Raw genomic sequence first — 268,014 nt, 5'->3', positions numbered from 1 at the left:
ATCTCAAGAGAATTTAATAGGTTCCCCCTTCCCCCATCATACCCACTGTTCAACCCCAGGGCTGCTGTTTCCTGAGGCTAAAAAAGGAACTTGGAGGACTCAACTTGGAGACTGTTTGGACATTTCATTACTCATTCTCCTTGGTGGTGGCAGGCTGGGACACAATGGAGGGTCGCAGGGCACCTAGAAGCAGGGGAATATACAGGATGGGTTGCTTGCCCCCTGCCACAGGTGGGTTTCTTCAGATGTTTTGTGAATCCATTCTTTACAACCGAGGTCACTCTGCATTGGTTCTCACCTGAAGACTGGAGACAAGGGAAGGGACCAGTTTCCTTGTCTATTTCCTTCATTATCACATTCCTATGAGTCCTTGTCTCATCACCAGGAACAACACATATTCCTAGGTGCTGATTTATGTTTACCCCAACACCCACCATTCGCCCTTATATTAAGACGAAAAAGAGACTGGGAATGTAGCTTGGTGGTAGCTTGGTGACTGGCAAGCACAAGGACCTGGGTTCATTCCCCTGTGCTGGGGGCAAAAAGAAAAAGGGAAAGATAAGAAAATGATAGAAATGCATACTTTATGGCTAGGCATGGTGGTGCAGGCCTGGAGCCCCAGGGGCTCAGGAGGCTTGAGTCAGGAGGATCACAGGTTTGAAGCCAGCCTCATCAACTTAGCAACAACCGGTTTCCAAATAAAAGATAAAAGGTCTGGGAATGTAGCTCAGTGGTAGAGTGCCCTCAGTTTCAATCCCCAGGACTGGGGGTGGGGGAGAAGAAAAAAGGAAAAGAGAATTCAGGTAGGATGGAGGGATAGAATAAGAGAAGGGATGGAATAAGGGGAAGGAAGGCAAGGAGAGATGAACACAAGTTTTCTCTCTTCAGATTTAAAAGGACTGTAAAGCTCCTAGTTGACTATTCTGTTCTCAACTTTCCACAGAATTTGTCACTGGTCTTGATCTCATCTATGACATAGATTTCAATGCTACAGGGTCAGAGGGAAAAAGGGATAAGTCAATCGGCTTTATGAAGTGTTACCAAAAGTCTAGCATTAAAAAAGTAAACAGGAATTATAAATACTTGGGATAAGGTTGCCACACTTTACCACATGTCATCATATTTTTGTTTGCCTAGTTTTGTGAATCTTATTTGAATTAATACTTCCAAAGACCAAAGAGTTGTTACAAACCTGAAGTTAGCCCAAAATTTTCAAAGTATGGAAAACAAGCTGGTTCTACTGAGAATCCTTATTAAATACATATACTTATGAATACCTATTTTGGCCAGGCATAGTAGTGTGCACCTGTAGTCCCAGCTGCTTGGGAGGCTAAGGCAGGAGGTTCACTTGAGCCCAGGAGTTTGAGACCAGCCTGGGCAACATGGTGAAACCCTGTTCCTCAAAAAACATACAAATGGGTATATTTTTAAACTCTTTGAGTCCATTATCAAAATAATGCTTGTACTTGAAATGTTAAATAGATTTATTTACTATTGAGGAGCTATCCCCACCTTAAAATCTTGCCTGGATCGCAACATTTGCTTATCTCCTATCTCATCCCTGCTTCCCCCTAACTTTTGAACTTTTCTGCACTGTTGCACTAACTTGGATTAAAATCTGGCACCTGTGTTTGGTCAAAACCCTGTTCCAGTCTCAAATGCACTATGTCTGGTCTTTGGGCACTTCTTAGGGTATGAGCACCATACAGCTGAGGCTCAGGGGAGACTTGTGGTGATATTTAGCACGTAAAGCATCTGTACAAAGCAAATAGGTGAGAGGGTCCATCCCTTTTTGTTGTTGAGCTCTGTCACCCACGTTCTTCCCCTGCTGGATGAGGCTGCCCAGGATGACTCAAACACGAGTTCTTCACAGCAAAGACCGGAGCACTGAACACAGCAGAGCTAATAAGTAAACCAGGTCCCAACTTCCTCCATCAGCTGACAGAGGTGGCGGGGGAGGGGGTTCACTTAATAAGCTCATTATTTTTATTGTATTTGTAAAAATTATGCCAGTCATATAAGCTCGTGATGTATTTTTAAATGCCTACCACACAGACCGGTGGTGAATGTGGACTTTCTTTCCCTGTCTGCCTGGCCCCAACTCCCATTGTGCCTAAGTAAGCACTATTAATAGTTCCTCACATGTTCTCCTAGAAATTTTCAGAAAGGAGAATAGAAAAATTATTTTTTCCTGTGCCCCAATTTCTTTTTTTTTTTTTCCCCAGAGCTCACAGTACTATATATCACCACTAAATCTTTACCAGGCCAGTACCATAAATACCTCAAGCTCTTCCAAAAAAAAGTTAAACAATTTGAGAAAGTAAGAGATGGTGATTACTATTAGTGGCAGATCAAATAATTTCCCCCCAGCCTTCAATGTTTTCTCTTATTTATGTGTTTTTAATCTAGGGTCTCAAGTTCATTTTAAATTTTGTATCTGCTTTTCCTTAATTGAAAAAAACAAGGCTTCATTTGCTGAAACAGGGGCTTAAACTGGCATTACTCCTGCACATGCATAGATCATGTGGGTCTGGGGTGATTTTTAGTGGATCACAGACCTGGCACGGTGGTCCTGTGTCCTTCAACTCCTTGTTGTTTCAAGGTACTGCTAACTCACTCCTCCCTCCAAATCCTCAATAGGAATGCATCGCTCCCCTAGCCCATCTTCCTGCCTGGATGTATTTTAATCTTTATGTTTTTAAACACCTACTTAGAACATGCCACCATTGCTGGTTTGCCCCTCAAGTTCTCTATGGAATCATTTGGGCTTCCAGTTTCATCTTAGGAAGAACTGTCAACTTTACGTTGAACATAAAACACACAGAATGGAGGAGAGTTTCTATCTCTCTCTCTCCCTCCTTCTCTCTCTCTCTCTCTCTCTCTCTCTCTCTCATTCCTGATTGAACCCAGGACCCTACTCATGCCAGGCAAGCACTGTACCACTGAGCCACATCCTCAGCCATTTTTAGTTTATTTTCAGGCAAGGTCTCACTAAGTTGCCCAGACAGTCCTCAAACTTACGATTCTCTTTTCTAAGTTCAGCCCACCCACCATCTCATTAATAGAAACAAAACCAAACCACCTTGCAGAAAGACACATAAAGCTGCAGGGTACCAGGGAGAAGCAGAGGAACTTTATATCATCCTCCATCACTCCTGTCAGTCCTCATGCTTGTTCAGGTAACTACTCCATCCCCAGACAACCCCAGTCACTCAGCAGCAGCTGAGCTCCCAGGTTGGGTGGGGGGGGGGTCTATAGACACCCAGCCCAGCTGTCAGTGACTGGCCCAATGATGAGCATGTGAATTGGGAGGAGTGAGGAGAGGTTTTCTGGGATATCCTGGAGAGTGTCCTCATATTAAGGAGAAAGCAAGATGAGGAGAGGTCTGTCTTCCCCTCTGGAAACTATCATGTCAAACTGAGGCCCCAAAATTGGCTGTATTAGCCTACAGAGGAAGTCAGCCCACAGGGGAAAGCGAGCCCAGGGAGATGGAACTGGAGTCTCTGAATGTGGCCAACCCTGGCCGGGCTCTCAATGCTCCAATCTGCAAGCCGAGGCTTGTTGTTGAAGCCAGTTAAGTAGAGCCAGTTACCCGGCACCAGAGGCATCCTAATGATGAGGAGTAAGGGAAGCAACCATCAGAGAACAAAAGTGAAATTTCTTCTCTACAAACCACATTTTGTCCCTTTGAACAAAGAAACTTTTGTAGAAAAGCACAATATATAGCATGTTTGTTTTGGCCTTGTTATTATTTGTTTTCCCTGATAAGAGTGAAGACGCAAATTTCACCCCTTTTATCCTTGTGATTTAGAACCAACCCTAAGAGAGCAAAATTGATACAAATAACAGTGTGGATAAGAATATCAATTGCATGCAAGGCACTGGACTGAGTGCAGGAGTTTGGGGAGCGGTGTGAGGATTGATGGGTAATGAATGTGTTGTTGTGGGTATGATGGTCTCTCATTCTTTTGGCTACTGTTTTATTTATTTATTTGTTTATTTTTTGTTTGTTTTTTTGAGACAAGATCTCACTATGTTGCAGGCTGGTCTCAAACTCCTGAGCTCAAGTATCTTCCTGCCTTTGCCCTCCAAGTAGCTGGAACTACAAGAGCATACCACCATGCTTCCTAAGAGGTTCCCATTCTGATTTTACCCCTTTGGAATCTCAGAGAAAGCAATTAGTGTAATTCTACTTGACAGCAGCCTTTTGTGGAGGAGATATAAGATCTGAGATTTGAAGCTTAAAAAACAAAAACTAAGGGCTGAGACTTGAACTTTCTATGCTGACATGATTATAGCTTCTCATGTAGTCATGGTAAAATATTAACTGAGACACATTAAAACTTTGAAGTCTTTATTCGAGAAGACTGATTCATGAATCAGGCAGCAACAGACCACAGTGATTGTGTTTCCTCCAAGGGGGCATAAAAGGAAAACTCTTACAAAATGTTAATGGTGCAGCTGGGTGCACTGGTGCACACCGTCATCCCAGTGATTCAGGTGACTGAGGCAGGAGAGTCACAAATTCAAGGCCAGCCTGAGAAACTCAGCAAGGCCCTGTCTCAAAAAGGACCGAAGATGTTGTTCAATGGTAGGGTGCTTTCTTAGCATGTACACAGTCCTAGGTTCAAATCTCCAGTATCAAAAATATAAATAAAAATTAAAAGATGTTCATGGCAAATAAAATACTTGATTATTGAAAGTGGAATAGAGCTTTTGGGTACCTAGTTAGAGATTAGTTAGCAGTTTTTGATTGGTTAAACTAAAGTTTCATTTTCCTATGATATTACCATTTTCTCTCAGGTTTCAGTTTGCTTATGTAGGACTGTTCCTCAGAGCACTGGAACCCTTCAGCCTGATGGCCTCTCAATTATTATTATTTTTTAAAAAATATTTTTCTAATTGTAGATGGCCATAAAATCTTTATTTTGTTTATTTATTTTTATGTGGTGCTGAGGATCAAACCCAGTGCCTCCCATGTGCGAGGCAAGTGCTCTACCACTGAGCCACAATCCCAGCTCTCTCAATAATTATTTTAACATAAGAAATAATATGGAGAGATCCCTGTAAGTTTAACCCAGTTTCCCCCCATGATAATATCTTGCAGAGGTATATAATACAAGGTCTCAACTTAGACGTTAATGTTGGTACACTCAAGACCCAACATCTCCATCACTCCTTCGCGCTGTCCCATCACAGCCACACAACATCTCCCCCACCCTGACCTTTTCAATAAACTCTGGAAATCAGTAACCCATTCCCTATTTCTAGAGTTTTGTCCTTTCTTGAATGTTTCATACATGGAATCCTATGACACATAACCTTTTAGGATTTGCTTTTTTCACTTGACATAACTCTCTAGAGACTCATCCAAGCTGTAGTGTACGTTAGTGGTTTGATCCTTTTTATTGCTGAATAGCATTCCACGATATTCCACAGTTTGTTGAATTGTTCGTCCATTGGAGGGCAGCTGGGTAGTTTCCAGTTTGGGGCTATTACTAATAAGCATTATTCTATTGCTATCAGTATTCACAAAAATGTTTTGTGTGAAAATAAGTCTGTTTCTTTAGAATAAATGCCCAGGAATAGAATTGCTGGGTTATATAAGTTACATGCTTAATTTTTAAAGAAATCGCCAAATTGCTTTCCAGAGGGACTGTAACATGTAAGATACCACTGATGGGGGAGTGTCTGATGAAGTTTCTTGGCATCATCACCAGCATCTTGTGAGTTGTTGATATTTTCAAGGTTAGCCATCTTGATAGGTGTGTAGGGATATCTCTTATGCTCTCTTAATTTGCATTTTACTAATAGCAAATGATGTTAAGCATTTTTACTGTGTTTATTGCCATTAGTATATCCTTCTTAGTAACACGTCTCCTTATGTCTTTTTGACTATTCTCTAAGTGGATTGGTTTTTGTTTTACTGTTGGGTTTTTCAAGTTCTTTGTATAATCTATCAACTGGTCTTCTGTCTGACATGTGGTTTTCAAATATTTTCTTCCTTTCTGTAGTTTGTCTTTTTTATCTTCTTAACAGGGTTTTTATGGTTTTTTGGCAGATAAAAAAAGCTGTCATTTTTATGAAGTCTAATGTATTAATTTTCCTTTTGGTTATTGTATTTTTGTTGTAAAACATTTTGCCTGTCCCTACATATAAAAGACTTCTGTTATATTTTCTTCAGAATATTTTATAACTTTATGTTTTAGGTTTATATACATGATCCATTTTACACTAATTTTTATAAGGTTTGAGGTGTAGATTGAGATTCCTGTTTTTGCCTATGGGTGGTTGTCTATGCATTCATGCACCATTTGTTGAAAAGGTAAACTTCTTCCATTGAACTGTTTTTCCACTTTGTCAAACATTTAGCCATTTTTTAAAAGGGGTCTATTTTGGGGTTCTCTATTCTGTTGTATTTATCTGTCTGCCTATCCCTCCAACAATACTGCACCATCTTGGTTACTATAGCTATATGATGAGTCTTGAAATCAGGTAGACTGGTACCTGCCACTTAGTCTTTTTCAAAGCTATTCTAGTTCTTTTTCCTTTCTCTATATATAAAATTTAAACTAATTTTACTCTGACCACAAAATATCTTGTGGGTATTTTGTTAGACATTATATTAAAACTGTATATAGATTTGAGGAAAATTGGCATCATCATTATGCTGAGTATTCCAATCTGGGAACACAGTGTCTTTGATTTCCTTCACCAGATTTGTGAAAGTTTCATCACACAAGTCCTGTAATGTGTTTTGTTAGATTTGTACCTATTTCATTTTTAGAAGCTATTATGAATGTTATTGTATTTTGAATCTAAATATCCATATATTCATTGCTAATATATAAAAATACAACTTTTTTTTTTTTTAGAAATTTATCTCATATCCTATGACCTTGCTTAACCCACTATTAGTTCCTGGAGTTTTTCTGTGTGGACAATCATGTTGCCATCGTGGGCAAACTTTGATATGTTCTATTTCCATTTTAATTCATCTTGATGTATTTTTAATTTCCTTCAGAACTTCCTCTTTGACCCATAGATTAATTAGAAGTGTGAGGATTAGTTTCCAAATGTTAGGAGATTTTTTATTTTTGCAGTTCTAGGAATTAAACCCAAGTCTTCTGCATCCTGGGCTAGCACTCTGCCACTGAGCTACATTCTCAACCCTGTTTGGAAATTTTTGTGCTATCATTATATTATTTTCAATTTGGAGTTTGATTCCTTTGTGGTCAGAAAATATGCTCTGTATGATTTCAATTCTTCTAAAATTTTTGAGATCTATGTTGTGGCTCAGACTATGGTTTGTCTTGGTATATATTTCATGGGTAGTTGAAAGTATTGTATACCCTGATCTTTTTCAGTTCTACAAATGTCATTTAGACCCTGTTTGCTGTTGCTGTTGTTGAATTCTGTATTCTTGCTGTTTTTCTGTTTCATTCTAGCAATTTTTGAGAGAAGAGTGTTGACATTTCTAGAATTGTGGATTTATCTCCTCCTCCTTTTATTTCTAACAATTTTTGCTCTAACAGAGCTCCACTCTGTGGTATGTACACATTTGGTGTTGCAGTGTCTTCTCAGTGGATGGAGCTTTTCAATCACTCTACAATGTCCCACTTTTCCTCTGGTGATTTTGCATGCTCTGACGTCTGTTGGAGCTGATATTGCTATGGCCCTTCCTGTTTTCCTCTGACTCATGTTTACACAATATGTCTTTTTCCACCCTTTTATAGTCAATGTCTATATTATTATATTTCAAGTAAGTCTCTTGTAAGAGTACATGGTTAGATCATGTTTCTTAATCAAAATCTGCCAACCTTTCTCTTTTAATTTTAGTATTTAGACCACTAACTGGCATGTTAGGCTTAAGTCCGACATTATGCTATTGTTTTCTTCTTTTTCTTCTTCCTCCTTCTTTGTTTTTCTGTTTTCTTTTGTCTGCCTTTCTGTGGGTTAGTTGATTTTTATAGTTTCATTTTGATATATCTGTACATTTTGAGTACATCACCCTTTGTAGTTTTGTATTTGTTTTTCTAAGTAGGAGGCTATATACATTTAATTTATCACAATCTATTGGTATTATCATTTTAGCAGTTGCAGTAAAGTGGAGAACCTTACCTCTCTTTACGTCCATTTATACTCATGATACTTAAAATATTACCTCAAACTTCTGCATACATTGAGAATCACGTCAGACTGTATAATTACTTTTGCTTCAACAGATTAACATAATTTAGAAAACTCAAAAGGAAAATCTATTTTATTTACCCATAATTTTGTTTACTATATCTGTTCTTCCTTCCCAAAACTACATGGTCTCTTCTTTTGTCACTTATTTTTTTTTTCTATTTAGAAAACTTCCTTTAGCCATCCTTTTAGAGTTGATCCATTAGAAATTGGTAGTTTTCTTTCTGAGAATGTTTTGATTTCTCCTTTATTCCTAGAGGATATTTTTGGTGGGTATAGAATTCTAAGTTGACAATTGGATTATATTAGTGCTTGAAAATGCCGTGCCATTTCCTTCTCTCCTCCATGGTTTCTGGTGAAAAATCTTTTGCCATCTAAATTACTCATCTCCATTAGATAAGATGTCCCCCCCACCCCAATGGTTGTCTTCAAAATTGTTCTTTACTAGAGGCTGAGGAGAGTAGCAAAGGAGGAGATATGGGGAAAGGTTGGCCAACATATATTAGATAGGAGAAATAAGTGCTGGTGTTCTGTTGCACAGTAGAATGATTGTAAACAATTATAATGTATTATATATTTCAAAAAAGCTAGAATACTTTGAATGTCTACAAAGAAATGGTGTGTTTGAGGAAACAGATATGTTTATGCTGATTTCAACATTACACAATATGTACAGTTTCTGAACGTCACATGGTATGCCACAAATATGTATAATCTTTGTGTTAATTAAAAAAAATTTTTGTCTTTTGTTTTTAAGAGTTTAAGTACGATATATCTCAGAATGGATATTTTTGGCTTTATCCAGTTTGTGGTTTAGTTACCTTCTTGACTCAAATTTTTATTAAATATGGAAGTTTTTAATTATTTATTCTAATACTTTGCAATCCTTTCCTCTTTTTCCTTTCTTTCTAGTACTCTGAAGACACAAATGCATCATCTTGTTTTATAATTTCACTGAGCCCTGTTCACTTATTTTCAATGTTTTCTCTTTGTTGTTGTTCACATTTGGTCATTTCTAGGTTCTATCTTCCACCACACTGGTTCTTTCCTCAGTCCCTTCTATTCTGCTATTGAACCCATGCATCGTGTGTTTTCTAAATTTCTGTTCTGACATTTTTCATTTATAAAATTTTCATTTGATTTGCATATTTTCTAAGTCTTTGAGAATTTTTATGTCTTTGCTCGGCCTTTCCACCTTTTGGGTTGTTTCAAGTATGTTTATAAGTACTTGTTGTAGCATGTTTCTCAGGGCTGCTTTAAAGTCTATCTGCTCTGTGGATGCTTATACTAATATGATATCCATAATACAGCACCTAAAATAGATATAACATTTGCTCTGTGGCCTTCATAGCTAATATGACATTCATATAACATTAAAAAGTAATGTATTAGTGCAATCACTCTGGAAAGCAGTATGAAGAATCCTCAGAAAACTTGGGATGGAACCACCATTTGACCCAGTTTTCCCAAACCTCAGTCTATACCAAAAGGACTTAAAATCATAATACTCTAAAGATGCAACCACATCAAGGTTTACAGACGCTCAATTAACAACAGCTAAATTATGAAACCAACATAAGCAGGTGCCCTTCAACAGATGAATGGATAAAGAAATTGTGGTATATATACACAGTGAAATATTTCTCAGCCTAAAAGAAGAGAGAAATTATGGCATTTGCCAGTAAGTGGATGAAACTGGAGAATATTATGCTAAGTGAAATAAGCCAATCCCAACAAACAAAGATCTAATGTTCTCTCTGATATGTGAAAGTAGACTCAAAATAAGCAAGGTGAATTGGGGGAGTGGAGGTTTACTGGATTGGACTGGTGGGAGTGAGTAGAAGGGATTGGTAATAGAAATGAGAAAGACAGTTGAATGAACTAGACGCAACTTTTCTATGTTCATAGATGAATACACAACCAGTGTAACTCCACAACATGAACAACCACAAAAATGGGAAATTACACTCCAAGTATATATGATATGTCAAATTACATTTAACTCTCATGTATAACTAAGAAGAAAAATACAAAAATAAAAAGTATATATTATTCTTGAATTTAAAAAAATCTTTGCCAGATAATTCTATCATCTTGGTGGTGGATCTATTGATTGTCTTTTTTCATTCAGTTTGAACTAATACTAGTTCTTGGAATGATGAAAAGTCTGGTAAGAGCCTACCTCTTCCTCATAGATGGTGCCTTCTCGTTGTATTCTCACATGGTATAAGTGGTGAGAAGGTTCTCTGGGCCTCTCTTATAAAGGTACTGATCCACCAGGTGTGGTCTGCATGCCTGTAATCCCAGCGGCTTGGGAGGCTGAGGCAGGAGGATCACGAGTTCAAAGCCAGTCTCAGCAACAGTGAGGTGCTCAGCAACTCAGTGAGACCCTGTCTCTAAATAAAATACAAAATAGGGCTGGGGATGTGGCTCAGTGTCCCTTAGTGTCCCTGAGTTCAATCCTTGGTACCCAAAAATAAAAAATAAAAAAAATAAATCAAGGCACTTATCCCCTTCACCAGGGCACTGCCTCAAGACCTAATCACCTCTCAACACCATCACCTTGGGTTAAATTCCCACGTGAATTTTACACCAGAACAACGTTTACTTTTGTTGGCATGGTGAAGAGGGGACATGTTTTCTCTGTGGAGTTTGATGAGAATGGCAACTTTTGTCCAAGGGGGATTTATTTATTTTATTTTTTGTCTTGCTAGGTTGCCTCTTTCCTGGTCTTTGGCTAGTATGAGAAGGCTTTTCTTAGGATTTTTTTTTTCATTTGTACCTGTTGGTACTTCATGTTGCCAACTTCTTCAATCCAAGTTTGGAATATATGTAAGACATAAAGGAGACCCAAGAGCCCACCAGTATGTCGTTCCCTACCCCCATAGTCCCTATTAATTTGCCTTTTTCTATCTACCTTTCACAGTCTTGTAGCTATTTGTTATAATATCTGGGCTTTTTAGTTGTACTTAGCAAGAGGAATAGGAAAAATAACCTGAATGTCATCTTCTCATAACTCTAAGATTGATTATTTTTAAGGAAATGAAATGTTATAGTTTGTGTTGAAGACTTTGTCATTTCTACCCAATCTCATGATCCTCTTTCCTATCCCATGTATTTACCATCCATGTTAGGTTTTTTTTTTTTTGAGGGGGGTTGGTTAGAGCTTTATAGTTATATGTAGTATTTGGTTCATCCTGACAAACATCTATGTGAGTTTTTATTCTCATTACACATTGAGATGATTATATGTTATATATAGTAGGTTTTGTGGCTCAAAAATTTACATGTCATATCTTAAGTAAAAAAATTACTCCCAAATGAATAACTGACCTGAACATAGAACATAAAACCTTAAAACTTTTTGAAGACAAATGAATTAATAAACTATTCTTAGAAATGACACAAATAGCAATGATTTATGTAAGAAAATTAATAATTGGACTTTATCAAGATTAAAACTCTTCTTCTGTAAAAGATACCTTTAAAAATTAAGAAAGGAAAAAATGAAAATTACAAATCACATATCTGATAAAGGACTTACATGTAGATTATATAAATGACTCTCAAAACTTAACAATAAGCTAGGTCATGGTGGCACATGCCTATAATCACAGTACCTTCGGAGGCTAAAGCAGAAAGATCCCAAGTCCAAGGCAGCCTGGGCAACCCAGCAAGACCTTGTCTCAAAATAAAAAATAAAAAAGACTGGGGCATGTAGCTCAGTGGTAAGCTCCCCCTGGGTTCAATCCCCACTACCAAAAAAAAAAAGAAGAAAGAAAAATTTTAAAAAATCCAGTTTTTAAAAATGAACCAAAATTTTAAACCTAAGAAGATATACAGATACACAGATAGTAAAAAAATCATATGAAAACATGTTCAACTTATTAGAAATTAGAACAAGTCTAACTAAACCACAGTGAAATACTGCTATGTACCAACTAGAAAGGCTAGAAATTCTACAAACCAAACCTGATGATGCCGTGCACTGGCTAGGATGTGGAGGAACTGGGACCTCTCACACTGTCACTGTGAGGAACTGCCTGGCAGTCCTTAGAAACAAAACTTACCATAGGACCCAGTAATCCCTCTTCTACGATTTTACCCAAGTGAAACAAAAACTCATGTTCAGTTCGGCACAGTGATGCACACCTATAATCCCAGAAATGGGGGAGGCTGAGGAAGGAGGATCACAATTCAAGGCCAACCCCAGCAATTTAGCGCGGCCCTAAGCAACTTATCAAGATCCTGTCTCAAAATAAAAAATAAAATGGACTGGGGGTATTGCTCAGTGGTAAAGCATCCTGGGTTTGATTCCCAGTACCAAAAAGGAAGAAAAGAAAATTTATGTTCACACAAATACTATACAAATATTATGGAAGCTTTATACATAATCATCAAAAACTGAACGTAAGGTAACTGTCTCTCAACAAACTATGTCAATTGACAAAATTTAATATTACCTAACAATAAAAAGATGGACAGTTGATACATGTAACACTTGGCTGGATCTCCAGGGCATTGTGTTGAGTGAAAAAAAGCCAGTCTGAAAAGGTTACATTTTATATGATTCCATTTGTGTGACATTCTGGAAAAGGTTGGAGTGACAGATTTCAGATCAGTGGTTGCCAGATAGGAGAGGTCTGGGGATGGAGCAAGGTTTTACTATTAAGAAGGTTTTACTGTAAGCAAATTTGGCTGTGGCGGGGGGGGGGGGTGTGATGAAACTGTTCTATATCTTCATTGCTATATAACATAGTTATAAAACTGTATACATTTGTCAAAACTCCTAGAACTGTTGAATAAGAAGAGGAGATTTTACTGCATCTAAAAAGTAAAGAAAACATGTATGTGTATGTTGTCATGATGTAATCATATTTCTCCAACTTTCTTATTCATTCAATATTTTTTAAATCCCTAGATCCATGTCTTGAAATTTTTTATATAGACAGAAGAAAGCATTTCAAGTGCAGGGACTATTAGGAATAAGGGTTTAAGATTGCTAAGATTCTAGGGTCATCTATGCACTCAATTCTAAAGTGAAAAATGTCATTCAGCGAAGCAGGTTCCACTTGGTCCTCTGGGGAAGATCACTTTGATATGAAGGTTGTCAGAGGTTATCTATCACTAGCCATCAACTCTGATCTTTGAGTCTGTCATTCCCAAAAGTGAATTCTTCCAGGGACCTATGTCAACACTAAATAAAGAATGTGGGGGAGACTACATTCCACATTTTCTTGAATTTGTTTTTGTCTGGTTTGATAAGGATCAAATTTTTAAATACAGGCTGCCTTGGAAAAAGAGCCAGATAAGTTTCCAGTCCTGTTCTATCATAAAATAGTTGGTGACACTCAGAGTTGTTTTTCTCTTTTGTCTTGGATTATTTTAAGTCTTTTTCTGACTATAAAATATTATCTGATATTGATGAAACCTCTGAAGTGTTCAACTGTCCCTCTGCATTGTTGTTGTTGTTGTTGTTCTTATTACTTGTACATGACAGTAGAGTGTATTCTGACATATTATGCATTTATGGAGTATAACTTCCAATTCTTCTGGTTGTACGTGATGTGGAGTTACACTGACCATGTATTCCTCTAGGAAAGTAATGTCTGATTCATTCTACTATATTTCCTATTCCCATCGCCCCTCCTTTCCCTCAACTGTCCCTTTGATTGCCTGACACGTGTCAGGAACTTAGGTTGGTGTCCTAGATGCCACTGAGAACAAGAAGGAGTCTCCAGTTTAGTGAGAGCCGCAGCGCAGTCCCATGCCATGGATGGTCAGCGGTGCAGGGAGAGCAGTTCATGGCCACTGTGGAAGTGGTGGAGGCCTGTGAAGGATGAGGATGCCAACTGAGCACCCACAGGCCACCTCCTCCCGACCTCACCGTGGCCTCTCTGTGCTGCAGTCCTGGGTCTGTTCTCGGTGCTTCCCCTGGCTGTGCTTTCCTGTGATTGAACAGGAAGCTACAGACTCAGTCCTACTAAAAATCAGTTCAGCCATGTGTCCTCTCAAGTCTTCATTTCCTCTGTCACAGAACACAAAGTGGAGGCATCAGAAACTGGAGCGCCTAGGGCTTCAGTGAACATGATGGTGTGAGAGCTTTTGCAGCAATTGGTAAGCATTTAGAATCTATCCGTTTGGGTTTTTTTGTTTTGTTTTGTTTTGTTTTTAAGTGGTGACAGCCTAGCTGAGAAATGTGTGTGGCACATTTTCCCACACTTTTGCTAAAGAGACAAAAGAAATAAATATTCTAGAAGATGATTTTAGAGAATGAATGTGATTTCTACTCATTAATTACCACATGATTTGATGCTGGGAATGTTCATTTAAAAACAGCTAACCCAGAAATTTAAATGACAAGGGAAATTATAGTGGTCAAAAGCAAAGGTCCATTAATATAATCTCACATGTGTGTAGAAATGCATAAAACTGTCAATCTGGGGATAAGACACACCCTTCAATATTGATACAGTGTTGTATTTCTTAGTAATATATTTGCTAAAGATCCATGTCCTCAAGAACCTCAATTAATCAGAACACTTTTATTTAAGTTTAAATAGGACATTTTGTTTTAGCACTTCAATATCTATTATGGAAACTCTTGCTAAAATATCTAAGATTTTTGGCTTTAAAAAAATTTTAGAAACGTATTTTTAGGGTAAAGTAAGAAATTCATGTTCAAGGGAGAATGTGGGCCTTCTCTGTAGAGACAGCCTTTCTAAACACAAGAATCCTCACAGTTGAGTTAATCCTTGATATCTGAGGAATCCAAACCTCTGTAATAATGAGCCAACTACAGCGGATGCCAGGGTTGACCAGTACTCACAACTTGGGGTGGACCCTAGAAAATCCTTTTGGAGAGATAATTCCTAAGGACAGCTATAAAACATTTTTTAAGTTCTCTCCTCTCCCTAGGTTGCAGAGACACACGCACACACACCAAAAAAAAAAAAAAAAAAAAAAAAAAAGGAAAAAGAAAGAAAGAAAATAGCCAAGGCAAATATGCACTTAATTGATTATAACAAGTTCAAATTTTGCTGTCTTAGGAGACAATGCTCATGAGTAGATGCTGAATAATATAGTGACTCTCAAGAAAAACCCTTCCCCCCCCAATACTATTTAATTATGAAGAGTAAAAAAATAATTTTACTGTGGGGAAACCTGGCAGACACCTTAACCAAATGACAACCTTCCAGCCACGGGGCCAGTCAAGATTGTTTCCTGGTAGGCTTCTCTGAGAACAGCTGAGCCCTGCTCTTCTGATATTCCCACCAAAATTGCGTAACTTGAACCTTGTCATGAGGAAACACCCACAAACCTGAGTTAGTTAGTTAACTGACCTATATTCCTCAAAAATGCCAGTGTCATGAGAAAGACTCAGAAAGTTGTTCCAGATCCCAGGAGACTTGAGACAAGATAACCAAATTCAAATGTTGGTTCCTTTTACAGTATTGGCATAAATGACAACACTTTAACGAGGACTTAGATGAGATAATAGCATTGTTTTCAGAGTTAATTTCCTGATTTTGATGTCTGTCTATGGTCATATCAAGGGAATTTATGGTTTCAGGAAACACAAACTAAGATATTTAGGGAGTAAAAGATCATTCCACGTACAACTTATTCTTAGATGAGCATGAGAGAACTTTCTGGTTGAAGAAAATGTTCTGTATCTTGATTATAGTGATGGTTACAATTGTTACACAAACACATTTACATTTGTCAAAGATCACTGAGTTTAAATGATGAATGTTAGTATTTGTAACTCTACCTCAATAATAAAGCTGTTTCTTTCCAAAAATTTGTTGTTCGTTTCAACATTATTCATTTTGGCTTTGTGAAATACAGTAGTTACTCAAGTACTAAGTCATATGAACTAACTTCATGGTTTTAAGTATTTGGTTTTTATTCATCTATTGATTGATTGCCTATGCTGATGCATGAAATTCAATAGATGGTCACTGGACTGTTAGAAATTCACTTTCTCCATTGCATGTTATTTTATCTCATCTGTTTCAAGGGGTCTGCAATGACCATTTTGGGTTCTCATGAAAATTTTCCTTGCTTCTTTAAAGGAGTAGCAAATATTTTCTATCTAAAAAAATTTCTTCCACTATTAAAAGATTTCCCCAATATAAAACAATGCCTATATTTTGTATTGCACAAAAAAAAAAAAAAAAAGAAAAGAAAGGAAGAAACAAGGGAGGGGAAGCATATTGGCTGCTTCAGAGGGGGTGAAAAACTAGGACTCTGCTTATTTTTGATCTTAAATAATAGGATTTCAGTTGTTCTGTCTCACTGGAGCTTACATATTCACCCCACTTTGGAAAGGGATTGTGAAATGGCCCATTTCCCGTGGTGATGACATTCTGATGTCTCTACGTTGCATTACCAAAGCATGGGAGACAGGTGAGCAGCAAAGGTCAGCAAACACCACAGAAATCGGTGCTCACTCCTCAGGAATGAAAGGTTGAAAGAAGCAGTTCCCGCCCACACAGGAATTTGGACCAACCCTTGTGAGCGAGGCAGGATATGGCCACTCCAGGGTACCAGCGTGTAACAGAGAAATGTACTGAAAAGGTGGTGGCTCTCATTTCTGCTGACTCTACCAGATTGACAAGGTGTTCTTGCACAAGGCCCTTCTTTATGACTCAGCTTCCTCATCTGCAAGATGAAAGGTCTAAGCGGTCTTTATGACTTGTCTAACAGCCTGTGATCCTGGATCCCAGAGTCTTGTATGTAGAACCCAGGATTTTCTACCCCTTATTTTCTGTCATTTCTCTCGCACTAGCTTCACAAATCTGACAATATTGTCAAATCCACGATATTGTCATAGTCATCGCCTATAGGGCTCTGTGGGACATTCTTTTTGTAAAAGGAATATTTAAATTATTTCCATCGTGGTTTTGGCTTATTGAGAGAGAGAAAATGTTCTTTTTCTACTACATTGCTGGGAGTACCCCTTGGACTGTCCATAGCACGTACAGTTAAGAAGCTACAGAAGCAGCTAATAAGCAAAAATACTCCATGCTTGCTTAATTTAAGTCCTGCAGGCTTCTTTTTTTCCCCTTTGTTGTAGATGGACACAATACCTTTATTTTATTTATTTATTTTTATGTGGTGCTGAGGATTGAACCCAGTGCTTTATGCGTGCTAGGCAAGCACTCTACCACTGAGCCACAGCCACAGCCCTCCTTCAGGAATTTCTAAGGAATCAAATTGTTAGTTCGGAGTAACATCTGTGCGAAGGGGCTGTAGATTCTTTTATCACCATTTATAAATTATCAAATTCCAAATTTAAAAATGACTTGCTTAACATGAGAACATTCTTTTCTTCGAATATAACCAAGAAATGCATAGAAAGAACCATTCCAGCCAAAGTGTGAGGCCATTTCATATTCCAGCTTCCAAATCACTTGTGGTGGAAATGGCTGGTTTAAACCTAACCCGGGTTCTGAAGCTGGAAAGTGCCCTGCTTGAACTAAAGCATTGGAACAAACATGTTTGCCTTAAGGAAAAGAGATTCATCTAGACTGATAGAAGAATAGAAGAAGCCCACTCCTCCTCATACCCTTCTTGAGACAGGCTCTTGCTCTGCTGGCATCTAACTCAAAATCCTCCTGCTTCAGCTCCTCAGTAGCTGGGATTACAGGTGCACACCACAGCACCCAGCCAAAAAGCCACTTTTTATCCTTGATGTTGCCATTTGGTGGATTGACCCAGGTATTGTGTGTCAAGCTGTGCTCCTGAGAACAATAGTGTTCTAGTTTGTTTTGTGCTGTTATAACAACATAAGACAGACTGGGCCATTTATAAAGATCAGAATTTATTGACCCAAGTTCTAGAGTCTGGAAGTCCAACATCAAAGTGCTGCACACAGTGAGGGTCTTCTTGCTGTGTCATAACATGGCAGTAGGTGTCAGGAGTTGGGAGAGTAAAGAGATGGGGAGAAAGAAAAAAACAGATAAAACTCACTTTTTATAGTAAACCCACTCCAAGGAAATTGGCCTTAATCCATTCATAAGGGCAGATCCCTTATGGACCAGTCACCTCTAAAAGTTCTCACTTCTTAATTCTATAACATAGCAAATAAATTTCAACATGAATTTTGGGGAGCACAAACATCTGATCCACAACAAATAACCATGAAAAAGAGATGTGTACAGAAAAAGAGATCCTATGAGCAAGGAAGCAGAGACACGCGTGCATTCTAGTCCCCGTGAGAGAGTGACAATCTCAATTGTCCCATTCAATGCTCTGAGATATCCCGCAATCCTTAAAATACATTTAACGTTGACATTCACTGTATTTAATTTAAAACATTTACAACCGAAGTAACCTAAGAACACTTCTTCCACATAAGCCCTTCTTGTTCTGCAGAATACAGTTTGGAAAACTCAGCATGGGGTTAATTTCCTGAAAAAGAGTGCAGACAGAGCCAGGTTCTGGCTGAGCTGGCTCCGTGAGCATATCACTTACATGCTTCCTTGGCAGAGCAGAAGTCTTCCTCAGGCACAGGACACAGGTCAACAACAATCAGCCTGGGAACACCATCCAGCACTGGCAGAGGAAGAGATTCAACAAGCTATGGATCCTTTAAAGTAAGAAATGATTTGGGGGCTGAAAGGATGAGGATAAACTGAAAAAGAATGATCTGACCCTTTCCTGGGACTAGTTAACCCCAAATTGAGGCTCAGAGCTTTGTCTGAAAAATCTGATTTGAGACAGGGTACTTTCAAGATGAAGCTCTCAAACTCCGGTCCAAATTTGACTCAGCCACTAGCTAGTTATGTGACCCTTGTCAAGTTATTTAACATTCTATGCCTTTGTTTCCTCGTTGTAAAATAGATATGAATCTATTTCTTTGGATTGTTGGAAGGATTGAATGAAATATAAGAGTCTTAGTCTAATACCTGGAACAAACTAAAGCACTCTAAACAAAGTTAGAGACTGTTATCATCAATATCAAAAATACAGCTTAACAACTAAGTCTGATAACACCAGATAATGGTAGCATCAAAGTCTAGCCACCTTGAAAGCAATATGGAGATTCCCCAAAAGACTAGGAATGAGACACATCTATCCCACTCCTTGATATTTATCCAAAAGAACTAAAATCAGCATCCTCTTGTGGCACATACATATCAATGTTTATAACAGTGCAATTCACATAGCCAAGTTACTGAACTGGTCTAGGTGTCTGTCAATAAAATTGATAAAGAAAAGGGGGCATATATACACAATGGAGTTCTACTTAGCAATAAAGAAGAATAAAATTGTATTGGTAAATGGATGGCACTGGAGAACATCATGCTAAATGAAATAAAGCAGACTCAGTTAAAGGTCGAATTTTTTCTCTCATATGTGGAAGTCAGAAAGGGGGAGAGATAAAATAAGGGATCTCATGAAAATGGAAGGGAGACCAATAGAATAGAGGAAAGGGATCTAGAGGGAAGGAGGAAGGAGGGGAGTGGGCATGGAGAAGGACTGAGAAATGAAATGGACCAAATTATGCTGTGTTCATGTGTGGATATAGCACAATGGATCCCACTTTTATATATAATTATAATGCACTAATTGAAAATAATGATAGTAGAGAGATCAGTAGAGTAGTAGGAGAGGATTGGGGGAGGGGAGGGAAGCACCAATAAAAACCACAAAATAGTAAGTAGCAAGAGTACCTTCTGCGGGCTGGGGATGTGGCTCAAGCGGTAGTGCGCTCGCCTGGCATGCGTGCAGCCCGGGTTCGATCCTCAGCACCACATACAAACAAAGATGTTGTGTCCGCCGAGAACTAAAAAATAAATATTAAAAAAAAAAGAGTACCTTCTGCATCAGAGAGAATCTTTAACTAGGACCCAAGCTCTTTTGTCCTAAAAGTGAAGAAAGCAGGAAAGAAAGCCACAATTTCATTATACAATGCTTGAATAGGTAGATATAGACTGGGAAAAAAGTAACTTTTATAGCTTGCTATTTATATTTATGAATCTTGGTTCATATTCTATGAGTTAGTTTCTAGAAATTATATTCAATTCTTAATTTTATTAAAAAAAATAGTTCAGGAGGAAAGGGACCAGCGGATGGAGAGTAGGGAGGGAGGGGAGATGTGCTGGGGAGTGATATTGGCCAAATTATATTGTTACATTGTGTGCATGCATTAATATAGAAGTCCCACCATTATATACAACCATAATGCCCCCAATAAAAAATTTTTAAAATAATCATCTGTTGTATAATGGGTATAGAGTTCCAGTTTGCAAGATGAAAAAGGGTGATCTGTTGCACAACCATATGAGTACTTGATACCACTGAACTTCTTTGTGCTTTTTGCCACAATTGAAAATGAAGACAGAGAAGAGTTCAGTCTGTGTTCTGTGGGACTATGTTGGGGATGACTCCTTCTGGGTAGAAAGTGAACAGCCACACACAACGGCTGTGTGATTCACTAGGGACTGAGAATATGGGTGGACACTTGAAGGCTTTAGAAAACCGTTCAATCCCAAGGCTGCAAAGTAAGGAGGAAGGGAGGGAGGGAGAAGGGAAGGAGCGAAGAAAGGAAAAAAAGGGAAAGGAAGAATGGAAAACCTTTTGTTCCATTTAAGATTTAGCAAGAAATTTGAATTACTCATGGGTTGTGGGGTTGAATGCTAAGTTGGATGCTTTCCAATGGTTGGACCCATTTGAAAGTAACATATTCAAAATTGAACTCGAGTTTTTCTTTTTCGAAACTGTTCCTCCTGTTTCCCACCATCGACATTCACCTTTGTACCTAAACCAGAGCCTGAGTGAGAGTGTGCTGATGCATACACAACAGTCAGCAAACCAGAAGAGAAAAATCTGCCTATGGGCACCTAAGTTTATTAAATTTTTTTACTGATAGGGCTAGGGATGTGGTTCAGTAGTTGCCTGTTGGTCTAGGATGTGCAATGCCCTGGGTTTGATCTCCAGCACTGCAAAAAATATATAATATATAGATATAGATATAAATGTATAGCACACCATATATAAATAATAAGAAGAAACAAGAAAGAAATCTTTATTGTAAATTCCATTACAGCTAGTTCATGCTCACAGAATGCTTTCATTGGTTTTTACTGAACTCTTGTAACTCTAAACATTCTGTAGAGCAGCTGATAAATGAGTGTGGTTTCAGCCCTGAATATTGGTTGCCATTTTATAATAATGAATATGAAGCAGGGGAAATGTATATTAGAACTTCATTCATTCATCAGGAATGCAAGTGACTTTAACTGAATCTGATAATAGATTCTTAACACTAGAAGGATATCTCCTCAAGTTTTTATCCTGTTCGCAATGTAAAGGCTGCAGAATTTACATTATTAACACTTTTTCTGTTGCTTTTTGAAGTCTGACAAACCAAGACCATTGGACAAAATAATCATAAAGATACAACAGTAACAATGAAAACAAAAACAGGCTTCTAGTGTGTGCATGCGCAGGCATGCCTAAGCCATTACTGACCACCATGCAAACATCATCCCTTCAATTTCCCTGACCTCCCCAAGAGACCCTTCCATCCCCACCTGTCACTGTCTGCTGCACCACCCTGCCCATTTCTTCCAGAGTGCCCTTTACAACCTGTGATTATCTCATTTTAGTTTTGGGAAGAATCTGCCCTATTCAGTGTGGATGAGACCAGTAGTTAGTGTTAGGTCGGTTGAGGAGGCACCAAGCAACCCCTGTGTGAGAAAGAACCACCAATCAGGCACTGACAGAACGGCCTGTCTATCAGCAGGGTCTTCTGACCAATCCTGGATCTTAGCCAGCTCCCCCAACCAACCCCAGTAGGACAAGGGACTCTAAAAACCCTCTTTTCTGTCCCAACCCCTCCCTTCCTGCCCTAAGCCCAATAAAAATTCCAGTCTGGTCCAGCCCCTCGTGCTTCTCCCAGACCTGCCCTGTTGGTCTGGAGGGTCTTGCCCAGGAGAGCAAAATCTCAATAAAGCCTCATTCAGCAGCCTTTTTAATCTGCCTCCTTTTGGTTGCTGCTGCCTGACCTTACAGTTAGTAAGTAGATTGGGAATGCACTAAAATCCAGGAATCACAATAAGTGACATATTTTTATGTGGAGACATCAATGAATGCAAATTCCTTTGTGTTTAATTCAGCCATCACCCTGAGTCTGAGTTTATGGGTGGGAGTACAGCATTGTCCTTTATGCATGAACTATATCCATAGAGAATCTTCTAAAATTTCTGGTTTCAGTTTCCTTAAAATGGAGCATGAATGTAAGAACCTTGTAAAGCAAGATTAAAATTTTTTTCTGTATCTGTTACTATTAAGTCTTGCCCACACCTAATTTAACAGCATTGTTTAGGAGCAACCTACCATTATCAAATCTCCCAAAGCCTGTAATTTAGTTGTTGTTTTTAAAACAAACATCTTATTTTGGAGTAATTTTAGATTTTGAGATAAGTTGCAAAGATAATTCAGAGAGTTCCAGAATATCCCTCATCCCACCCTCCCCGTTGTTAACATCTTTTGTTAGGGCACATTCACCAAAACCAACATTTATCAACCAACACTGGTGCATTATTATTAACTAGACCCAGACTTCATCTGTCTTTTACATTCTTTTCCGTGGTCCTCCTTCTGTCCCCCGATCCAACATCCAGAGTTCCACGTTGCATTCAGTCATCCTGTCTCCCTGTGTCCTCTGGTCTGAGACATTTTCTCCACCTTGATGGTCTAGAGAAATAGCAGCCAAATGTCATGCAGACTGCCTTGAATGTAGGGTTTTCCGATGCTTTTCTCCTGATCAGACAATTAGGGACTTGGGGGAAGAACAGCACAGAGGGGATGAGCCTGTCTCACATATTACCTACTTGTATCACTGTCGAAAGTAACCTTCCCACAACTGGGTTTTTATAAAAATCATGCTTATCCTTTCAATACATTGTCCAGTTTATTCACTATTTCATCATCCAGTATGATTGAAAATATAAATACAAATGGCATACCCAGGGTTGGGAGCCTGGTTGGTGTGGGTCTACCCTGGGGCAGCAGATTGTTTGGGAGCTTGGCTATCAGCCAGACAGGATGGGGACATCCATTAGTGGGTCATGATGGAATGGGAAACAGTGGCTACTCCAATATTACAAGTCATCAAGAAGCTAAATGAGTATTATGGTTTACATTAGAGATTGAGAGTATAAATCTCTCCTTCTTCATAATCTGGCCAGTGGGTCTCATCTCATTCCACCCACGAGGGAACAGGTCTCTCTTCTCTGGGTTCTGTTCTTAAAAGTCCCCATACCCAGAGCTATTTGGACCCAAGAATAAACATAGTTGACTCCACCATTCTTGTAATTTCACACAAGGTCCTTCCTCCTCAGGCCACTGCCATAACTCCATTTCTGAGTGGGTCAGAAGTGAGTTCAAGGATAGGTGACTCAGCTTTAAGACCTAATAGTTCCTGAATAATAGTCACAAACAGTGTTGGCTTAGGTTGAAGCTTCACCATCTCTCCCAAACTGGAAGCCATTCGAACCATAAATCTAGAGCCATTCCTTTTGACAATAAAATAAAGCACAAGCTCGTGGGTTTTGAACAGTTAACAATGTGAAAACCTTTAACATAGAAATACATATTGAATGTTAATATAGAATATGTCAAATGTTTGGTTGAATATATATATATATAAAACAAGGTGTGATAGCTTGCAAGCATTTGTTTGAGGAGGATTTTCTTCCTGGGCTGGACTGACTAAGGTGTCCTCAAGTGTAAATCCAGTTAGCAATTGGACTGGAGATGTCTTCTGGTAGATCAGCTTCTGTTCCAGGGAAGTCACAGATTCTGATGCAGGAACATAGAGTTTTCCTCCCAAACTTAGTTAAGATCGTCGAATAGTGTTAAGTGTTACCTTTGATAGAATAGCTAGCAAGGGGTCAGCATAGCTGTACTGGAACTACTGCTGCTCCAGATCTTCTTCCTGGTAGATGCCTTCTATTCTATTCCTGGTAGATCTGCTTCACAAATATAGGTACTCTTCACTGACACAAGGTATCTCAAATTGAACTAAACATTTTCTTGGCAGGGGGAGCTTGACAATACCTCTAGCACCAAGGTTTCACATGGCTCGAATGGTCCATATGGGGGAAGGGATGAGGGGGCAGTAGTTCTAGTACAGCTGCTCTGACCTCTTGCTAGCTATTCAGCAAAAGTAACTGCCTTAACACTATTCGATGATCGTAAGTAACTTTGGAGAGGTTATACTCTGTGTTCCTGCTTCAGAATCTGTGGCTTCCCTGGATGTCGATGTGATGTCACACAGACCAATTCCTAAGGTGATCAAATCATCTTTTGTCTGGGTTATAAATATTTTACTGAGCCTGTTCTTCAGCATTTCAATGTTAAAAAATAATAGCAATGGATAGAGCACAGAGAAGTTGTAGAGCAGTGAAACTAGTTTGTGTGATACTATAGTGGACATATGTCAACCAACATTTGTCCAGACTTATAAAACATACACCATCGGTGAAGCCTACACATACTGTGGGCTTGGGTGACGATGACGGGTCAATGTAGGTTCATTGTAACCAATGTACCCTCTGGTGACGGGGTTTGCTCATGAGTCAGGGTGTATGTGGGGAGAGGGGGGAACATTGAAACTCTCTGAGCCAGCCTTGAAATTTTTCTGTGAACACAAAACTGCTCTAATAGATAAAGTGTATTAAGAAAAACAAGATAAAATTTTAAAATGCCTTTACTAAAATTATTGTTTGGTTAAAGCCCACTCCACTCATTGGTTTAAAGGCATCTACCATAATTTTTATTTTTCTGGTGCTAGAGATCAAACTCAGGGGCTCTCTACCACTGAGATATACACCAGCCCCTTTTTATTTTGAGACACAGTCTCACTAAGTTTCCAGGGCTGTCCTTGATTGCGATCCTCCTGCCTTGGCTTCCTAGTTGCTGGGTTCGCAGGTAGGCACCACTGTGCCCAATTACCATGATTTTTTTCCTAAGGATTCCCATGGTATCCTGTTCAATTTAGTATCTCTTATTCTCCTCCATCTTTCCCGCCCAAATTCCCTGTACCTGGGAGGAGGTAGCAAGAGAGAAGTGTTACTACCTGGGAGTTGTATTCCACATACACTTCAGCTGCAGTCCCAGATGATCCCACGTTAGTCCTTTGGGACTGCTATAACCAAAATACCATTGACTGGGTGGCTTGGACAACAAATGTTTCTTTCTTACAGTTCTGAAAGCTAGGGCGTCCAAGATCAAGTGCTGGTAGACGTGGCATCTGGTGAGGGCCTGCCTTCTGGTTTATAGATGGCCTCCTTTCTGTGTCTTCACATAGCAGAAAGGGAGCACAACAGGGTGGGGCACTGACCCCATTAGGGACTAATCCCATGATGGAGCCCTCCTGACCTCCCAAAGGCCCCCTCCTAATACCATCATGTTTGGAGTCAGAATCTCAACATAAGAATTTGGGGCACAGTGGTATCAACGTCCAGTTCATAACATCACTTCACCTAAGTCCCTTCAATGGCGGGGACTAAGTCTGACTTGTCTTGGCCTTCCTGGAACCTAACATGATATTTGGTACACATATTTGCTTAATAAATGTGTGTTGAGTGAATGAAAGAATGAATGAACAAACACATGAGAAAAACTTGGAGATTTGAGAGTGAGTAGGGCATTTACAGAGAAAAGAATAGAAAACTGGCAAAACTTGTATTTTTACACCCTTCCGTCTGCTTCTTGGCAGCTCCTCTGGGACCAGTGGCAGAGTCAGGAAGCCTCACGCCAGGTGTTGCCAACATTGTCAGAGTGACTCTCAGCCTTGCTGCTGACTCAGCTCATGGGGCAGATCCTTGCTTGGGAACATGAGGTCAGAAGCTGACATTTCAAACAGCAGTGGCTTCAATAACCCCAGGAATTTCAGTATCCAGAAATAAAGGGAAGAGAGAAATTGGGCGTGAGTCTGGGTGGTCAGATACAGCCACAAAAATGCACACGAGAAGACCACACACAGAAGCGGGGTCTTGAAATGCCTGTGTAATGATGAACACACACGGGTCCTGATCCAGCTGAACCTTCACCCTGGCCATATGGTCTGACCAGAGCAGGCGTCATCAGAGGGGGGGTCCCATGGGACCACCTAGCTCACAGACAAAAAATGTCTAGTCTAGGTGTTTTCCTTTTCATTGAGATTAGTTGCCAAGATTTAGAAATTGGGAACTTTGAGATGAAATCTGTATTTCCGGCTTCTTGCGAAAAGCAGAAGATTCGGGAACTGCAACAGCTGGCCTGCATTTCCTCAGGGCCAGGGTGGTTGGGTATGGGGGCAGCAGCTCCCTCCACCTCAGGGCTTCACCGTTAACCCAGCAGTTTAGCAGGGGCTCTGCAGTCCCTGCTTCCTGGGCACCACCAGAAGGGGCCTTCGCGGGGATGAACGGGTTGTGAGAGCTGCCTGGTGTGACACTTTTCTGCAAGAATGAAATTAAACTCACGGGTCATTCTTTTTAGTAGAGCTGAAGCTTCCTGGAGCCTCTTATAAGCTCCAAGAGAGAATGTCACAATACTGTAATTGTGTTGGGTGATTTAAAGATAGGAGGGTCAGTTTTATAAATAAGACAATTGTTTCTCTCTTTGCTCTGGTCTGTTTGACCCATTCCAAACAGCAGGAGAATGCTTCCTTTTTCTATCATGTCTATTTTTGGGCCAAATGACCAAACGAAGGTAAGTTTCTTCCATGTTTACGAATGATCATCATTTTACCATAACTCCAACTACGGAAATAATGCTGTGAGAAATGGTCTAAAAATTGGCTGAATTATGAAATTTGCACTTATTTGAAATACCATTTCCTGGTGACATTTCCCTTCCAGCTGCCTTGGCATTAAAGTAAGAATTATTATGACTCGGCATTTCCTCACAACAGCTGCCCACAGGTCAGAGCAGGAACCAAAGAAAAGAAAAAGCACGCCAGCACTACCCATGTCAGCACTCCTGGCCAAGGGAGGCGACAGGCTCCCAGCGGAGGGCAGGGAGGGGATTGGGCTGAAATCCTCACTGTGGAATGTACCAGCTACAAGACCTCAAAACAACCGTCTACACCAGAGGTCAGCAAACCATCTGTGTGGAGGGCCCGCTAGTGAGTATTTCTTTCTGGCTCTTCTCACCACATATCCACCACATAACCACTGTCGCCACTACTCAACTGTTTCCAGTGTGGAAACATCCATTGGTCTACACGGGCAGCCACGACAAAGCACTACAGACATTTTCTTCCCACAGTTCTGGAGGCTGGAAGTCTGGGACATCAAGGCAGGGTTGGTTTCTCGTGAGGCCTCTCTCCCTGGCTTGCAGGTGGCATTCCTGAGTCTTCATGTGATCTTCCGTCTGTGTATGTTTATGATAATCTCTTCTTCTTTGAAGGATGCAAATCCTATTGGCTTAGGGCCTGTCATATGACCTCATTTTAATTTAATCACCTCTCTGAAGACTATCTTCATCTCTAAATAAAGTCACATTCCCAGGTACTGAGGCTAGGACTTCAGCATATTAATTTGAGGAAAATTATACTAATAATCTTACATTTACAATACCTCAAATTTCATGGGTTTCATTCCCCAATTCATATGTTAATATGTTTGGAGGTGGGGCCTTTGGAAATTGATTAGGTCACCAGGGCTCTACCCCCATAGATGTGTTAATCCAAATACAGATTAATGGGTTATCGAGGGAATGACTTTGAACTCCCCAGCCAGAAACGGGAGCTAAATAAGTCTTTTTTTCCCTTGATGGTCCAGATCCATCTGAACCTTCACCCTCGAAATATGGTCTGACCAGAGCAGGCATCATCAGAGCGGAGTCCCATAGATCCTAGCTACCTTACATGTGCAGAACACCTACATTAGCCTACAGCTGGCCATCATGAGAGAGTATCATAACTCACATCACCAGCCCAGTTCTAGGTATTTTGTAGCAGCAACAGAAAACAGACTAAGGCAGTATTACATACTGGAAATTTACTTAGAGAGTTGATGGTACGTACCAAAGGCATGATCATGCATCATGTGACATGATAGATACATTAATGTGCTTGACTATAAAAATCATTTTATTGTGTGTGTATATGTGCTTTATGTTGTATACCTTAAATATACATAATTTTAAAAAATAAGGGTGGTAAATGAATTAGGCAGACCTGTGTTCTAAAGAAACCTTATTTACAAAACAAGACCCTTCCAAGAAAAAAAAGAAAAGAAAAGAAAAGACAAACAGGCCCCTGCCAGGTTGGGCACATAAGCCCAGGCTTTCAGACTACTGGCGGACATTATCTCCATTCCCTGACTTCCCCTCTACTCCTCACCCAGCTCTCACCTGACACTCAGTCCACCTAAACACCACTCCCAAGGTCACCAGTGGCTTCCCACTGCCAGTTCCTCCCTGAGCCCTCCTCTCTTGCCTGGAGCAGAGTCAGTTCAGTCAGTCCCACACAGGTGACCCATTGTGAGCCTTCCTTCCCTGGGCTTCAGCATGCCCACATGCCTTGCATTTCTTCCTGCTTCTCTGACTGCTCTTTCCTTCAATTTTTGCTGGAGCCTGTTCCTCCTCCAAGCCACTAAATGGTAGGCTTCCTGAAGGCCCAGTGCCAGGCTCCCTGCCCCTCTTGCTGTGTGGTTTCTTTCAAGGTGATCTCCTCTTCACCTCTGATTTCACTCACCCTCTAAGGCTGATGACTCCCAAGTGTATAGTTCCAGCCCATACCTCTTTTCTGAGCTTCTGCCCTTGACCTAACTACCTCCTTTGCATTTCCTCTGCACTCCTGCCATGTTTGTCTTGTGAGTTCTTGTTATTTACTATTTGCTTTTCTTGGACTACTATAATCTTTAGGGTAAATTTAGTTCCTGGTCTTTCCTGACCTGCTGCTTCTGCCCACAGTCTGGGGGACTCTCACCTTCTCCCTGAACACACTGTACATTTCTTTTTCATTCTTCACAGATCCCAGAATCATAGCTCTTTGGGGTTCTCTCTTCTCCAGTGGACAGTAATCCCAACAGGAATTGTGCTTCTGTCTGTGTCTGAGCACTTAACACAGAACCTGACGTGGAATGAGGACCTCAATAATACAGGTGGCTGATCAAAGAACTTTAAATAAATTAAACCCTTGGAGATACTGAGAATTGTTTATCCTCAGTTCAGAGCATTTTGTGTTGCGATGTGCTTTTAGTTTCAGTTATAACCCTGAGGAAGATTTTCCCAGTTTATATGTATGTCCTTGGCTTAAAATGAGGTCACACACCCCTCCAAACCCATCATTAGTTGAAAATAAAAGTTGAAGACACATTTAGAACATCTAATGTAGCAAACATCCTAGCTACCTTAAATGTGCAGAACACCTACATTAGCCTTCAGCTGGCCATCATGAGAGAGTGTCATAACTTACATCACCAGCACAGGACAACATCCAAATTCAGAATTCTGAGTATGCTTTTCACTAGAAAGCATGTTGCCTGCCCAGCGTTGAACCAAGCTGAGGACCATCTCTCTCTATATTTTTGCCATGCCTTCTATTTTCCTAAATTCTACCTGTGTAGACAATTGAGATAATTCTAAGAGTGAAACATATTCTCCTCTAAACATTCCTTTAGTTTTCTCACATGACAGAAGTAACAGAGTTTTAGAGACAGATTATCCTGGTTTATACCCCAGCTCAACTACTGGCTAAGCATGGGATCTTGAGTGAGTCGCAAGACCTCAGGTCGCATGACTCCTTACGCTCTCCACTTACCTGTGTTGAATGTGTAAATGTGAATGGGGTCTAAAACAGTGCCTGGCATTAGTAGAGGCTCCTTCGCCATTTAACAAATCTTTTTTTTGTACCCACAAATAAGACAGTACTATTTCAAGCACTGAAGATACAGCAAAAAGCAAACTAGAAATATCCTGTGCTCAGGGGATTCACTTTCTGCAGGAGAGGAGGGTGGGAGACAGGGATGACAGGGCAAACAGCAAAGATGAATAAAGCCAGGTGAGAGCAGAGAGGTTAGTGATGGAGCTATGGGGATCAGGGAAGGCTCCCCACCAGGTGAACAGGAGTAGGGTCCACACATTCCTTTCCTTCCTCCTTTGCTCCCCTGCAGCGAGGAATCTTCTTCCACAGGGTTACCACAGAGAAGGCTCCTTCTCCAGCTCCTTGCTGTTCCATGCATCTGGGGTTCAATGCCAAGGTCTTGGGCTCAGTTTCTTCATTTACTAAGAGATAATGTGCAAACCAGACACAGAGAAGTACTTCTGTGTAAAGGAACTACTGCCTGGGAGCAGTAGGTAGAAATAAGACCTCAGGAAATCCCCATATCTCCTTCCGGTGGGTTTGGGGTAGGAACTGGTAGTGGTTTCGCCTGGGCTTGCTGATAGACAGAAAAACCAAATGACTCAAAAGGCAACCAGACTGGAATAACCAGAACCTAAAGACCACGGCACAAACCTCCAGCATCACAGAGGTCCCAGGGGTCTGAGAAGACAGGATGGTGGTCAATTTACCTGTGTCCTGGAGGTGTCTGCTTATCTTCCAAACATGTGACTACTTCTTATAGAGCAGGAATGGCTGTATTGTATTATTGCCCTGGGAGACTGAACTTAATAAAATTCTAAAGACTTAATATCTGTGGACTCAATAGCATCTCCCAGTGGGCCCCAAACACTTTCTTCTTTTGGTCCATGGGAAAGAATGAGGAGGAAAGAGACATGAAGAACCCAGACACATTCTGAAGCATTAATAAACCCAAACAGAAGGCCTGCCCTCCTTTCTGAAGAATCCTTTTGAGCCACACAGCTTGCAACAAGGGGGAGGTGGGTCCCTGTCACAGGAGGCACATTTGGCTGCCTGGGGCTACCAAGAATTGTCAACCTCTAAATAAAGCATTCAGTGAGATAAATGGTTCAACTGTGAAAAGCAGTTGAGAAATTAGTGAGGGTGTTGATACATTAAGATTTAGGAAGCTGAGGTTTTTTAGACGCTTTTGATTGGACACCAAGTCCCAAGTTCTTACACTTTAGCAACTCCCCACACAGCCGAGGGGCATATGCACAAGAATGGCTGTGGATGGGGTGAGCAGAATTTACACAATGATATGTTTCTATGCCTGAGGCAAATCTCGTAGTCAGGAAATCAGACTCTTGGAGGGCTGAAACAAATGTTTCTGTATCCAGGTATCAAAATTAATCCAGCCATATTTCTATCTTCTTTTCTTTTTTCTCCTTCCTCCCATGCTGGGGATGAAACCCAGGATGCTTCTCAAGCATCCTGAACTATACCACCAGACCCCAAAGCACTTTATTTGGGGAAGAGTACCAGGGATTGAATTCAGGGGCACTCCACCACTGAGCCACGTTCCCAGCCCTATTTTGTATTTTATTTAGAGACAGGATCTCACTGAGACCTTAGTGCCTTGCTTTTGCTGAGGCTGACTTTGAACTCGAAATCCTCTTGCTTTAGCCTCCAAGCCACTGGGATTACAGGCCTGTGCCATGGCACCCCAAAACACCTTTTAAGTCATCACACGAGCTTTCTGTGGTTCCTATCAGCTCTAAGCTTCAAGAACCTACCAGATATGTGTCCTCCTTCGCTTCCCTGACTACTCAAGTCCCCCAGTGATAAGTGGCCTGTCTTGAAGTGTAGCCACTTGGATCTCCAACTACCTTGTGCCCTGGATCTGAAGAAGACCTCGCTTTACAATTTCTATTCTCTTCTTCTCAAGATCTGAGGCCCCTTTCTCTTTTTTAAAGGGGAATAACCTGAAGCCTTAATGCAGGAATGAGGAATCAGACACTGAGGGAAAAGAAGCCTGCTGCATCAGACTCCAGAGAAGAACCTATAGCGTTTCCAGACTGATTACAAGTACAGACACATTTTTGTTTGAGTGATCTAACAACAAAAAAAAATTTTGTAGTCTAGAATTGTGTTTTAATTGGGCAAATCATGTTAATACATTCAGTATATGTTTATGTATATTTAATCTACTGCTTTTCAGAATCCATCTGGATTTAGAAACTAGAAAAAGATGCTCTCAAAAGACATATGAAGGGCTGTGGGTGTAACTCAGTGGTAGAGTGCTTGCCCGGCATATGTGTTAATTTATTTAGAGACCATCTTTAGAAAGATGTAAGGCCGTACTTAGTACAGGCTCTGTTGGGCGGAACTCAGTGAGAGGGAGAGAGCATGAAGGTTTTCCCACTGTTTATGCATTTGAACCTTTTGACTTTTGTTCTGTGTGTTTTGCTTATTCAGAAATGAGTAACTCTAAAATTAAGAAAGATCTGTAAATTACTTTTTTTGTCACAAAATCCCCAACCATTACTTTTCCTCTAAAGTAAGAAATTCTTTCAAGACCTAAGGAAAATGATGAATTAAGCTCTTCTGACAGGAAAGATAGTCTAAAGATACGCCTTATGGATAGAATGAAGAATCTTGGAAAGACACCGTGCTCACTGACAAAGGAAGGTACATCTGGTGGAAGTTGTAACTATTCACCAAAACCCAGGTAGAGCAACATACAAAGCACATTGAGAACCATGTCTTCCTCCTTACTGTCAACCCAACCAATCACAGCAGTTTTTAGTTATTCCATCCAGCTTCTATGCTCACCCAACTCATAGCAGGGTATTTTTACTTTCTTCTCAGCCAGGCATAATAGTGCAAAGCCCAGCTACTCAGGAGGCTGAGGCAGGAGGATGGCAATTTTGAGGGCAGCCTGGGTAACTTAGTGAGATCTTGTCTCAAAATAAAAAATAAAAAGGGCTGGGGGTTTAGCTCAGTGGTAGAGTGCCCCTGGGTTCAATCCCCAATACTAAAAAACAAAACAAAACAAAAATCTTCTGAGTTGATGGTCATAAAATGTAAGAATTCTACTTTCAGCAAGGGACATGGTGCTATTGGGGTTCATTTTTATAGCACATTGGTTCCCTGTGTCCGGTAATGACCCCCCTGTGAATGCCACATGCCAGAGAATTGCAAGGTTAATTAATGCCAGAACAGGAATTACAGGACAGTGTCAAACAGCCCCTACAGCAGAAGGCAGCAGAGGGGTGGCTTCCCCCTGCCTGTTTGACAGGGGTGTGCTGAGGTTAGGTATTAAGTCATGCCCCACAGTTGTTTTTGCTGTGCCCTCTAACCTTTTCTGGAAAGCCAGTCACAGCTACCTGTGATAACACTCCACCTTCAACAAGTTGCCCTGCCCTGCCCAAGGCTGGAATGGCAGGGCCCTGCAGAGTTTGTGATGTCATTCAAGATAAAAACAGCTTTCCTGGGGCCCCTCCAAGGCTGTTACCATCTCACAGCAGGTGGTGTTGGGGGTGGGGACAGTTCACTAGACAGTTGGACCCTTTTTGTTCCTCCTTCCTCAAATCTCCATTTTAAAAATAGCCAATGGCAAGGCCTGTTCTAGAACACTGAAAAGCCAGCCATGACGTAAAACGCGGAGCCTTGGGCCTTGGGGTAGCAGAGATCTCCCAGGGCAGTGCTATGGAGCATTGGGGTTTAGAGGAGCCAGGGCCATGCTCTGCTCAGTTAGTTGAGTAAATTTAAAACAAAACAAAACAACGGAGTGAGATCAGGCCAGCCCAGAGACGCCTCCTTAGCGAACACAGCCCTCCCCCCACCATCCCCCTAGGTTTGGTGGAAGGGTGTTAGAATCACCGCGCTCCACTAGACAGTCAAGATAAACTGGAACCAGATGGTATCTATGAAAAAACGTGGCCCGCAGCCACGATGGCAGAGCCGAATGTGTCACTTGCATTCGCTTTCAGAGTAAGAATAGATGGTGTAGTCATTGCTGTTTGGGACTGGCTCAGGGAGAAAAGAAACGGAGGATGGAATCTGGGCCCGAGGTCTTTGATTCGTCTCCAAGCGGGCAGGGGCCTGCGCTGCTCCACACAGGGCGGAATTCTGAGCCTCAGGACGCGGGCCCAGGCCAGAACAAGTACAGGGTGGTCCATTTCCCTCCGATGAATGAGGGGCTTTCTCAAAGTAGGTTTTGTAAGCAGGGACCGGACAGCCGCTGATTCTCCGCATGTGAAAGGCTCTTTGAGTCTCGTTTGTAGTGATCATGGGCGCAGATCGCTGCCCAGCTCTGAAACCAAGGGTAGGATTCCTCTGAGCTCGTGGCAGGATGTTTGCACGCTCAGGATTCACATTCGGCCTCCGTGATTAGGTTTCGGGGCTCATCTTGCCCCTCCCCAAACCCTTTCTTTATTAATAATGCCTTTTGGGTTGGGGAGATGAACCGGGCATTCGGACGGAGGGAAGCCGGTCCTCGCCCAGGTTGACGAGTGAGCTTGCATCGCCCTCTTGTGTCTGCGACGCATTAGGCAGGACGGTTTCCGCATCTGCAGAAGCGCAGCTCCACGAAACCTTTTAACAGCCTTAGTTCTACCATAAAAGAGGAACGGAAGGAAGGTGTTCTCCTAGCAATTCTATGTGAACGTGTTTGTCTTTCGTATTTTTTAAAAATCTTTTTATTGGTGCATTATCATTATACGAAGTAGTGGGATTCATAATGCCATATTCGCACAGGTGCATAACATACTTTGATCGATCTCATTCCCCAGAACCTTCCTTTCCAATGTATTGCCTCTCGAATCACTTTTTAGATCCTCTTTGGTGTCGCTCACCCACACCACAGACTCAGATAAGTTGTGTGGGTGTCTAAGCTACCATCTGCAGGGCTTGAATTCTCATCGTTAAAGCTGTTCCTCTTGCTCCTCTGTCTTCTCTGCAGAGACAAGAACTAGGATATCTAGCCCTTGTCAGCCTGAAACAAGCTGCTGCCCCTTGCTCTGTTCTGTTCCCTCACTTTGTCCACGGTCTATGGCCTTCACTCTTCATTCCTGTGATATTTGTTTTTCTGAGCTGATTTAAGAAACTGGCTGTTGACCACAAAACTGACTCCCAAACTGCCCTCAAGATGAGAGAACCAACACCAAGACTTGCCACCTTCAGTTAGTGCCAAAACACCAGACTGCCTGGCTCAGGCTCCTGGGAAATCCTGCTTTCTGCAGGTCGCCTCTGACCTGATTCTTGTATAAATATCTCCTACTTCCTCAAAGACTTGGAAGGTGGAACTTGAGACATTCAAACATCGACCTCCTTCTAGGTTGCTAGCGTCTGCTATAAAATCTGTTTTCTCCCCAGCATTTGTTTCTCCTGCAGTGAGCTTCTGGCCCTGTCTGGTAACAAGCCCTCTCTTGCCCTCCCCTTGAGGCAATGCAAGAAGTGTTGCTGGCACAGCCTTCCGGGCACTTGAATACATTTACAGTTTTGTAGTCACTTACTTAAGGGTGTCTGGGATGGGACTGGTGGCCCATGCTTCTAGTTTATAGTTTTCAAAGTAAAAAGACCATAATAAAATTTTATTTCACATGGACATAGTAAAAATCCATTTTTTTGAACACTTAGTTATTTATTGTCCTGGGTTAGGTACTACAAATAGAGAATGAAAAACACCCCAGGTGTGGTGGCACCACACACGTGTAATCCCAGTGACTCAAAAGGCTGTGTCAGGAAGGTTGCAAATTGGGGGCCAGTCTGTATCACTTGGCAAACTCTGTCTCAAAAAAAAAAAGGCCTGGGGATTTAACTCAGTGGCAGAGTGTCCCTGGGTTCAATCTCCAATTCTGCCAAAAATTAAAATAAAAAGATGTACTTTGCCCAGTAGTAATGGACATGTCTCATCTATGTACATTTTATGGCTTTACTCCTTACATTTATGGACCTTACTTCCAGAACTTGCCATCAGGGCCTCTATAGGTGCCCCAATATGTCTTCAGTGGACATCCTTACCAAGTAGCCCTGATAGTATATCTTCTTGATTAAAAAGCATTCCTGCTCAGATTATGTCTTTAAAATCTTTTTGAAATTCTTTTTGAGTGAGACTTGTACTTTCTTTCCTTTCCTGAAATTTCTATTCCTTTAAAGGTGTGCCTCTTACGCTTTCTCCACCATCGTTCTGCAAGGTGCCTGTACCCTGTTTCGACAGGCATAATCCTTCCTTAAAGGAACAAAATTCCACTGGAAAACTTAAAAAAATATTAAGAGATCAGCAGCAGGTAAGGGGCTCTTTTGGAAGAAGACTACAATTCTGACTGCATTTCATCCATTGCATTTCATCCATCTGTCTGTCTCAATCATCTCTATGAAAAGTGGCTAAGTCTTTTCCTTTTTCCTTTTCTTATCTTATCCAAATCTCACAAAGCAAAGAACACTTGGTCCACATCAGGAAATAAATACGATCTTGGTGTCTAAGGGACTGACCACAGAGGGGACCATGCTCTCTTAACTGCAGCATTCGGTGAGCAAGATTTCCACTGAGTGAACTGCTGCTTTTCACATCTGGTTTCTTTTAGAGTAAATCAAGGTTACGCCTAAAGGTCAAGCCTTTTTTTGGTTTCTCAGTTTTCAGTTGCAGAAGAGATTAGAATAAAAACACAAGGAGGGGCACGGTGGTGCACACCTGTAATCCCAGCGGCTCAGCAGGCTGAGACAGGAGAATTGCAAGTTCAAAGCCAGCCTCAGCAAAGGCGAGAGACTATTTGTCTCTAAATCAAATACAAAACAGGGTTGGGGATGTGGCTCAGTGGTCGAGTGCTCCTAGATTCAACCCCTGGTACCAAACAAACAAACAAACCATATTGACCACACTCCATTGTCTCAGGCCAGTTCCTAAGGTTTGAGATGTCCAAATAGCATTTCAGGAGACTCCGGAAGACATTACTTTTGCCTGAGGCATGAGCAGGGTCCTTCTTGTACTTGGCCAACATTGCATGTATGCATTCTTCTGCCCACTTAACTGGATCCTATCCCATCAAAGCTAATGCAGTTCACACTCATGTCCTTCTTTCCTTGAGCTCTCAATACCATCTGGCTTATTAGTCTCTCACTCTCCTTAAAACACTCTTTTTGTGTGTGTGCCTGTGACACAATTTCTGGTTTTCCTCCTGCTATTCTGGCTTTGTTTTTGTGGCTCCTGAGAGGGTTCCTCCTCCCTGGCCCTCTTCTGAATCCCAGGCATTTCTTCCCAACAACCTGCTTGATATTTCTGCAGAGATGACTCACAGATATTTCAGCCAGAAGTCACAGCTTTGCTTCACCCAAACCAATCCCAGCCACAAAACTGCTCCTTCTACTGCCTGGTCACTCAGGCAGTGAGTGACCTTCTTCAGTCAATCATTGAGTCCCTTCCAAACAGATGCAAAATCCACTTACTGTCTGTCCACGTCTACAGCCACATCTAAATCCAAGCTTCAACACCCCTCTGCCCACTGCAAGAGCTGCTTCATGGGTTTCCCCATCTCCACTTTTACCCCTTTCCAGTCCACTCTGCACATTGCAGCAAATTGAACCCCAGCTTCCCTGCAAGAGCCTTCCCAGAATTAGAGTCAGCCCCCCAATCCCCGAAGTCTCATTGTGAGTAATTCCCTCTTCCTTCCCAAAACCCACACACTCTGCCTTTCCTTCATTTCCTGCAAAGCTCCCGTTAAACATACTTTCTCAGAATCTCTGTGCTTGGCCTTTCTTCTGCCTGGGATGCTCTCATTCACCTGTTTCTGTGCTCATCTCTTTACTGTGTTCCCTAGGGACAATGTACCTGATCCACAAACTGGGTCAGGACCCCCCCCCCCTGCTATAAGCTTGTCTTTCCTAGCACCTCTCACCAAATATAACCAAAATATGTGAGTTTTCTTTTCTTTGTAACCACATTTGCCTTCTAGGAAGGGTAGAAGTTTCTAAATTTAGGGACCCTTTGAATGCTGAGCATCTAAGGAAATCTTACTGTGAGTGTTTATGGGAGAATCAAAAATGTTCTACTAAATAGGCTGGCTGGAAAATAACAGTAATGTCAGCACTGAAGTTCTTGGTGTAATCCCAGAAATTCGCGCAAAAGAAGAATGTGGAATGGGTGCTATGGGATCGAAGGCTAAAGCAGGGCTTTAGTGAGGTGACTAGGAAGGACTTTTGAAGAACTGAATTAACATTTAATAAATACTGTTTTTTAAAAACCTAAGACCCTGAGATCCTCTGGCTATATGAAAGATGTCCCTGGGTAACTCAACTCCCTTTAATCTTGACTCCACAAAGGATTTTTCTTCCAAGGAAGAATGACATGTCTGGCAAGAAATACTGGTAGGAGCTAACAAGCTCGAGAAGAATCTGGAGTGATGGCCACACAGCCTGGCTGACTGTCCCACCTGCAAGTAAATGTCACCATAGCAGATCTGGGGAGGAAGTGGAGCACAAAACCGGAAGCCAGAGGAAAGGTGGGTGAAGGCACAGAAGTGCCTGGGGTGTGCTCCTCTTTTATCAGAATATGCTTGACCCCGGGCTGATAGCAAAAGCTATAAATACTACCTTGGAAATTCCCCAAGATCAATTGTTAGCTGTCAGTCCATTCAGTGTTCCCAAAGAGGTGCTATAAAAGATATTTATAGCTAATCTATGTATTCCCAGACACATCTAGATGGGAATGAGTTCTAGGATGGGGGTGAATACAGAATGAACAAGGTCAGGGTCCTAAGGTCCCAGCAGCCCAACTGGCTTGTGGATCCCTGTTTTTATCAGACCTTTGGAAATCCTCCTTGAATCAGAACAGTCAATATTTGCTGAATTAAGAAATAAAGTTCTAATTTTAATCAATCAAGTAAAGCACAGACAGTTGAAAGATAGAAGCTTAGAGCAGAATCACAGATGTTTCTGTAAAGGGCCAGATGTGAATCTGTTAGACTTGGCAGACATCTCTGTATTTTTCTTCATTCTCCCCTCCCTCCCTCCTTTCCTCCCTTCTTCCCTCCCCTCCTTCCTTCCTTAAGTTCCCCTTTCCTTTTCTCTTTTTGTTTTATAGCCCTTTAACTACATATACCATTCTGAGCTCAAGATAGTAGAAACCTGGACAAGGATGGAATTGCTGAACCCTGCTTTATAGTAAGGAGGAATAGTCATTTTTAAAAATGAATTTTGTTTTGGATATTAAAGACATGAGACATGATGTTATAAAACACATACATAGTAAGATGGTTACAGTGGTGGAACAAATTGGCATAGCTGTCATCTCACATAGTTACTCCATTTCCCCCTGTGGCAAAAGCAGCCATGACCTATTCATTTAGTAAAAACCCTGAATACAATGCACTTTGTTAACTATAGGCCTCATAGTAGACACTAGATATTTCAACTTTCTTATCCTATATATTAGGTACTTTGTAGCCCTTGACCTACATCTTTCCATCTTTCTTCTAACTTGCCCCTGGTAACCATTGTTTCAGTCTCTCTGCATTTTTTTAAACATTATACATATAAGTGAGATCGTACAATATTTTTGTTTCTGTGTCTAGCTTTTTCCTTATAATCCTCCCTCCATGGCCCTTAGTGCTTCACAGATGTTAGATAAGCACTCTATCACTGAGTAGACGCCCAGCCATGTTTTTTTCATTTAGTAGATTGTCCTCCAGTTTCATTCATGTTATGGCAAATGGCAGGATCTCTTTCTTTTTAGAGGCTGAACAATATTCCATTATATAATTATTTAATTGTTTCTTTATCCGTTCATCCACTGAAGGGTACCTAGGCTATTTCTATAGTTTGACTATTGTGGAACATGGAAAGTAGATATTTTTACCTTTCTTTTGGGTAAATGCTAGAAGAGAGGTTGTTGGTTCATATGTCAGTTCCATATTTAATTTCTCAAGGAACCTCCATGCTCTTTTCCATGATGGTTCCACCAATCTACATCTCCACCAGCAATGCACAAGGATCTCTTTTATCCACATATTTGCCAACACTTATTATTGTCTTTTATTTTTTTATTTTATTTTTTTTTAATTTTTTTTTTAATATTTATTTTTTAGTTCTTGGCGGACACAACATCTTTGTTGGTATGTGGTGCTGAGGATCGAACCCGGGCCGCATGCATGCCAGGCGAGCGCGCTACCGCTTGAGCCACATCCCCAGTCCATTATTATTGTCTTTTAATAATAGCCATTCTAAGACATGTGAGGTGACGTCTCATCATGGTTGTGGGTTTTGTTTCTCTGATGATTAATGATATCAAGCACATTTCACATACCTGGTGACCAATTTTATATCATCTTTAGAGAAATGCTTATTTAAGATTTTTTGTCTATTTTTAAATCAAGTTATACATTTTCTTATTATTGAGTGATATGAGTTCTTTATAAACTTTACGTATTAACCTTATCTGCTATATTGTTTGCCAGCTTTTTTTTTTCCCAATTTGTACATTGCCTTTTATTTTGTTGTTGTTGTTTTTTTCTTTGTTGTGTTGGAGATTTTTGCTTTGATGTAGTCCAGTTTATTTATTTTTTGATTTTGTAGCATAAGCTTTTGGTGTAATGTTCAAGATATCATTGCTAATGCCAATGTCAGGGAATATTTCTCTCATATTTTCTTCTATAAATTTTATGATTTCTGGTCTTACATTTAGGTATTTATGCAGTTTGAGTTGATTTTAGTATACAGAGTAAGAAAAGAGTCACATTTCTTTCTTTCTTCTTTTTTTTTTGATATGTGGAAATCCAGTTTCCCCTGCACTACTTGTTGATGAGAAATATAGTAATATTAATACTAGATTGCACTGAGTGCTAGTTATCTACTATCTCTGGCCTACCAATAGTTTATAATCCTCATCTCTCCAAGGAAAGATATAATAGCCAACTTTAAAAGATAATCTATGGTTCTTTTAGAAACACCATAGTATGTGCAAAAGTTTCCCTGTGGGCTAAAAGTTTATTTACCAAACAAGGTTCTTCTGAGGATGTTATCAACCACCTGAGGGTTCTCCTGCTCCCTGTGGATAGAAGGCACAATCCGGCAAAGTGCAGCTCCTCTGGCATTAGCTGCTCTGAGCTTTGAATGTCAGCAGCTCTCAGCCCTCCTTGCTGCTCTCCGGGCAGCCGGGGCCAGCAGCTACCAGGAGGTCTCTGGAACTCTTTCAGCATCCAGACCTAGCAGCTCTGGAGACTCTCTGCCACTCTGGATGCTGGCCGCTTTCAGTGTTACCAGTCCTTGGCTGCTGGCTACTTTCAGTGCCATCAGCCTCAGTGTCACCAGCTCTTAATATAACCAGCTCAGCCTGCTCTACTCAAAATAGAAATCAAGAAGAGGCAAAAGAGGTTATATTAGGACTTAGGTTGAAGCATAAGAGGAAGCAGTACATGGGCTGTTCTAATAAGGCTGCTTTTATAGACAAAAAAGCAGACTCACACATGTGCAGTGTCCTGGCAGCTGTCTGCAGATCTTCTGCTTAGTTTCGAGTAGAAGAGTGGCCCCTACTAGACTGAGGACAGTTTAGGAGGCTGTGGGACAGAGTCATTTGGGATGGACTCACAACTCAAGCTTGTTATACCAAATAAAACTCTCCTGGAGCAGTCATGGACATCTGATGTAGCCACAGCTGGGCATAAGGCGTTTGGGGCGGTCATGGTTGTCAAAGCTGGAAGAAAGAAAAAGAAAAAGTGCCTCTTGGGAGGGTCAGGCCTTCTCTTCTGTGTCAAGAATATAGAGAGAAGTTAAAATTCATGCTCTTTTAATTGTGGGTCTATTGTGTTATCTCCATAATATAAATTCACTCATAACTCTTTACTTATAGAAATCAAAGAAAAATTCTCCTTCTCGACTCAGGACATGATCTTCCTCATGTTTCTATTATGGGCTGAGCATTTTGTAAGGGCAGAGACTAAAGTGCAGGTACTGTAACAGTAGGTACAGAGTCTATAATCTGTCAGTGCAGAGACCACAGCTATGAGTGCAGGGACCTCCCCCAACCCTACCACAGGCATGCAAGGTCCACAGAAAAGCACATAGTGTCCACTGCTGTAAGTCAGAGTCTCCAACTGCTGGGGATTTGCTATTACTACAACTGTATAGAGCAAAGGAAGTCAGAAAAAAAGCAAGTAGGCAAGTATAGTCATTTCAGTGATAAATAGATAGAGATGGTAAAATAATCTGTGTGGGGGTATCTGTGAGAGGTGGAGGGGGTACTTTAAAGACCTCTGGGAAGAGTGGATGTGATGACAAGGAAAGAGCTTTTGGAAGCTGTGATGTGGAGCAAGAGTGGTGAAGCAGAAGGACCAGTCTTGTTTGTTGGTCTGTTCCTCCCATCACCTTGTCCATTCCTGCCTGACTCTAGGGTCCAAAGCGTGGGGCCTGAATTTACTAGCACCCTAGCTCCCGTGTTCTGGAAGCAGTGTGCATTCTACTTCTGCAAAGGGGAGTGTGAGAGGTGGCTCACAGGGTGCAGGTGAATGTTTGGGCTTTGGCAAATGCAGGGCTTGGCTCCACACATCCTGTCTGTGTGGCTTCCCTGTCAGTCAGCTGAGCCCTGTGCCCGTCTGCAGCAGTCTCCTGTACTTTCCTGGCCTCCCTGATTCTCTAGCAAGGCCTAGAGCAGCCATCCTGTCCCAATCCTTTCATTAATTTGCATTGAAATCTCCAAATTACTTTCATTCTTCACAAACAGTCCTTGGAGTGGATTTTCTTTTCCTGGTTCACCTATAACTAATTTAGAGAGTGCAAAGTTTGGAGAAACAAAGGCACTTACTGGAGAGTGAGAAGGCTGGCCACACTGGGGAAAGGAAGACAGAGGACCCACTGCACGGGGGAGGCCTGATGAGCCAGCCAGAGTTTGGGCTTTATTTGGAAGCTCTGGAAAGGTAGTAGGTGGGTGAAGGTATGGCAGAGAATTGAACAGAAAAAAAAGGAGAAATGGACAAAATGAGAAATAAGAAACAGGTGGAATTAAGCTGGATAATAATGACAAACTTAGCATAACATGAGATAGAAAAGAAAAAAAAATGGCTAAAAGCCAACCTGTCAAGTATTAAAGACTATTTGGTTTCTGCTACTTGCCAAATGTTTTCTATATATTCTGAGGACAAAAGAGGACCAGCTTCAAACTATAGAAGCGTTCAGTTTAGTTACATGGAAAAATTCCCTGAATGCAGAGAGAGTTGAATAATCTGGACACGACAGACAACTCATGATTTTTGGCTAGAAGAAATCTAATTTTAACAGTTTTGAGTTCAAAACTAACCACTGGATACACATGATTATGGATGATTCAATCCCAAGACAATATCCACTGTATAAAAATTTGACCTTGACTCTAATGCTGTGCATCAATTACCGTCTTTGTGTTCTAGTCCCCTTGAAGGGCATAATATACATTCTTCAAGTTAAGGAAACACAAAGTCTGGCAAAAACCTTCCTTATAACATCGTCATGAGTACGTTACAGACTACGTGAACAATGATAAGGAGGCTGTAAATCGTGTTTCATCATCGCATATTAAGAAGTCATTTGCTGATCGTGTGATATAAGGTCTATATTTATAGACAGGCGGGAAATGATAAAGGGAACAGGGCAGCCACAATAGGCAATAATGGCTCACCTCTCCCACTGACTCAGGCACTTAGTGAGCCAGCTCTCAGTCTCAGCTTCAAGATCATCGCAATGACGTCCCAAGATCAGGGTGTGAGACCTGCCCTCCAGTGCCCCTCACCTGTCAGTCCATTTGAATCAGCTCTCTTACCTGGAGATGTGAGAGGTGGAGTCTACGGAAGAGAGAGGGTGTCTCTGCCCTGAAGGTGGAAACCCAGAAAGCAGACCCCAAACTGGACCTGGGGTCCTCGGGCTGAACGGAGCCAGAGACCAAGGTTCAAGAAAGAGAACCGAGAAACTAGAAGTGGAAGAAGCAAGATGGTAGGTGGGCTGGAGCAGTGCCACAGGTGGAGGTGGCCCCTCTCTGGCGTTAGGCAGGGAACAGACAGAGCCTGCCTGCTGGGGCCACCAAGACTGGCCTAGGATCTCAGCTCTAAGTCACCACCTGGGAAACCTTGGGCAAAGTGCTGGAACTCTTCAAGCCTTACTATTTTCATCTTCAAAATAGGAATACTGGCACTTACTGGAGAGCGAGAAGGCCGGCCGAGGATTCAGGTTTGAAAATAAACAAACAGACAAACCTGAAGTGAATCTCCATAGACAGAAAATAAAGCTTCACAACAAATAATTTAGTAACATTTGATTAAACCGCATCTTTAAAAATTAAACAAAAGTATTGACTACAAAATATTTTGCTTTATAGTTAACAAAACATAGGTTATAATCACAACACACTCCTTTTTAAAACAAAGGTGACTCAGATTTGTATGCAAAGTATTGGCCTATCTTTCCTGACTATGCTTCCTGCTGCAGAATTTCTATCAGTTTTCCTGAAGTCTCTCCTAATACTTTGACATACAAAGAATTCTCTTTCTGTGATATGGTACATTATTGTCCATATGTTCCCACAAGAACACATAGTGAATGAACAAAAATAATGGTTTTCAACTTTAATTTTTGCTAGATACCCCCCAAAGCCTCCCTCTCTGCATAACATCTAGAAATTATGGATAAAATGGAACAAAGACCTCTTTATATGTAGAATTAGCTTAAAAGAATAAAGGCAAGTAACTCCAGGGGAAGAAGTAAAAGAGGGCTGCATCTAGATGCTGCAGCTGCCTGGGCTAGGCCAAGATGACTACTGGAGCAGGGAGCCCTGTGGAGAGTATGGTACCTCCAAGAGCCACCGGAGCTCATGAGTGCCTTGCACCTACCACTGAGCTACATCCTCAGCCCTCACACTTCTAAATTTTCTTATTTTGCTTTAGTTTTCCATTGAAATGACCACTTTATAGCATTCTCAATATTTGTCTGTTGGATTTATTGTTTTATTTCATGGATGTGGAAGTTTCAGGGGCAGTAATTTGTGAGTTCACTGACATTGGGCTAGTACATAGTAAGCTTTCAATAAAAATTGCTGGATGAACTGAATTAGCTAATGAGCTGTACTTCAAACAATTCTTTGACTCCTTGTAAGTCTTTATATTCAATGATACTGCATACATGCTCATGCATGTTTTATATGCATAAAATTGCAGTCATCCCCTAACTCTAAATAGGGGTGGTCCCTAGATCAGAGACTGTGTGGGAAACTACCTCTGTTGAGAAATGAGCAAGACATCTCACTGTTATTTTGCTTGTAACTGTTTACTGCAGATACATAATAAATGATGGTTGGCATTGCTACTTTGATCTTTTCCTGGAAGCTTTAATATTGCTTTGCTGCAAAGAGGACATTAGAATTCAGCCTAGTCCACACCCTTACTCTTTCCCTGAGGTAAGAAGGTAGAGAACTGTAATCTCTTGACTATTTTTTGCATTGTTCAAAGTTGAGTCTATGGGCAGAGTTGAGCATTTTGGAAAAATGAGAAACAATAAATGCCAAGATTCATGCATGGAGAAATGTCACACTAAAATAAACATTTTTTTTTGTTGTTTTGTTTTCAGTAAGGAATCATAGGCAGTGAAATATGGAATGTGTCATAGGAGCATGGGAGTGATCATGAAATAGAGACACTAGAACTAAGAGAAATTTTTTTGTTCTGTGTGTATGGTGCTGGGGATCAAATCTAGGGTCTTGCACATGCTAAACAAATGCTCTACCACTGAGCTATTCTCCCAACCCCTAAAGGAATGATTGGGACAAAGATACATGAAAGGACCTGCATAAGACAAATATCTGGAGGGGGCCACCTCACACCCCCTTTTTCCAAATACATCCTGTCTCACCTCACCATCACATTCAACAATATTCTCCTGAATGATATCCTACCTATAGAATCCACAGACAACTAAATAACCAACCAGATATCCAAGGCTGAGGCAGGAGGATCGTGAGTTCAAAGCCAGCCTCAGCAACTTAGTGAGGCCCTAAGCAACTCAGTGAGACCCTGTCTCTAAATAAAACATGAAAAGGGGCCTGGGGATGTGGCTTGGTAGTAAAACACTCCTGGGTTCAATCCCTTGTACCAAAAAAAAAAAAAAAAAAAAAAAAAAGAATGCATTCTCCTTTTTCTTAATAGTTTGCTGTTTTGGGGGATTTAGGAAAGAACAGCAAACAGCTAGGAAGAAGAACACTCCCTACAACAGTAAGATTCGCAATGCACCAATCCAGACCGTACTGCTCAGCCTTGGACAGAGGGAAATGGCATCAATCACGGTGTTGCTTATTAGAAGACATGCTTTTGAACATTCTAACTGACCTCCCCTGCAGAAAGAATGCCTCATGTTCCCTGGACTATGAGGATCTTCCTCTTCCTGTGCCTACCTCTTCAGAGCTGCCAGCCAGCCGTGGAGTAAACACAAACATCCCAGAGTTGCTTTCAGAGTTGCTCTCAGTCACTTTCTGCACAGACCACCCCGCTTCTTCCCTACTCTGCAGTCTTGCCACACAGTTTTATGCCCTAAACATGCCTTACCCTCTCTGAGTTGCATGGACCCAGATGAGCACCATTTTTGTTCACACAAAGGTCTAGCTCTGTCATTGGCAGCATCAATATTTCAGTACAAATGGAAATCTTCAGCACATCCAAATATTTAAAAGTGATAATTCATGCTAACAGACTGACTACTAAATAAAATGCATTCGTTGCATTATCAAATATACCGTCATAACAACCATATGAGGAACTATTTGCAAATCTGTAAATTTTTTCAAGATTTCAAAGACACCTGAATTTAATCACTATTGTATGTATTATAGCTAGGTGATCTCTCGATAGACAAGGATATTGGGGTAAAAAAAATGACATATACATAATTATATCATATTTGTTCAAGAATGTTTTTCCTTACCTTTATTTCAATAAAAGTATTAACTATTTATAAATAATAAGGGTTTAAAAATAATTTGCATTCTATTGTTAATGCTGTAAAGGATTAAAATGAAATATAATAGTATTCAAACTGTACAAAATTTAAATATATTTTCATCAAGAGAACAAACTAAAGAAAGGAAAACAATTACAATAATATTTTTCACATGCTTAAAAGTTAACTTTCTTAAGCTTATATAGTGTCACATGCCTGTAGTCCCAGCTATTCAGGGAACTGAGGAAGAAGAAGGGCTTGAGCCCAGGAGTTTGGGGTCATCTGGGGCAGCATGGTGAGATAACATCTCTTAAAAAAGAAAAAAATAAGTTAACATTTTTTTCAAAATTGTGTACAAAATTAAGACAATTCAAAGCATAATTAATAAGCATTCAAATTTTAAGTGAAAATTCTTTGATGAAGCTGCAATACTTATTTACTATAATACTTATTTTAAATAAATTTTAACAAAAATGAAAGTAGAAGTTCTCACATGTCTACTGTTTAGTGTTCTTTTATTGCCAAGGTAAAGAATTCATAGCCCGTTTCATAATGCAATATCTAGACTATACGTGAGTGAATCTTAGCAAAGTTTGAATGGTTTCATGAAATATTGTTCGGCACCATGCACAACTGTTGCAAATGCCACACAAGACCTTGTGCTCCTTGAGAACACCATGAGAGCACAGTGATAAGCAAGCAATGACATCTACCCCTGCTTCCTGGATATGATATTTTATTACACAAGAATATTTTGTACTCATGCTGAGAGGAAGGACTTGACAAGTTAATCTCTTTTCTCTTTCTTAAGTATTTCTGCCATACAAATCTTCTCCACCCTCAGAAGCAATCAACTGGGAAGCCCTGATTGCTCTATGGTATTTAGAGGTAGGCAGCTCTTATTCTGGGGATGTGGGGCAAAAGATGTGGAGAAGTACATCTTTTGTCCTGTTGAAGTACTCAAGCAGTGTTAGTCACAATAGCAAGTGTTCAGGCTTACAGGCTGAGCTCCGGGGGTCCAAAGTGGTGGAAGGCCTTTGTGGTCTTTAATGGATTTGTTTCTTAATGGGTTTATTGTGATATGTGAGATTCTAAATTTCAGTGCCCAAGGGAGGGACTCCTCTTGCCTAGTTCTGAGGGTGACGCTGAGTGTGTGAGAAACCTCTGTGATTATTGAGGAATCACCTCGTGTGATGTCACCATGAAAGAGGGATCCTTTTCCCTGGGACAAATGTCCTAGCTAGGGCTCAGTATGGGGTATTGAAATTTCTTGTTTATAAGGATGCTTTCACTGAGATGCAGCCTCCTGGAGGCCTACAGCTTACAAATGAGACTTACTTATGGTGCATTCTTGGTTATATTTCAAAGGCGATACATGTTTAATTTGCTGAATACAAAATCACAACATTGAATATGTTTCTCTGACTACTCTGCCATCCTACTTATGTGCTTCTGTGGAAAGCCTCTATGCTGTAATATGGTTCACATTCCTGGGATTCACAGCCCCAAGAGTAGGCCCAGGTATATGTATCACCTGTGTATGTGTATTTTCATGTGACTTTCAGGGTACCAGCTGCTCTAGGTCTGGTCCCTGCAACCCAAAGTGTTGCAAGTCTGAAAGAGTCCTCTTTTTGCTAACTTTTGAGTTTTGAGCTGATTCTCACTATCTCTTTCTTTTTATTTAGTTAATTATTATTATTTTTTAATGCAGGGAATGAAACCCAGGTCCTCATACACACTAGGCAAGGGCTCTACCACTGAGCCACACTCCCAGCCATGTCTCTTATTTGCAAAACCCAAGGACAACCAATGACAGCAAGGAGCTTAAAAACAGATAGTACGGGCTGGGGTTGTGGTTGTGACAGATCACTTGCCTCGCATATGTGAGGCACTGGGTTCGATCCTCAACACCACATAAAAATAAATAAACAAAATAAAAATATTGTGCCCAGGTATAACTAAAATACTATTTAAAAAAAACAAATAGTAAAGGCCCCAAAGACTCTTCTCCTTGTAGGAGATTTGGGAAATATTAATATTGAGGCCTCTAATTGGTATAGCCTCAAAAAGCATTTCTTTGTACTACCTCTTAAGAAATCAGTGATGACACTGAATACAAACAGGAAAGGGCAAGTGTCACAGAGCCAATCATGCTTGTGCTTCAAATTTCATAGTAAAACTTGGTTTGCTTTTGGAGAAAGTAAATACAAGAGCAAAATATTTCAGACCTTTACCGTCCTGTTTAAACATGTCTTTAAAACAAACACATTCAGAACTAAAATAAGCTATTTGTGAGATTGAAAAGTCACTAGGAAGGAAGTAAACCAGAGGTTTGCTACAAAATTCTCCCAAGGAATGAGATAAACAACAACAGGGAACTAATCATGTGCTTGAGTCATGCCCAAGCCACAGATGGTACTTAAGGGCGCCCAGCAGAAGGAGGCTCCAGACCTCCCTCTCCTCTCCTGAGTCCTCTCCTCTCTGTACCTGAGTCCTCTCTACTGACAACATGGGTTGCTGTGGCTGTGGAGGCTGTGGTGGCTGCGGTGGTTGCGGTAGCTGTGGTGGCTGTGGCAGCTGTGGCAGCTGTGGCTGTGGTAGCTGTGGTAGCTGTGGTGGCTGTGGCAGCTGTGGCAGCTGTGGTAGCTGTGGTGGCTGCTGTGGCTGCTGTGGCTGCTGTGGCTGCTGTGGCTGCGGTGGCAGCTGCACCCGCAGGGTGTGCTGCCGCCGCACCTGCTGCCACTCCTGCGGCTGTGGGAAGGGCTGCTGCCAGCAGAAGTGCTGCTGCCAGAAGCAGTGCTGCTGCTAGGCGGCCGCAGGACCCTCACTCTGTCTTGTTGGTAAGACCTCACGTCCCCGGATTCTCTCCAGTCTCTCCCTCCCCTGTCACCAGCTTATCCCCTTGTGCTGCGTGGGGCTCAGGCTTTGTCCTTCTGAGATCTTCCTTTGTCCACGCTGCACCACTCTCCCAAACCACAGACTGTGAAGCAAGCATGAAGCCCAAGAGCTGATGGTAAGATAACTGGGTAAACTCAGAGACCCGCGGAACCCTAATGGGTTATTGTTCATCTTCTCTAAATAGTCTGACTTGGATTTGGGCATTTTGATGTTTGCTGCCTGTGGGCAGTCTTTCCTATGGCTTTTGTCTATGTGCACTCTTTTATATTTCCTAATAAAATGACTTAAGACAATCAAAAGCTCTTCACTGGTCGCGTTTTCATCCACTGCTCTGTAGGCTCTCCTGCCTGCACTGTGATTCCAGTTTTGGCTCACACTCCTGCTTCATCCCAACGCTGGCCAGGGGCCTGGACCCTGCCATTTGTTACAGGGGACACAACCCCCAAGCTCCTTCCCTGAAATACTATTTTACCTAAAGCGTCTGTGTCTTTGGACTCCCCCAGGTCTCCATGATGGGGGTGGTGGGATGGTTGATGTTGGTGGGGGGTTTGTTTCTTGAACTCTCACTAAGAATGAAACAAACAGGCAGAACGGGAAGGTGAAGGTGTGCAGCCTCTGCCCTGTGGTGCCCAGTAAGTTCCAAAGAGGCTGCAAAACTTTCCTGGGCAGGAGCTGTCGGCTGTGGGGTTCTGAAGTTTCTGGATTCATCTGGATTCCTGTGCTCACCGTTCACCTCCATTCTCCTCTGCTGATTGCATTCAGAAATCTCACCTGGCATCCCCAGAGAAAAGAGAACTGCCACTCCCCAGTGCTAACCAGGCAGGTTAATTCACCTCAGCAGGCAGGAGGGGGAGCCTCCATTGTTAAAACGTTTTTCTTTTTTCTTTTTGGTACTGGGGATGAACCCAGGGGTGCTTTACCACTGAGCCACATCCCCAGCCCTTTTTTAATGTTTTATTTTGAGAAAGAGTCTCACTAAGTACATCAGGGCCTTGCTAAATCCCTGAGGCTGGCTTTAAACTTGTGATCCTCCTGCCTCAGCCTCCTGAGCTTATGGGATTATGGGCATGTGCCACTGCACCCACTTTGATGTCAGTCTAAAGCTTGGTTTCTAGCACAATTCTACCAGCAACGCTGCAAAGGGGCTCTCTTTCCTTTTGCCCATTCAGTTCCTTGGTCTCCCGGTGTGCATGAATGCTTCCATCCCTCATGACAACCCTGGGAGGGGTGGTATCAGACTTGTTTCATAGCTGGAGACCAAAGCTGGGGCCCTTAGGAAACTCACCCAAAGAATCACAACTAGTAACTCAGGATTTAATCCCAGGATTTTTTTGTTTTTTAAACCCACATCTCCCTCCAAACCTCTTTTTCTACTTTACTGAGACCCAGCGCTTAAAACTGTTTCCTTTTCCATTTCCTCTTCCACACTCCTCACTCCCCAAGTTCCTAGACACAGGTGCTGTCACATGGCCCTTCCCGCCCTGCCAGGTAGTTCTTAGACACCGTGTCCTAAGAGCCACACTCTGGCTTCGTCCTTCTCAGCCCTCCTCACTGCGGGACTGGGAGTGCCCTCTTGCCAGGTGACAGCCGGCAACTCGTTCCTGGAGGATCTACGTGCCTCCTGATGCCTGGCTCTGGGAGGCAGTGTTCTGAAGTTTCTGGATTCACCTGGATTCCAGCATAGATTACATCAGAGACATTCTGAGATGGAAGCACTTTAGCTATTTTCCAAGTCATATTACTTTTACCTCTTGAATCTACTAAAGGCCTATAAAGGTGGCATGACTGTGGGGACACGTGACTAAATCAATGAGGATCACTCCAAGTGAATTTGGGCTGACTAAATAAAGACACAGACACAGAAAATACCTTTTTCTTTGGGTTCAGTGACCACTCCTCAGCCACAGCTCCCACAAGGAGGGCAAGGTGAGCAAGAAAGAGAGGGAGCATATCTCGAACCCGGATTTTATTAATGGGGGGAGTTAATCCATGGAACATTCCATCCAAAAGAGGGCAAAAAGGTAGGATTACAACAACAGGTGGGTATAATTCAACCCCATCAGGTGATGTTCACTCCCAGAGCTGCACCTTTCTTATCTGAGGTGAGGTAAAGTCCAGCTGCATTGCAGAGAGCAATACCAGTCCAGTATCTCTTTACTCAGGACTTAAAGGTGTGTGCATAGCTCCTGTTCAGGGCGGTCCCCAACACATGACTTTCCCAATTCCTTCTTTTCCTGTTAAGCCTCCCCCACCTCAACTTACCCAGGGAAGATAGAAGGACTCTGAGCTCCATTAATACTTGTTTCTTTAGTATTAGATAACATTATTTTACTATTATTATTGATGAACAGGAGATAAATAAAATTCTACACAGACACACACACACACACCACCACCACCACCACCACCACCACCATTTTTTTTTTCTGTTCTGTACAACTGATGTGTCTCTATCTATTCAGGCTCCACATTGTACGCACTGGCTGGATGCTGGGAATGGAGGAAGGTAGGTAAAGCCTCCTGGCCCTGCGGTGTTCACAGCCTAATGGGGAAGACGAGCAAGTAAATGACACCCTGTGTAGTGCAACAAGTGCTATGGCTGAGAGCATCCTAGGGTGCTTGGAAACGCAGGCAGGGCACCTTGCTCAGGATTTGGGTGGGGTGAAAGGGCATACAAAGCCTCATGCAGGAGGTGACAAGACCTAGTCATGAAGGGTGAGTGCTTCAAAAGATTTGGAATGAGGGTGAGTCAGGACTGAGTGGGGAGAGCTATTTCACCCAGGGGCAATTATGAGCAAAGACCAGAGGGAGCATGAACATCCAGGAATGGAGAGCAGAGTGTGGTGGAAGATGAGGTGCAGAGGTGAGGAAGGTCCAGGTTGGAAAAGAGCTCGCCCAAGTGTTTGGACTTGTGCTCTGCATTACGGAAGAGTCTGAAGGATTCTGGGGGAGAGTGGTATGCTTTATAGCACATACCAGTCTGACAGCACAGGGAGAATGGATTGGAAGGAGTTGAGTCCTGGGGAATAAAGACTAGACAAGAAGCCATTGTTGTGATCAGGGGACTATTCACATGGGGTCCTGAAATATAGTGCAATGGAGAAATTTGAGAAATGTTTGAAGATAGTGCTGGGACTAATTGCTAAGTTAGTGGACTTGAGGAGAATCCAAGAATGATGTTTCTGGCTAGGACAGGTAGTGTGTGATCCAACATGGGCAGGTGGGGCAACAGGGCAAATGGATTAACTGGCCACCCAGAAACAGGGATAGGGCAGTGAGCATCCTTGCATTTAGTACTTACAACAAGGCTAAGAGGCAAGTGCTGGTGTTACCCACCCATGGAGAGAGAGTTTCTCAGCCGTTGTATGGTAGGCTAGGATTCAAACCCAGTCTTCTTGATACTAAAGCTCATTTTCTTTCTTTCTTTTTTTTGGTGCTTGGGGATTTGAACCCAGGGCCTCATGTATGCCAGGCAAGCACTTTACCACTGAGCCACATCATCAGCCCAAAGCTCATTTTCTTAATTCTACCCTGTGTAGTTCATCAGGGAGGAGTGGGGCAGGAAGTCTCACCTTGCTCTTCTCTCTGGCCTTTCAGAACCTAGTACAATGTTCACATGGAACTTCTCAAGAATGTTTCTTGGAGTAAATATAATTGAAACTGCTCAATGGGAAATGATGAGACCTTAAATTCTTTGGATTCCTGGTCACATGTGTCTTCCCTCCATCTACAATCTTGCACAGGCAAGAGGGACAGCCACATTTGCATTTGCAGAACCGTGGTACAATTTAAGAACCTGGTCAGTACCAAACTGTGTCAAACTCTTTCAGAATAAGAAGCCAGGCTGAGGCTTGGTGGAGGCCAAGTCAGGCAAGGACAAGGTTTGATTCTCTTTCTATAGAATTTTATATTTTACTCATCATGGATTTTTTTTTCATACTTACTTTGATTTTTAGTTATATTATTTATCTTAATAATTGAATTTATGTTTTTGGTGCCACCTTAAATTTTGTAGCCCAGGAAATTGCCTCACTCACTTTATTTTAGCCCTGGAAAGACCCGTTCTTTGGATCCAAATACTCCCCACAGCTGTTAGCTCTGTATTGAACCTGGATTAATGCGTATTTATTAGAAAGTGTGAACACTTCAGACTGAGACTCAGCATCAGTGACCATGAAGAGCTTGTGTGTTAATAAGAAAATCGCCCTCACTGTGATTACGGGAACAGGACAGATTCCCCTTCAGAGGGAAGTCAGCTGAAGAGGCTCCCACAGGCTCATTCCAGGCGTGTGAGAGGCTAAAAACTCCAAACTCAAACTGCACTGCAGCTCACCACAGTGCATTGGGTTTCGTGCAATCTGCTTACAGTAAAAATAAAATAAAATTTAAAAATTCCCCTTTAAAATGTTTTAAGGCCTATTTTAACTGGTAAATAAAAACATAAAAATGGTGCCTACGGAGAGGATACCAGGTTCCCTTTTGAGTCATGAATGCACTGTGCGATGTTTAAATCAGGTAGAACATATTTATTGCCTCAAATATTGATCACGTCTACATGGAGAAAACTTTCAAAATCTTTTCTTCCAGCTTTTTGAAGTGCACAGTACATTATTGTTATCTTCTAGCCACCCTATTGTGCATCAGCACACCAGAAAATAAAGCCAGGTCCGACGCTCAGAGGCAGGTGGCAGAGCTTGGACCCCTCAGGACAGAGGGCGCTTGGACCCTCATCAGGGGGGAGCTGACCTTCTCTCCTTTCACACACACAGGAAAACCCCTTTGGCCAAGTGTGCTCATGGTCCAGCCCTCTCAGGTAATGTGATGCCTGCTCTTCCCAGTGAAGCCTCCTAACTTGAAACAGACATACTTCAGAGAAGCCCTGCTTCAATAAAATAGTGTTTACAAAACAACGGGTGGGCCGAAAGCGGGCCTCAGTTTATTGAGTCTGATCTAGACACTGAAGATAAGAAATCCAGTGGTGTCCAAGGGCCCAAGGCTGGGCTGCCTGGGCCTATTTCCCAACTTTTCAACTCCTTTGTGATCTTGGACAATGAACATTCCACTATTCTTTGGAGTGTTATTTCAAGAATAAACTTAAATGTTACATGTAAAATACTTAGAACATTATAAGATGTTCAGATGCCTGTAACATTATAAGAGCTCAAAAATATTTGCTCAGAGAACCATTTATTTGTTGGGCACAGTGGCACAGCCCTGTAATCCGAGTGGCTTGGGAGGCTGAGGCAGGAGGGTCCTAAATTCAACACCAGTCTCAGCACCTTAGTGAGGGCCTAAGCAACTTTTCAAGGGCAGGAAAGTTTCTTGACATTTCCATTTAAGGCTATAAGTTTACATTCCTTAGTGATGATATAATAAAATATAAAAAGGTCTGGGGAGGTGGCTTAGTGGTTAAGTGCCCCTGGGTTTAATCCCTGGTATCCCCCCGACCCCCACAAAAAAAGTAAAAAAACAAAAACAAAAACATAAAAACCAGGAAGGGTTGAAGCATTGTAGAATTTTAGAGGAATGATGTATAATACAGATTGGACTTTCTTAGCCATCTGACCAAGCCTTTTCTTTGTGCTCCAATGAACTTGATCAGACCATGTGGGGCACCTAAGATCTTTCAAGGAGTAAATTCTCACCTCAGCTCTGATCTCATCTCCCTCCTGTGCTGGGTCCTTGCAGTTACCCTCTCCTGTGAACCATGACCCCTCACATAAACCCTTTGACTTGGACTAATAACTGTTAGTTATCTGTTTTCCCTCCACCTTTGAGGTGACAAAATGCAGGAGCAGAACCTCATCTTGGCCACTTTGGTTGATCACCCCTTTCTCCCAGGCAAGCCCTTTACCCAGCACAACACCTGGCAAAGGATGGGCCACATGGTTTGGATCTTCTTCCTGTTAGCTGGAGATAATGAGGAGCCCGTTTAGCTGATGCTTCTGTGGCCCACTGAAGTTGCTTTGGAGAGTTATCCTTATTGTATTCATTAATGTAAGGTATCATGAACAAAATTTTCAATAAGACTGCGTGTGTTTGAGAATTTTGAGTAGAGATGAAATTCCATACCTGTAGCCATTTAATTGGCCTGTCTCTGGGTTTTCATCTGGAATTTATCCTACAAGCTGCTGTCAGATATATCTTCCTGAAATACCGTTTTTTAAAAACCATGCCATATAAGTCATTTGAAAAGGAAACATCAAGGTCTCCATGGCCTAAAGTTCATTACTGTCTCAACTTGAATTTCCACCTTGAATACACTTTTCACCATAGGAGAGACTAGCTGCAGGGGACCAGCGCAGGAGGGAGATGAGATCAGAGCTAAGGTGAGAATTCACTCCTTGAAAGATCTTAGGTGCCCTCCTGTAGGAATATACTTTCCTTTCTGTGTCTTGAATAAGTTCTCTCTTTTCCCTAGCCTACCTTGAAATACTAGTAATGGCTAACATCTATTGGTGTCTCAAGCTCAGAGTTTCAGATGTGTTATCACATGCCTACTTCACAATAGCCCTATGATATAGGTGTTATTATTTCCATCAGGGAATTAAGAAAAGATTGGGTCATGTTTTTCTGGAGGTGGAGGATCAATTCATGCAGGATGATAGGAGACCATGTCCTGTGCCCTCTCTTCCTTCTTTCTCTCCACCTATTAAGTCTGGTTTTCCACTCCTAGCCCACCTCCTGATCTGTCATCTCTATAAACCAGGCTTTCTTTTCTGTGTAATTGGAAGTGATTTGTCACTCCTCTTAAAAATCTTAATATTCAGCTGGAACTTCACCAGCCACTGCTTTGAGACAACTCTTCTTTTATTGAGCTATAAATCTTTCTTTTCTTCCTTTTCCCAATTATTTTTTCTCATCTCTCTTATGAGTTTGGAGTAATTTAAAACACACATTTCTTTGGTTCACTCACATTGCCTTGCACATAACAAGGGTTCGACAAATGCGTGTTGATTTGGTCCCATTTTGCTCAGCTGTTTATCTTTCACCATGGAACTACAGGCAGGAAGTTAATTGATAGGTGCACCAAATAGCATCCTCTATGTATTTAGGACAACAGCACTTGTCTGTTTTTAGCTGGCATGCTGAAAACATGTAGGAATTTGTGCTACTGACGCTAGGTGCCACACTGGAAAGCCAGATGGCTTCCAGTGACTTGGGTTTTACAGGTTTCCTGGATGGGGGTTGGGTTGATTATCCCCAGGCCAAGCTGAGCTGACTGCCTATAGGCAGACATATATGAATGCAGATGCATTTTGAATGAATTTTGATCATTGCCCGATTTATTTTTTCTAATTTTGGCTTAAAGTTGTTTTCAAGAAAAGAAAAGTTTCCATTAGCTGATATCTATGTAAGAGTCTAGTATTTGGGGTAATTATAGGGACTCCTACATTTTTTTTTTTCACAAGGGAAACCTTCTGGTTAAAATTCTGTGTGATGGCCTAAGACCTTATGGGTGATTTTGGGGTGCCCTGAGTCCTGCTTTCTCCAGCTTCTGCCTTTCCCCAACTTGACCATCCTTTCCATCGGCTCTTGCCTTTGTGAAATGTCTCTAACACAAATCCTTTAGCCACATTCAGTGACATCCTTTTTTTCCTCTAGGGCAGCCACACTAATGTACACAGAACCTTTTTGTCCTTTTCTATAAGGAGGAAAGAAGCGGAGTAGGAGCACTTTTTTTTCCCTTACTGAAAGTGTTCTTTTATCTATTTGCTTGCAAAATACAGGGAAAATACACAGTTACAATATTTAAGATAAAAAATAATAATTCCACTTCCTTTAGAGACAACCACAAACTCATTAGCGACTCCAAAAGGCAGCTTCCACATAGCCTGGACTCTGGTTAATGCCTTACCCATTATCTGAATGTCTGGCTTGAAAAATGGCTTGGAAGAAGGGAAACCCAATGAAGCCCTTCTCTCGATATTTTTTTTCGACTTGACTTTTCACAAATACACTCTGAGCACAGAATGACACATAGAAATGTAATTATAGCCTAATTTTATGATGAATTATACAAAAGAGTGGGCTGGAGCCATTAGGTAGAGAAAAGGTATAAAGTGGATTGACTTAGCTATCAAGCTAGAAAGAGGATTTGGAAAGCTGTATGGGTGGCCACAAAAGTTTATCAGTTCTTCTACGATGTCATTTATACTTGGGAGTGACTGTCCCAACTTGAGACTAAAGCACTGCTGGCCTGGGGAATTCTAAGATGTCTCATTAAGTTGGGAAACATGTGAAATGGAGCTGAAGACCAGGGGACACATCCTAACCAAAACCAAAAGGCAACAAAGCAAAACAAAATCATTTTAGCAGAAAGAAGACAATGAACTTTGGTTCTATTAACAATGCCCCAGTTCTTAGATATGTTTTGAGTGGTGCATATTATTATGAGTTCATATGTATATGATTATAAATAGAAAAAGATGTACTCTAGGTCCATGTTGTGAGCCATAACAATTGTACACCACTGTAGATTTGTGTGTGAAGCATGTGGAGAGAAAAATCCCTTGTGAGACATGGAGAGTCCAGCATAGTAACAGAATGTGGTGGAAGGTAGGAGAAAAACATTCTTTCCACTGCATCCGATTGATATCAGGGTATAGGGTATATCCAGGTGACATTGGCATAGACGTGGTCAGAAGTGTTGACAATGGCAGAACCACAACATGGTGTGGTGGCTGGTGACAGTGATGAGCTCTTCCATGGCACAGCTTTGGCTTGGGACCTTCGAGCAGCACCTGCAGGAGGTGGTATCTACCAGGACCCTACAGCAGTCTTTCCTGCTCACAAGGCCTCCGGGCTGCTTCCCTGCTGGGCCTGAGCGACCAGCCAGGGTAGAAAGACAAGCAAGTGGAAGGGCTATGCCACAGGTCAGCAGAGAGTGATGTGTCTGTGAACACACCGACCTCTCTGTGGACTCTCAGAATAGTGATGGATGGGGCAGGAGGGCTTCAAAGGAAGTGAGTGAACCCATGTGGTAAATAATGATAGATAACTCAATTTATCAACTAGTTCATTAAAATACTCAACGAGCATTTATTGCTCTTGCCTTGCAGGCACAGAGCCCTGGATTCAATCCCAAGCACCACACACAAGTATTTATTGACAACTTATGAAATGACTAAGTACAGGTCCAGCAGAAAACTAATTGTGGGAGGCCAACCTTATGGGTGACTGAGTTACACTTCCCAGCTGGGTGCTGAGGCGCTCAGTCACAGAAATGGGTAGTCTTGCTATAGCTCCATGAGTGGAGCTATACTCACCTGTTCCTTTGTAATCTAACCCCTTGCCCTGTTTAGGATAGAATCTTCCATGGAAGTGCCTTGTGTGTGTCCCTTCCTCTTACTGTGCCCTTGGGTGTGGCCTACCCAGGTGTCAGTCAACCTGCTGACAGTGGACATCATGAACACAGACTCAGCCCCCTGAAACCTGACCCCTTGCCTCATTTGAATAGCTTCTCCTCAATAAAAGGGGTCAGCGCGTGCTCTCGCTCTTTCTGTGGACCCTTAAGGTCAGAGGAGCCGTCACAGCAACCCCAAAGGAAAAGGTATTTGTGTCTCTTGTGTGGTTATTTAGTGCAGCCCAGTTAGCCCAGTTTAACTAGAGTGACCCCTGAGCCTTTTAGTCATGAGAACAGAAACCCGGCAACTAATGGTTGCTAGTTCCATGATCCTGTTTTCTCTACTGCAAAGATGTCCCCTAAGAATGTTGCATGTCCAGCTTGTCACTTTTCCCCTCTCTCACTAACCCAGCTGTTGGCCCATTGAGGACCATATTCAATTTGGCCAAAACATATTGCACAAGCCCCTTAAGTAGTTCCCTTTGGGATTCTCACCTCCCAAGTCCTGATTCTGCTGTTGGTTACCTTCCTGAAACATGGATCACAGTTCCCACCGACTTGTACACCTCCAAATGCTTCTTCAACATGGTACCCCAGGATTTGCCCATTTTGACTCAAGGTTTACAGGTGTGGCTCTGACTCTTCCTGGCTCTGCACCTTCCCTGTTTTACCTATGTAAGGCTCACCCAGTTGTCTTTTGGGTGTTGTAGCCTGTTTGTCCTTCATTTTCCCATTTCCAGTCTTTCCTGCAGCTCTTATATGGAAAGCCCCTTCTATGATAAAGTCCCTGTCGTAGGCTTCCCAATTCCATTTCTCCCATGCACACTCAGAGTTGGCTTATTTCCTCCTTGGCGACTAAAACAGTCAATCTGCAGGGTTTTTCAGGTCTTGTTCCAGCTGCTTATTGAAATTTCCTCATAAGTTTCTCACCAAGAGCAAGATTCTTCTTGCTATATTCTCACGGTGCCCTGCAGAGCCACTTCCTCACTGGAGAAGGCACTTCAACAACAGCTTATTAGACTGAAGACGCTGCTCTCCACCAAGGTTTATATGATGGAAAAGTATTAAGGAAAATTAAAGTAGAAGTTTATAAGCCCTTCTAAATAAAAACAGACAAATCCTGGGGATTAGACATCTGGGGAGAAATGTACCCCAGATGAAAGCATGGAGGAAACGCTTCCAGGACCCCATGAGGGAAGTACACAAAGGCCACGTGAGATTCTGCTGTGGATGATTGCATAACAAAGAACAGGGAAGTGACACGCTCTAGGTCAAATCTGCCCCCAGAGTTGGTACTAAGCCCCCACCCTTGCAGGAAAAAGCATCTACTCTTCTTCTCCTCTCCTCAATCCTCCCTCCTTCCTGCACCTGAGTCTTCTCTACTGACACCATGGGTTGCTGTGGCTGTGGTGGCTGCAGCAGCTGCACCACATGCAGATGCTACCGAGTCGGCTGCTGCTCCAACTGCTGGCCCTGCTGCCGTGGCTGCTGTGGGGGCTGCTGCAGCACCCCTGTGTGCTGCTGCCGCCGCACCTGCTGCCGCTCCTGTGGCTGTGGCTCCTGTGGCTGTGGGAAGGGCTGCTGCCAGCAGAAATATTGTTGCCAGGAGCAGTGCTGCTGCTAGGTGGGCAGGTGCGGCAGGTAACTACTATGGGTCAGGTAACTGCTATGGGTCAGCTTCCTCCTTCTGTCTCCTCCTCTCTGTCTTGTAGGTCATAAGCATGACCTCAGCCTATCAACAGCTCTTGAAAAATCCCACATTTCTACAGTTCTTGTGATCTTGTTCAGTTCCTAATCACCAACCAAAGTAACAAAATGCTGTCTTTTCTGTCAATCTCTGTTCAAATCATGGCCTCAGCACAATGCAGTAAAGATAGTTAATGCTATACTCCTTAAACTGCCTCTAAAGGTCTTTATTTATGTCCTGGTTTTATCACTGCATTGGCATATTTTATATACCAAGCACTTCTTGTCTTAATAAATTACTGTAAATCAGCTTCAAAGAGTCGTCTCTTACTCTCTTTCCAGCCTCTAAACTGTCCACAGGGAAAAAATGAGTTTTATTTCAATAGATAAGGCCCATGCTCTATTTGCAAAGAGCCAAAATTGATATAAATTGCTTGCAGTAGGCACAGACAGATTAGGGGATGATTAATATTTTGTGGGTTTATTGAGAAGAGAGGGGTGGGGGCACTTCCTCAACCTTGGCACTTCAATGTCATAAACCAAAGTGGTCCCCAAATCTCTCCCTTCACGGAGTCTTTGCAACGAAAGTCTGGTACAAAAATATTGATCAGCCCCCCAGATGATCATAATATCACATAAGAGCACGGCCACCTTTGAGACTTATAATTAATTCCTCAAGGTCCCTATTTGTCTATGCACACAGTTCTTTCCCACCACATGTTGATCTTGGCGGCCATGGCTTCATTGCTGACAATACTCCAGAAGGCCACGTAGCCAGAGGACTGGAGTCTTGCTGTACTTCTCGTCTGTTAGCTGTTTAGTTCACGTTGTGCTTTCCACCAACTGTCACTCATTACGAAGCCTCTCTATCCTCTGAGTCATCTCTCCAAGATCCAGACATCTGAGCAGAGCTCTAGCCACGTCAGGTTACCAGGGAATCCATTTTATCAGCTGCTTCAAACTAGAAGATCAGCTTTTGTTGTAGCATAACATCAGCATTAGAATCATAACAATCAAACCACCCCCCAATGTCCACCTGCACCAAAAAGTACATCCCCAAACACCTCTTCTCCTAATGTCAAATACTGCTTCTTGGGCTTTCTCTGTGTAGTCTCCAGGTTCCTGAACTATTGTGGTTTATTTAGCAGTGAAGTGAGAGTAAACGGAAGCCTATGGGGCCCCCAGCTGGGGTGGGGCTGTGAGGTTGGGGCCAAGGGAAACCAACCTCCTTGGGTATATCTCCCAGGAGGACATTACTGCACTAATCCAACGAGGCCCAGGTGGGGTGTCTTCTTGTCACTCCATGCAGAGTCGGCCACAGGACAAGAGTTTACACAGGCTGAACTGACCCAATGGAATAATATCAACAAAGGAAACAAAAGTTCAATAACTACCTCCTATTAGACCTCCAAATAGGAGTCCACAGAAAGCTAATCTCTTTCCCAGGGAAGTCAGGAGATGGGGGTTGAGGATGGATGAGTCTCCTAGACTCCAAGTTGACAAGGATGTTTGGGTATTCACCCAGCCCTCCCTCTATTTCCTTTCTTACCTGCCAGAGCCCTGATCCTCTCATGCCCTGAGGCTACCCAGAGGTCCTCTGTTACTCTCAGCATCTGGGGTTCTTGCCTGCAGTCCCCACCTCTGATTCAACTTCTTCCTCCCATATACCTCCTTACAACTGCCTCTGCCTATAGTAGCTGTCCTTACTCAAGAGGGAATGAGCTCAGGAGATGAGCACCAGGTCACTCATCTCTCCAGGCGGAGGAGAGGACTCCTTGAATTCAATTCCCACACAGCAATGTTGATCAGAAGAGACTGACACATGGAGTCCCCTCCAGGATCGAAGACCCAACTCTGCTTAGGATCCTGCTCTCCCTGTCTCTCTCATTGGAAATGTGAGGTTGTTTTCAGTCAGTGGAAGGAGAAGATGTGGGCTGTGTTTCCTGGGTGCCATTACCCAGTGTTGACATGGATCTGTGGAAAAAAAAAATCCAGTACGTGTATGAGTGGACTTCACTATTTTAAAAACGAGATGTCAAACATGGTCATGAGAGGAGACGGAGGAAAGGCTCAGGGAAGGAGTTCATTCCCTTCACAGGTCCTGGAGGGATGAAGTCACTGCATGACACCAGGGGGTCACTGGGAAAGGGCTCAGACAGCCAGGGAGGAGTGGAGAGGGAGGGTAGCCCATGGGTTTGTTGATGGGGGTCAGGGTGGAGATTTCAAGCAAAAGGCAGAAGGGGTTCATGGGTGCCTCTGAGTGTTACTAGGTGTCACTCAGGGAGGACAAGGAGGGGAATTTGTGGCTGGGCTCCCTTATCTCATGGTGCATCTGGCCAGCAGGGAGGAGCTCAGGATTTACATCACAGTGCTCCACTACCTTGTGTTGAACATGCATCTTCTAGACATGGTTTTGTGTCCTGCTGGGGATGCTGAGACTCAGTTCTTTCTGCTACATAGGTGACAATTTGTTATGGAAAAGAAACGTACAAATGGTTACTAGAAACAAGAGCAAAGGGCACATGAGACTAAACATAGGTCACCTGCAAAATGTAAACAAAAGACAAAAATAAAATGTCTCTCTGCTTTGCTTTTGTTATGGGCTTTTGTTATGGGCTGAATCCACTCCAACCCCAATTCATAGATGAAGTGGTAATTCCAAATGCCAGACATACTGTAGATAGGTAAGACTTAAAAAGAGGCAATTAGGTTAAAATGAGGTTAGGATGGGTCCTATTCCGGTATGACCGATGCTCCCCTAAGCAGACGCATTAGGACACAGACCAGTAGGGAGGGAAGACCAGGTGAGGATGGGAGGCCACAGGGATGAGGAAACTCCTGGCACACACATGCTGGCTGGCCTTCTCCTCACAGGAACAGTCCCTGCCTTGCCACCACACAGTCCTCAATCTGGAGCGCTCAGCAGCACTGGTTCAAACTAGGCTGGACGTGACAGAGAGAACCCACACTGGCAAGTCCATGAGGAACGGGGAGCCATGGACTTGGTGCTTGGAAGGTATTCTGGTGTTTTCAAGAGAACAGCATCCCCACCGCTGATAGGAATACTACGGCAGTAACCACGGTTAGCCTAGGATGTGTCTTTATGCACGCCATTCCCACCCAAGGCACCCGACTGCAGGTCTGCTGCATCATTGAACTTGCCTCAGGTCCCCAGACCTGGCTTTGTATCTGAGAATCTCTCAATGAACACTTGTTGACAGCAACCAATTTTCTTCTGAAAATTTGTAATGCTTTCAAAGACAACTCATGGTCCGAGTCATAAAATATCATTTGTCTTTCCATTTGAGTCATCAGTGTGACTGATAGCTATTGGAGAGTAACTATAGTCTATAGTTTCCTCTTAGGTATAAAAGAAATAGATCCTATCTTAATAGAGAGGCTGTTCTATCAGGACCCTCAATCCCCAGTCTGGCAAAAGAACACAGATTGCGGGACTGATCAAGGACCGTCCAGGCTCACGAGTCCAAAAAATGAGAAAAAAAAATGAACAAAAACATAAATCACAGTTTAACAAAACCAAGCCTTATCAGTACTCTAAGTATGGTTGGATTGATGTAGACAAAAAACAAATAGTAATTCTGTTGAAGACAAGTAGTGAGCCTAGAGGCTGCTTCAAGAGAATAGTGATAACTCAGATCCATCCCATGTTCATGGATGCCTACCCATTTAGCACAACCTGATGACGTTAATTGTGTAGTTAGGGAGATTGAAGAGATAAATAAATAATGCCAAGGTTGTAAATGTGCATGGCTGGCTGAATTTATGTCAGGGGTGGGAGGGATGGGGTTGCGGGACAAAGCAAAATAGTAGCCAGCCCTGAGAATCTTCCCTCTAGGCCAAAAGCGAATGCCCCTAGCAATGTCTCTCTGTAGTTTTGTTTGAATTTTTAAACTGTGAACAGAACAGGATTTTGAATGCATTCACAGAAGTTGATCATCTGAAACCAAAACACCTGCCTCAAAATTGAACTCGGATGACAGATATAACCAGATGTTCACGTATTGTGCTTACATTCCTACCTGGACTGCATGGACAGCAGAAGCAGGAGAGCTATTCACAGGGTCACTGATGACTCTGCCACCACTGTCATCCAACAAAGATCTTTTTGATACTGGGGACTGAACCCAGGGGCATTTTACCATCGAGCTACATCCTCACCCCTTTTAATTTTTAATTTTTTTAAAATTTTGAGATAGTGTCTTCCTAAGTTGCTGAAGGTCTCTATAAATTGCTGAGGCTGACCTCAAACTTGAGGTCCTCTTGCCTCAGCCTGGGGAGCTGCTGGGATTACAGGCATGTACCAGTGTGCCCAGCTCAACAAAGACCTTTTAAGAAGGATCAAGATGTTTTAGGATATGGGATATGGTCATACCAAAGTAAAGATAAAGGGAAGTGTTCAATGATAAATTTGTATTTTGCTAGAAAAATTTAAAATAGCCATTGACTACTAGGAATACAGAGAGAAAAAGCACAAGATAAAAGTGAAGATAAAAGCACAAAAATGGGAAGGAAATAACCATATACATCAGAAAGTATGTGGGGCCACATTCTGTTTGGATTGGACACGTGACGTGGGCTCCTTTAGGAGCTGGGCTGTCTCAAGCCTTGTGTAGGCTGTTTGTTGTTAGAGAGGAAATTCTTCTGATAGGAGGACGGAAGACCACCGAAGTGGACACACAGTGACACAGGATGTAGGAGCTAAGTCACAGGCCAGGGGGAGAAGTCCCAGGATGCTGGAGGACAGGTAGTGCTGGTGAGGAGGTCGGGGGAACGTCCCTGCAGGTCTTGCCCAGGATCAGAGGCACAAGGCCCCCTAGCAGCAGCACTGCTTCTGGCAACAACATTTCTGCTGGCAGCAGCCCTTCCCACAGCCACAGCCACAGGAGCCACAGCCACAGGAGCGGCAGCAGGTGCGGCGGCAGCAGCACACAGGGGTGCTGCAGCAGCCCCCACAGCAGCCACGGCAGCAGGGGCAGCAGTTGGAGCAGCAGCCGACCCGGTAGCATCTGCATGTGGTGTAGCTGCTGCAGACACCACAGCCACCACAGCCACCGCAGCCAGAACAACCCATGGTGTCAGCAGAGAGGACTCAGGTGCAGGAAGGAGGGAGGATGGGGGAGAGGAGAGGGAGAGTTGGTGCTCTCTTCTGCAGGGAGTTGGGTTTAAGTACCAACTCTGGGAGAGACGAAAGAGGGCATATGACCCTTTCCTCATTTCTGATGTGCAAGCAAGAATCTCAGCAGCTCTTAATGACTTCCCTTCACAGTTGTCTTTGTCTTCTTTACGTTCTCAGTTTCTTTCTTTCTTTCTTTCTTTCTTTCTTTCTTTCTTTCTTTCTTTCTTTCTTTCTTTCTTTCTTTCTTTCTTCCTTCCTTCCTTCCTTCCTTCCTTCCTTCCTTCCTTTCTTTCATCTTTCTTTCTTTCTCTCTTTTTCTCTCTCTTTCTTTCTAGTTGTAGTTGGAAACAATACCTTTATTTTATTTATTTTTATGTGGTGCTGAGGATTAAACCCAGCGTCTCGAACGTGCTAGGCAAGCACTCTACCACTGAGCCACACCCAAGCCCCTTGTTTATTGTTTCTTAAAAGTACATTCCAGTACAAACAAAAAAGGCCTAATGGTTCCTGGGGAGCATTCTGGGATCCAGAGGCATGACAAGACTGTCAAAGTAATGGCAGCCTTCTCTCTCTTCCCACAAGGCTTGGAAAACGCAGACCTAGTGTGTGAGCTCTGGGCAAGGGCTCACTGACCACAGGCACTGCCTGGAGCCCCTGGCCCAGGGGCTGTGAGCTGCTGAGATGCAGATGAGTGAGGTTTAAGGCTCAGTCCCTGACTTCAGGACCTACACACAAAGTAACACTGCAACTGAGAATAGGAATAGCCAACGGAGTCAAAGTCACTAGTGAGGCCAGATGCCATCACCCCCTTATCAAGAAGTGGGATCTCCTGGTGGAATATTTACTCCTTCACTAACCACTTCATTTGAAGCATACCATTGTGATTTGTCTTCTGCACACCCAGGCCTTAAGGATTGTTTTAAAAGTAGAAATAAATCTTGATTGAAGTCTACATGTTAGTGGTGCAATTCCTGTCACATGTTGCTTTAGGTGAGGAAGAGACTTTTGTCCTTGATTGGACGATATCAACAGAGATGTGAGAAAAATACCTCCGTCCTAACTAGCCTGACCCGGACCCTCTAGATGGCAGGCAATCTGGGCTCTGTCTGTGGCACACACGGTCCAGATGTCAGGAGGGAGAAGAGCTGACAAGGGAGAGAGCAGTTTACTGCTCTGAACTGAAGATCAACCCCGTGGATCCTGGTGGGCTTGGCACTTGGTGATCCACAAGGAAACTGTAAAAATACAAGGAAACAGATGGGAAGGTTAGCGGGCTGTTCTAGGTGCCCTCATGCAGGAGCTTATCTGTCAATCAGGGGGAGTTCAAGGGACAGTGCTCAGACCTTTGGTAGCAGGCAAGACCCTCCACTCTTCTGTTTGTGAGAGGCTCACTACCCAGGGCCTGTTTTCCCAGCTTGGTAAACTGTTTTTAGAAATTGAGTGAGAGGAAATGCTGGAAGTTCTTAGGCTGATTAGTGGTGATGATGGTGGTGGTGGTGATGGTGGTGGTGGTGGTGGTGGTGGTGTGTGTGTGTGTGTGTGTGTGTGTGTTGCTAGGGATGAAATCCAGGCCCTCACACATACTAGACGAGTGCTCTACCATGATACAGCTGAGCTACACCCCCAGAAAACGTGTTTTTTTTTTCCTCTTTCTTTCTTTCAGCAGGATCTTGCAATTTTACCCAGGCCAATCTCCAATTCACAGGCTCAAGTGATCTTCCTGCTTCAGCTTCCCAGGTGGCTGAGTCCACTATAGGTGTATAGCACCACACCCAGCAGCTTAGTGACCCTAGTCCCTCTGCCTGGTCTTTGGATCAGAGGGAGATTTTGCAAGGGCTCAGGGGTTGCTTGAACTGGGTGGGGTTGCTGTGGAACTATGGATGTGTGAATAGGTTTTGCAGCTTTTAAGGAGACAGAATCAACAGAATTTGGTGAGAACAGATACAGGACTGAGAGAAGGGAAGGGCATTAACAATGTATGTGAGGATGTAAACAAGGGAGAGCCCTAGACAATCTTAGTGTGGGAAGTGCAATAACAACAAGGAAGTGAGCACTGATCACGAGTCCTGGGTCTTTCCCTTTTCCTTTTCCCAAGATGGTACTTAAGGGCGCCCAGCAGAAGGAGGCTCCAGACCTCCCTCTCCTCTCCTGAGTCCTCTCCTCTCTGCACCTGAGTCCTCTCGACTGACAACATGGGTTGCTGTGGCTGTGGAGGCTGTGGAGGCTGCGGTAGCTGCAGTGGCTGCGGTGGCTGTGGTGGCTGCGGTGGCTGCAGTAGCTGCGGTGGCTGCGGTGGCTGTGGTGGCTGCGGTGGCTGTGGCAGCTGTGGTAGCTGTGGCAGCTGTGGTAGCTGTGGTGGCTGCTGTGGCTGCTGTGGCTGCTGTGGCTGCTGTGGCTGCGGTGGCTGCTGCACCCGCAGGGTGTGCTGCCGCCGCACCTGCTGCCGCTCCTGCGGCTGTGGGAAGGGCTGCTGCCAGCAGAAGTGCTGCTGCCAGAAGCAGTGCTGCTGCTAGGCGGCCGCCAGCCTCTGGGCAGGTGCTGCTGGAGGCCAGGCTCTGTCCTGTGTTGAGATCTGTCTGTACTTGAATCTCTCTGGTTCATCTAAATATCAGCATGTGATTTAACAGAAATATATCTGACTAGAAATCGAAGACCACATTTCTAGTCCACCTGCTGGAGACGCCTCACCCACAGAAAAGTCAGCCAATCTCCTGAGTCTCACCTATTTACCTCTACAATAATAAGGTGAGCTAAGAATCTCTAAGAACTCTTTCAACTTTAATAGCATGTGGATCTACTGAGTTCTCAAAAGTAAAGTCACAGCCTCCCTCCCAACACACACACACTCTGAGGATTTCTCCCAAGTCTAACCAGGCCTGACTCCACTTAGCTTCTGAGATCAAGGACATTTAGGGTGTTATGGCCACAGAAAGCTCAGAGGGGTTTTCCTGTATGCTTAATATTTTTCTCCTGTCTGCACTTTGGCTATGGTGGACATTAAAATCCATTCATATAAAAAAATTCACCCTCAGTCCAATGAGAACCATTAATCATAATCTGTATTACAACAAAATCAAGCCAAATCTCACTTTATATGGGCATAAAAATTCACATTAATGAGCTCAGTGGAATGAAACAATGCTTTTTAATATATTCCACTCATCTGAAATATTTGTTTGTGGAATTCCTCTACTTTTTTGTCTGCTTATATGGATTATATATTGTACATTTCTTACATTTTCTAATGTTCCTTTATTTTCTTAAATATAACTTCTTAATAAAACATTGGGAAAATATAACATGTTTTGTCTTGGTTTTGCTTTGCTTATTAAGGGATGGAGCTAATGTTTGGCAACACAAGTTGCAGACTTTGGGAATATTATGAGATGAAAGATAAGAGATTCTGACTTTATTAGTTAATGCAAGCTACTGTGACAAATTCACACAAAACTAGATTATGAATCAACATAAATTTTTTTTTCTTGTTGATATCAACTATTTTGAGCAGTTCTTGGTAGGCAGAAGGGCATGTGGGTTGGGGATGCTGTTCTTTACTTAGTGATTCAGGGATCTGGGTTTATAGAAGCATTAACATTTTTTTAAACATCTCTTCTAATTTAGCTTTGCTGTCTCTTGTCTATAGTAGAATAAAAGAGGGTAGGCAAAGCCCACCACTTTTTTAAGTTTTTAGCCTTTGACACAACTTCCTTTCTCTCTCTTACTATTGGCTAGAAGTAGTCACATGGTCCTACCTGATGGAAAGTGGGGTTCTGGGAAATAGGGAAGTGCAGAGATATAACATAAAAGGAAAATGCATCGGTACTACACGGTCAATTATCTATGTGTCCCTTGTAAAGCCCACACTCTAATGAAACTCTCAACTGGTTTGACTGTAGTGTATTTGGAAGAAGTTGGGCTAAGGCAACCTGGGTGGCTGTTTATCATTCATTCAGATCACTTGAGTTTCTCCTGAGGGTAGCCAACAGGAGCTATCTTAATGTCATGTGAACCTGCCATAGGTTGGAGCTTCAGCGACAAGAGGTGAGAAGATTGAGCAGAAGACAGTAGGCACTAGAGTATCTTGACCCTGGTTTTTTAGTGTTATATATCATTCCAGAGTCACAGTATAACTACAATTCAAATTGGTTTTGAAGGATCTGGTATATATGGTAACCCTAGATAATCTATTTTTTTTAATTTTATTTTTTAATTTTTTTATTATTAGTTGTTCAAAACATTACAAAGCTCTTGACATATTTCATACATTTGATTCAAGCAGATTATGAACTCCATTTTTACCCCGTATACATATTGCAGATTCACATTGGTTCCACATCCACTTTTTTACATATTGCCATACTAGTATCTAGAAAACAGTTTTTCCATACAATTTAATGAGATCACTGTGATGGCTCTATGAACTGTCTTGTTCAATATCCATTTCAGTGTCCTTCTGGTTTTTCTTTCTGTATAGCAGAGGTAGGGTGATTAGAAACCACACTTCCCAGAATCCTCTGTATGTGGGGTCTGGATATTGCAACAATTAGATCAATCCTTGAGGGGCAGGGAAGATGGCATGAGGTGACACCCGTCTTCTTACTCTTGTCTATTACTGCTGAAAGGGAGGATGTGGCTGGGGGAGCACACTGAGTCCTGGATCCAGATAATACTCCTGGGACCATATAATAGTTTTGTGGAAGATAAGAAACAGTTGCAGTGGCAATCATAGTCAAATTCCATGTTTCAGGGTCCAATCACTAGCTTGGAGGGTGTGACAGGGTAAGGACCGGAACAGTAGCCGGAGTCTCCCGGGCAGTAGCTATAGTGCTTGAACTTGGAATATTTTGTTGGGAGATCTCAATTTCCTTGCCTTTCTGACTACTGCAGAGGCAGCAGCTCCCTTGGGGCCAGTTCAACTGTGGTGTCCTGGGAAGTGCTCTGTCAGCCACTCTGGCCAGAAGCCTGTCCTTCTGCCCTTTCAACAATTTTGCACGCAAAATTCCCCAATTGCATCTTGTCTCACTTAACGCATCTAGCAGAACTTTGATTTTTTGCAAGTGACTGACACTGGTGAAATGCCCTTCTTATAACCTTTTCACATCAAATTTCAACCATCTTCCAAAGCTGAGTAGAATCCTAGTTCCCAGTGCCTCTGACAGAACCTGCTTCAGAGGATTTTGCTATTTGGGTGTGCCATGTGACAAGTTATTAAAATACTTTGGGTATTTAGTAGCTTTTGATTTTAGCTCTTTTAGTTGCAGAAAAACAGAAAGCCATCAAAAAGAATATAAAAGGGATAATTTATTATGATACACTAGGGACATCTCAGGAAAAACAAAGACAGGACCTGAGATCAGGCTTCATAAGGTAGCGATCAAGAAGTAGAGAGCCACTGAAAAGTCACATGGTCTCTGGCCTCCTCTCCGTCACATCTGTTCCTCTTCTTCCTTCCTGTCCTCCTGTGGTCTCACCTGCTACAGTCATTCACACCTCATTTCCAATAGCATCTGCTGAATCTGTGCTCTGAACCGTGATGGGGACTGCACAGAGGTGGAAGGAAGGAACTGTAGGTACCAGAGCTGCCTCATGATTGATTCTACGCTTCTGGATACACTGGTTTGAATTTCACCACCCACTCATTCGGAAGCTCTGCCCTGGCCATGTTTGTTTGTTTTAAAGCCTATTCAACTGAACCTGTAGGAGTGTCTATGAAAGCACAGTCCAGAAATGTAAAATACTGTACACAGCCCAGTAAGTGTTCAAGGTTTGAATAAAATAAGACAATCTCCTCTCCGATCTCTCTCCCACTGCTATCATTCACTCTGGTTTCCATCTTTGATCATTTTCAATCTGGCAGTGTTAGCCAAACTTCCTACATTTCTTAGGTGGTCTATTTCCAAATGGACTAGTCTATAAGACTGGAATAATACAATAAAAAAATTGGGCATATGAGAGCAAACAGCCTGACTGAACCCTAATATATTGACTAATCATTTGCAGAAAATATTTTTCTCCCAATTCCATGTATGTTCATAGTCTATTTGAATAATTTCAAAATAAGGGAATTTCAGAGCTGATATCAATGTTATAGGAAAAATGGTTAATGTTAGTTGGATATACTTGTCCTTACTTTCCATAAGGCATACTAGTAAAATAAAAATATTTGAGGGGAACTTATCTTAAACCCATTCATTTTTCTTCTTCTAGCTTATATGTGCCTATTTTCATGTGTAAATTTATCTCACAGCAACCACAGATATTTTTCTGCCTTCCTTCCTTTACCGTATCATAATATAAAATTATCCTTAGTTCCCATCATAAGCCTCATAATAACGTCCCACCCTATTGGACTCTGAACTACTTTCCGCAATTCATTTTTCAAAAGTGCTAAACTTTAACTAGAACGTTTGGATAAAAGGCAAGACCGTGCCATGCCAGCACAGCCATTTGGACAAGGTTTCTCACTGAACCGGGGGTAACCATGACGTGCTGTGAGGGGTGGACATCCTGCAATGGAATCTGCCTGCTGATTCTACTTGTGATTGGAGTAGTTCTCAATGCGATCCCTCTGGGTTTCGACTTAGTTGAGCAAGACAAAGATTTTCAAAACCCCATCTCTTGCTATGAGTGGTGGTTCCCAGGAATTATAGGAGCAGGTTTGATGGTGAGTAATGTTTATTTGACTTGATTTGGAGAAGGGCCTCCTTGGTTTTTAACATTCCTAAAGACTGTCTTTCAGCCTTGCTGTCAGAGATGGATGGTTAGGAGCAGTGATGTCGTATCAATTTATATTGGTCATCAGTGAACAATGGTAAACTAAATAAACTATGTGACACTAGACAGGGACATTTTAAATCCATTCCCTCAACTTCCCTTTGCCCTATACCAGTCTCTAAGGATTTACAGGGAATACAACAGAAATGGGAAGTTGCTCAGTGAGAGTGAGAAAGAACATTCCCCTGCAGGATGAGCAGCCTGCATGATAAAGGTATGGCTTGGCTGTGGCATCACTTGCATGTGAAAGGAGCTGGCCTGAGAGGTGCAGCCTGAAATCCTAGGTTTCTCATCTCACAGGCTTGTTGGTTTGGCTCTGACCTAGGGCCCAGAATGTCATGGAATTTAATAGTTTGACGATGACCGATAGGTCTACCTTTGTTGCGTAGTGCAATACAGAACTCATGAGCATACTTGATCACAAACACCGGAGGCATCTGCAGCAGTGAGATTTAGACCCTTCCTAGGAACCCTGATGCAGCAGACCTGGCCAGGACCCACTAGTATGTTGAAATTCGGTTTTCAGACTATCTCAGCTACAGGTCTGTCTCCAAAATATTACAGTGAGAAAATCATCTGTGCCGTGCTTTTGTTCCCATATTTGTAAAATACGGCAGTGGATATTGAAGTTGAAAATTCAGCATCCAGGAAGTTTGCTTTTGTTTGTTCTACCACTTGTGTGCTGTATCAGGGGCTCTAGTTAATGATGGAGAAATGAGTTTCCGTGTGTGTGTGTGTGTGTGTGTGTGTGTGTGTGTGTGTGTGTGAGAGAGAGAGAGAGAGAGAGAGAGAGAGCGCTGCAAGCACTACTATAAACTGTTTTGGAGAGAATGAAATACGGAAGTAACTTCTAAAGAAATTTAAAATACACAAAAGAAAAAGAAATTTGGGATATAGTTTTCTACTTGAATCACTATTTTTGTTCCCCCAGTACTGAGGATTAAACTTGCCTCCCATACTCAAGCCAAGTACTCTACCTCTGAGCCACATCCCCAGTCCATTTTGCTTTGCATTTTGAGATTGGGTCTTGCTAAGTTGTACAGAAAGGCCTTGAACTTGCGATCCCTCTGCTTTAGCCTCTTGAGTTGCTGGGATTACAGGTATGCATCACTGCCCCCTGCTTGAATCACTAATTCTTAAAGGTGATCAGTTTCTGCTAGTGGTTATATTCCCAGACTTCTATAAAAATACTTTTCGGCCATTGTATTTTAAACTTCAGATAAAACTTCATCCTTGGGCAGCTACACTGGATTTGAAACCACTTCATCATCAAAACTCCATTCTAGAAAGCATCCTGAAAGGTTGATGGCTTCTTTGCTTTTACCATCATGCGTAATCTATTCACCTGCTTAGGTAGAAAGAGCTAACAGGAAAGATTTTAGAAAGTTCTGGGGTTTGTTTGTTTTTGTTTTTGATTCTTGTTTTAGGGACTATACTCAGGGCCTCACAGATAATAGTCAAGAACTCTACCGAGCTACATCCCCAGCCTTTTTTATTTCTTATTTTGATACAGGGGCTTGCTAAGTTGCCAGGCTGGTCTTGATCCCTGGCTCTGGGCTGCTTCTTTAAACTGCCATGACAACTCTCTTCCAGGCCAAAAGAGAGAAAATATATTTCTCAGCAGAATGAAGAAACTGAAAATCCTTGTTTCTATTTCTCTCCCTGTAGAAAGCTTCTCCCTGAGTAGGTGAGTCTCCTCTGCACCTAGCCTAAGCAGAAGCCAGAGGTTGACTTTTCCATCATAACTTAATAATAATGGAAATTTCTATAAAGTTTCTAACCATTCCTGAGTTAAGATAATCCATTTGAATTAACTCATGTAGCTTTAGATATAAATTGGCCTTTCCATCACCCCAAGATAATTTTTTTTTTAGTTTCCTGACTAGTATTGTCAGAGGTTGTCGTGGTACATACCGTATAGTATGTACGGTATAGTCCTCTTCTTTTGAGAGAGAACAGGGGCAGGGGGAGGGAAGAGAGAAAGACACAGAGACAGATAAAGGGACATAAATAAATCCTCCATTTATTGACAATCTGCTAGGTGCCAACTACTGGTTCATATATTACATTGTTATCTCATTTAAGCTCCCAGTTATCTGAACAGATATTATCAACGGTTCTTTGTGGACCGGAAAACAGGATAGTAGGGTTAGTAAGATCACAGGGTGGGTGTGAAACCCAATTCCAGATTCATCTGATTCCAAAGCTAGCAAAGTATCATAGTCCTCAACACCTGTCTCAGAGGAGGTAAAAGATAAAATCCATAATGTAATCCATAAAGTTAAATGACCAGGAAACTGGTCCCAGAAAGGTTATTTATGCTTATGAAACAGTTTCAGAGAATCTGGACTTCCTTGTTCACAACTAAATCTATTTTACCACCCTCAATAAATATTAACCAAAGCTTTTGATGCCAGACTACCCCTATTCCTTAGTATTACAGAATGGCATCAAACTCTCTGAAAGCTTCTCCCTGCCTGAGTAGGTGAGCCTCCTCTGCACCTAGCCTAAGCAGAAGCCAGAGGTTGACTTTTCCATCATAACTTAATAATGGAAATTTCCGTAAAGTTTCTAACCATTCCTGAGTTAAGATAATCCATTTGAATTAACTCATGAAGTGCACTTTACAAATAACTTCAGGCTCTAGGCTATGTGCACAAGCAAACAGGTGGGTGGTAGAAGGGCCCAGAAGAGAGGAATGATTTCCTTGGCTCTCTACAGAACGTGGAAGAATCTTTTCCAAAGAGAATGATGCCCTTTAAAACATCTGTCAAAATACTGACTGCTTCAAAATACTGACCTCACAATAAACTTGTAAATACACAGAAACATTTATAAAGAAGAAGAAATCACTACCTGTGATAAGCCTTCGAGCATAGTTCTTGAAGTCTTTGGGAACTTGCTGTAGCATGTCAAATTAGTACTGCTTCAAAAATGGGGCATTTTTCAGGAAGTTGCTAATAATACAACCTCTGGAATTCGTTATTGATTACTTCATGAAAATACTTTTCTTTTATGCTTTTATGACTTACCCCAAACAGAGGCAAACATTTTATCTTTTGAAATCATTATAAAGTAAAAAATGTGCAATTAATTATCTTTAACTTCATATCTGCTAAAGATCAACACAAATATTACTTGTTCAAGTATTAAAATATATTTAAAATGTTTCCTTGAAAAGTATAAACAGAAAGGCCATTTTCTTTACCTGAAGTTAATTATAAGCCTGAACTTAATCATGCCTTTTTTTTTAGTTCACTTATTACATAATGGCAATTTATCAAAGTCAATTAATACAGTCTTAATAGAAAACAAATGTTGAAAGTTAAATAGATTAGAAGATATTGTGTAACAGGTGTTTGTGAAATATAGTTTTTATATTTATGGTGAACAATGCCTTTGGGTGTTGCTCTCCTGTTCAAGTGATTAGAGAACCCTCAGAAATCTGAGTTCTGTCACAGAGTTTTCACTTGTCTTAAGTTCTTCCAAGCTTCCTTTGTAGAACTGCATAAGTTCTAAAACTGAATAAAAGAAAGACTAGCAAGACTTTTGATAAAAAAAAAAAACTTCATGCATTCAAATATGCTTAGGAATGGAAGAGAAAGAACATTCTCATAATTATTCATTTTGGCAGGGGGTTACCTGGAAGATGTCTAATTCAGTTACATGTACGCACTCAACACACATAAACTTTCACTTTTTAATGTCCACCCCATATGTAGCGCCTCCCATTTCCAAAGCTCTGAATGGGCAAAATGTTTGAAACATCATGAGTTGTTAAGTTACCCACCATGGCAAAATAAAAACGTGTTGACATGCCATGAAGTTGACTGGGTGATGATTCATACATTGAAAGTTGTTACTTTACAAACCCCTTTTGCAGGGGAATCATATGCATAAATATTTAATATCTCTGAAATAAGTTAATCCTTAAGAAAGTCACCAGAATTTTAACCGGGAAAATGGAATGAATTGATGTTGCTCCATTTTCTTTTAAAAGATTCATTCCCTTTTTCTTTTTTTTTTTTTTGGTTTTGTTTTCCAATTTATTTTTTTAATTTTTATTTGTTTTAATTAGTTACACATGACAGTGCAATGACCTTGACATCATACATTTGAATCAGATATAATTTCTCATTTTTCTGAGGGTACAGGTGCAGAATCACATTGGTCATGCAGTCACGTATATACACAGCAATAATAATGTCTATTTTATTCTATTGTCCTTCCTTTCCCCCCTCCTCCTCCCCTCCCCTCCTATCACTTCTCTCTACCCAATCTAAGGTGACGCAATTTTCTTTTCCTCACATCTTCATACATGTATTTTGTATAACGATGAGGGTCTCCTTCCATCTTCCATGCAATTCCCCTTGTCCCTCCCTTTCCCTCCCACCTCTCTTCCCTATTTAGAGGTAATCTTCTTCTCATGCTCTTCCTCCCTATCCCATTTTGATTCATTCCCTTTCTAACTTAGTACTTGATAAACTTTTCTGTAGAGAGCCAGATGTGACTATTTGAGGGTTTGCAATCCAGTCTCTTCCACAATTTAACTCTACTATTGTTGCACAAAAGTAGTGGTAACAATATGTACATGAATGTGCACAGTAGTATTCCAATAAAACTTAATTTACATAGTTTGCCAGTTCTTGTCCTAAACTTGTACAGAGGCAGCTTATGAATACAATAAAAGGTTCAGTGCATGAATGCTGATACGTATTTGGGGGCTAAAATTTCCTTTTTCTTTCCTTCTGGGCTTTCAGCCCTGCCTCCTCATCCCCATGTGGCCAAACAGCTATATGTATGTGTGGCCTCTGATTTGCAAGAGGATTGGTGGTATTCAAGGTAATGTGTAAGCAAAGCTTGATAACATACAAAGTGACCTGGAGTCATAGCATGATCATATGTTAGGAAGTATTAGAAAAGTGCCTTTGTGAGAGGTATAAATCTTAGACCTGTTACGAAGGAACAAAGGTATATAGATATATATCTTTCTAAAGGACCAGGGAAAGGGCAGTTAGAAGGATATGATAAGCAAGGAGCATAAGAACAAACTCTATGTAGGAAATTGGAGAGGGTTTTAGGACCCAGTCCATGTGGAACAGTGTTTAAGAGCCCCATAGGCCTAGTTTTGAGTTCCAAACTTTAGCCCCCAAATACGTATCAGCATTTAGCCCCCAAATACATATCACTCTTCCACCTTACTTGGCAAGCTACTCAAACTTCTTGTGGCTCTCTGTTTTCCCACTGGCATGGTGGTGTATACCTATAATCTAGTAACTCAGGAGGCTGGAGAATCACAAGTTCAAGGCCAGCCTCAACAACTTATCAAGGCTCTGTCTCAAAATAAAAAGTAGCTCAGTGGTACAGCATCCTTGGGATCAATCCACAATACCAATAAATAAATAAATAAATAAATAAATAAATGTGTATATCATAGGATTGGTCACAAGAGTTTTGTTAGGATGGCATAAACTATAGCATGTAAATCACCGACGACAGAGCCTGGCGTGCAGTTAGAGAGCTCAGAAGATGTTAAAAACAAGACCAGGAGACAGAATCACTCAGGGACAGCTGGGCTGAGATGGCAAAAACACTTCGGGCTAAAATTTCACAAGTGGAAGGAAGTAATTTACATTCTACCCTTCAATGACACAAAACTCCTTCTAGCACGAATTTCTAGTCATAGCTGCTGACTAAATATTTCTAAATACTGAAGTCCCGAAAACATGGCAGCATTTATTACAGCTTTCCTTGGCAATATGTGTTTCCCTTCACATGGAATGCAATGTGGACAAGACTTCTGAACATCGTTGAGATCATCAGGGATCGTGTATAAAGAAGCAGAAGAGACAAGGTGGAACCCAAAGCAATTTGCAAATAGAGGCTTGGGGAGACTAGCAAGGTGAAAGTGGCCCTGAGAGAAGACAGGCAGGCAAATAGGGGGTGGGTGATAGAACGGCCAGGCAAATAAAACCATTGTGTTCTTTTCTGGAGGCTTACCAGACTCATGCATACAACTGATGGGAAACTGGAATGAATAAATAAATGACCCTAATCTATTTAAAATCTAAGTTTCTCTGTAGATGATTCAGGAAACTTACAGTGTAGACCAGAGACTTTATAAATGCCATCTGAATACCTCCTCCCCCATCCCATTTTAATCTTAATGGTTGAAATTGGGATCAAATGGTTCCCAAGATAAGTGTGTTGCCAAATTTCCTCTCTTGTTCTCTGGAGACCTGATTTCCCACAACTGGTGGTAAATGAAAGGTGAAGATGATTGCTTTTTCACTGGATGAGAAGAAACAATACTCATCTTTCTTGTAATGTAATTTTCAGGTCATTCCAGCCACAACAATGTCCTTGGCAGCAAGAAAAAGAGGATGTTGCAACAACAAGACTGGGGTGAGTACTGGGCTATCAGTTTGAAGCAGAAGGGCATTAACAGCTATTCACATCCAAGCAAAGCCACCCTGGGTCATCTGCCCCTACTGAATCACAGCAGGGCTCCACTGGCAGGGCCACAATCCTAGAATCACAGTATTTAGGATGATTTGATAATAATATGGAAATTAAGCAAGGTTCCCTCCCCCTCAGAAAAATTTAACTTTGGAGCTAGTCTTTGTTCCTTTCCTCATTCTTTAGTTCACTTATCCAAAAATTTTCAAAGAAAGAAGATTTATAGCTGGGCATGGTGCCACATGCTTATAATCCCAGTGGCTCAGGAGGTTGAGGCAGAAGGATCGAGAGTTCAAAGCCAGCCTCAGCAAGTTAGTGAGGCTCTAAGCAACTTAGCAAGACCCTGTCTCAAAATGAAACATAAAAAAGGGCTGGGGATGTGGCTCAGTGGTTAAGGGCACCAAAAAAAAAAAAAAAAAAAAGAGAGAGAGAGACTTATAAGTCATTCAGAGCTGTGAAGAATCTCACAATAATCAAACAAGCATTAGGCTTTGTTGTATGTATAAAATACTTAGAGAAAAATGTATTCTCAATTCTCTCATGCATAAGAAAGATTGCTTTGCCAAGATCCAAATGATAATTGTCCCTATTCAATTAAATAAAAGGAAATGGTAGTTATTTTTTTCAAACATTTAATACCTACTCTGTACAAAGTTGGAACTAAGTTAAAAGTAAATTCATATTCATTAACCTGAGTATCACTCTGCTCAGAACACTTTCAAATATGCTATCAGTATTATTTAATCTTCTCAAAACTCTTAAGTGGTAAATAGAAAGATCTGGGATTTATTGATCAAGAAATTGACGCTCAGAAAAAGCTAAAATTTGGGGCTGAAGTCTAGTTGTAGAGCACTTGCCTAACATGCACAAAGCCCTGGGGTTAATCTCTAGCTGTGGTGAGCCGTTTCTGTGTACTGTGGCCGCCATTACAAGATGGCGCTGGTCTCCGCTGTAGTCTGTGACAAACAACTCCTTATCAGAATGAGTTGGCACGCTGTGACTTGGCACCCTATGAGAAAAGTTCACGTGGCAGTTGTGCATTGGGGCTTTATCTGCTTTATTAAGGCTGGGGCACACGGGAGTAGAGGGAGAAACAAGCTAAAAGACATGTCAAAACAAAGGCCTGAATAAACTGCTGAAGGAAGAATCCTGTGTCGTGTTTCCTTTGCTGGCGAGGGGTCTCAGCATCTAGCACTGGAAAAAGCAAAACAAAACAAAACAAAACAAAACAAAACAAAAAAACAACCAAACAGTGAACAGTAAGTGGGTTTTTCAAAATCTACCAAACTCCAACATTCAGGTTTTTTTTTTGTTTTGACTGTGCTGAGGTTTAATAGCGCATCTGGATCATTTAATTTTTCTTAAATTTTAACTTGTTATATATGACAACAGAATGCATTACAATTCATATTACACATATAGAGCACAATTTAACATTCAGTTTTTATACATTGTTTATGCCATGAATGTTGCTACCAAGTGACACCAAGGGCTCTCCTGTTTCTCTAAAAGGATAGATCAATAACAAGCAGTTGAAGTAAAGATGCCAGGCCAAGCTTGGCATATTTAAAGGTTTTAAAGCAATGATTCCCAGTCAGATGAGAATATTTATACCAGCTAGGGAGATGGACAAAATTACCGATTCCTAGGTGGCCCTGGGAGATTCTGCATCAGTATTTTTCAAAAGCTCCCAAGGTGATTCTAATGTGCTGCTGGGATGAGAACCTCTGTTTCAAAGAGAATATTTGTTAGGAGCCACAGCAAAAATATTGATATAGGCACCTTTGGATTTAATGACTGCCAGCCAGCAATTCACATTCATATGGTAATTGGACTCATGCTGTCTAGCTGGCTCCATTTCAAGACTCAGGTTACTCATGTCACTCTTGTAATGGGAGAGTTCCCATTGGTTGGGAAAGGATGGTAGGAGGGTGTTCCGGGGGAAGGAACCCCCCCCCCCCCCCCTCAGGTAGGAGACACACGTGGCGGACCCACCTGTTAGGGAACGCACACGGCCTCTCTCTAAATAAAACTTTGTCTCAGTTTGACTGGCTTGTGTTTTTGTGCCCAACCGGGTTGCAAGATTGCAAGCCCGCGTGCACTGACAGCTCGGCAGGGAATCGCTCAGCAGGGGTGCCGCAGGCAGTGCTCGGCAGCAGGAGCAAAACTCAGCCGGCCCGGGGCCGGGCAGTTTGCGGCAAATATTTATATCCATAAATGTACTCATATTTTTTTTTTAAAACTGTCTGCTTCTGGCATTTGCTCTTTCTCTAGGATTATAAGAATTACTTTAATTACAGTATTTCTAGTCTATCTTTTTGATACATTGTAGGTATCCAATAAAAGTCTTCAGTTTCTCCTGCCTGTCCTTTTTCTTCATAATATTTAATAATTTGGAGTTTGACTTTGCATCACTTCATGAGCAAGTAATCATCATTTCAAAGATCACTCAAGTTCTTTCTCCTTGTAGATTATGGTGAGGTGGGAATAACCAAACCACTTTTCACAAAGGTGTTGGGTTTAACTCAGGCTTTGCTTTTGACACTCACCTTGAAAATAATTCAGTCATGCTTCACCAAGATTCCCAATTAATTCCATGCTGAGGATCTGTAGGGGCTCCTGGAGTGCCACTGGGGTACTCTACTGGGACTAATACTGGTATGCTCTGTGAATATTCGTGTTAGTTATTTAAACCATAATTGCCAGTTTATATTGATGTATTATTTAACTGGTTAATGTCTTAAAACCTTCTTAGCAACTTTTTTCACTTGTTGGCAGGCAGGTGAGGACTGGCGTTTAAGTCACACCTGGTATCTTCTAAGTCTAGTAAGACCAAAGCATCATAAAAGCAACAAAGGTCTGATCTTGGGAGGGCAGGAACGGAGTTATCCAGGCTTGTTCCTATTTTAACTGTTCCTTGCTTCCTTCCTCCTTTCCAATTTTTGTTTCTGAATATGAAATAGCTTTGCTAAATCACTTAAATAAATCCCCACTGTAAGGCAAATACAGAAGCCTGGAATCACTTTCTGTAGACAGACTCTTTTCAAGTGATGAATCAGAATAGATGACCAGAAAATAAACAAAATGTTTTTGTTGTTGTTGTTGTTATTGTTGTTTTGGTATTAGGGATTGAACCCAGAGGTGCTCTACCACTGAGTACACCCCCAGCCCTTTTTATTTTGAGACTGGATTTTGCTAAGCTGCTCAGGCTGGCCCTGAACTTGAGATCTTCCAGCCTCAGCTTCCCAAGTAGCTGAGATTACAGGCGTGCACCATGGTGCCTGACACATAGCAACATTTTCTGATTAGTAAATTTAACTGGCAGAAGTCACAGGAGTGAGGAAGAACCAGGATTTGAATTTAGTTGGCAGCAGTGGAGTGTAGATACTAAAGCCCCAGCACCAGCATTTTCCAGCTGAGACCTGGGGATCTGTCTATCTCCCTGAGCTACGGCTACCTCTTCCTTAAATGGAAATAATAATAGTATCTATTTCCTGGGATTGTTCAAGGATTAAGTAAGGTAGTTAATATATGTAAGATCAAATGTCCCTGACATGACTGTATAGGCAGCCAGTGGACTCTGCCCACTTACTGAAGGAGGTCTGAAGAGCACGTCCACCAGGGCTCTGGGAGCCACAACATTCTTCCTTCAAAGGGGAAGGGAAGTATTCTCTTACTTCATTTCTACCGATTTTGGAATTTATCACAGCCGTCACAACTTCTTTGAAACAACAGTTTGTTTTTCTTAAAAAACACAACATTTTCTCTCCTATGCCAAATTCCATGCTGTTTTCGTTGCTGACTCATGAAATGAAAGACATTTATAGTTTTTTCCTCCAATACAGTAGTTCTCAACCGTGGGCGACTTTAACTCTCCACTCCCACCCCAATGGGATATCTGGCATGTCTGGAGCTGTCTCTGGTTGACACACTGGGGCTGCAGGAGAGGAGTGATACTAGCTTCTAGTGGGTGGAGACCAGGGATGCCTCAGTGGTACTGAGCTGAAAGTCCTGCTCCAACATTCCTCAGCTGCTGGCTGCAGGATGCTCGCCACTGTCACAGAGAGCAATAGGGTCAAATCTGAATTAAAGACTTAGGAGCCAAAGTGTGGGAAGTTAACATCTAGTTGAGGTTCTACAAAGTGCAAAGTGCACAAAAGAGGGAGAAGGAATCAGTGCTCAGTGGCCAGGCAAAATACACAAGTCTCAGGAATATACAAGTTGAGATTTTTTCAGTCAGGGGTGTTGTCACACACCTCAGTCCCAGCTCCTGGGGAGGCTGAAGCACGAGGGTCACAAGTTTGAGGCCAGCCTTAGTAAATTAGTGAGATCCTGCCTCAAAATAAAAAGGGCTGGGGAATGTAGCTCCTGAGTTCAATTCCCAGTACCAAAAAAAAGAAAAAAAAATATTTTTTCAGAGACAGTGACAAGCCCAATCGTTTTTTATATGAGCATAATCAAATGAAGCAGACACTTCACCTTCTAAGTCTTTTACAATTCACAACAAATCAAACAGTGATCTTCAAAGATCTAATACTATAAAATGACTAGAGAACAACAGCAGTTGATTCTAAAAAGGTTATATGGGCTTGGGAGATGTCCCCAGTGGCTGTGCTTCCCCAGCACACACAAAGCCCTGGGTTCAACCCCCAGCACAAAACTAGCACCCCCACTGTGCTGTGGAAACTTGAACCAGACTGAGGATGTGTAATCATGCATGCCAATGGCTCTGCTTTATTTTTCAGATGCTTCTTTCATCACTTTTAAATACAATCACAGTCTTTGGTGCTGTGTACTGCCTGTTGGTCTCCGTCCAGGCGCTCTCTGAAGGTCCGCTCATCTGTAATTCTCCAAGCAACAGTACCACCACTTGTGAATTCTCATTAAAAAACTTAACGTAAGTAACCTTCCATTGTCTTACTGTCTTGAATAGTTGCAGCTAGATTAGAGTGTGGTGTGCAAACAATGCCATGTTTTTCTTTGATGTAGCAACTGGGACAAACCTTCTTAGGGACTCAGCACTTAATCTCAACAGGTACAATCCCACATGGATATGAAGGAATCACTACATTCAGAATGCTATGGTATAGTCTTATCTAAAAGGTTTAGCTGACTCAGATGGCTTATGCTTGTCTTTTAAAATCCTGTGGTTGCATGTGTATGGTGTACGTCTATAAATTTTTTTTCTGGTACTATGCACTTGAAACTTAACTTTCATCCTTGGAGAATGGAAGTGGGATGCCCTGGGAAGTAAAGGGAATGTTTACTTTCTACACTTCTGAACTGATTAAATTCGGAAACTATGGGTGCACACTCTTTATAATTAAAAAATTTAATAAAAACCTAATAATAATGTATGACCTAAATGAAGAAGCCAATGGATTCTTACACATTATATACCACAGGTGGAAATAAAAATCAGTCATGTAATAACAATATAAATGGCTCATTTCAGTTTTTTAAAATGGTTTATATCTGAGTCTAGGTATAATTGGTAAAAACTGTTGGAACAATCTAATTCTTTAGCTATCTGTATAGGCTGCTCAATTTGGAAAACAACCAGATTTTACTTTTGTAGTCACATGAATAAAATCATCTTCCTCCTTTTCCCTTATCTTGCTAAATCTAAGAAGGAAAAATCTTTCAACATTTGCATAGCATAGTGATTGTGAATCAAAGCCTAAAGAAATTTTCTCAACAGATTTGAAGAGAAAGATTAGAGATCTCAGCCACAGATGCCCCAGTTAGCCCTCAGTGAATGACAACAGCCTGCTAATGTAGCAGGCTAAGCTCTGCAAACAGCAGCACTCAACTGACCTATCTAGTTGGCCTTAGGGTAAAGCTAACCAGCAGTTACAATCCAGTGATCCCATTTGCCCACAACTTCACAAAGCAGGTCCATATTCCACGTGCAGGAAACACTGTTGTTTCCTAGCTGAAAAATTAGTTGTTAGAATACAGAAATGTAGACTCCCTAAGAACACTCAGTCTTACTCCAGGAAGAACTAAAGAAAATTGCCTTGAGATACATGTGTCAGGGTTAAACTTCTCATTTTCCATAGCCTTTAGAACAAGCACAAATTAGATGTATTTGAAATGTCTGATGGGTGAAAATCATACATCTGGTTTAAGAGAGATGTAACATTGCAGTTATGCACAAAGACCTGAAATCTTTTGTTTTCATATCTTCAGCAAGTGGAAGTGCCTGCATAAGTAGGTGAAAGCATGTGACAGTGTTCTGCCATTTTTTCTTTTTTGGCACTGGGGATTGAACCCGAGGGCACTTATGTGCTACATCCCCTATTCCTTTTTATTATTATTATTTTAAATTTTGAATCAGGGTCTTGCTAAGTTGCTTAGGGTGTTGATAAGCTGCTGAGGCTGGTTTGAACTTGAGATCCTACAGTTTCAGCCTCCTAAGTTTCATGTGGTTCATCTTGAGAGTATGTGTTCTATAAAAATGCCTTTGCATGATGGGATATATAAGGAACAGAAGTCTTATAACTATTCGGGTTAATAGATCTATATTTAGAAAGCCATAGTTTCTGGACACAGTATTTCAAAAGCATATTCTGTTTACTATATATATATTTTTTCTGGGCAGAGTATTTATTATCTCTTTTGTTTTTCAGTGACTTTCATCCAAAATCCTTCAATCTGCAGTGGTTCTTCAATGATTCTTGTGTGCCTCCTACTGGTTTCCCAAACTCTGCCATCAACAACATGCACAGTAATTGGAGAATACCTAACTCCAATTCTGAAGAAGACAGACAGAGGATTTTCCACTTTTCAGTATTTTTAAGTCTATTTCTTGTTGGAGTTCTTGAGCTCCTTTTTGGGCTCAGCCAGATAGTTATTGGTTTTCTTGGCTGTCTGTGTGGGGTCTCTGGCCAAAGAAGTCAAATTGTTTAGTTTAATGGTAATAAAATTAAGTATCGATATTCTGAATAACTTGAGAATTATATTTAAAATACATGCCTTTAGAAGTTCAATAATGAAACATTATTTAGAAAGCTGTGTAAGTCATTTTAATGTAAAAATGTTGTTTTTGAAGTCATCTTTGAGGTGATTAAAAAACCCCAACCTTTCACATAAAAAGCATGTTGTAAATGCATTAACACCTTCTTATGGAAAGACAAAATCATTGCTGGTTGATTTTGAGGGAGAAGTGGAGAGAAGCTTTCAATTTGTTTTATATTTTTCTGTTCTGTGTTATTCCAATTTTCTAGTTATATATTCTTGTGTGTGTGGAGAAGGAGGAGCAGTTCTGGAGGGAGGATGGGAGAGAACAGAAATGATCTTGGAAGTTAAAGTAGTATGCAGCCTATTTATTGTATTTTTTTATACTTAAGAGAAAAACAAAAGAATATGTATATAATATATATAAAAATGTAACCTGCATTCATTTAAGTCCTTAAATCTAATTCCCAGATTACAGGGACACTAAACAGAGAATAGCCCTGTTATCAAGAAAAAAACCAGTCTTTCTTTAAAAGATATGAGAACTAACTAGTGTATTTACTATTTAAAATTTATTAAAGAGACAAAGCTAACACTACAATTTTCTGAATACTATCACTCCTCCATTTTTTTTATGTTCACTGGGCTCCAGTTTCTAGAAATAACTTACAATATCTATATTATAGCTTTCCAAATAAATTAGTAACATTAAGAACTCATAAGGCTTTTCTTTAAACCCATTTACCATATGAAGACAATCTGCTCCTACACATGCCTAAGTATCCTGAAGACCTAGTTCAAATGTGTCCTAATTGAGGAAGTCTTCCCTGCGTGCACAATTCCAATAATCTAAGTTAGTGCTCACTCTAAGTCATTATCATACCCGACACACATGACACATGTTTTTGTGTATCCACTATTACAGAATTTAAGAAAACAGAGACCATGTCTTTTTATCCATTACTCATCAATCCTTTCCCACTTTTGGTCCTTGGTAAGGCCTCTTCTCTCCCCCATACTCTATTCCATACTCACCTGTCTTAAGTCATACTTTCTCTGAGGCCATTCCTAAACACCTAATGAAAAGTAGGCTTCCTTTTACTCTTTTATAGCTTTTATCACAACTGCAACAGCATTTTCATTTGTGATTGCTTTTTAGATTTCACAGTCCTGCATAATACCATAAGCTCCCTGGGTGCAACAACAGGTTTCTTGTATTCATTCTTGGTATAATTAGTACCTAACATAGTGCCTGGTACAAAGTAGGGCCATTATAAAGATTTTGATGTTTCTTCAGCACCCAATATTTAGCGAAGACTCGATGCTTATTGAATGAATGTCAAACTGCTAATAGCCATGAAATTAAAAGAGGTAAAATGCATGATACCTCATTGTGCTGGAGTGAATGACACAGGGGCAGTGATGGTGCTTACAGTTTTCTCATCACCCTGGACATGGGAGATATGACTCCACTTCTCCTTCGGGTCAGGAATAGACAGAAACTTAGGTGTCCCATTTCAGAGGGCAAAAGAATGGCTGGCTGGAAGTAGCATGATCAACTGAAACAGCCGATAGGTTATTCCTCCGCTCTTTCATCTTATGGAAACTGCTGCCATGAATTAAAGATCTAAAGCCTATAAGCCACCTGTGGTTAGTTCTTTTGGGTAAAGCCATCTCTGATCAGGTACCTAAAAATGCCAATTCGTGTCTGTACATGTACCTTCTACCCCCCACCAATGTACCTAGTCATTTGCAAAGCTCAATGTTTCTTAATCCACATTCTCATCCCCAAATACAATCTCACATTGGAATTCATATATATAAAAAAAAAAAACCCTACATCACCATCTAAAACTCTACTCATCCTTCAGCACATATCTCAAATCTTCTTCTTTAGTAAAACTGTTTCTCTAATCATCTCATTCTTTAATAAGCTTTATTCCCCCACCTCCATTAATATGTTAATTCCTTAAGAGCAGGAATGAAGAATATCTTCTGTAACTGCTACTTTTTAAGATCAGTGTGTGCATACAGAAGTCTATTTATTGAGAAAATAGATTATAATTAAAAAATATATAAGATAAACAGTTCTACAACCAAGGTCCAGAAAAACAATTCAACCTAAATGCCAAAAAAGTACATTAAGAAACTGACAGACATTCATGTGGCACAATACACCATTTGCATAAAATTATTCCTTGAATTGTAACAAGTTTCAAATGCCTCAAGTATTCCCAGAAGTGTTGTGTGCGGGGGGGGGGGGGGGGGGGGGTGAGGAGAGGAGGGGTGGGGGAGGAGAGGGGGTGGGTGTGGGGGGGTACTTTACATTCTGAAAGTAGTGTTAACAAAAATATACTTGCTGTTCTTACTTTTGCCCTGACTATATCCTTTTCTCCCTCTGTTCCCTGTACTTGGCATCCTTTTCTTCATTTTCTTTTGTTGAAATCATACATATACTTATCTCAAGGCTCAGCTATCTAAGAAGTATTTCTTGATTATCTTGATCAGGATTGAATTCATTTCTTAATCCCGAACATTTCTTTTCCTTTTACAGTGATTAACAACATTTTTGGGGGAAGTAGTTTAGAATAACACAGGGCTCAACCTCAGAGTCAAGATTCAAGCTCTTCTACTTTTAGATATGTGACAAAGTCAAGAAAGGTACATTTCTCAATGCCTACTTTTGCATAAGATTTCTCTTTTTTTTTTTTTTTTGTCACTGAGGGAGTAGTTTTTTGGGGCCCCAGCTTCAGTCATGATTTTCCTATTACAGGTTATTTCCTGATCAAGGTATGGAATTCTATCTTCTGTCCCTTGCATAACCAATAAGTGAGAAAATTCCTAGCCTCTGGTGTTTGTTTAAATTCATCAGGGAGAAAAATAGCTTTTGTACTTATCTCCCAAGATTCCCACTTTTATTTAATTTTTAGCATTCTTTTTCTAGCAAAGAAGATGGTAATTTTACCTACCATTTTACCACTTTTGTGGTCTCAAATGGGTGATTCACAGAAATTACCTTGTGGCATATACAAAGCTGGAATTAATAAAGCAATTTCACATTAGGATATCACCAAAAGACAGAAGACTTCCATGTACAGAAAAAAATTATGTCATCAACTCATGAAAAACGTTACAAAGAAGAATCTTCCTCCTAATTTTTTTTTCCCTCCCAGTGTTAGGGATTGAACCCAGGGGCCCACTACCACTGAGCTACACCACTATCTCTTTTTATTTTTTTTAAGACAGGGTCTCACTAAGTTGCCCAGGCTGGCTTCTAACTTGCAATCCTCCTGCCTCAGCCTCCCAAGTTGCTAGTATTATAGTCATGTGTCATTGCACCCAGTTTCTTCCCAGCATTTTTTTGAAGGGAAGAGGGAGAAGCAAGAACAGAAACATGAAATCTACCTATATCAAAGAAATTTCCCTCAATCACCTTCCTTAACACTTACTGCATTGATAGAAAGATAACTTGTGTGGAGAATAATCCACCTACTTGAATTCTACCTGTTTTAGAATCAGAAAAAGGGAAAATAATTTTGAGAACTAAAGACACCCAAGACTTGGTTTCATTGATGTGTTTAACTCTCATGACATTTAGCATATTAGCAAATAAATACTACTATGGAGAAAAAGATGCATAATTCATGGTATTTTAATCTGAATCACTTCATAGATAGAATAAACTAGAAAACCACCTGCAATTGTATATGGTGGTGTACACCTGCAATCCCAGCTACAAGGGAGGCTGAGGCAGGAGATGGCGAGTTTCTGGCCAGCTTTGGCAACCTAGTGAGAGCTTGTCTTAAAAAAAGGGGGGAGAAGGATGAGTGAGGAAGGAAGGCCTAGGGATATAGCTCAGTGGTAGAATACCCCTGGGTTCAATCCTCAGTACCACCCCCAAAACCCTAAGCGACAAAAACAAACAACCACCTTCAATACAAATGATGTCCACAATTAGGAGGATAAAGATCTGAAGAGAAGCACAGGAGGCACTTGCTGCCTGCCAAGTCATTAAGTACATCCTATGCTCCTGAGACACAAAGACTGAGATAAGGTTAATATGACTCCATACTGAGCTCATAACCAATATGATGAAACAAATTTTTCAATAGACAAACATTGCTTTGGTTGACAGTTTATTAAATACACTACAATTGTTCCTTATTCTGTAGTTTTTAAATCATTCACACATGGACTTAGTAAAAACGTATTTTATAGAAAACCATCTGCAAAACTAAAATGAAAATAAAAACGCAACATAATGCACACATATTAAACTGCTGAACTGTTAGGCATATTTTAATTTAATCTATACAGGTGATCATGAAATATTAGGTGGTTTGATTTTCTTAAATCTGGCACCAGACCATGACTTCAAATGTTAATGTTAAAATATGGATGCAAAAATGTCTACCAACAAAACTGTGAGAAACAGGACAAACATTGTTTTTCTTCTACAGATACTTTTCTTAATCCACCCTTTATGCATTCTGTCTTCCTTTCACAGAATTAGTTGTTTAGACTGATGAGGCAAAAAATTAATTTCATTTTAAAAACACAAACTGGACCCTATTTACAAAACATGCAAAAGGAGAATTTTATGTAAGTGTTGCTGCAGAACTGATTTAAAGTGAATACAACTAAGTGACAGAATATACCTTTACTTCTACAAATATAGGTCCTTTCACCCTACTTTCTGGAAGAAATACATTTTCAGAGCATGAACTATAAAACGGCATACAATGCAAAGACAGAAACAAAGAAGTTTGCAAATCTTTTATATTTCCAGCTGTTGAAACAATATATTTGAGTGCTGAAGTTACCTCTAGCGGCGAAACCAGAGCCAGCTATTAAGCAGCCAGAATGCTACAGTAATTGAATACATGACCATTTCTCTTTTAGCACGCTCTTTGTTCTCCTCTTCTAGAAGTTGTAGACGTCTATTTAGTTTGATTATCTATGTGAAAAACAAACATAAAATACAATATAGAAGCTTTAATGTACACAGCAATTCCATTCTTAGAAAGCAGTATAATCATATAAGAGTTATTATAAACATGGAATGTTTCATTTGGAGCAAAAAGACAGCTACAAATAGAAAAACATGTTATTCATGACAGCTTAAATTTGCTTAAATACTCTTATCTATTTCCCTTCTCCAAATTTCGGAGTTAGTGAGGGTGTATTTCCTTCCTTACCTGATTAGATTAAAGGCAGTATTTCACAACTAAGCTATTCTAGTAAAAGACAACACATACACTGAGGCAGGCTTACCAAGGCAGAAAGACTATAGACCCCTACCCCTTTCTAGGCCTCTTCCATGAGCTTCTTATTTCCCAGCCTTAATTGTTCATTTTTAAGTTGGTATTATCTGCATTCTCTCTGAGTTACTGAGAAAGCCCAATACTTGAACCTATTGTAGTAGGCCAGATGTCACCTAGACACTTCAGTCTGAAAGACTAATGATTCCTCAGCTGCTAGAAAAGCTGCTGGCTGAATGAACCATCCTTGGCTCTTTGTCCTTTCCATGAATAGCCCTGGGCTGAACTGCCTTGCTGAAGCTAGTGCTTCTTTATTGATCTTTACTTAAAATACTTTACTTTATCCTACTTTCTCTATATCTATTTTGTATACATAATCAAAACACCAGATATGCCTTCTCTACATGTGCATATATGTGTGATTTTAGAAGGTATAGGAACAAATACTAAAAATATGTGTATGCAACTGTAACTTCAAGATACAACTTATTTACTTCTTGTGCTTTAGGAGTCTTGTGGAACTTGGTTCCAAGCTGACATGATGGAGATTTGGGCCTACTTTTACTTCTAGTAGCGCAGGGTCTCTGGTCTAATGCCTAGATCCACTTTGAGTTGATTTTTGTGCAGAGTGAGAGAGAGGGGTTTAATTTCATTTTGCTTCCTATGGATTTCCAGTTATCCTAGGACCATTGGTTGAGATGCTATCATTTCTTCAAAGTATGTTTATGGTGCTTTTGTCTAGTATGAGATAACAGTATTTATGTGGATTTGTCTGTGTCTTCTATTCTGAACCACTGTCTTTGTGTCTGTTTTGGTACCAATACCATGTCTTTTTGGTACTATAGCTCTGTAGTACAATTTAAGGTTTGGTATTGTGATGCATCCTCCATCACATTTTTCATTGAGGATTGCTTTGGCTATTCTGGGCCTCTTATTTTTCCAAATGAATTTCATGACTGCTTTTTCTATTTCTATGAAGAATGTCATTGGAATTTTAACAGGAATTGCATTAAGTCTGTATAGCACTTTTAGTAGTATGGCCATTTTGACAATATTAATTCTGCCTATCCAAGAACATGGGAGATCTTTTCATCTTCTAGGTTCTTCTTCAATTTCTTTCTTTAGTGTTCTGTAGTTTTCATTGTAGAGGTCTTTTTCTTTTTTTGTTAGATTAATTCCCAAATATTTTATTTTTTTCCATGGGATGCTATTAAACTAAAAACCTTCTTCACAGTAAAAGAAACAATCAAGTATCTGAAGTGAGAGCCTACAAAATGGGACAAAGTATTTGCCACCTGCACCTCAGAGGATTAATCTCCACGATATATAAACAACTCAAAAAACTTAACATTAAAAAAAACCAAATAGGGCTGGGGATGTGGCTCAAGCGGTAGCGGGCTCGCCTGGCATGCGTGCGGCCCGGGTTCGATCCTCAGCACCACATACCAACAAAGATGTTGTGTCTGCCGAGAACTAAAAAATAAATATTGAAAATTCTCTCTCTCTCTCTCTCTCCTCTCTCTTAAAAAAAAAAAAAAAACAAAAAACCAAATAACCTAATCAATAAAGGGCAAAGGAACAGAACAGACAATTCACAGAAGAAGAAATACTATCAGCCAACAAATACATAAAAAAATGTTCAGTATCTCTAGCAATTAGAGAAATGCAAATTAAAACTACACTGAGATTTCACCTTACTCCAGTTAAAAAGGCAATTATCAAGAATATAAGTAATAATAAATGTTAGCGTGGATGTGGGGAAAAAGGTACACTCATACATGGCCTGTGGGAATGCAAATTGGTGTAACCTATCTGGAAAGCAGTATGGAGATCCCTCAGAAAACTTGGAATGGAACCACCATTTGACCAGTTATCTCACTCCTCAGCATATACCCAAAGGACTTAAAATCAGCATTCTATAGTGACGTAGCCATGTCAATGTTTGTAGTAGCTCAATTCACAATAGCTAAACCATGAAACCAATTTAGGTGCTCTTTAACAGATGAATGAATAAAGAAAATGTGGTATATATACACATGAAATATTACTCAGACATAAAGAAGAATGAAATTATAGTATTTTATGGTAATTGGATGGAAATGGAGACTATCATCATGCTAAGCCAATCCCCCCAAACAATAATAAGCCAATCCTAAAAAACCAAAGGCTGAATGTTCTCTCTGATATGCAGATGCTTACACACAATGGGGGGAGGGGGACAGAGAACAGAAGTACTTTGGGAAGGGAGGAAAGAACAGAAGTACTTTGGATTAGACAAAGAGGAATGAAGGGACAGGAGGGAGGATGGTAATAGGAAAGACAGTAGAATGAACTGGACATAACATTTCTATGTTCATATATGAATAAACGACCAGTGTAACTCCACATCAGGTACAACCACAAGAATGGGAAGTTATACTCCATATATGTATGTCAAAATACATTATACTGTAATGTATAACTAAAAAGAATAAAAAATATTTTAAAGATATAACTTATTAGAATATATAAGCAATATTATGTATAGACACTGTGCACATGAAAGCAGTCGCTTCCAAAGTGAATATCAAATATAGAAACAAAGGTCCCCAAAGTGATTATTACATGTCAAAAGTCAGACAAGCAATTTATACTGGTTTGCTGATATTTAAGATTCTTTCTTATTAGTCAGACTTAAATAAATTCATTTTGATGATAGTATTTTATGCTGGTCAAAAACATGTAGATGAGCTGGGCTTGGTGGTGTATACCTGTAATCTCAGTGGCTCAGGAGGTTGAGGCAGGAGGATGGAGAGTTCAAAGCCAGCCTCAGCAACTTAGTGAGGCCCTAAGCAACTCAGTGAGACTCTGCCTCTACAAAAAATAAAAAAGGGCTGGGGATGTGGCTCAGTGGTTAAGCACCACTGGGTTCAACCCCTATTGCTAAAAAAACCAAAACCCAAAACAAACAAAACAAAAATCCCAAAGTATGTAGACAGTGGTTTAATGGGTCTTTAATTAAAAATGGGAAATCATTATGGCTTATTAAATAATTTGACAGATAAAATACTTCAATTCATGGGTTCCATAAAATAGAAAAATGATAAAATGTTATCAGCTATCACTTTAAAATATTACATGCAATGTAAAAAAAAATGTGAAGGTAGGTTAAAATCACACAACAAAATTTACATGACTATAACTTTTGGATTATATCTTGTTTGGTTCATTAAATACCTGGCGTCTTAATGAAGCTGCATCTACAACAGTCATGTCATCTGATGAACCTTCAATTGTTGTTTCTATATTTGAAATGCCATACCTAGTAAATAAGACATAAAAATACAAGTTAATACTACAACAAAACTAAGACTAGCAAGTCATATGTTATGTATTGCTCAAAGAAAAATTCAAAAGACATACTTAACAATATAAATTATTGTACTGTCTGAATTGACACTAATAAAGGAAAAGAAAAAGCTTAAGATGAATGATTTCTACCTATAATACCAGGAAAATGTACTGAAACGGAGAATGAGGAGAAACACTGACTGAAGACACTTTTCAAACCAGAGAGATGGGCAATGTTAAAAATGATCGGTGGCTGAAAAGGCTGAGAGCACTCTAGGATATGCCAACAAACAATTCTTACACAAACTTTTACCATATATGGTTCCAAAGGTAGAGGCGCATAGGCAAGGAATGCAAAGTGAACTAATTCTAACCAAAAAAAGAAAAAGAAAAAAAAAGTGATAATTTCTCTTCCTCTTCTTGTGCCACTCCTATTTCAAATTACTTAGTCTTGACTGCATGTCTCCTGCAGAAATAATCAAAATCTCTGGAATACATCTTTTATTTTGTTTTTACGGTGCTGCAGATAAAACCCAGGGCCTCCACATGCTTAGGAAAGCACTTGACTGCTAAACTACATCCATGCTCCCCACCCCCGCTACTTTTTTGTTGTTTTGAGAAAGGGTTTTAGTAGCTGGGATTTCAGGCATGCACTACTGCACCAGACTCCTGAATATATCTTGCCACTACATTTAGATCCAGAATTGGCTCAACAATAAGAAATTAAGAGGGTGTGTATAAAATAGTAATACTGAAGAATCACTAAGAATACAGAGAAAGCACACTAAACAATACCTTTTGTTCAAATGCAGTCACTTTTAAAAGATTTTTTTTTAAATGGATGACAATAAACTTCTGAAAAATAGACACAAATACCATTCCTATCCTTTGCCTGCATTTCCATACTTTAAATTTTATTTTAATTACAGCTTTACTGAGATACAAATTTATATACCATGCAATCTATTGTATCACATGTGTATCTATTTTATATCCAGTATGGTTATTTCAATAAAATGACATGCTAACTTTTCTGAAGGAGTAGAGTTACTAGTTACTACTAGGGTTCAATTCCTAGCATTGCAACAAAACAAAACAAAACAAAACAAAACAAAAAAAAACCCAGAGTTGGCTAACGGATCATATATTCTAATATTCCTAGCATTTTTCCAGTACAAAAAACCCACATTATCCCACAAAGGGATATGAAATAGAATTATATTTTTTCATCTGGGTATGCTAAAGACAAGTCTATTTAGAAAATCCTGTTGTTTCAAATGTTGTTGAAAATAATATAAAAATACTTTAATAAAGAATGCAAAATGAAATTCAAATAAGATAGTGTGTACTGACTAGATAAAATCTCTGAATGATCCTCTTATAGTTAAATTCACTTGCTGTTAATTAGCTCCCCTTTCTTCATGGAAATAAAGTAAGTATTCTTGAAATCCTGAGGGTAATTCTACCAGTTAGCAAAGTAAACTTCTCAGAAATAGATATTGCAACTATTGTCAGTTCCTGTTTACAAGAACATGCAAACTTGGGCTTACAAACTATGGGCTTATAAACATCTGAGTTAATTATTCCTTTGAACATTAAAAGAGAATTATTAGGGCAGAGCATGTGGTTCAGTGCTTGCCTAGTATATACAAGGCCCAGAGTTCAATTCCTAGCATTGAAAAACAATAACAACTAAACAGAATTATTAAAAGATTAGAGGAAAAAATAGGGCTTCAAGATTCCTCTTTTCTACATTTCATCCTCAAAGTTAAAGGGACCTGGCCTGAAGATAGAAAGCTAAGTTTAAATGATAGAGATTATTTGCAATTTAAATCCTGATAACTAAGGTTTTAAAAATCTGTAAAGGAAATTGTCATTCGCAAAGAAATCTAGAGACAGGACAAAAGACTTTACATACAGACTTCAATTTACGTACATATGTATATATTTCTGTATACTGGGGATTGAACCCAGGGGTGATCTGCCTCTATGCTGTATCCTCAACCCTTTTTATTTTATTTTGAGATGGGGTATTGCTAAAACTGCCCAGGCTGGCCTTGAAGTTGCAACTGTCCTGCTTCAGGCTCCCAAGTAACTGGGATAACAGGCATGTGCCACTCACTGCAATTACCTTAGTTTAAGTATCTTAAAGTAAAACTTGTATTTATCAGAACTAAAATCTCTGTAGAAACATTAAGTTAGATCATTGGTTAAAAATAATTTCACAAAAAGATAAAGTAATAACAAACAGAGAAAAATAGGAGGGAAAACAACAAATAGATTAAAATTAAGATTGTCAAAGAAAATAAGTCAGCAGCACAGTTAGGGGGCCACCAAGGGTGCACTTCAATTCCTCCAACATGAACTGAACTGACAAATATCAAGTGATGCTGTCCCTTTTCTCTTCCCTAACAATGTGTCAGTCTCTCTAACGGAAACAAAGTTGCGAATTTTAAATCTACTGCTACAGGTAAAACATTTTAGCTTACACTTAACAAACTGGCTCTGAAAAATTAAGAGTAATAGCATCTGTAAACACCAATCAGCTTTTGCTTTCGTTTTCCTAGAAGACAGGAACACTAAACAGGAACTTTAAATATCTGCCTATGTGTGATGTGTGACGACCAAAAACAAAACAAAACAAAACAAAAAACCCACCAAACAATTATTCAGGCTGTGTCTGAAAGTGCAAAAACGAGAAAGGCTGATATTAATGATAATAAAAATGCTTAAAATTAAATTCCCTTTCTAAATAAATGTTCACCTTTCTGAATTGTTGTCAATGATGATTTTACCCAATTTACGATAATGCTTAACACTGGATTATCTACACTATGAAAGTAACATTATAATTAACAACTAAAGAGGAAATGCTGCACTGAACCTAGGCAACAGTTAAAATAGTGCAGATAAAACATGACTTAAAATCATTCTTACTGCATTTTTGCATAATCTCCTATAAACTACTAAAACTGTATTTAAATAAAATATCTCAGATGTTCATATCACACCACCCTGTTAATGTTAAACATTTTCCCTCAGATTCCAGCAGTCAAATGTCTTGACTGCTTCAACTTCTTGTTCTTACAAGCAAGATTATTCATAAGTGAAACCTGTCCAGTCCAAGCTGCAACATGCATTATACTCTGCAGAACATAAATCCCCAACTCTGTACTTCCCCTGGTGATTACAAAGTCTCAAAAGTTACCTGACGTTGTCATGATGAGGATTAGAAGTGGCGGCAGCAGACCCACCGCGCAACACAGGTCTACGGCAGGTTTTTGCGGGAGAAGGCACAAGACAGAGTCAGGAAACAGAGAAATGATAAAATAAAAGCAAAAACAAGACAGATAAATGTCAAATAAGATTATATTGTATGCTTTAATACAATATAATATCTCTCAAAAACTTAGAAAATCTTTGTTCATACATCCTCCATTTTATGATTTTCATAAATCTAATAGTTTTCAACTGACTGAAGAAACAAAGTAAAATAGCACCAACATAATTCTTTTTGGTGCTCATAATTTATGAAATTCAAGACAGGACCACTGTGTTTAAAAAATGCAATTATTTTCTTCTGACTGGGGAAAAAAAATCACTGTCAACTTTAAAAGATGTCAAGAACCTATTGTGGCACCTGCATGATCGTGGTTGCTCATCAATATCAACAGTTCTACCTTAAAAACTGTGAATTTCCTCATTTCCCACAATTCCTTCCCTCCCACCTCATTAATTCTGACTCATGGCTTAAACCCTCAGCTCTCCAGAGTAAAAAATGCATGCCTCAGTTCCAGAGCTGAGAATATTGGAGACATGCTAGGGCACATGGCAGGAAATGCAAACAAATATGTGAGTCTGATCTTGAGACAACCAGGAGTAACATACAGGGCTGCTGGAAACAAGAACCAAGGTGCACTGGAAAACTTTGTGGGGCTTTATACATAGTCTCAGAACATATTTGAGTCCTAGAGGATAATTAGTTTTCTATCTAGACAAGCAGTAACCTTTCTAATATAATTTATTTGTTACAATAAAAAAACACAAGCTCTACATGTCCACTGGTCAACTGCCCCCAAATAAGCAGCTATATTTACTAATCAGAGAAAGAAGAATGGGTTAGAGGATCCATGTAAAGATTTTAAGAATTATTAAATCCTGTTTTAGAATGTCTCATTTTTTCTTTAACTAATTAGATATTTGCCTAAATGTAAGTATCAAGGCAATAATTATAGTAAATGTTTAATACCACTGTACAAATTTTTTTTCTGTAAGCTGGCACAGTTGAAGACTACAAATTATTATTTTCTGACAAGTCAATTTATGCTAGAAATATTTAATGTTTAACTTCTGTCCTAAAGTCACATGTTCTAAAGGCACTACTGGTGCTTCATAAAGTTTCTGGAGCCTAGAGGATATAGGATTCAGAGCCTTTTAAAGGACACGTCTGACTTTTATATTGTTGGTTAAGAGACACTGAGGAATCACATATGTTTGAGACAGGTATTAGGTTCATCTTATCTTCCCATCAGATTTACTCTGTGATATTAGGAAGACTATCAATCAACTAATCTTAAATTACACAAATATGAGAATGGTTACTAAATGAAGCCACTGCTGTGTGCTTTTTAAAATATTTTAAAAATGTGTATTAATATGTTCAAATGGGTCTGCTGTATCCAACATAGTCCACCACAGAGATTTCCCTTTTATAATGCAGAGCCAGAAAATAATACAGTTACCTTTCACAACGTATTTCATTTTGTCTTCTCACACTGGCAATTGACACATATAATATAAAAGTAAATTAGACAGGTATTTGGTAAAGTTGCAAACTTCATTAAAGTACCACTTGCTACCATAAGTATACTTGAAAGAAATTTTTCAATGATATGTTTTGTAATTAAAGTGGCAAAAAGGAAGGAAATCCAAGGCTACCAAATTCCAGCATTAACCTGCATATTGACATTTTTGAGTAAATATAGGGTCTAAATTGACAGATTATATGTTTCTTTGCTATGAAAATGTAAACTGCTATAGAAAATAAGTAGTTTTGAAAATGAGGAAGTATACATTTTAAAGGAAAAATTACAAATAACATATCATATCCACTGTAACTCTGTGTTTCTAGGTCTTCTAAGTTATGGATTTATAGGGATACTTGTCAAAAATATAAACTATTCACATACTGGTTTCTTATTCTATTCACTTAAAACTAGTATAATTTGCTAAGAAAAAACTATAGCAATAACCAAGCTCCTCCTAAAAATAACATCTATCAGTATATAATGTTCTTACACATAAATACGGTTTTAAAAAAATGACAATATTTTACATTGGAAAAGGACATATATAGTTGTAATAGATGTATTAACTAGATATGGGCAATGTCTAACCAACAAAGCATGAAATCATAACAGCTTTTTAAATCCTGCTGCCAACTAAGCAAACTGTGCACAGGGCTTATCCTAAGTATTTTGATAAATTTTCAATATATCACTTTTCCAAATGTAAATGACCTATGTAAATGAACTTTTCTAACAATTACCTAGGATTTAACTTGGTTTTCATGTTGAACTTGTTTATCAATTAAGTTCTCATAAGCTGAGAAAAAAAGGTACAGTAAAAAAACCTTTTGACAATGTCCCTGAAGATGCAAACCAAAAATAGCTCATGTTGAACAACTATGAAACTGCATTATTTTATGATAATAAACCAGGCAGAAAGCTTTTTTCTTTCTGAAAAAGTTATAGCTTAAATTAACTATACTCAATGTGATGGCGTAAGACCAAAGATAAGATATTGCATTAGCAAAATAGCCAAGAGTAATAAAATAGAAAAGAAAACAAAATGATGCACAGGGCAAGGAACATAAAAGCATTTAAATTTTTATAAGCAGTATTATTTTACAACCATGCAAGAATATTATCCAAATTTCACATTCCTATTTTTTATATCTGAAAAATTATGCTAGATACTTTTTATAGCAAAAATAAAAACTGATTTGTTACTTAAAATTCTGATCAAATCTTGTTCAACATTTAGATCATAAAAATTTGAATATAACTTTGACAGACCCTTTCAGTAATGAAAACATGGATAAGATTAATGAGAGCCTAACTCGAGTTCCATGGTAAAAACTATTGGAATATATCCAGGAGTAAAGTATTACTACTATAATACCTTTCTCAACTAAAAAACATGTTTTAGGTAAATAAGATAATTTCTTCCCAGAAAAGGAATGTTTTAAAGTTACCAATTCATTACAAAATAAAATTTCACATAGAATTGTATACAGTTTTTCCTTATGAAAGAATACAAGGTAAAATTTATATTAGTAAGATTTCTGATTTTGTATTGTTTGACCCTCAGGTAAATAATTTTTCCATTATGGAGAAAAAAAGCCCATATTTTTTCAAGTTCCATATAAATACATTTGAACTGTGTACGTATTGGTGGAAGGAGGAACAAACAATCATACTGGGACTTTGTCATCTAGCTATTATTTAATCCATACAGAATTTAGAATTTTTTTTTCTCATTAGATATTTTTACTATAATACCATTTGATGTGATACTGACTTAATAATCTCACCTTTTCTAAGAACCTATGTAATGAAAAAAGTTAAGGAGAATATCTGGTAGAGAATAAATCTGTTTAGAGGAGAGATTGTGAAAATAGTTTTTTGCAGATATTAGTTAAGGCCAGGTACTTTACCCTCTATATCTTTTGAGGCTCTCTTACCACACTAAATAATTTGACGTCAGTAGCTCTAAATCTTCAATAAAGGCAGGGAAGGGGACTATTCACAAGAATACAGAAAGCCAGGCATTATTATACCTTTTTTTACCTTTTTTTAACAGATGAGGAAAAGGAGGCCCAGAGAAGATAAGCAATTTGTTCAAGGCCATGATGCAGCTATTTTGTGAGGTGGATCAAGAATAAATCTGACTCTCTGAATCCATGCTTTTCTTTGGAACTTTGTGGCTGGCTTCTTATAGCTTCCAAAAATTCTAAGATTTAGAAGCTTCAAAGAATTCTAAATGCTTGGGGGAAAATTAAAAAAAAAATGTATGTATACATATACTTCACAATATACATAATTCTCCCACCATGCCATGAGTTTGTCTCTATAAGCTCTTTATAGAGCACCTTGAAGTCCTTGGGTCCAAATGTATACCACTAGATTAGCCCTGCAAAGACTTGAAAAGTCCCTAAATTCAATAATGATAAATAGTATGGATAATAATGACAAATAGTGCTCAAGAACTATGGAGAAGTTCCTGGGTATGTGTGAGTATAAAAGCAATCAATAAGAGCAAGCCAGAAGACACCTAAGGTTATTAAAAAAAAAAAAATGGGCTTATTGGAAAAGCCAGCTTAATTTATTGAGAATTCTTCAAAATGCAAAAATTAATAGTTCAATAAAATGACAACAAAAATTCAGACACTGACTCTGAGAAGTTACCAGTCACTTGTTAGGAGTTGAAAGGAAACTGACTTTACCTTTCCCACACTATGCCAAAAAAGCTTCTCCAATTTCACTTTTTAAAAAACATTATGTAGTATTGTGGCAGGATAAAAGTATTTGAAATGATTACAAAAAAATGCTTGCACTTACAAGTAACAATATATTATTAATGAGTTAACTTGGAGATGTTCAAAATAGCACCTGGAATTTTTAGTATGTAGTTAAGGGGAAAGGACAAAAAAAACGACTGGTGGCTGTAATGCCATCTCAAACATGCTTTATTTACTCAATCATATTAGTTGTACAAGCAATTAAGTAAAAAAAAAAAAAAACTTACTAAAAGAAAACTAGTATGCTTCAGCAGTCCAACATCCCACAAACAATCCAACAGTAACCTTCAGCATATCCCCACATGGAATCAAGTACTTCAAATAAATCAGCAAAGCCTTTTAAAAAAAAACATCGTCACATATCCTGTTCTCAGGAACTAAATATTCTTTCTGACTGAACAAAATCTAATGTAATCTTATGAAATGTGAATTTTGGACAATAATTTGAAATTAAAAGAAAGCAAAGCAAGCCATTTCAAACCATTGCATCTTAGAGACTGAGAAGGTGCAAACATAAAAGACACCACAATCCACTAGATAAGGCACCAAAAAATATGCAACAAAGCTGGCAAGTCACTGATGGCCAATCACCTGCGATTTTCATCCAGCACATCCAAGATCTGCTGGTAAGCCCTACGAGTAGAAGACTGGATAAGCGACAAAATGCCACGAGCAGAGGAAAGATTAGCTCCATCTTCAGGTAACATATGGGAAGGACAGACCCGAGCCTGTTGTGGCGATGGTGTCACACTGTTCACATAAGCATAGCAAACGAAGAGAAAAACACTCAAGTCAGATTTTTATAAAACTTCAGCTGAGCAGTTTTTAATCTTAGTTTTCTTGTCCCCCCTTTCTTCCCCACCCTTCACTTTCCCCCAAGAAACCAAACTAAAGTTTATAAACATTTTGTTTTAAAAAACCAACTGCAAAGTAGTACTTTTAGCTCTGTAACCCTAAACATCAAAATACAAAAAGTGGATATGAAAAATGCCTTTGGAGAGGGAAGAGAACCACAGCAATGAATGTACTTAATTCCTAGTGTCAGAGCAGTAGCATTCTTTATTTAATGTAGTATATTTTCCAATTCAGTAAACCAAACCTCTAAGAAACAACACTGCAAACTTATAGATGATCAGAAGAATAGAATAGAGAATTCTGGTACATAGATGTCAAAATCCAAACACATGAATCAAAAGTGATTCCATAAAAATGCTATTTCAAACACATCACAAAAGCAACAAAGCAAGCTACATTCACAAGTAAATGAAATTAATTTAAAAGTTAAAGTCTTAGAAACTGAGACTTTTGAGTGTTTAATTATAATAAAGCATGTGCTCTCTAGTTAACTGACTAAAACAAAACTATTCCCAACTCCGAGAATAAAGTGAAAGAAGGAAGGATACTTCTTAAATCATCAAGATAGCTGATAACCATTTCTGGGCTTCTCAGTGACAGTACTCATAGCCATTTTTTAATTTGTGAGCAGAGATTCTTTCTTTTGGCTTCCTTGCCTGGGCTTCCTGACTGCTGACCACATTTGAATGAAGCAATTTGCAGAGTTCTAATCTAAACTCCTAAGATATTGTCAGTATTTTGAGAGAGCTTTTTAATATTCAAGTATAGTTTGCTATGTGAGGCATTTAACTGATATGTGGCCTTGGCATTTGACTCGTTAAAATAAGAGGACTATAACACACCTGGATAACGGTTCAACATTCTCAATGTCAGTGAAAAACATATTAGGCTAAATTTAATCCTGTGTGTTTCATTTAAAAAGAATAAAAGTAGAGCAGATAGTGAACAACCAAAAGAGAAAAATCTTTTATTTTGACTGTAATATTTTCTAATTTAACATGTATTGGCTTGGAAACTATAAAATAAGTGGGATAATTCTTGAAAGGATAGTTACTGTCATTTAATATTATTCTTAAATTTTAAAATTTTAATTTTAAAAACGTGGAGAACAACTTTTAGTGTCTTGATGATCTAAAGAGAAATGTATAATAAAGATGAAAACTGTTTTCCAAAGACTACTTACAAAAAAAAGTTCCAAGTCATATCTTGGCACATTTGGAAATTAATCAATCAAGGCTGATGCATCATGGGAATTAGATCTAATGGTATTAAGTGGTATTATGATAAATTCCAATTTTCAGATGCAGTCTCATGGCTAGTAACCCTAAATGTCTGTCCAGAGAGAGACTGGCAATCTGTCTGTGCACGTGTACATGCATCATGGGCCATGGCATCTTAAAAGGATGCAAACAAACAAACAAAAATAGCACATCTGGGATACAGAGACTAGAGTACTAGTATTGTACTCAGAATTCTTTTTAGGTAGCATAGTGAAAACCTGAAGCTCCTGCTATTTGTGAGAAATCAGACTTAGTTTATGTTTGAAAAGTATCACCAGAAGCAGGATTTAAAATGGCCAGTTCTATATCCACATAACTAAACAATCCATCTTATATTCTTTTTTGGGGAGTGGGGGTACCGGGGATTGAACTCAGAGGCACTTGACTACTGAGCCACATCCCTAGCCCTATTTTGTATTTTATTTAGAGACAGGGTCTCATTGAGTTGCTTAGCACCTTGCTGGCTTTGAACTCAGGATTCTCCTGTCTCAGCCTCCCAAGCTAATGGGATTACAGGCTTGCGCCACTGCACCTGGCAGGTTTTATATTCTTGATAGAGCTGCCTGTGTACCTAGCTAAATTTTTAAGCTTTTAAAAAATTAATTAGTACTTTGAATTTTGAGGATGAAATCAACTACTTTGTCCATCATTCTGTATTAAAAAATTAGCTACATAGTAGTATAGTAAAGGATATAATAACCAATATTTAGAATTATAATCTTAAGGCAACTATATCAATGAACTAAATCCAAGTCTATGCATAGTGTTGGATGATTTTTGCCCACTAAAATTAAAAGTTATTTCTTTTGAGAGAAACCAGTTTGCTAGAAACAAACAATAAGGAATTACACACACACACACACACACACACACACATATATATATGTATATATAAAATTTTATGGTACAAGTATTTTCTCTACATACACAGAAAATGAGGTAGTTATAAAATAGTCAAGCATAGACTAACTTCAGATTAATGGCAAAGAATGAACAGAAGGTTGGATTCTAGAATAATCTACAGGTACTTGTTAAATATCAAAGATTAATGTTAATATCACATTATCAGAGAAATCAACTAATAAAAATAAATTTAATTTTTTAAAAAGTCTAAAATCTCTTCCAATTTTAAGATTCTATTAACATATGAAATTGGAATATGATAATAAGCAGGAAAAAACCTTATATGATCCTCAATATTTAAGAGAAAATATTTAAATACATAAATATTTAAGAAAAAATATTTATGTAGAAAAAAAGGATGAGATTAAGTATTTATCAATACTAGTAAAAGTATTTATTTCATCAAGACCAATGTAAAGAAAGTATTTGGATTTCTGGTTGTTTCTTCAAGGAAATTAAAGTTTCAAGAATTAGTAAGAAATAACTTTTCATTCATTTACATGGCAATCCTCCATAAACAGCAAAAACAGAATAGGAAGTATATTTTTAAACTGAAGTCTACTTTTGACAGAATGCGTACAGATTAAGTGCCCTTGATTATTTCCATCTACAGAGGAGCCAAGTGATTATAAATCAGAGATGAATAAAACTACCTTCATAATTTGAAATAATAGATAATTTAGCAATTCCTTTTTTCTTTTGCAAAGCTTTAATGAGAAGTCATCTCTTTATAAATAAATTTAAGAACAAAAAATAAGAAGCCCTAAAAATTTTATCAGTCAATTGGAATATTCTTTACTGGTATCATCTGTGGAGGGAAACTGGGTTTCATCTCTGTCCACTCATGTACCCAAGTCAAGGTTTAATGATTTTTGTTTGTTTGTTTTATTGCTAAGTAAACACAATGCAAAGGCACTGAGATTAAGCAAATATCACAATATTAGTAATTTAATAAAATTGCATTTGGATGAAAAACAATCCTAGTAATGTTACAAAAACAACAAAATCTTAATTTTAATTTTTTAAAAGGTATCAGGATAAGATAAAAAATTAGAAAATTTTGAAGAAAGCACTGAGGTTTACTCTATCACATGCTTACATAAAATCTTATCATATAAGAGTTAAATAAATGATGCTAGTCAATGTCAGAACTAAAATTTAAATTTGCTTAGCATAACTATGTCATTATTAAAAGGTAAGTTTAAAGTTAAGTACCTCTTCCTATGGGTTTTTACAGGAATAATGTTTCTCAAACTGTGAGAGTAACCTTTTTGGTGAGGTGCTAGCCTTTTACAGATATTAATATAGGTAAATAGTAAAAAAACAAAAAAAAACAAAAAAAAAAAGGAGAGAAAATCCGGGCATGGTGGGACACACCCATAATCACAGCTACTTAAGAGACTGAAGCAAGAAGATTCCAAGTTCAAGAATAGTCTCAGCAACTTAGTGAGATCCTGTCTCAAAATAAAAAATAAAAAGAACTGGAGTGAAGCTCAGTGGTAAAGAGAGAGAGAGAGAGAGAATTTAATATATTTTTTTAACTGAAACACAAATTCTATATTAATTTCTCTTGAAATTTGAAACAGAAAATTTTAATTTGCTACTGCTATCTATAAGATAATTTACCAGTCCCCAGAAGCATAATAAAAAAACCATAATAAGAGAAAAACTATTGGCCATTAGTGTGGTTTCTTTATTTCCTAAAGAACTATATTCACTGTTGAATTTTTGTACTGCACAACACCAAAATGTTTCCTCTCATGCGAGCACAGTCATTACCACACTTTATTCTGTCACACTTACAAAAAAAATGAGTTTAAGGATCTCACAAAATTCTTCCAAGAATAATTTAACAGATGGAATTAAAAATACACAAAGATGAGAAATTATATCCCATCTGATTCAAATGTACGATATGTCAAGATCATTGTACTGTCATGTGTAACTAATTAAAACAAATAAAAAAATACACAAAGGCAGACAAACAACTTCAAAAACAAACCCCAGTAAAGAATCCATTCTCCTTCTGGGTCAAAATTAAACAAGAAAAGATAGTGTGCTAAAATTAAAAAAATTGGATTACTGAAACTGCTTACGTTGAATCTACAGAATACTAATAGGCTAACCAAAGCAAAATAAAGAAAACAGAAAAAGGTGCTTTATCTTTATGCATTAATCATTCCATTTTCCTTTCACCAATACGTATAACCACATAAAACTTCCTCAATTGGTCTTTTTTTTTTTTTTACTTAATAAAATGTATGATGACAGTTTGAGAAACCCTGAAAGAGAAGTACTTAAAAAGCCAAAGAAAAAGAGAATTAGGGTAGTACATACCAATTACCTAGTAAAATAGATTAATTAATTAGTATTAACAGAAGCCTGAAAAATTAGAACAACTCCTACTTGTGAAAAGCAGAGCAGATAAAATCTTACGTGTATTCCGGTGCAGAAATCGATGCCTGGAACCTTGAAATTTTATTTCTCGGGGCAGAATCTGATCTGTGCCACCTTAAATAATAATTACGCTTCTTTCACATATTCAGCTTTCATAACACACAAAAAAAGCTAGAAATGATTCTACTGTCAGAATTCATTTTTGCCAATAGGTGACAATAATCAATCTTATTGCCTCTTTGAAGTAGTAAGAAAACAAAAGCCTATGCCCTTGCTCTTATAGCTGTTCACACTTTCATTTTTAGATTCATAAAATAAAGTGGAAGCAGGCAAAGGTTCATGCATAATGATGCATAGTCTCCTACTACAAAGAAAAGATTTAAGTTGGTAAAGGCAGGAAGCTTTTAATAATTACTTTAATAGAGGTAACTATAGCTGTATTAATTTTTTCTTACCACATTAACAGCATTGAATATGTGATATGCTCATTATACAAAATTCCTAAATTTAGTGAGATATGGATCCTTAAAGATGAATATTATAAATTATAAAATTAACAATGGTAGGAGAAGAAAGGGCAAAGTTTCATTATTAACATAAAGAGTTAAATATCTTACTACTAACATGGCAACATGTATAACAACTATAACAAAAAGTATGGTTAAATAATATCAAGTGTTTCACTGTGAAATATATAAAAATTTTACATTACTTTCACTGTCAAAAAATGGGATTTTCAAAACAAAATTTTTAGTTTTTTTAAACAACTAGAAAGTGGCATCAAAGCTATTTAAAGTGAAAATTAAAAATGAACACTATTAATCTTTTTATGTTATAGGAACTTGTCAAAGTAATTAAGGTCCTAAGTAGTAAATCACATCTTTATGTAGTAAGAAAGTTTACTAGAAACTTTGCTACCTTAAAAAAAAATAGAAAATAACCTAAGACTTTAGGTGTGTTTAATCTAACTTAGCCATAAACTACATAGCTTTTAATTATTTGTATGCTATATTAGGAAATATTCTGGGAAAATATGGATCTTATGAACTTGTTGCCATCACATCTGGCAATCAGATACCTTCCAGGAAAGATAAAATTAATCATAGATACTTTCATATTAATAATAGTTGAACCTTTTAGATACCTAAAGGAGATACATTTGTTTTTAACTCTCTTTTTATATAACCCTACAGAATAACAACTTCGTTAAAGGGCATTTGAGACTCTTAAGGAATCAGAGCAGTTATAATTCTCTTTTGAACCTAACATAAGAGAAAGGAATTTCAATGAAGCAAGCAGATAATTTATACTTAAGTTAGAATTTCACTGATTGGATTCATACATAAGTCTTCTTTCAAAGCAAGGATAAAAACATATGAAAAACATTTTCTTTCCAACTTGAATATTAAGCTCCTACCCTCATCAAAGTCCCTCTGGACACCACACTCTTTAGTCAAGTACAAACTAGAACTTACTGTTTTGATATAAATAGTATAATTGTACTGTGCTCTACTTATTTTGTATATAAAATTAAATGTTTTGCTTTTATCTAGATTTTCAAGTTTCCAGAAAAGATCTAATACCACCTGATTCTTTCATAGTTCTCAGAGAAGCTAATATTATGGTTGATAACACATATGGTTCCTGATGAGTTCATGGAAACTGATAAAAAATTAATGAGGAAGAATATTAATTTGTATAAATAATCTAAATAATCTTACTAGTGTAAGATTTAAAATTCTGACCAGTTTTCAAAGGATATTTTACTTGTAAAAATCAGTTAATTACAACAAAACAATAAAAAGCATTTTCCTAATCTGAAACATCTTAGAGTAGTTTTAAGATCATGATGTGATAACATAACCAAATAAGAAAGAAGAATTTAAACAAATAGTTCTTTAAACAAGATCTCTGTATTTTTTTTTTTTTTAATGAAAGGAACCTATCAATTCAAGAATCAGCAGGTAGAAAGCTAAACACCAAACACTATTCCTGGAAAGATATGCAAAATTCTACTTGTCTATGCTGCAGTTTGCCACAGCTCAGCTCACTAGACAGAGCTGAAAATGGCTGACTTACAATCATGATATCAATAACTTGAAAATAAAGACATTCTATTCTGTTTTATTTTTCAGTGTATATGATAAACATTTTTAAAGACTGCTTATAACTGAGCACTTATGTTCATCAATTAAGTATACTTTATAGAATTCCCAAATAAGCCAATCATACTCACAAAAGAGTATCAGACACACATGGAAGATAATGTTACTGAAAAATTCATACAACTAACAAAATGGTCAGATTTTAGGCTATAAAAAGTACTGTAAAAATACAAAATTGATGTAAATGTAAAACAGATTCCAAAATTATGGGAAATAACTATTTAGAAAAAGATGCATATAGACAATAAACTGAGAAAACTTACAAACATGATACAATGTGTAGTGGTTCTACTCACATGGAATCGTTTCTGACCAGCTGTCCATTTTGGCGAACAGCATTTTCACTCATGGAGCGCTCTCTTTTTAGCCTGCCAACTGCACGGATCTGTTAAGGCACAAAGGGAAGAGGACAGAAAATATTCTTAGTAGCTGCTTAGCATCAAAAGAATCTTAATCCAGGGTTATTCATAAAAATTACAAGGAACCAAGGAAAAGCAACCAAGAATTACTGCCAGACATATATATTGTTTAAATGGCATAGTGCTATGTAATCTTCCCATACACTTTAAGTCACCTAATGCGATACAAAATAAATGCTGCACAAAGAGATGTTATGCTGTACTGCTCAGAGAAGAAAGAAAAAAATCTATAGTTTTCAATACAGACACAACCACTGTAGGTTTAACTACATAGTATATGAAATGAATAGTTCTCAACAATAGATACTGGAGAAAGACTGAGGGAGGGTCTGTGAAAAAAATAACATCTGAAAACAGAAGAGTCCATTTGAAGCCTATTGCAAAAGTATGTTATAGTTAACCCCCAAATCAAAATTACTTGTAGGCGATTGTAAGCAAAATTTAACAACTCCACAACCAGGTGCATTTATTCATGCACCGTAAGGATAAATAAGAAGGTGAAACTTGCTTTCTTTCTAGCTATTACAGGGCTCTCTTGAGTATTCATGGAATGCCGGCGGAGTTTGCAATTGTTTCAGGCTCTGTTGCATAGCTGAGTGACTCCCTATACTTCAGATCAGATATGATATTTAGCTTCACCTCCTCAGGGTTCATGTCAATAAGGCACTAATAAGTAGGGAACAAGACCCTTACAGTAGGATTACTGAGTCTATAGCTTTTGTGTTATCCTTCAGCTTCTATAACCATGGCTTTCTAAGTGTAATTGGTGATGAAGTTGGCTCTAGCTGGGTAATATTTCTCCTAGTCCCAGAGTTCTGGCTTCACACTTTGTATAGTAGAATTTGATCATTTGACATGGCTCGGAGATAAGTTTCTTCTCTGAAGAAAACATTCATTGCCTTTGCTCTTTTCTTCCAAAATCAGGTAAAGTTTATTCAGACCAACTGGTTTTGCTCCTTCCAGATTGCTTTGATTAACTAATATTTCTTAGGCACATTTGGGGTTTGGTGCTTTTCTAAAGATTTATTACAAAAATGGATAGCATTCTAGTACTTCTCTTCTTTGAAGCAGGAATTGTGAATTTTGGCAAAAACTTCTTACAACTCATCCTTTACAGTCTGTTTTCTCTTCCTACTTCAAAGAACTTTCATAAAGCTCTGACATTTACCTATAGCTGATCTTTACAAAGCATACTGCTGCTTGACTGAAAGGAGATGTTGCTGAATCCAAATCCTTGCCTTGGTCACACTCCTCACAGCTGTCAAATCTTCTCAGAAGTACCATTTCCCAATTATTTTTCTATGTACTGTTTTATTCTTGTACTCTGGAAGATCTCCCACTGACTTCAGCTAAAGGGTTTTAAGCCCTTCACGTAGACTCACTTGGATTCTTTAAGCCAGTTTACGAAATTAGGTGCATTTGATTTCTACATTTTTTTTTCCTTGAGTCAGTCATATTTTCTTTTTCATTCATTTGTTCAGAGATAAGGTCTCACTATGTTGTCCAGGCAGGCCTCAGCCTCTCAAGGTTAACTGAGATTACAAATATGTACTACCATATTCAACTCATTAGCTAGGCTTTTGAACAACAATTTTAAATTATTTCTCATAAGTCTTTCCCCAGTAGTCTCCTTTCTTGACATAGGACAGTGGCTTTCAGTTAAGGGCAATTCTGCCCTGTAGAGAATATCTGGCAATGTCTGCAGATATTTTTTTCTTAATTGTGGTAAAATACACATAACATACAATTCCCAGTTTAACCATTTTTAAGTGTATAATTCAGTGCCATTTAGCATGATCACTATGTTGTACATTACCACTATCTAATTCAAGAGCATTTTCATTATCACAAAAGGAAACCCCATCCAGATTATACAGTCATTCTTAATTCCTCTCTCTCTTTCAATCCTTTGGCAACCACTAATCTGCTGTCCATCTCTATAGATTTGCCTATTCTGAATATTTCATACAAGTAGAATATACATGGCCTTTTCTGTCTGGCTTCTTAAACTTCGCATGTTTTCAAAGTTGATTCATGTTATACCAGGTATCAGTACTCCATTCCTTTTTACCAATTAATAGTCACTCTCTGGATATTATACATTTTATTTATCCATTCATTAGTTGATGGAAATTTGATCTGTTTCTATATTTTAGTTGCGGGAGATACTTTTTATTGTCATGATTTTGAGGATGCTTCTAGCATCTTACAGGCAGACATTAGGAATGTAATTAAACATTCCACAATACAAAGGACAGCCCTCACTGTCGAGTTTTCCAATTCAAGATGTCAATAGGGCTGAGGTAGAGAAACCCTGGCATCTCTTTAGAGAATGATTACTATAGAGCAAATGGTTCTGAGGATGTCACTTTATACACTGAATGAATCATCAATGTCATCAGCTTGCAGAACCTACTGCCTTTTTATTTTAGTCCATATCTAACAGCTGTAAGAACTCTGGCTCCCTCCCCCATTCATTGGTTGATTACCTCCTGACAGCTACCTGACCCTTCTACAAACTTGGAAGTACAGACTACAGTCACAGCTTTTCAGTAGGCAGCTAGTACTACTCTCAGAAACTCTTCTCTTTCAGGACTTGGATCCTGCTATAGGATGTTTACTCTTTTATAACAATAATGTCTATACACATTGAGTTTTAACATGAATTTTCACAACAATCTTATGCACTGGCATTATTTTTATCTTCAGAAAGATCAAAAGAAAAACAAAACCTGTCAAATAACAAATAAAGCAACGCTCTCCTGTTAGAATCCTTATTCCAAGACAGTATTTCTCACAGTTTTAACTTCCAAGGGGAACTCTGGGGAGTTGGAAAGTAGACCCCTAACTGGGGGCATTCTGTGGCACTTTTTGCTTTGTATAGCCATCTTTATAATCTTTATCATTTTTTTTTAATAAAGAACTTTATATCTTCTGTGTGTCGATGTTTTCCCTTATAGCATTATTCTGCTGTGACTAGGTGTTTTAGTCAGCTTTTTTGCTCCTGTGACTATATGACCAGGACAACTTCAGGGGAGGAAAAGTCTATTTGAGGGCTCACGGTTTCAGAGGTCTTAGACCATAGAAGGCTGGCTTGTGGTTAAGGCAGAACATCATGGCAGAAGAGTGTGGCAGAGGGAAGCAGCACACACGATGATCAGGAAGCAGAGAGAGAAGTCTCCACTTGCTAGATACAAATATATACCCCAAAGCCATGCTCCCAATTCCCACCTCTTTCAGCCACACCCTACCACTTCAATTAATACTCAGTGGATCCCTTTCAGGGGATTAAATCACTGATTGGGTTAAGACTCTTACAACCCAATCATTTCTCCTCTGAACCTTCTTGCATTGTCTCACGTGAGCTTTTTGGGGACATCTCACATTTAAACCATAACACCAAGCAAATAGTAAATTTTTTGAGAACAGGAGCTATCTGTCATTCACTCCTGTACTACATTCAGGTCTTATATATAGAAGCTCAAAAAATGATTGTTAAATAAAAAAAAATTTACAGTTACCTTGGTGCCTTTCTGTCATGTAAAGAATCAAATTTAGTGCTTTCACTAAGCATATCTAGAATGTACAATTTGGCACCTAAGAGTATATTATCTCAAGTACTTCAGCAGGAACTTTAAACCTAAAAATAAGCAAAACCTAATACTAGGAAATTGCATTACCCTAGTTTATATGAGTGCTTAACCCCCTTTGGAATGGACTGCACGAAAAATGAAAGCAGAGAAAGGCAGGACCAATTAAAAAAAAATGCTTGCGCATGATCTTTGTTTTTGTTTTTTGTAGTACCAGGGATTGAACTCAGGGCACTTTACCACTGAGCCATATCCCAGTTCTTTTTATTTTTTATTTTGAGGTGGGGTCTTGCTAAGTTACCACAACTGGCTTTGAACTCGTAATTCTCTTGTTTTGGCCTCCTGAGTTGCTAGAATTAAAGGCATGTGCCACTGCATCTGGCTGATATTATTGTCTTGTACAAGCCTCATGACATCATCAGAAGTTCAGAAGCTATAACGAAAAATATGCAACTAAATCATCAAGAAGTTTTAAGAAAAAACTGGTCCTGAGTTAATAGCAGAGGCAAAACTTGAGCTTTACTGCTAAAAACTAGTTAATTCATACTGTTATGCTTAGTCAACAAGGGTACTAATGTTATATGCGGTACTGTAGCTAACTCAGTAGAAACATTTCATCAATTATCAAGAATGGGGAAGGTCAAGGGAAAAAGAGCTTTGTGCCAGGTGCAGTGGCCCAGTCCTATAATCCCAACTACTTAGGAGACTGAGGCAGGAGCATTGCAAGTTGTGGCCAGGATCACCAACATAGTGAGACCCTGTCTTGAGACAAAATTTAAAAAGGGAAGGATGTGGTTCAATGGTAGAACATACCTGGGTTCAATTCCTAGTACTGTAAAAAGAGAAAAAGAAAAAAAAAAAAGAGTTTCCTTAGCTCCGTCTGTCAGACTTTATAAACTTTGAGCTTATAAAAAGAGATGTATTAATTTTTCCTACTGTAAAACTCTGCAACTTTCTCTGTATTAATATATAACATCTAGTCATAAAAGTTCTTCTTTCAAGTCTACATGAATGTTAATAATATTTCCCACAAGATTTTAATTTTCCTGATGCATATTTTAAAAAATTATAGCATAATATTTGGAGAATTTACAAATCAGAATTGACAGTAGCAGTGTACCACATGGAAAGATGTAATGATATGATACATAGCCTCTTAATTTCTCCTTAACTTTTACTTTTGTTTATATTCTTTCAAATTCAATTGTTACTAAAACTCTACTCACTTCTTCATTTTGAGGTGTAGGAGGAGATCTTTCTAAATCCAGAAAGTCTAGTGGTCTTTCACTTAGTGTAAGTACACGAGGTGGTGTTGTTAGTGCCAGAGGCTTAAAGGGAGTTGACTGAATAAGGTCAAGATCTGCTGGTCTTGAAAATGAAATGTCTTCATTATTTCCTAAGATGAAGAAAAGAAAAAAAAAAAAAAGAGGGTAGGTTTAAATATATTTACTTTGTATCATTTTTGTATTATAACATACTCAATAGCATTAGTTTCTTTATAACTACTTTCACTGTAAGTTTGATATTTCACTATTATTTAATATGTGACACAGAAATTTATAAAGAAATTATGCAGTATATACATGATTAAAAAAACTAGTATCCAGATATGTACAGAAATTTTTATAAAACTCAATTTTTCCAATTGGCAAAACATCTGAATAAATGATTCAAAAGGAGATATATGAGTGACCAAAAACACTTGAGCAGATGTTCAAAATTATTAATCATCAGGGAAATAATAATTAAAATCAAAAGGTAATGCTATTACACACCCCTTCAAATGACTGAAATTAAAGAGACTGACAAATATGAACTTTTAGCAAGAATCTGGAACAACTTCAACACTCATATCACTGATGAGACAATAATTTGGAAAACAGATTGCCAGCATTTGAAAGAGTTAAATATAACTTATAACCCAGCAGTTTCATTTCTAAAGATATGAAGACATATGTTCTCAAAAAGACATGTACATGAATATTCATAGAAGCTTTATTCCTAAAAGCTCCCAAAAGGAAACAACTCAAATGTCCAACAAGTGAATAGATAATTTATTATTTATTTACATACTAGAATATTGTTCAGTAATAAAATGGAACGAACAATTAATATATGCAACCATATGGAAGAATCTCAGAAACACTGCACAAGCAAAAGGAGCCAGACAAAGCAGTATATATTATATTCCATATATATGAAACTCTAGGGAAGATAAATCTAGTTTCTGGTTACAGAAAGAAATTTTAGTTGACTTGAGTTGAGGCATAGGGAATGATGGAGAAGAAGCACAAGGGAATCTTTTTGGTTAACAAAAATGGTCATATCAACTGTGGTAGTTACATGGTTACATGTTTATCAAAAATCATCAGTTATACACCTAAAAATGTATACATACTATCCATGTAAAATCTCAGTAATTTGTCAAAATACTTTTGAAATTGCTTGAAATTCAAACAGTTGTAATGAGTAGAAAATTTTTAAAACAAAGTTGTATTTCCCAAACCCTTTTCTAAATAATGTTTTAAAACCCCAAAAGGTTTCACAAAAATATGTAAAACAGATTATGAGGCAACTTTCTAAACAAACATGAAATACCTGCTACAACAATCCTCTCTGGAACTTGCATTATCACACTAGCATTTGGAACTCCTTCTTGAAATCCTTGTTCCAGGTCAGCATTTGGTGGTGCTACTTTTAGTTTTTCAGGGACCCTCATTCGCTGACTAATACCTTCGGTATATTCCATTTCATACTGAATTCGACTAATTTCTGCCATCTCAGCAGCAGTGGGTGAAGGAAATGCTGCCCCACTTACCCTGTGGAAGGAAAATTTTAAGACCAGGATGACTAAGTGTTAGAATTTCAGTCCTCTATGCTGTCTTATAGAAGACAATACCTTATATTAAAGCAAAAGGAAACATCTCATTTTTGAGCATTGAATACATACAAAAGAAAAATAAAAGATTAAAGAAAATATTTTCCTCAACACAATGTCTTCACCTAATAGCTGAAATTGCATCTTGAAGATATTGCTTGCTCAGGAACAAATTTTTAAAATTATTGTATAACCGCAACACAAACATGTGTATGCATGCGTGCGCACACACATACATAAGAAAATACATACTCTTCCTCTGCAAAAACAGAAATGCATAATGCTTATAACTTAATAATGCCTGAAATAAAATTTAAATTAAAAATTCCTTATCAGAGGGCCAGGAATGTAGCTCAGTGGTAAAGCGCTTGCCAAACATGCATGAGACCCTGGGTTTTATCTCCAGCACTGCAAACAAAATAAAACAACAACAAATAAACTAAAAACCCTGAACAATTATTTAAGAGAAAGCTGTTTGACTTTATATAAATTAGAAATTGCTTTCATGCATGCAAAAAATAAAAGCTTTTAATGATGAAAACCAGACCCGAAAGGTGAATAATGTTTATGCTGAATTTACTAAAAAGATGTGACCCCCTGAAAATCACAAAATACAAATTAAAACCTCTCCTATTGAACATATATCTGATGACTGAGATGCAATGAATAGCAAGTAGACAATATTAATAAACCCTTAAAGTACACATTCATTTTTTTGAGGGATTAAAAGAATCACATTATTTATTTTTATATTTATTTGTTTGAGTACTGGGATTGAACCCAGGGGCACTAAATCAGTGAGCCACATCCCCAACCCTTTTTATTATTATTATTTTTTTGGAGCAGAGACTCACTAAGTTGCTTCAGGCCTTCCTAAATTGCTGAAGCTGGCTTCAACTTGCAATCTTCCTGCCTGGACCTCCCAAGTCACTGAGATTACAGGTGTGAGCCAGCATGCCTGACTATTTATATGTGTATTCTTCAAAAGCATGAAATATCTTTGGGGAAAAGACCGTACAAATGCATCACTTAGTCTTCTAAATTAGAGAAGGATACATGATTCCAGGGAAATGCAATAGAGAGAATATTGTCCCAACGTACAAAAAGCTGATAAAAGCATAAAAGTGCATGATTAGCCTATGGCAAACAGCTTTTAAGCCACTGTCTTTCAAACTTTAATACTAACTCAACTGAAAAAAATTTCACTGACCTTCCTAGTGGTGTGTCACTGCTTGATCTTTTACTCATTTTAATACAGTAAATACACGTCTACAATAGCTATTAAAATACTGCTACCCTGTAGTTCAGTTTACTTTACACAACAATTCCCCTACAGATCTGAACTTTTTTTTGGAGGTGTACATAACAACACGGACACTGCTTTTCCAGCTGTAAAAAAGAAAGAATAAAAATCAGTATTTTGACAATTCATTTCATAAGAAAACTATGAATAAAAGTGAATATATACTCAACATTACTTTTGGACTTGAACATGACTTGGAATAGAGCTAAGAAATCACTTTTGAAATCTTTCTTCAAGAGTTATTCTGTATCTCAAAAATTATAATAAAGATAATTTTATCATTTTTTTAAGCATAGCCATTGTGTTACAAGTTTGCAAGCAGGATAAAGAAAAATTGTACTGATGATACAGATTTGGTATTAAATTAGAAAAAAAAAATCAACACTGCTATAAAGCTCCTTTAATCATTATATTCCAAAGGAGAAAAAAACCTTTAATTTTTTAGACAAAAGACAAATGAAGAAATCATAAAGAGAATGCAAAGGATAATAATAAATGTATTAGAGGTAGCCTAAAATTTGATGTATATGTATGTAATGGCTTTCTTAAAGGCATATAAATTTCAAAAACCAAATTACACTAAGCTTCTAGTAAATGATATTATATAAGTCCAGATCAATAAGCAATTAAAGACAGTATAAATGTCTTCACCATAGCTGGGATATTTCTTAAACTCCATATCAGAGATGTACTCTACATCTTAAATTCCATCTAACTGAGACACTCAAGAGAGTTCTCAGAAGTTGCTTAGTGTGCTGAGCCTTGACAACTGGTTTCATTATGAATGCTAACTTAGCTTCTTTTGTTCTTTACCAAAATGTCTGAATTCTAAGGATTGGGCATACAGAGTTTCAAGCTAAGAAAATAAGCCAAAGAGAAAATTTTACTCACAAATGTGTACCAACTACTGCTTGCTGTTTGGCACTATCTGCTTCTGTGCTTCATATTAAATCCTTCAACTTGCTTCACTGTGCACGTGCTGGAGTTAGAGCCACTTTTGTTCCTAGGAGAGAAAAACAGGAGTTAATTGAGAAACTAGAGGATAATAATATTAATTGGAAATTCCAATTTCCAACTGGAAATTCTTCAAATGACAAAATTCGTAAAGATATACAACTTTAGACTAAGAAATGAATAAAAGAATAAAGAAAGAGCCAGGCATGGTGGTGCACTCCTGTAATCCCTGAGGCTCAGGAGGCTGTGGCAGGAGGATCTTGAGTTCAAAGCCAGTCTCAGCAACTTTGCGAGGCGCTAAGTAACTCAGTGAGACCCTGTCTCTAAATAAAATACAAAAAAGGGCTGGGGATGTGGCTCAGTAGTTAAGCGCCCCGGATTCACTCTCCAGTATCCTCCTCAAACAAATAAAGAAAAAAAAAATAAGCTTACCACCAATTTTAGTCCCACAGGCAGTACCCTATGATTATTCTTCAAGTAAGACATCTCTATCATTGTTTCTTATTTGTAGTTAGAAAAATATGACAGAGAAAATATATTTAAATTAATAATATTATACGTTTATTTATATGTGCATAAGAAATAAATTTCCATTCACTTAAAATGTTTTTAAAATGGAATCAGTAATAAATGTACATGGCAATGTACATAAGAACATATGGAGAAAATAAAGTGTTCCAATAAATCTTGTCTTCAACCACTCAGGTCTCCAAAGGCAACCTCTACTAGTTTGGTGCACTGTTCTAAATGAGATACTCTTCAAATTCTTAAAGTCTATCTGAAGCATAGTGAAAGCTTATATTCAGAAATGACACTGAAAAGACATATCCCAAAACAATATCAGCTTTGGGATATTATAAATTGAATTTTTATACTAATAAACAATGGACATCAATTGTTAGAAACATATCATTTCTTTGAAATGTGCTGGTCTCCACATTCTCTTCACTGCATTTCAGTCTTCTTATTAACTTTGCACTAGAACATCTCAAGGGTCTCAACATTTCATTCCACAGTAGCATCATTTCTTATGAGAATCTCTGAGTTTGTAAAGAATCATGGACTTAGAACACATAGGTAGACAGTGAAAAAACAACTTCTGGAGAAATCCAAAATCTTCTGTACTCGAACTACTTAAATTTAAAAGCAAATAAAACTTTTGCACTAAGATTTAACATTACTGTCTCAATCACTGTGTTTTCTGCTTAAATAAAACAGATAAGAATTTGATTATTTTTCTCCCTCATTGGACTAGGGAACTTTGAGCAAAATCTTTTGGCAATAAATAAACTTCTCATTTGGGGTTAATATATTAATTCCAGAAGTTTTGTCACTTAGCATCTACTAGGCAACAAGCACATGATTCTAATATAGCTAATGAAACAAAATCTTCCTCAGAATCAAAGATAATTTCAAACTTCACGTCCCCTGCCCCCTGTATCCACATAGTAGATTTACTTTTGGCTGCACTTAATTTCTTCAACTTGACTTAAAAATATTTAAAGAAAGTTTTAGATATCTACCTTAAACCACAGACTTTATGTATACACATAAATACATGTAACAAAAATATAACTATTAAAACAAACCCTCATCTATATTAGCATCTAGAGTCAAGTTACAAACCACTGGTAGAAAAAATGTACCAATTTGGAGACACAATGATTCAAGCCCAATTTCTCACTTTCTAATCAGAACACTGGACACCATAAAGTCTAGAAAGTCACAGAAACAACTTGAGTTAAATTGTGGCAGTAGAAATTTATATAATTCTACAATTACAAACAAACAAAAACCCCAAACCAATTCTTTAACAGATACTGTGTGGACTTGGTTCAAGGTTTTTATTTAGGTCACCCTGTTTGGGTTCTCTTTCTAAGCAATTATGGTGTACCAGAAAAAAATAATTGTTGAGATCCAGGGTTAACTTCATTTTTTAAAGAAAAGTCACAGAACACTTTGAGAAAGATCTATTAGTCACAGAAAGTTTCAACAGCAGAAGGGAAAGTACAGTAATTCTAAGATGAGGTAGCCCTATCAGACAGGGAGACAACACACAACTTCCTTTGGAAAGAAAAACAGCTTAGGAATCCACAAGACTCGGAAACCAAAAAGATGGCAAGTTCCCCCAATTTAATTGCACGGAGAGACTAAGTACTAAGTGCAATTTAAATCGTCCTAATTTCCCTAAGGGTTTTTCTTGTGGGATTTCATTAGCCAAGAGGATTGAGGCAGAAATGTCTTCCTCCCCGGGAGAGAAAACATTCCCGATCACTATCTGGTTCGATATTTGGCATAAGCTTTGTTCATCTTCTGCAATAAAAAGACGCCACCACTTTAGAACGAGCGCTCTTCCCTCTGCCTAGTTGGGGTTTTTCTTTTGCCCCAGAAGGGGGACTCCTGCAGGAAGGACCTTCTCCATCAGCCCCTGCTTCTGCGCTCCCGGGGGCCTGCGAGGCGCAACGCCGGCATCCCCGCCCCGGAGCAAGGATGCTCATAGAGCCGCAGGGCCTTCCCGGGGACGCACCGCGGATGCCACTGCTTGGGCTTCCAACCGGCCCTTCTTTCCTAACAGTATTTTCCACAAAACCCAACAAAAAGCCACTTTAAACACCGCGGGCTCAAGGTCAAACCGGGCTCGCAAGCCTCTCCCCGGCTTCCCAAGCCCGCTCAGGTTCCATGCAGTCAAATCCGAACTTCTGCACACATCGGGGCGCTCGGCTGGGAAGGCCAGGAGGCGGGCCCGACAGCGGCAGGACCGGCCGCTCCGCCGCCACGCTCTCCTCCGCTCCTCGGAACCCGAGGGCGACAAGATGCTGAGGAGGAAAGGCCTGGGGACTTGACTGCGGCCGGGGCGACACCTCAGGCGGGTTGGGCTATCGCGGGCTCTCGGTCGACCGGAGGGTCACTGCCGCAGCGCTAGGCCCGGAGGACGGCTCCGGTGGGAGTCCCGAATCGGGAAGACGTCAGCACTCACCCCTGGGCCCGCTGGAGAGTCCCAGAGAGGGCCGCCGCCCGCTGGCTCCCGGGGCGCTCGGGTGAGCGCTCTTAGAGGCCGTTGGCCGAGCGCACTGAGGCGCCGGGGCAAAGCACCGGCCAAGCGGCCCTCAGCGGGCCAGCAGAGACGCGAGAACGGCCAGGACTGGCCCCTTTCAGGAGCCGTAGAGGAAGCAGGTTTCTGGTCATGTGATGCGGGAAAGGGCGGACGTACAGCTCACGCACAGGAGTGGGGACCCGCGAGACGGCGGTAGAGAGACATCTTTGTTGTGGGCAAAATACGCCGACCTCAAGTAACGTTGGAGGTACTTAAATTTGATCCACGGTTAGCGCTAATTAGCGTGCGTGATCTTAGTTTACAAGGTAAACCTTGGGAATCCGGTTAAGATAACAGCTTCTCAGACCACCTGCGTCAAAACGTCTTTGGTGCGAAGCCCAAGAGTCTGCATATTTAAACAACTCTGGGAATGGTTCTTAAGCACTTTGGTTTTGATTACTCTCTAAGCCCTCCAGCGAAGGACCCTGAGAAGGGGGAAGTTCAGTTAGGTCTCCTGGTGGTTCGCTGCATTGTTTAGCTTCCTGGGAGCTCTCTCCCACCTAATTTCTAACACTTCCCACTAACCTAAGGACAAACTGACGCCAAGCCAAGAAACCCTGTGTAGGCCTCGGTAGTGAAGAACGGGACGGTCCTCCGCATTTATGGCTGTTTATCTTTGGATTTAACCAACCTTAGATGGAAAACATGTATGTCTGCATTAAACATGTACAGACTCCCCACCGCCTGGTTAGTCTGCCTAAACAGTAGACTTTGACAACTATTTACATCGTATTAGGTATTATACATAGTCTAATACTTATTTAAAGTATATGGAAGGATGTGGGTAGGTTATATGCAAAAGCTATACCATTTTATAAAGGACTGGACCATCTACGGATTTATCTATCTGTGGGGGTTGTGGAACCAAGCCCCTCATCCTTGCCCTGAAATTACCGTGGGAATACTGTTTACACATGAGTGAAGCACTTTTCTAGAATCAGAGAGGTTACCAGTCTTTAAAATAATTTGGGAAGCTTTCCAAATTGTGTTCTTGGGCCCCATCTTAATATTGGTATAAGGAAGGTTAAATTTCCTCTTAGCGTCTCAGCTGGGCCTAATAATCAAATGGACAAAAAACAGATAAGAGAAAGAAAGCATACAGATTTTGTTTAGTAATTTTTACTGGAGTTGTCACTAGAAAAATGAAAACCCAAAGAAGCAGTTATGGTCCAAATCTTATATACTGGGTCGAACAAAGAATAGTAAATTGTGAAAATGTGAGAAGACAAAAAGAGTGTGGGCCAGGGCAGCTGACTGTGGAGAACTGACTGGGCAGATAACAGCTAGTTTAACAAGGTTGGTTTGTACTCATTTTCTCAGACTTGACGCCCTGACTCTGACGATAAAGATGTCTTTCTTCCCAGTACAAGGAAGTCACCCTTCATGTGGGAGTTTTATCTCTTGGTTTCAGGAAGAGAGAAGAAGGCCAGAGGCTTGTTTGCATCTGCTGTTTTCTCAAGTGCCTTTGACTCAAAATAATCTTTATGCCAAAATGTTATATTCTGCTACCCTGTAGTGGCAAACCATTTTTTTAAAAGAATATCATTCAATAATAATGATGAGTCAGTCCAAGTCAGCATCTTGGGGGAAGGTAGAGAAGCTGGGTAAACTGTGATCAAAACCTTAAATGAGAGTCCTACTACTTCCATTAACCTTTCCACTTCTTCAATACTTACAGTTTGGTTTTTGCTCCTGCTTTCCCGCAAAGAAAAAAATGTTTTTGAATAACTTTCAAATGAAGATTGTGATAGAGTTATAAAACCTATAACCCTTAACATTATTATAACCCATAACACTGATCATTGTTTATCTTCTGACATAATATGATTCTGCTAAATTAAATGAGAGTGTTGTAAAATGTCAAAGTACCTAACACTTTCTGGTAGTAGATTCTCTTAAGGATGGGTGGAGGGTTGCATTTTCTCTCCTGTGCTTAGAAACTGTACACTCTTTTTGTGTGATACAGCTTCATGTTGGGTCTTTCTTCTCTTCCCTCATTAAGGTGGATATTTCTGTTTATGATTTATTCCATCATTGACTCTTTTTGCAACCTCATAGTATATAAATCTAAATTAGTACATCCATTTCATCTCATCCTGATGCCTTAGTGTTCATTGAAGCTTTGTTCTCAACAGGGTTTCAAACTAAATGTTTTTCCCTCTTCTCCATCCAGATACTTTTTCAATTCCTTTTTCCCCCTCATCATGGCAAGATTTATTTTTCTAGTCAATAAAGTTCAAAATACTGAAGTTATCTTTTACTGTCTCCTAAGTTAGTTATGACAATTAATTTGTAGTGTCAACTTCACTGGATTAAAGAATACCCAGATAACTGGCATAACGTTCCAGGTATGCCTCTGAGGGCATAAGGACTAAATAAACAAGATCACCCTCACCCAATATAATGGATACCCCCCACCCTACTGAAGGCTGGGATAGTAGAACACCCCTGCTCCCCATCGCTCTCTCTCTCTCTCTCTCTCACACACACACACACACACACACACACACAAAGCTGGGATACCCATCTTCACTTGCCCCGGAACATTGGAATTCTGGATTCTCTGGTCTTTGTACTTCAGGACTTATACCAGTAGACCCCAGTTTCTCAGGCCTTTGCTCTTGGACGGAGCATTCCACACATCAGCAACCCTGGTTCTCAGACTTTTGGACTTGTACTCAACCACGGTTGTCTTGCAGATGGAACTTCTAGGCCTCCAAATCACATAAGCCATTTCCCACAATGAGTTCCTTCTCATCCATCCATCTATCTATCTATCTGTCTATCTAATATGTCTGCCTGTTTCCACCCTATTGGTCTTATTTTTCTGAAGAATCTTGTCTAATACCTAACTCATGCTTTAGATTTTTCTCTCTTCAATGCCAATTATTTGCTTTATCTGTTCTTACTGGTAGGCCATTAACCATCATCAAGTTTTTTACTCTTTTTACTAGCCTACACATCTTCAGTCTTTTTCTAATTCCACCTAGACATCGAGTCAACAAGGAACCTAGTTTTATAAATTGTGACATCTCAAATTTGAAGTCCCAGTTTGAAAAAAATTGTTGATTTATAGTTATATACAAGTTCAAAAGTCTATTAACAGTAATCCAGTAATTTTTAAAAAACTTGAAAGTATGAGATAGCCAGACAAGCACTGTATATATAAAGTCCTCAACTTATGATAGTTCAGTTTATGATTTTTTTTAGTTTTATGATGGTATGAAAGCAAAATGCATTCAGTAATAAGCCATTCCTTGAATTTCAGAGTTTGATCTTTTCCAGGCTAGCAATTAGAAAATATCTTTCTGGTTTGTGCTTGCAGTAGATTGAGCAATAAACCACATGAGATTTCCCATACTTATTATAAAATAGGCTTTGTTTTAGATGATTTTGCTCAAGTATAGGCTAATGCAAGTGTTTTGAGCACATTAGACAGGCTAGACTAAGCTATCATGTTTACTAGGTTGGATGCATTAAATGCATTCTCAATTTAATGGTATTTTCAACTTCTTGTAGGTTTATCAGGACATAACCCCATCATAAATTGAGGAACATATACTACATATTGGACCTTCCAGATTATTAATTCCAGATTATATAATAATTCCACTCATTTTCTCAAAATCTTCACCAAATCTTCAATACCAATCAATGAAGTAAAGTTCAACCTGGTATCCTAAGCCCTATCTAACGTCATAGACTTACTCTACTGTGCCTCTCTATTTATGTGTGTGCAGATATTATATTGTTCTTAACCACTAGTTGTTCCCTGAGATTGTTTCATTATTTCATAACCATTTATTGTTATCCATTCTCTTCCTGCCACTTGGAATGCCAACTGACTTCTGATTATCTTCTGCTTCTTAGAATCCTAACATCCCTTAAAGGATTACCTAAAGTGTCCCCTTTTTTAGGAATTATTTGCTGCAGTTTCCACCTCCTGAATCACTATTTGTTCTCTTCTAGCACTTACATATTCTGCCCAGTATTATAATTGTCCATGGATATGTCTTGTTTTCTCTTACCATAAAAGAGAAACATATTGAGCATGTTGTAGATCTCAGATATAAAGTAATGAGACATATTTCCTTGTTCAGCTCATAAATTGTAATTGAAGATAATTCCAAAGCAGTAGTTCTAAAAAGAGTTGGAGCAATGGCAACATGTTTATAAAAATCATAGAGTCAATAAAAGGGGAGGAAGGAACATATTTATCTGAATGTTTATATTTAGCCTGGTTATGAAAAATTAGTTACTTCTTCCTCTGTGTTTGCTTAATCTGTTAATTTCCAGTACCTATAGCACAAACCAGAGGAGGCATTTACTCTTAATGTTTTGAAAGTGCCCCGCTAATAGTTTGCTATGATAATAGTTTGCCATTAGAGATTGATCTGATTTTCCTTTCCAAACAGGCTTATACTAGAAAGAAAGATAATGTGCTTGATCACCAGGTTGATTCTACTTACCAGCTGTAAAAAGTAAGTTTATTAAAATGTTTTTGTACATTTTTTAACCAAAGAATTTATAAATCATATTTTAAGCTTACAACTGAGAGTATTTCTAAGATATTTATTTGTTCAACTATTTTTTTTTGTCTTGTAAAAATTATTACCCAGGATCCCTTCATTCCATTTCATTCCTTGGTTGTATCTTTATTGTCATTTAATACAGCCTGAAAGTTCCTTTTTCTGAGATTTCATATTTTTTCCCAAATCTCTACATATGAAATTTTATGAATTGTTTTCCTGGATGAGGAGTATCCATTACCATTTATCAAAATATATGACCCATAATTTCTATAATCTATATGCTTTTCAAAATTACTGGCTTACAAAATCCCTTAAAAGCTTCAATAGAAAAATGAGCAAAGATATGATTAAGCCTTTCACAGAAAATTTTTAATAAGTACTCACTCAATTAAAATGACATGTTTAGCCTTAATGATAACATGGAAAATGTAAATTAAAACAATATGCAAAGATGTAAAAGAACACTTTGAGGACAACTTCAGCAAGTTAGGAAGGCCCTAAGCAACTTAGTGACACCTTGTCTCAAAATAAAAAGGGCAGGGGGGCTGGGGATGTGGCTCAAGAGGTAGCGCGCTCACCTGGCATGCGTGCAGCCAGGGTTCGATCCTCAGCACCACATACAAACAAAGATGTTGTGTCCGCCGAAAACTAAAAAGTAAATATTAAAATTCTCTCCCTCTCCCTCCCCCTCTCCCCCCCATCTATCTATCTATCTCTCAAAAAAATAATAACAATAATAGAAAAATAAAAAGGGCAGAAGGGCTGGGGATATAGTTCAGTATTAAAGCACCCCTGGGTTCAATCCCCAGTACAAAAAGTAAATAAATTAAAAATAAAAGGGCTAACCTTTTTTACAGAGCCTTTTTTTACATCTACAAAAGACCTAACATTGTGGAATTGAATGAATTGGACATAACTTTCCTGTGTTCGTACATGAATACATGACCAGTGTAATTCCACATCATGTACAACCTCAAGAATGCGAAATTATATTCCATGTATGTATAATATGTCAAAATGCACTCTTGTCACATATATCTAAAAAGAACATATAAAAATTAAAAATAAATAAATAAGCCACTAATATAAAAAGGGCTGACATTGTGTGAATCTTTTAATTTTCCTTTTTTGTGATTTATACTGAGGGAATGATTGGACAAATGTAGAATGACATGATATGTCTACAATGAAACTAAGTCTCCATAAGTGGAGGATTATTGACTTATGTTGTATATCCACATGATGTACCATGATATAAATGATTTGTACTTATCTACTGATATAAAGATCTGTCCACAATGTATTAAGTTAAAAAGAAAAATGAGGGTTGGGGATGTGGTTCAGTGGTAAAGCATTTGCCTAAGGCCTTGAATTCAACCTTCAAAACTGGAAAAAAAAAAAACTAATAATAAAGCATGCTTCTAACTAATTTTTGTTTAAAAATTATATAGATAGGAAAAAATTCAGCAGGGGAGATGTACCTTAATTTGACAGTTATCTTGGGTTGGGGTGAGGATTAGATCATTATAGTCTTTATATTCTTCATCATAATTTCTGTATTGCCTATTGTTTTCACAGAGCACATCTAATTTTACAATCTAAAATTATTTTTATTTTGAAAAAACAAATGCCAAATACAATTTTTTCAGTTTTATTCTAACAATACAATAAAATAATATTTTAGCTATAATTACAGAAATATTAGTACATTACAATATATTGTAATTTTGTCAGGATATAACAATATAAAATATTCAATATATTTTAAATATATTCCATTTGGTTATAGAGTAAATATTAAATTAAGTTTAGTAGCAGTTACATTTGATACATAGAAAAATCTTTGTAAGTTAGCAATAAAACTCGAATTTAGACATTTTAATACTTTTATAAATAAATTAATAATGTTTATCTTGTAGAAACAAAGAACTCTGAGAAATTGGTTGTTTTAGCACACTGTGAAATTCCAAAGTTGAAGCCCCAAATTTAAAAGAAACAAGTTACTTACATTTTATCTACAAAGTTAAATCTTCATAACTTTTTTAAGCCACACCTAAATATCTGGAAAATAATTCATGAGCTGAATTTTAATGCTCACTCTTAGAATTATGACTGAACAACTGCTGTTTATGCAGCTTCCTTGGAATTTAAGGTTTTAGCATCACTTGTCTTCCTCAGAAGTCAAATACTGTTAAGAGGGCAAGAGGAGATAGAGCTTGCAATTGAGTGAGTGCCAAGCATTTGCCATTAGCACCAGTCAGGAGGTTTTAGGAGCAAAAGTAGATTGCGTTTGGGTCATCTGTGAATTTGGACTTTTAAAAGAGGCAACTATAGCCAGTGCCTTGAGTGTTTGCTTAGAGCAGCTTTTCTCAGTCTTTAGAGTACATCAGAATCATGTGGAAGGCATGTGAAGACACAGATTTCTGGCCTATACCCACACAATTTCTGATTTCCCAAGTCTAGAATGGACCTAGGATTTGCATTTGTAACAAGTTCCCAGACAGTGCTGACATTGTCCATCCAGGGGCCACGCGTTGAGAACTACTGGCCTATGTAGATCAGTGAGCCCTCTTCACCACTATGTACAGTTGAAACTGTAAGATATTTTTAGGGCAGGTTAAGTCTTAATAGTAAGTGAATCTAAGTACATACTCTGAATGACATCCTGCATGTCTCAGTTTGGGGGCAAAAATGGCTTGACAACGAGCATATGAAAAATGAAGAATGTAAACCATATCAGTACTCCAGAGTCACATTTTCCCTTACAAGGCAGTTGAGTCTGGAGCAATAGCCTGAATTTAAATTTTAGCACCACTGATTGCACCTTAGTGAATCAAGAAGCATCTTCAGAACTGTCTCATGATGCCTGGCTCCTAAGACTCATCGAACTATGCTATCAGCACATATAAATGATTTTTTAAATGTTTTGTAGAGCAGTGCTTTTTTTGTGTTGTTCAGACCTTAGCCTCTAAGGGGTCTAAAAGAAGCTGGAGGTCTAAGGCTTTCCCTGGGTAGGGATCTTATCTTCAAAACTTTACTCAGGCCTTCTGAGTTATAATAATGAAATGTAAAAGCAACAATAAAAGAAGAATAAAAGGTAGGAGAACAACTCATGTATATGAGATTTTTGTTTGTTTGGTTGGTTTGGTGCTGGGTTTGAATGCTGAACATACACTTGACCTCTGAGCTACATCCCCAGTCCCTGTATAAGATTCTTAAGAGAAGCAATAATTTACCTTTTTCTGAGATATAGATCAGAAACAGTCCCTCCCCCCTTTTTTCTCTCCCTCTTTTCCTCTTCTCTTTCTCTAATTTAGTTTAGTGCCTGGAACATAGCTTGGTGCTGATTACAATGCCTTTTAGTTGAACTGAGGAAGCCTGGGAATGTATCAACACACCAAAACAAGTCTTAAGACATACAGCTACCAAATTATACAATTTATACATTAAGGTTTTTACACAATGGTCTCTCTCAATATGGTTTGAAGAATGTATAACATAAAAAAAACATTTTTTGTTGTTTATAAAGAAAGGATTAGAAAAGTAAAGGAATAAATCTGAAAAAACAAATAATGGAATATTTAGAGCAAAAATATTGAGCATGATAAACCAACAAATGCCATAACCTTTCATGAATTATTGAACTATCAAACCCAATTATATATGTGCCAGCATTTATAGGGATGGGGATAAAGTGCATATCTAATAAGTAGTATCCTCCTTATTTTTGTGGGTACACTAAACAAGAGAAGTTAAAACTTGACACATTTGAAGGTATATGTAGCTATGTCCTATTAAAGTTAATTCACTTAGTGTGAATATCTTATCTACTTTAAATACAGGTAGCCTATATTGACAGATGAATTCAATGAATAAACAAATCTTCAAAGAAATATAAAATAAGACCAAAGATGTTATGATTCCATTCAGGGAAATCCTCTTTGGCCTTAGTTTGGGGTATGTTTGAAAGGGTCCTGGAAAAGTCATGAACTTCATCAGTTTAAGCCTGTGTTCCCTCAGGCCATAGGCTGCTCCACAGGTCTGAAAGTCCAGTTCTGTTCATGATGCTCCATTGTTCCACGTGACCCTCTCTCCTTCTCCTCTTGTTTCAGGAAGGAGGTGGCAGGGCAATCTAAGACTGCATTAGCCTCCCTCAGCCTCAAAGACTGGAAGAGGAGAGAACAAATATCTCTTATCTTGAGCATTCCAGCTCTATACACCCACCACTTAGATGGTGGTCTGGGTACAAATGGAATGCCATTTCATTGATAATTTGTGACAGGTTGTTGCCTTACCAGAGGAAACTTTGAAACAATACAATTTTAGAGACCAGGATCACAGAACTAACTTTGTGTGGAGAAACAAATCGAAACTGTACTACTTAGCCTTCATAAACTGATATTGTTTGGTGAGAGAAAATCCTAAATAAATTTATGTTCCAAGTCATTACTTTGTTATGTGAGAGAAAAAAAAACCCCAGCAGTTCCATTTCTTTACTTCTTCAGTGTCCTTTCTTCATGCACACCTGACAGCGACTTATTATTTTTTCTAACTCCCCAGCTTTCACAGTTGATGGAATAGGTTTTCTGAAATAAAAACAAAGCAGTGGCAACAAAAAAACCCTCATTAAATTATAGTAAAAAATGGAATATTTGCTGGATATGAATTTTCTTAATATACCTATTCTAAATTTATTACAAGAACATTTTTTATAGAAGAGGTAAATTTCTGGAAAGATATACATAGACACACACACACACATACACACACACATACATATATATCAGCATTTTATAATTTAAGTTGTATTTCAGCATCTCTCAGGAAACTTTGGCCTTGATACAAATTTACAAGATCATCTTTTTTTTCTGATAAAAACTGCTCCCACCCCTTAAATAATCTGTATTATTCACAAGTCTTCTAATACAGTACAGCAGATCATTTAGTGGCTTTATTTGTTAATTTATTATATATTCATATATAAATACTATGTTGAGTGATAGTAGAAATCCCATATTTGTCTATAGTTCAAAACTGTATTGACTTGTTAACTTCAAAACACTTATAAACTAGGAGTGCCAAGGTAAACAGGTTTTATATTGGCATGGAGTGGGGAATTAAATGTGAGAACATCAATACATAAGTAAAGAAAAGCTAATGGAACAACTTTGGAGTTCTGCAGTTGAGTTGATGAAGCTTAATGTTGAATAGTTACCTGAACATTCTTCCTGCGTTTAACGAAGCCAACCAGAAACTGTAGGAATTTGAATAGTAGTTGCACGTTCCTCTTCCATGACATTCTATAAATGGACTGGCTCGGAATTCCTCCAAGCAGGAGCCAGGGGATGCCAGCGCTTGCCCAGCGCCCTCAGAACCTGCGCTTGTGAACTATCACAATAAAATCTGAATAAAATCTCTGTCCATTGATGTTCAAATGTTCAGTTCTCTACTTTTTTGAAGGGTGGGGATTAATATAAACTGCAGGGAAATGAACCATAGAAAGTGGATTAAACCTCTTGTACTTCTTTATCCAGATTTGCTAGTATTCTAGCCATCTTTCAGGTTGTGATATAGTCATCAGAAAGAAGGAAAAGTTGTTTCTTCTTCCTGGAACACTCCTTCCCTATGTCTGATGGCCTTTTTTTTTTTTTTTTTGTTCTTCCAGCATCTGCATACAGGTGACCTCAGGAAGGCTATCCTTGACCTCATCTGACCTCTGACATTACCTTGCCGGATTTCCTCCATAGCACCTGTCGTCAACTGGACTTCTCCTGCCATTATTGGGATTTTGTCTGTTTGCCTATTGCCTGTCTTCATCACCGGGATATAAGCTTTGTGAGAGCAGAAACTTTGGCTCCTGATATTTCTAGCGCCTAGAATAGTCATGGCACATGGTAGTGTTCAATAAATTTTTTTTTTTAAAATAAATGAGTGAATGAATAGATAACTGTGAGCAAAGACGGGGGAGAACATGTCATGAACAATTACAGATTATTAATGGGCAAATCGATCATAGTCATGGGACCCTGAGGAAATTACTTCATTCTTATTTGTGAACTATAGATGATACAAACTACCTTTCAGGGTTATCATTAGGATTATAGAGGATATATATATATAGGAACTGTCACACATATACACAAATAGACAAAAAGATAGTTCATTAACAATACACGGTAGTTGCTATTAATCTAAATATTGTGTCTTGAGAAGTCTATTTTTTTCAACACTTCATTACTCAGCACAGGTAACACTGTTTTGTTTTTAAAGAGTATATTTGCAAACTGTCAAATATCTGTGGCATCTTGCACACAGTTTCAGGCAGTGTCCATTGTGGGGACTGTACGTATTTCACCCACGTATTTCACCCAGTACAATGTAACATTCTGCAGGGAATCTTTGCTATAGTTTTGCTGTTCCTTTTCTCCTTACCATGATAAAAGAAAATCCTTTCCAGAGGGAAACCCAGCCATGGGGACATGGGGGTATGGTGGTGGTTTGGCTGTGAACAGCTATGGTCATCGCAGGACCTTCACAGACGGTACATCTGTAACACAAAATCAACATTGTGCTGGCATTGCCGCTTTCTGCAATGTTTCATTCCATTACAAGCAATGCAATTCATTTGGTCCCATTGCCAAATTAAGGGACTGGATTTTTACCTGCTAATAAAACTCTCCAGGGCTCTGCCAGTAATTGGAGCCATGTCCATTGGCATCAGAGCTGGTGTCGACAGCCAGTATGAATAATCATTCCGAGATGCAAAATTACATATTTCGTCGACATTACAGAATAAGAATGGCATGGTGGTAAATCGCTGCAGGCAGCTCCCAAGAGTCCCTAATACAATATGGAACTGAGTATCAGTTAAGATTATTCTATTAAATGAAGATTATTCTATTAAAACAGAGAGGCAGCCTGATCAAAGACAACACAAGCTAGTTATTTGTAAAATGTCATATTGATAAGTTTTAGTCAAGATGGAAATAAAAACCCAGCAGGTAAACAAATCCTTCTATTCCCATCCTTAATACTTCCTATGGTCCCTTCTAATCAGTCTAGAACTTGTGGGCTGGTGTAGTTTGGTTAAAGCAATGTCTTTGCTTCAAATAGTTTTAGTTACTCAGAACAACTAATAGTCACATAAAATTTTCTTAGAAAAGATCATTTGGGGATTAAAAAGAAGACAGATATAACCAATTAGGACAAATTAAAAAATAATAATAAGAAGAAGAAGAAGACAGGTGTTTTAAGTGAAAATGATTTTCATTGAACCTGACAAGCTTGACTCCTTCTAGCATTTTACATACCAGAATGCAACTTAGACTTCAGGCCAGTTGCTGTCTTTAAAATGTACTGGAAGACACTTGAGGTTGTTTTTACTTATCTTCAGAGGAAGCACCCCAAACTAAAATGTTTGCAATCTGCATATGGAGCAAAACAACTGGAAACTCTGACCAGAACATTACCAAGGTCTTGTCCATGGGCTTGCTCATTTCCTTGTACAAAGAGAAGAGAAAACCCACTATAGAGTGGCTCTGTCCCTTCTGGACATGCAGGGATCACTGTTGCTTGACTGTGACGGGTGAAGACAAAGCCCCTCTTTCTTGTCTCCGTTGCCGGCAAGCCAATGTCTCCAGGTTTTCCCTTCAAACCCGGTAACCCATCTGATCCAGGCGGTCCTTTAAAAACCACATTATAAATGTTGTAACACAAACAGAATCTCAGACTTGTTTTCTGAAGTACTAATTTAAATGCTTTTGTGTCTCTGTTAAGCTTCAAATATAGAAAGGAATCTTAGTTATAAAATGACCAAGCAATATCATTAAATGTTAACCAGTTAGTCACAAAGTCCTCTTATTGATATTTGTGTGTGTTATCAGGTCTTCTTTATCTCTGAATTCCCTTGTGATGCCTAGCACACAATGGCCTGTATGTGAAAGGTATATGCACATCTTTTATGAACAAATATGTATGGGTCCTCCTACAATGTGAGGGAAAAGAAAGAAAATATCTACAATTAGAAAGTGTGTTCAAGTAGATACTAAGAAATTGCTTAATGCTGTGGATAAATTCAATAAACAGTTATAGAAAATACTGAAATTTATTTTTAAAGGTGCAAACTTCAATAAACTTTCTGATCCATTAGTAAGGCAAAAAATTCTCATGTGTTACTATAAAAATCCACAATTGCCACAGTTTTAATACAGGAGAGGCACACATTCTTTACTATCCCTAACCCCTACTCTCATTCACAAAGGGCTATAATTAGTCCTAAGCAAAAACACCTTCCAATATCTGCATGGGAGTTGTAATGTGATTAGCTGAAGCAGGGCAGGAGATTAGCTTCTCTGCCAGTGCATGGTATCTAAGGCTATTCTGCACCTCCAAGTAAGGGGCCAAGTCTATCAGTTTATCAGTGTTATGAGGCATCCATAGCATTGGACTATGTCTTCATATAATAATTCTCACCATAATTTGTATTGTAGTACCGTTGTTCTTGCTGTTGCCCCATTCAGAAACCCTGCCTTTATCATTATAGTTTATAAATTAATAGAATTATTAATTAGGGCTTTGTTTTTTACCTCTTTGAAAACACACTGTGAGGAAAATGTAAAAATTAACAATACTGAGCACTTGTGTGAATACTAAATCAAAGTTAACTATGTAGTTAATATTAATAGCATAATATTTGAATTTTTAGGATTTAAGTTTCTAGTCTTTATTATATCTGGGCATATGTACATATAAATAAACTGGGAAATCACATGTAGAAGTTTTTCTTACTTTAACAAAGTTAGCAGTCCTAAAAATATAAGATTGGAACATGTTGGTATTTTCCAAAGGGATACTTTGAAACTTTTACAGAAGGTAGATTTAGATCCAGGTTATCAACTGACATATATAGCTTCTATTCAGAGATATTTAAGAGGCCCCTTTTCCGGACACACACAAGAATTGTTGAGTGATGATATGGTTTTTGTTAATGAAGGGATATTCAAAGGTGACATGATTGGACTGTAAGCTCTATATCCTAAGTAGTCCATTCTAGCTTGAATGGACTTGACTGGGCAATAACTGTGGGCAGGTGGGGTATGGAAGGAGGAGGTGGGTCACTGGGGATTTGTCCTGGAAGGATGCATTTTCACTGTGGCTCTCTTCCTGAACTCTAACACTCTACCTTCTTCCCAGCTGGCATGAGCTGAGCAGCTTCCTCTGTCGCCACTCTTCCACCATGATGTTCTGCCTTATCTTGGGCCCAAAGCAATGGAGTTGACTGACTATGGTCTGAATCTCTGAAACTGTGAGCACAAAATAAACTTCCTCCTCCAAGTTGGTCACAATGCCTAAGGTTGACTAATGCAAGTGATATTCACCATGGTGTAGTTAAAAGATGACATTCCTAAATAAGAAAACTAAATTGCTCTACTATTCATCTCAAGATAATATTTTCCTAACTTTATATTCATGTAACACTCCTATAAGTAGTTATTAACTACCAACTCTTATAAGTAATTTAAAAATATTGGCCTTTCTAAAAATGGAACATCCACTAGAGCTTCATTAATTCTATCTGCCCTGAGTCTTAAGTTGTACATCAGGCTGAAAGTTTAAAGTATATATGCCCAAGGTAAGAAAACTAGTGTGTTCCAGTAATTCTTAATTTCCCATCTTCTTCCACACAAGCTGTTGATCTTTGGTCTAATCTGAACAAAACAAACTGAAAGACCTAGATTACCCTTATACTCACACATTCAGACAAGACCCCCTTTTATATTGAAACAGCACGCTATCAACAAAGGAATCAACTGGGTATTTGTTTACCTTGCTCTCCTTTGTGGCCTTTGGGGCCTTTTTCTCCAGCTGGTCCAGGAATTCCTGGTTTTCCATCCTTTCCAGGTTTGCCTCTTGGTCCGCAGGGTCCTAGGCAAAAAACAACAGTATCTTCATTTCATAATGTCAGGATAAAAGGTCAGGTGGCCAACCATCCCTGTTAACCTGGGATTTCCTCAGTTTCAGCAGTGAATGTCCAGCATTCCAGGATGACCCTCCATCCTGGGCAAAGTGGGATGCTTGCTCATCCAAATTGTTACCTCTGCCTCCCTCACAAAAGACCCTAAAATGAATTATTAGTATATCAAATATAGAAGTTTAAAATTGTGCTGCCATTTTGATTTATTCTATTCCAGAATTGACTAGGCCCATGTATTGATCAAACTAATAGGAAATATCTCTCATCTCCCATGTGATTCACAAACATTTACAGCATGATAGTTCCTTTTGGAAGTCTATTATAATATGCTAAGTATATGTAAAGGGATTAGTTCAATTTCCAAACACGGGCTGGGGATGTGGCTCAAGCGGTAGCGCGCTCGTCTGGCGTGCGTGCGGCCCGGGTTCGATCCTCAGCACCACATACAAACAACGATGTTGTGTCTGCCAATAACTAAAAAATAAACATTAAAAAATTCTCTCTCTCTCTCCCTCCCTCTATCACTCTCTCTTTAAAAAAAAAAAATTTCCAAACACAAATATTTTTAAAAGATTTTAAAGTCATTTTTCCTAACACTTTGCTGTACAAAGTGTTAGAAAAGTTTAAATCCATAGAACTTGGGTATATTTAGGCAGTCATTTCAAAATAGAGCTCCAAGGTTGACAGCTGTCAGAGGAGATAGACATAATGCCTCCTTTATCTTAAGAAAGAGGGCCCAAGTTTATACTATATACATCAATTTTCAATAGATTCTAAGGATTTTTATTTGTTGGTCAAGGGTAATTGAACTCAGTCCTAAAACTGATTACAAAAAAGCCCACTACAATGTTTAAAGTTTTCTGTGAAGTTGTATCATTTGCCTCCAAAGTGCTTTACAGGTATCATGGTTCAATCAGTTCCTAGAGATCCTAGTCACTGCTGCCAGGTCCACACCTGGGTTTCCTGGTGATCCCACTGGCCCAGGTTCTCCTTGCATCCCTGGTGGTCCAGGTGGGCCAGGTGGCCCTGGGCTTCCTGGAAGGGAGATGATCTTAAGTGTGCCAGGATCTCCACGGACACCTATTGATATAAAAGCAATAAGAAGAGGGCTTTGTGGATAAGTCACCTTTTTTTTCATGGAGAACAGTAAATTGTATGGAGATATATTTACCGGGTGGTCCTTTTGGCCCAATTGGCCCTGGAGGTCCAATTGATCCCGGAAATCCTGGATCACCCTTTTCTCCTTAAAAAAAAAAGAAGAAGAAAAAGAAGATGCCATACAGGACAACTGATTTCCTGGTTCTAAGGATAAATTCTGAAAGTTATAATTAGAGTTTTACTGCACAATATGGTGATGGCCACAACTTAAATATGTTCCTTAAATATGTTCACATGGGTTTGGCATTCCATTTGTACATAATCAGTCATGTTCCTCATTCTATAAAATATAAGCCCCAAAGTCAGCATTTAGAACTTGTATTTTAGTTGGGTGCTGTGTTGCACACCTATAATTTCAGATATTTGGGAGGATGAGGATGTAGCTCAGGGGTAAAGCACTTGCCTACCATGCATGAGGTCGTTGGCTCTATCCCCAGTACCAGTACTCCATTCAAACACACACACACATACACACACACATGACCCAGAAGAACAAGTGTATAAATCTGCATATAAAAATTTTCTTAGTTTTCCCCCACTAACAGTGTGGTTTCAAGTATTTGAGATTTTTCAACTTTTTGAAATTATGAAAATAATAAGCACATATGGTAAACAGCTAGAAAACAGTACTGTTAATATTGATGAAGTTCCCCTTCGCTCATCCAGACACATATCAATACCCTAAAAGGTAACTTTAAACTATTTCTATTTTAAGCTTTTCTATCATTTCCATCCTTAAATTATAGTTCTAATTTTTAAGTCCCTTGGGCTTGGGTGCCAGTGGAGTATTTATGCATGCTAGGGTCCTAATTGTACTGATGCTCACTGTCTGTGGTGTTCACAGGAGTGCAACAAACATTTGTGTGCTCTAAATGTGAAAAATTGTATTTGTATATAAAGAGCAGTGCACAAAAACAGTACCTTTTATGCCTGGAAATCCATGGAATCCAGGATCACCTCTGAGCCCTGGAAGACCTGGGGTACCTGGTGCTCCCTATATTTCAAAAAGAAGGGAGCAAAACCACAGATAAATTTTTAAAATTATGATACTCATGACATTTTTTAAGCAAAAAGAATGTAACATTATGTTTGATGAGAATGAGTTAAAATTGACAGACATATTTTACCATCCAATCCAGTGATTTAACTATCTATAACTCTGTCACCTAGACCTCTCCTTAGGACTGTTATTTTTTAAAAAGAAATAAAAATTTCCTTTAAGTCCACAATCAAACATACTTTCTAATGTTATTGTATGCTTTTTAGTATTGAATACAATTAGATATTTTATATCCTGATTGAGTTTGCTCAGTATAGGGGGATCTTTTAGGAAGAATAAGCACTAGACCACCAGAATGAGAATCAATATCTGCATTTGTAATGGTTGTAAAGATGATGGTGCCATTGTTGGGCATCATTCTACTAGGCCGTGGAGGTAGAAATTCCTCCTGGTGAGAGTGATAGGAGAAGGGAAGTATCCAAAGATGGCAGTGGAATGGGAGAAAGCTCTTGACAGATACATTTGGCTGGGACACATGACCTAAGTGGGCAGCTCCCACCATATGAAGCTCCCACTGTTGCTCCTGAGGCCATGAGATGCTCAAGTGAGGCCAACAAGGGGAGAGGAGCAGGGCTTCTGAGCTATATGTCAAAGTGTATATTAAATCTACTCTCAAATTGTTGAGAATAATGAGCTGAAAGTCATGAAATATGTAAAAAAAATAACAAAACTTGCCTTTGAGCCAACTGTTGGTGGAGGAACAAGAGCAAAGGAAGGACAGTCCTATTGCTAAGAAGCCAAAGGGCCAAGAAGTGGTCCTATTGCTTGGATGAGGTAGTGCAAGGCTACAAGAGGAGGGAGAGGAAAGACAACCATCTGTTCAAGGACTTTCTATCCTCAGATATCTGCTTATTATCTTGAGCCAGGGGAACTAAGGAGGGCCTGGTGCCAGGACAAGCCCTGGGGTAGGAGGGAACTGCTCTGTGCAAAGAGAGAACTGTTAGGGGTCAGTCAAGACACCCGTCAAGAAGAATTATCTTTCAATTGCAAATGTAGAAGCTTTTGGCCATGAAACCACTAGGGGATTGAAATGTGAGAACACTTTATAAACCAGTCTTTCTACCTCTCAGTGTCCCTGGAAGAACTTAGATGCCATCATAGGATCAGTGCTGACAATTTTCAAAGCATTAAGGAGAACATGAGAAGCACCTACAGACTGGAAAGAGATAGATACCTCATTTTTTCACAATTAAAAGGTAGATTCTAGAACCTAAATACCAAGAGAACCAGAGAGAGTTTAACTTGATTCCTGACAATGGTCTTGCCAAAGTATCTCTAAATTTGCCACTGATGAGGATAGAGGAAGAGGCAATCGGAGTTAAAGCACTGAGGATCTGTTTTTTTCCTATAAACTGTCTAAGCACCGGTATCTGTGTCATGTCTGTGTGTGGAAATGCTGCACAGGGCAACCAGGATGGATTTAAGACTTGGTGAATGGCCAGATCAGAAGGCAGTTAACTAAGGGATTAATTCTAACTTGCAGAGAGGACTCCAGGCACACAGAGCTGCTCTGTCAATGCTTTTAGAATAAACAAATGATGTCTTGCCTCTTAGTCTAGAAAACTGGATCCCCGTGACTGACCTCTGCTTAGCCCTGCATCTCCTCCTGATGTGTCTCACCCCTACCACAGCCTCCAGTGACAGAGTTGTGTGCCCTGTCGCTCACACACACTCATCATCTCTGCTCTGAAAGCTCCTCCTCCAGGCTCCCACCTTTACTTATCTTGTTTTTCTGGATGACTGCTCTGCATATTTTCAGACTCAGGCCGGGAGTAACACTTCCTAAGCACCTTCCCTTCACAGGAGGGACGAAACACCCTCCCATGCTCCCTCAGCCCTCCCTCATTCCTCTCAGCAAACTGTTTGTGTCTGATTTCTTCACCTTATTGTAGGCTCCTCCGGGGCAGAGGACTGTGTGCATTTATTGTTCAATCAGCACAGAGTAGACACTCTATAATGATCGTCAAGCTACACTTCCTGTCCTACATGTTTCCAAGGGACATACATACACAAAGGAATCAGCATATTGAATATGTTACTAAGAGAACACTGGGGGAAGAGGCAGAGGGCATTGAGGGAGACGCCGAGTTGAAAGATTTGGGCTGGGAGCATGGGTGGGCCTAAATGAATAGCATGGCATCCCCAAAAGGTAATTGTAAAAGTCCTGCACGTAAGTCACACATATCAACAACATAAAGCGAGACATGGAGCAAATGTAGTAGCAGTTCATGAGGAAAATGCACATAAGCTCAACTGACCATAAGTTCAATGCGTGACAACATGGTAATGGGCAGCCAAAAGGCCCATGCAAGACTTTGGGTTGGATTCCCAAGAGAGTGGTGTTCAGGATGGTGAGATGCTTCCCTATTTTAGCCACCCATGGAGGTATTCCTTCCAGAGGGCTTTCTTCCCAGGGACCACATTTTAAAGGGAGATATTGACAAACTAGGGTGTACTCAGAATAGAGGCAAGGTTGATCAGCAGTTTGACTGATTTGAAAAATTCAAGTATTTTTCTGTGTAGAAAATAATTGGGAAGAAATGGTAGCTATTTAGAAATGTTGGAAGTATGTGATGGGAAGATAATAAACAGGATAGCACAGATTGGTTGGAAAGCCTATTGTAGAGGGGAACATGATGTCATTTTGGATGATTCTAAACTGGGTGCTTTTGTCCACTGGAATTGTTCAGAGGTTAATTAAGCAAGGGTTAGGAATGCTGTAGAGGTGATTTCCAGAGAGACCAAAGTTTTAGAGGCTTTTTAGGGGCCAGATCTTCCTAACTCTTAGGATTCTTTGATTTTCTGAATCCTTGTTCTTAGGGGCACAGCACAGATGCATCACAAATGCTAAACTTGTGTTGCCTCTAGGTGCATCTGATCCTGGCAAATGGTTCACAAGAGTAAAATAATACTTTTGGATTAATAATGAACAAATATAAATATTGACAGTATGCACTCTACTTATAATATAACAACAGTCATAAGTCAATATTGCATTAGAAATAAGTCAAAAGAATTTTCCATACTCACCGGATGACCTGGTGGCCCTATATCACCTATAGATCCAGGTGGACCCTTTGGGCCAGGATGGCCCATAAATCCTTTGTCACCTTTTATGCATTTTACATGACTCCCTGGAGGTCCGGGGGGACCTGGATCACCTAAATTCACAAAGAACCTGTCATTATTGCCAGTAAGAGATCCTAGAAAGTTCTATCAGAGATTTTTTTCCAATAAAGTGCAAACCCTGAACCTTATCCTTGCAAACATCCTTTCCTCTGCTGTGTGTGATGGTACCAGGGTAAAGACAGAATAAGATAATGCCAGTGAAGCACCCAGTACAGTAAGGAATAGCTTCTCCGTACAGACAGTCTATTATTGTGCCTGGGCCCTAGACCTGATCTGTAATAGAAGCTCAATAAATATAGGTGTCTCTTTCAGGATCATTGATTTGTACTTGCTAATCTTTCAAGCAGGCTGCCCTACCTCAACACCACCACCAGTCTAACAGCTGCGAGAACCCTGGCTCCAGGGAGAATGGAGGCCAGAGGCAAAAGGAAGCAATGAAGTCCCACAAAGAGGATGAGAACTTCAGATGTCAAATGTGACTTTCAATCTATCAAGCTTAAAAGTAAACCCTCTACCTGGATATCCTCTTGAACCTGGTGGACCTCGATTTCCTTTTTGGCCAGGGATGATGGTCCCAGGCCAACCTGGTGGCCCTGGGGGTCCTGTTATTCCCATGGGTCCTCGAGGCCCAACATTTCCCATTGTTCCCTTCCTGCCAGGGAGGCCGGGCCAACCAGGGGCTCCCCTGTTTCCTTTGGCACCTGCAAACAAGAAGACATGGTAAGTTTCTGTTATGCTTCTGTAGCTGGACTTGCAGGTTTTGGTTATCTTCAGTAAGGAAGATACTTCGTGTGAGAGTATTAGAGTCATAATATATATATATATATATATATATATATATATATATATATATATATATATATATATATATTTTTTTTTTTAAATAGGCTGATAAATGAAATATGGGTCTACAGTTCTTCCTTCAACCGGCAGTTCGATCCTAGCAAATTTACTTCATATTAAAAGTCTCTGTCAGATTGTTTTAAAAGAGAAATTAATATCTGTCTCAGGACAGTTCTCTAAAGATCAAGTGAGATAATATACAGACAAAAAACATGGTATAAACTCTGAAGTGTTATATGAATGTAAGCCACATCTATTATTATCTGATGGACAGTGATTCCAATGACATTGTTCTGTTACTGATAATTCAATAGAGCATTAAAAGTTAACTTCATGGTACTGATACACACATTTGAAGTACTATCCAGCTAGACCTAGGTGAAGGAGCAGCAGAGCTACAGTCCCTGTTGTGTCTTCTGGTTAATTCTTCCTCAAAATGAGAACACTTAGTCTGGGAGCTTCAAATTCAGCAAGAGGTTTGGATTTATCAAAGAAAAGCTCCCCCAAAGTCACAACTTAACACTAACTTGTTCACTTCCATATCAGAAAATCTTCAAGAGATTGTGCTTTGACATTCATGGATGAAAAATGTACAAACTGCAAATAATCTCACTTTTCTCTCTCCCATCTCTTGAGAGAGTAAATGGCATGAAAATAGCAGACAAATTCGAGGAAAGATGGGGACTAGTGAAGGTGAGGCTGGCAGCTCAGAGTGAGAGCCTGGGACATGATTATATGTCAAAGACTTAAGAGTTATCATGAAAATAAAATTGATGAATGTTAAATATCTAGGCCCATGTCTATCCACATCCTCTAGCTTTTTAGTGCCTGTAATTTGTGCTTTTCAGAGAAAGTATTTAGATGACTTTGGCTCATTTTGAGCTCCATGATGCTATATTTATATGGCAATGATTTGAAGCATCCAGATGCTTGGGTTGTACACTCTATGATCATTAAAAGAAGTCCTTGTTCTGCAATATGATTTCTTCTTAGGATTTGAAGGATCAACTAACTGAATGGATTCGTACCTTCCAAGTCTCAATGAACTCTCCATATTCAGTTACCCGGAGGGACTGAGGTACATCATCAGTTACTTGCACTTTTTTATTTTAAAGGCATTTTTACCTATTGTATGGTCATTTTATATCACATTTTACTTGCAATGAAATGCTATAATTTTTTTCACTCCAAAAGATTAGATTTTGAGCTTAGCCTAAAAATATGAAAAGAAAGTTTCCTTTTTTTCTGCACAATTCTGGAAGTAGACAATGAATGGGGGGGGGCTTCATGGTCTTGGGGCAGGAGGGGTCTGGAACACACGGAAATACTGAGCTCAACCAAAAGGACAATCAATCATCAAGAAGCAAAGGGAGAAAGACCAGCTCTTTTCTACTTTCATATTGAAATCTTGGGTCAAGGGACAGTTCCTGTCCCTGTAAAATTCTCAATGGCTTTGGGCTCCTCTCTGTTGGTTCTCTCAGCAGCAAGAGCTGAGGCTTTCAGTGGGTCTAGGCCTCTTTGTTAATGAAATACTCCTGTGCATAGGACCAAAGGCTGAAAAGAAAATGTGTGTAATAATCTGATATTTCTCTTGGGGATGTGGTTCAGTGATGAGCGCTTGCCTGGCATGTGTGAAGCCCTGAGTTCAATCCCCAGCACCAAATTATAAATAAATAAATGGAGCTAAAAGCAGGTGCCTATCTTGTAACACACTGGCACGAGAATGCAGACTTGCAGTCTGTCAAACAACAAAAATGTGTATTTACTTTGAATGATATGTTTGGAAAATTGCCATGTTTGAGTCATTGAAAGAGTAACTAGGTAGCAATAGCATGAGCCACAAGCTCAGTGTTGGGCAGGATTGGACCTGTGAGGACAATAGATGGGAAGGGTTTGGGATTTCTACTGTGTCTCAGAGCCCCAGGGAGGAATGCTCATTGAGAAGCCAGCAATTCTACCTGCATCCTTCTCTAGGACACATGGAAATCATACTAGCAAAAAGGCAATGACATAAGAATTCTTTTTGAAAACAGAATTTCATAGAAGGAAATTAGTGGCTTGGGAGAATCCCAAGTTCAAAGCCAGCCTCAGCAACTTAATGAGACCCTAAGCAACTCAGTGAGATCCTGTTTCTAAATGAAATATAAAATAGAGCTGGGGATGTGGCTCAGTGGTTAAATGCCCCTGGGGTTCAATCCTGGGTACAACCCCTCCCCCCCAAAAAAAGAAGGAAATTCCAAAATTGGATCACAGTTTCTAATCCATTCACTTTGTGTTAATGATAGTGAACATTTAATTGAATACTAAGACTATCAATATGTTATATTGCCATTGAAAGACTTCTTTAATTCACTAGGTTAAGTTTATTTAATATAGCAAGTAAATCAAACTGGATTCTGTCATTGGAAATGTGCTTCTTTAGGTCAGGAAAGAACTGCTTACCTGGAGCACCAGGGTTCCCTCTTGGGCCTGGATGGGCCCCCAGCAAGCCTGAAAGAGATGAGTTTGACATTTAATATTTGGTTAATTTCATTATTTATAAATATGAGTATATATGTGTGTAAGTTGTGTGTATATCATATATATACATAAACACACACACACCCACATATATATGAATGAAATTTAGTTATCACACACCAAGAACATGTTAGAAAACATCGGTTCTATCAGAGAAAAAAATCTTTAGAGCAATGAAGGATTAAAATGTTCTAATGATCAAAGTTAATGATCAAGGCTGGGTTGTGGTGGCACACACCTGTAATCCCAACTACTAGGGAGTCTGAGGCAGGGGGATTACAAGTTTAAGGCCAGCCCAGCAACTTAACAAGACCTTGCCTGGAAATTAGAAGTAGAAAGGACTGGGGATGTAACTCAATGGTATAGCACCCCTGGGTTCAATCCCTGGTACCAAATTCAAGGGGAAAGAATGAGTAAGTTGTACCTGTTTCTCCTTTTTCTCCAGCTGGACCAGGAATTCCATCGTGTCCTTGGTTACCTCTTACACCCATTGGTCCAGGAGGTCCTGGGAATCCTGGAAGACCTGAAAAAAAAAAAAAAAGCAAATTAACAAACCAAAATAAAAACCATGGCATTTGAAGAGAGGACTTATTTCTTACCAGTGTGAATACTAGGAAAATATGCAGAATTTTGTTAAAAGTGCTAAATTTTCAGAGCTCTAGTTATGTGAAAGCTAGGACAATAGTGAAAAGCATGTCCAGATAACTATTATCATAGAAGCGACTGTTGGGATGCTTACATGGGCAGATATGTGAATCAGAATTAGAGAAGTAGAAACATCTAACTCCATTTTCACTACATAGTTTTTGTCTTGGTGCCAAGTAACTGGAACTACCTTCTAGAAGAGCAGTAAGTGTACAGAGATTCCAACCTCAGTAGAAAATGTGCTTCCCTCAAGAAAAGGGGCAGAATAAGCACAAAAATGAAACCTGGAGGGCCTTTTATTCCTGGTCGGCCTGGGAAACCTTTGATTCCTTTAAGTCCCAAATCACCATCAGGACCTGGCTTTCCTAGGAATGAAGAGAGATGGGAAGGAAAAGCAAACATGGAAAGATAAATGTTTACAAACGTATACAACAGTGCCTGAAAAGGTCACTTCTTGCAGTCATCTGTGCTCCAACTGGCCTCAAGGAATCTCTGGTGACAGGTCCCTTCAAGCTTTTGTCTTGGCAGCTATTCTCCCAGGGACCCACAGCAGAGATGTGTCAAACCATTTTAAAAAGCACATGTATACCAACCACATGGACCACTCAATATCTGAAGTGCTGTTTTCATTGTAGTTAGCTGCAAATATGTTGAAACTTGTAGAGTTCCAACAGATAGTTTAAATGCTGTCTTAAAGACCTAAAGCTGCAATCCAATAGTTAAAACAATTGTTTCCAATAAAACACAATGAAAACAAATCTAAGCTGCAAGCTAATAAGAAAGCAATCCACTGTTCAACCCAGAAATATATCAGAACAAAAGGATCAGAGCAATGTGTTAGGAGTTGAATTGTGTTGTCCTCATATTCATGTGAAGCCCTAACCTGCAGTACCTCAGGATGTCACTATATTTAGAGAACGAGTTGTTAAAAATTAAGTAGAAATGAGGTCACTAATGAGGGTCCTCATCCACTGGAGATACCAATTGAGTAGTGTCTATGCAAGAGGAGTTTAGGACCTGGACAACCAGAGGGAAGACAGGAGAAGAATGAGCCAAGCAGTGAGGTCTCAGAAGATACCAACTCTACCTGAACCTTGATCTCTGCCTTCTGAACTTGAGGACCCTCAGAAAAAAAATTTCTGTTGCTTAAGCCATCCCGTCTGGAGTATCTGTTGTGGACATTTGTAAACTCCTCCAAACATTATAAGATCGTGCAGATAAATAACATTTCATATCTTTAGGCAGAATTTGTTGAGGTAGCATTTCAGAAGTTTTGCCTACAGGAGTATGTTTTTAGATTTTAGTTTCCCACACAGTAAAATTAGACTCCTTTTGATTAATTCACTGTTTCTTAGTGTCTTAGAATTTCAAGGTCCAAGTTGAATAAAAACAATTGTAGCATGTAAGCAGAGTTTACAAAGAATACTCCAGGAGGCTAATGTTACTACATGTATGCTTCCAACTTTCAGAACCCTAAAGCCAAAGCTCACCTGGGTGGCCAGGATCTCCTGGACTTCCAGGGGCTCCCTCAGGTCCAGCAGGCCCTGATCGTCCAGGTGGGCCAGGGGCCCCTCTTTCTCCTTTCTTTCCCACGTCACCTGGCAATCCTGGATCCCCCTTAAATTCAGTCAAACACCTTTAAAATTCTCATATAAGCAGGATATGTGATTAGGATTAAGAATAAACTTCATTCATTCATTCATTCATCAATTCATATTAAGTTCTCTGCTATAGGCCAGTACCATGAAAGGTGCTGGAACAGGTGGGCGACATGGTTTGTAGGGTGCAATGCTAAATAAAAATGTAGTTCTCGATCTCTCTCTCTCTTTTTTTTAATAATTAATTTCAAAACAGCAACAACAGAATAGTAAGCCAAGCCTGGGTCCTTCTTCACATGGGACCTTTGTGATGACACAGGCTGCAGACCCTTGAAGTTGCCTCTTACCAGCATGTGATGATCTGTACGAATCATGTATGGATACCATCTCATATCCATACATGGTACATACAGCCCTGTCTTCATGGAGCATCAGACACCAGTGGGGAGATGAATGTTAAATAATCACACAGATTTATAATTATAAATTTTGATGACTGACTGGGGTAAGGAAGAAATAGCTAACAAAAGGATATGTGTCTTACTATTACTAGGAAACAGATTCAATATGCAAAAAATACTTTCAATGATTTAATATTCATTACATCTATATTTTAGTCTTATGATAAATCAAAACTTATGGGTTTGATGGTGACTTGTAAAATTTCTACTGTAGCTAATTAAAATATATTACTCTATTTCTTGCTAATATCATAAAACCAGCTTATACAAAGTTCTAAAAAATGGTTCTGATGGTTACCAATTAAATCTTAAATCTAAATGGAACTACTAATTAACTGAATGTGAATAAAGGTCAAGTAGAATTCCTCACTAAGAAAAATTCCTCAGTGGAAGGAAACTTTTCCTGGATTCCCAAGAATCCAGTCTAAATAGAAAGGGAAAAGGAAATTTGTGTACCAACTCATAAGGGGTTATTTTCCTGGATCCATGAAGGATCTAAAATTTTTCTTTCTTATTTTGGCAATTACTACTGGAAAATATGAAAATTTTAAGAAAAGTAGTATTTTGTTGGCTCAAAAGAGAGGGAGAACATTCCCTAAATAATAGCTTTTATGTTTTGGAGTTGTATATTCTTGAACATCTGATGAAATATGGGCTCTTCCATACAAAAATTTGCATTAAAACAGTTTGTATTCAATTTCAGGAGGTGAGTGTGTTTCTTGAGATTCCATAGATTCCTCTAGGGGTCCAAGGAACCCATGTTAAAAACCCCTACTTATGAAAATTTCTATTGGTTGTGCTATAATTGTCTAGCTCTGGCTGTTAGTATAACTATAGTAGACAGAAACGTTGGTAGAAAGTAAATCTTGAAAAAGCAGCCAAAGCCTCCTGAAACATTTGGTTGCTGCTTCATACAACACACAATCAAGAGCTTTGACCTCCAACCTAGATTTGACAGACACAAGCACAAGAACATTAAGACAAAATAAAAATGCTCTGCGTAATAAAATGAAAATACACTTTATCAACAAGAAAGATAAATGTATGTATCTTAGGATTCCATTTGCCCTTTAATAATACTTCTGACTTACTTTATTTTGTATCTTTTGTGATATCTTACTAAGACATGTGTTTTTGATTATAAGATTTCTAAGTCTGTGTGAGATGAGTCCATGGTAGAGACTAGCCACTTTATATCACAACAGAAAAAAACCCTGCCCTGTCAGGTAGTGTGGGCCTATCATCACTGCCTCCTTCTGGGAGCACACTTGAATTGCAGGGACAGTGGCTGAAACAGGATTTCTGAACCAGACAACTGACTGATAGGCATCCTCAGTTGTGGAAGTTGTATTTTTAAAGATCTAGTTAACTGCCTTAAAGTAATAATATTTTTAATTTTCTCTGCCCACATTGAATCTGGATGCTTTTTAATATTTCTTTGGGCTTCCCCCACCCCCATTCATAATTATTTCAGTGCCCTATGTACCTTTGGTCCTGGTGGTCCTGGCCTTGTGTCTTTTGAGGAACCTGGTTCTCCCTTATCTCCTTGTCGACCATGAGTACCTGGGAAGCCTGGTCTTCCAGCTAGACCTGGAAGTCCTAAAGTTCCTCTTTTTCCTTTAGAACCTGAAATTAAGAATCATATCAGGTAAAACAGGTAAATATGGAGTTCTACTTTCAAACTTCATGTAAAGTGCCCATTTCCCAAAAGCTGGTTTTTCAGAATCACGAATACATCAGGTAGTTATGATATGTAATTTTGTATGATGTAAATATTTATTTTGTTCTCATTCATGTTGCACACAATACCAATGTCTAAAAGAAAATCTACTTATTTTATATGAGCATTCTTCTAAGTGGAAAAGTAGGACAATATGTAGCATAGAAAATCTAGAAGTATGACCTGTTGTCAGCTCAAGGAACTTATGTATTACCTGGCACACCCATGTTCCCCATGCTTCCTGGTGCACCACGTGGTCCTGGATCTCCAGGATTCCCAGGGCTTCCTGGATCTCCCTGAGGGCCTTAAGAACAAAGAAAGAGTAATATGCCCTGCATAGTTCCTGGGCATAGTAGGTACTCAATAAATATCTGCTACTTGCATGAATAAAAAATCCAGAATAGTAGGTCCAGCTGGTATAAGTTCCTGTTTAGCTCTCTTTTTAAATTTTTTTTCTTTTGTATTGGGGATGGAACTTAGGGGCTCTTAACCACTAATCCACATCCTCAGCCCCCCTTTTTAAAAATTTTATTTAGAGACAGAGTCTCACTGAGTTGCTTAGGGCCTTGATAAATTGCTGAGGCTGGCTTTGAACTCATGATCCTCCTGCCTCAGCCTCCTGAGCTGCTATAATTATAGGCATGTGCTACCACACCCGGCTTCCTATTTAGCTTTCTGATAAAGGCCAGGGGAGTCAAAACTTGTGAAACTAGAGAAAGTGACATTCTCATCAGCAGGTCCAGATTTCAAACATCAAAGTCATTCTGGAACCAACACCAGCAGAAAAGGGTATTTCTAATTGCATACTGAAGTTTTGTTGCCTTGTAACATTTTTGTTACTGGAGTGGTTGGAGAATGAAGGACCACTTTAATAGTTTAAAAAATTACTTTGCAGCTAGTCATGATGGCACACATCTCTAATTCAGGCAAGAGTTTGAGGCCAGCCTGGGCAACTTAGCAAGACCCTGTCTGAAAACAAAAAGCAGAAAGGGCTTAGAATGTAGCTTAGTTGTAAAGTGCCCCTGGGGTCAATCTCCAAAATCACACCAACAAAGAACAAAATGAAACAAGAAACACAACTTTGCAAACTCAATTAAAAAGAGAGGGCAAATCTGAAAACCTCTAGAGCAATAATTTTCATCTTTGATATAAGATACTATGAAAAATTATTTATAATATAGATCAGCCATTTCAAAATAAAATTTTGAGTAGAAAATGAAACTATGTATAGTTTAATATTTTTCAGTTAATACATGCCAACTATAAAACACTTCCTTTTGGTCTAATCTAGAAGCAAACTTCTGCTGGAACACTATTGAAGCAGGCTTCATCTTCTACCCAGTAATTATAGAAGCAAATTTTATTATATGTAGAGCTAGGAAGATTTGAAACATGATATTTCTATTGGAGCATCAGTAATACCTGGTGGTCCCGGTGGTCCAGGTGGTCCTTCATGGCCTTTTAAACCTGGAAACCCTGGAATACCTCTGTTTCCTTTCTCACCTGGATATCCTGCAAACCCTTAAGTTAAAAACCAGATATTAAAAGAACTGGTTAGAATTTTATCAGACTCATCCACATCCTGGTTTAAACTGCTGGGATATTATTCTACTATAGCCTGGCATGTTCATTAAGAGCATGGACACATGAGGGTCTGTGTCCTTTTTAGAAGAGAATTAAGTGAGATAATGTATGTACAGCACCAGTACAGTGACTGGCAGGTGCTAGCTCTCAGTGTGCACTAACAATAATCATAATATTTAAATATTTAAAATGCTTGCTTAACTCTCTCTTCATTTTTTATAGTAAAGCAGAACATTATCTACCACACAATTCTTATATAAACAATTTTATTTTCAAAACATTTTTAATATTATTTTGTAAGTATTAGGTAAGTCAAAAGCCCTACCTGAAATCAGAGTGTCAATCAGTGACAACATAGGGGTTTGAACCCAGTTCTGTACTCATGAACTTTCCAGTATACTATTCTACTCTTCCTGAGATTACAGGTTTGATCATATAATGCTCCTGCCCATTAACACTCATTGAATCTCTTTTATTACCTACAGAGTACATTTTGAACTTGTCTCACTGGATGGGGCAGTTAGTCTGCATGATTTGGCTTTGCACTTTTTCTCAAGCAAATTTTCTTCCCTTGGCTGTTGGCCTGCTTATGAACTTATTTATTCATTCACATATGGATTAAGCATGTAAGTAATAGACAGGTCTTGTGATGAGCACTAGAAATAAAAATAAATCAGGCTCCCTTTCCCAAGTTTTTTGTGTGTAGTTGGGAAGATGGCCAACTAAACAAGAAATTACCACCAGTGAGATAAGTTCTGAAATAGAGTTGGGCACTAAATGCCACAGAGAAGAATTTCTGGAAGAAGGACTGCTTTTTAATTCAATCTTGAAGTTGGAATAAGAGCTAATTGGGTGGAGAAAGCACAGAATGAGACAGGATTCCCAGGCAAGAACACAGCATGTGCAGAGGAGTGGTAAGTGGCAGGGGGTAGATTGTTTTGTTTTGCACCTTTATTTTTTCCACTTGTGTTATTTATCACAATCTATGAATACATATTGTTTAGTGTGTTCATTTCCTTCAGCCTGCAGGCCAAATCTGGCTTGATTTTGTGAGACTTGAGAGCTATGGATGGTTTTCACATTGTTAAAGGGATATAAAAACAAAACAATAAACATAAGCAAAATCAAAGATGAGTATACAACAGGGACTGTATGTGGTCCACAAAGCCTCAGATATTTGCTACTTAGCTTGTACAGATATTTGCAGACCCTTCTATGCAATTCCCCACTAAACAATAAGTGTCTCCATGATAGAAGACCAAGTTGGCTTTGATCACCTCTGCGTATTCAGGACATTAAAAAATGCTTACTCTATAGACATTAAAATTTTTTTAATTGTTGAAAAATAATTCTTGAGCACATAAACGTCATGTGGCTGGAGAGATAGGCAAAGGGCAAATGGTCAAAATACTTGTATGCCGGGCTAAAGAGTTTGAATCCCCCCACTTTTTTTTTCAGTACTAGGGATCAAAACTTGAACCTAGGGTTGCCCTACCACTGAGCCATCTGACTATACCTCCTCTCTCCTCCCTCCCACAGCCTTTTTCTTTCCTTTTTTTTTTTTTTGAGGCAATGTCTCACTAAGTTGCTCAGGCTGATCTGAAACATCTATCCTCCTGCTTCAGTCTCACAAATATCTGGGATTATAGGTATGCACAAACGTGCCAGGCTCAAGTCGATTCTTTTTTTTTTTTTAACATATATTTATTTATTTTTATGTGGTGCTGAGGATCAAACCCAGGGCCTCGCATATGCTAGGTGAGTGCTCTATGGCTAAGCCACAACCCCAGCCCTCAAGTCAATTCTTAAAGCCAGGAGAACCTTGGAAAGATTTCCTTTTCTCTTTCCTTCCTTCCTTCTTTTCTTCCTTCCTTCCTTCCTTTTTTTTTCTTTCTTTCTTTTTCTCTTTCTCCTTCTTCCTCACACTCCTCCTCCTCTTCTTTTTCTTCTTCCTCTTTTTGCTAGTGCATTATAGTTATACATAATATTGGGGTTCATTTTAACATAATTATACAAGCACAAACTCATAAGCTCATCTGAATTCCACTCACAATTTAAATACCCTCTCATAGAGGTTTATCCGACTAATCTAGTTGCAGTGTTTTCTGCTTCTTTCAACAATCACAGGGTTCCCTGTGAGGGTACCCAGTGGCACAGAGGGGAGGCCAAGTATGGCCTTTCCAACCAGTCACATCAGCATGAGGCCCATCGCTGCTACTTCCTGTCAGAGTGGCATTAGCAAATAACTTGACCTACTTCGCATCTGAAAAATGGGATGATGGCAATTACAGTATCTCCTCCTAGGGTTGTTGTGAGAGTAAATGAGTCAATATTTGAAAAATTTAGAATAGTACTTGCTACATAGGTCTTTGTTAAACAACAGAAGAGTACTAATTTGCATTATTGTATTATTTATTATCTTTCATACATGTGCCTAAGTTTCCCATGCAGACTTCTACAGGAGACGACTACAACAGCTCATTTGTGACCTTGATATCTCTTCCACATCTGCAGTGGATGCCTTTGTGTCAGAAATTCAAATTTTTATAAATGGATCACACTTAGAGAGGCCCAGATCATTTGTTTCCTTTATGTTGTTCACTCTGTGCTCCTTATTATTCATTCAAAACACTCAGAGCTTTGACACATACTGTAATTTGTGTGAGTAAATTGTAGAATTTTGTTAGAAGCATAGAAATAGCATGTGTTCCTCTATATTTTACAAAAGGAATATTTTAGCGTAAATTAGTATTTATTGCACATTTAGGCTATGAGAACCAAATTTTGGTTTATGTAGACACAGATATGCTATTCAACTTTTTTTTTTCAAAAATGTTTCTAACACTCTCCAAACAATGTAGAATAGTAAAGTGGTGTCTATGCAGATAGTTAGTGAGGACTGGAAATTTGTGCTGGTATTTTTTTATTTATTTTACATCTTGATTAAGCCAGACCTAGCAGTCTTATGAAACTCATCTTACCTTCTATTCCATTGCTAAAAATAGTATACAATCTTTTGTTTGCTCTAGAACTAAAAGATCTCTCCAGCAGCAGACTGAATGGGAATTACACAAAAGGCTTTTGTTTCTAGCTTTCCTTTGTGAAATAAATAAATAAATAAGACAAAAACCAACTTCTGCAGGGTGTGATGGTGCACACCTGTAATCCCAGTGACTCCTGAGGCTGAGGCAAAAGGAGAGCAAGTCCAAGGCCAGCCTCAGCAATTTAGTGAGGCTCTAAGAAATTTAGTGAGACCTTGTCTCAAAATAAGAATAAAAAGGGCTAGGGATATAGTTCAATGGTTAAGCACTGATGGGTACAAAACTCCAAAAACTTTTGATAAGATTTTTCCCAATGATTATTTTTTCAGTTGGCAAATAAGTTGGATTCAATCACTCTCTCTCTCTCTCTTTTTTTTTCAATCATTCTCAAGAGCTTGTCAGATGTCACTTTCAGGAAGTCTTCCCTAACTCTGGAAAGAATTGTTCAGTCTTTCTAGCATGGTCTGCAGCACCTTGTGCAGAATTTTAAAAGCAAATCTCTTGGACTACATTTGCCAAGCATATAAATATTTGTTGAATGTGATCTTACTTCTCAAAATTCATTATAAATTTCTCAAAGCATGACATGCTGTGCAACTGCAAACACATTTTATCTCTTTCCTTCATTGCTATGAAAGTTTGATCTGCAAAGGTAACATTTTACCCAGCAGTTCTTTGTTTTTCTGAAGCTGGGATTGTATTTGGTTAAGAGCCATGCAGAAAACCCCCATGCTGTGTCATTAAGATGGGGGGGGGGCATTAGCCAATGGGATTGCAAGGGAGGCCTCTTTAAAATTTGGTTTTATATTGCTTGTATTAATCACATGACAAAAACTGCCATGAGAGGCATTCAAATAACTTGAAATAATTTGAACAGACTTAAATTTTAGCCTAATAGTCATACCTTACAATTAACAGTATTTCTAAAGGGTTAATTTTTAATAGGATATTTTCTTCTTAGTATTATTCTCTAAGGAATTCTAAGCATGAGAAGAAGGTTTTAGATGCAGTCAGAAAAATCTACCCTGAGCTGGGAGTGGTGCCACATGCCTATAATCCCAGTGGTTCTGGAGGCTAAGGCAGGAGGATCACAAGTTCAAAGGAAGTCTCAGTAACTTGGTGAGGCCTTAAGTAGCTTGGTGAGATGCTATCTCAAAACAAAATATAAAAAAGGACTGGAGATATAGCTCAGTGGTTAAAACCCCTATGTGCAATCCCCAATAATACACACCACCCCCACCCCCAAATAAAAGAAAGAAAAAGAACCTAAGTACCCGCTTATCCTCAATTGTCAACTACAGGGATTTGCCTGGATAGTGTTTTAGTCCCACCATCAACTCTAATGTTCTGATTCTAAATGTAGAAAATTCCTTACCTTTGGGCCCGGGTTCTCCTTTGTCTCCCTTTAAATGGACTATTTGAGAAGGACCTGGATTTCCTTTATCTCCTTGCTCCCCTCTGGCTCCTGGGGGTCCTCTCTCACCCTTTATTCCTGGAATTCCAAGGCTACCTAACAGACAGGAGAAACAACATCAAATCCTTCATTCTTCAAGTAATTCACAGGGATTCAAAGTTAACAGGACTTGCAATAAAAGAGAATGAAAAAAGATTAACAGAGCTGAGGATTCAAAAGTTCCCCCCAACTAGAAGCTACATAAGGGGAGTGGTATAAGCCTGCAGGGAAAAACCAGGGTTCCATTCAAATGGGAAAAGGAACACAGAAACCAGGAAGGTCAGACATATTTTTCTCTTAATTATTTTCTCCCAAAAGAATGAAGTGTAGTTTATTTTGTTGCTGAATAAATGAATGCGGCCCATACCTCCTGAGATCTGGACACTCACCCTTCTGCCCCTGCATGCCTGGGTTCCCAGGAGGCCCAGGAGGGCCAGTGGCTCCAGGATGGCCCATCAACCCAACCATGCCCCTTCCACCTGTGGAAGCAAATTGACACAAGGCTGCACATGTTGTAGAGAATGGGAAAAACAAAGTATTCTGTAAAATAAATCACACTTAGAAACAGATATTGGGAGTTGAAGGAATAGCAGGGACTTCACTGATCTCCCCTCCAGACAGGAGTCCAGGATAATAACTTAATTGACAAACGATTCTTTTATTCATATTATTGGGCTACTTTCATGTGCCAACACTGAAGATACATCAGCTCGTAAATTCTCCCTCTCAAAGTAGGAGGCAGTGATAAGCACATTGAAAAAGTTTACCTAGATACAAGTATTATGTAAAAACATGAAATAAAGGGATATAGTAGAAAGCTATTGGTTAGGAGGTAGAAGGATGGAATGCTCTAAAACTTGAATATAGTCTGTTTTCAACTATAAATGTAATTTGCTACCGATGACTTCTACTTGGATGGGGTAAAAAAGATCATTTACTTGTCTAGAAGATGGGTCAGTAAATGGTGTGTTTAAGTTAATATCCTGGGCTTCCTTCTGGAGGGAAGATCAGTGAAGTCCTTATGCCATGTGGAAACAGACCATTCTTCCCAAATATGTGAACTATAAAAGTTGCCATGAAATAAGAAGGTTAATAAAGAAATATTATAACTCTAAGTAACTTAGATAAAATGGACAAATTCCTAGAGAAAGATTACTAAAACTGTCTCAAGAAGAAATAGAACGTTCAAGTAGACTCATAATAAACAAGACTTAATGGCTAATATAAAGCTTTCCACAAAGCACAGCTCAGACCCGAATGCCTTTTCTCATGAATTCCACCAAATGTTTAAGGAATAGCAATTCTTCACAAAGTCTTCCAGAATAGCAATTCTTCACAAAGTCTTCCAGAAAATACAAGAGGGTGAAACACTTCCTGGCTAGTTCTATAAGGCCAACATTGACCTGATACCAAAACCAGATCAAAGCATTGCAAAAAAAAGAAAACAACAGACCAATATCCCAAGTAAATATAAATGTAAAAATCTTTAAACAATACTAATAAGTATATTATAGTGGTATATTAAATGAATTATAGAGCAAAAATAGCCAGATCCTGGGCAATTAAGAAACGTGATTTTCCTACTACTATCGTTTCCCTGCTCCTGGACCTTAAAAATCATTCAGAATAAATGACTTTCACTAACTGAAAGAAAAGCATAGAGTCACAAGCCTATGCCAGTTTACAGAACCACATTAAGGGAAAAATGTGAAGGAAGATGTAAGAAGAAAACCAAAAGTCCGTGCAGGTGTGCAAACACACACACACTACACAATACCTGGTGGTCCTGAAAATCCTGGAGTTCCTGGATATCCTTTGTGACCAGGTGGTCCCATCTCACCTCGATGACCTGGCTTTCCTGGTGGTCCAGGTTCTCCAGGGAATCCTGACCTATCCAAGCCTGGAATTCCTGGGTCCCCTTTTGGCCCTGTCACACCTCTTCTGCCTATACATAAATAAATGCACACATGCATGGGTGAGTTAGCAAACATGCTTTCCCCTTCAAACTTAGAAATATTTTGTGGCTGCAGATATTTACCTATGATTCTAGGTAAACTGCACATTTGTGTGTGTGTGTGTGTGTGTGTGTGTGTGTGTGTGTGTATGTGTGTAATGTCTCCCTTTTGCAAGATAAAATTTCTAAGATTTCACTCTGGCTCTAACATCTTCTGTTTCAATAATTCATCCAGAAATAGAAGTATAATATTTACATCTATCTCCTAGTCCAGTGGCACATTCAGGTACTACGCTTTCTGAATGTGGCTCCATTTTACACTTACACAAGACATACAGAGCCACTCATGAGGAGGAGAGTCAATGGATGCTGTCAATGGAAACAACAGTGCCACTCTAACAATTAAGATCTTGGCCAATACCTTATTTATATGAATGTATGAGCAGTACACTAGCCCATAGACATTAACTAAGTTCTAAAGAAATTTTCCCAGAGACAGTCACCAGATTTGGATGAGAGGAGCTAAAAAATAGAGAAAGTTTTCCATATTATCTGGAACAAATAGCCTGCACCATTTAGATTTATTTGCATGCCCTTTCTTTTATGTTGCTTGTAAGACAATCAACTACATATTTTAGCTTACAACTTGTAAAACTAGAATCTTTGCATAATTTTCTCTATTTCAACAAAAAGAAATTCACCGCTTGAATATACTTTTGGAAGTATCAAAACTAAAATGCTGCCCGAGAGTGTATTATGTAGATACATATGCAAATTATCTATCTAGCTACCTATTTATCTATCTGTCTTTGGTATTCATATTTTCTTACATAAAAGATACAAACTAAGTAGCTGTATTAAATTCAGGTCTCTTCTTCTATTGGTGGTGTACACTGCTATGTGCAACAAACCTATTTCAGTAAAGTTTATGTTTCTAAAATAGCATTTCTCACTGAATAGCAGTCAGGATTTGTTGCTGGACAATTCCCACGTTAAACAGCTAAGAGCAGAGCCAGTGGTCCCTGTCACCGCCTGCCTCCATCCTGGTTTGGAGGTCTTCCTCCTACCTGGTTGCCCTTGCAATCCATTTAAGCCTGGAAGTCCTTGGGCTCCTCTGGGGCCCTCTAGGCACCTTCCTGGAGGTCCTTTATCTCCAGGTGGTCCAGGATGCCCTGGATCTCCTGAAAAAGAATCCAGGGGGAAATTCAATTGCCATAACTCAAGGTCCAGGTTGCTACTCCAGTCATTATTCTATAACCCCCTCCCCCTTCAGCCTATATTTAGTACTTTAGTGTGCCTTTTCTAGAGGAGACTCTAAAAAAGAAGAGAAGAAAGGGAGGCGGAAGAAAAGGAGGAAGAAAGGCAGGACAGCCATGTTGAATGGGAAAATAATTAGGCCTCATAGATTCTATTCATTGAACTAGAAGTTATTTTGAGAAGGAGTCTTCATTGCTAAAGCACCTACACATTCAGCTGGCTGCATTTTAGTCGAGCTCACAGTGGAGAAAAGTAATCACACTTGCTATTGTACCTCGTGGTCCATCAAGCCCTTCTTTTCCTGGAATTCCAGGGAGACCTGGAAGTCCAGGGAGTCCAATTTCTCCATTTTCCCCAGAATTGCCTCTTTCTCCCGGAAAACCTGGTTTTCCTGGTTCTCCAGGCCTGGCTAGTGCTGGTTCTCCCTATAGCACAGAAATTATGTTAGTTTTGCTGCAGAATGCTTCCAAATCCTCATTGCTACAGGCTAGTCTCTGAGGCTCTTCACTTGAAAATAACCCCTGTTAGGGAGGCTCCACGTCTGTTTGCACAGCCACCGCTGTCCAATCAATTCTCCCTTTTCCACTCTAGCTGCTGACTTTGCTGTAAAATTATGCTTCAGGATATGTGTAGCCTCTATTCTTTAAGAGGACTGAGTTGGATAGCTCCACTTTTGCTAAATTTTCTCATAGCTACCCACATTTTTTTCTAGGGTTCTCCCATTTTATGTACTTTCAATGTTCATGAAGACATTAAGGAAGAAATAGAGGCAAACCTTCCTTCAAATACCTTTTTTTTTTTTTTTCATACCGCGGTTGAATCCAGGGGTACTTAAGCACTGAGCCACATCCCCAGCACTTTTTAATATTTTATTTAGAGACAGGGTCTCACTTTTTAATATTTTATTTAGTGCCTCACAAAGTAAAGGCTGGCTTTGAACTTGTGATCCTCCTGCCTCAGCCTCTCAAGCTGCTGGGGTTACAGGCATGTGGATTTGAACCCAGTTCAAATACCTTCTAAGGAAAGATGGTCCAGAGACACTTAAAATATTTGATATCTTCATCATCCACAATATACTGATAATTTCTACATCCAGAGCCTCCTGGCTAACAGGGGCATCCCTACTGGGCAATTATGGTTTTCCCCCTTCTCCTCCAGTCAGTCTGAGTGTAAATTCCTGCAAACCTTGGCTCCTGGGAAGCCTGGCTGTCCGGATAACCCGGGCTCTCCCATTTTCCCAGGACAACCTGGTGATCCTTTTGTTCCTGGAAAACCTGGATCTCCTACAACAACAACAACAACAACAACAAATAAATAAATAAATAAACAAACATTGGAGATTAGTCTTATTGAAAGAATCTGAGCAATATCTCTCTTATTTTGTGTAATACTTTTCTGAGGCAGCCAGCTACAGGTGTTTTTATGAAAGTTGGAATGATAATAAAACCAATGGGTAAACTAGCAGTGAAAAAAATTGGATGATATTTTGACCAACATTTTAAATAATACTGAAACAAACATGAATTATCATAAAGCTTGAAGTTCTATACAACAATGCAGGGACTGAGGTTCCTCATATGTGTCCTGGACAGGACTTCAGCAGGAGCCTCAAAGTTATTAGTCCATCTCTCAGCATCTGAATTCTTTTTTCTTTTATTTAGTCTGGTATAGGGATTGAATCCAGGGGAGCTCTATCTCTGAGCTCCCCTGGATTCAATGACAGGGTCTCATTAAATTGATGAGGCTGGCCAGGAATTTGTAATCCTCCTACCTCAGCCTCTCAAGTACCTGGGATTACAGGTATGTTACATCATTCCCAACTTCAGCTTCTGGATTTTGGGGAGTTTTTTCAACTTTCATGGGAAATATCATCTTTCCTTAAAGTAAAATAACTTCTTAATTTATTTTGGAGAGCATAGGAAAATCAGCCATTTGTGATATCTTTCAGGGGTGTGTGCTTGGGATTAAATTCAGGGCTTTACAAGTGGTAAGCACGTACTCTACCACAGAGCTATACTCCCAGCCCTACTTATGATTTAATGATTCATTCTTTATTTTAAAAATATGTAAAGTAATACATAAATGTAGAAAGCACAGAAGAAACCTTATAATTTCACGATTGAGAAGAATTGTTATTATTTTGATGAATTTTTTTCCATTTTTTTCCTATGCATTAAAAAAAACAAGATTGAGATGAGACTGCACAAATCAGTGTGAATTCTGCTTTTTCACCTAATATTACTGTGAGATTTTGAACAGACTCAGTATCATTTTTCGAGGTTATAGGTATTTCCTACAGTATTTATTATATATACTTAAAACTTGTAAATAACCACAATGAACCTTGAATTTTAGTTTTTAATTTATTTACCCTTAGGTCCGGGAGGTCCAGGAAATCCAGTTCCTGGAATTCCTGGTTCACCATCAGGTCCAGGAAGACCAGGATTACATTTCCCCATGGATCCTGGGATACCTTAAAGACACACACCAGCAACTTTTCTTCATTTGTTTCAAAAGAAAATGCCTAAGTTCTCTGTGTCATCCTAACCCAATTTGGAAATTAAGAAATAATTTTAACATAAGCCCCACTGTATATTCTTCCTACTCACCCTACCCAGAGGACTAATTATTAGGAGATGCACAGAATTTTAAAAATAAAACTTAGTTCCTTAAAAAAGCATTCTAGATATCTTGAACTATATGTCTCTCTTTATGTATAAAAATAAAGTTTTAGAACACATTATCAGAGAAAAGTTGCTATGGGAAATACCTGGATTAACTATGGGCAAACATTTCTAACTGAATCACCAAAAATTCACAAAGATTATTTGCTCTCAGATTCCTTGTAAGTGATTATGCCAGTATGCTTTGAAACTTTCATGTTAGAAGCACCAGGAGGGATAATTTGATAATCCCAAAGGGCAATAGAGAGTCCCCTCCTTGCTTGCTCATCTCATAGGTCTGGCTTGTGCTCTCTTTTGGAACCAATGAATATATTTTTTTCTTATAACAGGAACACTATTTTTTTTCCAGGAGAGGAAGGGTACTATCTGATGTCATGCAACAGAACTGGCAAAAGGGATACTCACCAGGTGGACCTGGGGGACCAGCATGGCCAGGGCGCCCTGGGGGTCCTGGGAGGCCTGGGACTGGTGTTGAAACAGTGGATTCTCCCTTAGGACCTTAAGAAAATTTGAGGTAAGATTGGGGTTCATATTGAAGTTCTTCTTGGATGTTGGGAAAAAATATAATTATAAGAGTTATAATTTTTATTTATAAGTTTTATTTCCCAAGGAAAATAAAAAATATCTCTGCTTCTACAATATCAAAACTAGCTTAGGGTTGACCATTCATTGAAAATTTCCTACTTAATCAACAAATACTGTTGAACTTCTGCTACCATCTAAAGCTTGTTTCAATTAATTGCTCAACAGTCTGATCTATTGAATGAGAGTCATTTCCCTAAAATCAATAATATGGAATTAAGCTGATGAATACTGATAGGATATTGACCTATTGGTGACTAGTTTCCATGAGAAGGCAGTAAAGTATATTGAGCAAAACAGTAAGTGTGGCCCAACACACTGGTCTGGATTTGAAGCTTGACATTGCTATTTATATCACCTGTGAGCTTGAGCACATTTTTAAAAAATTTCTTTTATTGGTTCATAATTGTTATACATCACATTAGGATTCATTTTGACATACTAATAAATGCATGGGATATAATTTGCTCCAATTAATTTCCCAGCACTTACCCTTATCCTCTCCTCACCTGTTCCCTTTTCTCTGCTCTACTCATCTTTCTATTTGCATTTTTTAAAAAATTAGTGTCTTGTGCATATACATAATGGTGAGTTTCACTGTATTATATTTATATATGTACATTGGAAAGTTAGTTCAGGTTCATTTCACTGTTTTCCCTTGTCTTGTCCTTCCTCCCTCTCCCACAATACCCTTCTTGTATTCTCCCTATCTTTCTTTTGATGGAGTGTCCACTCCCTACCCCCATTTCTTTTCTCTCTTTCCCCCTATTATTTTAGACTAGCTTCTGCATATCAGAGAAAAAAAAATGTCCTTTGACTTTCTGGGTCTGACTTATTTCACTTAGCATTATAATCTCCAGTTCTATCCATTTCCTAGAAAATGACATAATTTTATTCTTTTTTTATAGCTGAGTAATACTCCATTGTATATATATTCTACATTTTCTTTATCTATTCATCTATTGAAGGGCACCTAGGTTGGTTCCATAGTTTGGCTATTGTTAATTGTGCTACTATAAATATTGATGTGGTTGCATCCCTATAATAGGCCGATTTTCGATTTTTTGGAAGATTTTACATCTTTTGAATTATACTGAAGAGTGGGATAGCTGAGTCATATGGTTCCAATCCTAGTTTTTCGAGAATCTCTACACTGCCTTCTAGAGAGGTTACAGAATTTACAGTCCTACCAACAATGTATGAGTGTACTTTCCTATGAGATCTTTGCCAATGCTTATTATTTGTATCCTTGATAACTGCCATTCTGACTGGAATGAGATGAAATCTCCATGTGGCTTTGATTTGCATTTCCCAAAGTGCTAGAGATGCTGAATATTTTTTCATGTATTTGTTGGCCATTTGTAGTTCTTCTTTTGAAAAGTGTCTATTTGGTTCTTTTGTTGGGCGTATTTCTTAACCTCTGGTAAGTTCCTTATCTGTCAACAGGGAAATAATAACCAACTAACAGATAAGGATTCAAGATAATATTATGACCACAGTGGCCAATATTACATCACATTGGGGATTAGATATGGTCACTATAGTCATATGTTTATAGAAAAAAATATGATTCATGGTATATGCTGGGAAAAAATTTGATAATAACGTATTTTATGACAATGAGTTCTTCATTAAAGATTCATTTTCAGAAACTTGAGAAGAGAGCTGAATGATGGATCAGAATATGTGTCAATAAACTTTCTATGTAAAAATATTAAATATCTTAGGCTTTTGTGGTCCAGATCTTTGTTACAACTATGCAACTCTGCCATGGTGTCATGAGAGTAACCAGAGAGGCGACGTAAATGAGTGAGTGTGGCTGTGTTCCAATGAGCTTTATCAACACTGTGATTTGAATTAATTTTTTTAATGTATCACAAAATATTCTTAGAATTTTTTCGATTATTTAAAAATGTAAAAACCATTCTTAGCTCATGAACAATATAAAATTGTTCTGTGGGCTAGATTTGGACTATGGACCATCATAGTTTGCTAATCCCTAGATTAGAACAATAGCTTTCAAAGTAAGATAAGGTCAAAAGTAAGAATTATATATGTATCATAAAATAAGCTTTACATATTTTATATGTGTGTGTATGTATTCATATAAACTTTACATATGTTTGGATAGAAATGTTGCATTCAATTTATAATACATATAAATAACTATGAAATTGTCTACTCAAAATTTTTTTACTAATGAGGGACACTATGAAATGATTTGGAGACCCTGGATTCACTTTAAAGGGCTGTCACCCTTTAAAGTGATTTTAGAAGTAAAAGATGACCATGGTGGCATTATTTGTGTAACCCCATTCTGTCCCAAGTTTTCAGTTCTGCAAGTATAATTCTTATTTCAAAGTGACTTTGAGTAGCATAGTTGTCGCTCAGTTTGTTTTTATAGGTGCTCCAAATCTGGGGAGATGGGGCAAAATGGGTTCAAACTCTGTAACACGCTGATCTTGTTTCCACCCTACTCCCACCCATAAACATTAAGAACCTAGTTTCTCCTGAATACAGAGCTATGTTCAGTACCTGTGAATTCCAAATGTTACCTGGTCTTTAAAACTATTTTCCAACAACTTTTCCTCATTTGTATTAGGTATTATAAAGTTTTATTTACCACCTTTGTATGGTGTTATAGCTCAAAAGAACAAATTTGCAACAATGTTATTGGGCTGCTGAGGCCTTGGTAAGGTTTCTCACAGTCAAGTTCTGTTTTTACTTCCTCTTGGTATATCGTGATTGACTTCCACTCACCCTTAGGATCTCTTCACTCCATACACTTATATCAGGAATAGATATATGCTATCCTCTGAATGCCCAGTAACAGGGAAAAATGGATTTTCTCTGATATACCCTACATATTCTTTCTCAGTGTCTGTTAATTTGACATATTCTATTTGTTAGAAATGAGTTTATATATAGTCATTGGTCTTGAAGGCACTTAATTAGCTCTAGGAACCATCAACCCACCCCATAGGAAAACAGGACTGGAAAGAAAACTAACCAACCGGCTTCTCCAGGTGGTCCTGGGGCTCCAGGAATTCCTTGGGTGCCCTTTGGACCTGGCTCTCCTGGGGGTCCATAGCCAGGTGGTCCAGCAGGTCCTGCAGATCCTGGGGACCCAGGGGACCCAGGATCCCCTGGAGGACCCTGGTCCCCCTTCTCACCACTCAAGGCCTGTGACAATAAGAACATGTTTATATAGTGCTTCATGCCATTATCTCCCAAATACATGTTAATCTCACTCCAAATATGAACAGCAGCTAGGCCAGCAATGCAGCTAGGCTTTCATTGAGAAGCCCTTGAGTGAAAAAGCAGTTGGCAGTTATTAAAAATAAGAGCCCCAGGGGCTCCCGTTGTTTTATGCAATGTTGAAATTCAGCAATATTGTATCATCTTGAAACTGTCTTAAGTCCCACTTGAGATGTTCTCCAATGACATGTGTCCCTTAAGATGATAGCTAACTTACACTAAGTTCAAAGGTTCAAATGACTTTAGAGGTCACTTTCATGCTGTTGGTACATTTCCAAACTAAAACCTGTACAGCAAGCCTTGATTTGTATAGTTTTCAACAGGTATTTTTTTTATTACAAAGGAGATATTCTACCTGTATTGAGTTTTCTTATAAAATATCTGCCCTTGTATTAAAATAAATTCATGCGCTCTAACTTTAAAAATGAGTTGTATACTTAAAAGAAGTTGAACTTCTTTTATGGGCCCAAATAAATTTACAGGTACTTTCACTGTTGGAGATCACTGGGTGGCTAAGTGGTTTTTCTCTTTTTTAAATTTTTGGTACCTGGGATTTAACCCAGGGGCACTTTACCACTAAAGCCATACCCACAGCCCTTTTAATTTTTGAGATAAGGTCTTGCTGAATTGCTGAGGCTGGCCTTGCCATTGTAATCTTTCTGCCTCAGCCTCCTGACTCACTGGGATCACAGGCCTGTGTCACCACACCCAGCCTTTTTTTTTTTTCCTTTATAATCATAGGACCTGACTCAACAAATCACCTCTTTGACTATTTCTCATTTACTTTTTGGAGCATCTTTACCAAACCTAAAAAAGGAAAATAATGAGATGCCGATGGAGACATCTTATGAACTCTAGTAATGCTAGACCAAAAGAACTCAGACTTGGTTCTGCTACAATCTTGTCTATGCCAAGTGGACAGCCCAGAGGTTTGCTTAAGCAGGAGCTGGGAAACCTTAGATGCTCCCAGGAAATCAATTTTCCATGTCTACATGTTAGGAGTCACATTTACATGATGATAACTAGGGTCTATAAATGAATCTTTAAATGTGCTTACCAAATTTCCCCAAATCTGTTCAAGGTGGGACCCATTTTATTGGATAAATCTGATTAACCTCGGAAGAAACTGGTATTTTGTAGACTAGTGTGAGCAAACTTCTCACAGATACATTGTGTGAGGGGCTCAGTCTTTCACTCCAAGTTATTTTAGAATAGATCTGGTAGATTATTTCCCAATTAACCTGTGAAAAATTCTATTACACAAAAAGTCAAATTTATATAAGCTAAAATATTTTAAATGACAAAACATTCAATCCCTTTGACTTCCATACTCTTAACATTTTTTATACATTTATTTTTACTTAAAAGAATGAACAGTGCCCCCAAAATATTTACTAAAACTTTTCCCTATTAGTCATTTTCTGAACTTCTCTAGAAATTCATTTGATGTAAAAATGTAACTTTCATGTGAGACGGAGTCATTATCAATGTAGAATTTCAATTAAAAGTTGCCTACTTACTTTGTCAAAATACTATAAATATTTGCTTGGGTTATAACTTAGTAATTTGAAGATGTCCCATTTGAAGTGAGAATGATGAGCCATGCTAAGTAGCCAACCATTTTATGGAAGGAAATCATCTTATCTCAGTACCAAGGAGCAGCACTCCATCTATGGGCGAGGGGGTAATCCAAAAAAGTTGCCAAACACCAACCGGTTCTCCTCTAGGTCCTGGTAATCCTTTAGCTCCCGGAGTTCCAGGAATTCCATCCAAGCCCTTTTTCCCTGGATGCCCTCTGAGCCCGGGATCCCCTGGGGCACCCACTGGCCCGTGGGGCGGAAATGTTTCACCTTTTCCTCCCTTAAGTCCAGGATCTCCCTCAGCACCTGGGAATCCCTAGGGTAGTACACAGAGTTGTCCTATGTCAGTCTTAGAAAGAATGTCAACAAGAACTTTTCAGTTTTAATAAATGTGGATTTTTTTTGGAACACACATTTTCGTTGGCCCATAAATATCATTTCAAACTTTTGTTTGTTTTTAACTTCCAAAACTGGAAAAGAATTTAGTTAGTATAATTCAATACAATACACACAATAATATAATCCAATATGAAGCATCAATCAACATAATTCAGATTATGTTTAGTTATTGATAAATTTTAACATCTCTAAATAAAGTTGACTTAAATATATTTATCCATGTCTAAGTTTCTGATTCACAATGTTAATGAATGTCAATTTTTTTTAACGGGCTTTGTTGAGCTATAATTTATATACCATAACATTTATCTTTTGTAACAGTACAATTCAATGATTTTTGGCAAATGTATAGAATTATGCCACAATCATCATATCATATTAAAATATTTCCATCACTCCTGTTGCTCTCAAATCCACTTGTGGTTAATCCCTGATCCCACCCTGAGCCCAGGCAATGATTAATCTCCTTTCTCTGATACCACTGAAAATTATTTCTAAATTCATTAATTCATTCATGTATTCATTTCTTTATTCATTTAATCAATGATTATCTGTTGAGCACCTATTCTTTGCTTATCAATTAAACATCCACACTTTGCCAAACTAATTAATAATCTGCAGGTAGTGCAGCCATGTTTCCAGAGCAACCAGTTTTCCAAACTAAACCTAAAGCTTTATGATCATGAACTCTTACTGGAAATCCTGGAAGACCAGCACTTCCTGGGGACCCAGGGCTTCCTTTCACTCCAGTAGCACCTCGCCCTCCTGCAAAGCAATCCACAATCAGCAATGCAACACCAACTCTGAGTGCCCTGAAGATTGCATTATATGAAGAAAACACTGCATTTCCTTATGAGGATAGAAAGACAATTCCAATCATAAAATGAACAGAGCCATAAGAGAATGGGGGTAGGTGACTAGAATAAGAGATAATATAAAAAGAACGCTTAGATGTTAGCTTCCTAACATTCTCATCTTTACAATTTAAGGACTTATTTTTCCTAGTGATATGCTCATTGAAGAAAATTATACAGAAGGAAGAGAATAAAAATTGGGCTGGGGGTGTAGCTCAGTGGTAGAGTACTTGCCTAGCAAGACCATGGGTTCACCATGGGTTCCACCCCCAGCATTGCAAAAACAGTAACAATGGTAACAAACAAAACAAAAATATTACTCATAAGTCTATCATCAGATAACACTCACTTCATTTTAATGTATATTATTCTTAAATTTTTATGTCTATGAATGCATAAGACTCATATATACACTATTTTGGAAACTTACCATACATATGTCAGTAAGTATAGGTTTAGAGCTTTGTTTTAGATGACTGCGATAATAACTTACTATGTGGGTGAGCCTCATTTATTTAGTTAACTTCTGTTTTTAGATATTTGGATTGTTTTTCAACTTACAGCTATTGTAAACAATGTTGATACTTACTTTTCAAATTTATATAAATATGTACTTTATAATAAATGCTTATAAGGGTAACTGCAAGTCCACGTGGACACAAAATTTTCTGAATCTCTGAGTCTTTTGCCAAATTGCATTTTACTGTGCAATTTTATACCTTCTGTGGATGTTTAAATATCAATGTAAAAATGATCCTTTTAATGATCTTTTGGACTCAGGTCAGTTAGTCAACTAATGCTTATTCAAGTTTCATATTTTGCAAGATACTGAGTCAGAATACATCTTTTCCATAGCAATCCAAATCATTTTACTTTCCCATAACTTCTTTGACTATATCTGTAAATGCCAAAGGTAGAGAAACTAAGGAAAGTACCATGATGCAACTTGTCCACCTGTGCACCTTGGGTCAGAGATGAAGCTCTGGGAAATGTAGGGAAATACAGGTCTCTGATCTTTTTCTCCTTTACTCCTCTCCCTCCTTTCCTTGGAGTTTTTGTTGTAGTTAGAATGTTACCCCAGAGACTTGGACACCACATAGGAGCTGCATGAAGAACAGTCTCCCTACCTTTCTCTCTTAGGCTTGTCTCAAGATTCAGGGCAGTGGCAGTCATCCCAAAGTAGCGGAGGTCTTCATAAAGAAGTGGGTGGGACTTGAAGGTGACAAAGAATCCTGCCCAGGTATGTGTCCTCCTCTCTGGCCATGTGCCCATGTCTGATGTCTTTTTTCTTTGTACTGATACTCACCCTCCCAGAAGACCCTATGCCAAAGCAAATGTCTACTGGGCCATAGGGACATGCGACCATTCTGTGTCGTCCCCTGCTCTGAGGACATGGCTATATATACATTTTTATTTTTAACTTGGCTATGACTCTTGTCAAAAGTGGGAACATGAAAAAATGCACAGAGAAGTCTTGTGTGCTTGTTTGGTTCGGTTGCTCCACTGGTTTAAGTTTTCTGCTGGACCCTGCAGGAATCTGGTTACAATTCCTGGCTAGCACAATAAAGTTCAGTGGTGAAAATGGAAAAGAGAAAATACCAGCTTTTATATGAATCTGGTTAAGAGAGTAGATGTTTCTGAAACTCTCCCTCCAAGTTTGTCATAACTGGCAATCTAACAGCTCTTTAAATTTCCCAGTGTGATTACTTTCTGTCCTTGCACAAACACAAATTTGTGTGCAAATTGTTCGTACCTGGGATTCCTTTGACACCATCCAACCCTGGCAATCCTGGGAGGCCAGGGGGCCCTGGAATACAGGGGCACTCTATGCACAGGAGGCCTGGTTCTCCTGAAATGAAAGCAGGTTTGCATCACCTGTAAACATACCCTAGATTCACAGTAAGGACGAATGTGCACCATCCACACATTAATTATATTTAAACATTTTCCAGGTAGCCCCAAATCATCTAGTACTTTGTACAATTAATAGAAAAGTTCACATACTCTATCTTCTTACATTTTTATTCTGAGCTGTATAATTCTTCTGGGAGAGGAAATTCTAAAAATCTAGCATTAAACATCAACTATTTCAGGGAATCTCTCCTTTCATGTAGGATAAAACTCGCATTCTAGTGATATCCGACAATTAATTAAGTGCCAAGTGAATTCTTGATTGACAGGTAATGGAATATTTTTAGCTAATATTTTTGGAAAAGGATCCACCCCAGGTTGGCGCTGTTTGGGATCACTGCTGTCTCAGGGGGGAAAGAAATCAGTGACGATGCTGTTATTCTAACAGAGTAGCACTATTAACTGAACCAACCTTTGGGCCCATAGACTCCTGGGACTCCCGGAGGCCCTAGATGGCCTGGCAGGCCACGATCGCCAGGTGGACCCTTGCGAAAAATGGTGTCACCTATGAAAGGACAACATCAAAGTCATTTTTATTTTTTATTTTTTCCAACTAGTAAATATTCTAATATATGGATTATTTCATATACATTTTACCCATTTTTGTATAGGAAGCTGAGTCTTTGAAAATTTACCTTCAGGGGAAGTTTTTAGGTTTTTTTTTTTTTCAAAACAATCAGAACTTAACTGAATGCTCTTATTAATATTAAGAGTTTTTCAGATTTTTAAAAAATTTCTAGGTTTATAATAATCACCTTGTCTATGAATAATAAATGCTTCCTCCCTTCTAAAAACAAATGATTTTTAAAAATCCCTTATATACAGAAGATTTTTAGGTCTCTTAGGAGAGTTGAATATGAAACATAACATTCCAGGAAAGGTGTTTTAAAATATAAATTGAGCTATATGTTCAAGAGGACCCATTGGACCTATGAGTCAACACAGAATGCTTAGCAGGTAACAGGGGGATAGGATGCTATTGTCAGAATCTCTGTGCACTCCAAACCCTTTGGGCTACAGCTCTGTGGCCTCTGACCCACTTCCCCTGGCAGCACCTTGTCTCAGACCCAGGATGCACAGCTCTGGACTCCTGCTCTGAACTTTCCTGCTGATGCCAAGGCATGGGATGCTTGGGAACCCAGCAAACCCAGCCTGGTAATGGAGGCAGCGGGCAGGAACGGGTTGTCCTGTCCCATGGGGCAAGTTACAACCCATGGGAAACAGGAGCTGGTGAATAAATTCTTGCCTCTTCCTCCCCAGGGACAGATTATCCTGAGACAGGCCTCTTGGCAGAGACTCTAAGGGCTGAGCAAGGAAACACCCTTGCCAAGGCCACTGTGATAACCAGTTCTCCTTCTCTGCTTCTCCCTCTTGTCCCTGCTCCCTCCTGGGAAGACCTTGCAAAGTCATCATTCGCCCATAGTTTCTTTCACAGATCCTTACTAAAATGAAACGCCACTGCAAAGGTCACTCAGAAAAACTCCCACGGACTAATGAATGGCCAAGCAGTATGGAGTTTACTGCCCCTGATTTGCAAACTGCTGTCAGGGGGCAGTGGACATTGTGTCTCTTTACCTGGAGGTCCTGGAGGTCCTGGTGGCCCTGCAGGGCCTGGTGAGCCAGGACAGCCAGGGGACCCAGGCAGGCCCACGGTGTTCTTTCCTGGAGGTCCTCGCTCCCCTTTGATTCCTTTCAAGCCAGGCCACCCAGGGGCTCCTCTGAGGCCAGGACTTGATGATCCTTGGAGAAAATCATCAGTTGTTTTATTTTAAATACTTTCCCTAGTTAATATATATTTATTTTCCAAATGAAAAAAAAAGTGATATATTCTTATTTACGAGAGTTGCATAATTATGAGATTTATAAAGTATATAAAATAAAAGGTGAATATCCTCACTTCCATCTTCTTTGGTTTTATTAAATTAGATTACAGTGTGGCAAAGTACAGAACTCATCTCCACTCCAGGGAGATAAGATGTGTCATTTATTACAAGGACTGAAATAGAGTTTGGGAAGCACTGCAAACTTTTCATTTATTAGTACTCATGAGAACTTCTTCCACTGGTGCTATTTTGTAGATTTTTTTTTAAAATTAGAGACTAGGAAATACTTACTTTCAGTGCCCCCAAATGAAAGGAAAGAAAGTTGTAATTGGATTTCATTCCTGCCTGTTGTCTTGGGCATAAAAGAGGCTCAGGGGAGGGAACTGAGCCAGTTGGTGCAAATCCCACCCTAATCCTAAAACATCAACATATGAGGAGGGGGCAGTCTCAAATCTTTGCCTTGCAAAGAGTTGAGCTGTTAGGAGGAGAAATGTCACCACCTAAGGGCCAAGCACACAGTAATGGTCATATCTGGTCATTCTTTATTACATGAGCATAAAGGAAAAATCCTTCTGAGGTCAGTTTCTGAGCTTTATAATTTCCCACTCACTGGCTTTTTAAAGGAGCCTGTTCATTACTCAGGTCCTGGTAGGGAGAAAGGGATCTTCCTGGATCTTTGACCAGGCCTCCAAAATATCCATTTGCCCATTCCAATTTCAAGATATACCCACTGTTAATAGTTTGAAGCATGCTTTTCCAGGCAGGGATACATTACAGGTACACCCATATCTACCCACGATGTCTCTGTTTTCTGTGGTGATATTATTATTATTATTTTTTATTGATTGTTCAAAACATTAAAGAGCTCATGATATATCATCTTTCATACATTTGACTCAATTGGGTTTTGAACTCCAATTTTTACCCCAAATACAGATTGCAGAATCACATCTGTTACACACTCACAGTTTTACATAATGGTATATTTGTGACTGTTGTATTCTGCTACCATTTCTATCCCCTACTATCCCCCCTCCCCTCCCCTCCCCTCCCATCTTCCCTCTCTACCTCCTCTGCTGTTGTTCAGTTCTCTCCCTTTTTTTTCCCTCCCCGGCGTAGGAGACCTTCTGTGGTGATATTATAGTAAGCATTTCATTTTGCAATCTGATTCATTTCAATTCATTATTTAAATACAAAACAGTTTAATATAAAGCATTGTATAGAGAAATATATAATCAATGTCAGGGCACCCACTACTCTGGTTTATCAAGTCCCTGTTCCTTTTTCTCAGATTTGTTTCTTTAAAAACAATACAGTACAATTATAATTATAATTGATGGGCCCTTTTAGAACCATCCCTGATCTTAGTTTTCTTTTCCGAAAGAGAAACACTCAAATAACTAACAGATTAAAATTAAAAATGTTACAGAAAAAGTATAACCTGATACATAATGAAAGCTGTCATCTTCCAACCAAACTCATTTTAATAACATTGTTTTCTGCTTCTGTGCCTCTTCTGAGTTTGAAGGTCCCTGCTCATATTCGAAAGTTACTATGAAAATTCCTTGACAATGAGACCCTTATACTTGGTTAAAACCACTGAGAAGTAAAAAAGAGCACTTCTGTATCAAATTGTATCACCTTCTGTTCTCTATTCTACTCTGGACCACAAAGATAAAAATTAAGAAGCTAGAAACACATTTAGATTGATTAATAGAACATTGGTTTACATAAATCACACAAACTTAAAAGAGATCTATGTATTTTCTTTTTTAATAGCATTTCTGTTTGTATTCCAAGAAATAGGACATACCAGGACTTCCAGGAACTCCAGGGGGACCACTGGGACCTGGAAAGACAAAACATTAATTAATTACTCTTAAAAATGTAAAAGTTGAAATCTTGGGTGATACTATAATCATAGTAACAAAGAGTTTTTCATACTTCTTCCCTGCTCTCATGTGTATAAATATTAGAAATATTACTTATTTAGACAAACTGGAGCCAGAGAACTATTTTTAGGTGTCTAAAATTCAAAAGTAAATGATGCCATCTGGTTGTTTTCACATAATTCAGCAGAGACTTGCTAAGAACCTGCTGTGTGTTTTGTACTTTGTTGGGAGTTCAGATGTAAGAAAACTTATATCTGTGAGGATCTGCAGTTTGGTTTCTTGCTCTATCTCAGACTGCTTCTAGCTGTCCATAATGTGTATATTTATCTGCCATTTTATTTTTCTAAGTAAAATTCTCCTTTGAAATCTTCTTTATATCAATACTTTACCTAGATAAGTAGTTCTCAATTCTGGCTGTACATTAGAATAATTGGGGGAGTTTTTATAATCTACCAGTGTTCAGGACTCTCCTGCAGAAAATAAAATCAGAATCCCAGGGAGGGGGACCTTGTCAAGGTCATTAATTAGAAGTTCCCAGGGATGCTAACATGTAGCCAGTGATAAGAGCACCTGCCTGAGAACTTTTCATAGAACTTTCAGATCTATGAAAAATGATAGCATATATGCAGACCTTAAGTTCATGATGTCTAGTTGCAGAGCTAGGAAACTAGGACGTCAGTCCCCTGCTTTTATGGATTTTCTCAAGTTACAGCTCTTTTCTCTTTTGCAATCACAGTGAGATTACTGATTTCTTAACTCCCTCTTGTTGTTTTCTGGCCATGTTAGTGTCTTCTTGTCAACTTGAATTTCATGCTGTGCTATACAAAGATAATTTAATTAGTTTCTGTGACATACCACTTACAAAGTGTTCATGCAAAAAAAAAATTGAAAGAAAAAATATCACCATTAGTCAAAATTAGGTGCTTTCTTTCTTCTTTCCCTACCCTCAAAATCCTAGCTCTATGAGTGTGTGGTATTTGTTATTTTGGATGAAATAAAAAACAAAGCAGAGATTTTAGGAAGAAATGTATCCTCACCCTGTGGGCCATGTGCTCCTTTGGGTCCTGGAGGGCCTGGGATTCCTTCATCTCCCTTTTCCTGGTATGCATCATAATATTCTGTCTTAAAGGAAAAGGAAATGAATAAAAAGAAAGGATAGCTATTTATGAATTGCTCACTAAATGCAAAATTGCTTCAACTTCTTCATTTGGGCTAAAATGTACTTTCCTTAATTTTGTGAATTCACATGTTTATATGTTAGCCAGAGTTTGGTGGTCATGCACAGGTAGGTGACAACTTTAAAGAGAAATTTGACTTCTTTTGGTTTCATAATTTTTCATGGGCTTTCAATTAGAAATACATTTTATTATGTGATCCATGTATATACATACATATACATATTCACATGTATAGGAATAGATATTTAAATTTTACAAAATAGTGACTTACCACTATGACAAAAGATCAACTCTGAGTTGTTGGTTTTTTGTTGTTTGGTTTTGTTTTTCTATTTTACTGCTTTAAAATGCTGGTCCTGATGGACTCATTTTATTTCAAAGCATGGGGAAACCCACACATCCACAAATATATGTATATTGATTCTTTAAATTCCAGGACAGCATTGACCAGCAAGAACCAAGGGACATTACTTTATATATGCCCAGTGGGCCTCCAGCTGTTCTCCTTAACCATTTATTCCCTAAACAGACCTTCTTTTGAAGTTAGTAGAAGCTGCAAACAGAATTATGTTAGGGTTGAGCATAACAAAACACCAGTAAGCTGGGAATGCTAAGAATCCCTCTGAAGTTCAATGGCAAGTAGATTGTGCATAGAATTAATTTATTTTCCATTTATTTTGAAGGAAAAAAGAGGGGAATATATGTATGTATATGTAGAACTCTCTGTTTTGTTTCTCATATGCTGCCTGAGCCAATTACTTTATTGACTTGTGTAACAATAAGGTAACAAGAACCTGTGGGTAAGAAATGTGTACAAAAATCACAAAAATATTATTATAATAATAATATAATAATCTCTATAAAACACATAATGTAGGTGTGCACTTGCTTGGTGTTGGACATTGCTATGTACTTTCATGAATTAGTCTATTTAATCTTCCTGGAAGCTCCTTAGAAGTATTTAGGGACTACTTGTATCTCAATCATTTGCTTTAGTATAAAAGTGAACATCCTTTGTAGCGATCTTCAGTTACTGAGCTAACTTACTTAGCTTGGGGATCTGACGGCATTTCTAACAAGAAAATACCTGTTCTACCCCCACATACCCAATCAGAGATAGCAGCTCTGCTCAGCACCCTAAATGTGAGACACAGGCTTTTGAAGCAGGAGATGAACAGATGCCAGAACTCAGAGCCTGTGTCTCTTGAAGCTGCAAAGTCCTGGAATATAGAATGTGACCTATCTGCAGTCAGGAGCTGACAGATATCAAAACCTTGACTGCGCTGGGGAGGGGAGTGCTGTAAGCTGCATTGGACTCCCCCATTGGGATGACTGGCTTTTGCTGACCCTGCATCAAACTGATGGCTGAGCTCTTGCTACCTGAAAGCACAAGAGTTGTCATAACTGGCTTGGGTGGGGGTAAGAAGGAACTGGTGTCCTTGTCCTATGCACCAGCTATCTATGGCAGCAGCCCTCTTACTTTGCTAAGAGGGTGCAGGATCACCTTGGGCCAAGCCGGACTACACCAGGCTTTTCCTCTCCAGAGCCCAATAGGCATTCTAGTGCACCCCAGGTACCAAATAGAAATACTTATGCATTGAAAATGGACAAATAATGCTGACAGCTATTTTTAGCCCTCATTTGATAAAATGGCAAATGCTATCATGTTTATCATAGGGAATGATGAGAGACATTGACTCGAAACTTCCTCAGTACTTTGAAGAACTTCATCCAAGATGACACTGGTATCAGCATTAGTTACACTTACTGGACCGCGAAATCCTGGGGGGCCGATGTCCCCTTTCCATCCCTACATTGAAAGACAGTTACAGATTATGAATATGTAAATCAAAGCATTTATGTATTTGGTACAGTTGAAAAGCAAAATGCACAGCTGGACAATAAAATTAACAATTAGTGTTATTTAGATACAATCTACAAACCAAATTAAAGTTAAAGGAAGATTGTCTTTATGTTCCTGGAAAGCCTGTATCTGAATCAGGAATTCCATCTATAAGGCCATGAAGAAGTGGTTTTTAGTCGATCTGTTGGTTCTCCAGGCTTCTACTCAACTACCTTTCCTGGATGTTCACAGGCTTTGCACATGCATGTTCTGGCTCAGATTAAAGGCGCATGACCACCAGGCCATGGCCTGTATGCAATCTCTAAAGGCTCAGCTGAGACCAACCCCTTTTGTTTCACTAAGAATTCTACTAGGAATGATATTAATAAAGGATAAGAATTTGCACATATACCTACATATAGAAATTTATTTGAAAATGTTTGCAATGTGTTGTCATGAACAAATGATGCTGTGTGCAATCACAACTAATTGTGACCTTTCAGCAATCCATGAACCAGGGTGAGAGGCAGAGATCCACCCTACACTTGACCTCAAATGACCAGACACCTCCTGCCATTGTAAGCCTTTTCCAACCACTTTCTCATGGGGAGCTGAAATCTTGATAGTGGGTCTTAAGCTAGGCCAGCTTCCACTATACAGAACAAATTTAATATTTTCCCTTTGGAAAATAAACCCTTCAAAGGTTTATGTAAAGTTTCTTTTTAACAAATATGTTAAGGTATTTAAATGACATCTGTGACTGAAATTCCTTGTTCCCAGGAAGGCTGTCAATACCAAATCAAATTAAAATGCCTGAAAATTGGCTGTTAGGGTGGGGGTTACCTTAATGCCATCTTCACCCATTAACCCAGGGAAGCCCCTGTTGCCCTTGGCTCCCTAAAGAAAAGAGCAAAAGGAAAAGGGTCAGAAGACAGAAATCAATTGCATCTTTGTGAAGCAGGAGCAGTCTGAACTTATTTAAATTTTCTTTCAATTTATCTTTTAAACTGACACCTAATAGTTGCACAAATTTATGGGGAGCATAATTATACAATACACTGATTGTATCTATCACACTGTACTTTTGTAATGATCAAATCAGGCTAATTAGCACATCTGTCACCTCAATCTTTTATCATTTCTTTTTAGTAAAGTATTTAATATCCTCTCTTCTAGCTATTTTGAAATTTATATTATTGTTAACCACAGTCACCCTATTGTGCAATCGATCACAAAACTCATTCCTCTTATCTAACTTTACACCTCTTGACCAACCTCTCTCTTCTTGCCTCTTCACCTCCCCTCTTTAGCCTCTGATAACCATTATTCTAGGCTCTACTTATATGAGGTTAGCATTGTGTGTGTGTGTGTGTGCTGGGAATGAACCCAGGGCCTCTTGCCTGCTAGGTGAGCTACACCTGATAAACTTTTTTATGAGTGTGTGTGCTATTTGTCTTTCTGTGTCTGGCTAATTTCATTTGTCATGTCTTCTAGGTTTGTTCGTGTTAAATAATGTGCTCAGGTAACTTTTCTTTGCATAAAGACATAAAATTATGATTCTCAAATGTAGTTTTTAAAAGCAATAATCTGTTTGTTCATCCATAACTACACAGTAATTCCCCAAAGTCCTTCTTCATCTGGTGGTAGGACTGACATTTTCCTCTACATCAATGGACAGTCATGTCTTTACCTCAGTGCCAGGGAAGCCAGGGGTACCACCTTTTCCAGGTTTTCCCTAAAATAAAAACATATTCATTAATAAATGTGTAACTGGAATAAACATGGAATGCTTAAATGATACAATCATTTCCTCTTGATCTCATGTAAGAAAGCCTGAGTGAGGTTTCTTACCTAGGCTTTATAAGGAAAAACTGTTAACCACAGAGACAGCATTGACTCTACCTTACCAAGGCTGAAGTCAGTCAATATGGAGAATTAGAGTCAAAGGAAGGAAAAGAGGAAAGTAACAGCTATGCTTTAAACTAGAGTTGATGCTGTCCATCTTAAGTTTGGAAGGAAAAAATCAAGAAAGCACTTAGCAGAAGTGAAAAAGGAAACCTAGCTTGAGAAAGATGTTCACAGTCAATTTATTAATATCAAACATTGGTATTTCCTAAACCCCAGATATGCCTATATTTAAATGTATATAAAATGTATATTGTGCTATCTAAATAGACATGGCTTTTGGATTAACTATTATGGATACATATATACATATACATATATATATATATATATATACACACACACAAATGATATTTATTCTAATGTCCATTTTAATTTTGTCAGACCTTTTCTGACAAAACTAAAAATCATATTGACTATATTTTTTTAGGAAAAAAATGCACATTTTCTCAATGTATAAATTTAATGGGTTTTGTATAATATATGTGTTTAAATCTTTCCAAAATGGAGCCAGGTGGTGAAATAGGTTCCTGTTGATTGTCTTCCTATCATCCCACTTCTGGGCACATTATACCCTATTTCCTTTGGGGAGCTACTCTTCCCTCCCTCAAGGTGGTTCTGATGGGGCTGTCAATCACAGAAGCTCACAGCCCCACTGACCTGGCCAATCATAGAACTTTTTCAATGGCGAGTCATTGTTATAAAGTAAGACACATGACCTGAGCAGGCCAATCAGATTAATTCTCTGGGCCATCCTCTACAGACACAGGGAGAAAGATTCTCTCCTTAGGTGTCCTTACTCTGAAGTTGTCTACTGGCCTAAAGTGCCATTAGTCTGAAGTGGCTTCACTCTTTGTCCCCTTACATGGAAGATCATCTGCCAAAGGACAGCACGAAGCTGATAGGCAGACAGAAGTGAGGCAGAGAATCCTGCGCTTATTGTTTCAGGCTCTAAAGTCTTTGAAGCCAGTTTTGGTCTTGTACTTCTCAGATAGTTGAACAAAAAATTCCACTTTCCAAACCTTTAAAATTTTTTTTTTTTTTAACATCTGCTAGTTGGAGTTGGGCATCTCATTGTTGCAACCTCAAGATTCCTGAGTTCTGACTAATATAAGCTACATATGATACTGAATTTCCTAGTTTACCTGTGGGCCAGGTTCTCCAGGAGCACCTTTTGCAGATCCATATGATTCTCCAGGTGGTCCCTGTATGAATTAGAGTTATGTCAAGTTTTATATATTATTGATTTCTCACTTACATTGATTATATTTATTTATTTTTTTATTAATTGGTCACTTCTGATTATTTAGCCATATTTAAAAATAAGTCATTGAAAAGAGAAATATTTATAAGCATTTTTAAAACAAATGCTAAAAAGCAGGTGCTAAAGACAAGTAATACATGTAAAAACAGTGCAAGTATTTCAGCTAGGAATGGACATAAAATCATTTTAGTATTTTAGTATTTTCATCATCTATGAGTTCAAGAGTCTATGTTTCAGGTAGTATTAATATTTAAAATCAAAATACATCCTAAGGTTCAAGTCTATGTATCAGAGGAACAATGTGATTAGTGTGACCTACCGGGGGTCCAGGAGGTCCAGATTCTCCCATGGCTCCCTTGTCTCCTTTCTCCCCCTTGAGGTCCTGCCACAAAAACAACTCAAGATCATTAAAAACCAACCAATCAAATAAGGTTATACTGATTACACTTAGAAAAAGTCCACTCTCTGTTCAATAAACTGGTTTACAAACAACTAGTGGGCCTCATGTAGACACAACACAGTAGTTCTTTCTGTCTCTCCCATTTCAAACGTTATGCATGAGATCCCTCTAAAATTATATGCAGACTTTCTTTAAAAAAGAAAGTATCTTTGGATCAAGATACATAAACTAACTGAATTTCTGAATCTGCTTCCTATAAGCACAATCAAATCATTATTAATGTATTTTACTTTCATTTCTAATATACTAAAATTATTTTCATTGGGATCAATGGTTTTCTGTCAGTGCTATAATATGATCTGATTCAGTAACCAGGTTTGTTTGAGCTATAATCACATTTTCTGACTATAATATTATTTTGCTTAATTCTTCTCTGAAGGGTACTCTTTTTATTTTTCAACCCCGATTATTTTTCCAGGGTTAAATTTTCCAAATCTTGGCTTTATAAACGTAATTTTTCCTATCATTTATGAGACAATGAAGTTTTAGCCTTCATTAATTTTCTTTTTGCTGATTAGCTCTGAAAAGCTCAGTTATTTTTCCTCAGGGAAATTTTATTTTTCTAATTTTTCCATTCAGCGAGGAACCAGTGAATTATAAACTAAACGAGTAACTTTTAAGTCATGTGAATTCTATAAAGCTGTTAAAGATTAGTTATAACTAAAACCTGTGAACTACATACTTAAAAATGTGTGCATGTTATGTGAATTATAGCTTAGTGAAGCAGATATCTCAAGCAATTAATAAGTTTCAAAGAGAAGGATGGTTTGTGTTTATTTCTTAGTTAATCCATAAATTTATTAGCGTCCCTCTCATTTCTCATCCTCACTTCCAGACATCCTGGGTCACACTAGTGTGTAGACTGGTATATTATAATGCAGATTCACTTTTTCTAAGCATTCAGTGTAGCTCAAATCCTGGTCTTTCACTCCACTGGGGGAGCAAAAAGCAAATGTTATTGTCAAAATAACAGGAACATAGTATTCCTGGTGGGGAATGGGGGCTGCAATGCCCTCGGGGTTACAATGGCGGAGTTAAAAATATCCCATTTGATTATGGTACCCCTCACCTCCGTCTTTAGGTCATTGCCATCCAGTTGGATGAGATCCACACACTGTGTGACAGACAGTGAGAGAGGATGGAGAAGCAAGGGTGAAAAGATCCAATTTCAGCTCAGACTCCAAGAGCCTGGGAGGCCCTTGCCTCAGGTCTTCCCCATCTTACATTTCTGGATTGATTAGTGAAGGCTGGGAGATGAATAAAACCTAGAGGTGCAGACTGCTGAGGGGCTGGGCTGAGCTGGGCTTAGACACAGAGCTCCTAAGGAAGGTAAGGGGTCTCAGAAAACCCCAACCATACAATCGAAACATTACCGTTCTGTTGTCTGGGCCAGTTAGTGTCACAATAACTGTTCCTGGTGGGCCAGGGGGGCCTGTTAATCCTTTCACACCCTAAAGGCAAAAACACCCAGAATGAAAACCAAAAAACATCATCAACCTTTCAACTTGACTGTATTTAAAAGATTAGTTTTAGTTCTTATGCAAGAAGACAGAGCAGTGAAATCACATGAATTTCAACTTGGCCAGTGAATAACTGTAAAGGCTAATATACCAAGGACCTTAAAGGATCTTACTCATCAAGAAGTCATTGATTTAAAGTACCTTTTCTCCTTTTTGTCCTATCATGTTATCACCCATGTGACCCTGTAAGAAAACACAAAATAAAATTATATTTAAAAAATAAATAAGGTTGGGCACCATGGTACACTCCTGTAAACCCAGCAGTTCAGGAAGCTGAGGCAGGAAGATTGAAAATTCAAGGCCAGATTCAGCAATTTAGCAATCCCTAAGCAATTTAGCAAGACCCTGTCTCTCTGTAAAATATAAAAAGGAGATGGGGATGTGGCTCAGGGATTAAGTGCCTCTGGGTTCAATCCCCCAGTACCGTAAATAAATAGGAATAGCCTAATCTCATTAAAGTACCAGTATTTGCAACTGAACTTTTATATTTTAATCTTCATTTTAGAATTATGAAAGTTAGCTATTTCTTCCTATAAAGGTGGAAACCTTGAAGAGCAGAAAGCTTAAGAGATTTACTCAGCATGTAGGATGATGACAATAGGTGGTATCTAATGGTGTGAGGAGGGGAAAGAACCCAGCACAGATGACTTTTTTCTGGCCCAGACACTGGGTGTTTTTTTTTTATTATTATTATTATTCTCTTTATTCATTTCTTTGTTTATTTTTAACTGATACATGAAAAGATTACTGTTAAATGCACCATACGTTATCTACATCGTAAAAGTATGCATGATTCTTAAAAAGCTGGTCTGTGACAACATGCACTCTAAGACCTGGCACGGCAACTTCTCGGTGGTAGAAAACGCTCTGCCAGCACTTTCAGCCTCTGGTGTGGGGCTGATCTCTGCATATTTTGCATGACTTCAAGGAGGAGGAAGTGAAAAGTTTCATATTTACTTTCACCAGATGAATATTACATCTTGAAAAAAATAAAGGAATACTTCATTGTTATATTTTGGTAGACACTGGGTGTTTTTGATCCCACTGGTTGGCCACCTAAACTTCCTGGTTAGTTAACTTCCTTAGCTGGCTGCTGAACTTCCTGATGCCCCAGTTTTCTTATTCTAAAAATAAGAGGTATGGATAGTCGGATTTCAGGATTCTGAAATTGAAAATAGAGAAGCTAAAGATGGAATTCAAACTACCTGACTTCACTAGTAATTTAATGACAGAGACCAGCCTAATGTCACCACTACGGATGGCTGCTGGATCTAAATCCTCAGAACAATTTATGTTGAAATTTAATCCCTACTGCAAGGCATTAAGTGGTGGATCAGGACTGTTGTGGATTAATGGAGTAGTGAGTTATCCTGTGAATGGCCTTATTATAAAAGCAAGTCCTCATTGGTTAGTCCCTGTACTGCTTTGGGACTCTGCAGAGGGTCTCCACCAGCAGGAAAGCCTGTGCTAGATGCAGCCCCTCAACACTGGACTTTCCAGCTTCCAGAACTGGAAAAAATAAATGTAAGAAATAAATTTCTTTGTTAAATAAATTACCCAGTCTGTGGCTGGGTAATAAATAATCCTTAAATATAATAAAATAAAACAATCCTTAAACAAATAATTGTCTTTTTAATAGAAACACATAAAATAACCAGCCAAAGGATCATTATAAATAGTCATCTTCTACTTATTAGCATAAGCTCAGGGGGGTTTGCAAAGAAGTTCACTGCCAAAACATACAGGATCAAGTGTGGGGCAACCAGTAGGATTATCAGAAAGGGAAAGCCTGTGGATTAGGAATTCTTGCCTTTTTCCCCCATAGGAAGCTTCTTAGATCAAAACCACATCAGGGATCAAATTGCTGAAGTACCGGGAGGAGAGGTAAGAACCTGGCCTCGTCCCCTTCCCTGCTGGGGAAGCTCCAGAGAGGGGCTAACAGAGACCCTCTTGAATAGACAGCGTTGGCTTTTGGGTCAGTTAGGCTGTTCTGACTGATACAACACCCAAACGGTGACTTACCTTAGGCCCTGCAGGTCCCGTAGCTCCTGGAAAGCCCTAGAGAAATCCACAAATTAAAATTATAACAGGAAACACACTCAAGTCAGAAAACTCCCTAAAATATTTTGCTGGGTCTATAGCAATGGTGGCTGTACTCACAAGGAATCCCCGAGGGCCAGGTGGGCCCATAGGTCCCGGAAAACCTGGGGGGCCTGGCAAACCCTTGAAAATAAGAGAAAGGGAGAGTTCAAATGCACTTCTCTCCTAAGCACAAAGTCCAGTAGTTAAACACGTCAAACTATTTTAAGAAAATCAGAAGTGTGATGTCTCCCATTTGAAGGCATTTCTTAATGACAATAAATGCCAAAAAGCATGTCGTCATGTGTGACCAGCTGCCAGGACCATACTAATGCTACTGTTTTCAGGAAAATGAGCAGAACGGTTGCTTGGTTTTAAAAGTTTTTAAAAGTTTGCTTTTCCCTTCACCTCTCTCCTTCTGCCTGCTCCCCCTACTTTTGGCCAACCACGTTCCTCCCTCAGGGCCTTCCTCTGTGCCCCCTCTGCCTGGAATCCTCTTCTCCAGGGGTCTGTGTGACTCCCTTCCTCTCCCTTCTCTTCATGAAGTTGGCTTCCTATAAAGCCTCTCTGCCTCTCCAAATCCAAACCCATTTTCCGGACCACGCACTTCCTACCCCCATTCCCTGCATTATTCTTCTCCTTAGAGGTCATTAATGCCTCACACTCCATAGAGCCCTTAACCTAAATTTTTTTCTGTTTCCCCACTAGAATGTAATCTCCAGGAGAGGGAGGATTTTTTTGAAATAGTTTTTGACTGATTTGTGCCCTGCTGTATCCCCAGAGCCTAAAAATAGTTCCTGCTGCATAATTGGCATCTAATAAATATTTCTTGTATAAATTAATGCTGTCTTTAGTGCTATCACAAGGACTAGAACAGCGATGTCCCTCAGTACACATTTAAAGGATGCACCCCTGTCCCAGACTACTTCTGTTCCCCCCTAAAGGATTTCCTGTCTTCAGCAGCTGGACACTTGTTTCTTAAGCAAAAAGCAACAGCCCCTGTATTCTCTGTCTTCCCTCTGCAGTGTCATGGATCCTAACTGCAGTTGTTCAGCTTCTGGTCCCACTTCACAGCTCATCAGCAACCAGCCTGCTGCACCAAGTAGGAGTCCAACAGTCTCAACTCAGGTGCTGACTCACTCAGACAACTATCCAGTTTCCACCCTGGAGTTTCCACTTTTAATTCTAAACTATGTTAAAAGGTCCCATAGACTTAAGTGTCTCACAAAGGAGGTGTTTGAATCACAAAGTAAAGTGCACACAGCCCCAACAGAGCCATGTCACTGTGCCCACTCTGGATTACTCTCAGGCCACCTACAGATAGCTCAGTAAAGCAAACTACAAAAGGAGAAAGTTGCATTTAAATGACCCCCTTTTATTTAGTATCATATAAATTTTGAAGAGGGCAGTTATTTGTCACTACAGTTTTAAGTGATATTCAACGTGTGATACAAACCCAGCCTTAATTTCAACAAACAAATTAAGTGGAACATGACCGTTCCTGGAAACTCTCAAGTTCAGGAAAATCTGGGGGACTGAGACTAGAAGAAATTAAAAAGTGCATATAAAAAACCATCTCAGCATATCAGCACCGTGTAGTTTCTTATAAGGTGAATACTTTAGAATGAAATGAGGAAGGCATATAAATAAGAATAAACACCAATATCTAAAAGGTTAAGAGAGTGAGAAAAAACATATAGAGGAAAAGAGAAATGGGGAGGGTTGGTGGAGGGGGGGCACTGAGAACAAGAGATTTCCCTGCAGCAGGGTACCTGGGATCCTGGAGGTCCTGGCAGCCCGGGGTCACCTCTTCCATTGAGTTTTCTATCTTCTCCTTTAGCAGGAGCACCCTTGAAAATGGGGAATTTCGTCAAACCTAATCAATGTTGTATTTTCAAAACTCTTCCACAACTGGAGGTCCTATTGCTTCAATGGTGAAAGTGCTTTCCAGGATACAGACAAGAGATCAGTCTCCTAGACCCCATTTCCTTAAAGGATGCAATAAAACCTGTATCTTAAGACCTGTTTATAACAGGAACCAGAAGGAGCTGTTCAATAGGAGCAAATACCATGTTCTGATTATTTCAGTTTCAGAATCAGTAAGGACTGGATTATGAAATCCAATTTGTAATGGCTTCTATCTCATTATTTAATATGTCCTTTTCATATAGAGACTTTCAATAGCAATAGTCCACAAATGCCTTACCTTTTGTCCTTTTGGGCCAGCAGCACCCTAGGGGAAAAGCAGAAAATGAACCATGAAGGGCAAACCAAACCCACACACTCCTTCTTGTCCTTTTGCTGTTTGGCCTCCTTTCCCACCGTTTACTTCCTACTGCTTTTCAAGATGTTCAAGTCTCTTCATTTAAACAAATCAACAACCTTATCTTTTCTCTCTTTCCCAATATTGCCCAGTATCTCCTTCATCTCCTCTGCAAACCTCCCATTTTGTTCATCTCCCACTCATTACTCATCTCCAGATCTGCCATCCGGCTCCCTCCACCATGGAAGCCCTATAGCATTGATATTGCTGAAACCATTGCCAAATGTCGGATTTCTCAACACATTAGGCAGCCCTTTGCCCCTCCCTCCTATAGAAATGTCTTCCTAGGGCTTCCTCACTACACCCCTCCTAAGGCTTTACCTCTATTATTAGAGCCTCCTTTTACAGGCTTATTACGTTTAACCTAGACACTATTTGCTGGAGCCATCTTGGTTCTAAGTCCCTGTTCTCCTCATTCTCACTCCTCAAGTAGAGGCCCAGGCCTCCCCTCTGAGCAAATTGGTCCATTATGCATCCCTTCTTACATGTCTCAACCTGGACTGAAAGTCCAAACCTGGACTCACAATGCATTCTTCATTCATTCCCTGCTAGCTGACCATTTATTATTGGCTGCCCCAGGCTTCCTGGATCCTCACACATTTGAGCACATGGCCTGGGGAATAGACTGCTTTTCTTCTTTATACTTTATGTCTGTGATGAGCATCTGGAAACGCAAACCTACCGGGACCCCTGGGTAGCCTGGTGTCCCTGGAAATCCTGGAAATCCTCGTTCCCCCTGGAAGATATCAAAAGTATGTTGTTGTTCTTAGTTGTTCTTGAATAGCCTGTTCAGATAAATATCCCTATTTCTCTCTTTTTAGCCTTTCAGCGACAAATCTAGGCAAAGCAACTGGAATTCCTGATGGCTACTGGGTCAGGAGGCTGAAGGCCAGAAAACTATTATCTTAACTGAAAATAGGATTAGAAGCTAGTGTTTGTCAAATTGTACCTAAATGGCAGTCCAATTGTGCCAAGAACTTTTTAATTGTTGCTTCTTGAAACTTTAATAATTAGTTCATTCATGGCCATCATTCTGGGGAAGAAGAGAGCTCAGTTAGGGAACAAAAGGAGGTGAACAAACCCTGAGAAGCCCAGGCCTTCCTTCTCAAAGATTAGCTTCGGTCAAGGCGTTAGTTTCTGATTTATATATATGACCTCGTTAATATACACAGCAGTTGAGTCTTACTGTTTTATAGGAGAACCTCCTTCCAACATAAGTGACAGGAGCAAGGCACAGGAGAAAGCAAGAGGAAGGCTCCTGGTTCAAACCACAATGTTGGTCCTAACTGAAGAATGTTTCAGGAAGCCTATTTCCCTCTCCTTGCTACATCACCTTGACTTAATCACTCAGTAGAGCATCAATTAATCTTCGTACATTTGAGTAGTACGTACCTTAGAGCCATTGCATCCTGGTAAACCAGTAGGTCCAAAAGGCCCAGGATGGCCCGGGAGGCCCTGCAAGGAGAGCAGGTCTCAGAGACCAGGCCCAGACCAGGGAAACCAGTAAAGGACCCAAGGGAAGATGATATGAAATAATTTAAATACAAATGGATGTTTAAACAATTAAGTAGTAAATTTATATATTGGTTTTAGATATAATTTAAACAACATTGCTAAAACAAAACCATCCAGACAAATTAAAATTGAGAGTATCAAGTGAGACGTGGATATTTTAGAAAAAGTTCTTTATACATCAAATAAAGTCCCTTAATGTCTACTTCAAGCTGGTAGAAAGGGAGGAAAAAGGATAGAGAAGTAGACATAGAGGTTAAACAAAATTTTACTGTTCTATGTTATTAAGCAGAATCATCCTGTTCTATCTACTCTATTCAATTCTGCTTATATTTTAGGAAATATGGTCTGACTCACACACATGTGATATGAAAAAAAAAATCTATGCTCTAGTATATTATTAAATTCCAAAGTGCCATATCTTCATGTGACAAATGTATCACAACTTGTTTCCTTGTGCTACTGTCTTCACATCTTCATTAAAGATAAACTTATTTTTCATTTTTCCAATCACATATTTTTCCCATTACTCACTGGAAGTCCAGGAGGGCCTGAAAATCCTGGTAATCCAGTTATTCCCTAAAGACATAGAAAAGAGGGGGGGTTGACAAGAAAAACAGCTTAAAAATGTTCATCCTATTAATGTATTATTTACCGTTGCAATAATCTCTTCCTGCAACTATCATTGGGAATAGATAAAATGAATAGAAAAACAAGAAAGATTTAACAAATATTTGTAAATTTGACATTTATAGAACTTTTAAAAAGAGGTTAAGATTGTTTCGGGATTTGGGGAAGACACTTTAAAGTATATTTTGCATTCAGTGCATAAAATGTTCCTGTCTTGTGTGAATAGCTTGATGGATGTTTCCTTACTGTGTACTTTTGAATAATCACAATCCAAACAGAAACAGCATTTCCATCTAAAGGTTCCCTTATGCCCTTCCCCATCTGTAAACTCCTGCCCCTGATGTGGGGACCACTACTTTGGCTTAAACCAGTACAGAATTATTTTACCTGTTCCTGAGCTTCCTCTATGGAACCATACACAATGGACTTACTCCCTTCTGACATGTGTATAACTTTTATGGTGCAGACTTGATCTTTTTAAAAGAATTATCTATCAAACAATCAGGATGGACTTGTTGGAGTACTGACCCTTACACCTTTGGGACCAGTGAGTCCTGGACGTCCTGGACAACCCTAGATTCAAGTGAGAAAAGAAAAAGTCAACAGTATGAAAATGATTGGCACTAAGAAAACCATACATTTGTGGTCCCACATACCAAGCTGTTTTGCTCTTGTGATTATTTCATTGTTGATAAGGTTCAATTGCTTGCTTGTTTGATTGGAGCTAAAATGTTTATTGGAGATGGAAAACAAAATTTCACTGAAATCCTTGCTACTCAAAGAAGGGTTTGGGGCCAGTGACATTCCCATCACCTTGGAGTTTATTAGAAATGCAGTTTCTTGCCCTTCAGTAGATGAATGGATAAAGAAACTGTGGTATATATACACAATGGAATATTACTCGACCCTAAAGAAAAATGAAATTATGGCATTCTCAGGTAAATGGATGGAGTTGGAGAATATCATGCTAAGTGAAATAAGTCAATCCCAAAGGCCAAATGTTTTCTCTGATATGTGGATGCTGATCCATAATGGGGGTGGGGGAGGGAAGAATGGAGGAACTTTGGACTGGGCAGAGGGAAGTGAAGGGAGGGGAAGAGGTATGGGAGTGGGAAACATGGTGGAATGAGACGTACAATATTACCCCGTGTACATGTATGATTGCATGAATGGTCTGACTCTGCAGAGAAATGAAAAGTTGGGCTCCATTTGTGTACAATGAGTCAAAATGCATTCTGCTATCATGTATAACTAATTGTAATTAAGAAGAAGAAAAGGAGGAGGAGGAGGAGGAGGAGGAGGAGGAGGAGGAGGAGGAGAGGAAAGAAAGAAATGCAGAATCTCAGAACCTCCCCAACTGCCCATCACCCACCCTTACCATCCCTCCCACCCCCAGACCTATTGAGTATGTATTTCTACAGGATTCTGTGGGGGATTCTTCTACACATTAAAGTGCTACTGTGAAAGCCCCATATCAGACAGACAGCTGCAGAGGTCTGATAAGGATGAATGTCACAATCACAATGGCAGACGAGAATAGCAGCCAATATTTCCATGCAAGAGAAACACTTTGTTAACAAAATGTGCCTTACATGCACAAGTAAATAAATAACAAAGCAAGGACTGCCTGAACTAGAGATAAACTTGCTTTGGGCACATAATGAATACTGTTTTGAGACCTTCTTTCTTGTAGAATAACCTTAAATGGAAACACTTTTAACTAAGCCACTTGCTGTGAGGATCCCATTGTCCAACAGCTGTTTGCATCATTCCAGAGAGTTCCAGTACATTTTGGTATTTTTGATTATTTGAGAAAATGGTGTTACAGAGCCGTCTGAGATTGGACTGTCAAGGCTAAAGTCAGCCTTTTCTTTCTGAGGTGGAATTCCTGGGTTCATGGACATGTTCAAGGAGGTTCCCTTTCTTACAGAATGTTATTTGTTTTATGCAAAAGACAGAAGAGTGACTTGCAGGTTTTATTTCCCTGTCATAAATTTTCTCATGCAGAAAGTATTTAAAATTAAGAAAGGACACTTCTAAATCTGAAAAACCTTTTTGTTCTGGTGTTAATATTCTCTAATTGTTTACCTTTGGTTAGATTTTCTTCTGAGATTATCATAAGCTATGCTTTAAAATATGACTGACCCATTTCTAGATTAATTTTATGGAATTCTTGTACATCACGTAAGCCATGTACATCATGTATTAACAACCATTATTTTAACTGGCTGGCACATCTCCAAGGAAAGGCTGAAGAACCACAAGCATAGCAGGGTATAGAGAACTGGGTAAAAAGGAGGGAGCCCCAGGCTGACCTAAGTCCAAGGCTGAAAAGGTGAATTCACTCTACCATGGAGATGGAGGAAAATCCAAGCAGGAGGAAGTTAACAGAATATTCAGACTATGGAAAATTCAGACTCTGAATTTTTCAAAATTAGGATCCAAAGGAGAGACGGAGAAAGAGAATACATACATGAACATGATAGACATGGAAATGGTAGAATTCCTAGAGAACAAGCCACCTTCTGCATTTTTATTGTAAACTGGAAGTTTGAGTTTAGTCTCTTTGGTTTCAAGAGTTTGATTTGGGCACCATATGTGACATAGAAATATGTATTTGGTCCCTGCCCTCGGTTCCTGGCACAACCTCTAAAAACTATCTTTATTTCCTGAGTGATGGGGTGCTGGGATGATCTTTTGTCCTAGTTCTTGGTCTTTGACTCCAGTTTCTGCATAGAGCTCCTAAATCCCTTGGAATTTCCTGGGTGACAGGATGGCTTTTGTTCTAATGGGGTAACTCTTAGTGGGCTCCTGAATGGGGCCTGGTCACCAGAAAGACCAGCTGTGATTAGAAGGGAGGAACTTTCAGCCCTACCCAATCTTCCCAGGAGGGAGAGGGGCTGGAGATGGAGTTTATGACGGGTCATGTCTAGAGAGGAGCCCTGCCTGAGAAATCCCTATAGTGTGGACACTTCAGAAAGCTTCTGGGTTGGTGAACATCCCTATTTCAGGAGAACAGAAGCTCCTGCTGTTGGGACCCTCTGGACATGGGCCTATGGAGCACTTCCTCTAGCTGTTCATATATAACATTTATCATATCCTTTACAATAAGCCAGTGAATGAGTATGTTCTTGAGTTCTACTAGCTGTCATAGCTAATTAGCAAATTGGGGAGCAGGTCATGGGAACCCCCAATCTGTATTAAAGGTGGAAAGCAGTGGGGGCAACCTGGGGACCCATCACTTGTGCCTGGTATCTGAAGGGGGGGGGCAGTCTGGAATTGAGCCCTTAACCCATGCATTCTGCTCTAACTCCTGGTATGTGGTGTTATAACCGAACTGTAGGACACCAGCTGGAGTTCAGATAGCTGGAGGGTTATTTTAATATGAGAAAAATAATATAAAAGCAGGTTTAAATTCTGATTTTGCCACCTATTAGCTGTATGACCCAGGACAATTACTTCAGTACTGTGTCTAAAGCAGAGACACTAATAAGAGCTGTTGAGTCACCATAGCCATGACATATGGGGTCAATGTGAGGAGTAAATGAGGCACAGTTGGGAACAAATGGCACCGAGTCAGTACACAGTATGTTGCATTTGACTGTCATTTTAAATGTTCTATACATTATCCTAGTACATATTCTACTACAGTATCAGATTTTTAAAGGACTCTGCATAGATTAATTATCATAATCTTTTACACCTTTTCAGTTAGTTCGCAGTCAGTCGCTGGTGGAATGAATGTGTGAGAGTCTCCAGCTAGTGTTCCCAGCAGGAAAGAACAGTCCACAGATCTAGTGGTTATGCATGCATTTAGTAAATCCTCCAGGGTATTTATTGATCACAGACTTTAGGATAAAATATGTGATGAATGTGAAGCACAACCGGTTCTTTTTAGGAGTTTGATGCTTAAGGGACCAGTTTTAAAAAGGAAAAAAAGGAACCCAGGAAGCAATGGATTGGGGGTCAGGTAGGTGGAGAACCTGGAAAAGGGGGATTCCAAAAGCAAAGACAGACTAACGAGGAGACGGATCTATGCCACTGAAAACAAAGCAAAGGGGTTCCAGTCAGAGGAAGACCCAGAGGTGCCCATTGGCACTGGCTGTTTGAAGGTCACTGGTGATTTGTGCAGGGATATGTTCAGGGGAAGGTCAAAAGGCAAATTAGCAGGGGCTAAGGAGTCAGCATCAGGGGGACTGCTGTTTAATTATTCCTTCCAGAAGCTTGACAGAAAGATCAGGGAGAAGATGACAATCCTTTCGCCACAGGATCTAAAAGATCTAGAGGAAGGTTTGTATCAGTTTGGTGAAATATTTACATGTTTAAGGATTGAAAGAGAAAAGCCAACATAAAGAGGAAAGTCAAGCTGCAGAGTCCTGGAATGAGGTCCCAGTGGGAGTCCCAGGGATCAGGATGCAGGTGGGTGAATGGATAGATCCTGAATGGAAGGTGAAAAGAGCACAACCTCTCAAGGTTGGGCAGGTGCAGGTGCATCTGCCCAGGTGAGGGGTGCAGCAGAAGTTGAGTGGGGAGCTGAATTCATGATGCCACTGTACTAGTCTTGAATAGGATGAGTTTCTAAGGGATCAGCTAATGGGAGACCAGCATCAACCTGTTGTCTAAACCGTGGAATCCTCCTGTCTTGGAAGACTATGGGGAATGCACGAAGAAGGGTTATGTGGACAGGGAATTTTCCAAGCCTACAGGATGACATACCTTGGGTCCCTGTGGTCCAGGCAAGCCTTCAGGACCTGGGAATCCTTTCTGGCCAGGAGAACCAGGGGGTCCAGGAAAGCCTTTCTCCCCCTGTTAAAACCAAAACAAGACAAGAAACACGCAGAACAGCAACTATTCAACAAACGCTCCCATGACCATCATGTTCTCTTCTTTGTGATTTCTTGACAACATTTTTCAGGTTTTTGATTAAGAAAGTAATAATTAGCATCCAGCAGTGAGAGTATAGGTCACTAGAAAGCTACTAGCTGTTGGCATTTGTCTGCAGGCTTGAGGGTGCTGGCACTTGGTTTTATAGAAACTACTTTTCCCAAATAGTGGAGCTGTACAGGGAGGAGACAGGATCAACAACTGAGGGAAAAGTAGTTAGAAAAATCAAAGTTAGTGGATTGTGTTTGATGGGGATGGAGTGGCTGAGGGTAAGGCCCAGGAATGTTTTGAGAGTGCACAAAATCATTACACAGCTTAAAAAGGAGAATACTGTTGGGTGTGGCGACACATGCCTGTAATACCAACAGCTCAGGAGTTTGAGACAGGAGAACTGCAAATTCAAGGCCAGCCTCAGCATTTTAGCGAGATGCAGGTGAGATATCGAGGGCCGCATATCCCAAAACATGAGCTAAATAATTTTTGTTTTAGAAGAAGGCAGAAGATATTAGGGGGAAATTACTAGTAAAAGTGATTCAAAGGATTTTAGGGCTGGTGGCTAAGATGGTTTTATCAACAAAAATCTTCTCAAAGAAGTGGACCCTGGAATTACTGTAACAGGAAAGGCCACACTGATTGACTTGGTCAGTTTTGTCACACAAATGCAAAGAGATAGGGAGAGAAGAGGAAAGAGGGAGAGAGAGAAAAAAACATCAAGCTTAGTTCACATTAGTGTATTTGCATTCACATAGCCAATAAAAAGAAAATGTGCTGGACTCCTCTCACTACTCACTTTCATATATTTTAGAATAGCATCCTGTAAATAGTTGGGACTCAGTAAATGATTGAATGCATGATGAATCACAGAGAGGGTATGTTCCACCATGAAAGTGAATATACTACATTCATAGCTTGGGGAAAGAAGCAAAATAAAACTACATGTGAATTATAAAATGATTTAAAACATACATGATAATTATTATTTTAGTTAGCATATGACTTATGTGAATTGTTTTATCTAAAGAGCTTTAACATATTTTCTTAAAATTATTTTTCATAGTCACCCTTCAATATTGTTAAATAATTAGTGTCTCAGAGGAAAGCATTTTGCAAACAAAGAAAAAACTTTAGTTCTTCTTCTGTCTTAATTATCACAAATTGCAAGTTAATGGAGCGAACTAATGAGATTTCACGGTATTCTTTTTTTCTTGAATTCTGCAATGGAGCTCCTTCCCTCAGCTGAATTTTGGCCTCCACTGGAGGGCAGCTGCATAATTCTTCCACCAGGGGGAGATCTTGTACTAATGCTGCAGGACAAAATCTGCGGCTTCAATGTTTATTTTATGTGAAAGTGAGTGAATCAAGTTGTTTTCATGTCTTCTCTTGTGTTTAGCAACATTGTAAATAGTGCATGCTATAGAGCCTTCTTGTAATCTTTCTTTCCCCACTAACTTGCTACTTGGTTTTTACAGACCCAAAGAGTTACAATCTAACGACCAGTATTTACACAGGTTATTTGAGTCTTCCTAGAAGGCTTTTCTTTCCTTTTCTTTTCTAAGGTTAATGTTTATATATAATTACTTTAAAATTGGATTTTGGAAATGGAACAACATACTGAGGATCTCTCTGCCACTGAAAGAGCATGAATTATTTGATGACTTTATAACAAGAAGATGCCATAGTAAATTTTTTACCTTCTCCCCTTTGGCCCCGTCGCAGAAGCACTGGCCTTTGTCTTTACAGACACAGCCCTAGGAGAGGGAAAGAGAAAGGGCTTGTTTTAAAACATCTTAATGGAGCCTTGATAGAGCAACAGCAAACATTTTTTTGTATTTTAGGTGTGAATACTATTTCAGGTACTCAGGAGGCTCAGGCAGGAGGATCACAAGTTTGAGGCCAGTCTGAACAATTCAGCAACTCTGTCTGGGGGTGTAACTCAGTGGTAGAGGGCTTGCCAACATACATGAGGTCCTCCAACACCACAAAAACAAACACACACAAATCATCAAAGTTAGAAAGAGTCACATTATAGGAGAAATGTCAGATGAATGAACATCTTTTTTTTATTGTACTTAGGAGTTTTAAATAATTTATTTGTGGGGACTGGAGTTATAGCTCAGCTGCAGAGCACTTGCCTTGCACATTTGAGTCACTGTGTTCAATCCTCAGCACCTCATAAAAATAAATAAAATAAATAAAATAAATAAAGTAGAGATCTTTAAAAAAATCTTTAAAAACTAATTAATTTATGGAAAAAGTCAGCTATGTTTTTTTCCCCACAGAATAATAAATGAACCCTATGAAACTGCCACTGTTGTAGATAGAAAGTCGTGATTTTTTTTTAAAAGTCAAAATTTCAGTAGTCAACATGTTTTTATACTTGTGTGTGCATATAGGTGCAAGTATATGTGTACATGTGCCTAATGTGTACACCATAATGTATATGTAGCTATTTAATACACAGTATCTTCCATAGGAAATAAGCTTTCGTTTTCCTGAAATAATGTTTGAGACTGAGTAAAGATTATCAATACCTATTATGTGTCTTTAAAGAGAACAAACTAATTCACTAATGCTAATATCAAAATGCCTTTTATATATATAAAAAAAGAAACAACAATTCAGCAGTGAGCTGGGGAACTCTTACTAGTTCCTTTGACACATTTACAATCTCAGTCTTCATTACTTATGCACACATTAACTCTAATAAAGGTCAAGCTTTTTTTTTTTTAAATCTGCCAGCAGAGAAATGAAGAGAAAAATAGTCATAAAAGTGTGTTGAATATGTGTTTTGACACACACGATATATTCTATGGTTATGTATTAACCCTTTTTCCTTGTTTTTGCTTCTGTTTAATATTAACTATATTAAGGTAATATTAAATATTAATTGATAGTAGAGGCAGGGCAAGTCCAGGAGATATGCTAACTAATTGTAGGGATTTTAAAAAGAAATTTCCTGAGATATTTCTGAAGCTAGGAATTCTTTATTTTTTCATATTTTTAAAAAATTTATATATGACAGCAGAATGCATTACAATTCTTATTACACATATAGAGCACAATTTTTCATATCTCTGGTTGTATACACAATATATTCACACCAATTTGTTTTTCATACCTATACTTTGGATAATAATGATCATCACATTCCACCATCATTAATAACCCCATGCCCCCCCTTCCGCTCCCACCCCTCTGCCCTATCTAGAGTTTGTCTATTCCTCCCATGTTCCCTCTCCCTATCCCACTATGAATATATCAAAGAAAACATTCCGCATTTGATTTTTTGGGATTGGCTAACTTCACTTAGCATTATCTTCTCCAACTCCATCCATTTACCTGCAAATGCCATGATTTTATTCTCTTTTATTGCTGAGTTATATTCCATTGTGTGTATGTGCCACATTTTTTTTTATCCATTCATCTATTGAAGGACATCTAGGTTGGTTCCACAGTCTAGCTATTGTGAATTGTGATGCTATAAACATTGATGTGGCTGTGTCCCTGTACTATGCTGTTTTTAAGTCCTGTGGGTATAGATTGAGGAGAGGGAAAGCTGGGTCAAATGGGGTTCCATTCCCAAATTTCCAAGAAATCTCCATACTGCTTTCCATATTGGCTGCACTAATTTGCAGTCTCACCAGCAGTGTATGAGTGTACCTTTTTCCCCATATCCTCACCAACACTTATTATTTTTTGTATGCATAATAGCTGCCATTCTGACTGAAGTGAGACACCCATAAATCAAAGGCATTTCTGTATATCAGTGACAAATTCTCAGAAAGGGAAATGAGGAAAACTATTCCATTTTAAATAAATAGCCTCAAAAAAACAAAAAAAAAAAAAACTTGGGAAACAACAAAAGAGGTAAAAGATCTACATAGTGACCTTAGAAGACCTTAGAAGATGGAAATATCTACCTTCCTCTTGGATAGGCAAAATTAATATTATCAAAATGACTGTACTACCAAAAGCACATTACAAGTTTAATGCAATTCCGATCAAAATCCCAATGGCATTTCTCATAGAAAAAGAAAAAGCAGTCATGAAATTCATCTGTAAAAATAAGAGACCCAGAATAGCTAAAGCAATCCTTAGCAATAAGAGTGAAGTAGGTGGCATCACTATACCAGACTTAGAGCAATAGTAACAAAAACAGCATGGTATTGGCACCAAAACAGACTGGTAGACCAATGGTACAGAATAGAGGACAAAAAGACTAACCCACATAATTATAGTTATCTTATATTTGACAAAGGCACCAAAAACATACATTGGAAAAATGATAGCCTCTTCAAAAAATGGTGCTGGGAAAACTGGAAATCCATATGCAACAAAATGAAATTAAACCCCTATCTCTCACCATGGACAAAACTCAACTCAAAATGAAGCTGGGAATTCTGTTTGTGCAACAAGAACATTGACAGGGCGAGGTCTGGGGCTCAATGGTGAAACCCAAGGCTCTGGGTGCAATCCCTAGCACTGCCCAAAAAAAAATCATTTTAATATAATTCCTTAGCTGGGAACAGGAGGCTGTTCTACTATCCACAGATGAGAGTTCATAGTTACTTTTGCACAATCATCATTGATCCTCACTACATTTATTATATATTGTGATATTTTCGTTTTTTATTTCTTCCCTTCCCTTCTGTTCCCTTTCCTCCCTACCCTTTGTGTCTTTCTCTTTCTTCCTTCCTTTCTCTCTCCCTCTCTCCTCCCCCCCCCCCTTTCTTCCTTCCTTCCTGCCTAGTACGGGGGATTGAACCCAGAGTGCTCTACCACTGAGCTACATCTCCAGCCTTTTTTATTTTTTTATTTTGAGAGAGGGTCTAAGGTGCCCAGACTAGATTTGAACTTGGGATCTTCCTGCCTCAGCCTCCTGAGTAGCTGGGAAGTAGATATGCACCCATGCACCAAACTGCCATTGTAATTTATATGAGAAGAAATGAAGTAATTGAGAAGGAAAATCTAGTCTCTTAAAGGGTTTCTAAAGGTATTTTGAATTTTTAGGAGACCAAATAGTTCCAATTTTCCTTCCAGATATTTTGGGGTCTTTAAATCTAATATGTAGACTAGCTCAACCTTGCTTAACTGGATTTTTAAATGTCTGTGTTCGTGTCAGTCACATATTTAAGCATTTAAGCCAGCTGTTTGCTAAGCTTGGATTCCCAGATCTACAAGATCAGCATCACCTGGAAATTTGTCTGGAATGCAAGTTCTCAGCCCCGCTCCGACTCGCTGAATCAAAAACTGGGTTGGGGTGAGGGACTGTCAAACATCTGATTTTTAAATATATTATAATTACACATAACTCAAACATCTGATTTTTAAATATATTATAACTATACATAATAGTGGAATTCATTGTGACATATTCACACAAAAAAGATCTGTTTGTTCTGTCATTCCAGGAAAGTAGTCAGACTTGAGAGCCCCCTTTCCTGGGGGATGCTTCTGTCTCTGGGATCAGACAGAAGTTGCCTGAAGACTTGACTCTCTGGGCTTTTGCTTCTGGGTCAGTGCTCTTGGACCCCTGGTTCCAGGAGGGGATGGACCAGTGTGCAGAGCCTCAGCAAGGACCTTGAGTGCTGCACCCAAGGGCATGCATACTTTGGCAAGGAAGCTCAACAGGGCAGGGCTGTTGTGATGAAGTATACATGGAGGGCTGGCCACTGTTTCAAATGGACCATGAGCATCTCTGAGTTTTCTCCCTCCCAGATGCCATCTAACACCTGGGTGCTGAGCTTCCCAGGGCCAGAGGAAGGAGAGGCAAATTGGCAACATTCTAACCCTTGAAAAGTTTTGTGGGGGCCATGGGACAGGCTACATTTTATTTCTTGGAGTAAGTCATGTTCACCTTTCACCACTCACCACTGGAAGTCTTCCAGTTTTGACTTGAGTAAATCAGTGTTTGCTGATCTCCATACTAGACATGACCCCCTTTATTATCATGCTTATTGACTTTGATATAACCCATTAATTAGATCATTTGTGGTTATATGTTTAATGGGTACTTTTCCTGAAGACTGTATGTCCAAGGAGAGAAGGAGTTATACAATCTTGTTCACATCAGTGTCTCCACCATAGAGTATGTCCTGAACCAAGGCTCAGGACTGAGCAGATGGGTCAGCAAGTGAGTGCACAGTTACTAATTTATTTACCTTTAATTCGGACTTAGGATTTTAAAACATATGAATCTCATGGCTGTATTGGGTTTCTGTTATGGTTTGGAAGTGTGGTGTCCCCCAAAAGCTCATGTGTGAGACAATGCAAGAACATTCAGAGAAGAAATGATCGGATCATGGATCTTTAACTCAATCATGAATCAATCACATGATGGGATTAGCTGAGTGGTAACTTAAGGCAGGTAGGATGTGTCTCAAGGAGGTGAGGCTTTAGGGGTGTGGCTTTGGGGTATGTATTTGTATGTGGCAAGTGGAGATCTCTCTCTGCTGCCTGATCTTCCTGGGAGGTGCTTCCCTCTGCCATACTCTTCTGACATGATGTTCAGCCTCACCTTGAGCCTTGAGGAATAGAGTCTGCCGTCTATGGATTGAGACCTTTGAAACTATGAACCCCTAAAAAACTTTCCTTCTCTATAATTGTACTAGATGGGTCTTTTAGTTGCAGTGGCGAGAAAGCTGACTTATTGTCATGACTAAAATTCTTTCTATACATATGATTATGTTAGAAATGGTGAAGAATGAAACTAGAAGTTCATTTATTTTAATACATATTGAAGTGAAAATAAGGGTAATTATTCATTGGTTGCTTATATTAAAAACATCTTTTGGAAATGATTTAAACCCTTAAAAGAGTTGGGAAATAGTACCAAAAATACTTTTATACCCTCTCATTTAGGTTCACCAATTGTTGACATATCCCAGCCTCTCCATCTCTCTCTCTCTTTCATTTTGCATTTAACAAAATATTAGTTGAAGATCCCAATGATACTTGATGCTTATAAATGACTGGTGCCAAATCAAATGGAAAGTGGAAAGAACTAACCCTTGGCAATCACAAGACCTGTGTGTGGTACATGCATGAGCCAGTGAGCTGGGAAAAAGCCTGAGGACTCACTGAGCCTGTAGCATAGAAGGTATGGAAAGTTCTGGTCCATGCAGCTGTCAATCAAATGGAGAGGGAGAGTCACTGTGAGAAGATCTGTAATACTCTGTTCCTATGCATCACCCTACCACCCATGGGCATATGGCCTGGCCTCTTGATGAGATTCCAAAGCCAGGTCTACGGCTGTCTTTCTATGTCCAGGTTAATAGAATTTTTCCAAAATCACCCTGGCTTTAATTCTCAGTTAAATTGGCAAGGCATGGACTGCCTATACATCTGCACAATGGGGCTGACGAGGACTTCAGAGTATGTGACAATTTTGCTGACATGTAGATCCTCCACCTGATTGAATGAACTCAAAATTATCATCAGGGCAGCTGGCTGACCGTTGTTCAGCTGCTGGTCTAGAGAGGAACCAGGCCTGCGTGGTGTGCAGAGCCTGGCACGGGGCCTAGTGAAATCATTTGGATGATTCAATGACTTTGGATGGGGAGGACAGTGGCCTAAGACCCCAGTTAATTCTTTTCATTATGCTGTTTTTCCTTACATAAAATTTAAAACTTGTAGATGTGTTTCAATAATTCAAATAGATTATTTGACCAAATGATATTTTCATTCTTGTTGACTTTGATCCAATTTTTGGAGCTGTTTTTGAAACATCATTTACTTTAATGGGATATAACCCATTAATTAGTATTCCAATGCTAAATCACTTAAAAACAAGTATGGCCTAAGGCTACTAAGGCAACATAACTGTTAGATATTTCTCAAGCAACATGTTAATGATTTTTCTTTTTCCAACCATAAAGTGCCCCTTAGCTTCCTTATATCACACCTTTTAGGAGTAAGAAATCATTTGTCATGAGCAGAAAGCTTCAGAAAGTGATACTGTGGCTTTTTTCCCCTTGAAATCCCTTGATTCAAGATTACGTTGATATTTTAGCACTTTTAAATATTAAATAGTTCACCTTGTGGAAATCATGCTTCTTAATAGTTGCCTTCAGTTTTTTGTAGCCTCACTTAGAATGCAAAATGAACTCACGGCAGAGAATCCAAAAGGGTCTAGAATTTCGGAAATCATAGGTCACATACATATGGACCTGTTCTGTAGGTATGGGGTATGGATCATGCCTGCAGGATCTGCTCTCAGCTTTGCCAGAGACTATCTGGAATTTGGGACAGATTCCTTAATCCTTCCAAGTTGCCTCATTTGTAAAGATGATAAGATCTCTCTTGCAACATTTTTTGTGCGGGCTTGAGATTCTGTCAATAGCTGCCTACAGATCTCCTTGCATCAGTAAGGTCTCTGTCAACGCAGCAGGGCACACCCCGCTCCCTCCCATCACTCTGAGATCTAATACCAGAGGACATGAGTGACACTGCTTGATCTTTTCTTTGGTCAGTCTGAACCAGCCACTCTCCTCCTAGACAGTTCCTCCTCAAGTTTGTCAAGTGCCAGAGAACTGGCCCCGACTCTTACAGTAGGGGTAAAAGGCTGAAAATTATTTTTGCTATGCAAGTGATTTAACTAGTATCTCTTACAAGTATTTTTAGAGTACACTGAGTAGATTCATTGATTAAACAAATTTAATTTGTACATGAGCACAGACACCATAATTTGTTTCATTCATGGAACAAAATATTGGTCAAAGATCCCAATGGTACTTGAGGCTTATAAATGACAGATGCCAAACTTAATGTATAATACAGAGTCAGAAAGTACTTCCATGGGTGCTGAACAGTGAGCTCTGGAACTCTTTATCTCAACTCATGGTGCCGAGGCCTCACCTGCCCACTGGACAGGGGTGAATGGCTCCAGCTTGTGAGATAGAGTTCCTAGGTCTAAATCCTTGCTCAGCCAAATCACTTGTATGACTTCAGACAATTGCTGTAATATATCTGTAAAATGGGATCTGATTGGTTAGCACAGGTAAAGTACTGGAAGAGTAGAGGTACATAGAATATTTACTAATGCCTGTTACTGTGGGCACTAATTTATCAACTCACGGTTGCTCCTTAAATGCTCATGAGTTGATAGCTTTTAACTTTCACTGGGCCACAAGTAGGAACTCTCACAATTTCGTACCTGCCCTAGCACTCGAATTCAGTAAAAAAAAAAAAAAAAAAAATCTTTTTCACTCTTAAAACTATCACAATATCTAATTAAGCAAATATATTTCTATTGTTCATTGATAATCCAGAAAATGACTTCCAAATAGTCTTGGCTGTTGTTGTTTTTATCTCTCTACTCTGCAAACATGGTATGCCCCATTCTGTGCAGGCTCATGAAGCAGAGATGGCCTCCCCACTCTCTCCCCAAGCCCTCCTCCCCCACACCCTGTCCAGCCTGGTTCATAGGAGGGGAAGTTGGCACCATTCACAGCTGGTTAACACCCTGCTGAGCAGGTTTGTTGATTTTGCATTATGATTATTGACCCTGCACGTTTTGCCCAGCCAATCGCCGGAGGCGAAAGTTTTTGTGTGTGAAAAGAAGAGCTGACCACTGTGGGCCAAACCGTGCCAGACAGGCTCCATGAGCTGTGCTTTGCAGGCTGCCTGCACGCGGTGTCTGCCTTGAGCACAGACCGCCAGCCTTGGCAGCCTGCCCTGCCCGAAGGAGAAGGACACCCCTAGCTGCTTGCTGCAGCGCCCCTCCTGCCCCGCCCAGAAGCTTCCCTCACCTCGCTTAGTAGCACAGACCTCTCACAGCAACTGCCACTTCCCATCTTTCAACTCCCGTTCAGAGAGACATCAGTAGTCTAGACATCTGAGCCAGCCACCCGTTTGTGATTTTCTGGATGACAGCAAGCATGCAGATTACTGGCCTGACAAAGACGGTGGCGATCAGAGTTCTGGGGTACATTTGGGAATAAACTAGGTGAAGTTTGCCTGTCTAGTATACTGCAGGGAGAGGCAGGCACACCTGGACCATTAACTCCAGCTTTTTCAATATTTGTCTCTCTTTTGTCCCCTGAAGTTTTTTAAATGCAGAAGAGCTGAGAGGCCTTCACCATGCGGGTGAGATAGACTCTAGGGGATCCATGGATAAGGGTGCTGGCGAGGAAACGTTCCTTCTGTTACACTGATCTTAGTGTATTTTGAGCACTGTGCTCAGGGTTCTCTTCCTTAAGTACTGTTACATTTGTAGCTTATGCCATCCGACAGATGGGAAAACTGGGATCTCAAGAGGTGAAGGTGGAAGGAGCAAAGCGTGGGTGTCTAAATCCAGGCAATTCGACCCAGAGCTGTGTTCTCAACCAGCACTCCGTGATCCTTGACTGGCTCTGTGGGCCACCAAGACACTGAGGGAAGGAGACTATGTTTCTGTCCCTCACCCTGTCACTGTGCCCTAAATGATGTATTGTAAACCCCAAGGACAAGCATAATATGGTAGTTCGTGTAATTAGCTGTATAAACCAAACAGCAGCCCTCAGACCATATTCAGTTCTCTGCCTATTTCTGTGTGGCCTGTGAGCTAAGAACAGTTTTTGTATTTTACATGGTTGAAAAAAAGAGTAAAAATATTTTGTGAGGGGCTGGTATTGTGGCTCAGTGGTAGAGCACATGCCTAGTACATGTGAGGTACTGGGTTTGATCTTCAACCACATAAAAATAAAAAAAGGTATCATGTCCATCTACACCTAAAAAAAAAAAATATATATATATATATATATGTGTGTGTGTATATATATATGTATATATATATATACATATATATAATATTTTTATTATATATGTAATAAAAATATATTTTTGTGTCATGTGAAAATAATATATACTTAAAATTTCAATGTCCTAAAGAAGAAGTTTGTATTTCATCAATAAAAATGTTGTGAATATCTGTTTCCTTTTTATGTAGATATCCACCTAATATCCTGATATTGTCTCTTAGCTTACAAAGCCTCATTTTTTTACTATCTGGTCCTTTGCAGGAAAAGCGTGCTGACCCCTGGGGTAAACGATACTGATTACATTTTCCTTCTGCATCAGTATAAAAGTTGGATTAAAAATTTAAGATAGAAACTAAAGGAAGAATTGGCTTCAAAGTTCCATGAGGAGTGGTCTTCCATCTCAGAACATCAGCTGGAATCACCCTCTTGTTTCCACCTCTCCCTTATTTTCCTCCCCTCTCCCCACTATACTTTGGTTCAAGGGGTAGGGGGACACAGGAAGTGCACTTTGGAGATGGGATGAACCCAGGTTGCCACATAGTTCAGAAGTCCCTAATGTTTTGAACTTCACAAAGCAAGCAGTGACATAGAAACATTCTAAAATGCAGATCATTTTAGGATTGTCTTATTTGCATTTTTTACCTATGAGCTACGACCAACTCCAACACAAAACAGCCAACCCACTCACCCATCTGTCAATCAACAGAAAATCTATTATGTATTACAATCACATTCTATTAAAAAAAAGAAAATTAAAATACTATAAAGGAAGCAAGTAAATGCTCAAGGAATAAAAGATGCTCCTTTAAGATGGACACTCTCATTTCTGTCACTTCTCTCCATCTGGTGAAAGTCACACTGGCCAGCACAGGGAGCACTGAACTGCCTGCCGCAGCTTCTCTTACCTTCCCCCATCTCTTCTTGTCTGTCACTGTTTTAGTCAGCTTTTTCGTTGCTGTGACTAAAAGGATCTGACCAGCACAACGGTAGAGAAGGAAAAGTGTATTTGAGGGCGCATGGTTTCGGAGGTCTTAGTCCATAGAAGGCCGGCTCCATTCCACAGGACCTAAGGTGAGGCTGATAGTCATGGAGAAAGAGTATGGCAGAGAGAAGCAGCTCACAGAGTGATCAGGAAGCAGAAAGAGAGTGACTCCATTCTCAAGATACAAAATCTATACCCCACAGCCACGCCCCCAATGAACCACTTTCTTCTGCCACACCCACCCACCTCCAGCCACCACCCAGTTAATCCCATCAGGGATCAATTCACTGATTAGGTTAAGGCTCTAACCCCATCAGCTCTCCTTCAAAACTTCCTGCATTGTCTCACACGTGAGCTTTTGGGGGACACTTCACATCCAAACCATCACAGCCACTATCTGCTTTGTCACCCACTGCTGCAGAATTTTCTGAGAAGTGAAAGATAGGGACTCTCACAGAGTCATGATACTAGTAAGTTAATTTTTTAAAGTCTTTCCTGTAACTGACACAATTTTTGGGGAACCAATACCTCTTATCATAAAAATTGCCACAAATATCCCCAATGATAGAGAAACTACAGGCTGACAAGTAGATACATATGTTGGGGTACCTGGAAGCCCCTCAGGTCGCACATCTGGCTTATCTGTTTATAGGAAGAGGTCTTTTTGAAAACGTTATTTAAAAGAAAGAAAGCACATGTGGTTTGTATACAAGCCTGTTGGTCCCCTTTTCATGGGACGACCAGTGAAGGAGCACTTGATGAGCTTGTGCCTGTGGACTGACCACTGAACCAAGTACTTAAGGGTTCTCCAGATGACTCCCGGCTCTGCTTGCTGGTGAGCCCATACTTAGGTCTGTCCATGCAGAGACTGTCCAGATGCTTTGCTTTTCTATTAGGAGCTAACCTGACTAAATACACCAATGGTCAGAAACAAGAACCAAAGTCTCTGCAAAAGTTTTACATCTTTCAGTTTTGGAGTCTGGGAGAGTATGTAGAAATTCTTAGAAACTTTATTTTAGTAACAGAAATGTTAGACATTTCAAGGAAACATCTATTTGTGTCTGTGAACCAATAAACACCAAGAAGGGAATGCCAAATGCCGCGGATCAGCCGTTAAGACAAGGCTACTGTTCCAGATGCCTCCTTTAGATTCCAGGGAAAACTCAGGCGCCATTGCTGTACAACATGGTCACAGCTCCAGTAGCAATATCATTTGGAATAATAAACAGGAAAACCAGGCTCCCTTGCATGTGAGTTAATCCAGAAAGAGTTGATTAAGTACTTTTATGGGCATCCTCTCCTTTTGAAAACAAGAAAACTTGGTGGGTAGAGAATAAAAATGCACCAACCATCAAGACAAACAGGTGAGAAAGACAGAAGCAGATAAAAAGTGTCAATTCATGTTTGGAAGATGGATGCCAAACGGAGGCTTCGCAGGATTGTGAACACTTCCATCAGTTCCTTTTGCTCCAACAAAAGATAAAATAAATTTTCTAAAAAGAAAATAAAGACACAAACTCAAAAGCAAGACGAATGATTCTGGGGAGCAAAATGGAACAGAAACAATGTGGTGGGTGGGGCTGATGCCACCAGCTGCTTGGCTGAGTTTGGAGACCATGGTACCTAAGAGTTTGGCTCCTATGCATAGTCAGGGCTTGAACCAAAAAATACTGATTTTTGTTTGCTTGTTTTTTGCTTTGTTTTGTGTTTTGCTGTGCTAGGGATTAAATCCAGGGCCTGAGTCACACCACAGCCAAAGAAACACCCTGTAACATCATTTGAATGGCTGGTGCTACAGATTCCCAGTAGAAAGCACTCCCAGAGGTAGATATACCCAGAGCAGAAGCAGCAGACAAGTAAAACACAAGACAGAACATGGTCCTGTGTGGCCAGGTTCCAAGACAGCCCCAGTGATCCCTCTCCCTGGGAGTCACTAATTGGGATCAGCCTGTGCAATCAAGGCAGATGTGACAATATGTCACTTTGGTGAGACTAGGTCATATAAAGACATCATGGTTTCTGCTAGGTCTCTTGGATTCCTTCCTCTGAAGCAAGCCAGTTGCCACACCAAGCAGCTTTATGTAGAGACCCAGGTGTTGAGGAGCCGAAACCTGTGGCAATAGCCCTGTGTGTGAGCTGTCCTGTAGACCAATCCCCTGACTTCACCTAGCTTGATGCCGGTAGCCATGTGAGGGACCCTCAGCGTGGACTAAAGTGAAAAGTTTGATGGGAACAGTGAAAAATAAATTAATGAAATATCCCTACAAAATTGAACAAAAAGGAACAGAGGTAAATAATAATTAAAATTTTAAAAAGCCAAGAAGATTTGAAAATCTACCCAGGATGGTCAGTGTCTGACCAATAGGAATTTCAGAAAGACAAGACAAAAGGCACAGAGAAGGAAATTACAGAAGAGCTAATACAAGAAACAATTTCTGAAGTGAAAAAAATAAACTTTCAAATTGATAGCATCCATAAAATGACCTCCTCTCACAAACACACACAACCAAAGCATATCATCATAACATTACAGAATTTTGGGGACAAAGGAAAAATTCTAAAAGTAAATGACAACAATAGTTACACAAAGGACTTGGAATCAAAATGGCTTTGGCTGTACCAACAGAAATATCATGAGGGAGACAGGAAATAAAATCTTGAGAATTCTATGGAAAATTAATTTTCAGCCCACGTTTTGTTGTCAATCAAATGGTACATCAAGTTTGAGGAAGCATAAAGACATTTTTAGATATGTGATGAATCAGAAAAATAACTTTCCAAGCACATCTCGACAGTAAATAGCTAGTGGTGTGCTCCTCGGGAAAAGGAACTGGTCCAAGAACAAGAAAGACAGGGGACCTGGGAGACAGGATCTAACTCAGAATGGCTGAATGGAAGACAACGCTGAGCTGGACTGATTGGACCCAGTGGGTGAGGGCCACAGGGAGGACACCAAGAAGACCAAGGTGTAAATAGGCCATGTGACAAGTGTGACCGTAGGAAACTGTAGGGTTCAAAATAGTGTATAGACATGAGAAATGGTGGCTTGGGAGTGAACACAATTTCCACTGTCACACACCCTGATTAACTAAAATCCATGGTATGAACCCATGGCTTTTGTGACAGTTTCATCTACCAAACAAGTTAAGAGATACTGAAACACTTGGAAAGTTGGAAATAGCTCTATAAGCTATTTACACACACACACACACACACACACACACACACACACACACACCCCAGAAATATGAATGTAAATAAATGGGAGGAAAATACCTGCAAGAGTTGAAATCAGTTGCCTATTTCCACAGGGGAACTTGGGAAGGAGCAGTCAGGAGGAGTTGCTTTTTTGTTCTAAGCCTTTAATATTACAAGCATTTTATTATTATTTTTATGATGTGCATGTTTTATTTGCTAAAAAACACCTATAAAAAGAAAATCCATCTATTCTAATTTTTCTAAAAAAAAATCAAAATTAACAATAAAAAAGAAAGTTCATCCAAAATAATAAAAAGTTCATCTTTAACATGGAAAATTTCCTGCTACTTTACATTTAAAAGCCTATAATTTATTAGCTGTTTTCTCAAGCTAACAAGTATTCTAAGTTCATCTTTGTTAATATTTTTCTTCCATTTGGAAAACTACTTAGCTTTGACTTCCCTGTAGAAAAAAAATACATAAGAGTAAACATAGGAAAATTTTAAGGAAAGATTATTGAGACGTTTGATGAAGAAACCTTAAAGCTGACAATTCTCTGTGGACCCTGGGAAATCCCAGTTCAAAAGTTACCTCTTTCTGGAAGACTACAGGTGTGGCCAGAGGGAGACCACTGCTAGAAATCACAGTACATTAAGACTGCAGGAGGCCTCCGAGTCTACCTGTCTCATCCTCATTCCAGGGTTGGTCCAGATTTTTTCTGGAGCTTGGGACTTCCCACTTTCCCTTGGTTGGATGAGCATTTGGGGAGAATTGTGTGCAAACTTGAAAGCACAGAGCCAAGATGCATGTAAACTCTTCCCACCCTGAGAGCCAGAGCCTCCCAACCTGCCAGCTCTGTCTCCAGGGAGTTCTCCAGAGGAGGGAGAGCTCAATGTGGCTGCAGTGGGCTCAGTTTTGATTCCTATCTGAGTTGCTCACTACTATGCAAAATATCTTCTCCTAAAAGTGAAGGGCAGTGGGTGCTACCTAACAGTCTGAGTGGGGATGGACATAGCCAATGAATGACCACCATAACTCTCCATAAAGGATAAGAAGAGAAGCTGACACTATGAATCTGTTTTTCCAAACATAAGATATAAATGTTCAGGATTTTTTTTTTCATTTGTTTTGAGTAATATACTCCTTTGATAGCATCAATTCACATGGAATTGTGATTTTTTTTTTAATAAAATTCCTCTCTTTAGTTTTATGGTATTTTACCATTCCTAAAAGAGGATAGTGGTCCCTAACTTTTAGTATATTCTAGTTACTTGGAGCCCCTAGAATCCTTCCTTTTTCCTGGGATCCCATCCCCAGTGAGTGGTCTGAGAGAAAGTTCTAGAATCTGCCCTTGAAACAAGCAGTCCCAGAGATTCAGCAGTAGTGGTTCCCCAGAGCTCACTTTGAGGACTAGCTTAACATAGCATTGAAAAGAAACTATGATTCATTAAAAAAAACTATTAATATTAACCTCTGTGATATTTATGAAATAATATAACAGCATTTTTATTTTTAAAAATATAGACTAGTTGGGATTAGTGATCAATCCTAAACAAACTCCAAATTAGATTGTCACACTGATGAAAAGCATTTATGACCTACAACTATCAGTGCCACATCTATGTTCATTGGTGCACTTAGGAGGCTCGTTGTGCTCTGGTGCCCCCTCTTTCCCTGGCCTGACACCTTTGGTCCCCATGGCACTGTGTGTGCTATTCCTCCCAGTGACACCCTTCACCCTCTTCCACATTCCTGTGCTTTTCCACGGGGTATTTTGGTTGGCAGTGCCCACTTCTCTCCTGTTATTCTGCTTGGCTGTTTTGCTCATTCCAGAACAGTTCAAAAGTTACCTCTTTCTGGAAGACTACTACTTCCCTATATCATCCAGGTAGTCAGCTGCCAAATAATGGCAGTGCCATTATTTGTTGACATGCATTTCTACATCACCTGACTTGGCTTCACAGAGAAAGCCACATTCTGCTGATTTCTATGCTAACTGGCAAGGGTACTAGTTCATGGGGTGGGGGCAAAGGAGCTGTTCTCCCAGGCAGGAAGCTGTCCTCTTAACCACCCATGATTTCATGGGCCTGCTTGGTTATGAAAGAGGGCCCTGTTGACATAGCCTGAGTGGTGGGAGCCAGAACTGGCCTGAGAATGGGCCAAGAAACATGTAACTTGCCCTGTGTAAAAAGTGGAAAGGAAGTAAGGAAAGCAGAGGCCATCCTGGAAAGGCAAATGTGCAGTGAACCCTGAAAGATAGCAAGGTCAGTGGCAGGGTGTGGGGACCTCAGGAACAAGGTCAGCCATGGGAGCCTCCCAGGGTTTAGGGGACTTAGGGAGCGTTTTAAAAAACAAAGATGCTGAATTCAGTCACCTGCCATGCTCAGTGATATGATATCACGCTTTCTCACCCTCAAAATCATTTCCCTTCAAATACTTTTCCCCTACTAGTTTCCAACTTCAAGTGTATAAACAAATCCCTAAGAGCTATTCTCTATTAATCATTTAACAAATATTTATTGAGTACCTACTGTATGCTAGGCAATGTTCTAGATATGAGGCACAGGGTAGTTTATATTCTAGTGTTTTTTTTCTTTTCTTTTATTATTATTATTATTAGTTGCTCAAAACATTACATAGCTCTTGACATATCATATTTCATACATTTGATTCAAGCAGATTATGAACTCCCATTTTTATCCTGTATACATATCGCAGATATTCTAGTTTGTATGGGGAGGAACAAGATAAATACCTACTATGTATTGCATATGTTAAGTAGTTACAATTGTTGAGGAAAACTGAATCCAAAAAGGAGCAAATAAAATGCCAGGGTGGATTGTGGAAGATTACTTAAGGTGTTGAGAAAAGCCATCACCTGCTAAGGTGACTTCTGGATAGGCCAGCAGGGAAAGAGGAGACAGGACCTAGGGCTGCAGGAAGGCAATGGGAATAAGCAGGTTTGTTGGCCAGATGACCAAAACAACAAGAGGGTGGAATTTTCCGTGAAAAACTATCAAGAATAATGTCCAAATACCCCTATCATAGCTTCAGAACCAGCACATTCTCAGTGGAGCTGAAGTCCCCTGTGTTGTCTCAAAATCTTCAGTAAAGTTCATTTATATCAATGGAAGTTGGTCAAGAAGCCCTCCATCTGGCTCTGGCCCATTAATGGAAGAAGAGTTGAGGAAATTGAGATGTTGGTAAGTTTTAGTCTCCCACAAGCACAGAAAAGCTGGAGAAGCTACCAAGGAAATGCAAGCCCCAGGGAAGTACAGACATCTTGGGAAGTTTGGACTTTCCACAGATGGAGATGATATTACTGAGGTTACAATCACACACAAAGAGAAGAGACTGGACAGGTATTGACTGAAAAGAAGATCATGGGGTGCTGAATATGTAAGACAGGTCCCAGGTGTCAATTATTTAACTATGCAAGATACATAACTACTATTTTTAAAATTAGAGCATTATAGTTATACACAGTGGTTGGGTTCATTTTGACACCATCATACATGCATAGAGTTTGATTTTCTCCTTTTCAGTCCCCCAATGCCCACCTCTCTGCCCTCTCCCTCCATTCTCCTTCCTCTACTCTAATAATCTTTCTTTCATTTGTTTATTTATTTTTGATTGGTGTTGAGATGGAATTCACTGTGGCATATTTATATATGCACATAGCATGATTTTGTTAAATTCATTCTGCATTTCCTCCCCTCTTCCAGCCCTCCTCCCTCCCTCTTGGTTTCCTTCTTCCACTTCACTGATCTTCCCTAAATCTTTATGATATTTGCACACCCATTCCTCTAGCTTGTTTGCTCTAGCTTCTTCATATGAGAGGAAACATTCCACCTTTTTTTTTTTTTCTGAGACTGGCTTATTTCACTTAGCATGATGATCTCCATTTCCATCCATTTGCAGGCAAATGTCATAATTTCATTCTTCTTTATGGCTGAGTAACACTCCATTGTGTATAATAAATAACTATTAATCAAGCAATCAAAGAAGATGAAAAATAAAACTGGGAAAATGTTAAGAAAAACAAGAGTGATTCATGTCACTGAAAACAGACTATGGAGAGAATTAATCAGATAAATACAAATGATGACAGAGGGAGAGACGTCATATAAAAATAAATAAGCAAATGAAAGCTATGGCTCTGGAAAAACAAACATTTGGATATTTTAGACGTTTTGATGATGGACTGAATTTTTCTTCTCATCCAGATGGCTAATATCAAATAAATAGAATCTCAGAAGCAGACAATAAAGCCAAGGGAGAAATAACCTGAGTCCTTAGGATTGGCAAAGGGGACAAGTAATCCAGCAGCTGGCACAGCACAGTATTCTAAGTAGGAAAGACATAAAGAGCAGAATAATGCAGGAGCCAGAAAGCAGAGTGGGTGGAAAAGGCAGACAGGATGGAAATAATAGGTCAGAGGACAGAGATTTCATTCCAGGCCATTTTATTGTAGATTGGAGGATGAGAGAAATCTGCACAGTGGTAACATCTGTTTTGCAGGAACACCAAAGGATATGAGAAAGCAGTTTAGATTAATTCTGAATTTTGGAACCCAAATGCAAGTAGACCAATATAAGATAATTTAGAATGCAAAGTTTTGAACTTCAGGCCACTAGATTTCTAAATGTCAAGTATCAGATATCTTTGGGAAGCCCTCTGAGATGATTAAGTTTTGATGTTTTCCTAATATTTGCTTGGCTTTGCTGTCTTCCCTTAATATTAAAAATATTTTGTTGTCATTGCTAAGATAGAGTTTGGTTGTTCCGGTTGGATCAACATAGCAGGCTTGCTTCACTGTTGGTTTTGGAAGAGGGACTACAGAAAGAACAACAAAAGCACATCTTAATTAGTTTTCTTAGGATAGAGATGGAATCAGTATCATATCCTAATAAAAAATGCAGTATTTTTACCTGACATCCTTTCAAATGTGCAGCTCGCCTCTTAAAAGGAGGTTTAGCTATTAGGACAAATTCAAAATAATCAGATATGTAAGATGGTGCAGCTGTTCTTTCACTGGGCTTGGGAAGCCAGGGCTCATGACAGCCTCAGCATCGTGGGCTGCACCATGGCCGTCCCAGTGTCAATACACCATATGCTCAGGTGTTTCCAAGTTGTCCCTGCTCTGGGACTTTATGTATTTTAATGAAAGAATGTGATTATTATAGCGGTACCAAGTGTCTTCTCCCTGGAGCATGCTCAGTCTTGTTTGCAGACACTCTCTGCACAAACAAGCAGAGCCAGTAATGTCTGAAATAATGCTTAACTTCAAGGCCTCCAAATTTTATTTCTTTGTCTCTGAAGAAAAATAGTCAGGTCCCATCACAGACTATGGAAATCAAGGATTCCGTATGAGCACATTTTTTTTTCTTGAAAAAATAATGATCTTTATCAATGAATTCAATGATTGAAACCAAAAAATAAACTGCCAAATGGTATATTGATAATTTTCACAATGTATAGCTTCCCTGGAACAAGAAGGGAGATCAAAAAAATTTGCCATCATGTGGCAATAATATATCAAGCATTATTTTCTATTTGATATCAGGTTTTTCTATAGCCCCCAAATCTATCAACCATGGCTACTGGCACAAACACCCCAATAAAGAGGACAGTAGTCAAGAAAACATGATTAAAATCAAGATGAGCTCTTGTAAATGCTTAAAACTAACAAATATGTCTTCATGGTGAGCATATACTGCTACCTGGTGAGTGATGTGCTTACAAATTGCCTGTTCAGCACAGGAGCAAGGTGATTCAAGCTCATGTAGATAGGTAAGGGCATTAGCTATCTACAGTTATTAGATGATCACACTTGGACCCAGGATTGTTGGGAAACACCAGGTGTCATGAGCTGTGGATGGGCTGTGTGTTGTGCATAGTAGCCTCTTGAGGGTGCTGTGACACTCTGTCAAGGGATTGATCACATGATGCAGGTGCGCCTCCCCCTCTAGTTCTGCCTAAGATCCCACACAGCACCTGAGTTGGGTGTCACTTGCCAACATGTCAATCAATCTGCTGACCAGGAGATATCATGAAATAAGACTCCACCCTTGAAACCTTATCACCCTCTGATGCCCCCACTATAAAATAAAGGGATTCTTGGCTCACACTCTTTTTCCAGGGCTCTCTCCAATGTGAAAGCTGACCCTTAAGGTCACAGAGGCGTCCCACCCTCCAGCTGAAAAACTTATGTTGCATGATTTTTCGTGGCTTTCTTAGTTTAATGTTGCAGCCATCTCTTTTAAACCCAATCCATCTTGTCTGTGCTGGATGTGGGTGAGAACCAGGTATTCTCCACAAGTCCAACCTCTGGATAACTGAAATGTACTACTAAAGAGCCCCAAGTGTCATCACTTGTCCTTGTATCATATTCTCTGTCTTTTTAATGACTGCAAGTGATAGAATTTTCCTTTCATAGTGGACTCTTGACATCTAACTGATGCTTAATAAATATTTGCTGAACAACACTAGTGCATGTATAGAAATATTTGATGGATATCACTTGATCATAGGATTGCACATGTTTCACATAGTTTCAATTGTTAAGTTTTTTTTATTTTTTGCGGAAGCCTTCTTTTGTGGCTTTATGCATTCTGCTTTCCCGTCTTTCTACTCTTGGTTTTCTGTGTATAACTATCTATACTTCTTCTCTACTTTGGTTTCAGATATGCTACTGATTAAGAAATTAGGCAGTTAAGGCTGCGGCTGTTGGTCTAAGGTAGAGCTCTTATCTAGCATGTGCAAGAACCAGGATTCAATTCTCACCAAACAATAAAAAATAAAAATAGGCAACCAAAGTTTGGTATAATTGCTTATGAATTCAGAATAAAGACACTGTGGGTAAGTGAAATTCAGGAGCTTTGTAGTATTGTTCTGGTCTTCATTGCTCTTCTCAGTGTTTGAATTTATTAGGTAAGTAAAGGAGGTGCTTAAATAATAAGCAACTGTTACAGTAATATACATGTGCTTATATTTTAAATGCCCCTGGGCTTTTAAGAAATCATTGTAGCAAACATAAACCTTACCATTTCAGTCTTTTTAAGCGTATGGTTTAGTAGCGTTTAGTATATTCACATTGTGCAAGTAATCTCCAGAATCAAGTAATCTTTCATCTTGCAAAACCGAAACTCTACTCATTACATAATAGCTCCTCAGCGCCCCTCCCTCTTATCTTCTGGCCACCACCATTCTCCTTTCTGTCTTTATAATTTGACTAGATTAGTTACCACATATACATGGACACTTACAGTATTTTTCCTTTGTGGCTGGCTTCTTTCACTTAGCATAATGTTCTCAAGGTTGCAGGATGTAAAACTTTGTTTTCTTAAAATTTAATTTCAAAAGTGTACTATAAATAGCTATCATTGAAACCTAAGGTTATAACATGCATTCCTGCCCTTGGGATGCTAGGGAAGACTGAGGGACCATGAATCATCACTTAAAACAAACATGATTTCCTAGGGGGCTGACTACAACCATTAGGGCATATTCCTCCAGTGGAAAAGTACAGTGACACAAGAAAGATGAAACAGATCTTGGTGCATTGAGTTTCCTCCACTTTATGCATCATAAAATGAAGAAAGTAAACTGTCTAAGCAGTGTGAACCAAGTTTTTGCATGTTATGTTTGCATATGGATGGAAAGTCTCAAAGTATATATTCAGAATGGTTAAAATGCTACATGGCTTAAAATGATGGTTATCTCTGGGGATGGGATTATAGTGACTTTCAGATTTGACTTTACATATTCTTGGCTTGTCTTAAAATTTCTGAGCATATGTTAGTTCAATCAGAAACAAACATAACTTTTTCATTTTTTAATAAAGGAAATAATGATGATGATGTTGGAATGGTAGATTGTGAACCTGTCCACAAAAATGAGGTAAAAGCGCATTGCTGAGAAGAGCCTATGTTTTAAGTTTAGTTTATATTCATGTCTCATTTCATACTTACATTCTGAGCCAATTAAACAACCCCCCCCAAAAAAAAAAATCTAGTATAAAGTTCAGACATTCAAGAATGAGTCAGTTTGAAAACAAATATTTCCAGGTACACTTTTCATTTTTGTGGTGGCCCATAGGTAAGGATATGATAAGAAAGTTCTTAAACCAGACATTCAGACTACAGTCCTAGGCATTTGCAAGAAGGCTCTTCAGAACATGGATCACGGAACAGGCGAGAAGGAGGCTGACGGTGCCAGCTGACCACATTTAACGGGGCTGGCTGGCGATTCTCAAGTTCACAAACCTCTGAAACGTTTTTCACTTTACACAGCCAGTGTCTAGAATTCATAATGAGTAGGAATTTGAAGAATGGAAAGCCAGTTGTGTGCCCCGAGATAGCATTAGGACTGTGAAATATTTTTGTAGACTCTCTTTCAGGGATAAGTCGGGGGAAAGGAAAAAGACACAATTGCCATGCTTCTTAGTGACTTGCATTTAGAGCAAGAAATGGAAAAGATCATGATGCTGAGCTGTCATGAAAACACAGCTTCCTTGAAAAATGTCTGGAGAGAAATGACACATACCTAATTCAGAGAAGATACCAATGACGAAATCCACATTAAAGAAGATTTCTCCAATAGAACACTGAAGTATTCACAGAGTGTCTGATATGCTCACAATTACATATACTTGGACTGAAGAAGCTCTAAGATTAGCTCAACCAAACTTTCTAATCTTTAAATGCAGAAAAATAATCATAGTTATTAATAACCCTGTTCTCTTAACTATGCCTATATGTGAGACTGTACACCGCCATTGTGTTTTACCAAACAGAATTCTCAGGTCAATTACCATTCATAGTTTTGTAATATGGTACCAAAAAGTCCCCAAAGCTAATGGACTTCTTAATATGTGAAGGATGAAGTGGACCATATTTCCAGTTTAGCTGAATGTCTTCAGAGCTTCTAGGAACAGTTTCAATTTGCAATCATAATCAGTTATTATACTGTGCTATAACTATTTTTTCATATGCCTTTCATCATCGAAAGTACTGATTGAAGAATTTACAACTCTAATATGTGGTTAGAGCAGGGCTCACAAACTACAACCAATAAAGGAAATTTCATCCACATCCTGGTTTTCCGTGGCTCTTGATCTAAGATTGGATTCACATCTTTAGATTATCATGTGTCAATCAATAATGATAAAAAAAGACAGCCTTTCCAGGAATAGCTGCTGTGGGAATTGAAGGCATTGCCTCTTGGCACACAAAACCCAATATATTTCTGATCTGACTCTCCAGAAAAAGTTTGCCAAGTCCTATTATTGAGTAGAAATAATTGGAACTAGTCAGAGAGTTGTTTTTCATACCATGTGACTTTAGGCTGATCATAGAAAAATATAGGCTGGTACCTTGAGCTTTGTGACCTTGACCTCTGAGTCTCTACCTTCACTTTCACAGCTCCTCCTCCTCCTCCTCCTTCTACTTCTTCTTTAGAGCATTATAATGATACATAATATTTGGGTTCATTTTGACAAAATCATACATGCAAGGAATTTGATTTCAATCCCTATTCCCTCCCCCAAACTTTCCCTCCTCTACTCCTTCTAAACTTCCTTTCTTCTACATATACATGAAGGTGAAATTCCCTGTGGTTGGTACATTTACATAAGAACAGAACAAGATTCTGTTAAATTCATTCAATTTCCTCCCCTCTCCCTTCCTCCCTCCTTCCCTCCTTCTCTTTCTTCTACTCCACTGGTCTTCCCTATGTAGTTATGATATCTGATCCCCTTCCCAATCCCCTTCTTTCCATTATTTTGCTTTAGTTTCCACATATATTCAACCCTTGATGATCTGAGTCTGGCTTATTTCCTTTAGCATGATGTCTCCCCTTCCATTCATTTACTGACCAATGCCATTATTTCAGTCTTCCTATGGCTGAGTAAAATTCCATTACACATGGCTCATTTTTTTTAGAGCCTTTATTTAGTTATTTTTATTAGGGCTTTATAGTTATACATAGTAGTTGGGTTCATCCCAACAAACCCATACGTGCATGGAAATACAATAGTTTTCTGATCCAACCCCTCTCCCTCCCCTCTCACCCCGTCCCATCTTCCTTCCTCTATGCTACTAGACTTCCTTTCACTTGTCTATTAATTAATATTTGATTGGTTCTTTAACTCATCCTATCCTTCCCTCCCCTTTCTTTTATTTTATTCTAGCTTTCACATGTGAGAGAAAACATTTGACCTTTGAGTTTCTGAGTTTGGCTTATTTTACTTAGCTTGTTATTCTCCAGTTCCATCTGTTTACTGGCAAATGACATAATTTTACTCTTTTTTATGGTTGAGTAGAATTCCATGGTATATGTAACAACAATTTCTTCATCTATTGACAGGCATCTGGATTGATTCCATAATTTAGCTATACACATGCCTCTTTTAATTTAATTCTAGAATGTGTTTCACCTACACCTCAGCTATTTAAGAAATCCTAAGAGACCCAACTTTCAATGAAATCCAAGTCCAGCATTATGACCTTAATTTGTTTTGGAGGAAGTCAATTTGGGTCAGGATAAAAGGAAGCAATTATGGTGTTTACAAGTTTTTAAATGTCAAACCCAGAAAGTTTGACTAAAATAGGTTTGTTTATGAATGGCCGAAGCTTCTCTGATCAAGGCAAGAACCATGCCTAGTGCAAGGGTCTCGAGTTTTGCTTTCAACCCAGCTTGTAGTTTCCAACCAGACAATCAAGGAAGGGATACATCATCACTTTGAAACCCCTCAACTACTTTCATGAAATCATGGTGCTTGTCTTATGCTATAGCTTCAGAGTGAGACTGAGAATGTTCTTTTAGCAGTAAAACAAAAGCAATCCGCATTAAGGATGACTGAGAGACAGGAAAAGTGTGAAGCACCATTCTGCAATGAGCATGGAAGGGCAATGGGCCCATCATAGCCAAAGTCTATCTAAATATATGAGCCAGGCTGCACCCGATGATGCACACCTGTAATCCCAGTGGCTCTAGAGGCTGAGCTATCTCATCCTATCCTTGTGATTCTGAGTTCAAAGCCAGCTTCAGCAAAAGTGAGGCACTAAGCAACTCAGTGAGACCCCGTCTCTAAATAAAATACATAAAGGGCTGGTGAGGTGGTTCAGTGGTCAAGTGCCCCTGAGTTCAATCCCCAGTACCCCAACCCCCCCAAAAAATGAGCCAGGGAAGGGTCTTCCATGCTGGGTGGGAAGACTTACTATACAAAGCTACAGTAATCAGGACATTGTGGTGTTGGTGGAGAGATGGACAAAGAGGCTGAAAGAGAAGCACAGCTATATAACCAAAGCAGCATGGGATTGGCACCAAATAGACCTGTAGACCATTGGTACAGAATAGAGGACACAGAGACTGACCCACATAAATACAGTTATCTCATACTTGACAAAAGAGCCAAAAACATACATTGGGAAAAAAACCTCTTCACCAAATGGTGCTGAGTTAACTGGAAATCCATATGCACCAAAATGAAAATAAACCCCTATCTCTCATCATGCACAAAACTCAACTCAAAGTGATCAAGGACCTAGGAACTAAACCAGAGACCCTGCACCTAATAAAGGACAAAGTAGGCCCAAATCTTTATCATGTCAGATTAGGACTCTACTTCCTTAACAAGACTCCTAAAGAGCAAGAAATAAAATAAAGAATTAATAAATGGGATGGAGTCAAACTGAAAAGCTTCTTCTCAGCAAAAGAAATAATCAATGAGGTGAACAGAGAGCTTACATCTGTAGAGCAAATTTTTGCCACACACACATCAGATAGAGCACTAATCTCCAGGATACATAAGAACTCAAAAAACTTAATACCAAAAAAGCAAACAACCCAATCAATAAATGGGCTAAGGAGCTGCACAGACACTTCTCAGAAGAGGATATACAATCAATTAACAAATATATGAAAAAGTGTTCAACATCTCTAGTAATTAGAGAAATACAAATCAAAACTACTGTTAAGATTTCATCTCATGCCAGTCAGAATGGCAGTTATCAAGAATACAGACAACAATAAGTGTTGACAAGGATGTGGGGGAAAAGGCACACTCATGCACTGCTGGTGGGACTACAAAATGGTGCAACCAATCTAGAAAGCAGTATAGAGATTCCTTAGAAAACTTGGAACAGAATGGCCATTTGACCCAGCTATTCCACTCCTCCATCTATACCCAAAGGACTTAAAAATCAGCATACTATAGTAATGCAGCCACATCAATATTTACAGCAGCTCAATTCACAACAGCTAAACTGTGGAAACAACCTCGATACCCTTCAATAGATGAATGGATAAAGCAACTGGTATACACACACACACACATACATATACATATATATATATATATATATATATATATATATATAGTGCAAGTGGTATATGTACACAATGGAATATTACTCAACATCCTGTCTTATGCATGTTGCACTTCACACTGTGGAGCAGCTTGGCAATGCTTGCAGTAGAAGCCTACAAATATACTTTCAGAGTCTCTGCCCATTTCTGCAACAACAGTTAACATCCTTTGGGTTTGACTCAGTAATGTACCAAAGGTAGCTAGGCTGATAGTTTTTGCTGGGTGCCTGGCACTATATTAAGCACTTATAGTAACTCATTAGATCCCTACCACAAACTTTATAGAGTATGGAATATTATTTTTACTAATTTATAGGTAAGACAACTTGGGCAAAAGAGATTCGATCCCTTGCTGGGCATCCTTGTCACCCAGCTTCATTCTATCAAGCATTTGAAGGTTGGTGAGCACACACTCAAATGAAAATGCAACTTGCAGGACAAGGGAAGGAGTTGTGTCACTTAATGTCCTAACTGGGAGGAAGTAGCATTCCCAGAACATCAGATGGCAGAGGATTCACAGAAGGATGGAGATGGGCTAGAAAGATCACAGGATTCTAAACAGGGCATCTTTGGGGAAGGCGAAGCCGACAGCAGGAATGATGACCAAAGGCAGAGGTGGAAGGGACAGGCAACAGGTGCAGGGCCCAGGGCAATGTACCTGTCTGATGGAAGGAGGAAGAGGGAAGTAGGAGATGGTGGATTGGAAAAGAAGAGGGCTAGTGTCTGAATCAGACCATCCCGACACAGTAGGACATAATGAAGACCACCTACCCGTGAAGGAGTCCCCCAGAATTATCCAGGGATAACCTTCTAAGGACTCCAGCATGTAATAAGTTTTAGCATTGTGCTGGTGACATATGACCCTGGGTGGCAGAACTGCTTTATCTCAAATCATATTTTGTATTGTTTAAAAAGAGCTGGCTGGAGGGAAGAAAGTGAAAGGCAAGAGAGGGCTGGGTACAGGAAGCAAGCCCGGGGGCTGTTCCTCAGGCTCTGACTTGGGGCATGGGGTAGGGCCTCTCCTTCACAGTCTTGCTCTTCCCAGCCTAGACTCAGGCTTTCTTCCCACTGGGATATATCTCAAATCCCTCCTCTTTCAGGGTGTCTCCCTGGATTTCCTTATAACCACAAAAGTGGTCACCCATTAACAGGAATGCAGTGCACAAGCTTTGTAGCAGTTAGAAAGTTGAGTTTGAATTCATGCTTCACTACTTTCTAGGTGAGCCAACTACCAATCCTGCGAATTTCAGCTTCTTCATCTGGAAAATGAAGTAAAAATGATTAAAAAATATCTTTTTATGGGTTGTTATGAGGCTAACCTTTTGCCATGAATTATTGTGGCAAAGTACATAGTAGGTGTGTGAAAGCCGGTGGTCATGATCATTATTATTACCTTGTTGTTCCGTCAGCTTTCCATTCCTGTAACAGAATAGCTGAGATAATCAACTTTAAAAGGGGAAAGGTTTATTTGGGCTCACAGCTCTGAAGATTTCAGTCCATGGTCAGTTGGCCCCACTGCGTTTGTGTCTGGGGTAAGGCAACGCATGACGGCAGGAACGTGAGGTAGAGCAAGCTGCTCACCTCCTCATGGCCAGGAAGCCGTGACGGAAGAAGAGAGTCCCAATGTCCCCTCCAAAGGCACACTCCCCAGATTCCCCACTGGGCCCTACCTCTTAAAAGTTTCTACCACATTCCAATAGTACCAAGCTGGGGACTAAGCCTTGGACACCTGGGCCTTGGCAGGGTCCTTGAGATGGAGACTACCACACCTCTGACCAAATCCCAAGTTGCCCAATCCCTGACATATATTCAAGTCCCCAGGGAGCTTGCTAAAATGCCGATTCTGAGTCAATAGGTCTGGGGAGGGCCCCAAGAGTGTGCACTTGGTAAAACAGGTTGCAGGTGAAATAGGTTCCCCGGTGGTTTTGTGGATCTCACTTGAGTAGAAGGATCTAGCCAGCTCCTCCTGTCCCTGACGTCCTCCCCTTGCCTCGCTTGATTTGCTCCTCTTGCTGTCTTCCTGCAGCTCTGCTGGCCTGTCGGGATCTCACTCTTTCTTCAGAACCAGAGTCTAAGATGATTTTTCAATTTTTTTCTGAAATATTATCACCTGGGGAATTCTGCCCCCTCAGTGCTGAGGATTGGATCCAGGGCCTGGGGCCTGCTAAGCAAGCTTCTGTCCCCAAGTCACACCTTAGCCTCATACCTGGAGAAACTTAAAAAAAAAAAAGTCTCTGAAAGTACTGCATGCAGCCGACAGTACTTCTGCAGAGTAGAAGTACTTTTCCATAGTAGAGCTGGGTGAGGGCCATGAACTTGAAGCTTCAACCTATGTGCTCTGACTCCCCAATAAAATGCGTTGACTTGCCAAAGTTCTTCTCATATGAACTCTGGATCCTTGCTTTTTTTAATTAGTGACATAGATCTTTGCCTTTTTTGTACTTAAGAAAATGACTGTACATTGAGAATAGAGGCTGGGTCTTACTGATATTTAAAGCTCATAAAACTCTTCAGATAGCATTTTAAACCTAGAACTTTGTAGACCTTAAAAGATACTTGTTGAATTAAATTGCATATCCACATGAGTTTCAAGCATTGTGGGAAGGAATATAATACTCTCACTGGTAGACAGTTTTGAAGTAATTTACTTGCTTTACATGATTTTTAATTTTAATCAACAACAATTTCAGCTATCAACATATGTTGTCAAGAAAACGTACACATATCTGGGATTATTTGCAACTGTAGAAACAATATCCAATATAAATATATCAATTCTATAACTATGTAATAAAATAAAAGCACTGGAGGTGCCAAGACATTAAAAACAAATTCTCTTGTGTCATAGGGAACATCATGTTTGTGCTCCGCAGATATCATCAATCTGTAATAGTAGACTTCTGTTATTGAATTTTATTTGTTTGTTTGTTTAGATGAGGCTGGAGATTGAATCCAAGGGCACTCGACCCCTGAATTACAGCCCCAGCCACCCCTTGCCCCTTGCTGGTGGCTGCTTCCCTTTTATTTTTTTAATTTAAAATTTTGAGACAGGGTCTTATTAAGTTTCCAAGGCTGGCCTCCAACTTGTTATCCTCCTGCCTCAGTCTCCAAGTGGCTAGGAAAACAGGCAAGGACACCACACCTGGAAAAATTAATTTTTTAATTGACAAAATTGTATATATTTACTGTATACAACATGCTGTTTTGAAGTATGTGTGCATTATGGAGTGCCTAACTAACATGTATAACCTCACATATCATTTTTGGGTAACCTTATCTTTAACATATAGATAAGATTACTTAAAACAGAAATAAAAGAAAACTTATCAGTCCTCCACAGTTCAAGATAGCATATGGAAGTATTGTATACTTTTTGTAAATTAGCCAAATTTACATTTTTTTCCTAAAGAAAACTCTGTTCTGTATTTGGAATATAATTGAACGTTCCCATTATTTCCACTTTTCATATTTTAGAAGATGAACCAGAAGAACACATGAATCCCATTTTCCACTTCTGCTGTCCCACCTGTAGGCATCTGCATGCCCTGGGTGCACGTTCATGCCTATGACCAGTCATTAGTTAAGTACATTAGAAATATTAAAAAACTTGCCTGATTTGGGAGATTGTGACTACAGGTGCACGTACATTCACAAATATACTTGGCCCTGAGTTTTGATTCTGAGGATCCAGACCCAGTGTGGGAACCTCTTAGGTCTTCCTGACTACAGGAGAGCTACACAGGAGCAGCTTAAGAGAAAGCAAGGCTGAGGCAAATCTGGGGATAGAATTAGAAAATCCCTGGCTACTTGGTTCGGTGTTCAGCTTGGCCTTTGTTGGGTAACAGGATTAAGCTAAGAAAGAGGCCTTCAGAAAGAAAATACCAACAAGGAATTCTGTTAGGAATTCTGTCTCTAGAAACTCAAAGACTGTATTTTTGAGGCATCATTTGCATAGGTCCCTGCAGGCACGCTGGAATCTAACTCCAAATATCATCAGGAGGATTAATTAATGTAATGAGAGTTCCAGACAGGATTCTAGTAAAGGAAACGTGGGGAGGTAAAGGGAGAAGGTCGGGGGGAGGAAGAACTTAAGATGGACAGAGAAAAAAAGATGGAAGGAAGAGAAGATCAATAGAGGTGGCCCCGGGTGGGACAGGACTGGCTCTGCCTGGCAGCGACTGTCCTAAATATACTCTTTCTAATAACTCATTTAATCCACGGCAGCACATTAGAGGTAAAGAAACTGAGAGACTGATTTCCTGAAGTTGCTTGCCCTTGTGAATGATGGAACTTGGTTTCCTGCATTGGAATCCAGGTAGTTGAGGTCTGCTGGGAGCTATGGAGGTGCCACTCCATGTCAGTGCTGTGAATGCAATCTAAGCTCCAGGCTGGCAAGCGGTGACCATTTTACTGCTACACTCCCAGGTTCTATTTATTTATATTTACATCTCATAGTGAACACTGGACATAGTTCCCATGCTCAAGAGACTAGTAGTATTCTAGGAGAATGTATGTCTTTGATATGTGGTAAAATAATTGTGGAACATTGTTTCTGAAAATAAAATAAATTAGGGGTTAAAATGGGGCTTTGCTCCTACGGTATGTGCCTTAAGAGGGAAAAAAGAAAAGGTAAACATACCAGTGTCTACAGGCAGCAAAGTTGGGTGCCAAAGAAATACAACCCTCACTATAGAAGTTAGGGCTTCAACAAACACATAAAGTAGGAAATGATATCATTTGATAGGGGTGACAATAAAACATGAAAAATTACTTGGAAACAGCCATAAGGAAATGTGAACTAAGTACAAATTACACCATTCCATAAACAGAGATAAACTGCATACTGCAGGTAAGCTAGAATTTGTGATGCTCATACTGACACCCTAAAATGTCCCTGTCCACCCCCCTTTTTGCAGTATTAGAAATTGAACCTGGAGCCATGCACATGCTAAGAGCTCTACACCACTGAGCCCCGATCCCAGCCTCCTGCAATGTTAAAATACATCTGAAACAGAAAGTTCCAGTGAAACTTTGTTAGTACATAATACCAACAAGGGCAATGCTGGAAAAATGCTGCACCTGTACTTCCGTGTTGCTACCCAGCCTTGAAATCAACCTGCTACAAGGAGCTATGTGCTGTGGAAACATCACTTAAAGTCCTTTTGCCAGCACTCAGGTTAATGGTTAAAGGTTGGCATTTAAAGTGTACTAGTTTCCATTTGGTACTTTAGCTAATAATACTTCATTCCACAGTGTCTGAAGAATATGTCAAAACAATTGCAAACTAGACCAATGCATTGGGATCAGGAGGTACTTCTGACACAACAAATCTAGCCATTCTTCTGATAGACAAGAGTCATTTGCTTCAAATAGGAGAATTACAATGCTGGAGACCCACAGATGATTTCAAATCTCTCCTTCCATTCAGAATCCTCTCTGTTTTACAGCTGAAAAGGATTGGTAGTTTCTGATCAGTGTCTGTAGTAACAGCAGGTACTTCTCCTCGGTGTTTAGAATGAACTATTTGTTTCTCTAAACACACGACTTCACACCTTGGATTTCACAGTCTATTGAAATCAAGGTCAAATGGAAAGGAATAGCTGCTTCCATTCTTTAGGTGCCTGCAGACTTGAACTAAAACCATTGAGGGAGAGCACAAACCAAACCACAAAGCTAACTCTGGGATCTGACAAATTTGCCTTTTCAACCCAAAGTATATTGAAAGCTTTTGGATTTTGCTTTTTGATCCTACTTAACTATGTCAACTTCAATTAAACTAATGCAAAATTTTAGCAACAGAGGATTTTGTTTTCTTCCTCAGTGGAAAAGTTTCATGTCCTAAAACTATTCATGAATTTATAAATAAGAGCATTTTTTCTCACAGAAAATATTCTCTTCCTCTTTACATGGATGCTAAGTAAATATTGCTCAACTTTTACTTTCTTGATTCTTTCTTCTTAGGGTTGATTAGCTCTAAAAAAATATTTATTGAAATAACAAATGTATTTGTAGAAGTAAAACTTGTTTTGTTTTTTTCAGGTACTGGGGATTGAACCCAGAAGCACTCTTTCACTGAGCTATAGCCCCAACTGTTTTCACTTTTTATCTTGAGACAAGTTGCCCAGGCTGGACTCTAACTTGCTATCTTCCTGCCTCAGCCTCCTGAGTACCTGGGAACCAAGGCCTTTGACATCAGACCAGGCTAAGTAAAACTATTTTTAAAGATGTTCTAGGCATGTCACTATTTTTACATTAAAATTAAATGTGAAAAATATAGTCTCCAGACTAAAATCAAGTATATTTAAAAATAATTCTTTGAAATTTTTGAATATTTGAATGTTTTCATAATACTGTTTTAGGGGAAAAAAATGCAAAGCCAAACCAAACAAAAATAAACAGAGAGTTAAGAAGATTTGACCTTTGTCATTGAACACTGCAGCTATAAACTCTACTGTGAATTAATATTATTGATTGGTAACGGAGACAATTTTACAGGTACAAATCACAGAGAAATAAAATGCCTGTTTTTGGAATCTGTGCATAAACTTCTAAAATCTACAGCTGAGACCTAAAACCTATTAGTCTTTCTTGTGCTGCCTAAGAGTCAGCTTGAATGGTTTTGTGAGTCTGAGCAGTTTTGTGAGTCCTAGTCCCAGCACTTCTGGAAATGTCCACCAGCTTCTTTCTTATTTTCTAAAATAGGGAGACTATTAAATCTACATGCACTCTTTAAACACCAACAGTGTGCTACAGGACTAGGAAAACGTCCCACGGTGCATGCAAGGAACTAACAGTATAGGACAGAGGTGAGATGGGGATCAGCGATCGAAAAATATGGGCTTGAAAATCTCTGTAGAACCACCATTTAATGGGACAACAGAGGGAGTGTGTTGGGCAAATAGCATCAAAAGAAAAAAAAAAAAAGGACTTTGTCAATTCCGCAGGGGTTTGAAGAATGTCCTAGTGGAAAGCAACTGTGGATTTAAAAACTAATAATAAAGCCCTGGGGCTGGGGTTGTGGCTCGGGGTAGAGGGCTTGCCTAGCAGGTGTGAGGCTCTGGGTTTGATCTTCAGCACCACATAAAAATAAATAAATAAAATAAAGGTCTATCAACAACTAAAAAAATATTTTAAAAAAATAAAGCCCTGGTTTAAAACTGTATATACATATGCATGTCTTTGTTTCTGCTTTCTCTTCCATCTGTATCCAATCACAAGAAGAAATAAGTGACTGAGGTGACAGACAGCTGCCACCAGCATTTAGCTGTGCACACCTGGAGAAGGCTTCCATCTCTCTAGTCCTCAGCTTCCTTAGATTGGGCAAGATTAATTCTATGGTTTCTTCCTCTTCTGTGATGAGCTCAAACTGTGCATCTGCTTACACAGCCTGCTGCCTTTAAAGATGGGAGTCAACATTTGTAAATTAACATAAAATATAAGAACAAACACTTTGCTCAACCTTCCTATCAGAAACTATTGAAGGCATAACCCATCTTTCCTACTTTTCTAACATTTTTATATTAGGTGCAGAGAATTATTAGGGAGTTTTTTTTTTTTTTTTTTTTTTTTTTTTTTAAGCACGAGGCCTTCTGAACTTCCCCTCTCCACAACCTGTCCTCATTCTGACTCAGTGAATCTGGACAGGAGCCAGGGGTGAGAATGTTTAGTCTGGGCTGGTCCCAGGACTCTGATAATTTAAGAGGTCCTCTTAGGTGATCCCTGTGGGTCACGGGCGACAGTTCAGGAACACTCAAGCAAGGATTAAGCCTGACTTGGGGTCATTTCTCAAATTGAAGACTTGCAGAGACTTCAGGGAAATTTCAAATCAATCTCTTTGGAATGCTTCAGATTAGAGATAAAACCCTGAATCTGTTTGATCCAGTCACAGTTGTGGGCCGAGTCTGCCAAAATGAACTACAACAGGCCATGGATTACTTGGTTGTATTTAAATTTCTAAAAGACTTATTCTCTAGAATAATTGTGTGCCAGAGGCAAGAATTTTCAGCAGTGAAAATTTCCAGGTGGGACCCGTGGTAGATACAACCCAATCCTGGGGCCAGGAGGGGAGGAGAATTAGACAAGGAAATTGGTAACTAACTCTGCTGTAAAACACTCAGTGGGCAATTCCACAGGTAAATCCTCCAGAGGAATGTGCAATTCTCTTATGCTAAGCATCTCTCTTTGTGGCCCGGCGCCAGGCTTACCCATCTTCACTTATTGCCAATGTGCTTCTCTGTGTGCCGAACTTGAATTTGTCATTCCTTAATTCTGTTTCATGTAACAAATATTCCAGGCCAGGTGATAGTACTGAAGATATGAAAATGAATGAGAAAAAAAATCAAAATTCCCTGACCTCAAAGAATTCAGCTGGTACTTCCCTCTGGAAAATTAACAAAGAAACAGAGAAAAATCATTTATAGACATGGAGAATATTCAAATAATCCTCCAGTTGTGCCATCTTATTTTAAAGTGTTGTGAACCCTATTTGGGGCCTTCTGTGTACTTCCTTGTATTTTTAGAGGTGGGGAGGAGGTCCCCTGTTCAAGGTCACATTCCTGCTCTAGGCCAGCCTACAGGGGTGGGATGATGGGGAGGGGTGGAGGAAGAAGTCCCAGGCTGCCTTCCTGGGTTCCTGGGACTCAGAAGGGACACCCCAGTTTCTTCACTGTCTAGTCCGTTCACTTCCCCTGCCAGGTAGTCCATTCACTTCTCCTGTCTAAAATGCAGACCGTTGATTCCCAGCTCAGAACCTGACACTGGCTCTCCATTGCCTTCAATACACAATTAAACTGGTTTTAAATGGCCAGGGGGGGGAAGGAAAGGCCTTTTATTAAAAAAAAAAAAAAAAAAAAAAAAAGGTACAGGATCTTCCTCCATTTTGTAATAGTCTTTCAGTCACTTTCAGAACTTTTGCATCTACCACTATGATGAGAATTCTTTGAGGTCAGAGTTTGTTTGTTTGTTTGTTTTCTCTCCTTCTTTTTCATATGTCCAGCACTAGCCTGTGGCCTGGAGTATTTGCTACATAAATATATTTATTAAAAAAGAATAAATGGGGAACAGGAATAGGGAAGACAGTAGAATGAATCTGACATTACTTTCCTATGTATGTGTATGAATATGCCACAGTGAATATGTTCACAGCAGGTATGACCACAAGACTGGGATCCCAATTAGAATAAGATGTACCCCATATATGTAAAATATGTCAAAATATACTGTCATGTGTAACTAAATGGAAAAAAGAAAAAAAAAGAATGAATGAACAAACAATTGGACAGTTGCCTTGAAAAAAGATGTTTATCTCATGTTTTATTTGAAGTGATAACATAACCAATGTATTTGCAGCAACACATTCAACTTTATTTGACTCATTTGAAATATAGCTTAGTACTAGGATTTAGTGAGTTTTGTTCTTCATAAGTGATATTTTTAAATTTTAAACAAGCATTGTGATCATTTTTTAAAAATTTATATTTTACATTAAGAACCTAATTCTAACCAGACTCTAATGGCCATTCACAAATCCAAGCTCAGTTAAATCTTGATGCAGGAAACACACATCTCGGCTTCAGTGGCACTAGTGGTTACAATAAGCTGAAGATAGCTGCCCCTGAGATCGCTTACAGAAGATGGCCCACATAGATAGCTAAGAACTGAGTTAGACCTGTTCCAAGAGAAAAATGCACCAGTTCCTAGAACACAAGCCAACAGGTGGGGACTCACCTCAGGAAGAGCCAAACAGGGGCCATATCCCAGGGACTTGGCATTTCAATTGTTCACTTCCTTATTGACATGGTTTCTACAACTTACAGAGCACATGAGAAATATGTTCAGGAGGTCACCTCCCAGTTTCACAGTGGGATTGCTGGGCTAGCCTCCTAATTCCACCACCCACCAATCCTGACTCACCTGTGTTTTGCCTCACCTCTCTCTGCCATTTCTTCATTAGTACTAAGAATGTTGGGGACATTCTAATTCATACCTGTGGAATGCTGCCTACTGTACCTGGCACATAGTAGGTGGCTCAGTAAGTATTAACTATTATGATTATACTCCTATTTTTATTTTCCCAAGGAGTGTGTGTGTATGTGCACATGTGTATTATGAGAAATGACCAGAGTTTTCCTCAAATACTTTCTTCTCCTTCTCCTTTTTTTTTTTTTCTTTGTGCTAGAGCTGGAAGCCAGGGCCTTGCACATGCTAGGTACATGTTCTACTATTGAGCTGCATCCCAGGCCTTTCCCCAAATGCTTTCCAGTAACTTTAGGCATAAGTTATGTTTTTTCACTTTTGAGCTAAATAGCATCAATTTCATATATAAAAGTGTTAAATAACTTCCCATTTCTGGAATGGTACTACTTGGTCTGATCGATTTCTTCTTTGAATACACTGAATTTTTATTTTATTTTATTTTTTATTTTGGTAATGTTTTATGCAAAACTTTCTCACATGCAAAATTGGATTACAGTTTTATGTTTTCTATACTGTCTTGCTCGACTCCAGAATTGGTTTATGATGCTTTGTAAAATAATAAAAGGAGAAACAAAAAATTAGGATGCCTATCATTTTTATCTATGAGCTAAATTATTCAATAGCCTAAACCTTAACTGTTTCTGTAAATGGGGAAGAAATCACTTGTGACAATCTTGGGATAGGACTCTCCTTAGAGGGTATACAATAGAGAACTTTCTTCTTCCAAGATTATTGGCTTATTTAGATTTTCTGTCTTAATTCTGATAATATATATTCTAATTGAAAATCATTTCACTTCATGTAGATTTTCAAATTCATTAGCACAGAGAGTGCAAATTGTTTTATCATCACCTTTATATGCCATTGTTTCCATATTCTTGAGTATTAGGGATTTTTCTAGAGTTAGCATTTTTTCTATTTTTGAGTATTTTCCAAATATCTAGCTATTTATGAATCTTAATTTTCCTATTTTCTGTTGTACTCACTTCATGTTTTTCTTTCATTTTCTCCTTCTGATTTAATTTTTCATGTTTGATTAAAAAACACAAAAGCCTTCCAAAATTGACTGCCCACTATGGATATCTTGCTCATTTTGTTAAGAATGAGCCCATAGCTGTGACCGCTAGCCTCAACCTTCTCAGTAGGCCTATTCCCTGTCCCAGGCTGACTGCAGGAGTCACAGAGAGGGGTCCCCTAACTAAAGGCTCCAGAATACTCGAGAGGTAGAGAGGGCACAGAGAAAGGTCATGGGCTCTCTTTCTCTGGCTTCCTCCTGCTGAAGTTGCTGTGACCTCCTGGTCCCTCCACCTCTGGTCCTTGTGATAACCAACTCAGTAACACTCTCTTTCTGGACTGCAGGAGAGGAAGCAGAAGTGAAAGCAATTTGAGTCTCTCCTACCTTTGATGGCTTCCCCAGCCTTCACCTTTGTAAATAGTCAATTTATCTGTTCGAATGATCTGACTTTGAGTATGTCATGTGTTTCTTAATGGGACGCTGACCTTACAACTGCTGAGTATTTCCCTCAGAAAACATTTTAAATATAACCCACATAATCCTATTCAATTTTTTTTCATTAACAATATTTATTTAAATATATCTCTTTCCTGTGATCCTGTCTCTCCTTAAGCTAACAGTTATCTAGGAGAAAATGCATAGGTAGTCACTTCTTTTTTTATTATTATTATTTCTTTCTAATTTTTTTTGCATGGTGAACAGATTTGACTTTTTAATTCTAGAAATTTATCTAACTTGTAGAATTCTTCCATCATTTTTTTTGTAATCAAATTATGGCCAACTTTTATAAATATTCTATGAACACCAGGAAAAAAGACATGTCTTTGTATGTAGGAGATATAATAAGACACACCAGGTGGGGCTAACTCATTGCCAGGTCCTCTAACCCATGCAACTCAAAGCACAGGACTTAGCTTCCCGCCTGTCTGTGGTGAGGTTAAGTTCAAAAATTGATAGTAAGCAGTTAGAAAGTTTGGAGCAATTTGATGGAGAAATTTTATGATGATTAAATGTAAAATAAAATATTTGAGCTTATATTTTAATATCTTTTTGTTCTTTTTACAATTCATTATTGTTATAATTTGTAATAGCCCCAGACAGAATTGAAATTAACAAAACAAAATAAAACTTTCTTTACTATAAAAAGTTTCAGAAATACTTTTCCAAATTCTTATTTTGGAGGACCTAATTTGTCAAGAATCTCTATTCACAATTCACTCACTATCCAGAGAACACATCACACCTTTCTCCTGGCCCTCTGGGGTACCCCTAGCTCATCACTGCACCCCCCACCCCCATGACCATAGCTATCACAAGCATGCACTGAGTCAAGTCACAGGAACAGGGACACTTGTAGAGAGTGAGTGTTAGAGTCTGTAAACAAGTCTGGATGGCGCCTGGCATTTTGCCAGGGGGAGTGGTTTGTGAGGTGGCATCAGCGAGCCATTAAGTGTGGAGATTCCTTATTGGTTGACTGCTGTATCTAGTTTATGTTAATTAAGATAAGCTATGTGGAATGTATAAATACCTCTGTTGTCCTACAATAAACGGCTCCTACTCCTGCTGTATCAATCTACACAAGTTGTTCCTCACCCCCCACCCCCGGTTATTTTGCTGCAGCCAGACTGTGGCAAGTGAGGATTTGGGGCACAGGAGACTGTCACACAGTCTTTCTGCAATGACCATTCCTGAAGATCTTAGAGACCTTCACAGCCCCAGTACCAACCCTGGGGCAAGGGATCACATTTATTCACACTCACTCCGTCATTGGTCCCACAGTGAGCTGAGATATTGAAAGGGTGGATGAGAAAACTGAGGCCTGAGGTTGATTTTCATCCTGCCCTTTTCAGAAACTGTATGCTAAATCTTGCTTAATATTTCAAAGGCATTAGGCACACATGAGAAGTGAAACTAAATGATAGGAGTCAGAGTTACAACCAGATACAAGCAGAGCCTTTAACACAATTCTGTAACTAGGTTTGGACAAGCTGTTCAAGATGAAGTAGGTAATCAGAACCTGGAAATATAACTGTCTGGGAGAAATTTGCCATCTGGCTCAAAAGCATTTTGCATCTGAATGGCATAATGTAACTTCTTGTTATGGTTTGGATACGAGGGGTCCCCCAAAACTCCTGTTAATGCAGGAATGTTTGGAGATGAAATAATTAAATTCTGAGAGCTGTAAATTTATCAGTGGACTTATCGATCTGATGGATTAATAATGTGAATGGACTACTTGGTGGTAGCTGTAGGCAGACGGGGCGTGGTTAGAGGAAGAAGGTCACTGGAGGAATGCCCTCAGGGATTATATCTTGTTCCCCTGACTCCACTTTTTCTTTGCTTCTGGGCTGCCAAGTGCCAAGTACCTTCCCTCTGCCACACTCTTCTGCCATGATTCTGTGCCTTATCTCTGACCCTGAGGACTAGAGTGAGCCGACTATGGACTGAATCTCTGAAACCATGATTCCAAAATAAACTCTTCCTCCTCTAAGTTGTTTCTGTCAGGTATTTTTGTCACAGCATTGACAAAAAGAATAAGAGACATGAATACTCATCCCCAAATCACGTCTGGCTTTTTATCCTGTATCCTTCAAACAATACACAGGATCACCCATCTGACATTTATTTTGATCTAAACAAAATAAACCCAATTCATGTTTCTAGCTAATACATAAATCCCACTTGTTTATTTAAAAATAAATACTTGATTTTAGAGCAAATATATTCTTTCCTTTAAGAAGTTTGCTTTAGAGAATGACAAAGTTAACTGTTACCTATTCACAAGGAAATTTAAGCAAATACAAGTTCTTTCTTTCCTTCAATGATTCTTCCATTAGTCCATTTTTAATAAGGGCATTGCCCTTGAAGAAATTGCCAAATTTATGTGAAGGTCTTTGGCTTTGTAAAAGCGTTTGTAATATTTAAAGTTGTTACTATTATTAGCATCCTGAAATGAGTTATGAAAAGAATCTTTTCATTTAGTCTTTGCAATGAACAGACTAGGAAAGTGATTTCTGCTTAAAGTAACCTGAGATTTCATCTGTAGTTGCAAATGGTTGACTGCTAGGAGCCACTGCAAAAGTATTACATTCATATGTAAATGGACTCCTGCTGTTCACCTAGGCCCGTTTGGGAACTCAAGTTACTGGACTCCCGGAGAGTTCCCATTGGTTGGGGAAGGATGGTAGGAGGGTGTTCCGGGGGAAGTGGAGCCCCCGGCTCAGGCAGACACACACGTGTGTGGACCAGCTTGTTAGGGGACGCACACGGCCTCTCACAAAATAAAACTTTGTTTCAGTTTGACTGGCTTGTGTTTTTGTGCCCAACTGGTTTGCAAGATTGCAAGCCGGCATGCACTGACAGCCCAGCAGGGAGGCGCCCAGCAGGAAGGCAGCAGGCGGTGCTCGGGCGAGAGCAGCGGCAGGAGAGGAGCTCTGGAGAGCCCACGCTGCCCGGCTGAGCAGCCTGCAGCAGTTGACCACATTAGATCTTCTTGAAGTTGAAGGCAATAGTGTAAAATTCTAGCTATCTCAAGATGAGTTACTTGGCAGACCTTGGAATCTGAGCATCCTCATTTACTGTCTCTTCATCTTCTTTGGTAGCCACTTGGCATGTTCTTTACATCCTTTTTTACATGGTGCTCTGCGAACGTGTTTTCTGTGGGGCCATTCATATGGTTGATGCAGAGGGGTTTGTAGTCTATGTTCAAAACCCTTCTTAACTGATATTATTTCTTCCCCTCTCATCACTTAATTTTTTTTGCATTAAGTCTGAGTTCAGAAAATGGGTCTTTTGTATACATCAAGAGTCCAACATTGGCATCTTTGACACAAAAAGGAATTTCATTTCTTTGTGTACAAAGAACATAATTCTTCAGTAGGAGCAGAGTGTCATATATAAATGTGATCTCAGCAGCATTAATTAAAATAATAATAAATTTTAAATTGCACTAAAATGTCTAAAGGAGAAATGATAACAAACTTTGAATGATCTAAGTGTTCAATAAGAGCAAGATGGTTAAGAAAGCTTGAATGTTAAAAATTGTTTGCAAGACCATAAACATATTACTATGCAGTCTATCTTTACAGGAAAAAAAGACATAGAATTGTGCTTGCACTGCCTTTACATCTATATTTAAAAATCCTATATATAATAAAAATGATAGAATACTAAAAACATTAATGGTGTTATCTTTTAGTGGTGAAACCATGATTTTTCCTTTCAAATTTTCAGAATTTTTCACATTTTCTTTAATGAATACATTTTTCATACATCATCAAGACATTTTAGCTTAACTAATCACACATCTCAACTTCAAACAATACACAGGATCACCCATCTGACATTTATTTTGATCTAAACAAAATAAACCCAATTCATGTTTCTAGCTAATACATAAATCCCACTTGTTTATTTATGTGTTTGTTTTAGATTGAAGTCTTTCCATTTTAGTTTTTCAAATGTACACAGACTGTTGTGAGAAGTGTCATCTTATGTCCATGTTTTGAAAGGACATCAGGATCTGCAAGAGATGTGGCATGTTTGCACAGCCAGCATGGAAAGCAAGAGGGTGTCATAGAGCCACAGACCAGGGTGGCAGTAAGGGACATGGATGGCCTGAATTTTTTAGCTCTTGAGGGATTTGCATGCACCCTTGCATCAAAAATGAAGAACTATTTCAGTATTTCTTAGCTTATTATTAGTGAATAATTCAACTATTTATCAATAAAAACTACAGTTAAGCTGCAAGAGGTAAAGGAAAATTTCTGAATATAGAAGATATCTACCCCGACCCCCAACACACACTCACATTTGACATCCTTCCTTCTTCTCCCGGGGAAAGCATCTCATCTCTCTGTGATTTCTCTAGAACATGTGACTCCACAAATGTTTTTTTCTAAGTTATTTCTGCAAAATGAAACTTCCTGGTTTTGGGGTGGGGATGATTACTGAGAAAGGACGGTTTCTCTTCACAGTAGATATGATATGCACAAAGACGTATACTGTTGAGACCATGGTGGAACACAACCTTAGGATGAAACAGGTGAGACAGAGAGGACCCTGGCTTTTTGGACATGGTTGGAACAATGGATCCTGCCTCACCTGAAAACCTCATGACCTCTGGTGTTTTACATTATGGTGGCAAATAAATTCTTTTATTTGCTTACAGCATTTTGAATAGGGAATTTTAGGTTTCAAAGCTGCTTATTGGAATTTGGGCCTTTTTAATTCCTAACTTGATAAGAGGCATGCATACTAATATGGTAATGGACAAACTTAAAACTGATACAGGTTTGTCATACAAATGGAACGTAAGTCCTTAGGTGAAGGCACTGAATTATTATTTTTTTTTTTAATTTTTTTTTTATTGGTCGTTCATAACATTACATAGTTCTTAATACATCATATTACACGGTTTGATTCACGTGGATTATGAACTCCCCCTTTTACCCCGTATACAAATTGCTGTATCACATCAGTTTCCCTTCCATTGATTGACATATTGCCTTTCTAGTGTCTGATGTATTCTGATGTCTGTCCTATTCTCTACTATCCCCCCTCCCCTCCCCTCCCCTCCCCTCCCCTCCCCTTTTCTCTCTCTACCCCTTCTACTGTAAATCATTTCTTCCATTTGTATTATCTTGTCTTACCCCTCCTTTCCTCTTGTATGACATTTTGTATATCCCTGAGGATCGCCTTCCATTTCCATGCAATTTCCCTTCTCACTCCCTTTCCCTCCCACCTCTCATCCCTGTTTAATGTAAATCTTCTTCTCAAGCTCTTCGTCCCTACCCTGTCCTTGTTTACTCCCCTTATATCAAAGGAGTCATTTGGTATTTGTTTTTTAAAGATTGACTAGCTTCACTTAGCATAATCTGCTCTAATGCCATCCATTTTCCTCCAAATTCTATGATTTTGTCATTTTTTAATGCAGAATAATACTCCATAGTATATAAATGCCACATTTTTTTTATCCATTCATCTATTGAAGGGCATCTAGGCTGGTTCCACAGTCTTGCTATCGTGAATTGAGCTGCTATGAACATCGACGTAGCAGTGTCCCTGTAGCATGCTCTTGTTAGGGCTTTAGGGAATAGACCGAGAAGGGGAATAGCTGGGTCGAATGGTGGTTCCATTCCCAGCTTTCCGAGAAATCTCCATACTGCTTTCCAAATTGGCTGCACCAATTTGCAGTCCCACCAGCAATGAACAAGAGTGCCCTTTTCCCCGCATCCTCTCCAGCACTTATTGTTGTTTGACTTCCTAATGGCTGCCAGTCTTACTGGAGTGAGATGGTATCTTAGGGTAGTTTTGATTTGCATTTCTCTGACTGCTAGCGATGGTGAGCATTTTTTCATGTACGTGTTGATTGATTGTATGTCCTCCTCTGAGAAGTGTCTGTTCAGGTCCTTGGCCCATTTATTGATTGGGTTATTTGTTATCTTATTGTCTAATTTTTTGAGTTCTTTGTATATTCTGGTTATTAGGGCTCTATCTGAAGTGTGTGGAGTAAAGATTTGTTCCCAGGATGTAGGCTCCCTGTTTATCTCTCTTATTGTTTCTTTTGCTGAGAAAAAACTTTTTAGTTTGAGTAAGTCCCATTTGTTGATTCTAGTTGTTAACTCTAGCGCTATGGGTGTCCTATTGAGGAATTTGGAGCCCGATCCCACAGCATGTAGATCATAACCAACTTTTTCTTCTATCAGATGCCATGTCTCTGATTTAATATCAAGCTCCTTGATCCATTTTGAGTTAACTTTTGAAAGGCACTGAATTATATTGATTATATTGATATAATTAAACTGAAAGTTATGGTCATTAAACTGAAAGACCCACCTGCTTCACTCCACTCCTCCTTGGTCCCCGGCCACCTCTCCCTTGGTCACCCCTCACCTCTGGCTCTCCCTGTCTCTCTGTCTCTTCTGTGGCTCAGATCTGATCCCCTCCCCACCCCACCACCAGGCTGCCCTTTCCCAAGCACAAGTCAAAATTTTTTTGAGGGGTGGCCAGGTACCAGGGATTGAACTCGGGGGCGCTCATTTGACCACTGAGCCACATCTCCAGCCCTGCATTTTATTTAGAGACAGGGTCTCACTGAGTTGCTTAGGGCCTCAGTTTTACTGAGGCTGGCTTTGAACGCTCCATCCTCCTGCTCCAGCCTCCCCAGCCACTGTGGTTACAGGTGTGGGCCACGGCACCAGCCCAAGCACGAGTCTGATGGTGCTTCTCTCCTGCTCAAGACTTTCCTTGTCCCCCATCCTTCTTAGAATTCAGTTCAGACTCTAAAATGCTAGCCTGTAGACGGAGCCTGCTGGCCTCCCCAGGCTCCTTTCCCCTTCCTCTCTCTGGCTCGGCCTAAGCTACTCTGGCTTCTCTCTGGCTGCCCAGAAAGCCCCAGCACAGTGCATGCTGTCCTGTCTCCTTGGAAGATTCTCCCTGCTGTTCCTCCTAACTGAGTCTCAGTTCTCAGTCTGCACATCAGTTTCTCTGAGCAAGGTTCTCTGATGGGCCCTGAGTTCCTTCAGCAGGCATTCTCCACCACCACGTTCCTCTCCTACCATACGGCATTCCCAATTTCCCTGACTCTCACTAGACTGAATGCTCTGTGAGGACAAGCCCACCTTCCTCACTCTCTTATCTCCAGTGATCACATAGCACCTAGCACACAATGAGTGCTCTATAAATACCTGTTAAATGGCCAATTAGAAAACGATGCATGTGCAAGCCAGCACACAATTCCATATACATATCAGTCCAAAAAATTCCATTCTACATGCCTATATGTGTGTCTATTTCTGTGGTATTTTGGCACACAAGTGGAAACGGTTCCAGTTGCAAACAAGTAAGAAACATTTCATTCAGAGTTTCATTTCATGAATCACAGAAACTGTGCCAGTTTCTAAGCAAACTGCTGTAACTCTGCTACATGAGATGTAGTGGGGGGAGAAGCGCTTTAAAAATAGCTGACCGGATATCCCTCTTGGTGGCTTGGGTTATGTAAAAGTATTTTGTGTTAAGCCAATGCCTCACAATGGATCGCTGAGCTTTGAAAAGGCTATTTGGGGTCCCTTTTCAGTGTTAAATATCTGCTTATAAATGGGACTAGACTAAAAATCTCCTAGGGATAAAAGATACAATGTCCAAATAGTTATCATTTTCTGACTCCAGATACTTAAAAAAAAATTCCAATGTTAATACTGAAAGCATTTTTTTTAAACAAGTCCTCTAACAACCTAGCGAAGAAGTTAGAAGTCTTTAAAAGAAATGTTAGATTTGGGCTTAACATACTTTTCTACTGGAATAGAACAATGAGATAATATCTAGAGGTACTAATACTTATTTTACTTTTTAAAAAGAAGTGGTTTGGGGATGTTGTTTTTATAGACCTCATAAAAATGAAATAATAGGAATTGTCTGTATGTTTGCTGAGAACCATATTCTTGGGCACAGATGATTGGTCCTGTGTCCTGCCTGTGACACACCCTGCCTGGAATATTGTATCAAGGCAAAGTCAAAATGATTGGCTGCACCAAAGGGATTCTCTATGGAGATGTGAGGAATTATGCTGGGAGTGATAACAGCTGCAGAGAGGTATAGAGAGGAAGCAGAGGGCCGACTCTTCTGAGTTGCTATAATTCCTGCTGTTGAAGGAGCAGTGGGCAAACTAAGTCACAGCACCTTCACATTCCCCAAAGAACTCCATTATCCATGCAACCTGCCTCGATCTCCATCCCTGTTTCTCTTATGACAAAGTGTGAATGTTTATAGACGACTCCACTTCTTGACCTACCGTGTCTCTGACCGCCACCAAGGAAGAAGCCTCATGGTGACATTCAAGTGCAAACCAGTGCGCAGGCCCTTCAGGGGTCAGCATCCTGCTTTCCTGCTGCTGTCCTCCTTCTTTGCCATGGCCACACCATCAGAGCCCACGGTTGCTTGAAAGTCTCGCTGGGGATGCCAGCTTCCTCCCAGCTAGAAGAGAATGGGCTTCATTTTCCTCCCTCTGCTTTTCTGGTGGCAGAAGACCTGATGTAGCAGCTCTATAGGTCACCGTTGAAAGGCTGCTGGGATCCAGAGAGATGGAGAAGATGGATGAATCACTCTGCTGTCCTGAGGAGGAAGCTCCCGACCTGTAGAGTCAGTGGATCTTCTGGGTTACAGAGCCAGGAGAAATGCATAGCTCGGAACCGGCCCGTGCACGGTGTGTACTAAAGATATCTAGAAATTCTCTAATAAAGGGAGAACTCCAATGGGAGGAGCTGTTCCAAGAAGTGTCTACTTGTGTCAGGAGACATTTTCTGTACCTAGCTGTACAACATCAACGAGGATGAAATTTTCTTCATTTGTTCTACACTTCTTCTCTGTATTGCTAAGATTGACGCATTATTTTATTTTCCTGCTAATTGCATTGAATATACAGTCAATGCTTAAATAGGCATCTACTTGTTAAAAGCTTATTTCTTGGTGAACTCATTTTTTTTCAAAAATATGTATTAAATTTAAATATGAAGCTTGATTTGGGGATCTATATTTGTCTAGAGCTTTTTCTAGTATGCACCTATTGTGTAGAAGGAAGTATGTTTATGAGGATGACCAATCGCTAGCTTCTATGCCCAACTAAATTAGCTGCACTTTTCTTTAATCCACATTATCTAGTTTTTACATGATTCATTGTTACATAGATTTACATGTATTTCACGTTGTCTAAAACAAAACCGAATAATAAACGTAATTTTGTGGCTAATTGAATCTACGAAGATATACATAGGGATGTGGTTCTTGCAGGTTGATTTATGAAGGAAAATGATGAAGGGAACAGCCAGGGCCTGAATACATGTACCCTCCTCAAATCCACACGTTGAAATCCTCACCCCCATGGGGACGGTATTGAGTTGGGGCCTTTTGGGAGATGACTAGGTCATGAGGGTAGAGATTAGTGTAATTTAAAGTAGGCCCAAGGGGGTTGGTTTGCCCTTTCTCCCATGTGGAGTCACAGCAAGAAGGTGACACCTATGAACCCAGAAATAATATGGAGATGTGAGGAATTATGCTGGGAGGGATAACAGGAGCAGAGAGGTATAGAGAGGTATACTGAATCTGCCAGTACCTGTGTCTTGGATTCCCCAACCTCTGGATTAGTAAGAAATATATTGTTGTCCATAAGCTACACCATCTCTGGTATTTTGTTATAGTGGTCTAAACAGATGAAGGCACAGTAGTTGTTTGTTTGTTTGTGGTGCTAGAGATTAAACCTAGAGCCTCATGCACGTCAGACAAGTGCCCTACCACAGAGCTGCATCCCCAGCCTGACAGGACGTTTTTGTATTCTCCACTGGTGTCCCTAAGGACATTTCATCTGATAGTCTAACCCTCAGAAATGAATGGTCTGCACTCTCTGCCATGATACACCAATCTTATTAACATCTACACATAGCAGAGCTTACGCACACAATAAAACCAAATTCAGCACCCTCCAAGTTTGGCCTGGAGAAAGCAACTCATTGTGAGAAATGGCAGCCTATGTAATGCTGATCTGAGGTCAACCAAATTGAAATTCCCCCCAATATTAGCTGCTCCTGCATTACCCTGGCCTCAGGAGAGCAAAACTACAGAAGCCCCTATTAACACAGGCCTTGTTTGGGCCTGTGGAGGGTGATATTGCATTCTCCCCTGGATTCCTAGTTGGGGAGCCAATACAGTGGTGTTATGGTGATCATCACTATTGAACAGTCTTCACCAATCTTACCATCAAAAGACCTAACATCAACTATTTTTCTTGGCTTTGATTTATTGTATCCCTATGGAGTGTGCTTTATCTCATTTAGTTTTCATAATTGCTCTATGATTGAGGTGTAATAGGAAGTTTTCTGCTGCTGTGATCAAATACCTGAGATAATCAACTTATCAAGAGGAAAAGTTTCTTTGGCTCACAGTTTTGGAAGTTTCAGTCCCTAGTGGGTTGGCCCCACTGCCTTTTGTCCTGAGGTAAGGCAGCACATCATGGAAGGAATGCATGATAGAAGAGCTGTTCACCTAATGACAGCTGGAGGCAAACAGAGATAGGAAGGGGCCAGGGTCCCAGTGTCCCCTTGAGGTTATTAGAGGTTTAAAGCCAAGCTCCCAATGACCTAAGTTTCTTTCACTAGGCCCCACTTCTAAAGTTTCCGTCCTCCTCCAGTAGAGCCACAGGCTAGAGGCCCAGGACTTCACCACATGGGACTTTGGAAAATCTTTCATATTCAAATTATAGCAAAGGGTATGCAGAAACATGAATGCAGGCATAGCAAAGATCCACCCAAATCATTGTGCATATCTGTCCAAAACTTGCTTCCCCTGTCCACGGATCCGTGCTGACAGTTCATCAGTCTTGATTCCATGCACTATTCCTTTGTGAGAAAGTATCACTGTTAAGGTTTTCTTCTGTTGGTGGACATGTATGTCATTTCCAATCCTTTGTGTAGTAGAAGCAAAGTCACAATATCTTTTAAAAAATCAAGTCAAATCAAATAACCTCTCATCCTCCACCACCTATCACCTCAAAGGGGAAAAATAAACTTCAGGCCGAAGGAGTAACTACCACACAACCAGCCATTCTGGTGAACAAATTATAGTTCACTCCTCTTCTGCTGGGGGCCCTGGAAATCAACTCTAGGCAGACTTCCTGTAAGAGGCACAGCTCACTGAGCATCTGGAAACTCCTCCAAAGACTCAAGGACTGGAATCCAGGCCTCAGAGGGCAATGTCAACAGAGGCAGGCATTTCCTCTCTTCCTCTAGTCTGAGGTCAGGTTTCTACAAGAATTCCAAGGACCAGCTGCACCAGAATGAACTGGGTTGTGTCAAGTGCAGATCTCAAGGCCACACTAGAGACTTACTGAGCCAGAATCCCCAGGGATTGTGCTTGGAAATTTGCATTGTCAAATAAACTCCCTACAGGACTGTCATTCACACAAATGCTTGTGAACTGCTGGTCTAAGGCTTTCTTTCCTCATTTCAGTTCTTTTACTTCTTTCCTATCTAGTAACAGGAAAGTACTATTTTCTGTAGCGATCACAATTATTGAAGTGAGGTAGCGAACTCTTCAGGGTTAAATATTTACAAGAGACTAAAATAGCAAGATGGTGATGGGCATGGGGGGAAACTGATGCACTGTATAACAAACCAATGGAAGTACATGTTCCCTGTATATTTGAATAGACTACCTTAAGCCTACATTTGACACTGCTTTCCCAGGAATAGAGTCTGGTTTGCCTTACATCACGAAGTGGAAGAACCATTTGTAAGATTGCTCCTTTTCTCACATAGCTGAAAGTTAACTCTTCCATATGGAGATTGTATCTGATCTTGCATAGGGAATAGCAACACCACATGCTAATTTCCTGGGGGTATTTGCCAAGAGCCCAATGACAAAGCACCTCAAATCACCCATCCTTTGGTTAATAAATAAACAACTAAACCTTGCACTTGTCCAGGAGATTTTTATTTTTTATAATTTGGTTGACCGAATCCACTTCTAAAAAATAAATTAAAACCAACGTCAAAAGACCAATGAGGCAGCTATGCAAAGCAGGGGTCAAGAATGTGTTCACAGATTTAGAGAGAATTTTTCCAAAGATGTGCCTAATGAAAAAAAATCTAGTTATTTTCATTTACTTAAATTTTTCTCTTTGGTTTGTTTGGTGCTGGGTATGAACTTTACGCACGTTCAGATTTTGTTTTTGTGTGAATTGGATACATTGCTATGTCATATTTTAAGCTATTTGAAGCAGTTAAAAAATGATTGTGGAGAAGAAAAGGCAAGCCCAACAAAGTAGAAGGTTATGTTACTGGAAATAAACTTGGAAATGAATACCAATATATAGTAGTAGAGCAAAAGTACTGGCTCGTCCTTCTTGACACAAAAGTAAGGATCATAGCTTCTTGAGCACCACAGCTGAGCAGAAGCTGAAGCTGACCCCAAGCTGGCATGCAAGGTCACCTCCAGGAATGTTCTAGGCCAAGTGGCAATTCCAAGTTCCATTTAGGGAAGAGCTGATACCTCAGTAGTTACCATTGCTTTCTCTTCATAGATCGATGGAGTCAATCTTGATTTTTATCAGGGCTAACACTCACACTAGATGTCTACAAAACTGGAAATGCCTCAGAGTTTGGTGACAAGCAATAATGAATCAGTAACTCAGTTCTCACGATCCCCAGTTCATCTCCGGTGACTGTCGGGGAAGCTTCCTAGCCAGGCTTTGCCCATGTGCACTTGTTGGCCTGAATTTGTCCCTCCTGGGGTACCTCTGCCCTCACATGCTAATCGGAGGCTCCTTGGCTGGGGTAGAACGTTGCTGACCCACCAGTTCTGCTGCCAGACTATTGTGTGGATTCCTGACACCTCGCCAGGGTTTTTAGATGGTAAGCAACAGGAATGATTTAGGCTAACGCCATGATAAAAAAGGAATTTGTTGGAATGACACAGGGCAGCTCACAGATATTGAAGAAAAGCTAAATAAACAAGCCTCAGAAAAGACCAGCCCCAGGGCTGTGGCGAGGATCAAGGTACAAGAACGAACAAAGTTTGTGCAGGGCACTGCTGTCAGGATGAATAAGCTCTTTGCTCTGTCAGTTCAGGATTCAAACTCCTGGGAGAGGGCACCAGTCTGGCTCGGCTTAAGTCATGTGCCCAACCTGTGGGTTAAGGGACACTCAGGCATGAAGGGAGGGTAGTTTCCAAAAGTAAGACTGAAGTGGCACCCCAGGACAAAAGAGCAGATGTTCACAGCACTGTTTTCGGTATTTCTGGTTTCCATCTGCTTGCCCGTTGGCCTTGGGCAGACTATTTCGTCTTAGTTTGGGGTCCTCCTGGCCAAATTTAATATCTACCCAATTTGAGTCAATCTCCTTCCTGTCTGCTTCCCAACTCTTCATTTCACTTGAAGTCTTCAACCAAAAACCATTCCCAGTGCACCATTTTCTTCTCTTTCTTTCTTTCTTTGAATTCATATAAAAATTGTATGCATTTATTGTGTATAACATGATGCTTTGGAATATACAAATCTATGTATTTCTTCATGGCTAAATCAGGCTAATGGGTATATGCACATCTATGTCATTTGGTGGAGAATACTTCAGATCAACTCCTTACCATTTTTCAAGAATACAATATATTATTAATAACTGGAGTCACCATGTTGTACAATTTGTGGAACACCATTTTTGAAAAATTCTCCAGAATCATCCTTTTGTATAGTTGCCATGGTTACCCTGGGATTTTTTTTTTACCCCTCCCCCCATGCTAATTTTAAGTAGAACAATTTAAGATATTTACCCCTACAATTCCAAACTTTAAAAACTGGTAAAACAAGCAACAAACTGTTCCTTCTTCCTGTGGAAATACTCCCAGAGAATCTGTTCATGTAGTTGCTTCAAAGTCAGGTTTTTTGTTAGTTCGTGTTTTTACAAATCTAAGGTGATTGGATTACAAATCTAAGGTCATATGAAATAATTATAATTTAATTTAATTCACATTTATTTTACTAGTAAATTAAAATTAAGTCATAATCTCATTTTAGAAATGAGCAGGTAAACTGCTCTCTCAGTACGGAAGTCACTGTGGCATTACTGCTTGTGGTAAGGGGAGATTAAAAATAAGCTAAATGAGTTCGGACTCCTAGGCAAACACTGGAAGGTGATTTGGTCAAATATTGACAAACACTGCCACCCACCACCACACGCTCCTAGACGTGCCAGGCAATGTGCTAAGCAGTGGCAGGTCCTGTGCATTTGATCATTACAGCATCCCATAGGCTGGTGTCATTATCTTCATTTTATAGATAAGGAAAGCAGCTTAATGACTTGGCCAGAGCAACAGAGCTTGTTCTTGGTGGTGTGGTTGATATAAGGAAGAACTTGCTGTGTGTCATCTCAAAGGAGTCTGGGTCCGTGAAAAAGTTCTGCCTAAGAAAAGGGTCCTCATGTTAAAAATAATGAGAATTGATGGATTTAGAGTTCAGGGAGAAAGTGTGATTGGGGTCAACCATCCTTTGTTTTATTCTAACGCATCACCATGCACACCAGAGTGGGTTGCAGGGGTGCAGCTTGTGATGGTGGCTACGACAATCACCCTCTCGTATTCATTCTGCTCAGGAACTACCATTTCAATTTCAGAAACAAAATGCTCTGTTCTTCATATTGAATATACAAGAAAATTAGAGGTCAAGAAAAACTTATAATGACAACAGACGTCAACACGGAGTTCAGTCTATTTGGACCAAATCAGCAATGTAGCCCATCAGAAAGCCCAGCTGTCCCAGGGGCAAACATGTCCGACTTCAGGGCCACTTCTCACTGCTTTCTGAAGGTGGACTTTATTGAAACCAACTCCCAGGTAAATCATTTACAGTAGGCTAGTTGGTGGATGCTAGAGTATTTGGTATTAGTCTCCTGTTTTCTTATCATAATATGTTAAACACATTGCAAATATTAACTTGCTTATACATAAAGTTCTTGAATTATATACATGATAGCTCAGGAGGCGGCAGATGGATATTTTGTTTCAACGGGGGCAGGTCAAAATTGCCTTCATTTTCCTGCATTACAAAACCTTGGGTCTTCATGTCTTTTCCATTTTGTGGGGGTGGTAGTGGTGTTTGTTTGTTTGTTTTTTCCCACACTATACTTTTGAGATTTTGATGCAGCCATTATTCGATCTACTGCTGAGATGATAATGCAGTCTCATGATTTTCAATTTACTGCTCAACTTTATATAAGGATGTTGGTTTAGTTTTATTTTAGATGCTTCCTTTGAGCCAGGTCCACCCTCAAGAAATCTAAAAAAAAAAAAAAAAAAAAAAAGATGTCTAATAGATTCTAGGTTCCACTGTCCCTTGCTGGGGGGTCATAAAATTGGGCAAGAGGAGCAAGAGGGGATGTGTTGAGTGGGGTGACATAGAAAAAGAGAAAGTTACTCTTTGACACATTGAAAATTCTCTTCCAATGATTGGGATGATCTTGAACCAATTCAGATGTCTGAGGGTGGTGGCCAGTGGAAGGTCTCTGAACCTTTTCATTACAGAGTCCTAGCTGTCAGTAGGTGGAGGGACACTTGCAATAATGGGCTGAGGAGGCCAGGATCTTTATATCTATCAGACACTTGGCTGACTGCAGGCCCATAGTAAGGAAACTAACCAGAAAACACCATGTTTTATTTGTGACCCTAGCTGTGTGCTCCATTGTAAGATCTGTATTCTAGGGAAATACTAGCTCCATCTAAAATATTACTTTGGTTCATTTTGGGGCAGAACTGAAAGAAGTCAATAGGGCATGGACAGGTTATTCTAGGATCAACACTGGAAAAACTGGGAATAATTTGGGGGAAATTGTTTTAAATTTCAATTTTCAATTCCCAAACAAATCACACATTTCATTAATAAGAAGATAGACTATATAAATATTTTTAAAAACCTGTTAACTCAATTTATATTGACAAGATCTGGCATAATTTCACTTTTTCACTATTAGTATTAATAATGTATCTATCTGACTGGTAGAATTTGTAAAAAAAAAAGCATTGTACTAGTTGGGGCTAACTAATATTAATTAGATGGGTCTGTTATGAAATATTGTATGTGCAGGCAAAATCCCTTATGCCATATGATTCAATCTTTTATACTAATATATCAAACTACCAACATTTTTTACCCTTAGGTCCTTACAATATAAGTAATTTTGGTTTTGTTTTGTTTTTACATGTATCATATAATTCAAATCTTCATAAATGACTTGCCTTTCATGTATTGCTAGGAAAAAAGATCAGTATATAGAAAAATATTCATGGCCAATCTGACACTTGCTTCCAGTGGCTTCATTTTGAAATTTCATAAGACTTTACCATTTGTTTGAAGGATATTTCTAGAGCTTCTTCAGCACAGGGAATGGTACCTAAGCTGCTCTGTGACTGTGTACAAAATGAATTTAAACTGTTGACCCTCTTGCATCTAGTTGCAAATAAATGGAATTTGAAGGAGGCTTTCTACCAAAGCAGGTTCCATTGCTTCTGTTTTAAATATAGGTCAAAGAAAACCATGTTTTAAAGGTAGGAAAGAAATAAGTTATTAATAGTAAATGTGACTCGGGAACATCTCTATAATTAACAAGTATTTTAGCTGAGGTATTCAGTAGAAACACGATAAAAATCTTTGAAATCATGGCCGAGTTTTAGCACTGGTATTTACATGGGATGGTGTAAGGTAAATAAACTGTCCATTTGTGTGTGTGTGTGTGTGTGGGGATAGTGGTAAGGGAGGGATGTCATTTCTGCTGATGTTTTCAAATAAAGTTATTAGAAAATACCAGCAGTAAAGAATGCTCTGAATAATATTTTTGAAAATAAAAAACAAACTCCTTAATACATTCCAGGAAGTCCTAGGTCACAAAATAACAGGAGAATTACAGGAGCATAAGAAACATATTTGGACTATTGCTTTTCTGATATTGAAACTCATTCCTGTCTCGGTAATACTTGGCATCTGTGGAATGCTTGACTGTGTGCAAATGTGCTCAATTGTATTACTTCTGGAAACAGGGGGCAGATTTTATCTGCCACATTTTATGATGGAGGAAATGGAGAGTCTTGGAATTTGAGTGACTTGTCCCAAACCGTCAGAGCAGTGTCTTTCTCTGGCACACGATGAAGGGCTCTGGATGCCTCAGATGGCTTTGTCTGCATGATTGCCCTCATAGGTCTGGGGATGCTGCTCATTCAGGTCACATGGGCTCTGAGGATTCTGTCTCTGAAAGGCCTGTGTGGAAACTCTGAACGGTTCCATGGGCACCTGCCATTCTCCACAAATCCCCCCCTTGGTCTCTTCCAGCCTTATCTGCAGCAATTAGAGAACCTTGCTACCTGCGTGGGACACATCATCTGGCTTCCCTCTGTTGGGACTCTATCTCATGAGATATAGGGTTGTTCTTCATTTTAATCACTTTTTGGAAGGGATTGTGGAATCTGCTTTTGCCTCCGATGGCACGATAAGAAGAGCCCAGTCCATGTGTGTACGCCTCGAAGCACAGCGGCTAAGAGTTGAGGAGAGCAGGAGCCAGACAGAAGGCAGAAGAAGCATGAGTTCCACCCACTAGCCCTGCTTGCTGCTTTCTGAACTCACTGTCGACCTTTTTAAGTACTTTACTTTGGAAGATAAACTATTTTTAAGTCAATAAAATCTTACTGCTTCATGGCACCCTTGTACTTAGAAGTTTTCTAAATAAAGTGTCCCCCATTTTACTGTTCTGTGCGTGTACCAATCCTTATTCCTCCTTCTAAACTCTAATCTGATTTTGCTTTTCTCTATTAACCCTCTTGTGCAATGTAACTTTCTTGTCTGCAGGCTTACCCAGTCCCTCATTTGCCCACCCCCACAAGCACAGGAGCAATCAGGTTTGTTATGTCTACCTTGTTCCCAGCATGTAGCACTGTACCCTACGTATGGTAAAATATAGAAAAGTATTTGAATTGTTGAATTAACCAATGAAGCATTGGATAATTCATTTGAAAAACAGTGTTACATTCTTATGCAAAAGGATTAAAGGATCTACAAAATCTTCACTGACATTTCAGTTTCAGTGCTTCATGAAACACTGGTCCAATTCCAGGTAGCCCCAGCAAGGCCGACTGTGATGCCGAGAACTAGAATCACAAATAGTGTAAGACATGACACCTGTCTTCATGAAGTTGAGGAGGGGCAACAACATGGAACAGGTTAAATTATTTCCTGACTACAGAGACAAATAATATTTCAGGAAATAAAGGAATTGATTTATTGATTGGAAAAGAATATCAAGTGTCATTCATCCCTCATAACAAAATACTTTAAAAATTAATCTTATCTCAAATATTACTTAGTTATTTAAATAATAAACAGAGTAACATCTGATATTCTTTTTTCAGTGATCTGGGAAGTTTGGGGTTGGAAAGTTGTCTAATGAATATTCCTAATCACTAGAACTCCCAATTAGAAGCTCACTTTCTCCATAAACCTGATGCTTGGATCAGACTCATATGCAGATCAGGAATGACATTAACTTACCATCTAACTCTCAAAAATACACAAGTCAGACATTTGATAAGAAAACATCTGCATACATAATTATTAAAATATGATTTTAGTAAATGTTTCTTTTCAAAAAGGCCTATGTTAACAATATTTCTAGATAATTGGAAATGAACAAAATATCCAATAAGAGAGAGTTACTCGATTAGGATGCTTTCAACACTCAATGAAATCCTCTGTAGACATTTGAAAATTACATTTATAATAATCAATGATATAGCTAGGTGCAGTGGTGCATGCTGGTAATCCCCAGCTACTTGAGAAGCTGAGGCAGGAAGATTGCAAGTCCAAGGTGAGCCTTTCTGACTTAGCAAGACCCTGGCATAAAATTTAAGAAAAAGGCTGTGAATGTAGTTCAATAATAGAGTGCCCATAGGTTCAATCCCTATGCTATAAATTTTTTTTCATCTGTCTATTATTAGTTCAAAAAAGTTGAATGAAAAAAATTCTGATAATTAATAAAAAAATGAATAAATAAAAAAGAAAAAAAATTCTGGAAGGGAAGAGACCAGAATGTTAGCAGTAATCAATTTTGGAGTAATATGATTATAGCTAATTTTTATTTCTTTATTTATGTACACTTTGAATCATTTTCCAAATTTTGTACAACACAGAGAATTTTTAAAAATCCAAGACTTGAATATTTTAGCATAAATAAATATCATAAAATTATTCTATCATTACAAAGAAAATAAACATCTTGCCTTGTTGTTTTGGGTCTCTTCAGATATGGTTTGTCATTTGATACAAAGGAAGAATAATACAGATTTCTCAACTTCCTACTTGTACAAGCTTTTCCTTGGGAAATTCATGTAACAACAAAAATATCCTGGTGGAAAAAAAAAAATCCAGGGACCTGACTGTTTTGTCTACATAATGACAAATCTCTTTAATGTTTCTAAATACACTCAACTCGTTTTTAAACATTGGGATCCCTCTTCTAAGGAAGCAATTTAGAGAGACCATGTAATTAACCAACATGGATCTTCAAGATTAAAAATGGAAGGCTCCTAACTTACCTCAAACTACCACCAGAAAGGTAGTACCAGAAAGGTACAATATTTTTAAATGACTATGTTTTAAATAGCTCTGAAGATTATACTGTTTAAAATAATTTGCTCACTCAAATGATTAATAAAAAATTCTGAGAATATGAAATATCTTTAAGTATATATGCATGAAAATTTATATCTATATACACATAAAATATCTAACATGATATGTGGCTTATCTGATATTGTATACACAGAGCTGGAGTTTTAATCTTATTCTCTGTGTATATAATGATTATCAAATTAATTGCACTGAATCCAGGAGCAGAGACAGGTTGAGCAGCTGCCCTGTTGATCTGGATGGATTCTCTCCCTTCCTCTCCTTCTGAGGGGCTTGTCACTTGGTCCCACTTGGTTTAACCGGGTCTCATTTTTCCATCTTGGAACTTCCCTTGCCTGATCCTACAATCAGTTGAGACAAGAGTTCTTTGGTTCAGTTTCGAATTCCCGCCCTGGGCTTCACAGTCACATTCAGCAAATTCAGACCCATCCCGATGAGATTGCAAAGAGAATCACAGAGTTATGTTGACAAGAACAAAAGAACATTTTATCACACCACTTTATGGGTGGGCTCACTCCCAAACCACACTGTGAAGTCATTACCAAAGCAACAGCTGTCTTGTGAATGGCAGAAGTGCCCTGCACTGTCTCTCTTTTGCTAAAATGCTAATTTGTTGAAAGTAAACAATAAAGTTATACCATCATCAGCACATACAGGTCTGCAGACTTAGACTACCCTATTATGGTTTGAATGTGATTCGTCCCCCAGAACTCATGCAAGAGCTTAATCCTCAAAGTTTTATGTTAATGGGATTAAGAGGGTGGAAACTGAATTCAACTATGGTGTTTAGAGATGGGCCCTTTGTGAAGCAATTAGATTCCATTATGTCACTCATGTGAATCCCCCATGATTGAATCCTGGTGGCTTTGTAAGGAGAGAGACAGAGACCACACACAGAGATAAGTGCACACTCCTGCCATGAGGTGATGCAGCCAAGGGGAGCCCTTGCCAGAACCTGTGCCAGCCATGTTGTTTGGACTTTCAGCTTCCAAAATCATGAGCCAAAATAAACCTGTTTTGTTTATGAAGTTACCTGCCTCAGGTACTTCATTATAGTAATGAAAAGCTGTATAATCCACACACTGTCCAACAAGCAATTTTCAATCCTTAATTAAGCTAAGCATAGTGAACCTACTCTTTTTGTGGTACCCTGACACCCTGCCTCTTTACTGTACCTCTCTCAAAACACTCATCATATTCCTTCATGCATGTGCATTCCCTTTGCTGCAAATAAATAAGCTCAATTTTTAAATTTTTTAATTTTATTTGCTTACATGTTTTTAAGTTCTCGGTTTATTCCTTGACAACCTAGGAGTGATAAAATCAGTCTATCTGTGTGTGAGAGGATCTGGCCTAGAATACATCCTTCAGCACTTGACAGGGCTGCCTCCAAATCCAGCCTCAGCCTGAGTATTTCCTCAGAAAGGCTGCTCAATTCCCCTCCCTGTGGTCAGCACCTCTGATTCTCCATCCTTTCCCTCCTAGGAGCACCTCCATCCCTAGGTACCTGGTCATCTGTTTTTTGGGCTGCTGTCCACTTACCAGCACCTGTCCCAGGGCCCATATCCTGTCCATGTCCTGCTGGCCTTTAATACTAGTAATGACATTATAGTCAATAGAATATAAAGGCTGGTTATTTACTCTGTACCAGGCATGGTGTCGAGCACTTTGGGTGTATTATTACCATATTCAGACTATTAAAAATAGAACTGTTTTCTAACTTGTTCAGGATAACACTAAGCCTCTTACCTGGATGGACACTAGTGATCATTTGGCTTATCATTTAACACACAGACAATAGTATATCTCAACAATGCTTTTAATAGTGATCACATATTGAAATGATAATATTATAGAAGTGTTGGTGAAAAAAAAAAATATATATATATATATATATATATATATATATATATTCAAATTCACTTCTCTCTTTTAATTTTTTCCAAGTGGCTACTAGAAAATTTAACATGACATACATAGCTCATAGTCATGGCTCACATTATACTTCTGTGGCAAGATCATAGGTGTGTACATACCCAGAGTTCTGAAAGTATATGAGGTGGAAAATTATAGAGCCCATACAATTTAGTTCAGTCTTGGCTAGAAAACATACTGAAGCTGGAGACCTTAACTAGCAGTTGCATGAGGGAATTCAGGAAGAATGGAAAGACTGACCTGGATGCTTTGGGAAGACCACAGCCAGAGTTTTCATCTCCAGAGACAAACAGAATTTTTACTACAGAAACTAACTACATTACCACTAAGGTTATAAACTATGGCTTTCACAGGAGGTCAACCAAGCTTCAACTAGGCAAATATTCTCCTATCAATTTTTTTGGTCAGAGAGCGTCAAGGTACTCTCTGTAACAAACCTTGAAATAAACAAGGGGCAGAATGTTATGATGTTGTGGGCAATGTTTGTATACCACCAGAATCCGTACGTTGAAGCCATGCCTCCGAATGCAGTGGAATTTGGAGAGGGGAACTCTGGAGTAATTAGCTTTAGGTGAGGACATGAAGGCAGAGTCCTCATCTTGGGATTAGGGCCCTTATCAGAAGAAAGCCAGAGAGCCAGCTCTCTTTCTCAACCACGTGAGGATACAACAAGAAGTTGGCAGTGTGTGCCAGGCAGAAGATCCTCACCAGCACCCACATGGGTTGGCACCCAGATCTTAGAGTCGCCGCCTCCAGACTTGTGAGAAGTAAGTGTTTATTCAAGCCAGTCAGTCCACAGTACTGGATCTAACAGCCCATGCTGAGGCAGACATTGACAGATTCATTCTGTAAACATTGCAAACATGGATTTTTCTCCATCATACACACTAGTTATGAAGGCCTTGAGTTTCATATTTGGAGCTGTTGGCAAACATATTGCCATAGCATGCACGTCCTAGGTAGACTCCCACAGGGTCCACCTGTACTTACACACCTAGCTAGTGCTGGGAGTTCACCGACATTGTCTCAAAGTCTCTCCACAGACCTTCAGGCTGTCCAGGCTTTCAGAGATAAAGACAACGCAAGATCATGGGGGCAGGAAAATGGCTCTTCTATCAAGAGCATGATGTAATCCCAGTTTCCTTACTCCTTCAAACTGAAACCAGAGGTGAAATAAATGACCTATGGTGAAAATCTGTTATGACTAAAAAGTTTAGGCTGAGGCCAGATATAAACTTTGTGGGACAAAAATGCTCAGAAGACCGTGTGTTTTTACTGATCTTGGAATATCCTTTCCCCCAAGATGGATGGCTGCTTCTTGCCTGAAGACCACAGCACAAGTATGATCAACTCCACACAGAGGAAGGAACACACGACATTCCCAGGCCAGAGTCAAAGGAACGCTGCCCGGCTTCCATGCTTTACTCAACTGCAACACTTCACAGAGCTAACACGCCTTACAGTTAACACCAGGCCGTTAATGCCGTGTTCTGGGTAACGCAACAGAAACTGCAAGAGAAGCATGAAGACAAATTGCACTTAATTCACAATTTTTCCAAGGATCAGGCATAAAAACAAACCAACTCTTCTAACCTCAGAGAAATACTCAAGGAACAAAAGTCTTGACTTGGTCAGGAGGAGAGAGGGGGTGGATGTGTCCTTGTTGATCTTGACCCCTGCCTCACCAAACAGAAGTCTAGTATGTTTGAGAAAGTGAGCAGTAGGAGGGATGGGAGGAGGGTGACCCTGCCTTAGTGTGTTCAGGCTGTTATAACAAAATACCTTAGTCTGGGTAATTTATAAACAACAGAAATTTATTATTCACAGTTGTGAAGGCTAAGAAGTTTAAGGTCAAAGTGCCAGCAGATTCAGTGTCTGGTGAGGGCTGCTCTCTGCTTCAAAGATGGCACCTTCTCACTGTGTCTTCATATGTTAGAAAAGGCAAACAAGTGTCCTTGGGCCTCTTTTGTAAGGACACTACTTCAGTTCACCTCCCAAAATTCTGACCCAACTCCACACCATCACCTTGGGGTTACATTTCAATGCATGAGTTTTGAGAACATCCAGACCAAAGCTGATGTTCCTCTCTCCAGACCAGTACTATGTGATCCCATCTTACTAAGGAGAAATCCCTAGGAAGCCACAGAATCACTTTGCTGTTTTTGTCTCAAGGATTAGACAGCTCCAATCTGTGAGCCGTGAGGCCAAATGGGTGGTGCAGGCTATTATGACAGAGGAAGCTCAGTTCCCAAGTCTCTTTCTCACAATGTCTCCCCATGAGAAAGAGTCAACAAACAGAAGAGATAAGATGATAGACTCCAGATGTTGAAAGTTAGAACAAGAAGCAGAAAAATAATAGAGATACTTGTAAAATGACTAAAAGCATAAAGAAGGAAGAAAAATATGGGGAGAAAAACACAACACAAGAGAACAGATGGACTCCAAAGAGAACTTCTAGAAATAAGACTAGTCATTGAAGATCAGATCAATGAATGACAATGATCACATTGAACATTTATGGAATGATTCCTATGACACGTGTGGTAAGTGTGCATTACTGTATTAAATAACTTGATCTTCATAAATTCCTGAGGATTAAATCTGCTGCTTCTGCTTTAAGATGAGCAAACAGACATTTAAGAGCTGTTAATTAATAGACTTAGGTCATGATGTGCATCAAATCATTTTAGAGTGCTTTATCATTACTGAAAAGTTAATTGAAAATTGATTGAAAATGCATAGACAGTTAAAAAGAGCAGAAGAGAGAATTAAAGAATTGGAAGATACACGTAAGGGGATTTCACAGCATGTGGTCTGGAGAGAGAAAAGAGATTAAATCATGGGCCTGGACCCTCAGGAAGTAGAGCAAAGCTGATGTGAACTATACAACTGATGCACGGTCTCTGGGGACTGTTCGAAGAGTATGAGTGACCCTCTGTACTCAGGACAGTTCTTCATGGGAGAAGAATTTACCCAATGGCTCTGGTCTCCCATTGGTGAAAGATTTGCTCCACAGACGTTAAAGCCCCACACTTCTAGCATACAATAGAGAAGCTGAGGGACAGAGCCTAGAGGAAGCATCAGCATGTGCTTATGTAAAATCTGTAGTCAAGGTGGGGGAGCCATAGTTCTATAAAGATGAGGCCAAGAATATCTGAGCAGCATGTGAAAGGTATCTTATTTCTACATCAGAAGTTAGGAGAAGTAGAAGGCAAAAAGCAGAAGGCCCAGCCTGTGTCTAACAAGCTGCCAAGATTAGAGAGAATTTTATGTCTCTCTAGACATAAAAATGTGATGGCTGAGAATTTTAAAGATTTGATTAAAACCTGAATTGCAGATTAAATATCCATGCACTCACTCACTGTAATTTTAACAACATGATCAAAAACCTTGACCTATATAGAAACCTTTGAAGTCACAATGTAATCGTTACCACAACTCAGTCACAAAAGGATAACTAGAAAATCTTCATGTGTTTGAAAATTAAGGAATACACACCTAAATAACCCACAGAACAAATATTAGAAAAACTATTAGAACTTAATGATGTTAAAATACTACTTATTAATATTGTGTGATGCAGCTAAGGCAGAAATTTTTTAGCCTTAAGTGCAGTTGAATTTTTCAAAGTTGTTGGATCAAAATCAAAATATAAAACTCAAACCAAGAACAGGGGTACATGCCTATAATACCTTGGGAGGTTGAGGAAGGAGAGTGCAAGTTTAAAGCCAGTCTATGCAATTTAGTAAGTTCATCGGCAACTTAGTGAGAACCTGTCTCAAAATAAAATATAAAAAGGGCTGGGGATGCAGCTCAGTGATAAACTGTCCCTGGGTTCAATCTCCAGTGTGTACACACACACACACACACACACACACACACACACATATATACACATATATGTGTATTTATGTTTTGAATAAATTAAACCATGCTTTATTATTTCCTTAATAGGCTGTTAAAATTTTAAATATGTCATTTACAATAACACCAAGAATATAAAAGAATTAGAAACTAAAGAAACAAAAACTAAAACATTGTAAGAAAATTAACCCATTTAAATAAAGATACATGTGGCAACATTACTTGTAATGGCCTCTGCCTTGAATTCATTAATCAATTGCAGAATGGAAAAATACATTGTTTTTATACATACAATATAGCAATGAAAATTAAGGTCTTCAGCTACAGGGAACACAGAAATGAAACTTTGACAAGCAGATGCTTGTCAAACTTCAGTCAATGGAGAACAGAGAAAAGAAAACCAAACAATTTTAAAGAAAATAATAATAGCAGAGGTAACTGCTCTGTCCTATCAGGTATAGGTTTAGCATAAAGTTAGTAATCAAAACGGATCTGGTATTGATGTAGAGGCAAAAAGGAGCAGGGAGGGGGAGAGAACAGAGAGCTTACTAATTAACTCCATGTAAATTGATGCTCACTATATACATGTCTGCAGATGTAACACTGCAAAGCCGAAGGAAAGAATGCTGTAGCTGATAAAGAATGAGGGATAATTTGTTATCTATATCAAAAAAGATATAGTCATACTCCATAAGTAGAAAATAATTCCAGGATTAAAAAGAATTTAAACTATAAAAACTTTTTTAAACAAACAAAAAAACAGGAGAACATCATCAGGATCCCAGAAAAGAATTTCTTCAACAAGGTATAAAGGACAAAACGTTGAAGAAGGATGAATAAGTTTGAGATTAAGGGGAAAAAAAGCATTTACACATCAAAAAAAAAAAAAAAGCATTTACACATCAAGGCACCAAAAACGAAATAAAAAGATAAACCAAAGATCAGAATAAAATGACTTCTATAAATGACAAATACGTTGTGGTGCCCAAATATGTAAATAACTTCCAATTAATTAGCATCAAAGAGGTAAAGCTCACAGTTGATAAATAAGCAGAAAGTGGTATTTGCAATTCATGCAAAGGGAACTATATATGGCCAATTAAGGGCTAAGAAGGTTCACAAACTCACTAGTCAAACAAGCCCTCAGTTTACACTCATCAACATTCAGACACACCAAGTTTTACCAAGGATGTAGGGAAATGTGTACTCTGGTTCACTGATGATACAACTCTTCTGAAGATCAATGTGGCAGTTCCTAATAAATTTAAAACATGCTTCCTCTATGAGCCACCTAGGAATTCAAATTCTAGTTGTCTTGATGGTATATATACAAACACATGCATTGCAACTTTGTGAAATGAAAATTTGAAGGCAAACTTAACCCTGTTTAGGGGGAAAAATAATGGCTTTATTTATATTACTGGATACTATGTAGCAGATATTTTCACAAATAAATCACATCAATATGTGTCAACATGGACCCAGGGACATAATAATGAGTGATAAAAGACAAGTTCCATAGACATACATATATATAATGTGAAGCTATTTATTACATTAGAAAGACCACAAAACAATAATATTTACTTTTTACTGGGACTGCACACACACGCATACACGCACACACACTCAGAAAGCGTAAGTACAAAAGTGTGTATGGGAAGAGAGAAATCTAAGCCAAGAAGCCAAAGTTTATTAACATTTGCTGAATCTCAGATAAATTGGTGCAGGATGCATTACTTTTCGCTTGTTTGAAATGATTTCGAGTCCGACTGAAGTTTCTAAATTTAAAATGCCATCAGGTGAGACAGCATCCTTCCTAGAGCCTCTTGACAGTTCTTGCTCTTTGCCCTTCACAGTCCAGCCCTGCCTGGAATTCAAGACCCAGTATGGAAGGATAACCCTTGATGTCTCAGTTGGTGAACCTCACCTATCCAGAGAGAAAGAAGGGCTCCCTGTATCTGCTCTGCCACACAGATGACCTGGGGTAACAACAGAGCACCTCCCAGTCTCCAGTGGGTGAGCTGAGTGGGCCGGCTATACAACCGGAGAGTGTGCCAGAGAGTGTGCCGAACAGCCCGCCTGGAGCTGATGCTGAGCCAAGGGCGAAGCATTCACTCTGGGTGCTCTGGGACAGATTGTGTGGGAGGACAGTTCCACCCCGTCTAAACTCGCTTGAAGGGTCAACACCACTGTGGTCTTCCTGTTTTGTTCAATGCTAAAGTAAAACTGCAGAAATTTAGAGCAAAATGTAGTCTTACCTAATGTAGCACAAAAGATGACCAATATGATGCCCAGAGGCTAAATTTAGCTCTCACTTATACATTGTTAGGCTCTCATTATGGACTTTTTGTTTTTAAACAAGTAGTTGCTAATATTTAGAATTTGAGATATTTCTAATACCAAATAGATTCCCAGCTTCGCTTTTGAAGTGATTGGGCACAACTGGGCCTGAATTCTGGAATGCCAACAGCCAGTTGGCTCTGAAGGTTTCCTCTTACTTGGGTGCTTCTCTTATGACCCTGCCTGCTGGCCAAACAAGGGTTTCAACACCCCCAATTCACAGGTGAGAAAACTGAGGCCCAAAATGGTCAACTGCCTTCATCAGCATCAGATAGTTTGTGGAGGAAGTCATGTAAGCACACGTCACCCAGTTATCAATTAACTGTTAATTCCTTTTCTCCAGAAGGTAAAGACCCATTTCACGATTTTGATGGCATATTTTTTCTATCTACTTCAGCAGATACAATGGAAATGATAATCCTTGAAGTTTATAACAAAGACTTATTGCAAATGATGATAAAAAATAGACTCATTATTATATTAATTAATTAATTAATTATGATATTAATTAAAGCAAGAAGGTGCCAAGATTTGGCCAAACTCAAAACAGAAAATTCTACAGGCAAAATATAAGTGAATACAACAATATAATTTAAAATGGCTTGTCTGCAGGTTGTATGGTCACTGGCTGATCTTTATAGGAGTATGATTCCTCTACCTTCCCGAATTTCCTTCTGAGCTCAGAAACATGTGCAAACCCTGCTCTGGAACCCTTTCCCAGGCCCTCCCACAACATCCAGTTCCCTTAGGTTTTTTACTTCTAAGATGTGTTTATTCCAGTTGAAGCTGTTAGATAATCCTCACCGATTTGCATGAGTTATATCCATCGTGCCCAGCAGTATTTAACCACCTAGACTGGGCATTCCTCATCTATGAAAAATGCATTTCTGTTAGAGCCAAGTACATGAAGAGATTAACTGGATTACAAAAATCCTTTAGAATGTGAAACACTAAATAGCCTAAATGTAAATCTATAGGGCAATGGTTCAATTAACTTGGCATATTGGGGAAAATTATGCAACAGAGTGAAAAAAAAAGAGGTAGATCTTTAATATGACATAGATTTATAAGTTGCAAAAATGTACATTTATATGTACATGTACATATATGTAGTATGGAATGATACCACATTAAAAACCTAAACATACTGTTTGTTCATATATGTGTATGTAAATGCATAGAAACTGTCTGAAAAGAAACATGGAAGTGGTAGAATGGATACCTCTGGGAAAATGAGAGAAGAGTTTTAGCTGCATCTATAATGTCTTAAATTAAAATTTAATTTAAATAGAAAAAAACGGGGATTATATGAGGCCATAGGTTCTGAAACTCTTTTCTTGGAACACATAAGGAATACTGTGATTGTTAGTTTCCAATCCATTATCAATCACAGAATCTGTAAAATATCTGCTCATCTTTTGAATAAAACTTGATAGACCATGTTATCATCCCAATTAACATTTAAGCGTAAAAATAACATGAAGCATCTGAGAAGTTAAATTTCACTTCCACAAGTTAAAATCAAGTCAGTCGACTCTAGGAGGCATAATAGTTTTGAGGAGACTTTATTTTCAATGCTAAAGAATAAGAACTATGGGGTGGATTTAAATGAACCCAGTGTCACTTAAACTCCTAACAGAAATCAAATCGATGGCATTGCTTAATTTATCCTGGTACAAGTTTTCTTAATTTTTCAGTGATGCCACTTGCTTTCCCACAGTCAATGGAACACCGAAGGCCAAGTTTTGACAAGGAGGACACTAAGCCCCAGAAAGAGTGAGGGTGAGGTCATAACTAGGGTGAGCCGGGCTGGGACTCCCCGCAGGTTTCTCCTCCCAGTCCTCAGTCCTGGGCGCTTCCAGCCACCACAGCTGCCAGCTGTGCTTCACCGACCTCAAGTTGCGCATCCCCGTATCCGGTGTTCTCAAGTATCACCGCGGCAGTTATCTATCTGCCTACGGACGGACGGATCCTTCTGTAGATCTATCTACTTCCTGACCTCAGGAAGCCTTTCCTCTTCATCCTGTCTCCTAACGGCCTGGACAGGCCCCCTCCTCGCCTTGTCTTCCAGCGCCGCTCATTCCACCTGTTCCCGGGCATACCCACTAGCTCCTCTCTGCGCGCTGCCAGTCGGGACCTGCGTGGAGCCCCAGCTGCGCCAGGCAGCGGCTCCCGGACAGCGCCCCTGCGGGTGGGGTCGGCGGGACCCGCGTACACCCGGGGTGAGGACCCAGTGCAGCAGTGGGGGGCGCGCAGCAGGTACTCACCTTGCTCGCCGCGGGCGCAGCCGCCAGGAGCACCAGCAGGAGTCGAAGCAGGAGTGCCGGCGGCCTCCGTAAGGACCCGGGGCGCATGGTGGGCGCCGGCTCGGAGTTCCAGTGTGTCCAGGGGCCCACAGGCTCTCAGGCGACCGCGTCCCCTGCGCGGTGCGGGCTGGGAAGCCCCTGGTGTGAAGCTCGCTTGGCCAGCCCTCCAGCGCAGGTTTTGTAGAGCTCAGCCGCGCGGTCGGTCCCTCCCCATCCAGGCTTTGGTGGTGGCTCCAAGGGAGGGAAGAAGTGGCTCAGGTCCCGCCCTCGTCCCTCTCCCTCCCAACTCACCAGGCACTGTCCCTTCTACTGGGCATAGTGCCCAGGAAGCGAGAAAGGGCTAAGCGACTGCAGGGCAGGTGGGCGCCCATCCAGGATCGGGGTTCAGAAGGTGATGCTCAAAGGTCTTGGGGCCCAGGTGGGGTAGGCGTTGCGGGTCGGAGGTGAGGAATTCGGGGGGATGTGCGGTGGGGAGGCGGCTGCACAGGGTGGAGGGAGTGGCTACCGGCCCTGCCCAGATTAAGCGGGAGGCGCGCCGGGCGTCTGCACTCGGGAGGCCCAGCGAGCTCCTGGCTCCAGCGCCCGTGCGTCTGACTGCCTTCCCTTCTCCAGCCCACCTCCAACTTGCGGCCGCCAGACTTGGCCGTGAGACCCTAGTGAGGAGGCTGCCGGGTCGCGGGTGGATTCGGGCTAGGCAGAGCCGAGGGATGCTCGCGGACCGAGAGGCGTCCCCCCAGGTAAGTCGCCCACAAGCTGGCAATCTGCGGCCCAAGCACCTGCCTGGGAGAGCAAGTGGAGCAGTCTAGGTAGGCATCCAAGGGAGGGGGATTTGTTGGCTGGGGAGTAGTGGCCCTGGGGTCACCAGAGGAGAGCTTTTATAGCTCCCAGGCTTGTCTGCCAGGGCTTGAACTGGGTGCTGTGTGTTTTGATTAATTTGGAGGCTCGGGTTACCGGCCTGGCAGTTGGGGCATTCCAAAATGCCAAGAGCAAGAGGCAGCTGAGGGGAAAGAGAAAGCCCATCCACTGAGTTGAACTGGCTTTTCAGGCTAAATGTTATCTGCGGAAATGCAGGGGAAAACAAGACCCGACTCTGGTCCAGGGTGTCTCCCTCCGGAGAGGCTGCCGGGTTGTGGGTCTCGGTCGCGGGTGGATTCCGGCTAGGCAGAAGAGGAGGCCTTGGATGCAAATTTGTTGCATCTGTCTTGTCAGGACTCTCTTGTGCCACAGACCAAATTGGCACGTTGGGTGAAGAATTTAGAGACCCTCTCAGAATAATGTTAAATACATAAAATACAATTAAAGCAGAATCAGTTTTTCTGGAACACAACATTAAAATACAGTACCAAAGTTATGATATAATAACAGGCATGCATCATTGTTGCATTAAACAGCTAGATCTAACTGCAGGTCTATTATGCAACTGTAATATTGGAGTGATACTGCAAATGATATTTTGAGAAAACTGGCCAAACTGAAATGTAAGATAAAAATACTAGTGGTTGCAAACTCTCAAGAACTGCCGATACTATTGTGGTCTATTGCCTATACTTGTAACTGAATGGAATGCTGAACTTCTGTAAAAGATTAGTGAAAATTAAGATATCACTTTTTTCCCCATCCAAATTTACTGACCATCTGAATTCCATTCCCAGATTAAGATCCTTTGCTTTGAAGCAGTGTTGCTGACATCTGCTATGGTTGGTTAGCAAACACCAAGTAGGAACTCTGGTTGGTCACTGATTGTAGGAAACCAATTACTTGCAATTAGAATCAAGGTCTAACAGGATTTTAAACATATGTAATCATTATAAAGAGGAAAAACCCTGACAGCGAGTGAAGACATCTTCCCACTATTTATTTATTTATGTTTTACTATAGAGTGAAAAGAGTCTTCTGTGCCAGTGATTCACAACTGTGGGTACGCATTAGAATATTCTGAGGCATGTCTAAAAGTTCTGATACCCAATGGATCCCAAGCCAATTATATCATACTCTAGAGAACTCCCTATCAGTGTTCCTAGTGATACCACGCACAGTCGAGTTTAAGAGCCACGGTTTTACTTGCATATTTTAGTTATCGGCATTGAATTAAGGCTTCTTGTTAGTAAAATAAAGAAGCAGACAGATAGAAAACTCTTTATTAAGATTTAGGGGATTTTGGAACACTGTGGAATTTGTGTGTCTAGACTGTAGATGTTGCAGTGTGATGCATAGTAGCTTCTCCTGATGGATAGGGAAGGTTTTTATGGAATTTTCTGTCATCCGAGTGAAGTAGGAAAGCAGATGCCCTGTTGAGGAAGTGACAATGTTCAAGAGTTCTTAGAGGCATATGATGATCTTTTTACAAACTGATATTGCTTCCTGGAAAACAAAAATAAACAATCTCCATCCCAAAGTTAATTGTTCTTTTATTTGCTGAATCTCAGAAGGTTTCTCCATTTGGATTTTCATTGCTTTTCCTTGAACCCACATCATTTTGATGGACTTGGCTTTATCAGCATCAGAATGGTCCTTCCTGCTGCAGCAACAGAGCAGGAAAGAAATATGATGGAAACAGAGTGAGGAGGGAGCCACGAAGAGCTTGGTCTCCACACTAGACCTGGTTTGTGAATCCTGCCCACACGTAGTCGTGTGACCTAACCTCCCTGGGCTGGAGTCAGGATAATCATGGTAACACCCAGGAAATTATAGGAATATATAATCCATCAGAGGCGCTTTGTCACAGATCTTTGCATGACAATCACATATTGCCATTTGATTCTTCAGGTGCATAAGGAAGAACAGACAGACATGATGAGAACCATGCTTTGGCATTCCTGGGGCCAGCAGCCTTGGCATCCCAGGGAGCTGTTGGGAATGGAGACTCTCAGGTCCCAGCCCAGAACCACTGAATCAGCCTGCATTCTCCAAGGTCTTGTGATTCATATGCACAAGAAACTTTGAGAAGTGGCTTTTCTAAAAGCCATGCTTAACCATCAATCCCACCTCCCACAATACATGTGACCCAATTTACTGCAACATACTGCTGTCCTGGTTTAAAAAAAAAAAATTCTTGATTTTTAAAAAATAACCTTGAGGTCAAGAAAACTGATATTTTTTTTCACAGTTGGCTCCTTAAATGTAAAAAAGAAAAAGGAAAAACAAAGGGAAGGTGGCAGTTCTTTTTGAAAAAAGGACACAGACATCTCTATTTTTGACTTTGATATCAGATAAGGATTTCGAACAAAATGAATTGGCCACTGTCTTTTTTTTTTTTTTTTTATTTTTTTTTTTTTTATTTTTTTTTTTTTTTATTGGTCGTTCATAACACTACATGGTTCTTAATACATCATATTACACGGTTTGATTCAAGTGGATTATGAACTCCCGCTTTTACCCCATATACAGATTGCTGTATCACACCAGTTTCCCTTCCATTAATTGACATATTGCCTTTCTAGTGTCTGATGTATTCTGCTGTCTGTCCTATTCTCTACTGTCCCCCCTCCCCTCCCCTCCCCTCCCCTCCCCTTTTCTCTCTCTACCCCTTCTACTGTACATCCTTTCTTCCATTTGTATTATCTTGTCTTACCCCTCCTTTCCTCTTATATGACATTTTGTATAACCCTGAGGATCGCCTTCCATTTCCATGCTATTTCCCTTCTCACTCCCTTTCCCTCCCACCTCTTATCCCTGTTTAATGTAAATCTTCTTCTCCAGCTCTTCGTCCCTACCCTGTCCTTGTTTACTCCCCTTATATCAAAGGAGTCATTTGGTATTTGTTTTTTAAAGATTGACTAGCTTCACTTAGCATAATCTGCTCTAATGCCATCCATTTCCCTCCAAACTCTATGATTTTGTCATTTTTTAATGCAGAATAATACTCCATAGTATATAAATGCCACATTTTTTTTATCCATTCATCTATTGAAGGGCATCTAGGCTGGTTCCACAGTCTTGCTATCGTGAATTGAGCTGCTATGAACATCGATGTAGCAGTGTCCCTGTAGCATGCTCTTGTTAGGGCTTTAGGGAATAGACCGAGAAGGGGAATAGCTGGGTCGAATGGCGGTTCCATTCCCAGCTTTCCGAGAAATCTCCATACTGCTTTCCAAATTGGCTGCACCAATTTGCAGTCCCACCAGCAATGAACAAGAGTGCCCTTTTCCCCGCATCCTCTCCAGCACTTACTGTTGTTTGACTTCCTAATGGCTGCCAGTCTTACTGGAGTGAGATGGTATCTTAGGGTAGTTTTGATTTGCATTTCTCTGACTGCTAGTGATGGTGAGCATTTTTTCATGTACTTGTTGATTGATTGTATGTCCTCCTCTGAGAAGTGTCTGTTCAGGTCCTTGGCCCATTTATTGATTGGGTTATTTGTTATCTTATTGTCTAATTTTTTGAGTTCTTTGTATATTCTGGTAATTAGGGCTCTATCTGAAGTGTGTGGAGTAAAGATTTGTTCCCAGGATGTAGGCTCCCTGTTTATCTCTCTTATTGTTTCTTTTGCTGAGAAAAAACTTTTTAGTTTGAGTAAGTCCCATTTGTTGATTCTGTTTGTTAACTCTAGTGCTATGGGTGTCCTATTGAGGAATTTGGAGCCCGATCCCACAGCGTGCAGATCATAACCAACTTTTTCTTCTATCAGATGCCATGTCTCTGGTTTAATATCAAGCTCCTTGATCCATTTTGAGTTAACTTTTGTGCATGGCGAGAGATAGGGATTCAGATTCATTTTGGTGCAAATGGATTTCCAGTTTTCCCAGCACCATTTGTTGAAGATGCTATCCTTCCTCCATTGCATGCTTTTAGCCCCTTTATCAAAAATAAGATAGTTGTAGTTTTGTGGATTGGTTACTGTGTCCTCTATTCTGTACCATTGGTCCACCCGCCTGTTTTGGTACCAGTACCATGCTGTTTTAGTTACTATTGCTCTGTAGTATAGTTTGAAGTCTGGTATCGCTATACCGCCTGATTCACACTTCCTGCTTAGTATTGTTTTTGCTATTCTGGGTCTTTTATTATTCCATATGAATTTCCTGATTCTTTTATCTATTTCTACAAGATATGCTGTTGGGATTTTGATTGGCATTGCATTGAACTTATATAGGACTTTTGGTAATATCGTCATTTTGATGATGTTGGTTCTGCCTATCCATGAGCAGGGTATATTTTTCCATCTTCTAAGGTCTTCTTCTATGTCTTTCTTTAGGGTTCTGTAATTTTCATTGTATAAATCTTTCACCTCTTTTGTTAGGCTGATTCCCAAGTATTTTATTTTTTGGGGGGATATTGTGAATGGAGTAGTTGTCCTCATTTCCGTTTCAGAGGATTTGTCGCTGATATACAGGAATGCCTTTGATTTATGCGTGTTGATCTTATATCCTGCCACT

The 268,014-nt window shown here is 39.4% G+C and overlaps 3 protein-coding genes across 9 annotated transcripts; 1 reads left to right on the top strand and 2 right to left on the bottom strand.

Moving 5' to 3' along the window:
* Positions 1-72,475: 72,475 nt before the first annotated feature.
* Tm4sf20 (transmembrane 4 L six family member 20) lies at positions 72,476-86,139 on the top strand. The gene is made up of 4 exons (XM_026409549.1): positions 72,476-72,658; positions 79,108-79,173; positions 83,973-84,124; positions 85,860-86,139. The coding sequence occupies exons 1-4, from the start codon at positions 72,476-72,478 to the stop codon at positions 86,137-86,139; spliced, it is 681 nt and encodes a 226-aa protein (XP_026265334.1).
* A 4,320-nt stretch (positions 86,140-90,459) lies between these two features.
* On the bottom strand, positions 90,460-122,263 carry Mff (mitochondrial fission factor). 7 transcript variants are annotated; one of them, XM_026409534.2, is made up of 12 exons: positions 122,082-122,263; positions 119,042-119,153; positions 118,058-118,236; positions 116,568-116,788; positions 115,196-115,365; positions 110,257-110,345; positions 107,835-107,909; positions 102,952-103,110; positions 99,521-99,553; positions 97,987-98,046; positions 94,665-94,749; positions 90,460-91,144 (listed from the first exon to the last, which is right to left on the bottom strand). In XM_026409534.2, the coding sequence occupies exons 3-12, from the start codon at positions 118,093-118,095 to the stop codon at positions 91,013-91,015; spliced, it is 1,062 nt and encodes a 353-aa protein (XP_026265319.1). In that variant the 5' UTR covers positions 118,096-118,236; positions 119,042-119,153; positions 122,082-122,263; the 3' UTR covers positions 90,460-91,012. The 7 variants fall into 7 exon arrangements, with proteins under 7 accessions (XP_026265319.1, XP_026265320.1, XP_026265321.1 ...); XM_026409535.2 differs by lacking the exon at positions 99,521-99,553; XM_026409536.2 differs by lacking the exon at positions 107,835-107,909.
* An 8,965-nt stretch (positions 122,264-131,228) lies between these two features.
* Col4a3 (collagen type IV alpha 3 chain) lies at positions 131,229-262,690 on the bottom strand. The gene is made up of 52 exons (XM_026409533.2): positions 262,604-262,690; positions 195,399-195,455; positions 193,540-193,629; positions 189,352-189,396; positions 188,728-188,772; positions 188,074-188,136; positions 187,364-187,417; positions 186,565-186,591; positions 186,131-186,208; positions 184,440-184,502; positions 184,302-184,337; positions 182,421-182,462; positions 182,133-182,210; positions 180,619-180,681; positions 180,181-180,240; positions 178,821-178,865; positions 177,974-178,027; positions 177,056-177,097; positions 175,147-175,231; positions 174,031-174,066; positions 171,970-172,134; positions 170,807-170,899; positions 170,237-170,332; positions 168,324-168,394; positions 167,364-167,546; positions 165,407-165,575; positions 162,216-162,308; positions 161,498-161,599; positions 160,312-160,409; positions 159,401-159,551; positions 158,937-159,050; positions 157,693-157,860; positions 156,305-156,394; positions 155,838-155,972; positions 151,260-151,358; positions 150,052-150,141; positions 149,604-149,743; positions 147,549-147,675; positions 146,343-146,423; positions 145,838-145,936; positions 145,336-145,383; positions 142,566-142,751; positions 141,952-142,082; positions 138,783-138,855; positions 137,875-137,946; positions 137,658-137,783; positions 136,556-136,654; positions 134,200-134,412; positions 133,393-133,570; positions 133,163-133,277; positions 131,946-132,118; positions 131,229-131,316 (listed from the first exon to the last, which is right to left on the bottom strand). Exons 1-52 carry the CDS (start codon positions 262,688-262,690, stop codon positions 131,232-131,234), a joined length of 5,013 nt encoding a protein of 1,670 aa, XP_026265318.2. The 3' UTR covers positions 131,229-131,231.
* Positions 262,691-268,014: the final 5,324 nt, after the last annotated feature.

The sequence above is a fragment of the Urocitellus parryii genome, chromosome 1 (assembly GCF_045843805.1).
Source record: "Urocitellus parryii isolate mUroPar1 chromosome 1, mUroPar1.hap1, whole genome shotgun sequence".
Taxonomy (NCBI): domain Eukaryota; kingdom Metazoa; phylum Chordata; class Mammalia; order Rodentia; family Sciuridae; genus Urocitellus; species Urocitellus parryii.
This window is presented reverse-complemented; position numbering and strand designations above follow the sequence as displayed.

What these genes read in the sequence shown, in the direction of transcription:
- Tm4sf20 (XM_026409549.1), top strand. Translation starts at nt 72,476, where the DNA reads ATGACGTGCTGTGAGGGGTGGACATCCTGCAATGGAATCTGCCTGCTG. An exon ending in TTATAGGAGCAGGTTTGATG is followed by an intron (nt 72,659 to 79,107) that starts GTGAGTAATGTT and finishes TGTAATTTTCAG; the next exon opens with GTCATTCCAGCCACAACAAT. An exon ending in GTTGCAACAACAAGACTGGG is followed by an intron (nt 79,174 to 83,972) that starts GTGAGTACTGGG and finishes TTTATTTTTCAG; the next exon opens with ATGCTTCTTTCATCACTTTT.
- Mff (XM_026409534.2), bottom strand. Translation starts at nt 118,095, where the DNA reads ATGAGTAAAAGATCAAGCAGTGACACACCACTAGGAAG. An exon ending in CTACACCTCAAAATGAAGAA is followed by an intron (nt 110,346 to 115,195) that starts GTGAGTAGAGTT and finishes GTGCCTTAACAG; the next exon opens with ATCCGTGCAGTTGGCAGGCT. An exon ending in AATGAAATACGTTGTGAAAG is followed by an intron (nt 98,047 to 99,520) that starts GTAACTGTATTA and finishes AACCTGCCGTAG; the next exon opens with ACCTGTGTTGCGCGGTGGGT.
- Col4a3 (XM_026409533.2), bottom strand. Translation starts at nt 262,690, where the DNA reads ATGCGCCCCGGGTCCTTACGGAGGCCGCCGGCACTCCTGCTTCGACTC. An exon ending in AGGAGCACATGGCCCACAGG is followed by an intron (nt 174,067 to 175,146) that starts GTGAGGATACAT and finishes TTGTCTTTCCAG; the next exon opens with GTCCCAGTGGTCCCCCTGGA. An exon ending in TGGACCACCGGGACCACCAG is followed by an intron (nt 150,142 to 151,259) that starts GTATTACTGATG and finishes TTTGTTCTTAAG; the next exon opens with GCCCTCAGGGAGATCCAGGA.